The 288,358-nt window shown below is 41.6% G+C and overlaps 1 protein-coding gene across 5 annotated transcripts; it reads left to right on the forward strand.

The window, feature by feature from the left end:
* The first annotated feature begins 23,314 nt into the window (after nucleotides 1-23,314).
* On the forward strand, nucleotides 23,315-231,109 carry PCDH17 (protocadherin 17). 5 transcript variants are annotated; one of them, XM_044285929.1, is made up of 6 exons: nucleotides 23,315-23,622; nucleotides 24,652-27,190; nucleotides 108,749-108,807; nucleotides 108,900-109,072; nucleotides 126,457-126,519; nucleotides 227,614-231,109. In XM_044285929.1, exons 2-6 carry the CDS (start codon nucleotides 24,713-24,715, stop codon nucleotides 228,294-228,296), a joined length of 3,456 nt encoding a protein of 1,151 aa, XP_044141864.1. In that variant the 5' UTR covers nucleotides 23,315-23,622; nucleotides 24,652-24,712; the 3' UTR covers nucleotides 228,297-231,109. The 5 variants fall into 5 exon arrangements, with proteins under 5 accessions (XP_044141864.1, XP_044141867.1, XP_044141865.1 ...); XM_044285932.1 differs by having other exon boundaries at nucleotides 108,903-109,072; XM_044285930.1 differs by having other exon boundaries at nucleotides 23,315-23,560.
* Nucleotides 231,110-288,358: the final 57,249 nt, after the last annotated feature.

Genomic DNA, 288,358 nt, shown 5'->3' on the forward strand with positions numbered 1-288,358 from the left:
ACAGTAGGCCTGAGATTTGGCCTGGTAGAACAGTTCTGAGCTAGATTGCAGTGGGTGGTTATCTGCAGCCTTGAGATAGGCAGAGCCACGGAGTGACAGATGTCCTACTATCGAAGTGAATGTGGAGAGGAGAGAAGTCATCTGATTGCCGCTTAGCGAGACTGCAGACTGAATGTGACTGAGGAATCTGTAGGAGACCTAACGCCTCAGTTTCAGGGTGTGGTCACAAAGAGACAGAACCTTTGAGACACAAGGAACTGTGATGGACAGTACTGAGAAGAACTGTGCCACCCAGTGCACATTTAGGCTGGGTTCACACCTAAGCGTTTTACAGCGCGTTCCTACGCGTTGTAAAACGCTCAACAAGGAGAAACCAATGCTTCCCTATCGGCATGGTTCCCACCTGTAAAACGCCCGACGCCCCAAGAAGTTCAGGAGCTTCTTTGGGGCGTCTTGTCACGCGTTCCCATTTATAGACTTCCGGGAACGTTTGGCAATGGCAATGGGCGTTTGCATACTACCAGAGCCACGTATGTGAGACGCCGGAGAATCGCGCATACACAGCGCTCAGGTCAGTACGCTCAGGTCTGAACGCGGCCTGACACTGCAAAGACTACAGAGCCTTTTAAAATGACAGTAACAAAAATGCAAATTGCGGATCGCCAAAACATGGACACCGGCAATGTGCGTTCCGTCACTCTCATAGAAAATGCTTTTTCTTGTCCGCAATTGAGGACAAGAATAGGACATGTTCTATTTTTTTGCGGAACAGAAGTGCGGATCCGCAAATGCAGATGCGGACACAACATTCTGGCCCCATTTAAAATGAATTGGTACGCACCAGTTCCGCAAAATTGCGGAATTGATGCGGACCCATTTTGGGGACGTGTGAATGGGCCCCTTATTGTGCCAATGTGTTTGCAGCTGAGTAGAGTAAAGATTAGGGATGAGCGAACTCGAACTGTATAGTTCGGGTTCGTACCGAATTTTGGGGTGTCCGTGACACGGACCCGAACCCGGACATTTTCGTAAAAGTCCGGGTTCGGGTTCGGTGTTCGTCGCTTTCTTCGCGCTTTTGTGACGCTTTCTTGGCGCTTTTTGAAAGGCTGCAAAGCAGCCAATCAACAAGCGTCATACTACTTGCCCCAAGAGGCCATCACAGCCATGCCTACTATTGGCATGGCTGTGATTGGCCAGAGCACCATGTGACCCAGCCTCTATTTAAGCTGGAGTCACATAGCGCCGCCCGTCACTCTGCTCTGATTAGCGTAGGGAGAGGTTGCGGCTGCGACAGTAGGGCGAGATTAGGCAGATTAACTCCTCCAAAGGACTTGATTAACTGATCGATCTGCAGCTGTGGATCATTGAGCTGCTGATCCTCAATTGCTCACTGTTTTTAGGCTGCACAGACCGTTTGTCAGTCTCATTTTTCTGGGGTGATCGGCGGCCATTTTGTGTCTTGTGGTGCGCCAGCACAAGCTGCGACCAAGTGCATTTAACCCTCAATGGTGTGGTTGTTTTTTGGCTAAAGCCTACATCAGGGTGAAGCTGTCACACCAAGTGCATTTAACCAGCAATAGTCTGTTCATTTTTTGGCCATATACAAAATCAGGGGCAAGCTGCGCCTGTCACCAAGTGCATTTAACCCTCAATGGTGTGGTTGTTTTTTGGCTAAAGCCTACATCAGGGTGAAGCTGTCACACCAAGTGCATTTAACCAGCAATAGTCTGTTCATTTTTTGGCCATATACAAAATCAGGGGCAAGCTGCGCCTGTCACCAAGTGCATTTAACCCTCAATGGTGTGGTTGTTTTTTGGCTAAAGCCTACATCAGGGTGAAGCTGTCACACCAAGTGCATTTAACCAGCAATAGTCTGTTCATTTTTTGGCCATATACAAAATCAGGGGCAAGCTGCGCCTGTCACCAAGTGCATTTAACCCTCAATGGTGTGGTTGTTTTTTGGCTAAAGCCTACATCAGGGTGAAGCTGTCACACCAAGTGCATTTAACCAGCAATAGTCTGTTCATTTTTTGGCCATATCCCAGTCTAATTCTGTCACTAAATCCATACCGGTCACCCAGCGCCTAAATACTAGGCCTCAAATTTATATCCAGCTAAATCTGTCCCTAGTGCTGTAGCTGGGCGAGTTATTTAGTGTCCGTTCAAGCACATTTCTTGTTCTGGGTTGAAATACAATTCCCAATTTAGCAATTTCATAATTTAGTGGTTCCTGCTATATCAGAGCTATTTGAAATCTATCCCAAAAAGGGTATATAATATTGAAGGTGCACATTGGGTCATTCAGAATAACTTCACACACACCCGCTACTGTGTATTTCCAAGTCTAATTCTGTCACTAAACCCATACCTGTCACCCAGCGCCTAAATACTAGGCCTCAAATTTAAATCCCTCTAAATCTCTCGTTACCCACCGCTGTACTGTTGTTGCTGGGCAAGATATTTAGTGTCCGTCAAAGCACATTTTTTGTTCTGGGTTGAAGTACAATTCCCAATTTAGCAATTTCATAATTTAGTGGTTTCTGCTATATCAGAGCTATTTGAAATCTATCCCTAAAAGGGTATATAATATTGAAGGTGCACATAGGGTCATTCAGAATAACTTCACACACACGCTTCTGTGCATTTCCAAGTCTAATTCTGTCACTAAATCCATACCGGTGACCCAGCGCCTAAATACTAGGCCTCAAATTTAAATCCCTCTAAATCTCTCGTTACCCACCACTGTACTGTTGTTGCTGGGCAAGATATTTAGTGTCCGTCAAAGCACATTTTTTGTTCTGGGTTGAAGTACAATTCCCAATTTAGCAATTTCATAATTTAGTGGTTTCTGCTATATCAGAGCTATTTGAAATCTATCCCTAAAAGGGTATATAATATTGAAGGTGCACATAGGGTCATTCAGAATAACTTCACACACACGCTTCTGTGCATTTCCAAGTCTAATTCTGTCACTAAATCCATACCGGTGACCCAGCGCCTAAATACTAGGCCTCAAATTTAAATCCCTCTAAATCTCTCGTTACCCACCGCTGTACTGTTGTTGCTGGGCAAGATATTTAGTGTCCGTCAAAGCACATTTTTTGTTCTGGGTTGAAGTACAATTCCCAATTTAGCAATTTCATAATTTAGTGGTTTCTGCTATATCAGAGCTATTTGAAATCTATCCCTAAAAGGGTATATAATATTGAAGGTGCACATAGGGTCATTCAGAATAACTTCACACACACGCTTCTGTGCATTTCCAAGTCTAATTCTGTCACTAAATCCATACCGGTGACCCAGCGCCTAAATACTAGGCCTCAAATTTAAATCCCTCTAAATCTCTCGTTACCCACCGCTGTACTGTTGTTGCTGGGCAAGATATTTAGTGTCCGTCAAAGCACATTTTTTGTTCTGGGTTGAAGTACAATTCCCAATTTAGCAATTTCATAATTTAGTGGTTCCTGCTATATCAGAGCTATTTGAAATCTATCCCAAAAAGGGTATATAATATTGAAGGTGCACATTGGGTCATTCAGAATAACTTCACACACACCCGCTACTGTGTATTTCCAAGTCTAATTCTGTCACTAAACCCATACCTGTCACCCAGCGCCTAAATACTAGGCCTCAAATTTAAATCCCTCTAAATCTCTCGTTACCCACCGCTGTACTGTTGTTGCTGGGCAAGATATTTAGTGTCCGTCAAAGCACATTTTTTGTTCTGGGTTGAAGTACAATTCCCAATTTAGCAATTTCATAATTTAGTGGTTTCTGCTATATCAGAGCTATTTGAAATCTATCCCTAAAAGGGTATATAATATTGAAGGTGCACATAGGGTCATTCAGAATAACTTCACACACACGCTTCTGTGCATTTCCAAGTCTAATTCTGTCACTAAATCCATACCGGTGACCCAGCGCCTAAATACTAGGCCTCAAATTTAAATCCCTCTAAATCTCTCGTTACCCACCGCTGTACTGTTGTTGCTGGGCAAGATATTTAGTGTCCGTCAAAGCACATTTTTTGTTCTGGGTTGAAGTACAATTCCCAATTTAGCAATTTCATAATTTAGTGGTTTATGCTATATCAGAGCTATTTGAAATCTATCCCTAAAAGGGTATATAATATTGAAGGTGCACATAGGGTCATTCAGAATAACTTCACACACACGCTTCTGTGCATTTCCAAGTCTAATTCTGTCACTAAATCCATACCGGTGACCCAGCGCCTAAATACTAGGCCTCAAATTTAAATCCCTCTAAATCTCTCGTTACCCACCGCTGTACTGTTGTTGCTGGGCAAGATATTTAGTGTCCGTCAAAGCACATTTTTTGTTCTGGGTTGAAGTACAATTCCCAATTTAGCAATTTCATAATTTAGTGGTTCCTGCTATATCAGAGCTATTTGAAATCTATCCCAAAAAGGGTATATAATATTGAAGGTGCACATTGGGTCATTCAGAATAACTTCACACACACCCGCTACTGTGTATTTCCAAGTCTAATTCTGTCACTAAACCCATACCTGTCACCCAGCGCCTAAATACTAGGCCTCAAATTTAAATCCCTCTAAATCTCTCGTTACCGCTGTACTGTTGTAGCTGGGAAAGTTATTTAGTGCCCGTCAAAGCACATTTTTTGTTCTGGGTTGAAGTACAATTCCCAATTTAGCAATTTCATAATTTAGTGGTTCCTGCTATATCAGAGCTATTTGAAATCTATCCCAAAAAGGGTATATAATATTCAAGGTGCACATTGGGTCATTCAGAATAACTTCACACACACGCTTCTGTGCATTTCCAAGTCTAATTCTGTCACTAAATCCATACCGGTCACCCAGCGCCTAAATACTAGGCCTCAAATTTATATCCCGCTGAATTTGAATACAATACATTGGGCCAAATAATATATTTGTTGTTGTGGTGAACCATAACAATGAGAAAAACATCTAGTAAGGGACGCGGACGTGGACATGGTCGTGGTGGTGTTAGTGGACCCTCTGGTGCTGGGAGAGGACGTGGCCGTTCTGCCACATCCACACGTCCTAGTGTACCAACTACCTCAGGTCCCAGTAGCCGCCAGAATTTACAGCGATATATGGTGGGGCCCAATGCCGTTCTAAGGATGGTAAGGCCTGAGCAGGTACAGGCATTAGTCAATTGGGTGGCCGACAGTGGATCCAGCACGTTCACATTATCTCCCACCCAGTCTTCTGCAGAAAGCGCACAGATGGCGCCTGAAAACCAACCCCATCAGTCTGTCACATCACCCCCATGCATACCAGGGAAACTGTCTCAGCCTCAAGTTATGCAGCAGTCTCTTATGCTGTTTGAAGACTCCGCTGGCAGGGTTTCCCAAGGGCATCCACCTAGCCCTTCCCCAGCGGTGAAAGACATAGAATGCACTGACGCACAACCACTTATGTTTCCTGATGATGAGGACATGGGAATACCACCTCAGCATGTCTCTGATGATGACGAAACACAGGTGCCAACTGCTGCGTCTTTCTGCAGTGTGCAGACTGAACAGGAGGTCAGGGATCAAGACTGGGTGGAAGACGATGCAGGGGACGATGAGGTCCTAGACCCCACATGGAATGAAGGTCGTGCCACTGACTTTCACAGTTCGGAGGAAGAGGCAGTGGTGAGACCGAGCCAACAGCGTAGCAAAAGAGGGAGCAGTGGGCAAAAGCAGAACACCCGCCGCCAAGAGACTCCGCCTGCTACTGACCGCCGCCATCTGGGACCGAGCACCCCAAAGGCAGCTTCAAGGAGTTCCCTGGCATGGCACTTCTTCAAACAATGTGCTGACGACAAGACCCGAGTGGTTTGCACGCTGTGCCATCAGAGCCTGAAGCGAGGCATTAACGTTCTGAACCTGAGCACAACCTGCATGACCATGCACCTGCATGCAAAGCATGAACTGCAGTGGAGTAAACACCTTAAAACCAAGGAAGTCACTCAGGCTCCCCCTGCTACCTCTTCTGCTGCTGCCGCCTCGGCCTATTCTGCTGCTGCCGCCTCGGCCTCTTCCTCCGCCTCTGGAGGAACGTTGGCACCTGCCGCCCAGCAAACAGGGGATGTACCACCAACACCACCACCACCACCTCCGTCACCAAGCGTCTCAACCATGTCACACGCCAGCGTTCAGCTCTCCATCTCACAAACATTTGATAGAAAGCGTAAATTCCCACCTAGCCACCCTCGATCCCTGGCCCTGAATGCCAGCATTTCTAAACTACTGGCCTATGAAATGCTGTCATTTAGGCTGGTGGACACAGACAGCTTCAAACAGCTCATGTCGCTTGCTGTCCCACAGTATGTTGTTCCCAGCCGGCACTACTTCTCCAAGAGAGCCGTGCCTTCCCTGCACAACCAAGTATCCGATAAAATCAAGTGTGCACTGCGCAACGCCATCTGTAGCAAGGTCCACCTAACCACAGATACGTGGACCAGTAAGCACGGCCAGGGACGCTATATCTCCCTAACTGCACACTGGGTAAATGTAGTGGCAGCTGGGCCCCAGGCGGAGAGCTGTTTGGCGCACGTCCTGCCGCCGCCAAGGATCGCAGGGCAACATTCTTTGCCTCCTGTTGCCACCTCCTCCTTCTCGGCTTCCTCCTCCTCTTCTTCCACCTGCTCATCCAGTCAGCCACACACCTTCACCACCAACTTCAGCACAGCCCGGGGTAAACGTCAGCAGGCCATTCTGAAACTCATATGTTTGGGGGACAGGCCCCACACCGCACAGGAGTTGTGGCGGGGTATTGAACAACAGACCGACGAGTGGTTGCTGCCGGTGAGCCTCAAGCCCGGCCTGGTGGTGTGTGATAATGGGCGAAATCTCGTTGCAGCTCTGGGACTAGCCAATTTGACGCACATCCCTTGCTTGGCGCATGTGCTGAATTTGGTGGTGCAGAAGTTCATTCACAACTACCCCGACATGTCAGAGCTGCTGCATAAAGTGCGGGCCGTCTGTTCGCGCTTCCGGCGTTCACATCCTGCCGCTGCTCGCCTGTCTGCGCTACAGCGTAACTTCGGCCTTCCCGCTCACCGCCTCATATGCGACGTGCCCACCAGGTGGAACTCCACCTTGCACATGCTGGACAGACTGTGCGAGCAGCAGCAGGCCATAGTGGAGTTTCAGCTGCAGCACGCACGGGTCAGTCGCACTACAGAACAGCACCACTTCACCACCAATGACTGGGCCTCCATGCGAGACCTGTGTGCCCTGTTGCGCTGTTTCGAGTACTCCACCAACATGGCCAGTGGCGATGACACCGTTATCAGCGTTACAATACCACTTCTATGTCTCCTTGAGAAAACACTTAGGGCGATGATGGAACAGGAGGTGGCCCAGGAGGAGGAGGAGGAGGATGAGGAAGAGGGGTCATTTTTAGCACTTTCAGGCCAGTCTCTTCGAAGTGACTCAGAGGGAGGTTTTTTGCAACAGCAGAGGCCAGGTACAAATGTGGCCAGCCAGGGCCCACTACTGGAGGACGAGGAGGACGAGGATGAGGAGGAGGTGGAGGAGGATGAGGATGAAGCATGGTCACAGCGGGGTGGCACCCAACGCAGCTCGGGTCCATCACTGGTGCGTGGCTGGGGGGAAAGGCAGGACGATGACGATACGCCTCCCACAGAGGACAGCTTGTCCTTACCCCTGGGCAGCCTGGCACACATGAGCGACTACATGCTGCAGTGCCTGCGCAACGACAGCAGAGTTGCCCACATTTTAACCTGTGCGGACTACTGGGTTGCCACCCTGCTGGATCCACGCTACAAAGACAATGTGCCCACCTTACTTCCTGCACTGGAGCGTGATAGGAAGATGCGCGAGTACAAGCGCACGTTGGTAGACGCGCTACTGAGAGCATTCCCAAATGTCACAGGGGAACAAGTGGAAGCCCAAGGCCAAGGCAGAGGAGGAGCAAGAGGTCGCCAAGGCAGCTGTGTCACGGCCAGCTCCTCTGAGGGCAGGGTTAGCATGGCAGAGATGTGGAAAACTTTTGTCAACACGCCACAGCTAACTGCACCACCACCTGATACGCAACGTGTTAGCAGGAGGCAACATTTCACTAACATGGTGGAACAGTACGTGTGCACACCCCTCCACGTACTGACTGATGGTTCGGCCCCATTCAACTTCTGGGTCTCTAAATTGTCCACGTGGCCAGAGCTAGCCTTTTATGCCTTGGAGGTGCTGGCCTGCCCGGCAGCCAGCGTTTTGTCTGAACGTGTATTCAGCACGGCAGGGGGCGTCATTACAGACAAACGCAGCCGCCTGTCTACAGCCAATGTGGACAAGCTGACGTTCATAAAAATGAACCAGGCATGGATCCCACAGGACCTGTCCGTCCCTTGTCCAGATTAGACATTAACTACCTCCCCATAACCATATATTATTGGACTCCAGGGCACTTCCTCATTCAATCCTATTTTTATTTTCATTTTACCATTATATTGCGATGCTACCCAAAGTTGAATGAACCTCTCCTCTGCCTGTGTGCTAGGCCTAAATATATGCCAATGGACTGTTGCAGTGGTGGCTGACATGAAGCCTGATTCTCTGCTATGACATGCAGACTAATTCTCTGCTGACATGAAGCCAGATTGTCTGTTACGGGACCTCTCTCCTCTGCCTGGGTGCTGGGCCTAAATTTATGACAATGGACTGTTGCAGTGGTGGCTGACGTGAAGCCTGATTCTCTGCTATGACATGCAGACTGATTCTCTGCTGACATGAAGCCAGATCGTCTGTTACGGGACCTCTCTGCTCTGCCTGTGTGCTAGGCCTAAATATATGCCAATGGACTGTTGCAGTGGTGGGTGACGTGAAGCCTCATTCTCTGCTATGACATGCAGACTGATTCTCTGCTGACATGAAGCCAGATTGTCTGTTACGGGACCTCTCTGCTCTGCCTGTGTGCTAGGCCTAAATATATGCCAATGGACTGTTGCAGTGGTGGGTGACGTGAAGCCTCATTCTCTGCTATGACATGCAGACTGATTCTCTGCTGTCATGAAGCCAGATTGTCTGTTACGGGACCTCTCTGCTCTGCCTGTGTGCTAGGCCTAAATATATGCCAATGGACTGTTGCAGTGGTGGGTGACGTGAAGCCTCATTCTCTGCTATGACATGCAGACTGATTCTCTGCTGACATGAAGCCAGATTGTCTGTTACGGGACCTCTCTGCTCTGCCTGTGTGCTAGGCCTAAATATATGCCAATGGACTGTTGCAGTGGTGGGTGACGTGAAGCCTCATTCTCTGCTATGACATGCAGACTGATTCTCTGCTGTCATGAAGCCAGATTGTCTGTTACGGGACCTCTCTGCTCTGCCTGTGTGCTAGGCCTAAATATATGCCAATGGACTGTTGCAGTGGTGGGTGACGTGAAGCCTCATTCTCTGCTATGACATGCAGACTGATTCTCTGCTGACATGAAGCCAGATTGTCTGTTACGGGACCTCTCTGCTCTGCCTGTGTGCTAGGCCTAAATATATGCCAATGGACTGTTGCAGTGGTGGGTGACGTGAAGCCTCATTCTCTGCTATGACATGCAGACTGATTCTCTGCTGTCATGAAGCCAGATTGTCTGTTACGGGACCTCTCTGCTCTGCCTGTGTGCTAGGCCTAAATATATGCCAATGGACTGTTGCAGTGGTGGGTGACGTGAAGCCTCATTCTCTGCTATGACATGCAGACTAATTCTCTGCTGACATGAAGACAGATTCTCTGTTACGGGACCTCTCTCCTCTGCCTGTGTGTGTGCTGGGCCTAAATATATGCCAATGGACTGTTGCAGTGGTGGCTGACGTGAAGCCTCATTCTCTGCTATGACATGCAGACTAATTCTCTGCTGACATGAAGACAGATTCTCTGTTACGGGACCTCCCTCCTCTGCCTGGGTGCTGGGCCTAAATATATGCCAATGGACTGTTGCAGTGGTGGCTGACGTGAAGCCTCATTCTCTGCTATGACATGCAGACTGATTCTCTGCTGACATGAAGCCAGATTCTCTGTTACGGGACCTCTCTCCTCTGCCTGTGTGTGTGCTGGGCCTAAATATATGCCAATGGACTGTTGCAGTGGTGGCTGACGTGAAGCCTCATTCTCTGCTATGACATGCAGACTGATTCTCTGCTGACATGAAGCCAGATTCTCTGTTACGGGACCTCTCTCCTCTGCCTGTGTGTGTGCTGGGCCTAAATATATGCCAATGGACTGTTGCAGTGGTGGCTGACGTGAAGCCTCATTCTCTGCTATGACATGCAGACTAATTCTCTGCTGACATGAAGACAGATTCTCTGTTACGGGACCTCCCTCCTCTGCCTGGGTGCTGGGCCTAAATATATGCCAATGGACTGTTGCAGTGGTGGCTGACGTGAAGCCTCATTCTCTGCTATGACATGCAGACTAATTCTCTGCTGACATGAAGACAGATTCTCTGTTACGGGACCTCTCTCCTCTGCCTGTGTGTGTGCTGGGCCTAAATATATGCCAATGGACTGTTGCAGTGGTGGATGACGTGAAGCCTCATTCTCTGCTATGACATGCAGACTGATTCTCTGCTGACATGAAGCCAGATTCTCTGTTACGGGACCTCTCTCCTCTGCCTGTGTGCTAGGCCTAAATATATGCCAATGGACTGTTGCAGTGGTGGCTGACGTGAAGCCTCATTCTCTGCTATGACATGCAGACTAATTCTCTGCTGACATGAAGACAGATTCTCTGTTACGGGACCTCTCTCCTCTGCCTGGGTGCCGGGGCCTAAATATCTGAGAATGGACTGTTCCAGTGGTGGGTGACGGGAAGCCAGATTCTCTGCTATGGAACCTCTCTCCAATTGATTTTGGTTAATTTTTATTTATTTAATTTTTATTTTAATTAATTTCCCTATCCACATTTGTTTGCAGGGGATTTACCTACATGTTGCTGCCTTTTGCAGCCCTCTAGCCCTTTCCTGGGCTGTTTTACAGCCGTTTTAGTGCCGAAAAGTTCGGGTCCCCATTGACTTCAATGGGGTTCGGGTTCGGGACGAAGTTCGGATCGGGTTCGGATCCCGAACCCGAACATTTCCGGGATGTTCGGCCGAACTTCTCGAACCCGAACATCCAGGTGTTCGCTCAACTCTAGTAAAGATGAACTGTTTAAAATGTATTTGGTCTTTAATTGTATACCACATGAGTACGCCCATACTGTATTCCAAGACGCAGGCGTGCATTTTATTACAGTGTCCTGGGGAAATAGTGTGTTTGCCCAATGATGACTAAGAGTAGCCACTGCATTATACTGGGTTGTAATTCACCACCCATTTTCAGTGTGGCATTTTGGCAGAAACGTTTTTTGTATCAGTCATGCACAGTGCAGCTTGAAAGCCATACCTTGTGTCGGGAAATGTGGTGGAGAACTTGCTAAATACGATGTTTAACATGAATGCCTTTCTTTTGAAAGAAAGTATAGCAGGATTACATTGATATCCCATAGTATGCATAAGGCTGTGCGGAGAAAGAGAGAGAAGCCTATGTAATATAACTGGTAGCTGCCTGTAAGATCACACATTTATTTCTTTACATGTCTTTCTTGTGTGCACGTTATTGTGTTATATACTGTGCAATGCTGAATAATCAGATTTTATATTAGTAGACAATATAGCGTACATGCTACGGTTCTCTTTTGCAGCGATTCCTTTATTGTAAGAGCTGGTTGCCTTCTGTTGAATAGTTTTCTATGCCCTCTAGAGGTCTACAGAACATTGCCTTGTTCCAATACAAATCGCTGATGTGTACAGGAGATAAAAATCCACAAATACACAAAACTTTACCATTTATGACTTATGAAGCTATGAAAAGGATTTTTAAATAATTATCGTAGTGCTATATTTTCTATACATTTAGCCTATATGTGTTATACATGATCAGATATTATTTTTCACATGATACAAATGATATCTCAATGTAATATATACTGCATTCTTTACTACAAGTACCAGTGGTATTCACCCGGTATTATTATAGATAGCGCTCTCTCACCCTCCAGAAGTTTGACTCTACGCTGTATTTGCTTTGTTTAGCTGTAATTGTTATTGACATGCTTACAAGGGTTTTCCATTGCAGAAAGTGATAGCATATCATAAGAATATGCCATTGCTTTTTGGGCTCCCACCTATTGAGAATGAAGGGGCTGCAGCAGTGATTTATTGTCTGGAGACTGCAGCACCTCCTCAGGCCTCATTGATATAGCTGTACCCCCAATAGCTAGGGTTCCCCTGGCTTCAATGTGTTATGTATTACAATTCATACAGTAAACGTGTAACTTCTTTTTTCTAATAATACAACACATGAAACAGTGAGAATCAAACTCCTTTGTATTGTCTAGATTAGAGACTGCAAGCCAAGCCCTCTTGTCCAACACCCATGACTGACCAGCACCCTGCTCCACCACTCTCCGCCCTGTGCTCTCCGCAGTAGCAGGCGCAATAACGTCACCTCATCGTGCCTACTACTGGGGAGGGCATGATGTGCTCCATTCATCGGGGGAAAGTGGCTAGGCAAGAATTACTTTTTTATTTTATTACTAGGGTTTTATCACTACAGTTATCACTACAAGTGATTCACTATGGTAAGGAGTGCAATTATTGTAAGGGGAACACTGATAGGGTCAGCTTTATTGCAAGGGAGCACTAAGGGGGCAGAATTATTGTAAGGGATGGTGTAACTACTGTGTTGGAAAACTAAATGGGCATTCTACTGTATGGGGCAAAACTACTGTCTGAGGGCACTAAGGGAACATAACTACTGTGTGTAGCTCTATGGGGGTATTCTACTATGTGGAAGCACAAAAGGGGCATTCTATTGTGTGGGGACACTAAGTGGGCACTATGGGAGCACAACTGGGGGCACTAAAGGAAAATACTACTGTATGGATCACTAGAGGGGCAAAACTACTGTGCGGAGCCACTAAGGGGGAATAACTATTGTGTGTGGGCACTAAGAAGGTATAACTATTGTGTAGGGGGCACTAAGGGAGCATAACTGCTGTGTGGGAACAGAAAGGGGGAATAATTACTATGTGGGTGCACAAAGGAGGCATAACTACTTTGAGGGGGTCACAAAGGGGGCATGACTACTGTGATAGCAAGCTCTGCAACTAATGCCACCAGGTTGTAAGGTAGCTATCCTGTATGTCAATGTTCAGGCATAACTACTGTACAAGGTCACTAAGGGAACAGCCCTACTGTGAAGGGAGAACTTTTGGATCATTCTACTGTAGCGGTAGTAAGTGGGAACAAATACTGTGGGGGTGTAGTAAGTGGAATTAAATACCGTGTGGGGGCACAAAGGGGGAATAACTACTGTGTGGGGTACTAATAAGGGATAATTACTATGTGAAGGCACTTAGGGAGCATTCTATTATGTGGGGACAGTAAGGAGGAATAACTACTGTGTGGAGGCACAAAGGGAACAGGCTATGATAGAAAGACAGAAAGATAGATAGATCGATATAGATAGATAGATAGATAGATATGTACAAGGGATCACTGCACTCCAGGGATATGAAACAAGTAGTAGATTTATTCCTCTATATCCATGAAAACGCAACATTTCAACTCCCAACTGCACCTTTTTTAGATGGATAGATAGATCGATAGATAGATAGACCACAAAATAGCAGCACAATGCCAGTGCAATAGCTCAGGAATGTACAGTGGTGCTTGAAAGTATTAAGTGAAATTTATGCAAGAATATAGAAAATTCTGAAGGGTTCACAAACTTTCAGGCATCACTGTAGGAGGGTGCAGGCCACAGGTACCCTTACTTCAGGTTCCATGTAATGAACAAAGAATTGGAAGCACTCCAATAGTCCAAGTGAAAAACAAATATTCTTTCTTCACGCATGCAGCACTGTTATAGGAAAAGGTTGAAAACGGTTCTAAAAGTTGCATCTCCTTGGGTGAATAATGCTTGACTTGCTGGACCTACAACTGTGAAAGGGGCACTAAGAGGGTCAAACTTTTGTTCACATAGACAGATGGATAAACAGAAAATTCCATGGCACTCCCAGTTGAAGTTCAAAATTAGTGTTCTTTAATCACCAATGTGACATTTCAGTCCTCTTACTGGAACTTTTCTCCCAGTAAGGGGACTGAAATGTCACATTGGTTATTAAAGAACACTACTTTTGAACTTCATCTGGGAGTGCAGAGGAATTTTTTGTTTATTTGGATACTGGATTGCATAACTACAAAATGTGGGACCTTGTTAACGCTTAATTTTTAATCAACACTAGATATAAAATAATAGCCCATAAGTACAATAATAGACAAGAATGTGTATGCCATACGCACCTCTAACCTCTGCTAGTGACACCAGGCAAACCTATGTCTGGTGCCGGCTTCCAAATCCTGCACAATACGACTGATGCTCTTACTACTTAGACTCAGCGTGGATTCATAGTCCCCTGATTCTCTGGCGACGGCCAGTGAAACGCATATGGACGAACAGGTCTGACACTGGGGTCTCCCCCCACCTCTATTGACAAAGCTGGACAGTCACTAGGATGGGGAATTGGTGAGGATACCCAGATAGGTGAGTTTTATTAACCACTGGGGTCACCCTCAACAGGGTGATCGTGGTGCTCCTCTGACAGGTATAAGCCCAGGTCAAGTAGGGTAAGATAAGGGTCAGAGGCCCAGCACTGGAATCATGCAGACCCCAGTGGTGGCACCACTTTGAAAGACTGTGTTAAGACTGTTCCTCTTTTACTGAGCACTGGTAATTTAGGCACATATTCTTGTCTAATATTGTACTTATGGGCTATTATTTTATATCTAGTGTTGATTAAAAGTTAAGCTTTAACAAGGTCACCCACTTTATTGTTATACAGAATATTCTATTGAGAGGGTTGCCCAATATTTATTACTTTTGACCCAGTAAGATAGGGTTGTTTTTCATTATTGGATACTGGATTGCATCTAGAGCCACTGGCACACGCAACATGCAATTTTTTCGTAAAGACGTGCAACTTTTGTAAAGCTGTTTACTGAAGGATAAACTGCTACCGTCAAACCACATTTATCACAGTATTAAAGGACCATTAATAAATCTGACTTAGCCAAAAGTGACTTTGGACATGTGTAAAAGTGGAGTAAGATGTAAGTGTAATGATAAATCTAGCCCATAGTGTCACACTATAATCAGCTAATTAACACAAAACACTTGCAAATGTTTCTTAGGCCTTTAATCGGTCCCTCAGTCTGGGTCAGTAGGCTCCACAATAATGGAGAAGACTGCTGGCTTGACAGTTGTCCAGAAGACATTGACACCCTCCACAAGATGGGTAAGCCACAAAAGGTGAATGCTAAAGAAACTGGCTGTTCACAGAGTGCTATATCCCAGCATATAAATAAATATATAATATAAAGTAAATTTGAGTGGAATAAAAAAAGTGTGGTAGAAAAAGGTGCACAAGCAACAGGGATAGCCGCAGCCTTGAAAGGAATGTAAAAAAAAAGGCCATTCAAGAATTTGGGGGAGATTCACAAGGATTGGACTGTAGCTGGAGTTAGTGCTTCAAGAACCAGTACACACAGTCATATCTGGGACATGGCTACAACTGTCATATTCCTTGTGTAAAACCACTCATGACCCAGAGACAATGTCAGAAACTCTCACCTGGGCTAAGGAGAAATGGGACTGGACTGTTGCTCAGTGGTCCAAAGTTCTGTTTTCACATGAAAGTAAATGTTGCATTTTATTTGGAAATCAAGGTCCTACAGTCCAGGGGAAGAGTAGAGAGGCACACAATCCAAATTGCTTGAGGTCCAATGTGAAGTTTCCACAATCACTGATGTATTGGGAGCCATGTCATCTGCTGGTGTTGGCCAACTGTTATATAACTAACACTAACTATAGCGCTTCATGATTCTCACTTTTTGAATTGAACTATTGAAATAAATTAACTTTTCGATGATATTCAAATTTATTTTATTGTACCTGAAACTAGTTCGGCTTCATGCACTTGAGCTTATTCTAGATCTGTGCGCCTTCCACATTTTTTGAAGGTTGCACACTGACCCATTAATTTCTATGGGGACATGCACACACCTGAATTTTTTGTGGATCTGTGTGGCCAGTCCGCAAGTTACAGAATATGTCCTATTATTGCCCATATTGTGAACAGAGTACCCAGAGTAGCCATTTCTATTGATGGGAAAGAGGAAAATATGGTAAAACATGGATATGGTTGTGTGCATAAAGCCTTAAAGGGGTTATCCGACACTAACAAATGCTTCCCCATATGCCCGGCCCCTCACACTGAATCTACTTACTTAGCTCCCCGCGCCGCTCCTGATCCCCACACCGTCGCAGATGCTTCTCTCCTTGCACGGATGAAAACATTCTGTGCCATGGGGGAGCAGCCAATGTCGGGCGGTGACAGGGACGAGCACCCTAGCATTGCGGGTGACGCTAGGGTGGCTCCCCCTTCACCTCATGCCATTGGCTGCTACCCCCAACACGGATGTTTTTATCCGCGCACAGGGAGAAGCAGCAGGGGCGGTGCAGGAACCAGGAGCCGTGCAGGGAGCGGGGAGCCAGTTAGGTATATTCAGTGTGAGGGGCCCGGCATATGGGGGGGGGGGCATTTATTAGTGTTGGATAACCCCTTTAATATGTTAATGATCATTACACAAATGTATTTAGTCCAGCATCTGATAGTCCAGAAAATATAGAATGTGTCAGAATCACACAAGATGGAAACATAATTAACCACAGACAAATTAGAAACCTTCCTCCTTGACTTTGGCTGAATGCCTCTTAACATGGGCCAACATAGGCCTCTTTCACACGAGCGTGACGGATTAGGTCCAGATGCGTTCAGGGTGCGTTCCGGGAAAATTGCGCAATTTTGCTTGTGAGTGCTGTCAGTTCTGTATGCGATTGCATTGCGTGATTGCAATTTTTCCACGTGGGTGACATGTGGATTGCATGTGTTTTTAACGCTCGTGAAAAAAAAAAGAACCATTCTCTTGATTTACCTTTTACTGCAAAGAGAACCACCAGCACACATTATTTTTAAGGAAATGTCCTTTTTTTTTTTTTTAGGGAAATGGGTTTTGAGGCTGGTTTGTGTGTTGGGTTATTTGTTTTTAATTAGCAGAATTATTTTTTTGTTTTTAACACGGTATGTGAAATATGTTAAAATACCTCATTACTATAACGTTTAAATGTAAGCCCTATTAAATGTATGTCAGTATCACCATAATAATTAATAAAGTAGTAGTTGGCCTCATTATAAATTACTAAAACTATTATGACGTGTGTCATTTCACTAAGCTCCATCTCTATTGTCTGTACTATTGTGTACATATGGACATAAAATTATGTACAATTTTTATTGGAAGATATGTATAATAAAATCCCACATGTACAATAAAGTCTTTCAATTGTTTTATATGGTTTTTAAATAAGGTAATATTTATGTGTGCAAATGATTTATAAAACATTTTTATATACAGTAGTTAAAAACGTTTATTTCGTTTATATTCTCTAATAGGAAACACGTACAATTAATAATGTGTTATATGTGTGTGTGCTACATAAATATAGTTATTTAATGTGTATTAAAAATACATCAAACAATAAAATAGATGAAAATAAAACAGTTTATTTTGCCAGTGAGTTTTTTTTTTTTTTATCACGAAAAGGAACATTTACAAATTTAAGAAGCGGCTTGGGAAAAATGGTGGAGACTGAAACTGGGGCCCCTGGTAGGACGGTTGGAAAGATTGCAGAGAGGGACCAGCTTGTGTGGAGGAGAGGCCAGGCTGGCCATATGGTTGCCCATATTCGCGAGGTTGTGGCCCATGATGTTTTGGCCCAAATTGTTGGGGCACCTGTGAAGCTTAGGAAATTTGGCGGGGCCTGACATGTGGCCATGGGACCGCCAATTTTCAAGGGCAAGAAATATGTCTGTGGGGTCATTAGGAGGAGTGGCTGCCTCCAGAACGATACCAAGAGGCGCTCCTTAAAAATGGTGCCAGACTCCATGCGAACAAATCTAAATAATCCTCCTGCCAGGCTTGAGACAAATATTCCAAAACTTGTCTATTTATTCCAGCCTCATTTGTCTGCAGCGGCTGCATGGTAATGGCAAACTGGGGGGGTGGCACAGCGGAGGCTGGGGGCTGAGAGGCGGACGAAGTGCTGGGCCCTTCAGCATTGTCTTCTGCAGCTTGAGAGGCAGGAGGCTCCTCATTGCAAGTCCTGGACTGCTGCGGACCACTCTGTTCAGCCTAATATATAATATAATAATACTAGTTTAAACATGACCGATCAACACTCCTGACATGTGTACTTTAGTTACTTCATGTATTCCCCATGTAATAACATTTCTGGAGCATCTATTGTTATGGCTCAATGTTGTGCCGTTCCTTTATTATTTCTAAAATGGAAGGTATGAATGAATTGCTATTAGCTTTCTGTTTTAAAGGATACAGAGGGGTAGTTAACAAGTTGGGGGGTGTACCTGCACACCTAAACATGGCTGCACTGATTAGATAGAATGAGTGAGTGCAGGTATAACTTCTAGAAGGAATAATAAAGGAACACCACTACATAGTCATAAGAATAGATGCTCCTGAATTGTTATTACATGGGGACTGCATGAAGCTATTTAAAAAGCCATGTCAGGAGTGGTGACAGGTCATGTTCAAACTAAGCATCATATGTGGTCATGTAGCGACATTATGGAAATTAGAAGAGGCATAGCCGGCCTTTGCAAATAATCCTATTCCACTTGTAATATTTTTCAACTACTTATGCAAATATAAGGAGGAATCGGATTGGTTGCTATGACATTTCTAATTTGCACATTGGTACAAATTACATTACCCACATAGTGAACATACAGTGTGTATTGATAAAGGTGTAGTCGTCATTGCTTATAATGTAGTTACGGACGCCGCTCTATTAACAAGCGCAGGAACACAAGTTGATCCTTTATAAGATATGGCCTTTTCCGGACCCACTGCGGCCTTGAGGCTGGATTTCTTTCCGGGACTGGTCCAGACGGCTCCTCCAGCGACTCTTTACTTCATCAACTTGTAATAAAAATACAACAAACAAACATTTACCAAACAATACAATCTTATAGAGGATAACGTATGCCATGTACCAAGCTAGGGAGGATAACGTATGCCATGTGCTAAGCTAGGGAGGATAACGTATGCCATGTGCTAAGCTAGAGAGGATAACGTATGCCATGTGCTAAGCTAGGGAGGATAACGTATGCCATGTGCTAAGCTAGGGAGGATAACGTATGCCATGTGCTAACCTAGGGAGTATAACGTATGCCATGTGCTAAGCTAGAGAGGATAACGTATGCCATGTGCTAAGCTAGGGAGTATAACGTATGCCATGTCCTAAGCTAGGGAGGATAACGTATGCCATGTGCTAAGCTAGGGAGGATAACGTATGCCATGTGCTAAGCTAGGGAGGATAACGTATGCCATGTGCTAAGCTAGAGAGGATAACGTATGCCATGTGCTAAGCTAGGGAGGATAACGTATGCCATGTGCTAAGCTAGGGAGGATAACGTATGCCATGTGCTAAGCTAGGGAGTATAACGTATGCCATGTGCTAAGCTAGAGAGGATAACGTATGCCATGTGCTAAGCTAGGGAGTATAACGTATGCCATGTCCTAAGCTAGGGAGGATAACGTATGTCATGTGCTAAGCTAGGGAGGATAACGTATGCCATGTGCTAAGCTAGGGAGGATAACGTATGCCATGTGCTAAGCTAGGGAGGATAACGTATGCCATGTGCTAAGCTAGGAAGGATAACGTATGCCATGTGCTAAGCTAGGGAGGATAACGTATGCCATGTCCTAAGCTAGGGAGGATAACGTATGCCATGTGCTAAGCTAGGGAGGATAACGTATGCCATGTGCTAAGCTAGGGAGGATAACGTATGCCATGTGCTAAGCTACGGAGGATAACGTATGCCATGTGCTATGCTAGGGAGGATAACGTATGCCATGTGCTAAGCTAGGGAGTATAACGTATGCCATGTGCTAAGCTAGGAAGGATAACGTATGCCATGTGCTAAGCTACGGAGGATAACGCATGCCATGTGCTAAGCTAGGGAGGATAACGTATGCCATGTGCTAAGCTAGGGAGGATAACGTATGCCATGTGCTAAGCTAGGGAGGATAACGTATGCCATGTGCTAAGCTAGGAAGGATAACGTATGCCATGTGCTAAGCTAGGGAGGATAACGTATGCCATGTCCTAAGCTAGGGAGGATAACGTATGCCATGTGCTAAGCTAGGGAGGATAACGTATGCCATGTGCTAAGCTAGGGAGGATAACGTATGCCATGTGCTAAGCTACGGAGGATAACGTATGCCATGTGCTATGCTAGGGAGGATAGCGTATGCCATGTGCTAAGCTAGGGAGTATAACGTATGCCATGTGCTAAGCTAGGAAGGATAACGTATGCCATGTGCTAAGCTACGGAGGATAACGCATGCCATGTGCTAAGCTAGGGAGGATAACGTATGCCATGTGCTAAGCTAGGAAGGATAACGTATGCCATGTGCTAAGCTAGGGAGTATAACGTATGCCATGTGCTAAGCTAGGAAGGATAACGTATGTCATGTGCTAAGCTAGGGAGGATAAGGTATGCCATGTGCTATGCTAGGGAGGATAACGTATGCCATGTGCTAGGCTAGGGAGGATAACGTATGCCATGTGCTATGCTAGGGAGGATAACGTATGCCAGGTGCTATGCTAGGGAGGATAACGTATGCCATGTGCTATGCTAGGGAGGATAACGTAGGCCATGTGCTATGCTAGGGAGGACAGCTAGGATCACACATATATAGATTGTCCACTTTACTTACCCAACCTCTGCCGACTCTGGCCTTGACTATTCTCCCCTAGCTGCTGTTCCAAAGACATGGCCTCTCCTCGACCAGGATGATCATTTTCTCTACATCCATGGCTTTTGGGGCCTTTAGCTCTGCAAGGGCCAGACATAGTCCTCCTACTCTTCTTTCCCATGCAGTGCCTGCCGCCACACACTGAGAACTTAACTTCCTGGATTGAATCCCTTCACTGTTGCTAAGTTAATTGGCGTTTAAAACGCAAAGCAATGCAGTGCATCCGGATGTAATGCGTTTTTCACACAGTCCCATTCATTTCTATGGGGCCTGTGTTATATATATAGGACATGCTGCGATTTTCAAGCAACGCAGATGTGATGTGTGAAAAACATCGCTCATGTACACAGACCCATTGAAATGAATGGGTCAGGTTCACGTCACACATTGCACCCGCGCGGAATCCTCGCTCGTGTGAAAGGGGCCTAGCAGGAAGTTATCGGGAATGATCATTCATTCCTGATAATTGCCTCCTTGTTAGACCAGGTGAAAGCTGCATTTACATGCAGTAATCCACTATACAGGGACGAGGGACACACTCTGCTGCCCCACAAATAATGATTGAGGTGATGGTTATACCCGATGAATGAACATTTGCTCATTCACCAGATGATTGGTGGCATCTTTAGATCGGACAATAGGAAACGGACGGTCCTATTATTGGTCAATAGGGTCGACGGGCACCATAGGTCTACGGACCATCAGAGGTTGGTTCTTATGATGGAAAGATACATGGACATCACAATGCATATGTGAACGAGTCGTAAGATGAAAAAGCTGTGACTAGGAAGGAAGAAATATATAAGAGAGGGTAAGAACTTAGGTGTACGTGCATAATTCAAAAGAAATGAACTATGAGGCAAAGAAAAGAGATTTCTGCTCATAAGAGCTTACAATCTAAATGGAATTAAAAGGAGTAACATGACAGGTGCGGACGGCGGTATGCTTGATGTCAGAGGACCTTAGGTTGGCAAGAGTGGTCTCTGTGTGCGATGGGAGATGCTATTGGGGTCATTTATCAAACTGGTGTAAAGTAGAACTGGCTTAGTTGCCCATAGCAACCAATCAGATTCCACCTTTCATTTCACAAAAGAGCTGTGAAAAATGAAACATGGAATCTGATTGGTTGAAACCCTTGCAGGTATTTTGTGTTAATTAGCTGATTATAGTGTGACACCATGAGTCTACAATATTGATCTTTTTCACAATATTCTAATTTTCTGAGATACTTTCATAAGCTGTAAGCCGCAACCATCAACATTAATAGAAATAAGCTCTTGTAATAGATCATTCTGTGTGTAATTACTGATATAAATTAACTTTTCAATGATATTCTAATTTATTGAGCTGTGCCTGTATAGTTCTATTGTTAGGGCTCTCACGGGGTCATTTATCAAACTGGTGTAAAGTAGAACTGGCTTAGTTGCCCATAGCAACCAACAGTGGCGTAGCTGGAATTGACTGGGCCTCACGGCAAATTTTTGCTTTCCTGCCGCCCCATTCCTATGGCTAGTAAAGATCGCTCTCTCAGACCGGGCCCGGCAGCTGTTCTGTCCGTTTTCTACACTGTCTATACTGTCACTGTATATCATTTCATTGTGTAATACTGTTTAGGGGGTCCTGACCAAATCCTTTAGTCCTCCTCCTCCTGGATGGGCCCCTTCTGGGTCAGGGCCCCAAAGCAGCCGCTTCCCCTATAGCTACGCCCCTGGCAACCAATCAGATTCCACCTTTCATTTTCCAAAAGAGCTGTGAAAAATGAAAGATGGAATCTGACTGGTTGCTATGGGCAACTAAGGCAGTTGTATTTTACACACGTTTAATTAATAAATGATCCCCCCCCCCATGACCTTATCTGCCACTTTGAAAGTCCATCAAGATTTTTTTTATTTTTTTTGGGGGGGGGGGGGGGGAAGAATTATGAAGCGGATTAAAAGGAAAACCATCTCTGTTGCCCATAGCAACGAATGTCCTACAAATGAAAGCTGCGCTGTGATTGGTTGTTATGGACACTTCTTCCAGTCAGTTTTCCGAAGTCCTGCTCTGCCCATACACCATGGAGGAGCTGCCGCTTCTTCCCTCACTTTACACCGCTGTATAAGAAGTGTGATTGGCCGAACCCCCCGCCAGGCGCGCAGCACTGAACAAGCAGCAGCCTTCTCCCACTGTTACTGTCTCAGCCCTAACTGATCTAATCAATGACACAAAGCATTCCCCGTCCATAACCGTCCCTTGCCCCGCCATTGGTGGAGTGCCGGGGTGGGCGGGTCAAGGCGGCGGGCGCCTATTGGCTGGCAGGAGAACAGTGTCAATGTTTAAGCAGCAGCGTGAGGTGAATAGAGTCAGTCAGTAAAGAGGCGCTCGGAGCTGCGCTCGGATGTGACTCGGTGCAGGACGGGAAGGGTTACAGCCACAACTGTTGAGCTGTGCGGACTGCAATGGATGTAAATGCATTGTATTTCTATAGGACTGACTGGAGGAAGCATCTGTGCCCCCAGCTGCAATGAGCCTGCCTAGAAAAAGCCAAAGACTCCCATCATCTCTGCTGCTGCTGCTGGTCAGAAGAGGAGACATGAGCTGTCCACTTTGGAAGTGACTTGGAACTATCCATGGTGAGGAGATCTATTGCACTTGGCTGTGGAGAGAGGCAGCAGGGTTGCACAGCCCATGAGAGGTAAGTGCACTGGAGCTGGGGGATGAATGCAGCCTATGAGGCTTTTTTCACTCAATCATCACTAATATCTCTCTCTCTTTTTTCTGGATCTGCAGTTATTAAACATCTGCATTCTGGATGTGTCATTCATGTGTGAAGGGCCAGGCGTTGGGTACCTGGGTGCCATAGGTGTCGGCACAGTATAGAACTGATTAATTGATTAAAGGAGGGGGGGGGGGGGGGAGGGAGGAAGTGATCAGAATATCAATGCGCCCACCTATGTAATTGCTGTGCGTGTGACACCAGCATCTCATTTCAAGGGTTGGTCATGGATGATTGATCTGCATCTGTTCTAGATATGTCGGCTTCTCTATGGTGGATCTATTTCTTTCTCATCTGCCTGTTCCTATAAAGTGGCGTTTTCCCCCCGTTTTCCATTTGTGCATCCAGCCATGCTTTGCCTGTTGATTTGATCTACTGTAGGCAATGAGAACTGAACATGAAGTGAATACTATTGTGTCAGCCAATGCAGTGCCATGGTTTTATGCTGGCTAGAGAATGGCTTGGATAGGTGATTATGATATGTGAAGCCTTGATGTCGTGATTGTGGTTTTCTTTCTTCTAGCGATAGTAATTGCTCGACGCCGGATACATGCATTGTGTCCTCGATTGTCTCTGCACACCACAGAGTTTCATTGCAGGGTCCAGTTTGTGGAATCCTAGTCTAAGGGCTAGGATACGACCTCAAACCAATCATGTTTATTGCAAGCAAGATGGGCAATATTGCATTTTAATCTAGATCTGAAATGGGCTGTAATGATAACTGCATGATAACGTTAAGAAGATGGGCATTTATTAGTATGAGGCTGTCCTCCATTGGGCTATATAAATTGTCCTTTCCAATTAATATTTGACGAGACAAATAGCTCAGACGGGATGGTGAAGAATTGTCTTTCCAGCACAAAAACAACCACTGATTTAACCCTGCCAGCCTCCCCTGCCATGGTCCATTTGCTGCTTATCTAACTGCAGGTGTTTTTAAATCAACAGGTTCAAGGAACTGAGAAGAGGAGAGTGAAACCGAGAAGACCCTTCACATACATTTTTGGGGATGTACCTTTCAGTTTTATTGCTATTCTTTTTGTGGGCTCCTGCCCTGACTATAAAAAACTTAAATTTTTCTGTACCGGAGGAGGCAATTGCTGGAACCATTGTGGGCAACCTAAACAATGATATCAAACTGGGTATTTTAGAGAGGGGCAAGAAATCCAACTTCAGAGTCCTGGAGAATTCTGCGTCAGACTTAATAGATGTAGAACAGGACAGCGGACTGGTGTTCACCAAGCAACAGATTGATCGGGAGACTTTGTGCCGAAGAAATTTAAAATGTCAAGTGTCCTTGGAGGTCTTTGCGAATGACAAAGATCTATACATGATCAAAGTGGATATCACAGATATTAATGACAATTCACCCATTTTTCCATCCGAGCAGATTGATATTGATATTTCAGAAAATGCCTTCCCTGGGACAAGATTTCCTCTCACCAGTGCCCATGATCCAGATTCTGGAGACTATGGCTTAAAGACATATGTCATCAACCGTAACGGATTGTTTTCCTTAGATGTGAAATCCAGAGGGGATGGGACAAAGTTTCCTGAGCTGGTTATAGACAAACCGTTGGACAGAGAAGAACAAAGCCATCATAACCTCATTTTGACTGCTTTGGATGGTGGCAACCCTCCAAGATCTGCTACAGTCCAAATAAATGTAAAAGTCATAGATTCTAATGACAACAGTCCGGTTTTTGAGGCACCTTCATATATGGTGGAAATCCCAGAAAACTCACCACTGGGAAGGGTTGTGATAGATCTCAATGCAACAGATGCAGATGAAGGCTCCAATGGTGATGTTGTATACTCTTTCAGTGGCTACGCACCAGACAGAATCCGGGAACTTTTCTCTATTGATCCCAATACAGGTGTTATTCAAGTAAAGGGTAACCTTGACTATGAGGAGAATAATCTCATTGAAATTGATGTGCAAGCACGTGACCAAGGCCCAAACCCAATTCCTGCTCATTGTAAAGTTACAGTAAAAGTTATTGATAAGAATGACAACGCTCCATCGATTGGCTTTATATCAGTCCGTCAGGGAGCAATCAGTGAGGCGGCACCCCCTGGCACTGTTATCGCTTTAGTGAGAGTGACTGATAAGGACTCTGGCAAAAATGGACAGTTGCAGTGTCGGGTTCTGGGCAATGTGCCTTTCAAGCTCGAAGAAAATTCTGACAATTTTTACTCTGTTGTAACAGATAGACCTCTTGACCGTGAGACACAGGATGAATATAATGTTACCATAATTGCCAGAGATAATGGGAATCCTCCTTTAAACTCAACAAAGTCCTTTACTGTTAAGATCTTAGATGAAAATGACAACGCTCCCACTTTTAACAAAGGGCTGCATGTGTTGCAGGTCTCTGAGAATAATATTCCTGGGGAGTACTTAGGTTCTGTGGTAGCACATGATCCAGATCTTGGACATAATGGCACAGTGTCATATTCAATACTGCCATCTTATGTTGGAGATGTACCAGTTTTCACCTTTGTGTCAGTTAATCCCACTAATGGTGCCGTTTATGCCCTTCGATCTTTTAATTATGAGCAAACAAAATACTTTGAATTCAAGCTCCTTGCAAAAGATTCGGGCTCCCCCCATCTGGAGAGCAATGTTACTGTGAGAGTGACTGTACTGGATGTCAATGACAATGCACCAGTCATTTCCCTTCCAATTTTACAAAATGACACTGCAGAAATTCATGTTCCCAGAAATGTAGGTGTGGGGTACGTAGTGAGCACAGTCCGAGCCGTGGACAACGATTTTGGAGAAAGTGGTCGACTGACCTATGAAATTGCCTACGGCAATGAAGAGCACCTTTTTGAGATTGATCCTGTGACTGGAGAGATTAAAACCCTGAATCCATATTGGGAAGAAGTGTCACCAGTTGTAGAGCTTGTAATCAAGGTGACTGATAATGGAAAACCAGCACTTTCAGCTGTTGCAAAACTCATTATTAAATCTTCTTCTGGATCTCTACCAGAGGGGGAACCTAGAGTCAATGGGAAACAACACCAGTGGGATATGTCTTTGCCTCTTATTGTCACATTAAGCACAATTTCTATTATACTGTTGGCTGCCATGATCACTATTGCAGTCAAGTGTAAAAGAGAAAATAAGGAAATCAGAACCTATAATTGCAGGATTGCAGAGTACAGCCACCCCCAACTGGGAAAGAGTAAAAAGAAAAAAATAAACAAGAACGACATTATGTTAGTTCAGAGTGAAGTAGAGGAAAGAAATGCAATGAATGTCATGAACGTTGTCAGCAGCCCTTCGCTTGCCACATCACCAATGTACTTTGATTACCAGACCAGACTCCCTTTAAGTTCTCCTCGTTCAGAAGTGATGTACCTCAAGCCTACATCTAATAATCTGACTGTTCCTCAAGGCCATGTTGGCTGCCACAACAGTTTTACTGGACCAGTGAGCAACACAACTGAGACAACGTCTAATCGGATGTCCTTAATTCAGGTATGGCCACCACCAATGCACACAGCTAAATGTTATCAGTTGTCCTCATACTTACGTTTATGCTTTTAGCTTTGCTCTTGTTTTACAATTATGCCCTACACCTTAGCTAAGAATATTTTAAGCGTACTTATCCATATAAGCTCCTGTAGTTACTTAATTACACCTTAAATTAGTGGTGCTTTATAGTAAACATGCAAATTGCTGAAGTACAGTTCTCACGTATTGTGTGGAGGGAGAAGTAATGGAGATGGATGCATAGGCAGGCTTTGCAGAGCCTTGCAGGTTCCCTGATCACTGATACCTACTCTACTACACATCCCTCTCTTTCTATAATATACAGTTCTCTATACATCTTGAGTATCACTGACCTGTGGACGGGTTTGAAGAAGAACTGATTTCATGTAAATTGCTCTGCTGTAGTCTACCATGGAAGCTGCTATTTGTATTCATAGTTTATCTGTGTACTGCACAGTTGGAAGGTGTATAGAGAACATGCAAAGCTTTCAGCAAAGCGTAACATCATATCAGCCCTCAAATATAAAATGTTCAAAATTATTGCTGTTTTCATCCTATATGTCTATCCTCATGCACATCTATTGCCATATTTGTGTAATGTAGTTGTCCCCTCACGTCTCCAGCTGCATTCTTTGCATGGCTTGAGGAGAAAGGAATAATTACATACTGTGAACACGCTTGTGTAGAAGACCTGAAAAACTATTGGAAAAGCTTTTAGCCCAATAGACAGCTCTAGTTTGTGTTGCTGATGGTGAAGGCACTGGTTATACGTTATGCTCCTACTCTCTTATTAATTTAATTCATGTTATCGGCCTTGTGATTTATTGGTGTTATTGATCCTAATCTGAAGAGCTACGACTGTAATGGTGATTCATGACTTTGATGACGCGGTTCCTCATACTGTAGGTGTAAACAGTGTTGTTCAGGGTATTCATCTACTCTGCTTCACATCCTCTTCACATCCTGCAGGAATAGACACATATGTAATGTCCTGTTTGAACTTTAGACAGCATAAACATATGAAACAGTCAGAAGGTGCAGGAAATCTATCAGAGTTGCACAAGCTATGAGATAGCTTTGGCGCATCTTGGGACCTCTTGCTACAGGTTAGAAATTTTTGTGACAAAAAAAATGTCTCTAAACCTCTTGATCAGACATTTTGCCTCAATTTGATCCAGAATTCTGGTTCATTTGGATTAGTAAACCTGTCCATAAAGTTTCAGAGCTGGCAGGGAATGTATGTAACTGTTACTCCCTAACCCAGCGCCACTAAAGCCCTACAACATGCTCCTCCACAATTTTGGTAAGGAACAAGTCAGTGAGATTATACAGTATACAGGTGAAACTCGAAAAATTAGAATATCATGCAAAGTTCATTTATTTCAGTAATGTAACTTAAAAGGTGCAACTAACATATGAGATAGACTCATTACATGCAAAGCAAGATATTTCAAGCCTTTATTTGTTATAATTTGGATGATTATGGCTTACAGTTTATGAAAACCCCAAAGTCACAATCTCAGGTACCCTTTGCTCAGGGGGTATGGATTAATTAGCTGACTAGAATGTGACACTTTGAGCCTAGAATATTGAACCTTTTTACAATATTCTAATTTTAAGTTGCATCTGAAATAAATTAACTTTTGCACGATATTCTAATTTTTCGAGTTTCACCTGTATGTTGGTTATAGTCTTGCATTTTGTGAAATCTTTGCAGAAGCTATTTTAGCTCAGTTCCCATTATATTTCCTAGAAATCTTTAAAATTGAGCTGCATTTTACATACATGCATATAGACGTAAAACATTGCATATATACAGTATATTAAAAAGGATATTACTATGCAATGAGTAATGCATCTTAAATTTAGTATTGTTGCAGTATACATGCAATAAAACATTTTTATTATTTTATATATACATTACATTTTCCATTCTTGTAGCACCCCTTACTGACCAAAATTCAGGTGCACCTTCTTCCGCATTCAGTGGTGGACTGACATGCTCAGTAGCTTCCGTTCCTACTCACAGTATCAGCATAGTGATCTCATAGTGAAGCAGGTGAAGTGTCCCAGACACCTTTCATTTATGTATCCACGCTTCTAAATGTATAAACATGTATAGATATATTCACGTGGATTGGGATGGCTCACCCTCCCTCTGGCAATAGTCGGGTGCTCACCCTAAAAAGATACACCCCAATCGTCAAAGAAACCATAAATTTAAGTATAAATAGAGGGGCACACCTACATCCGGATTACACAGAACACTAGCCGGTATTGCTACTAAATATTTATTTATTAATACATATGAATCAATAGGCACCTATAAAATACTACTAAAAGTATTTAGTAGTATTTTATAGGTGCCTATTGATTCATATGTATTAATATTTAGTAGCAATACCGGCTAGTGTTCTGTGTAATCTGGATGTAGGTGTGCCCCTCTATTTATACTTAAATGTGCAGATATATATCCCTCTCTGGACAGTGGAGATATGCATCTCTGGGACTATATATAAGCAATGTTTTTCAATGCAGGGGAGGCAGGGTTTAACAAGAGCTAATTGCAATGCATTCTGGGAGCTATAGGTGCTTGATGAGCTGTTACCCACCCACAGAAAGGGATGGAAGTCCTCCAGATATATGAATAAAGAGAAACAGTTTTAAAATTGTAGTCAACTTTGGGGAGGGGTTCTCCTTTTGTAATTTCAATAGGTTAATTAGTAATGTAAAATGTAAGAATTTACATTTCTGGAACAGGAATCGGTGAGGATGACACATCAGCTAATGAGATCCAGATTTGTCTCTGTCATAGAGGAAAAGAAGGATAATATTCAGAGTTCTCTATCACTTGAATGCAAAGCTTCTTAGCTTCCTAGTGCCTGTTATGCGTTATTTAATATATTCCACCATTCTCTATACACTCAAAAGGGTTTTCTAAGATTTTAATACTAGTGACCTATCCACAGGATAGGTCATCAGTTACTGATCGGTGGTGGTCTGACACCCTGGACCCCGCCGATCAGCTGTTTGAGAAGGCACCTGCGCTCTTGTGAGCACGTCCACCTTCTTCCTGCTCACTGAGCACAGAGCTGTACATAGTATAGCGGCTGTGCTTGGTATAGCGCTCATCCCCATTCACTTCTATGTGGCTGAACTGCCCCTAGGTCACGTGACCAATGAATGTGTCGTCACTGGCCTAGGAAAAGATGAGAGAAGGCCGCAGTACTACTGCAAGCGCCGCTACCTTCTAAACAGCTGATCGGCGTGGCTCCAGGGTGTTGGACTCCCTCCGATCAGATAATGATGACCTATCCTGAGGATAGGTCATCAGTATAAAAATATTGAAAAACCCCTTTAAAGGGATTGTTCATCTTTATGATGTTTTTTTACAGACCCCACAGCGAGGCTGGACCCACAGTGGTACTTGCTTGATCCTAGTGCGTTCTGGCTCCATTTCTGCCCTGCTGGCTCTGTAGGTCCCAGGTCTCCCCACATCAACATCCAGTTTGACATGGCACATGTGGCATATCACCGGTATTGCAAGTGTTTGGCTGCAGCAGTCACTTGCCCTGCATGAAACCAAATGTCGATGCGGGAGACCCATGACCTGCAGAGCCAGCGAGTCACGTTGTGGGGTCTGTAAAACCCCCCACATCAAAACGATTAATAACCCTTTTAAATATAAAGTGGCCTCTAGATTTGTATGTACAATGTCATTTAAACAGGGTGTCTTTCCTAAAAAAAAAAAAAAACATATTATGAATTGCCCATTACATGCTAATTCTCTCCTATGGCATAGGAACAGTACAAGAGTTTTAAAAGTAGATGGAATTTAATGCGTGAGCGTACAGTATATATGTATGCAATACTTTCTATAGTGTATAGCAAATGAGGACAGTGAAAGCAGACACCTACCTGATTGAATGAAATCCCAATCCTATCATTGTCAGCTTGTCTCCATCCTTGAATATAATACACACCTAGTGGACTCAGTGATGTACAGGATAATAGCATGCATCTGATAATTGGAAATTTGGGGTGTATGTTATCTTTATATATCGTGAGAAATCTTAGCTGATTGATGATCTATCAGCCCAGTATTTCGGAATAAGTTTAGTGAATAGGAAACAGACCCTCTGTCAGCCCAGTATTTCGGAATAAGTTTAGTGAATAGGAAGCAGACCCTCTGTCAGCCTAGTATTTTGGAATAAGTTTAGTGAATAGGAAGCAGACCCTCTGTCAGCCTAGTATTTTGGAATAAGTTTAGTGAATAGGAAACAGACCCTCTGTCAGACCAGTATTTCAGAATAAGTTTAGTGAATAGGAAACAGACCCTCTGTCAGCCTAGTATTTTGGAATAAGTTTAGTGAATAGGAAGCAGACCCTCTGTCAGCCTAGTATTTCGGAATAAGTTTAGTGAATAGGAAACAGACCCTCTGTCAGACCAGTATTTCAGAATAAGTTTAGTGAATAGGAAACAGACCCTCTGTCAGACCAGTATTTCGGAATAAGTTTACTGAATAGGAAACAGACCCTCTGTCAGCCTAGTATTTCGGAATCAGTTTAGTGAATAGGAAATAGGCCCTCTGTCAGACCAGTATTTCAGAATAAGTTTAGTGAATAGGAAATAGGCCCTCTGTCAGACCAGTATTTCAGAATAAGTTTACTGAATAGGAAACAGACCCTCTGTCAGCCTAGTATTTCGGAATCAGTTTAGTGAATAGGAAATAGGCCCTCTGTCAGACCAGTATTTCAGAATAAGTTTAGTGAATAGGAAACAGACCTTCAGTCAACTCAGTATTTTGGAATGCATCTATTCAGCGAGCCCACTATGGCATCTTTTGGGGCTACATACGATTGACTTATTAATATACTGATTCTTTATATATTGAGCAGTAGAGAACATATGATATCAGACGGCAGGTTGCTGTCCTATAGAGTTACATCTCTCCAATGAAGATTACTATTAACTCCTCTTTATTAATTGCTGGCTTGTACATGTGACCAAGATGCTGTATTCTGCACAGTGCGACACTGAACACAACAAATCCAGCGTTTATCATGTTTTCCACCACTTTCTAACACATTTGGCAGCAACTTCCATTTACTAATGATAGGCTTCAATAGAAGAACCGTGTCTTTCTAACATCATTTATATTCATGCATTGACATTATTATAACAGACACTTGTCAAGAATGTAAAAAATATGAAGGATCAGGTTATTCCCCCCCCCCATGTATTTGCAAGTCGCAAATCTGCCAGAACTAGAATAGAAATTAGCCCAGTCACAGCTGTAATTATCCAGCAGGAATAGCAATGGGGGCTGGTATCTAGAAATCCTGGCATTCCAGGGAGTCGGTAGGATTTCTCCCATCATTAGCAGTTGTGAATGTTAAATATGCAACCTAAGTTGTCATCAGTGTATGTGTGGGCTATGGCGTCTCATCGTCTGGACCTCAATATGTGATGATTGTGATTTGTTTTATTACTAGTGTTGCTATATTATTATTATTATTATTATTAATAATATCATTAATGTTGAAATGTCTAGGCAAAATTGACTATATGACTCTTATTCAGACGGCAGATATTATTAGGAGCTATAAATCAGATATTAGGGGAGGATATTGGGTGTCTCCTGATCATCTCGTCGTCTCAATAGTTTCTGGTCTGATAAGCAGTACCAGCTCTTACTTAACCAGTGTCTAAGCTTGTAGAGTCCTCCATCACTGGCAGCACAGCTAATGAATTGTCATGGATTTCCTTATCCTGAATGCAGTGTGTTTGCCTCGGCATATACCCTTCAGCCTATCTTATTCTTCAGCAACCTGTGGTATAACACAAGGAGGCTGCAGTTTAGAACAATCACTGCATCAATGAGACTGCTTAGAATGAGGGAGATTTGGTCACGGCACATTAAGCTTTAAGAGGGAAATTAATTGCTTGCTCTTATAACCCCTGAATCCTAAACCTTCTAGCATCCGACCAGATTTCACTGCAAACCTATCTGGAGCTTACTGTCAGCCGCAGCTTGTAGGGTATATATCTGCACTGCATCATAGCCCTCGTCGGCTCGCAAAAGGTTAAACAGTTAATGCACCTTGGAATTGAAATTGATCTAACCCTGCTAAGGGCACATATGCAATTGGTTTTCATGAAAGACAGATTAAGATTTAAGAGGTGGCTGAAGCCAAAGGGGGATAGAAAAATGTAACACTTCTCAAATATCTAAGAATACTCTTTCATAATTGAATAATGGTCATGAGTAATTGAATGAAGGCTAATGATAAAATAATTACGGAATGTGATGCAATCTGTTGTGTTCCAGTGTTCTATCTATCTATCTATCTATCTATCTATCTCATATCTATCTATCTATCTCATATCTATCTATCTATCTATCTATCTATCTATCTATCTATCTCATATCTATCTATCTCATATATATATCTAACTATCTATAGTATCTCATATTCATCTATTTATCTATCTCATATCTATCTGTCTCTATCTATCTCATATCTATCTATCTATCTATCTATCTATCTATCTATCTATCTCATATATATATCTAACTATCTATAGTATCTCATATTCATCTATTTATCTATCTCATATCTATCTGTCTCTATCTATCTCATATCTATCTAGCTCATATATATATATATATATATATATATATATATATCTCATATCTATCTATTTATCTCATATATATCTATCTCATATCTATCTATAGTATATCATATGTATCTATCTATCTATCTATCTATCTATCATATGTATTTATCTATCTCTCTATCTAATCTATAGATAGGAATATATTATGCATATTGAAATATTATTTATGCGCCTCTTATAAACACCTATTCAGCTGGATTGTCATGCTGGATATCTTATGGTAATCGTCGTCGGTTTGTCAGGTCCTGGCACAGAACAAACTTCTTCCCGAGCGCTTTTCAGATAGTAAATATAAGAGCTGAAATGTACTAGACACTACACGCTTGTGAAAACCCAATACCTTATGGCAATATAAGCTCCACTACCAAGTATATCACTGTGTAGCTGACTGATGAAATATTAAGCAGTGCAGTGAAAAGCCAGTAGGTGGCAGTAATAAGCTGATCTTTATTCTTAGGCTTTCTTTAAAAAAAATGGGGAAAAAAGGACGAGAGGTAGAGAGAGAAGGAGAGAGACAAGAAATTAAGTCAGTCAAAGAGAAGAACTGAGAGTGAAGGTTGGCGTATGGCAAATGGAGGATCACAGGATTTAAGACACCTCTAAACTGTTCAATTTTACCAAATTGCAGTATGTTGCTTGCTTTTTGGTGTTTTCCGTTCCAACATTTCTAATGTATCGTCGCGGAGAGTCTTCTGAATGCTTTGAATGAGCGACTGAAGTGCCAGCACTAGCTGCTGCAGATTGCAGAAACAACAGCGTTTCGTCTAGGACCTAGGGAACAAAATAGCAGATGGGGAAACAAATCAACATATCTCTGCCTTTGGAATGAATTATCTGTGCTTCTCCTGCTCCGAATCTGATCTGTTTTCTTCCCTCACAAAATCAGTGGCATTTATATGCATAGCAGCCGAAGAGAACAATCATACTCGGGACTGGTTGGATAACTGGGTTTTGTATATTCTCTGCATCTCTCCTACAAGGACACTGGAGTAAGTAGAACCATTTCAACCCTTTTTATCCTCAAAGCTATATATATATATACGTATATACTTGTAAACCTTTACCAAAATGCCTCACGCTGAGATGTGTACAACTTTGAGCTCATTCTCATGAAGGCAAAATCCAGACTATTTAATACAATTCAGTGCGGTTTTTTTTGTGAATGGTGACTCCACTTACCACTATAGCATCTATTGTTTTTTTGTTTTTTTGCTTCTCAATGAAAGGTTAATCGCCAGCTCTTTACCCTTCCTTGTCCAAACCAAGCAGTAGTCACTGTGGTTCTTGCTTTAATGTGGAGTCCATTGAGGATTTGCTGCTATTGATTGCTTAGGTTCATCATTCACAATAATCTTGCAGAAAATTACCCAATTTTTGGACAATAGTTTTCATCGAGATTTTAGCTCAACAAATAATGTTTTGAAGACCAAGGAGAAGACAGAAGTGATCAACAGAAGAATAAAATAGGGAGCCCTAAGGGAAATCTAGCTCTGAATGCTGTAACCGTTGTCTATACAACAGTGATTTTTCATCTTGGTGCCGTTTTATAATCTGAGCATCCAGCCATGGTTTGCCTGTTGATTTGTTCCAGCCTGCAGAATGAACTCTGGAATTTAGCTGAATACAATTGTCAGTTGTAAGCTGATGTAGCTACTGGCCTTGCAGAACAAAAAAAAAAAAAAAAGCCCAAGTGTGAAATTACTGAAAGCAAGCTGTGATTGTAATACTTTGCAATTGATAATCAACTTTGACGGGGCCCTTGCATTTTGGATTTTTTCCAGGTAGTCTACAAATCTGAATGTTATTTAATATTCATGAAATTCTGCTTGCAAATAGAGATAATGTGAAGTAAAATAGAAATTGACAGTTTTTTTTTTTAAAAAAAGGACATCTGGCAAGAAACCGACGTTACACTGAAAGCACAGAAACTGTTCTGAAAAATCATTCCATATTATTGCCTTTTTTTGGATCCTTTGAAACTGCCTTTAAATCTTCTTGCATTCTGAATGCTGTTTGCAAGGTGATTGTGGCCAACGCTTTTGCTATCAGAGGAACAATTTTTCTCCCTTGGTTCTCATGGTGCATCAGAAATGTGTAGATTGTAGTCTGTCTAATCTTCTTTAGTAGAGATAGCTATCATCTGCTCTAAACCTTCCAAGATAGGAAAACTTGATTTTCTTGGAAATTGAAATCAATCACCTAATACTGTCATAACTGCCCTCATGTGTCAACTCGCTGGGGGCTTATCTTCTGGATTAGTTTTTGACTCAGCTCAGACTGTACTGACAAAACAATTAGTAAACTGATAAACAGACACTCATTGGGATGTACCGCTTTGTAATTTTTTACTTTTTCTATTGGGTTTCTGTTGAAGCTTTGAAGACTCTAAATTACTCCATTTCAGAAGAAGGGGGCTCCAGAAATGCCATTGGAAACATTAATGATGCACAACTGGAACTGCATGATAGGGGTAAAAAAAATAATTTCAGAGTGTTGCAGAACTCCGCTCCTAACCTGCTGGATGTTGATCCAAATAGTGGACTACTGTACACTAAGCAGCGCATTGACCGAGAGACTCTGTGCAAAAACAGTCCGAAATGTATTCTTTCCCTAGAAGTCTTTGTCAATGACAGAGATGTGTGTATGATCAAGGTGGAGATCCTTGACATTAATGATAATTCACCTAAGTTTCCATCAGACCAGATCGATATTGATATTTCAGAAAATGCATCCCCAGGAACTAGATTTCCATTGACTACTGCACAAGATCCTGATCTGGGCAATAATGGCTTGAAGACATATAAGATGAGAGGCGATAATGGTTTATTTTCTTTGGATATAAAATCCAGGGGTGATGGTACAAAAGTTCCAGAATTAGTTATTCAGAAAGCACTAGATAGAGAAGAACAGTCACACCATACACTCATTTTAACTGCCTTTGATGGAGGTATCCCTCCGAGATCGGCAAATCTGCAAATTAACATTAAAGTAATTGATGCCAATGACAATAGTCCCGTCTTTGAAGTAAAATCTTACACTGTTGAGATAGCTGAAAACTCGCCTATTGGCAAAGTGATAATTGACCTCAATGCTACAGATGCAGATGAGGGCACCAATGCTGATGTTGTCTATTCATTCAGTGGTTATGCATCTGATCAAGTGTGGGAGCTATTTTCAATTGATTCTAAAACTGGTATCATACAAGTCAAAGGTAACATAGATTATGAGGAAATTGAGATGCTTGAAATTGATGTTCAGGCAGAAGATGAAGGCCCCAATCCAATACCTGTGCATTGCAAAGTGACTGTTCTTGTCACTGATGTCAATGACAATTTCCCATCAATTAGCTTTGTGTCAGTTAGACAGGGAGCAATTAGTGAAGCCTCACCCCCTGGTACAGTTATTGCTTTAGTTCGGGTTACAGACAAAGACTCAGGAAAAAATGGACAATTCCAGTGTTGGGTTTTGGGAAATGTGCCGTTCAAGCTAGAAGATAATTATGACAATTTTTTCACAGTAGTCACAAGTAGACCTCTAGATCGTGAAATTCAAGATGAATACAACATAACTATCATTGCTAGGGATAAAGGCAACCCTTCTCTTGATTCTACCAATTCATTCTCTGTAAAAATCTTGGATGAAAATGACAATCCACCATCTTTTTCTAAAAGTATGTATTCGCTACAAGTATCTGCAAACAATATCCCAGGAGAATACCTTGGTTCCGTTCTAGCACAAGATCCAGATTTGGGGCAAAATGGCACTGTATCCTATTCCATCTTCCCCTCATATATTGACAGTGTTTCCATCTCTACATATGTCTCTATCAACCCTCGAAATGGTGCTATTTATGCGTTGAGAACTTTTTATTATGAATTGACCAAATTTTTTGAGTTCAAAGTAATCGCAAAAGATTTAGGATCGCCACATTTAGAAAGCAATGCCACTGTGAGAGTGTCCGTACTAGATGTTAATAACAATGCGCCAGTCATTGTTTTGCCAAGCCTACAGAATGATACTGCAGAAATCTATGTGCCCCGGAATGTGGGAATAGGATACATTATAAGCACTGTAAGAGCTATGGATATTGATTTTGGAGAAAGTGGAAGAGTAACTTATGAAATCATCCAAGAAAGTAAAGAACACCTCTTTGAAATAGATTCAGTGACTGGAGAGATCAGGCTGCTCAATCCACATTGGGAAGATATTGCTTCAGTTGTAGAATTGATCATTAAGGTCACTGATAATGGAAAACCTTCACTTTCAACTGTAGCAAAACTTATCATTAAGGCAAATTCAGACTGTTTAGGCTGCTATGAAGAGGAGGGTAATGTTATAGGAGAACCACGGGACTGGGACATCTATTTGCCTGTATTGGTTGCTCTAAGTGCAATATCCATTATTCTTTTTGCTGCAATGGTCACAATAGTTGTTAAGTGTAAGAAGGAGAATAAAGAGGTTGGCCCATATAATGGCAGAACTCCATATAACGCTCAACCAAAGCTAGGCAAAATGAAAAAGAAGAAAATCAACAAAAATGATATTATGTTGGTACAAAGTGAAGTGGAAGAGAAAAATGCAATGAATGTGGTCAGCTGCCCATTATTAGTTACATCTCCAATGTACTTTGATAGTCAGTCCAGACTTCCTCTCAGTTCTTCTCATTCAGGAGTGATGTACCTTACTCCTACATCCAGTAATCAGACTGAGTCTGAAGGAACTGTTGAATGTCACAGTCACAACGAGATAGGACAAGTCAGATCATCAACTGAGAAAACATCTACCTGGATACCATTAAAGAAGGTAGGAACAGTCATTCATTTTAATATTTAATAAGTGGATGGATGAATAGACATACATAGATCAAATACTGTCTTTATTTTCTTTTGACTTTAGTGTTGTCATGCAAGTCCCATTTCATATTGGTTCTGTGATCTATGTTGATAGTATTTACGTATCTGTTAGTCCGTTTCTCTACCCTTTGTACACAATCATGACATCCATTGTCTTTTCCTATGATTTCTAAAAGTTTGAGGTCTCTTAGGAAGGTATTTGCTTGTATATATTAATGAAGCAAATGTTCTTGATGGCTTTTGCAAAAGATTAAAGTCCTCATTGATGTATTTTATTTAGACAGAACCCATTTAATGTAGTAGATTGTTTATGTTGTTTTGGGCTATGACTAAGCTGATCTAGAGAAACCTTATTGATGGTAAATAAAAAAGAGCAACTCAACTCTCTTTGTTAAATAATATATATAGGGCTGAAACAATCTAAATGGCAGGAGACAGAATGAAAACCAATGCACATGAAAGAAGGTATAAACTAATACAGTACAATGAAATATAGGAAATAAATTTCAATCTCCAGCATTACATTATCAACAGGGGCAGATGTACCATAGGTGCAACCTGTTGAGCTGCATAAAGGTCCAAAAGGGTAGGGGCCTACCTTCACCTTAAATGCTGCCTTCTGATACCTTTTTGATTTTTATGGCAGGAACTGAACTAATGTATTGAATTCTTAGGTATTTGTGGGTTGTTAGTGAGACATTATGAGGTTCTGTATAATTAGAGGTTTGAGATCAAGAGGCCAATTCACTGGTTCTGTATAGGGGCCTCTCCTCTCTCTCTACTCCTGCCTTATCAGTTAACACAAGAGTAAGGCTATGTTCAAACCTGCATCACTGAATTCCATTTTATTTGCATCATAGGAGCAAAAAACTGAAATTCAGTTGTGATGAATCCGTTACATAATGGACTCCAGTGGTGCCATTGACTCATAAAGTTGCGTCATACTGTCTATCATTTTTCTAGAAAAAATATAGCTGCGTGTGACAGAGCCTCAAACGCAGATTTGAACAAAGTCTTATGAATTCTAACTTATAATTAGTGAGCACAATATGTGGGGTATGTGACAAGGGTCTTCATGGTATGTGTTAAAGGGTATTGCATTTTCAGCAAACAAAGCTCATTCATTGTGCTTGAAAGGTTTCAATATGCATTCTATATCAATATACCATGATTTCCAACATCTCTGTGGCTAGCCACCCAGCTATGCAGAACACTGCAGTATGGCCCCATCCACTTGAATGGATCTGTACTTCAGTTCCCCTGCACATTTGGTGGCCAGGGCAACACTGGGCAAGGAAAGATTGTGAGGGGGTCACAGAGCTGAATTAGCGCTGTGATTGTAACATTCCCAGGATTGGAGAAGGTCCCAGATTACAGACTCACACTGCTCATAAAGTCATTGTGTATCCAAGCAATATGTCATCAAAAAATTTGCCCAAGTTGGGGAGATGTTATAAAATAAAAAACAAAACAAAAAAAAAAACATATACTCCCCAGATATATCCACCTGCCTTTCAATTACTGTTGCTGTAACCCCCACTTCCAGTCTTTGTTTACTTAGTTGCAGCAGTGACATAGCCATATACCGTATGTGACCGCTGCAGCCAGTCATTGTGATTGCCTACAGTGGCCACATGGAGTATACGCCTGCGTTATCACTGCAACCAGCTAAACACAGACCGGTGGGAGGACCAAAGAGGCAACACTGAGTATACAGTACATTCTTTTATTATTTCATAACATATACCTCTTCAACAACTCAGAAAATCCCGTTAATGATTGATTATGGTGTTAGGATGACGGAGGATGTTGAACCATTATGAGCACATGCAGACAAAGCAGCAGTAGTACTCATTTGTAGTAATGTAATACAGTAATTATGCAAATACAGCAATTCTAAAAATTAGGCCTTTTTATGATGAGTTTTACCCATTTTGACTCCTTAAAATATGTCTGATTGTATCCCTTTTAATTGGTTTCTCTTGCATGGTGCCTGCACCACATGAAAGAGATGGGTCCATTGCTAATACATTTTTTTTTGTGTGTCTTATTTTATGTCTGTGCCCTTTTGAATCATTCACAAGCACGTGTAATATATCAATGTATATGAAATTGATTTTGCTTTGCAATATCCCTTCTGAAATTATAAAAAAAAGGAAAAAGGTAGCAACATCTCATGCATGTAAAGCAAACATCACTCATGTTTTTTTTAGAAAACAATTTCAATTTCTATAAGGGTGCATTTACATGACTGTATGTGTTTGGTGGTCAGCAATTGCCTATTCTTCTCTGCAATTGCGCAGAACGGAAGTGGCGTGGAGCAGGTTGGTACGATTTTTTCCATAACTGCGTCAGGTTGCGGGCATCAATGAAACTTTTTTTTAACTCCTAGACAATCCCCTTAAGGCTCAACATCTTCTGTGTTTTAGGGGGGTTAAATTAGCCAGGAACAATCTGGGCATAATTGATACATTGGGGGACATTTATCAATAATGGCGTAATTTGCACTGAAGAATACTAACATTACAAATCACCTCATTATATAAAAAAGGTGCACGTCACTTAAAAAATATGACTTTTTAAAATCTAAACTTGATTATTCGCCTATTTTTGATTGATTTGTAAACAGAAATGTGCCATTTCATCTGCCCCTGCCAGACCATATTTGCGAGTTTTGAAGCATATTTGCAACATTTCCACTGGTAAATTACAACTTTTGTCCACTGACTTTTTTTTTTTTTTTGATGATGACAAAACCCTGTTGTTTAGCTCATTTATATTCGATAAAAAAAAATGTCCTGTTTTAATACTTGCCTATGACTTGTTTCCATGATGAGTAAGTTTTCTTTTCATAAATACAAATTTTTTACAAAAGTCACATCTTTCTGTCATTAAATGTGTTTTTTTTTCTTTTTTACACAAAAGACCACCACTACATTAATTATCCGCAACAATTTGAGCCAGTTCTGCCGATATGAGGATGATATATGAGGCGTAATATGTGCCAACTTGATAGCCCCGCCCACTTTGACATTTCTAACTTATTTCTGGCGTGATGCATTCTTTATAGTGAAAATTCTGGAGAAAGCAGTTGATATATTTGGTGCAAATCAAAACATCAATCTTTTTGGTGCAATTTATGCCATAATTCTGGTGCAACGTGCTAAGTAAATGTCCCCCACTGTGTTATACTTAGTGAAGGGTCAGAGATGTATGAAACGGAGATTTTTTTTTTTTTTTGTGTAATGGACTTCCTCGACAGGCCCATTACTTTATCTGTTTTGTCTTGAGACTTTTAAAAGGTGTAATTTGTAACATAGTAGTAACATAGTACATAAGGCCGAAAAAAGACATTTGTCCATCCAGTTCGGCCTGTTATCCCGCAAGTTGATCCAGAGGAAGGCAAAAAAAAAACCCTGTGAGGTAGAAGCCAATTTTCTCCACTTTAGGGGACTATAAACTTCCTTCCCGACTCCAATCAGGCCATCAGAATAACTCCCTGGATCAACGACCCCTCTCTAGTAGCCATAGCCTGTAATATTATTAAGCTCCAGAAATACATCCAGGGCCCTCTTGAATTCCTTTATTGTACTCACCATCACCACCTCCTCAGGCAGAGAGTTCCGTATTCTCACTGCTCTTACCGTAAAGAATCCTTTTCTATGTTTGTGTACAAACCTTCTTTCCTCCAGACGCAGAGGATGTCCCCTCGTCACAGTCACAGTCCTGGGGATAAATAGCTGATCGGATAGATCTCTGTACTGACCCCTGATATATTTATACATATTAATTAGATCTCCCCTCAGTCGTCTTTTTTCTAAAGTGAATAACCCTAATGTTGATGATCTTTCAGGGTACTGTAGTTGCTTCAGTCCAGTTATTACTTTAGATGCCCTCCTCTGGACCTTCTCCAGCTCTGCTATGTCTGCCTTGTTTACAGGAGCCCAGAACTGTACACAGTACTCCATGTGTGGTCTGACCAGCGATTTGTAAAGTGGTAGGACTATGTTCTTATCACGGGAATCTATGCCCCTTCTGATGCAACCCATTATCTTGTTGGCCTTGGCAGCAGCTGCCTGACACTGGTTTTTGCAGCTTAGTTTGCTGTTTATTAAAATTCCTAGATCCTTTTCCATGTCAGTGTTACCGAGTGTTTTACCATTTAGTATGTACGGGTGACTTGCATTTTTCCTTCCCATGTACATAACTTTACATTTATCAGTGTTAAACCCCATCTGCCACTTATCTGCCCAAGCCTCCAATCTATCCAGATCCCTCTGTAGTAGTATACTGTCCTCATCAGTGTAAATTACTTTACACAGTTTAGTGTCATCTGCGAAAATTGATACTTTACTATGCAAGCCTTCTACAAGATCATCAATAAATATATTGAAGAGAATAGGGCCCAATACTGACCCCTGAGGTACCCCACTAGTGACAGTGACCCAATCTGAGTGTGTACCGTTAATAACCACCCTCTGTTTTCTATCACTGAGCCAGTTACTTACCCACATACAGATGTTTTCTCCCAGTCCGAGCATTCACATTTTATATACTAACCTTTTATGTGGTACAGTGTCAAATGCTTTGGAGAAGTCCAGATATACGACATCCATTGATTCGCCGCTGTCAAGTCTAGAACTTACCTCCTCATAGAAACTGATTAAATTAGTCTGACATGACCGATCCCTCACGAAGCCATGCTGATATGGCGTTATTTGCTTATTTCTGTTGAGATGCTCTAATATAGCATCTCTCAGAAAACCTTCAAACAGTTTACCCACAACAGATGTTAAACTTACCGGCCTATAGTTTCCAGGCTCTGTTTTTGGCCCCTTTTTGAATATTGGCACCACATATGCCATGCGCCAATCCTGTGGGACATTCCCTGTCAGTATAAAGTCTGCAAATATCAGAAATAAGGGTCTGGCTATGACATTACTTAATTCCTTTAGGATACGGGGGTGTATGTCATCCGGTCCTGGCGATTTGTCTATTTTAATCTTTTTAAGTCGCTGATGTACTTCTTCCTGGGTCAGACAGGACACTTTTAATGGGGAATTTATTTTTGCATTCTGCATGTCATCTGACAATTTATTTTCCTCAGTGAATACATTGGAGAAAAAAATATTTAACAGCTTTGCTTTCTCCTCATCGCTCTCTGCGACTTCCCCCTCATTACTCTTTAAAGGGCCGACACCTTCAGATTTATACTTTTTAACATTTATATAATTGAAGAACATTTTAGGGTTAGTTTTACTCTCTTTGGCAATTAATCTCTCGGTCTCTAGTTTGGCCGCTTTTATTTGTTTTTTACATGTTCTATTTTTTTCCTTATAGTTTTTCAGTGCTTCCGTGCTCCCCTCCTGTTTCAGTGAGTGATCAACAAATTGCTGTAAATTTTCAGATACGTATTTTATCATGTGTATTGGTGGATTATGTGTTTGGGATTTTGATGTCTTGTGAATTCCCCTTAAAGAAGAGCCAAAGACTCCTCTTTCAAAGTTGCCTCCCACACCAAGCACACGATCCCATATGGAATGCATCTTCTTTTGGCTGTGCAACAGGTTTCATCCTAACATTAAAAGCATTGCTCCCAATTTGTGCTTTGCTAATGAGCTTCTCCCTCTTATTGGCAACATATCGAGACCCAACAAAGCAAAACCGAAAAATCCTGATGACATGACTGAAATGAATTCCTTGTATCTGGTAACTGTTCTATTCAGTGATAAAATTAAGGACCATAACAAAGTATCCAGAAATCTGTTTCCTAGGTAAAACAGATATCCAGATATGCAAAATGATTCACATTTATTAACAGGCTTACTGAAATTTAAAAATGACAACTGAATACAATTCGACCTGACAAAGTGCACATTTTTACTTGATAAACATTCATTTGAATCTTAGAATCTTTGAAATTAAATTTTAGAATTTGCGATTGCAAATAAAATTAGAGCTGTTAACTGCTATGTGTGAAGCTAAATGCAGATCTCTCTAAGCAGTGACGGATGCTCTTTTCCTTTTTACAGTGAAAGTCAATATCAGGACTCAAATTAAAAAGGTTATCTGGAATTCTTAATTTTTAGTTAAATAGCAATAAGAGAGGTTTTATTTTTATTTTTATTTTAATCTCTCCTTCCTATTATGCTTTCAGTTCTCAGTACATCAAGGTTCCCTGGGCCTTTAGAAACTATGGAACACTGATTTCCATGCTGTGACCATGTCCTTATGTGTCATTGCAGTATGCTTGGCTATACTGTAGATTAACACTGGGGTCTTTTGTGTCATTATGCTTGACTATAGGGCAACACCTTGGTCTTATGTGTCAGTAAGCCTGGCTATAGGGCAACACCTTGATTTGTATATGTCAGTATGCATTCCTATAGGTCAATAACTTGGTCTTATATGTCCAGTATGCCTGATTAAAGGGCAACACCATGATTGTATGTGTCAGTATGATTGACTATTGAGCAACACCTTGGATAGATGTGTCAGTATGTATGACTATAGGGCAACAACTTTGTCTTGTGTGTCAGTATGCCTGACTATAGGACAACACTTTGGTTGTATTTGTCCTTATGCCTGACAGTAGGGCAGTACCTTGGTTGTATGTCTGCCTGGCTATAGGTTCCATATTGATTTATTTTACTCATGTATAGTACCAACATATTCCTCAGCTCTTTCCAATGATTATCATTACTCACCTTCCTCAGAGATTTTCACAATCTAGGTTCCCTATCAGTATGTCTTTTGGAGTGTGGAAGATAACCAGAGTACCTGGAAGACACCCACAGAAAAACAGGGAGAACATACAAATGCCATGCAGATGTTGCCCATGGTCATATTCAAACCTAAGCCCCCAGAAGTGCTAACCACTGAGCCACCATATAAACAAATCACCTTATTTCACCATATGCATGTTCCCACTGTGTTTGGGATCTGTCTGATAAGATGTGTTCATGGGAGGTAATTTCTCAAGCCCTTCATGGCAGCTTTCTGCACAGTTGCATATTTTGCCACATGCAGTTTTTGTGCAAAGATTTGTGACTTTTTTTTTTCTTATTTTCTGCCATTTTTGCAGTCAAAACTGACTTCAATGATTCCCCTTATGATAAATCCCTCCCAGTGTGTTAACACTCTGTGAAAACCTCAATAGCCCACAGCTGGCATATATTTTATGCTACATGTATTGATCTTCAAGTCAACGTCCCAATAGTAAAATATTTTTCTTTTGTATCTCCACATAGTGTCAACCAAAGCTACACATAAAGTTACATGTACAAAACCAACATACTGTAAATGCTATAAAAATATAGCATTATGATTTATTGTGGACTTACTGGCTAGTGTCAGACCCCCAGACTATTGCTCCTTCATACTCTTTAGGATGTATTAGGTGAACGGATTATATTAGGTGATTAGCATTGGCTTGGACAGGCAAAATGAAAATAATGTGACGAAAACAAATTACGCTCTCAGAACTCAACATCCACTTGTAGGGGCTGCCCTACACTTTATCTTCAGCTTGACCATTTCTGAAAACAGTTTTCTATAGATCACTTTTACAAAGAATACAGTCCTGTGCCTTACACCGTACACAACCTGTAAAGCAGTCTACATTTTAATAGCACTTTCCTTATGCCTCATGGCGTCTTGTGGAAAGACTTTTATAGCTCCCATTAGTTAAAATTGTTTTATTGAATTATGGGCAATTCTTCATAAAATTTGAGCCAGAAACCTTATAGTTTTAGGTTAAAAGTACAAATACACTAGATGGAAAACAATTCTAATAGATGTTTTCACTTACATTGTTCCTCTTTATAATTTTTTTATGAAAGCCCCAATTATTTTTTTTTTTTATATAGTTTATTAGGAACTTATATAAATTTAATTTGCCAAGGTACATTGATCCTGTGACTACTGATTCAACTACAATCTATATATACCGCATTTTTCGCCCTATAAGACATATTTTCTTTCCCCAAAAGTGGGGGAAAATGCCCCAGCGTCTTATGGGGCAAATACTAATGAGCGCTTCCACTATGGAAGCGATCATTAGTACCGGAGGACCAGGAAGCGGTGAAAGCTCTGTACTCACCGCCTCCTGGTCCTCAGCTGTCGGCTGTGAAGTGACTGCGCACAGCATGAGGAAGCTCTGTGACCTAACGCTGTGCGAGCCAATTCACAGCATAGCCGGCAGCAGGATGAAAACACGCGGGCGGTGAGGAGCGGCGGGGTCTGGGAGCAGGAGAGGTAAGTGGTTTATTTATTTTATCTGGCATGAGGCTGATCTGAGACAATGGGGGTGATGAGAGGCATGGGGGCTGATATGGGGGTGATGAGAAGCATGGGGCTCTTATCTGAGGTCTGATTGGGGTAATTTACATTTGAGTCTGAGCTGAGGACTGATTGGGGGTCTGATCTGCCATTTTTTTGTCACCTTACATCACAAAAAGTATAATGGCAAGCGATTAAAAAGTCATATGCACCCCGAAATAGTGCCAATCAAACCGTCATCTCATCCTAAAAAAATGGTACCCTACCTAAGACAATCGACAAAAAAAGAAAAAATAAATATGGCTCTCAGACTATGGAGACACTAAAATTATTATTTTTTTTTGTTTAAAAAATGATATTATTGTGTAAAACTGAAATAAGTAAAACATATTAGGTATCACCACGTCCGTTAACCTGCTGTATAAAAAATCTAACATGACCTAAATCCTCAGGTGAACTCCCAAAAAAATAAAAAATTAAGTGTATCAAAAAGGCAATTTTTTGTCACCTTACAGCACAAAAGTGTAATACCAAGCGATCAAAAAGTCATATGCACCACACAATAGGACCAATCAAACCATCATCTCATACCCAAAAAAATGAGCCCCTACATAACACAGTCGCCCCAAAAAATTAAAAAACTACGGCTTTCAGAATGTGGAGACACTAACTGAACTGGTCCTTAACCCCTTAAGGACCGGGCTCATTTTCACCTTAAGGACCGGGCCATTTTTTGCAAATCTGACCAGTGTCACTTTAAGTGCTCATAACTTTCAAACGCTTTGACTTACCCAGGCCGTTCTGAGATTGTTTTTTCGTCACATATTGTACTTCATGACACTGCTAAAATTGGGTCAAAAAAGTTATTTTTTTTGCATAAAAAAATACATTTTTTACCAAAAATTTTGAAAAATTAGCAAATTTCAAAGTTTCAGTTTCTCTACTTCTGTAATACATAGTAATACCCCCAAAAATTGTGATGACTTTACATTCCCCATATGTCTACTTCATGTTTGTAGCATTTTGGGAATGATATTTTATTTTTTGGGGATGTTACAAGGCTTAGAAGTTTAGAAGCAAATTTTGAAATTTTTTAGAAATCTTCAAAATCCCACTTTTTATGGACCAGTTCAGGTTTGAAGTCATATTGTGAGGCTTAGATAATAGAAACCTCCCAAAAATGACCCCATTCTAGAAACTACACCCCTCAAGGTATTCAAAACTGTTTTTTCAAACTTTATTAACCCTTTAGGTGTTCCACAAGAGTTAATGGCAGATGGAGAAACAATTTTGAAATTTCTATTTTTTGGAAAATTTTCCAATATAATAAATTTTTTCCAGGAGTAAAATAAGGGTTAACTGCCAAACAACACTCAAAATGGGTTGCCCTGATTCTGTAGTTTGCAAAAACACCCCATATGTGGTCGTAAACTACTGTTTGGCCGAACGGTAGCACATAGAAGGAGGGGAACACCATATGGGTTTTGGAAGGCAGATTTTGCAGGACTGGTTTTGTTTATACCATGTCCCATTTGAAGCCCCCTGTTGCACCCCTAGAATAGAAATTTCAAAAAAGTGACTCCATCTAAGAAAGTACACCCCTCAAGGTATTCAAAACTGGGTTTACAAACTTTGTTAACCCTTTAGGTGTTCCACAAGAGTTAATGGCAGATGGAGAAACAATTATGAAATTTCAATTTTTTGGAAAATTTTCCAATATAATCAATTTTTTCTAGGAGTAAAACAAGGGTTAACTGCCAAACAACACTCAAAATGGGTTGCCCTGATTCTGTAGTTTGCAAAAACACCCCATATGTGGTCGTAAACTACTGTTTGGCCGAACGGTAGCACATAGAAGGAGGGGAACACCATATGGGTTTTGGAAGGCAGATTTTGCAGGACTGGTTTTGTTTATACCATGTCCCATTTGAAGCCCCCTGTTGCACCCCTAGAATAGAAATTTCAAAAAAGTGACTCCATCTAAGAAAGTACACCCCTCAAGGTATTCAAAACTGGGTTTACAAACTTTGTTAACCCTTTAGGTGTTCCACAAGAGTTAATGGCAGATGGAGAAACAATTATGAAATTTCAATTTTTTGGAAAATTTTCCAATATAATCAATTTTTTCTAGGAGTAAAACAAGGGTTAACTGCCAAACAACACTCAAAATGGGTTGCCCTGATTCTGTAGTTTGCAAAAACACCCCATATGTGGTCGTAAACTACTGTTTGGCCGAACGGTAGCACATAGAAGGAGGGGAACACCATATGGGTTTTGGAAGGCAGATTTTGCAGGACTGGTTTTGTTTATACCATGTCCCATTTGAAGCCCCCTGTTGCACCCCTAGAATAGAAATTTCAAAAAAGTGACTCCATCTAAGAAAGTACACCCCTCAAGGTATTCAAAACTGGGTTTACAAACTTTGTTAACCCTTTAGGTGTTCCACAAGAGTTAATGGCAGATGGAGAAACAATTATGAAATTTCAATTTTTTGGAAAATTTTCCAATATAATCAATTTTTTCTAGGAGTAAAACAAGGGTTAACTGCCAAACAACACTCAAAATGGGTTGCCCTGATTCTGTAGTTTGCAAAAACACCCCATATGTGGTCGTAAACTACTGTTTGGCCGAACGGTAGCACATAGAAGGAGGGGAACACCATATGGGTTTTGGAAGGCAGATTTTGCAGGACTGGTTTTGTTTATACCATGTCCCATTTGAAGCCCCCTGTTGCACCCCTAGAATAGAAATTTCAAAAAAGTGACTCCATCTAAGAAAGTACACCCCTCAAGGTATTCAAAACTGGGTTTACAAACTTTGTTAACCCTTTAGGTGTTCCACAAGAGTTAATGGCAGATGGAGAAACAATTATGAAATTTCAATTTTTTGGAAAATTTTCCAATATAATCAATTTTTTCTAGGAGTAAAACAAGGGTTAACTGCCAAACAACACTCAAAATGGGTTGCCCTGATTCTGTAGTTTGCAGAAACACCCCATATGTGGTGGTAAACTACTATTTGGCTAAACGGCAGGACATAGAAGAAGGGGAACGCCATATGGTTTTTGGAAGGCAGATTTTGCTGGACTGGTTTATTTACACCATGTACCCTTTCAAGCCCCCTGATGCACCCCTAGAGTAGAAACTCCATAAAAGTGACCCCATCTAGGAAACTACGGGATAAGGTGGTTGTTGTTTTGGGACTATTTTTGGGGTAAATTTGATATTTGGTTGCTCTATATTACTCTTTTTTGAGGCAATGTAACAAAAAAATTAAAATCTAAAATTGTTTCTACATTCGCTATTTAGTTTTGTGGAACACCTAAAGGGTTAACATAGTTTGTAAAGTAACTTTTGAATACCTTGAGGGGTGTAGTTTCTTAGATGGGGTCACTTTTTGGAGTTTCTAGTCTGGGCTACATCAGGGGGGGCTTCTAATGGGACATGGTGTCAAAAAAAAAACTGTCCATCAAAATCTGCCTTCCAGAAACCGTATGGCGTTCCCTTCGTTCTATGCCCTGCCGTGCGGCTATATAGCCATTTACGACCACATATGGGGTGTTTCTGCAAACGACAGAATCGGGGCAATAAATATTTAGTTTTGTTTGGCTGTTAACCCTTGCTTTATTACCGGCAAAATGGATTTAAATTGAAATTTTGCCCAAAAATAGGTGTTTTGGCACCGTTTTTATTTTATATTTTTAGCACCGTTCATCCGAGGCGTTTGGTCAAAAGTTATTTTTATAGCGACGACTTTTACGCACGCGACGATGCCCAATATGTATGGCTCTCAGACTTTGGAGACACTAAGCAGGCATCCTAAAACTGCGGCCCTCCAGATGTTGTAAAACTACAATTCCCACCATGCCCTGCTGATGGCTGTAGGTTGTCTGGGCATGCTGGGAGTTATAGTTTTACAACATCTGGAGGGCCGCAGTTTGAGGATGCCTGCACTAAAACTAATATTTTTGGGGGAAAGAAAAATAGTTTTCGTGTCTCCAAAGTCTGAGAGCCATAGTGTTTTATGTTCTCTAGTGAACTGTTGGGGATTATAAAAATTTAGTACTCCATGGAAGTGTGATACTCCCTGAAGCAATCGATAACGCAGAGGCCCGGATGATCGGGGCACGTGTCGCACTGAGTGGTGGTGTCCTTCCGTATCCCCCTCCTGCGACACACTCTGCACTTTTTTTGGGTTCGTCCCTTCTTTCCAGTATGGGGGACCACACCTGGAAAGTGTTGGCCAGGGACGATCCGGGCGCCTCCAGTTCCCGAGGTACTCCGGCCTGCTCTTTCCCGGTCCGAAAAGATCAGGTCCTTGAGGACTGCCTCATAGAATTGGAGGAATGTCCCTGTGCTGCCAGCGCTTCGGGATAGTACAAAAGAGTTGTACATGGCAACCTGCACCAAGTAGACCGCAACTTTTTTGTACCATGCCCGGGTTTTGCGCATGGCGTTATATGGCGTGAGGACTTGATCCGAGAGATCAACTCCTCCCATATACCGATTGTAGTCGACGATACAATCGGGCTTGAGGACCGTTGCCGCGGTACCTCGCACAGGGACTGGGGTGGTGCCGTTACCGTGGATTGTGGACAGCATAAGGACATCCCTCTTGTCCTTATACCTGACCAGCAACAGGTTTCCACTGGTAAGTGCACGGGTCTCACCCCTGGGGATAGGTACCTGGAGGGGGTAGGCAGGGAGGCCGCGCTGATTTTTCCGCACGGTCCCACAAGCGAACGTAGATCTGGCGGCAAGGGACCTGAACAAGGGAATGCTGGTATAAAAGTTATCCACGTACAAGTGGTAACCATTATCCAGCAGTGGGTACATAAGGTCCCACACGAGTTTCCCGCTAACACCCAGAGTGGGGGGACATTCTGGGGGTTGAATACGGGAATCTCGCCCCTCGTACACACGAAATTTGTAAGTGTACCCTGAGGTACTCTCACAAATTTTGTATAGCTTCACGCCATACCTCGCTCGCTTTGTGGGAATATATTGGCGGAAACTGAGTCTCCCCTTGAACGCAATGAGCGACTCATCAACCGCGACCTCCCTTCCAGGTACATAGGCCTGCTGAAATGTGGCCCCAAAGTGATCGATGACAGGCCGTATCTTATACAGCCGGTCATAGGCAGGATCACCTCGGGGTGGACATGCTGCATTATCGGAATAATGCAGACATTTCCGGATGGCCTCAAACCGGGAGCGTGTCATGACCATACTGTACAGTGGGGTCTGGTACAGGACGTCCCCACTCCAGTATTGCCTGACACTGGGTTTTTGGACTAGACCCATATGCAGCACGAGGCCCCAAAATGTCCTCATTTCGGCTGCACTGACCGGCGTCCAGCCACCGGGTCTAGCCAAAACTGAGCCTGGGTTTTGAGCGACGAACTGTTGGGCGTACAGATTCGTCTGCTCCACCATCAAATTCACCAGTGGGTTACTGAAAAAAAAACTAAAATAGTCAATTTCAGTAAACCCCACTGTGGGAATCTGGATTCCAGGATTGCCAGCGAAATCCGGAATCTCAGGCTCAAAGTCCACTGGGGGACACCAGCTAAGTTCATCGGCAGGGGTCTCCGGTGAACTTATTTGGTGGGCCGGGAAACCAGTACGAACCCCAGGGCGGCTCGTACTAGGGTGGGCCACAGGATCCCTAGCATGTGCGGCCCCTGGCTCCGCCTGGCGGCGTCTCCGCCGCCTTGGTGGCTCATCGTCATCCGATGATGATGAGGAGGATGCTGATGATAAGAGGAATGTGGGGTCATCCTCATCCTCACTGGGGCTCTCGGAGTCGGAGGCAATCTGGGCATATGCCTCCTCGGCCGAGAACACCCGGCGGGCCATGGGTGTGTGTGCGTGTAGGTGTGCGTGTGTGGAAACCTTTATTATATGTGCGTGTGTGTGGGGGCAACGGGTGTTCGCGTACTAAAAAAAGGAAAAAAGGGCAAGTGTTAGGAAAAAAAAAAAGTTGCTGATTAGCGGTACAACGCTGATCAGCGGTGGGGCAGGCGATGCGCTAACAGTGGACGGACGCTAAAAAGTGCCGACCAGTCAGCGAACGCAGAAAAAAAAGTGGTGGTGAGGGGGCTAGTGGTGGGGGGGGGGTTGGGGGGAGTGGTGGGGGGATGGGTGGAGGGGGTGGGGGGGCTGGTGGTGGTGGGGGGCTGGTAGGGGGGGGGCTGGTAGGGGGGGGGCAAGTGGCAGGGGGGGTCTGGGGTCTGAGATGGATCAAAAAAAGTTTTGTGTAAAAGTTAAAAGTTTTTTTTTTTTTTTTTTTTTCCTAACTAACTTTTCCCTTCTTTCCCTGCCTAACGATGCCTCTCCCTCACTGACCCTAACCTACCTGGGTGGCGATGGGTGCAGGACGGTGATGGATGGCGATTAGGGGGACACAGGAGCTGGTGCTGGACGATGCTGCCGGGTGCTCGTGCAGAACAGGAAGAGGAGGGGAGAGAGGAGCGCAGGAAGTTTGAATCTCGCGCCTCTCTCCCCTGCACCAATCAGCACCCTGGACAGCAGTGTTCAGCACCAGGGCCAGCACCGCCTCCTCAAATCCTCGGACTGCGATTGGTGGTGTATAATTACGCCACCGATCGCAGTCTTTTTCCGGTTCATCGGGTCACCGGACACCCGAATGGACCGGAAACGCAGAAAACCGCAGGTCTGAATTGACCTGCGGTTTTCTGCGATCGCCGATACGGGGGGGTCAAATGACCCCCCCCTGCGTTGTTACGGGATGCCGGCTGAATGATTTCAGCCGAAATCCCGTTCCGATTAACCCCCGCGGCGCCGGAATGCCGATTTTAAGTCAGGACGTACCGGTACGCCCTTGGTCCTTAAGGACTCGGGAAATAGGGCGTACCGGTACGCCCTGTGTCCTTAAGGGGTTAAAAAGTGAGTTTTGGAAATTTTCTGGAAAATTTCAAGATTTGCTTCTTAACTTCTAACGTCCGCAAAAAATTAAAATGTAATTTGCAAAATGATCCAAACATGAAGTAGACATATGGAGAATGTAAAGTAATAACTATTTTGGATGTATTATAAAAGTGTAGAAATGGAAATTTGGTAATTTTTAAAAATTTCGGGTAAATTTGGTAATTTTTTTTTAGAAATACAAATGAATTTTTTTGACTAAAGTTTAACACTGTAATAAATTACAATATGTGATGAGAAAACAATCTCAGAATGGCCTGGATAAGTAAAAGCATTTAAAAGTTATCATCGCATAAATTGACACATGTCAGATTTGCAAAAAATGGCCTTGTCCTTAAGGTGAAATATGGCAGGGATCCTTAAGATGTTAAAACGCTCACATATAAATTATTTTGTGGTACTGTTATGGCAGCACAATTATAGTAGCAACATGCAGTTGCAAATTCATGGTTATATTATCAGAGCCAACCCCTTTAAGAATGTGGTCCCTGGGGTGATAAGCTGATCAACCTGGATTCTGCTCTTGGTAACCAGCAAACAGCTGATTTTTCCAGGGAAAGCCAAGTCCAGATGTTGTAGGGGAAATATTGCATTACATGATGGCCAATCCAATGAATAGCTATCCTTCTAATACAAAGACAGCTAAACTTGTCCCGAATGCAAGCCACTCATACAGAGCAGCTGGTTATTCTGGATCATAGAGGTGGTAAAGAGAAGAAGAGCCCTGATCTGCCCTAACAGAGCATGGAAATGAAGGTTTTAAGTCAACCCCTTTCACAATTCTACAATTTCCTTTCTTTGCAGTCGTAGTATATGCTCTGGTCAGAAATTTGTTTCTAATTTCATTTTTTGCATATTACAGTTATAGATTCCCCTAATTAGGATTCTGTGAAACTAAAAGTTCACAATCTAAGAAAGAAACACGTAAATAACTGCTGCCAATTTATATTACACACAGATTTGAACTTGGAGTGTCTTCTCCATCTGAAAGTAGAACCAGTAATAAAATTTAATGAGGCATGAAGTATCAAGAGCATGTTGGAGACTTAATTTGCTATTTTTGTAGGTGTGGCTCTCAAGGAAATCTCTTTAACAGGAAACCCAAGTTCAACTATCCTCCTTCTAGTAGATATTTGTACTATAATTACGTTTTGATCTCTGTCAAGATTTATATGTACTGCAAAGTGTACTTTAGTAGAACATACAGTAGAAGACACACATTTAATGATTATATTGAAGGTCATGTGAGTTTATATATGTGTCTGTGATAGATGCCAACACCTTTATTTTTTTTTTGTAAATGTGCATCCTATTTATCATTATTATGCCAACCCGCACTAAATACTTAATAATGACCATGACCGTACAGTGGATGGTTACATGTTTACAACCTCTGATCCTGCAATGATACAGAAGCAGATTGGGTATTCGGCTTTCAGAAGTCATATACATCTAGTATAAGGTGTCATCGTGAATGTGTTCTAATCCTGTGGTATAACTGCATTGTTCAATTTACACCAAATTTATACAGGACTGTGCAGCAGTACAAAAATAATGTGACATCACCCCTATAAAAAGCAATGTGTTGTGCAATGTGTTGAATTCAAGATCCTAACAACATTTTTGCTGCCAAACTTTTGTATAAGATAATTGCACTTGTATGCTTATACAATACAAACTTGCTATTAACGTCCACTTAAAAAACAAAAACAAAAAAAAACATATATTCTGTTTAAATCCCCATAAGTTATTTTGAGCATCAGTTGTAATTAGTTTGTGTCAGTTCCATCAGGTTTTACTTATATTTGACATAAGAAAAAAGTCTTGTCTGTTATTTTCCTTCCTGTCAAAAATAACTTTAAAGGCTATGTAGACCTTTTGGGGGCAACTTATTATTTTTATTATTATTGCATTGTACTTGTTTTTGAGCTTAAGATATATATTTTTTTTCAACTGGTCTAAAAATTTGGATCCATTTTCTCTGTATAGGGCTGAGCTTCTCTAGTAGCAGAATCTGAATTCTCTCTCTCTTCTGTAACCCAGCTAACCTGATGGCTCTTTATATGTGACATTATAAATACTTATTATAGCTCAGTTCTTATTTTACTGATAATGTGGCTTAAACAAGTGTTTATAACCTGTTAGTAATTTAGAGATAAAGCTTATTAGATGACTGGCACAAGGTTAAAGTAACCTTTAACCCTTTGTGACAGAACGGCTGAAAATTTTAAATAAAGACCAATTGAAAAGAAATATTTTTAGCCCAAAATAAAATCATAAAATATTTCCCCTGAAAGAGTACATGCACAACCGATGCCCATAAAAAAATCAGTATTTTTCCATTTTTCTGTTCCTCTAATACACAAATATTCCCATCGCTATACACTGTCAATCTATTTTTTTGTATCCAACATTTGCAGTAATGTTTCAGCAGCACACTACCTTTTCGCAGTGCTTTTAAGGTGCTAAATAGTGTTGGGGCGAGCATACTTGGCCGAACACAAATTTTACGCGCGGTGTTCGGCCGAATACCGTGTGTGCTCGATTGTGATGCTCGAGTCTCCTCCCTGCACGTTTGTTGGCTGCTATGCACTACTGCCATTCACTGTAATGCTGTAGCCGTGTTGGCTACTGGCATTACAGTGATTGGCTTGCCGTAACGCGTCATCGGGTGCTATATAGCATCCGATGACACGTATTCGGCTCAGTCTTAGTCAGGGAGAACTGGAGAGCAGAAGGGAGAAATAGTGACTGGAGTGAAATAGGAATATTTTAGTTTTTATACTTTTGCACTAAATTGCTAATTACTTTTTCCGTAGACAGTGTCCGCTGCAGACAGTTACATTACCTGGACAAGATCTCCTGTATAACGTTTGCGTATCCGAAATATTAGTGACATTCAGTCTAATTTTTTTGCCACTGGTGACAGCGACATTACCTGCACTACATCTCCTGTGTAATGTGTGCGCAGCCTAAAAATATCTGTGACATCCAGTGTACTTTTTATGTAGACGGTGTTCGCTGCGGACAGTTACATTACCTGCGCTACATCCCCTGTATAACGTTTGCATATCTTAAATATCAGTCAATTTTTTTTGCTGCTGGTGGCAACGACATTACCTGCGCTACATCTCCTGTATAATGTTTGCCCATCCTAAATATCAGTGACATTCATTCAGTGTAATTTTTTATTAGGCGGTGGTGACAGCGACATTACTTGCTCTATACCTCCTGTTTAACAAGTGCGCATCCTAAAAATATCTGTGACATTCTGTGTACTTTATTTGTGCATACACTTACAAAACCTGCGCTACTGTACATGTGACATACTTGCAAGCATATGCAGTATATAATTTAATATGCACAAGGCGAGCAGTAAGGGACGGGGAAGTGGCCGTGCTGCTGATGGTGCATGCAGAGGCCGTGGCCCTGAGTGCAGTGAAACTGTGCCTGCTGTCAGAGCACTAGAAACACACTCATCCACGATACCCTGATTCATGTCCCAATTTGCAGGGCGGTGCACCACTCATGAAGTCAGACCAGTGCGACCAGGTGGTCGGTTGGATTGCAGCAGATAATGCTTCCAGTCGGTTAAGCACCACCTGTCGTCCACAAAGTCAAGTCTCAATAGCCAAGAGTCTCTAGAGCAGGCATCCTCAAACTGCGGCCCTTCAGCTGTTGCCAAACCACAACTCCCAGCATGCCCGAACAGCCTACAGGTATCAGCCTACAATAGGTTCATGATGAGGATGAGACACAGTTGTCAATAACTGAGGTTGTTGTCATGTCAACAAGTCAGGAGGGTGGCTAGAGTGAGAAAGAGGAGGTGCTGGATGATGAAGTCACTGACCAAACCTGTAAAGGTGGCAAGCCGAGCGAGGACAACAGTACAGAGGTGTAGGGATCCGCAGCACCGCAACAGGCTGAAAGAGGCAGTGGGGTGGCAAAAGGGAGAAGGCGGGCCCGTAACTGTTCCCCGGAGCACCCACTTGCGGCAATTTCCCTTGCTAAAGGGTAGGTGTTCAGGAGTCTGGCGCTTTTTTGAGGAAAGTGCGGACGATAAAAGAATTGTCATTTGCAACCTGTGCCGTACCAAAATGAGCAGGGGCGTGAACACTAGCAATCTCGCCACCACCAGCATGATCCACCACATGGTATCAAAGCACCCTAATAGGTGGGCCAAACGCCTGGGTCCACAACCAGTGTCTGCGGGTCACACCACTGCCTCCTCTTCCCCTGTGTTACGTGCTGGCCAATCCCCTGTCCAAGATGCAGGCCCGGATGCCTCCTGCCATGCACCTGGACCTTCACAAGCACCATCAGCTAGCACATCCACTTCTGTGTCTCAGCCCAGCGTACAGATGTCTATACCCCAGGCCTTTGAATGAAAGCACAAATACCCAGCCACCCACCCACAGCCCATAGCACTAAATGCGCACCTTTCCAAATTGCTGGCCTTGGAAATGTTGCCATTTAGGCTTGTGGACACTAAGGCTTTCTGCAGCCTGATGGCGGTGGCTGTCCCGCGGTACTCTGTCCCCAGCCGCCAATATTTTTCACGGTGTGCAGTCCCAGCTTTACACCAGCATGTGTCCCGTAACATCACCTATGCCCTGTCCAACGCAGTTATTGTGAAGGTCCTCTTAATGACTGACACATGGACAAGTGCTTTTGGCCAGGGACTTTACATTTCCCTGACGGCACACTGGGTGAATGTTGTGGAGGCTGGGAGAGAGTCATACCCTGGGATTTCACAGGTGCTACTGACGCCGAGGATTGCGAGCCCTCCTTCCATCAGGGTTTATGCCGCCACCTACATCATCTTGCAGAACCAGTCAGCCATCAGTGAGTAGCTGAAAGCAGTGTAGCACTGCAGTGGGGAAGCGTCAACAGGCCTTAAATTGATCTGCTTAGGTGACAAACAGCATACTGCCGCAGAGCTGTGGCAGGGGATAAGGCACCAGACTGAGCTGTGGCTCTCGCCATTCAACCTACAACCAGGCATGGTTGTGTCTGATAATGACCGTAACTTGGTGGCGGCTTTGGAACTCCGCAAGCTCAAACACATACCATGCCTAGAGCACGTGTTCAACCTAGTGGTTCAGCGGTTTCTCAAAACCTACCCAAATTTGCCTGAGCTACTGGTGAAGGTGCGCCGCATGTGTGCCCATTTTCGCAAGTCATTAAAAGCTTCCGCCGATCTGGCAACGCTGCAGCAGCTCTTGCAATTGCCAGCTAACCGACTGTTGTGCGACATGAACACGCGCTGGAACTCGACATTCCACATATTGACCAGGCTTTGTGAGCAGCAGAGGGCAGTATTGGAATACCGGCTGCAACAGGGTCGTCGCCTTTCCAGTCAGCTTCCGCTTTTAACAAGCGACGAGTGGGCATTGATGTCTTACCTCTGTGAGGTTTTACGCAACTTTGAGGAATCAACACAGATGGTGAGCGCGATAACGCTATTACCAGCCTAACCATTCCACTTCTGTGTCTACTCAAATGCTCACTGCTCACAATTAAGGATGATGCTTTGCATGTGGAAGAGGTGGAAATGGGGGAAGACAGTACATGGGGTGATAGCCAGACCACCCTCAGTTCGTCTTCTCAGCGTGAATTGGATGATGAGGAGGAGGACATATGCCTCCGCTACAGAGGGTAGTACCCATTGAAAATTAATTCCATCTGTTTAGCGTGGATGGGTAGAAGAGGAGGAAGAGGATGAGGAGATTGAGAGTCATCCTCCTTATGAGGACAGTGAAGTCTCCCACTATTGCTGTCCCCATTATTGATGTCAGGCTTAGTGGCCTATAGTTGCCCGATTCCTCCCTACTACCTTTCTTGTGAATGGGCACAACATTTGCTAATTTCCAATCTTTTGGGACGACTCCTGTTACAGTGATTTGGTTATATAAATCTGTTAATGGTTTTGCTAGTTCACCGCTAAGCTCTTAATAGCTTTGGGTGTATCCCATCAGGCCCCTGTGACTTATTTGTATTAATTTTAGACAGCTCACTTAGAACTTCTTCCTTTGTAAAGACACATGCATCAAAAGATTCATTTGTCTTCCTTCCTAACTGAGGTCCTTTTCCTTTATTTTCCTTTGTAAAAACTGAACAGAAGTATTCATTGAGGCAGTCAGCTAGTTCTTTATCTTATTCCATTTGCCTTCCTTCTCTTATTTTTAATTTGGTAATTCCTTGTTTTAGTTTCCTTTTTTTCATTTATGTATCTGAAGAATGTCTTATCACCTTTATTCACTGACTGAGCTAATTTCTCTCCTGCCTCTGCTTTAGAAGCTCTTATAACTTGTTTGGCCTCTCTCTGCCTAATTTTATAAATTTGCCTGTCATACTATTTATTTATTTTTTATAATTACTATATTTTTGTTTTTAATGATTTTGGCCACTTCTGCTGAGTACCACAGTGGTCTCTTCCTTTTTTTGCTTATACTATTGCCTAATGCAATTATCTGTTGCCTTTTAAAAGTGCCACTTTTAAGTAGCCCCATTTCTCCTGGACTCCATTGAAACTGTTCCAATCTGATAGGGACCTGTATACCACTAATCTAATTTTAGAAAAGTCCGTTTTTCTAAGATCTAAAACTTTTATTTTTGTGTGGTGTGACTCAGTCATTGTACTAATAGTAAACCACACTGACTGTTGATCACTAGATCCCAAGCTTTCCCCTACAGTAATATCAGATCCCAAATTCCCATTTGTGAATACTAAATCTAAAATGGCCTCTATCTGGGTTCGCTCCTCTACTACTTGCTGTAGAGATAATCCCAGTAAGGAAGAACTAGCTATTTTGGTTTTCCAGTTTACATCAGTAAGATTAAAGTCTCCCATAATGATAACTTCCTCTTTCAATGTCATTTTAGCTAGTTCCTCAACTAGTAGATCATCTAATTCTTTGACTTGGCTAGGTGGTCTATATATACCACCTACACCATTTACCTTATGATTATCAAGCAGCAACATAACCCAAACTGACTCTAAATTGGTCTTGCTAATTTGTATTAAATTAGATTTTATGCTATCTTTCACATACAGGGCCACCCTTCCCCCTTTCTTGCCTTCTCTGTCTTTCCTATATAGAGAGAACCCTGGTATTGTTATATCCCAGTCATTACTCTCATTGAACCATGTCTCAGTAACAGCCACTAAATCTATATTCTCAGATGCCATTATAGACTCAAGTTCATTGATCTTATTCCCTAAACTGCAAGCATTTGTAGACAAGACTCTAAACTTGTCATTTCTTAATCTTTGTGCTACTGGCATTGTTCCGGGGGGCAGTCGGACTACTGGATTATCACTCTTTTTCCCCCCTTTCCTAGTTTAAATGCTCCTTAGCAAATACTTTGAACTGTTCACTGAGGACATTTGTTCCCTTGAGAGAAAGATGCAGACCATCTTTCTTGTAAAGTTCTTTTCCATTCCAACGAGAGCTAACATGAGACACAAAGCCAAACCCTTGTTTCAGACACCATTCACCAAGCCATACATTGAATTCCTTAATGCGCATCTTCCTGTCATGCTGAAGGTTATGCACAGGCAAAACTGCAGAGAATGAAACAGTCGATACAACCTCACGTATATCATTACCAAGTGTGTGAAAAGCTTCCATTACCTTTGAAACCTCATTGCAAGCCAGATCATTTGTCCCAAGATGGACAATAACATCCACCTCCCTTTCCTGCTTTGCTTGCCTATCAATATTAAGGATACATCGTCTGTCCCTGCTAGCAGTAGCACCAGGGAGACCTCTCACAAAACCAAACTTCACACCTCTTATGATAGAATCGCCCACCAACAGCTGCTTACTATCAGTTCTCACCTTATCCGTTTTGTCTTTGGCTGCAGTCTTGCATACTTTAGGCATAAGAGATGATTGTTCCTCACTCACTGTGCCTGAGCCATCCTCTATGTTGCTCTTGCGCTCTGAAAGTGCTGCAAATGAATTATGGAGATCCACAGACTGTGGGACATGTCTTCTATCCACAACTCTAAGTCTACCAGTAACCCATCTTCCATTTCTATGGGGCCTCTGTGCAGTGGCATTGCAACATTTCCAGCCTGAGTTTGTTTAACAGTAAATTTACAAATCTCAGATTTCAAAAATGCAATATCCTGCTGCATCTGGAGAGCTGTCTACAGATCAGACAGCATCCAAACCTCCGAAAAGTGGAACCTGAAATAAAAGCACAACAATTCTGCACAGAACCAGGTCTGCCATTTTAAAGAGGGGAAAGATTTTAAACAAACAAATCTTACTTTTTTAGGTTGTATACACCTCCAGATTACCTCCTGAATATCTCAGATGCACTTAGTAATGCTGCACTTTGAGAATGCTGCAAGTTATAATTAGGCAAGCTAATACTATGTTGCTATATATACACACACTTTCCCACAAAAGCTCCTCCCCAACAACAAATTTAGCACCTTAACCACCCTATGCTCATTTGCAATCAGACAATTGCAAAAAACCTGTCTAACACATTCCTTACCTGTTTTGAAGCACAGTGTCTGAGTAGCCACCAAAAACACAGCTGAAGTTCTGCTACAGTGGAAAAGCTCTAAGTTAGTCTCCTGAATATCTCAGATGCACTTAGTAATGCTGCACTTTGAGAATGCTGAAAGCTATAACTGTTTTTTCCCCCTTCTCGACCCCCGCTACAAAGAGAACTTCTCATTTCTCATTCCTGTGGTGGAGAGGATGAGCAAAATGGTGCAATACCAGAAGGTCCTTATGGAAAAATTGCTCCAAAAATTTCCAGATGACAACGCTGGCTGCAGATTAAGTAGTTCATTGGCCGACCGAGCAGGGGAAACAAGGGGACCACACAGCAGTTCCAACAGAGGCAGGGCAACACTCTCCAAAGCCTGGGACAGTTTTATGACACCCAGCCAGCACCCTCAACCTGATGCTTGGCCTAGTGTCACAAGGAGTGAAACATTTTGGAAGATGGTGAAGGAGTACGTAGCAGACCGTGGCAGCGTCCTCAGTGATCCCTGTGTGCCTTTGAACTATTGGGTGTCCAAGCTGGACATGTGGCACAAACTGGCGCTCTATGCCTTAGAGGTGCTGGCCTGCCCCGCCGCCAGCTTTTTGTCAGAGCGTGTATTTAGTGCTGCTGGGGGCATAATAACTGATAAGCGCATCCACCTGTCAACTGAAAATGCTGAGAGGTTGACTCTTATAAAAATGAACATGGCCTGGATTGCCCCCGACTTCTTTACTCCACCAGAGGAAAGCGGCTGAACATAAAGGCACTCTAAATGTGGCTTTTATGGTGTATTGAATACACTGTATTTTCCATGGGTCAATCTCCCTTTTCTCATTCTCCTCCTCCATCATATAAACATGCTTATTAGGCTGCCCTTGCTCCTAATGTTTTAGAGGGTCAGCTCAGCAGCGGGCCCTCACCCATAATCTATTAGAGGGTCACCAGTAGGCCCTCAACCATAATGTTTTAGAGGGTCAGCTCAGCAGCAGATCCTCACCCTTAAGTTTTTAGATGGTCAGCTCGGCAGCAGGCCCTCGCCCACAAATTTTTTTTAGATGGTCAGCTCGGCAGCAGGCTTTTCCCATAATGTGATGGCCAGCTCGGCAGCAGGCCCTCACCCACAATTTTTTTTTTAGATGGTCATCTCAGCAGCATACCCTCACCCCTAATGTTTTAGAGGGTCACCAGCAGGCCATCAATAATCATTTTTCAAGGGTATGTATGATGCCCTCCTTTATGTGTAATAAAGGGTGTATTTGAGTGCTTCCTTGTAATTTTTGGCAACCCTTTCCCTTAGAGCATAGGCTTTATGGGTGTTGGAGTCCCACTACCTGATCAATTGTACCACAATGTGAATGAGGCCCTTCTTTATGTGATATACAGGTTGTATCGGAGTGCTTCTTCCTTGTATTTTTTGGCAGCACTTGCACTTTATATACGAGTAAATATACAGGGAAGAATGTTTCCTGACAATTTTTCCTCTAAAATCAATTTTATCTTCGGTTTTGTGTATTATTGTCACAGTCTGTAAAAGTGGCTTACTACTCGGACAACATCATCGTTCCCAGCAGCGACCTGGGAGTCCAAGATGTATCTAGACATCCTCCCCATCCTGTTCCTGAACCATTTCAGTGGTCTTTCTATCAATTTCTGACCTTTTCCTATGAACCACACACCCTCCCCTCTTCAGAGCAGGGGGTGCCTGGTTTAATGCTCGGGTTCTCTCATTGACTCCCATCGTGCTCGGTAGAGCACCTGAGCATCCCGAGGTGTTCTACTCGAGCACCCAAGCACTTTGGTGCTCGACCAACACTAGTGCTAAACTTTCTAACATTTTTTTGCAATATAAAAAAAAAAAATACTTCCTGCAATATTCAGTAAGAGGTTATATCAGGATATAAAAGGCCATAAAACCGATTGTCTTGCAGCATTTTAATAAAACTACTCCTCATATGTGCTTTTGTCCCTTGATGACAGTATCTAATAAATCCTATCTCCTACTACATCTCTTATTGTTTCCTTCTTAGATGTGAAGGTTTTGAAAGTGTATTATAAATGGACTCTACAGTCTCTTCATTCTGAGTAAAGCAGATATGAAGTGGTTTCCATTATGCCTGCTTGTTATAGTAGCTGCATACATTGTCACAGTTATGGAAAGTATTATTTAGATAAATTATTGAAATGTAATTCAATTTAGCTCCTGCACCACAGGAGCATATTTTTTTAGATTTTGTATTGTCATATTTATTTTTATTTTTTCATGACAGTCCAAGACACATTTCTATGGAATTTATTGGAGTTTGACAGTGTCCTCATATTTGCTGGCAACTAGAAATGGTTTGCACAAGCTATCTACTGAACCAATGAATGTTTCTAATTGTGTGTGTGTGTGGGGGGGAGTAATACACATGGGCTCTGATTTATCATAGACCGGTCTATGATAACCCCCCATACTGCCGGAGGCTGCGACGGGGCACATGCCTCATCATAAATTAGGTTCTGCCCTGAGCAGTCCGTATGCCAGAACTGAAATTGTTCATTCTTCTACCTCAGAATGCTGGCATAAGAGAAGATAAATATGGTAAGGTTTTTGGCCCTGCTTCCTCCCATCTTTTGCCACACCCTATTTCTGGGAAAGTGGCGAAGGCGATGGAGAAACGGTACTTGTACAAAAAGTCACGGTTTGCAACTTTTTCACTACAGAAAACTGGCGATAAATACCCGGAGTCCAATGGAGCCTGTGTTCCAGTGCAAGGAGGCAGTACGGAACTCCATACCCGGGGCGTGGCGAACATCAAAAATCTGTTTTATTTTATTCACAAGTCTGATTAATATATGCTTATAACTTTTATGGTATAAATAACAGAATAGCAGATTTTCTTTTTTAAATGGCTTGAATAGAATAGCCTGTGATTTCCAGGGATCGTACAGCAGTAGTGAGCTACATAAAGTACAAACTGTTGTAACAGCGTGCACCGTGTTGAGGAGTACAATACCTTACATTCTCTATATTTTGGTGAATGATGAAATGCTGTTTAACCCCTTAAATGGGTTTTCTGGCTTGCATCAACATCCTTTAATAATCATTTATGAAGGTAGCTGAAATTTTGTAATGTATTTCTTTTAACTTTATTGTCCGTTACTGTGATCACATGACTGTGTCCAAGCAGCTGTTTCTTATTTCCTGTGATGTTATGTCCATGGGTGTGACAAAGAGGCAACAGAGGCAATTATAGGGGGGTGTCTATGTAAGAAGCTGGGTGGGCGGAGCAGTAAGCTAGGTGGGCGTTTTTAAGGGCGGTGCTGGAGCTTTGGCAGAGAGAGGAAAAGTGCATCATGGTTTGGTTGGATACCACAACAGGAAGTGCTACATACCGGATGTAACTAAACCAGAGTGATTTGTTTACAGCAGGCATCCTCAAACTGCGGCACTCCATCTGTTGCAAAACTACAACTCCCAGCATGCCCGAACAGCCTACAGGTATCAGCCTACAGCAGGGCATTTGGGAGTTGTAGTTCTACAACAGCTGGAGGGCAGTAGTTTGAGGATGTCTGGTTTACAGGGTGAAAACGGGTCAGGAAAAGTCCAAATTGGGGGGAATAAAATGAGTAAGTTATATATGAGATAAACAACTCCATGAGCATACTGTATCTGCACATGTTAAAATCCACAGTAATCATAGAAAAGCCATTTTAGGACACAGCGAAGTTTAGTACTTTCTTTTTGTTTATCTTTGCATTTCAAAAGCAATAGCTTTTTAATATTTCCATTGACTTAGCTTGTTTTTCATGCCACAAGTTTGAGGTGCATCACACAAATCGTATAACTTCTAAAACATTTTTGTGGCGACTGTGAAATGAGAAGATTTTTAATACTTTTGTGTTTTTTTTTATATCTATAAACTTTTTTTTTTACATTTTCAACCAACGATCACTTGACTGCTGACATACTCCTGCATCACATTGCATAGTCATTCTGACATGTATCATCTTACCTTGTGCCAGAAGCAGTGTGTAACAGCTGGTGTGGCATGGCAGACCTGGGGCACTTCTGAAATCCCTAGGCGGCCATGCAAATTTTATGCACTCTGCAGTTGCGTTCATGGAGTGGCAATTGGAGGGATAGAGAGTGCTCCATCCCTATGTCTAGCCTCTTAGATGCTGCAGTTGCTCTTTTTAAACTTCCTTGATCAGAGTTATTGGAAACCTGGATGCCCACTGTATAATACAGCTCGCAGCCCAAGTGATGGCCTAGACCCAGATCCTAAGCCCATGCCATTGCCATGATGTACTGCTACAGCACATAGCATTAACTACAAGTGCTCTGTGACATAGGCCTCTTTCACACGAGCGAGTTTTCCGTGCGGGTGCAATACGTGACGTGAATGCATAGCTCCCACACTTAATCCTGACCCATTCATTTCAATGGGTCTGTGTACATGAGCGTTTTTTTCACGCATCAGTTTTGCGTTACGTGAAAAACGCAGTATGTTCTATATTCTGCATTTTTCCCGCAGCCCAGTTTTTCATCACTCGCTTAAAAAACGCATCAAAACGCTTTGCACTCGCGTTGAAAAAACTGAACGCAATCGCAGACAAAACTGACTTAGGCTACTTTCACACTAGCGTTCGGGCGGATCCGTTCTGAACGGATCCGCCCATAATAATGCAGACGGAGGCTCCGTTCAGAACGGATCCGTCTGCATTATATTAGCTAAAAAAAGCTAAGTGTGAAAATAGCCTGGGACGGATCCGTCCAGACTTTCAATGTAAAGTCAATGGGGGACGGATCCGCTTGAAGATTGAGCCACATTGTGGCATCTTCAAACGGATCCGTCCCCATTGACTTACATTGTAAGTCTGGACGGATCCGCACGCCTCCGCACGGCCAGGCGGACACCCGAACGCTGCAAGCAGCGTTCAGCTGTCCGCCTGTCCGTGCGGAGGCGAGCGGAGCGGAGGCTGAACGCCGCCAGACTGATGCAGTCTGAGCGGATCCGCATCCATTCAGACTGCATCAGGGCTGGACGGCTGCGTTCGGGTCCGCTCGTGAGCTCCTTCAAACGGAGCTCACGAACGGAAACCCGAACGCTAGTGTGAAAGCAGCCTGAACTTGCTTGCAAAATGGTGCGAGTTTCACTGAACGCACCCTGAATGCATCCAGAGCCAATCCGCCACACATGTGAAAGAGGCCATAGTATGTCATGAAGCTAGAAGTGGTTAAAGCTGATCTGTCATCAGATTATGCAGCCCTAGAACAGAATATTATACATACAGGTCTCGGTTTTCTTATCTGCACTTTTCTGAAGCGCAGGGGAAAGGGCAGCATTTAATAGAACGTTCGACAGAAAGTGGCGGATGTTATAGACGAAGTATATGCCAGCCTGTAGCTGACGTAGACTTCAGTTTCTGGCACACAGCAGGGGCAGAAGCCATTTTCTGATTACAAGCAGATAGTAAATGGTAGTAATTTTAGCCACTATCCAGACTTTCTTTATGAGTCCAATACAATGCAATGTTATTTGTGTTTTTGAAATAAAACAATTGATTTCCTATTAATTCTAAGCTTGTAGATTGTTTCCATATAGATACTATAGAATCTTGTCAACATTTTTGACAGAAATATTTAAAGAGGATTTTCGAGATTTTAATACTGATGGGTTTTCAACACCCGGGACCCCTGTTGATCATCTGTCTGAGTAGGCAACAGCGCTCCGGTGAGCACCGCAGCCTTTCCTAGGCCAGTGACGTCACATTTATCAGTTACATGGCCTAGGAGCAGCTCAGCCCCATAGAAGTGAAAGGGGCTCTGAGAAGGCAGCGGCGCTTACAGGAGCGCTGGTGACTTCTCAAACAGCTGATCAGCGGGGGTCGCGGCTGTCGGACCCCCACCGATCAGATACTGATGACCTATACTGATGATAATTCATCAGTATTAAAGGGGTTGTCCAGCCGTTAATATTGATGACCTATCCTTAGCTTCTCCCCTCATGTATGTTTTATACATTTTTTCTTAAAGTCACCTTTTTGTGAATGCATGGAGTAGTATACAAGAGGAGAGAATTGAGAGGTTCTCTAATTTGGACAATCCTTACCTTTTAGAAGAGTTCCTCTACACAAGATGCCCCCTCCTCCGCTGGGACAGCTAGCTATCATTTGATATCTGTAAGAAAACCTAGCAGAAACTATATTGTTTTCCTCTGGCACCACCATAGAGGAGATTAATTTTTGTGACTGTTCCCACCCCTTCTCCAACCAAGACTTGTTAACTCAAAAGTAGGTTTTATAAACTGTGTTGTACTATATATAAATGCTAAGGGACCATTGAGTCAGGAAGTGTAACACTTGTCCATGTTCTGTCTCCTAAAAACGGACGACTTTCCATCCATGTCAAATCTGTTTTGTCTTGCACTGTGTTCAGTTTTTTTCCCCCTGAATCTGTATGAAATCAGTATATCATCTGTTGTAAAAAAAAACTAAAAAAAACAAGAATACCCACCCAGAATTTTCTAGCAAGTTAATTTAGTACTGAACAGACTTAAGGGTGTGTAAGACACCCTGATGCTGCAATCGATTTTCAGGAATGAAGTGCTCCCTCCTGGCAGTTGCAGATAGCTGGCGGATGAGACCTCTGCTGTTACATGCAGCAATGTCCTCCGCAGCATGTGGAGGAGCGATCGATATGCCATCGCTTGTCCCCATGCAGGATAGCGGTGTGCCGGTGGCAGATCATAATTAGACAGCACAATCTGCCGCCGGCAGACTATTATTTTTAAGCATGCTGAAAGAGTGCTTATCAATAACTGATAAGACAGCTCCATGTACAACTGAACTCAGAAAAAGCTGAGATTTAAATGTATAATTTACAAGTTTTACTGAATATTTTCTCATAAAACTATATCAATCTGCTCAGCTTCTTTTGCACAAGCGTATTTTCCAGCATCCTTGCAATAAATAATGCCTATAAATTACAGTAATTCGAAATGATTCTATTTTTCCAAAATTCGGGTCGCCTAATTTCTCGGGAATATTTTTGTTCAATCCGAATAAATTTGAGGTGAATTACAATTAAAAAAAAGGCTATTTTCTGGCTGCTGAGAGCCTTTATAGTGGTGTAGAACACTGTGCCTTGCAGTAGCACGCATAGGAAGTCTGCTATGGTAGTGAAATTATACTGTGAGTCAGTATGACATGCAGATGACAGGCATCACTCTTAGAATCACTGCGCACTTCACTTATTTGGGCAGTCACGGGGCCAAAACTGACCAAATAACTCAAGTATGAACTCAGCCTTACAGGCCGATGTTAGTGCCAAGAAGTAGCGCACTCCTTTTACACCCTCGTCAGCCCGATACTAAAATATAAACCACTTAAGGCTTTCCAGCATAGCACATGGCAGAGCTGTCTAATGACTATTTGGATCCCCAAATAATCGTCCATTGCACTTGCAAATCGCTTTCCTATCAATGTCCCTAGTGCCTTCTGACGTCTCTCCCTGCACTAAGATGCTGTAAAATGATTTCTCCCTATTATTTCCCATTTTGCACTTATAAATCCTTTTTTCAGTTTTTTTTTTAAACATAGAGATTTTTCCAATAGCTGTCTCTAGCGCCTTCACACGTCTGTCTCTGCACGCTGAATGCTGGAAAATGGCAGAATCTAAAATGGCTGCCGTATTTATAGGGCTGTGACATCACAGGGCTGGCTGGCTGCCGATTGTCTGCATGCAGGCATGTCAATCTGGGTGATCCTGCCTTCCCAGAGTTCCTTGCCCTATGTCCTCAGTCCTCACATGTGTAGCGGCCATTTTAGGAAAATTGTGATTCTTTACCACGAAGCATGAGGAAATTTGCATTCTTTGTGAATCAAAGTTTTCCTGAAATTCGGATCGAATTCCACTTCGTCAGCTTTTATTCGCTCATCTCCAACACTAATGATTGGATACATTATGTTAGGTGTTAGATTTGTACCTATGAAACTGGCTGACCGGTTACATGTGCGCTTTACAGCTGAAGGACTCTGTTTTGGTACCATGTTCATATGTGCCCGCATTGCTGAGAAAAATTATGTTTTAATATATGGAAATTAGCCTCTAGGAGCAACAGGGGTGTTGCCGTTACACCTAAATGCTCTGCCCTTTCCAACTTAAATGCCCTCCGTACTCTCACAGGTCTAGGTGTGATCATGTTTACTCTCCTTGGCCATGTCAATCAAAGTTGAGAGGGTATGGCAGTTGAAGAGAGAGGAGAGCCTATAAGAGTAAGGGTAATATCTTTATTGCTCCTAGAGGCTCATTTCCATATATTACAACATCATTTTCTCAGCAATGAGGGCACATATGAACATGAAACCAACACAGATGTCTTCAGCTGCCAAGCGCACATGTAACAGGTGAGCCAGTGTCATAGGTACAAATCTACTGACAGATGCTCTTTAAATCTGTTTCCAATCAGATTTCTGTAATTTCAATATTAGTACAGTGTAAACCACATTGTAAAGAATTGCACTAGAGCAATTTTTCCTGTTTTCATCCTAGAAAAATATCTTGTGTGCAAGTCACAAACCTTATTACCATGAAACATGCTAACGACAGCCACAAAGTCTTACAATTAACAACTGCTGTGTTCACACAGGAGTTTTTATTGGAATATAGGGTTTGTTCACATCTCTGTTTTGTACTCCATTAGTCTGTTCCGGCAGAGGACTATCAAAGACTATCGGAGTTACCACTATCTGGCATAGCCGGACACTGCTGGGCTGTAGTAGGATCCAGAAGGTTTCTGGGAAAACTGCTGGTTTTCTGCCAGAGAAATACTGCAGCATTTTATGCCAGATCAGACTACCAGAGTACAAAACAGAGATTTGAGCCTAGCATTAGGCACTTTTTACTTTTTCCAGTGGTGGACATTTATCAAAACCTGTGCAAAAGAAAAGTGGAGTAAATGCTCATGATAACCACCATTTAGATTCCATTGTTCATTTTTCAAATCTGTTTATAGCGCTTTTCGCTTTCTTTTCCCCTTTTGATGAGAGAACCTTTTTTTTGTGAAAAATACATGTTTTTAATTTCTTTTTAAATTTTTTTAATGAAAGAAATGTAATATCAAAAAAAACAGTAGAAGGCAAAAAATAATAATAAAATAATGCAAAGCACGCAAAGTACATTAGCATTTGTATTACTACTACAATACTGAGATGTCCTGTGATTCTGTGGAAGTAAACTTAGATTACCATAGAACTTTCTGCTGATCTAAGTTCTGTTCAGTAAAACCAAGAGTCGCAGCTGCTAACATTAAAATGCAACTGCATTGTGATTCCCCCTTTAATCTAGTGCGCCTTTGTGTGAATAGAGCCTAAAGTTGTCATACATAGTACATAGAAGTTGGTTAATGATTGAAAAAACATTTGAATAAATGATCATCTGGCGAACAAATGTTATGCCAGCGCAGACATACAAACCTTAGTCAAACCATACATCTTCATTGACACTGGGTGAAGGACAAATGGTCGTTCAGGGATAAGTGACTCACAAAATACCTTGGGGTGTCTTCTTTCCAAAATGGGGTCACATGTGGGGTATTTATACTGCCCTGGCATTTTAGGGGCCCTATAGCGTGAGAAGAAGTCTTGAATATAAATGTCTAAAAAAAATTACGCATTTGGATTCCGTGAGGGGTACGGTGAGTTCATGTGAGATTTTATTTTTTGTCACAAGTTAGTGGAATATGAGACTTTGGAAGAAAAAAAAAATATATAACTAGATAAATTTCCGCTAACTTGTGGCCAAAAAAGAAAATAAATCTTCTATGAACTCTCCATGCCCCTCAAAAGTGATCTTTATAGTGCCGCAGCGATTTTACGGTGTTTTGCAGTGATCAGAAAAAAAAATATATTCTGTCACTGCGGTGGGGCGGACTGAACAAAAATGTGCGCACAAGATCAGGCCTGATCGGGCGAACACTGTGTTTTTTGTAGAGCCTATAGAACATGTCCTATTCTTGTCCGCAATTGCGGACAAGAAAAGGCATTTTCTATATAGTTCTGGCAATTTGCGGATCCACAAAATGCCAGTGTCCGTGTTATGCGGATCCGCAAAACACATACGGACGTCTGAATAGAGCCTTACAGGGGGGTGATCAGGGAGTCTGTATGGGGTGATCAGGGGTTAATAAGTGACACGGGGGGGTGTAGTGTAGTGTGGTGATTGGTGCTACTTACAGAGCTGCCTGTGTCCTCTGGTGGTCGATCCAAGCAAAAGGGACCACCAGAGGACCAGGTAGCAGGTATATTAGACGCTGTTAACAAAACAGTGTCTAATATACCTTTCTGGGGTTAAAAAAAAAATCGCATCTATAACCTGCCAAGCGAATGATCGCCGCTGGCAGGCTGTAGATCAACTCGTTTACCTTGCGACCCTGTGAGCGCGCGTTCACAGGAAATCTCAGCTCACGCGAGATGACGCCGATCGGCGTTAGTGTGACCTGGGAGAGCCGCCGCAGTCACGCCTTTCGGCGTTAGTGTGACAGCAGGAGGTTAAATATCACCTGACGATCATTTTGGCTAAAGTCATGTTTTGATCAACTTTAGACTAATGTGTATGCTCACTCTAAGGCCATAATAGTTGCAATACCAGGCACAACCTATGGAAAGGAGAAAGGAGGAAATGTTAGAAGAAAGCCAACATTTTTTGTAGTCTCACACAGACCCTTTATTAGTAATTTATTGTCCACATCGGCTTTAAAAGGGTATTCCCATCTTTGACATTGGGGACATATTGCCAGGATCATGAATGTCACAGGTGGGACCCACACCTATACTTAGAGCGGAGCCCTCAAAGTGCCAAAGGGCACACTGAGCATGTGCAACCACACTCTATTCATTTCTGTCGGACTGCCGAAAAAAGCCAAGCAACGCGCTCGGCTATTTTTGGAATTTCCATTGAAATGAACGGGAAAGTGCACTGAGCAAATGCGGCCACTAGCCTTCCGGCACTCTGCAGGCTCCATTCTAAGTATAAGTGCGGATCCCAGAGATAAAGCCCCTAATGTCCAAGATGGGAATACCCCTTTAAATTGGGAAAATGGTTATGAATGAAAACAATGTTTAATAACCAGTCTGAATAAAGCTAAAACAAATAATAGGAGAAACAAAATGAATGGCAATTTTGCATTACAAATATTTATCATTACTATCATGTCTTAATGACTTTTTTTTTAATTAAACGGGAGAAAGCATTGCAGAGAAAATGTAAAAGACAGTCCTGTTTACTGTGTTTATCAGCTAAATGCAGCCTTTATAGTCTTTCACAGCTTTGTGCAATAGAATCAATTTCAAGCCTTCAAACATTTTTTCACATATTGCTTTTTGTACATTATTTTAAATATTTTTCTTTCTATTTTTCTTTTGAAGTTACACATGTTAACGTTTTGCTTGGGCCGTCTCGGAATTGGCCTTTTCTGTATAAAATGTTGTGTATTACATTTGGATAACTTTTTCGCCTTATTTATTTCTGAGTAAACATTTTTATTGAAATTCTGGTCTGATCAATGTCTTACCCTGCAATATTTTCCCCCAGATTTTTGCTGATTGCTTAGCAACCACTTCTGAATAGTCTTGCTCTAAGCATTATTCAATAGCATTGAATTAAATAATTCCAAAGTGTATTACAATGTATCATAAGTGGATTTTTAAAAAATAATGACAAAACAGATTATCTAAGTCGGTAACAACTTTAAGCATTATGATTTCTTATGGGATTTAAATGTGTTAGATGGGCCTTTAATGAACTGCACAGCAACCTGTTGGAAATCCATATCTTTATACATAAGAATAGTTCTAAAGTACTTAATTATCCTAATTTCTTCACCGCTAGTAAATTAATTCTATGAATGATAGGCGTTAATGGGGCATAGCTGAATGTGGATACTGGATACCAGTCTATTCAGATAATCCTAATGCCTGTGAAACAGGGGTCAAGTCCTGGGAAAAAAAGTGTGGGAACTCACCCAAGATCCACTGCAACCCCCCCCCCCCTCCAAAAAAAAAAAAAAGCACAGAAAATCTAGCACGCTGTAATTTGTGTAGCTGCGGACTGAGCCAAATATACACATTGTGATCAAAACACAATATCATAGTGCCATCCTCTCCCCCTGTCCCCTAATGTGCCAGTATCAAGTTCCTCTCTCCTACCCCCTTCATGTGCCAGTATCATGGCGCCAATAGCCCGCCTCCCCCGTGGCAGTAAAGTAACAGTCCGGTATTTAAAAAAAAAAAAAAAAAAACACTTTTAGAAAAGTTTGTCATGGGATTCGAACTCATGACCCCTACACATCAGAGGCAAGGCATATGCCCTCACAGCTATGAAAGCTGTCTAGCTAATAACTTAAAAAAAAATATATAAGACTTCTACTGTAGGTAACTTTGCCCACTGTGTATGGATGTAGCAGAGCTGGGTGTGTTGGGGCAGCTGTCATGTGTATGGTTGTACACTAGGTATCAGTACACTAGGTATCAGTAGGAGTCTTAAAAAAAAAAACACTTTTAGAAAAGTTTGTCCTGGGATTCGAACTCATGACCTCTACACATCAGAGGAAAGGCATTTACCCCCACAGCCATGAAAGCTGTGTAGGTAGTTGCTTAAAAAAAAAAATAAGACTTCTACTTATACCTAGTGTACTGATACCTAGTGTACAACCATACACATGACAGCTGCCCCAACACACCCAGCTCTGCTACATCCATACACAGTGGGCAGCTGTCATGTGTATGGTTGTACACTAGGTATCAGTACACTAGGTATAAGTAGAAGTCTTATATTTTTTTTTTTAAGCAACTACCTAGACAGCATTCATGGCTGTGAGGGTAAATGCCTTTCCTCTGATGTGTAGAGGTCGTGAGTTCGAATCCCAGGGACAAACTTTTCTTAAAGACATTCTAAATGATCTCAGCTGACTGAACATACTCGCAGCGTATTAGGCCGACAGAAGAAGTGAAGGAGATGATGTCAGTAGGGGGCGGGGCGCCATGAGAGGAGTCACAGACAGCAGCAGCACCGCACAGACAGCTGTGAAGCCGCTTAGCCTGCCCTGCACAGTGCGCTTCACCCCCTGATTTCAGCCGCGTTCTCCTGACTTGAGGCTTGAAAGGGAACGGCGTTCCTGCCATGAAAAAAGTGCAGGAACGCCGTTCCCACGCGTTCCCCCTCCACTCGACCCCTGCTGTGAAAGTTATACCAGCTCTACAGTTTTGCATAACTTTGGAGTAATTTGATATGCAGATTTGGAGATCATAAAGACAATTGTGCTTTGATGATCATGGAGAAGATTAAATAGCTTGAATTTTATGGAACCTTATACGGTATATTCTTTGCTGATCTGCCTGTGATAGAAGGAAACAACCGTGTAGGAATAAAAAACTAAATTATAAAAAAAAAAAATATTAAAAAAGTTTTAAAGTAATGTACAAAACAACTTGCATCATACCCAATCTCTGTAATGAATCCTTAAAGGGGTTGTCTCACCTTCTGTGTTCAGCACGGCAGGTCTGGACTTTGGGTGCTCTAGGGATGTGGAATTCCCTCCCCTGACCCTTATGTCCACGCTCCTGAGGCTGTTAAGCATTCAGTAGCAGCCTCAGTCTGCTCAGCAGAAGGATAGCCGGGGTGCGCAGCAATGTGGCAGCTCCATACCACATAGGAGGTTAATGCCAAAAGGCACTTCAGACTCAAGGCAATACAAGGTGGCTGGGAACTTGAGTCAATGTGTGGGAGACTAGCGCTTGTTCCCGCTATGCTGGCCAACAGAAAAGTTGGCTTTGTCTCTTTTCACATTGCAAGCGCGGCCACCGCTAAGGCATTGCAGCAGTGGCTGTATTCCCTAGAGACGAGCAGTTTATAATGACAAGGAAAATTGGGAGAAGTTAGGATAGGAGGCATGATGGTCAGATAGAGTATATTGGTAACTTACTTCTATTAGGGTATTACTCAACATACATATCACTTCATAAGATGAGACAACCCCTTTTAATGCAGATTTATATTTAATTTTGATAAATTTAAGAGTTAGACCATTTATACATAAAACATCCATCTTATCCAAATTAACTAAGTCCCCTATATACCCACTATATAAGGGAGTAGGACAGTGATGGCAAACCTATGGCACGGGTGCCAGAGGCGGCACTCAGAGCCCTCTCTGTGGACACTCACACCCTAGAAAAGTCTACGGCTTACCAGTATGCATTAGACTTCTTCTGCCATTCATCAGCACAGGGCGCACTATGAACAGCACAGGCAGCACATTGAATGCAGGTAGACTATTATAGCTAAATGATAAAGTACATGGAAGATATACTATATTAGTATTCAGGGTAAATTGCAGTGTTGGCACTTTGCGAATAATAAGTGGGTTTTGGGTTGCAGTTTGGGCACTCGGCCTCTAAAGAGTTTGCCACCACTGGAGTAGGGTGTCCCTGTTGTGCTAGGGTAATGAAGGGTTTAATCATTCTATCATTCTACTCTATCTAGTGTAGTGGAGGTTACAATTCTTGTCCTTGATGGCCTGGGGTAGTGAGGAGGATAAAGGTCCAATCCCTGATGGTCTAGCGTGGTAAAAGTGTTCACCAGTCTACATATTATTCCAAGCTCCAGTGATGTCCTGCAACTGAAAACTGGCACTACAGAACTATATGGACCATGGGACAAATTTATTAAGACCGGTGTTTTAGATGCTGGTCTTAAAAAAGACCCATAGCTGGAGGAGGATCCGCTGAAGTTATGAAGAGGCACAAGCCTCTCCATAACTTTGGCGCATCCAGTGCCAGTTCTACATGTAAGACAGCTTCTGAGCTTTCTTACACTTAGACCATTTTCTATGCCTAAAACAGGCATAGAAAATGATGAATGAGACGGGTGTTCTGGTGTGAGCGGGGAGAAGTCGCAGATGGCAGCTCAACTAACCGCCATCTGCAGCTGAAATACACCTAATTTAGGTTTATTTCAGATTCGTAAATGACCCTCCCATATGTTTAGTTCGCCCCCTCTTCCGTTTGACATCTGCTCAGCCTCCAACATCTACCATTTGGAAAGCTCAGACATATGCAGCTGAAAATATAGATATGTGATACTCTGGTGAGAACAACACCTGAATGCACTGTTCATATGTTTGAAAAAAAGACCAGTCATAGTTATAGTTATATATATATATTTCACTTGTGCCTGCTGCCTTGAGAAATCACCTTCTAAACAACCTACCAGTGACTTTACATGTTTTCGGCATTGTAACACACCTGTGCCGTGCGGTCATTTTTCCCTCTAAGTAGTACTGAAACAGATATAGTCACAAAGTAACGGGACCATACCCAAGCTCCCTGAGCATGTTGTTTGTACAGCAGAGGGTCACAGCCATATATGATTATAGGTACTACTGAGACGTGCTGGGCCATGTAGTGAAAGCTTTGGCTTGATCTAATTTGCAAGTAGACCCAGGTTTGTACATAGTGCATGTATATTATTTTATACCACGCATTTATCATGCTTTTTGTGCAAACTAGAACAGAGTTGAATGGTGTAAACTATTATACTAATCATGGGTTTTTACCTGGGAAAAAGGTTTTAATGAAAATCCTTTAATCTTTCAGTCTAAATATAATGTTTTTGCACTTCAACTTCAACCCGCTCAGTGAGGGGAATTCTTCAGTAGAGTTCTCATGATAAAATGGAAATGCTAACCACCCATGGCTAGTTATATTAAAAACAAATAATTATGATTAGAAAGTTCAACAGTTGGAACATTTCTTTATAGAATTTCTTCTTTGAAAAATCCCTCAAATAAAAAGTGCTCTTTTTTTATTTATTATATTCTAGGTAATAGCTGTTATGGACCTTATTATTTCCTACATATAGTACATGCACTGTAGGCTTTCTAATTCTACAATGCTACTTCTATGTATTCACTCCTGAAGTGAAATTTATGAATGCCGATTGCATAACAGCTCCTGTGATTTTTTTTTCCATTTTGTTAATGTTATGTAGTAATCATAAGCTAATACATTTTCAGATATCTCTGGGGTTTCATTTACACAGGGAAATAAATTGTTGTTTGAAGAAACCGGTGTAAATATGTTACAACAGTCATTCTTTTTTTGTACATTCAATAGCTCGGGCCATTGTTTGTTTCCTCCTCTCATATAACTACATTGGCTATGACGAGCTGTGTGGCATGACAACTGACCATTAATGATTTTCATGTCTGCTTTAAAGATGTGAATAACAAACCACTCCCTTGTTTTTTTGCAGATTGGCATTTCAAATAGATATTTAATCTAATTCACTAATAAAGTTACATTTTTAGATGCTTAGTTTATACTAACCATTCTGTCCTTATACGTATGTGTTTCTGCCCTTCCTGTGCAGATGAAAACTACAAGCAGAGACTGAAAAACTAACGGAATATGCTTTATCTTCTCCGCTCAGCAGCTCTTCGTTCCTCCCACTACAGCCCTCCTCCTCCTCCTCCTCCATACCAGCATACAATGCTTAGAATCACTTATCTGAAAGGACCTTTGAACATCCCATGTGTCATGTGACCAGATCAAGTCACATATGTTGCACTTAGCACTTAGATCTATGTTAGCCATTCTGTAAGCCCTTTATATTAGGAAATGAAACATAATAATTTAATCATATAGGTGTTTTGATGAGAATACAGACTGTCAGGAGGAGGATCAGTAGGTGGAAACAAGATTATGGAGGAAACAGCCTCATTTACACTCCCCCTACAGACAGCAATATTCTGGGACTTGTAGGCAAGACTGCAGCAAGATGGGAAGGAATTTTGAAAGAGAAGTATCCATTTTTAATGAATGTAGTATAGATAAAAGGCAGATAAAGATCGCAGATCAGCACAGAGAAAGCAGAAAGGAGACTTGTAGCAGTGATGAGGCAACATTAAGAACTAGTTTGACAATCTTGTAGACATATCGTTAGGTTTAGAGAAAAATAAATAAAAACAATGGGAGTGCTTCTTTGGCAACAAATGGGCAAAGTATCATTCATCGTTGGATTGCTGGGCCTGTTTACAGCGGGCAATGATTGTGAATGATCATTTGTATGATAGATTGTTCAAGCTATTTATTGCCCCATATAACCGTACTATCCTGTTCCCTGTGACTTGTGGCTTCCCTGCCCTTCGTCACTGGTCTTTCGGTCCATGTTTGTCAACTTCTGCATGAATGAGGTCATGTGCGTCACTGCAGCCAGTGACTTACCTCAGGGGTGACATTTTACCAAGCAGCACATCATTGTTGGGGAGCCAATGAGTATGGATTTTTCCACAGGCATTCCAGACTGGGTGCATATTTAAAAACCAAAAATATATGTATCCTGTACAATCACTTTAAGTGAACACCTGTTCTGGATTTCTTTATCCTGATGGCATGGACTAGCCCGCTGGGGTTGTTTCTGTCCCTTCATGCAGGCTGTGACCTGCTTGCTAGTCTTGATCATGAATATTATAATATAATATCGCAAATTTTTATCGCGAATATCGCCACTTTGAGAATTTGCGAAGATCTAGAATATAGTGCTATATCTTCATAATCACGAATATTCTAAAAAAAAAATAATCAGTACCCTCATTGCTTCTTATCATTCCAGTTGACTTAATTGCTCTCTTTTCAGCCTGTAATTTAATAAACCACACATAATCAGGGATTACATGATTCCAGTTGGCTAAATCTTGTGAACATGATCTCTAGTAGTTAGTCCTAAGGTATTGTCAGCAGGGAGGTGGGGGGAGGTAGAGATAAAAGGTGCACTAAGGCATTGCAAATGTCTTTAAGTTTCAGTGTGCTTGATTGCTAAATGAACATATAAATCACAGATCAATTTATTGACTATAGTTGTCATTTATTGTAAGATTGTTAAATTCTAATTTGATAAAGGCTGCTTTCACAAGAGCGAGTTGTACACTCTGCACTCGGCGTGTGACTATAACACAGCACCCTTCCTGAACTTCTAGCACTGCCGGGGTCACATAGCATTATATTGATTTATGATGCTATTTAACCCTTACATTTTCTGGAATGTATTAGATAACAGTGACAGCATTCTGCCAATGTTATCTAATTCATTCCAGATCTGTAAGGGTTACATAGCATCATAGATCAATATAATGCTATGTGACCCCGGCAGTGCTAGAAGTTCAGGACGGGTGCTGTGTTATATTCACGCTCCGAGTGCAGAGTGTACAACTCGCTCGTGTGAAAGCAGCCAAAAAGTTATATAATAACACACCATATTTGTGAAAAAAGTACAGCTTCATAATATATTGACCCCTAAACAGCAGGCTTTTGCTTTTGCATTTTCATTGTGTCTCTCTCTGCCTTTCAAAAGCCATAACTTTTTTAATTGTATTTTTTGGGGAAAAATCGAATTGTTTAAAGGCACCACTTACTTTACCATATCTTGTATAGGAAAGCCATATCTTTGGATTTTTTTTACAGCATTCACTGTGCCATGACATGATCTTCTTTTGTGGGTCAGAAGATCCCATGTACTAGCCCACTAAGGGGGCTAATAGTTAGAAAAAAAATATATATATATATATATATAAACGTTTTACATATAAAAATATCTAAACATTAATATAAAAAAAATGTATTGCCACATCTGAAAATGTCTGAACTATTAAAATATTTTTTTTAATGTTCTGTGCGGTAAAAGCTGTAATGGAAAAAATAATCCAAAACACATGATTCGCTATTTTTTTTGTCATTTTGTCCCCCCAAAAAAAAAAAATTAATAACAGTGATCCAAAAGTCGTACATACCATTAAAACAAGCCCTCATACAGCTCAGTAGACTAAAATATTAAAAAGTTATTGGTGCAGAATTTTTTTTTCAAAGTTTTTTTATTTTTTATTAATTAAATAAAAAAAAAAGGCTTGGTATCACCACAATCAAATTAAACCATAGAATTAGGACATCAGGTCATTGTTAGTGCACATTGAATGCTGTGATGTCAAAACCCCAAAAACTGCAGAATTCAGTTTTGTTTTGTTTTTTTATACATTTTTCCCAACAAAAATATATATTTTTTTCCTGTTTTCCAATACAAGATTAATACAATGAAATGGTGGCATTAAAAAATGTATCTTGTCCCACATAAAATAAGCCCTCATATGGCTATGTGAATGGAAAAATAAAATACTTATGGCTATTGGAATGTGGGGAGGAAAAAATCAAAAAATAGGCCGAGTCTTTAAGGGGTTAATGTCCTTTTATCTGTCAGATTACTTGCACGTAAGAGCACAGACAATAATAAAGTTAATTGTCTTGTTTATTTTTGTAACAAACAAATCATTTGTTGCGTTGTTAATTCCCCCTCATCCTCTGATACAGTTAACATTATTCTTGGCACAACATTCCCTTATTTACACAATAGGATGTGCTACCGACAAACAGTAATTGTTAGGTTCCCATTAAAAATGTAATCAATGACAAATGAGCGTCAAATTGCTTGTCTTTTAGTGCTGTGTATATTTACACTGGGCAGTGGAGGGAAGTAAACATTCATAGGAACGATTGTTCAGGCGATCATCAGCCCGTGTAACAGACACACGGGCTGAAACAAAAATGGTAGGCAACTTCTAATGAAGACTGTATAATTAGGCTTGAGCAAATCGTCCTTCTAGATCCAAAGTCGATTTGTTCAAAAACTTAGATTTTATTGCTGTTTCCGTAGAGCATTAAAATGTATTGGCTCCATGGAGTCAAAGTTCTTCTCGTCTGAAGTCACAGGAGACTTCAGTTATTTCCTACTGTATGCATATCTGCATATTAGGGATCGACCGATTATCGGATTTACCGATATTATCGGCCGATATTCAGGATTTTGAACACTATCGGTATCGGCATCTATTTTGCCGATATTCCGATAGTGTATGGGGAACACAGATCGCGCTGCTGTCAGCGCTCTCCGTGTTCCCCTTAGCAGCACAGGGGAGAAGGAGCAGTGTCTCCTCCCCCTGTGCTGCTGCTGCCGCTGCCGCCAATGAGAGGACAGGGGACAGGAGGAGGGGAGGAGCTATGGTCACTGCTCCACCAATGAAGATGAATCTATCATTCATTCATATACAGGAGGCGGGAGCTGCAGAATCACATAGCCGGCTCCCGGCCTCTATGAGCTGTAGCTGCGATCTGCGGTAATTAACTCCTCAGGTGCCGCGGATCGCAGCTACTTGTCATAGAGGTCGGGAGCCGGCTATGTGATCCTGCAGCCAGCTCCCGCCTCCTGTATATGAAATTAAGCTTCATTGGTGGCGCAGTGCGCCCCCCCCAAGCCCCCCAGTATCAGACATTGGTGGCGCAGTGCACCCCCCCCCCAGTATTAAGCATTGGTGGCGCAGTGCGCCCCCCCTCCCCCCCAGTATTAAGCAGTGGTGGCGCATAGGGCCCCCCACCCCAGTCGCAGTGCGCCCCTCCACAGGATCCCCTCTCCCTTGCTCCTCCGATCGGAGCCCCAGCAGTGTAATGCTGGGGCTCCGATCGGTTACCATGGCAGCCAGGACGCTATTGAAGCCCTGGCTGCCATGATAAGCTCCATGCTGCTGTGTGCACAAAGCACAGAGCAGCAGGGACAGTGTGAGCTCCTATTCACCCTGATAGATCTCTATCAGGGTGAATAGGACAATGGTTCTAGTCCCTAAGGGGGCTAAAGGTTAGTTTAAAAAAAATACAGTTACAAAAAAAATAAAAACACCAAAATATAAATGAAAAAGAAAGATTTAAAAAAAATAATACACATTAACAATAAACATTAATTTTCAGCAGATTTGTGGGAATTTTTATTTTTTTTTCAAAAATGAAAATTCCCAGAATATCGGTATAAATTATCGGCTATCGGCCTGAAAGTTCACAAATTATCGGTATCGGTATCGGCCCTAAAAAATCTATATCGGTCGATCCCTACTGCATATTGAAAAACTATTTAAAATAGTAAAAAAAAAAGAAAACTGAAAAACAAAACAAAAAGAAAAACAATAAAAATAGCAATCTGAACTGCAGTTATGCATACAGTAAGAATTAACCGAAGTCTCGTGCAACCTAGGCTGAGAAGAGCTTTGGGGTTACTTATTAAGCTGAAATACGCCTAAATTAGGCTTATTTCAGGTGCAGATGGCGGCGCAACATGAGTTGCGGCGCTATCTGCAACTTTTTCCCACTCACGCAAGGTCTAAAATTGTGGGTGGGGGAGAAGAGGGACCAGCAGGCCTGTCTGTTTTGCAATTTTCTACCCCTGTTCCGCCAAAAAAACGGAACACATGCGTAAATGCATCCGTATGTTTTCCGTATCCATTCCATTTTTGCGGAACCATCTATTGAAAATGTTATGCCCATCCCAATTTTTTCTTTTAAATACTGTATATGCCATATGCAAAAAAAACTAACGGAACCGCAAAACACTGAAAAAGCCATACGTTCGTGTGAAAGAGGCCATAATGCTAATGAAAGCAAAAGAAAATGACTTGTATGAAGTCGTTAGAGCAGTAGACTACTAGTGTCTTGTAAAGGCAGTTCCCTGAAATATACACTTCACTAATGATCCCCCATGAACTATACGCTTTACAACACCGCTCATATGTTGTTTGTCACAGACGTTCTGGTGGAATACTTTGCACACATCCCTTGCGTTTTGCCACCGTTGGCACATAGGTGAAGTGACATTGTAAATTGGCTTTGTTAAGTGATAAGTGAGTGCGCTTTCACACCGCCATACTGGTGGAAGGCTGATTTCTCTTGTAGAGGACATACGTGAAATAATTGATTCTGACAATAGTTTTTACCATGTTGTCGCAAAATTCCTGAAATATTTATGCACTCAAGCATAAAGAGACTGTGTAATCCGATTCCATTTTTGTTACATTGTGAGGGTAATCAGTAAAGGGAGCACTGTATTGGCAGCATAACTCCATTAACAGGATTTTGATCTACATTATTGACAAGGAATTACTGTTAATATGATCCAATGTATTAACTTGACAAGAAAACTGGAACAGGGTGGCTCTTTGAAATGGCTCGTAATGCATTTTATTGGCAGTATATCAGTGAAATGAGGTCTGATCAAAAGAGAATGATGCAAATATATTCCACTGGCAATTATCTGTGTAATGCTTTATGTCCGTTTTTGCAGAGTCACCTGATGCTTATCTTGAATTGCAACATTAGCTAAAAAAAAATGAAAAAAACTCTAGGTGTCAGCATATAGACTTCTTAATAGCAGGCACAATATATTTCCATTTAATGCACATTTTATTTGTGGAAAATAATTTTAATTCTCTTTTTCCAGAAACAGTGGACTCTGTCTGACATTACAGCTCAGCTTCATTCACCCGACTACTGATTAACTGCAGCACAATAGACAATACATAGTTACTAGAAAAAAAAACTTTTTATGGCTGATTTCACACGTGCACTTTTACTGTCATTACTTTTTGCGGGTTTCATCAGATGTTAGCTACACTGAAAACAGTGCATTTTTGTTTTTTCTTCCCTTTTGGTGCATTTATTTGAGTAACTGATGTTCCTAAAGGCTCCCCTAGGACTTTAAAAATACATTAAAAAAAACTTTAATAACGTGTATGGATCAAAAAATCCCACTAAACAGCGCTTGGATAAAACACAGAAAATTTGTGGTGTTTCTTACACCCACAAGCACATGTTAATCCCTTCTACCCCGGGCCAGTTTTTGCCCTTCTGTCCAGGCCATTTTTTGCAAATCTGACATGTGTCATTTTATGTGATAATAGCTTTGGAACACTTTTATTTATCCAAGCCATTCTGAGATTGTTTCTTTAGACACATTGTACTTAATGATTGTCCTAAATTTTAAATCAATATATTTCACCTTTATGTGTGAAAAAATCCCAAATATTTTGAATAAAAATTGCAATTTTCTCTGCTTTTAAAACAGAAAGTGATACCTCATAAAATATTTATTACTTAACATTCCCCACATGTCTACTTTATTTTGGCATCATTTTGTAAATGTAATTTTTTTTTTTTTTTTAGGATGTTAGAAGGCTTAGAATTTTAGAAGCAATTCTTAAAAATTTTTAAAAAATTTCCAAAACCCACTTTTTAACCCCTTAAGGACACAGCCCTATTTCACCTTAAGGACCAGGCCATTTTTTGCAAATCTGACCACTGTCACTTTAAGTGCTGATAACTTTAAAACGCTTTGACTTACCCAGGCCGTTCTGAGATTGTTTTTTCGTCGCATATTGTACTTCATGACACTGCTAAAATTGGGTCAAAAAAGTTAATTTTTTTGCATAAAAAAATACCATATTTACCAAAAATTTTGAAAAATTTGCAAATTTCAAAGTTTCAGTTTCTCTACTTCTGTAATACATAGTAATACCCCCAAAAAGTGTGATGACTTTACATTCCCCATATGTCTACTTCATGTTTGTAGCATTTTGGGAATGATATTTTATTTTTTGGGGATGTTACAAGGCTTAGAAGTTTAGAAGCAAATTTTGAAATTTTCAGAAATCTTCAAAATCCCACTTTTTATGGACCAGTTCAGGTTTGAAGTCACTTTGTGAGGCTTACATAATAGAAACCACCCAAAAATGACCCCATTCTAGAAACTACACCCCTCAAGGTATTCAAAACTGTTTTTACAAACTTTGTTAACCCTTTAGGTCTTCCACAACACTTCATGGCAAATGGACATACATTTTTAGAATTTAGATTTTTTGGAAAATTTTCCAATATAATACATTTTTTCCAGGAAAAAAACAAGGGTTAACTGCCAAACAAAACTCAAAATGGGTTGCCCTGATTCTGTAGTTTGCAGAAACACCCCATATGTGGTCGTAAACTACTGTTTGGCCAAACGGGAGCACGTAGAAAGAGGGGAACGCCATATGGGTTTTGGAAGGCAGATTTTGCAGGACTGGTTTTGTTTATACCATGTCCCATTTGAAGCCCCCTGTTGCACCCCATGAATAGAAATTTCAAAAAAGTGACTCCATCTAAGAAAGTACACCCCTCAAGGTATTCAAAACTGGGTTTACAAACTTTGTTAACCCTTTAGGTGTTCCACAAGAGTTATTGGCAGATGGAGAAACAATTTAGAAATTTCTATTTTTTGGAAAATTTTCCAATATAATCAATTTTTTCCAGGAGTAAAACAAGGGTTAACTGCCAAACAAAACTCAAAATGGGTTGCCCTGATTCTGTAGTTTGCAAAAACACCCCATATGTGGTCGTAAACTACTGTTTGGCCGAACGGGAGGACATAGAAGGAGGGGAACACCATATGGGTTTTGGAAGGCAGATTTGGCACGACTGGTTTTGTTTATACCATGTCCCATTTGAAGCCCCCTGTTGTACCCCTAGAATAAAAATTTCAAAAAAGTGACTCCATCTAAGAAAGTACACCCCTCAAGGTATTCAAAACTGGGTTTACAAACTTTGTTAACCCTTTAGGTGTTCCACAAGAGTTAATGGCAGATGGAGAAACAATTTAGAAATTTCAATTTTTTGGAAAATTTTCCATTTTAACCCTTACTTTATTACTGAAAAAAATGTGTTAACAGCCAAACAAAACTCAAAATGGGTTGCCCTGATTCTGTAGTTTGCAGAAACACCCCAAATGTGGTCGTAAACTACTATTTGGCTAAACGGCAGGACATAGAAGAAGGGGAACGCCATACGGTTTTTGGAAGGCAGATTTTGCTGGACTGGTTTATTTACACCATGTACCCTTTTCAAGCCCCCTGATGCTCCCCTAGAGTAGAAACTCCATAAAAGTGACCCCATCTAGGAAACTATGGGATAAGGTGGTTGTTGTTTTGGTACTATTTTAGGGGTAAATATGATTTTTGGTTGCTCTATATTACACTTTTTTGAGTCAAGGTAACAAAAAAATAAAATTCTAAAATTTTTCTACATTTGCTATTTAGTTTTGTGGAACACCTAAAGGGTTAACAAAGTTTATAAAGTAACTTTTGAATACCTTGAGGGGTGTAGTTTCTTAGATGGGGTCACTTTTTTGGAGTTTCTAGTCTAGGCTACATCAGGGGGGGCTTCTAATGGGACATGGTGTCAAAAAAAAAAACTGTCCATCAAAATCTGCCTTCCAGAAACCATATGGAGTTCCCTTCGTTCTATGCCCTGCCGCGCGGCTATATAGCCATTTACGACCACATATGGGGTGTTTCTGCAAACTACAGAATCAGGGCCATAAATATTGAGTTTTTTTTGGCTGTTAACCCTTGCTTTATTACTGGAAAAAAAGGATTCAAATGGAAATTTTGCCCAAAAATGGGTGTTTTGGCACCGTTTTTATTTTATATTTTTAACACCGTTCATCCGAGGGGTTTGGTCAAATGTTATTTTTATAGCGACGACTTTTACGCACGCGACGATGCCCAATATGTATGGCTCTCAGACTTTGGAGACACTAAGCAGGCATCCTAAAACTGCGGCCCTCCAGATGTTGTAAAACTACAATTCCCACCATGCCCTGCTGATGGCTGTAGGTTGTCTGGGCATGCTGGGAGTTATAGTTTTACAACATCTGGAGGGCCGCAGTTTGAGGAAGCCTGCACTAAAACTAATATTTTTTTGGGGAAAAAAAATTGTTTCTGTGTCTCCAAAGTCTGAGAGACATAGTGTTTTATGTTCTCTAGGGGACTGTTGGAGATTATAAAAATTTAGTACTCCATGGAAGTGTGATACTCCCTGAAGCAATCGATAACGCAGAGGCCCGGATGATCGGGGCAAGTGTCACACTGAGTAGTGGTGTCCTTCCGTATCCCCCTCTTGTGACACACTCTGCATCTTTTTTGGGTTCGTCCCTTCTTTCCAGTATGGGGGACCACACCTGGAAAGTGTTGGCCAGGGACGATCCGGGCGCCTCCAGTTCCCGAGGTACTCCGGCCTGCTCTTTCCCGGTCCGAAAAGATCAGGTCTTTGAGGACTGCCTCATAGAATTGGAGGAATGTCCCTGTGCTGCCAGCGCTTCGGGATAGTACAAAAGAGTTGTACATGGCAACCTGCGTCCAGCCACCGGGTCTAGCCAAAAATGAGCCCGGGTTTTGAGCGACGAACTGTTGGGCGTACAGATTCGTCTGCTCCACCATCAGATTCACCAGTGGGTTACTGAAAAAAAAACAAAAAAAGTCTATTTCAGTAAACCCCACTGTGGGAATCTGGATTCCAGGATTGCCAGCGAAATCCGGAATCTCAGGCTCAAAGTCCACTGGGGGACACCAGCTAAGTTCATCGGCAGGGGGCTCCGGCGAACTTATTTGGTGGGCCGGGAAACCAGTACGAACCCCAGGGCGGCTCGTACTAGGGTGGGCCACAGGATCCCTAGCATGGGTTGGTGGGTGGGGGGGATGCGGGGGGGGGCAAGTGGCAGGGGGGGTCTGGGGTCTGGTAGCTGAAACAAAAAAGTTTGGAATAAATGTGCTTTTTTTTTTTTTTTTTTTTTTTCAAACTTTTCCCTTCTATCCCTGCCTAAAGGTGCCTCTCCCTCACTGACCCTAACCTACCTGGGTGGCGATGGGTGCAGGAGGGTGATGGATGCCGATTAGGGGGACACAGGAGCTGGTGCTGGACGATGCTGCACGGTCAGGGTGCTGGACAGGAAGAGGAGGGGAGAGAGGAGCGCAGGAAGTTTGAATCTCGCGCCTCTCTCCCCTGCACCAATCAGCACCCTGGACAGCGGCATTCAGCACCAGGGCCAGCTCCGCCTCTGCAAATCCTCGGACTGCGATTGGTGGTGTAAAATTACGCCACCGATCGCAGTCTTTTTCCGGTTCATCGGGTCACAGGACACCCGAATGGACCGGAAACGCAGAAAACCGCAGGTCTGAATTGACCTGCGGTTTTCTGCGATCGTCGATGCGGGGGGGTCAAATGACCCCCCCCTGCATTGTTACAGGATGCCGGCTGAATGATTTCAGCCGGCATCCCGTTCCGATTAACCCCCGCGGCGCCGGCATCGCTATTTAAAGCCATGACGTACCGGTACGTCATGTGTCCTTAAGGACTCGGGAAACATGCCGTACCGGTACGTCATGTGTCCTTAAGGGGTTAAGGACCAGTTCAGGTCTTAAGTCACTTTGTGGGGCTTACATAGTGGAAGGAAGGAAGAATGAAAGGAAAATGGAGATGAAATTTCTAAATTTAACCTTTTGGGCAGATTTTCCATTTTAATCCATGTTTTTCTTTAACAGCCAAACTAAACTTAATATTTATTCCCCCGATTCTGAGGTTCACAGAAACACCTAACATGTGGTCGTAAACTGATGTAAGGGCACACGGCAGGGCGCAGAAAAAAAACAAGTGCCTTATGGTTTTTGGAAGGCAGATTTTGCTGGACTGGTTCTTAGATGCCATGTCCCATTTGAAGCCCCCGTGATGCACCCTTACAGAAGAAACTCCCCAAAAAATTTGGGGATAAGGTGCCAGTTTTATTGGTACTATTTTGGGGTACATATGATTATTAATTGCTCTATATTACTTTTTTTTGTGATGCAAGGTAACCAGGGTAGGGTAGATCATGTGCTATTTTTATAGAGCAGGTTGTTATGGACACAATTATATCAAATATGTTTACTTTCTTTGTTAGTTTATTTCAGTTTTACATAATAGAGCATTTTTGAAAAAAATAATACTTTTGTGTCTCCATTTTCTGAACGCCTTATTATTATTTTTTTCTGCCGAGCAGGGGCTCTGCCGTGCAGGGGCTCGTTTTTTGCAGGAAGAGTTTACTTTTTTTATTGATACCATTTTTGGGTACATATGATTTTTTGATCATTTATTTTTACACTTTATGGGTATCACGATCGGCGTAACTGTCACATACGTGACACGGAGGGAGGAAAAGAGGGAGGCCCTGCCCTAGTGAGAGGGAAGGTGGTGACCCCTGACTCACCTTGCGACTGGCGCCTGGCTGCCCTGTCGTCCCTAGACGGGTTCCTCACCCGTACGCCGATCACGTGCCTAAAACCCTGGCTTTCCCTAGGATGAGCCCTAGATAGTGAACAGGGCGGTGGGAACACTAGTCCGCACCACTAGCTCTAAAGGAAAACACCAAGGGGAGGACAGACAATACAAACTAAACATATAATCCCAGGAGGGCAACAACAGGAGACAACAAAAGCCCAACAGGGATCCGGAGGGTAGCACTCTGGAACAACAACCAGATTCTCAGCTCCAGTGGGTCAGCATAGATGTCCAGGCAGGAAGCTCTATAACTGGCAACAAGAGAAGTGTGAGAGGAGAATATAAGGAGTTTGGGAGTGGCAGACAAGAAACAGCTGAGGAGGAGAAGCTACGGATCCCTGAGTGAGACAAAAAGGATAGCAAGGCAAACACAGAAAACAAACACTAAGAAACACCGTGATCTTTAGACATAGAGCGCGCAGCCACCCGCTGAGACTTCCTGACCCCGGGTATAACGGAGTCAGACGTGGCTCTTGACACCCTCGTGACAGTACCCCCCCTTTCACGAGGGGCCTCCGGACACTCAGGACCAGGTCTCTCCGGATGAGAGACATGAAAAGCCTGAATCAACCTGTTGGCGTTTACCTCTGACGCTGGAACCCACATTCTTTCCTCGGGACCGTAACCCCTCCAATGCACCAGATACTGAAGAGAGCGGCGGACCCGACAAGAATCAACAATTCTGGATATTTGAAACTCCAGATTACCATCCACAACAACAGGAGGAGGTGGCAGCGGTGATGGTTCTAGAGGTGGAACATACTTCTTGAGCAGCGACTTATGGAAGACGTTATGGATCTTAAAAGTCTGAGGTAGCTCCAGGCGAAAAGCCACAGGGTTAATGACGGCTACAATTTTATAAGGACCAATGAACCTAGGACCCAGTTTCCAAGAGGGAACCTTCAACTTAATATTCCTAGTAGACAACCACACATAGTCATTCACTCCTAGGTCCGGACCTGGCGACCGTTTCTTATCGGCCATGCATTTGTATTTACCACTCATATTTTTCAAGTTAGCTTGCACCTTCTGCCATACCAATGAAAGAGATGAAGAAAACCGTTCCTCTTCGGGAACCCCAGAAGACCCCCCCTCTTTGAAAGTACAAAATTGGGGATGAAAACCGTATGCACCAAGAAATGGTGACTTGCCAGTGGATTCCTGACGGCGATTATTTATGGCAAACTCGGCTAACGGTAAATATGATGACCACACCTCTTGGTTTTCAGACGCAAAACACCTTAAATATGTTTCTAGGTTTTGGTTGGTACGCTCAGTCTGTCCATTCGACTGAGGATGGAAAGCTGAGGAAAAGGATAAGTGTACCCCTAAACGGGTACAAAAAGCTTTCCAAAACTTAGAAATAAACTGGGTTCCCCGATCCGAAACCACATCGGAAGGGACCCCGTGAAGCTTCACGATTTCACTGATAAACACCTGAGCAAGAGTCTTAGCATTAGGAAGTGCGGGTAGCGCAATAAAGTGTACCATTTTGCTAAACCTGTCTACTACTACCAAGATAACTGTTTTACCCGCAGACAAAGGTAAGTCAGTGATGAAATCCATTGATAGATGTGTCCATGGTCTATTGGGGATGAAAAGTGGCAATAAAGACCCTGCTGGACGTGTATGAGAGACTTTCGCGCGTGCACAAGTAGAACAAGTAGACACGAAATCTATTACATCCTGACGCAACCTTGGCCACCAAAAACGACGAGACAATAGCTCCAAGGTTGCTTTACTACCCGGGTGCCCAGCAAGTGCCGAATTATGATGTTCCTTCAATAACTCAAGACGCAGGTTTAACGGTACAAACAATTTCTCTGAGGGGCAAGAGGCCGGGGCGTCCCCCTGGGCCTCTAACACCTTTCCCTCTAGAACAGAGTGTACAGCAGAGACAACCACTCCTCTTTGTAAAATAGGTACCGGATCACTAACATTACCCCCTCCAGGGAAACTACGAGACAATGCGTCTGCCTTGGTATTTTTTGCCCCAGGACGATAGGTGATTACAAAGTTAAATCTGGTAAAGAATAGCGACCACCTAGCTTGTCTAGGGGTGAGACGCTTAGCCGATTCTAGGTACAGAAGGTTTTTGTGATCCGTAATTACCGTGACGGGGTGGATTGCTCCCTCTAAGAAGTGACGCCACTCTTCAAACGCCAGTTTAATCGCCAACAGTTCCCTATTTCCAATATCATAATTCTTTTCTGCTGCAGATAATTTTTTGGAAAAGAAAGCGCAAGGACGCCATTTGCCAGGAGACGGACCCTGAGACAATACAGCCCCCACTCCCACCTCCGACGCATCAACTTCAACAATAAAAGGCTGGGAGACATCAGGTTGAATTAGGACAGGTGCCGAGGTAAATCTCTCTTTTAGAGAGGAAAATACAATTTTAGCGGCGTTAGACCATTTAGAAAAATCAGTCCCCTTCCTAGTCATGTCAGTAAGGGGTTTAACGATCACTGAATAATTTTTAATAAACTTTCTGTAGAAATTTGCGAAACCCAAAAACCGTTGTAGAGCTTTAAGGTTCTCAGGAAGATCCCAATCTAAAATTGCCTGGACCTTCCCAGGATCCATACGGAAACCTGAAGCAGATAATAGATATCCCAGGAATTGTATTTCCTGAACGGCGAAGACACATTTTTCAATTTTCGCATATAATTTATTCGTCCGTAGGACCTGCAGTACTTGCCTGACATGTACTTCATGTGTTTTCAGATCAGCCGAATAAATTAAGATATCATCTAGGTATATGACTACAAACCTGCCGATGAGATGACTAAAAATATCATTAACGAAATGTTGGAAGACAGCAGGGGCATTGGTCAGACCGAAAGGCATGACTAAATTTTCGTAATGCCCCTCAGGGGTGTTAAAAGCTGTCTTCCACTCATCCCCTTCCTTGATACGAATCAGATTGTAGGCCCCCCTAAGATCAAGTTTGGAGAACCACCTAGCACCCGCAATCTGATTAAAAAGGTCAGGAATGAGAGGAAGAGGGTATGGGTCTCGGACGGTTATCCGGTTTAGCTCACGGAAATCTAGGCAAGGACGCAGGCCCCCATCTTTCTTTTTAACAAAGAAAAACCCTGCAGCCACGGGTGAAGAAGAGGGTCTGATGTGTCCCTTGGCCAGACTCTCGGAGATATAATCTTTCATGGCTTGTCTCTCGGGACCCGAAAGATTATACAACCTGGACTTGGGTAATTTTGCACCGGGAATCAGGTTAACCGGGCAATCATAAGGACGATGAGGTGGTAGCTTCTGACAACCCTTTTCAGAAAAAACGTCCTCAAAGTCCGAAATAAATGTAGGTAGGGAAGCTATGGAGGCGATTAAGCAATTGTTATTTAAGCAATTCTCTCTGCAATGCTCACTCCACTCCAATATCTCCCTGGCCTGCCAATCCACCACTGGATTGTGCGCTACCAACCAGGGAAGACCCAATACCACAGGAGAGGGAAGGCCCTCCAGAACGTAACATGAAAGACGCTCCTTATGGTGGTCCCCTACCCGAAGATGTAAGTTATGGACAACGTGAGTGAGGTTTCTCTGAGACAGAGGAGCAGAGTCAATAGCGAATATGGGTCTCTGCAGCGTACAGAGAGACAAACCCATAGTGCGGGCAAAATGGGCATCTATCAAATTTACCCCTGCACCACTGTCTAGAAAAAAAGAAATAGACTCCGTCTTAACACCAAAAACAATAACCGCTGGCAACACAAATTGAGATGTTCGTATGGAGGAAACGTATACCCCCCGGCTGACATCCTCCGCACAGCCTGGGGTTAGTAGTTTTCCGACGGTCTTTTGTTTTTGGGAAAAGGAGGGACAGACATTAATGAAATGACCCTTCCCCCCACAGAAAAAACAAGCCCCCCACCTACGGCGAACCTCAGGAGGACGGACCTGACGAGAAGTTCCTCCTAGCTGCATAGGCTCATCCAAGTCAGTACAGACTAACTGCTGCTTGGGAGAGGTTACCGATTGCTCAGGAATTTTCGATCTCTCCCTAAGACGTCTATCTATCCTGATAGAGAGGGACATAACAGCATCAAGGGAAAGGGGGGTCTCATACAGCGCCAGCGCATCCTTAACCCTTTCAGATAACCCAGAGCAGAACTGACTCCTGAGAGCCGGGTCATTCCACTAAGTATCCGTAGCCCACCTGCGGAACTCTGAGCAATATTCCTCTGCTGGCCGATCTCCCTGTAGGAGTCTCCGTAACTTCGACTCAGCCAGGGCGACACGGTCAGGGTCATCATATATGAGACCCAAAGCCCCAAAAAATCCCTCCACTGACTGGAGAGCCTGGGAACCAGGGGGTAACGAGAACGCCCAGGATTGCGGGTCCCCCTGAAGCAGGGAAATAACAATCCCCACCCGCTGTTCTTCATTACCTGAGGAGTAAGGGCGCAGCTTAAAATATAATTTGCAGGCCTCACGGAACAATACAAATTTGTCCCTTCCCCCAGAGAATCTGTCAGGAAGAACAACCTTGGGTTCTGTAACAACCTGGTTACCCATAGCAACCGCTGGGCTTACGGTCTGCTGCATTTGCTGCTGCTGTTGGAGGACAGACGCCTTCAATCCTGCCACCTCCAAAGACAGGCCTTGAAGCTGTTTTGCCAAAGCAGCAATAGGATCCATATTGGATTCTAAGTAGAGAAAAAAAAAAAAATTCTATATTTTTTTTTTTCTCAAAAAAAATAAGGGCCAGTTATAATATCACGATCGGCGTAACTGTCACATACGTGACACGGAGGGAGGAAAAGAGGGAGGCCCTGCCCTAGTGAGAGGGAAGGTGGTGACCCCTGACTCACCTTGCGACTGGCGCCTGGCTGCCCTGTCGTCCCTAGACGGGTTCCTCACCCGTACGCCGATCACGTGCCTAAAACCCTGGCTTTCCCTAGGATGAGCCCTAGATAGTGAACAGGGCGGTGGGAACACTAGTCCGCACCACTAGCTCTAAAGGAAAACACCAAGGGGAGGACAGACAATACAAACTAAACATATAATCCCAGGAGGGCAACAACAGGAGACAACAAAAGCCCAACAGGGATCCGGAGGGTAGCACTCTGGAACAACAACCAGATTCTCAGCTCCAGTGGGTCAGCATAGATGTCCAGGCAGGAAGCTCTATAACTGGCAACAAGAGAAGTGTGAGAGGAGAATATAAGGAGTTTGGGAGTGGCAGACAAGAAACAGCTGAGGAGGAGAAGCTACGGATCCCTGAGTGAGACAAAAAGGATAGCAAGGCAAACACAGAAAACAAACACTAAGAAACACCGTGATCTTTAGACATAGAGCGCGCAGCCACCCGCTGAGACTTCCTGACCCCGGGTATAACGGAGTCAGACGTGGCTCTTGACACCCTCGTGACAATGGGGCACGCTGACTAAAAATTGGTTGTTTTGGCACAGTTTTCATTTTAGTCAGATTTTTTTTTTTTACCGATTGTCTTAGGTAGGGTCTCATTTTTTGCGGGATGAGGTGACGGTTTGATTGGTACTATTTTGGGAAGATATGTGCCTATTTAATCGCTTGGTGTTGCACTTTATGTAATGTTAGGTGACAAAAAATGTCTTTTTTGGCACTGTTTATTTTATTTTTTTACGGTGTTCACCTGAGGAGTTAGGGCATATGATATTTTTATAGAGCAGGTTGCTACGGACGTGGCAATGCCTAATATGTGTACTTTTTTTTATTTCACTTTAACACAATAATAGCATATTTGAAACAAAAAAAGAAAATCTTTTAATGTCTCCATGTTCTGAAAGCTATAGTTTTTTGTTTGTTTTTTAGGGGTTTTCTTATGTTAGGGCTGATTTTTGCCGGGATGAGGTGACTGTTTTAATGGTACTATTTTGTGGAACATATGCCTTTTGGATCGCTTGGTGTTGCACTTTTTGTGATGTAAGGTAACCATTTTTTTAATGGTGTTCACCGGACAGGGTGGATTATGTGATAGATTTATAGAGCCATTTGTTACGGATGTGATGATACCTAATATGTGTGTTTTTTTTTCCTTTTTTTTCCCTATTTTTTTTATTATAAACTCAGGGGAATGGGGCTTTTTTTTTTTTTTTAAACTTTATTGTTTTTGTTAAAAACACTTATTTTTTTTTACTTATTTTTTTATATTTTATTTCTGTCCCACTCTGGGACTTCAACTTTTGAGGGTCTGATCCCCTTTGCAATGCATTACAATCAATCTGTATTGTAATGCATTGCCTGATTGTGTATTACTCAGTTTTATACACTATCAGGTTGCCTAGGAGACCCAGCCTGGAACTGGATCTCCTCGGTACCCGTAGAAGGAACGATGCCGAACAAGGCATTGTGCAGCCTGTGCATGGCATTAGGCTGCCTTGTCACCCATCGGGTCCCCGCCACATCAGCGGGGGCACCTGAGCATGTGCTTTTCATATGCATTTCATGTTGTTGGGAGGTGGTAGTCTGTGTTCTTTTTGCTATGTACAACTCTAGATGCACATTCCTCAACTGTTTTCAGGGATCAAATATATATTTACGATACTATCAACAAGCAATATTTTACCTTCAATAAACTTTCCTTACAAACTTACATAAAATATGTAGATGGTGATAGAAATTGATCTAATCTAAATTTGTAAATAGCTGGAAACTGCACCCTGAGCTTGATTAATGCAAATCAAGTCATATGATTCTGAAAAGCTTATACCTGCAATTCATTTAGATTGCAGCGTGAACGCTAGTTAATCAATTGCCCTCATCAAGTTGACTGAGATTGTGTTTGGTATATGCCCATATAACCTACACAAATATGATGAATGGTCGTTGATGGTCTGCACACAATAAAATGTGATTTATGGGATTTTGGTTTAATAAAAAAAAATTCTATTTATTATTAATTAATAGCTTTATTCTAAGCCACTTAAAGAAAATTGTCTTGACATAATTAAAGGGAATGTGTCACCAGAAAATGACCTGTTGTTTAAATCACGTTTTTATGTTTAACATATTTCTTTTTTTTTTTTTATATATTTTAATTTTCCATATCAATATCTATATTTAAACAAAACCATAAAATCCTGCAGTTTTTGCACTGGCCACTATGTCTAATAATCAGCTCCACCTCTTGGTCTGTACAATCACTTCACTGCAGTTACCTGCTTATCTATATACAGAGGTTATATTATTATAGGCAAGATTAGAATGAAAGCTAAGACAGGATCTTCCATTTACAATATGTGATTGTCAAAGCTTATCTATTCTTTCCTTGTACAATGACTTCTACACGGGAGCATGCCTAGAAAACTCCCCCATAGAAGTCAATGAGGTCCCCTTCAGTCCATTGTGGCTATGGCCCATGGGGCTGCCATAAAGCAATCTTCTTAATACTTTCTAAATGCTGTTAAGAACAGCTCAGGCAAGATGGCAGCCCCTATAATTATGTTCAGGAAATAGATGAACAAAAATCTGCAATCAGAAAAATAAAACAGATTAGAAAAAAAGGATATGTGTTATGATATGGTTTTAACATTTTTGGTGACACATTTCCTATAAGCATAAAGAGGTTGGCCACTTCCTGGCTACTGTTGACCAATGTGTTTGTAAGATCACTATATGACAGTTGCTAATATATACTTTGTTGATACTCTGCTCCATTTTCTGTATTTCACAAGCCATGCCCCTTGTTAAGCTGACCTTCTGTGCTGTCCGCATAGACACCCGGTCCATAAAATGGCCCCTTATGGAAGATCATGTGACCAGCCAGATCACCTCCATGTGCTGACTCCTGCAGTCCAACCACTATACCTGCACTAAACTCCCAACATGTGCAAGCTCAGATGTCTCCGCCATTTAAATATGCTACACCTGACATCACATGGAGGTGATTTGCCTGGTCACATGACCCTCCATCAGCATCCATCTTATGGACATGACCTCTGTGTGGACAGCACACAAGACTTGGTGACCAAGGGGACTTACTGTACCTTATGAAATATAAAAAATGGTGCAGAATTTCAACAAATGCTATATTAGTTAGTGTCATATAATCATTTTATGTACACATTGGTCAACAATAGCCAGAAAGTGGCCAACCCCTTAAACATAGCAATATTATAAGACGGAGGGTGAACATTTTCAACTATTCCATCACTCTAGTTTCTAACATAAGATAATTATACTACATGGTGAACTGTTGAGCTCCTAGGTTCACTGACTGCCTTAAAGTTGTTGTCTGGGTTCAGAGTTGAACTGGATATAACCTCTTCTTTACTCTTTAATTATGCATGAGTGGAGCATCAGAGCATTTCCTTGCTCCAATGCTCTCCCTTGCCTTGTGTTGCATTGCGCAGGGCAAGATCTGTTTGTTGTGTGCCGGTGATGTATTGGGCTTCTTCTCAATGCTAGGTGGAGACTTCCGCCTAGCAGTGAGCCTGGTGAGCTCACGACACAAATAGGCGGTCTGTAGCGCTGCCCTAGGCTGTGTTAGAGGCCTCTAGTCTCCTCTATTCAGTCTTCTACTCACCTACTCTACTTATAAAAACAAATTAGGTTAGTCTGACAACTTCTCTCCTTCACAACCCCATGCTGGCTGTCTCTTATAATGTTATTTACTGTCACATACTCTATATATAATTCCTTAAGAGCTCTTCAAACATTAGGTCTACAATTATCTGAGGAAGACCTTGTATGGGAGCATCTTATTATAGCACATAGGTACAAAGTGGGCATGGATGCCATGTGGATGACTTTACTTACTTCTATAATGCATCTTTTAAAGTATTCTGTCATTTACTTTTTACAGTTTATTCTATGTAATATCTAACAGTCTTATATGTATATGTGGTTCTCATTATTCAAGAGATTGTCCCCTCTGCACATTTATGGCATATACAGATAGGATCTCTGCGACCCGCCCTATCTCAAGAATGGGGCACCACCATGAATTGAGAGCAAGACATTGGCTCGATTATGATTGTAAGTTCTATAGTGGTGAATGGAGGGGTGGCTGTAAACTAACGGCATCCTCCTCTCCATGCTGTGGGACTTGCAAAAATAGCTGAATGTACTTGCTCATGTTTTTAAGAAGTCCCAAAGAAGTAAGTGGAGAGAATGCTATTCTTGTGCGACATGCTCTTCATCCACAATGGGTTCTCGTTCTTAAGATAGGTGTTGGTCCCAGAGGTGTGAGCTGCATCTATCTGACATTTATGGTATATCCTATCAATATGTCATAAATGCCCAAATGTGGCAACCCCTTTAATTAAATAAAAATAAAAATTTAGGAAACAAGAGACATTTTCTTCACTGTTGAGCACAATTTCTTCCCAGAGTATTCAGTTCTCATCCTCCATAAATACCATTTATATATATACTTGGGAATTATGATCCGTTGTAAATTCTTTAAAACAAAAGTTTGTTGCCCGTATTCTATTGTTTAATTTCTAGAAATATCTTAATAATAACGCAGATTGAGTGGAGGAATTGAATTATTTGCCTTTATCTTGTCAGCACCAGTGCAACAAATGATCATATAAAGGGATTATCCAGCAAGCATTGTGGGTTGAAACAGGCTATTATCACGTGCCCAGTGTATGGCACATTATCTCAAAGTTCCCACTATAGAAGTATACTGGGAGCACCCAGTAAGAGTATAAAAATTATTGTAAGACTTGCCACTATGGGTGAGACTAGAGGATATATAACCAATGCCCATTTAATTTTCCACCTAGGGGTGCTGCAGGAGAAATGGACAATGTCTGCCAGATTCTTCTGCAGATTATGGTGGGGGGTCCAGCTGCAAGACGAGCAGTGATCATTTAATGTTCACACATTACCATCAGTGTCAGAGAGCATGCTTGTCCATCACTCTAGTCCTCTTCACTACTGCCAAGCACTGAGAAGGAACAGAGGGCTCATAATCTGCTCTCATGATTGGCGGGCTCTCCAGGGTCAGAAAAAGGGTGATCTTTGTATATTTTGAGGCAATACCCTTAATGTGTATTATTTTCAGCAATCTATCCATATGAAGCATATCCTATACTCTAGCTCAATCAATACAAATACAGTGCTCACAGTTCTGCTAGTTGGTTAGTACTTTTGTTTTGTTCTATTTTTCTTTTCCGTGGGCGGCATGTTAATACAACAGGCTTGGCTTGTCATATAAAAAATTATCATATCTGATTGAACATTGCAAGTACCAGACGGAGAAAGCACCAGATTGGCCTGTAATGTCGATAGGCATTAAACACAACCATTATCAGTTTCCATAATATTTATTTGCACTATATACTTATTAATGATATTTGTTAATATTATGGGAAATATACAATTCAGCATGTTTTGGTGGGTTGTTAGGCCAAGGCTAGTATCCAGATATGGAGGAAAATAAGCTAGAATCCACTACGCTAATGTGGACTCACCCTGCCAGAAAGAGGGGAGTAATTAAAACATTACTTTTAATAGTTATTCTAAAAAACTGCCTTACCATAAGACAATAGGTAATAAAGATAAAAAGATAGCGAGAGATGGATAGATAGATATATATGAGATAGATTGAAGTGAGATAGATAGATACTAGATGGATAGATATATACTAGATAGATGCTAGATAGATAGATACTAGATTGCTGGATAGATACTAGATTGCTGGATATATTGATACTAGATTGATAGATACTAGATAACTAGATAGACTTTAGCAAAATGAGAATGCAGCACACTGTAGCAAATGGGTGCAGGTCAGGCCAGTATGGACTAGCACCTAGGTGCAATGTACTAAAGAAGAAAGAAGGCCAGCAGCACTAACTAGATAGATAGATAGATAGATACTAGATAGATGGATGGATGGATAGATACTAGATAGATGGATAGATAGATACTAGATTGATGGATGGATAGATAGATAGATAGATACTAGATGGATAGATAGATAGATAGATGGATAGATAGATAGATAGATAGATAGATAGATAGATGGATAGATAGATACTAGATAGATGGATGGATAGATACTAGATGGATAGATAGATGACTAGATAGATACTAGATAGATGGATAGATAGATACTAGATAGATGGATGGATAGATAGATAGATAGATACTAGATGGATAGATAGATACTAGATAGATGGATAGATAGATACTAGATAGATAGATAGATAGATAGATACTAGATGGATAGATACTAGGTAGATGGATGGATGGATGGATGGATAGATAGATGGTGCAGCACACAATACTACACCTTATCAGCTGCAATGTCTTATGTACGGTGCTACAGCCTCTAACCTGGACCCCTGGTAAATAAACTAGAAAATAACAGGAAATATATGGGTTTCTTATCTTGTGGGCGATATGGTAGTTGGACATGCAGACAATGCCCAATGAGGTACTTGGCACCGTCCAGTTACACATGTGTTCTGGATGTTCTGGATTCCAGGTCATGTCCGTTATGTTTTAGGCCAAGCCTGCTTGCTGACGTTTAGTAAAGTGACTTCATTTATTTGCCTGGTGCTTTACCTAACATTTTCCATTACTGAACTATCACTGTACAGAGAAGCAGGTACTGGAAATGACAAATAATTGCTGCTTCAACTATGTGTGTTTACATTATCATTTTAATTTAGAATATGAAAAGTCACATTTCCAACAAATACATTTTATTTAGTTTTATTTATTTTTTCACTTAATTTTCCATAATAGGTTATTTTGCTGTTTGACTTAAAAAATTGCTTGAAATGTCAATGTCAATAGGAATACACTAAGTGCTTGAAAACTGTTGTGACTGAGCTGCTTGATGGGATTTTGTCACTTTGTTCAATTTGATACAGTAAAAAGAAAAATTTCTTGAAGAGCAGTTAAACATGTGCCGGTGTTTGTATCTAAGCTGTGCTAGAGCGATAAACCCAAACTTTTATTCCTACTAAGGATGTGACCACATGTGGCGTATTCATTGCATGGCTGGAGTTTCTTCTGCAGCATAGATGCATTTGTTTCTGTAGAACGTGCATGGATTTCGGCAACAAATCTGCTGCTGTGAATCTAGAGGTTTTCTAGAGTATAACAGAGAGTTCTTATTTTCCTTTATTATTTTTTTTCTATAGTTCAAATGGATTTTTCCACCCTTTAGGTATTGATGACCTATTCATCAATATCAGATTATTGGGGCTCTGAGACCAGGCATCCACGTTTGCCAACCAGAATTTTTCCTTTTTCTGGACAACTTATCCCAAAATCATATATTTTTTAAATCCAACATTTGTTATGCGCAAATTGGAAAATCATAACAAATGATAAAGAAGTTCAGGTTTGGGTTCAAGGTTGTGTAGATTGTATTATTTTCCCTTATAACGTGGTTATAAGGGAAATAATAGCATTCTGAATACAGAATGAATAGTACAATAGGGCTGGAGGGGTTAAAAAAATAAAAATAAATTTAACTCGCCTTAATCCACTTGTTTGCGCAGCCGGCATCTCTTCTGTCTTCTTCTTTGCTGTGCACAAGAAAAGGACCTTTGATGATGTCACTGCGCCCATCACATGGTCCATCACATGATCTTTTACCGTGGTGATGGGTCATGTGACGGACCATGTGATGAGCGCAGTGACGTCATCAAAGGTCCTTTTCCTGTGCACAGCAAAGAAGAAGACAGAAGAGAAGCCGGGCTGTGCGTTTAAGTGGATTAAGGTGAGTTATATTATTTAGAAAAATTATTGTACTTTGCATTCTGTATTAAGAATGCTATTATTTTCCCTTATAACCATGTTATAAGGGAAAATAATAATGATTGGGTCTCCATCCCGATCGTCTCCTAGCAACCGTGCGTGAAAATCTCACCGCATCCGCACTTGCTTGCGGATGCTTGTGACTTTCACGCAGCCCCATTCAATTCTATGGGGCCTGCGTTGCATGAAAAACGCAGAATATAGAGCATGCAGCGATTTTTCACGCAACGCACAAGTGATGCGTGGAAATCACCGGTCATGTGCACAGCCCCATATAAATGAATGGGTCCAGATTCAGTGCGGGTGCAATGCGTTCACGTCACGCATTGCACCCGTGCGGAAAACTCGCCCGTGTGAAAGGGGCCTTATGCAATTTAACTGTTTCATTGAATGACAGCAAGAAACAGACAATGTTTTGAAGTAGAACATTTAAGAGATCATTTAGGAAAAGGTGAAAATAACAGCACAAAGCAATCTGACATGAAGGATGTCACTACACCTAACCTTCCTGCGTCTCGTACAGTCTTATAAATGAAATCATTAGATCTTCATTACTGAAAATCTATTTAATGACACAAGGCCACCAGCAAGATTAACGAAAATTAACTCCCACAAAAGAGGGTAATTTTTAAGATTAGCCATTTATGTAAACACTCGCTGTGCAACATTACCCGTTACCTCGGGCTTTCTGCTTCATTAATGAAGCGTTTTCCCAGTGCCTAAGTGTTTCTTGCACGCGCACATTACAATAGGATTGCTGGTGCAGCGCTACGTGATATGATATGTAGAGCAGTCAAGGCTTTATCAGTCTGACAGCTGCAAGGGACGCAGCCTTCTTCATGCTCGCTGTCGACGCCTTTGCCTCGTTCCCATCATCGTATTCTGTTTGTCGCTTTTCCATTGTTTATGCCACTTGAAGCTTCCATGACTTATACAGAGATAATTCAGACTGTAATTGGCAGAAGCCCATATAATTTCAGTCTAGTAAACAACATTAGATCTTTGGTTTGCGAGCTTGCTGTGCTAAAAATACTTAACCGAACCATTAAAGGACATATTTTTTTCTTCTGCATTTGGCAAGTGTGATCATTAATATTATTGTTTGTATGCAGCGGTGTTAATATGGATGAGACTTTAATTATGAAGATGAAATTATCCATACATGCAGAGCTTGCTATTGTTCACATGAAAAGAAATGTTCTCAAGGTTTTCCATCTAACGCATATCTTTTCATTTCCTTTCTATTTGATCCCCCCCCCCCCTTAATTTTCTGACAAGGCTCATAATATGTAGACGTAATGACTGATGTACCTTGGTGTCTGAGGGGGGCAGAGCATCTCTGCCAGACAAGAGGGCATGATTCAGGCATATCCCCTACAAACCGCAGACCAATGACCCAGGCTATCGATGCTTTTCGACTGGGTCATTACCTTCGTAGCTGGACAGTACTTGGAGCCATGATAGAAGCACATGTCCATGGTACGCTCTTGTAACGCCAGTGCAGCAGCTTCAGGTGCCATGGTGCATATTGTGAATCGTGCTTTCAGCTGCAGATGTGAAATGACGAATGGAAATGAATTAAAATAAATGCGATGACCAAAAAGGTTTCAGGGTAGTCAGTGATGGAAACACTACTGTATGTTTAAAGGGGTTGTCCGGGCCTTAGATATAGATGACCTATCCTTTAGAATAGATCATCAATATGAGACAGTAGGGTTCCATCAATCAGCCCCCCCCCCCCCCACACTGATCAGCTGTTCTGAACAGCCACCGAAAACAGAAATGAATGGAACCCAGAAGCAGTCAGCTCCGTGTGTATTGGGTATGCTGGGTTCCTGCAGTTTAGCTCCCATGCACTTAGGCTACTTTCACACTCGCGTTTTGTGCGGATCTGTCATGGACGGATCCGTTCAGATAATACAACCGTCTGCAAGGATCAGTTTGTATTATCTTTAACATAGCCAAGACGGATCCGTCTTGAACACCATTGAAAGTCAATGGGAGATGGATCCATTTTCTATTGTGCCATATTGTGTCAGTGAAAACTGATCCGTCCCCATTGACTTACATTGTGTGTCAGAATGGATCCATTTGGCTCAGTTTCATCAGACGGACACCAAAACGCTGCAAGCAGCGTCAGTCTCCAAAGCGGAATGGAGGCGGAATGGAGCCAAACTGATGCATTTTGAGCAGATCCTTTTACATTCAGAAATAGAATCAGGGCCGGATTAACGTAGGGGCTGATGGAGCTGCAGCTCCAGGCCCCTACCATAAAATAGGCCCATCCGTGCCAGGCTAAAGGCCGTCGGGAGCGGCGCTAAAAGTCCTCTTAGATTTGTACAGGCATCGCATGGTGCAGGAGGGATAACAGCGGTTGCACTGAGTTCATATCCGGCAGGCCGCGTCATTTACAGGAACAGCACCAGCTGCTCTCACGTCCTGCCACTGCCACCGGATATACGTCACAGCCGGATATCCGGAGGCAGGACGTCAGAGCAGCTGGTGCGGTTCCTGTAAATAATGCCGGCCCGCCAGATATGAACTCAGTGTGCCCGCGATTATCCCTCCTGCACCACAGTTTCGACCAGGCCAGCACAGGACGGTGACAGCCCACAGCCACAGCGCTCGGCCACAGGCAGCCCACACCACACGGAGAGTCAGAGACAGCAGGCAGCAGCAGGAGCTTCTGGAGGCAGGCTGCAGCAGGTGTGAGATGCCTTCCCTTCCAACTAGTCAGCTAGATGAGTGTATCAGGGCAATCATAGTGCTGTTATGATTTATGGACACAGCTCTCAGCAGGCTCAGAAACAGCCTGTGGACTGTGACTCTCAAGAAGCACAGCCAGATAGAAGGCTGGCTAAGCATGCTGAGAGCTGTGTCCATAAATCATAACAGCACTATGAAAATTACTGACTGGCTAAGGCTACTTTCACACTAGCGTTCAGAGCGGATCCGTTCTGAACGGATCCGCTCATATAATGCAGACGGTGGCTCCGTTCAGAACGGATCCGTCTGCATTATATTGTCAAAAAAAATGTCTGAAATTAGCCTGAACGGATCCGTCCAGACTTTTACATTGAAAGTCAATGGGGGACGGATCCGTTTGAAGATTGAGCCATATTGTGTCATCTTCAAACGGATCCGTCCCCATTGACTTACATTGTAAGTCTGGACGGATCCATTTGCCTCCGCACGGCCAAGCAGCGTTCAGGGTGTCCGCCTGCTGAGCGGAGCGGAGCCTGAACGCTGCCAGACTGATGCATTCTGAGCGGATCCGCGTCCACTCAGAATGCATTAGGGCTGGACGGAAGCATTCGGGTCCGCTTGTGAGCCCCTTTCAAACGGAGCTCACAAGCGGACAGCCGAACGCTAGTGTGAAAGTAGCCTAAACATGCTGAGACTGAGCTCAGTCTAAATAACATAACACATAAAGAAATTACTGTTTCTAGCTGCTAGTCCACAGCAGCTAGAAACAGTAATTTCTTTAAAGGGATTCTGTCACCAGGTTTCACCCCTCAGCTAAAAATATGCTGATGTTCAGGGCGTCTTCACGATTCCTAATGTGGGCTTATAAATGTAATCTGTGGGCTTATTTAGCTAAAAAAAAACTGCTTTTACTAACCTGTCAGTCAAACAAATAAGGTGCCCAAGGGGATGTTAATGGATGCAAGGTGCCGTCTGCACCCGCCGCCGTTCGTGCCCAGCGCCGCCTTTCTGGACTTCTGCGCCGCCTCCTAATCCTCTGTGCCGCCTCTCGCCCTCCCTCCCTCCCCCTTCTTCTGCTGTAAGATTTTGCACACAGGGCTCTGCCTGATGCGCCATGCGGACTTCTCCATTTGGCTTCTTACAGCGAAGTGCTCATGCGCCGGCACTTCGCTCAACCCCTGTATGCGCGAGATCTTACAGCAGGAGGGGGAGGACAGGAGGCACTTGGGCACTTTATTTGTTTGACTGACAGGTTAGTAAAAGCTGTTTTTTAGCTAAATAAGCCCACAGATGACATTTATAAGCCCACATTAGGAATCGTGAAGACGCCCTGTACATCAGCATATTTTTAGCTAACAGGGGTGAAACCTGGTGACGGTATCCCTTTAATGTGTTATGTTATTTAGACACAGCTCTCAGCCTTCTATCTGACTGGCTAAGCATGCTGAGTGCTGTGTCCATAAATCATAACACAGCTCTATGAAAATTACTGTTTCTAGCTGCTGTTGTCCACAGTCCACAGCAGCTAGAAAACAGTAATCTTCATGTTAAATGATTATGTATATATTTCCATAAAAAGGCCCGGCAAAATCCTCAGCACCAGGCCCATGATGCTCTTAATCCGACCCTGAATAGAATGCAAACTGATCCGTTTTGGACCGTGTGTGAGAGCCCTGAACGGATCTCAGAAACAGAAAGCCAAAACGCGAGTGTGAAAGTAGACTTAAAAGGATGGAGGTGCCTGCTGCTAGGTCTGTTCATTGTCTCATCTCAGGCAGTGTCAGACCCCCGCTGATCTGTGATTATTGACCTATCCTAAGGATAAGTCATCAATATCTAGAGCTACCGTAGGACAACTCATTTAAAGGGAATCTGTTAGCCCTGAAACACCCCCTCCAAACTAGCGTAAGCGATGTATAATGTAAGTAATGCTGAGTCTGATTCATTCTGACGCTGTGCTCCAACAAACCAGCAGTAAAATGCATTGAGAGGACTCCTCTTTGAGTCCTTTCCATTATGTGGGTGAGCACAGGAGTCCTCTCAATGCACTTTACTAAAGTTTTTTTGAGAAAAATGTCTTAATGAGTATGAAGATAAAAGTAACATAACCGGATGCGGCATCACTTACACTGTACGTTTTGGAGATGGCAGGATGATTTAAGAAATGTCATTGACATCTACAGAAACGAGCCTAAAACAGGTAGGCACCAGCAGTGCATTTCTAGGTGCATTGGCTACCTGGCCTCTAGGCTTGGTCCCTTTCATCCTACCACACCATAGTCTTGCTGTTTGCGCTGCTCTATAAATCCGCTATGGCTTCACCATGTTATACTGATGAGGACCAAAAAGCCTGAAACAGCTGTACAAGTTGGAATAAATGACTCTGTAATTTTAGGGTATGTGTCATATATGAGTGTACATGAGTATGAGTTTTTTGGATGTGAGATAGAATCGGTAATATGCAAATGAATAAATAAGCAATGTGGTGCTATAATGAACAGTAATAAATGATTTCCTTTTTTGTGCAGAAATCACTATCTATTTACTCAAGTATTCCATCATCATATCTAGCTAATAAAAAATGCATAATCATAGACAGCGCTACTCTATATATAACTGCGGGAAAGTGTTAATGCTTATTTTAAGAGCTAATGCCCAGGATTGATTAATTTTGTTTTCCACAGTACTCAAAATTTAATTAAAATGTAGACTAATAAAATATTATTTTCTCCTTTTATAAATGCAAATGTTTGTCCGCAATGTGTACATATACTTATATAGTTATGTTCTATTCTCTTCACAGACAGACAATTTTCCGGCAGAGTCCAATTACATGGGAAGCAGACAGCAGTTTGTTCAAAGGTAATAGAATGTGATGCTCAATAACGCACCTTTTGGGGCATATTTCTCATTGGCAGACACTTACATTTACTTATTTCTTTATAATAAATCAGTAGTTCAACCTTCAAAGACCCAGAAAGAGCAAGCCTAAGGGACAGTGGTCATGGAGACAGTGATCAAGCTGACAGTGATCAAGACACTAACAAAGGTTCCTGCTGTGACATGTCTGTAAGAGAAGCCCTTAAGATGAAAACCACTTCGGCTAAATGCCAGCCACTGGAGCAGGGTGAGTAACCGCTCCATTATCATGCCAAGTAAGGGGTTAAATAGCACACTGTGTCATGTTTCATCTGCACCACATACACACTGATTAACCTCGTCACTTTAGCTTTCTGAATTAAGAAGTTGAGAAATATATATATATATATATATATATATATATCTTGTGACATATCTTATTTCAGAGTAGAATCTGCTGAAGTAAGGTCATTAACCAGTCTAATATATATATATATATATATATATATATATATAACAAACACTCCTGGGCAGCACCACCAACCAAACATACAAGGTGGAGTGCCAGCGGCTGAGGCAGTGGTCCTACCGCCTAAACATCCATAAAAAATACCAGTACCGCGGCACTAAAGTGACATCTACTTTATTCACCAATAAGGCGCAACGTTTCGGTTCACTCCATGGAACCTTTTTCAAGCAGTATACATACAGTCACCAGGCCCCGCCATACTGTACATGTACACAGAATAAACACATACAGTAAGACCAGATTTATCATAGACCGGCAGCCTACCGCAGTCTGTGCACCTAGACTGATATCTACTCCAGGCCCTGGCTGGCTTAGATGGCCGTGTTCTTTTACAGCAGAAAACATCTCTATGACATACCAAATGTTTTACCAAAACCCAGGGACCCTTTAGGAACGTCACTTTCTTATGAAACGAATTGAATACAATATCACAATACACTAACCCCTGACGAGCTAAAATAATTCAACCACTGGGTGGCCACAAATAAACGCATATAAGATGGTCATCTTGTGACACTGTATCGCAAAATCGTGTTTTTTTTATTTTGTAAAAAGTTGGTTATGTCACACATATATTAAGCCACGAGGGAAGGAAAGGATGGACGTGTCTTTATTTCTTCATGGGGCTTTCCTGTGAGGCTCCTTCCGAGTCTTCACATAGTAGGCCTCCTGTCTCGTATTTTCCTGCTGTTTGCTTTAGCCATTCATGCTTTATAAATAGTATACATCTCATTTCTTCAGCAGTGAACATTGCTCAATATCTTCAAATATGAAATGTAGTCCCCTAGTGCAGGTCGTGTATTGAAAAACATTCAAATGTAACAAAATCAATACTCATGAAAACGCTTGGGCATGATTATTACTCAAGAGTATTCAGTAACCTAAGGACGGTTTGTAGATATATATAGACCTGAAGTTATTATACTTATACATGTTTCTTATTCTGACACATTCGCGTTTTGCATTTGATAGTAACACAATAAAGCCAGAACACCCTGCAAGCTCAAGTATATTACGTACTCAAGCTTTGTTCTCTGTATGAGCTGCATCCCTTTCTTCTGCAAGAAAATAACAAGCATTGCTATTTCTTCTATACCGGTTAATAATGCACAGTATTTAACTCCTTGAGCCCCAGACGATTTTTCATTTTATTGTTTTCTCCTTGCATTTCTGAAGCCATAACATTTTTGTTTTTCATTTCACATAGTCGTGCTTATTTTTTGTGAGACAAGTTGTAATTTTTAATGGTACAATTTAGTATTCCATACAATGTAGTGGAATGCTGAAAAAAAAATCCAAATAAGGTGGAAAAGAAAAAAATATGCAATTCCACTACAGTTTTTTTCTATGTTCCCTATGCGGTAAAACTGTTATTTAAATTTATGTGACAGAGAATTTTTTGTGTGATGATCTGTAGTTTTTATTTATACCACTTTTTATTTCATTTTAAGTGAAGTGATGAAAAAATGTTGAGCCATTTTTGATATTTTTTTGTTTTGTTACAGAGATAGGAGATGTTCAAGATAGGAAATACATACATTTATATTTTATTAGTTTAGGCATGTTGGGATGCTATGATGCTTATGATGTTGATATTTTTTATTTTTAAATAATACTGGGGAAAAGGGAGGTGATTTTATATTTTATATTTAAAAAAGAATATTTATTTTTGTACTTCCTAGCACACCTAGGAGGCTAGAATATTTAATCCTCAGATCGCTTTTAGCTTACATTGAAGTGCACTTTCTGCTATCCTATGGTGCCCGGCCTCCTGCAAGCCTCCATTGGAACTACAGCTCTGATTCATTTCTTTAGTGTGACCCAGAGTATCAGAGCTAACACACAGCGCCCCTGATTGTTGTCTGGGTTAGCCTTTCCTGGCCCAGAAGTGCAGCACTTCCAGGTTTTCAGGCTTCAGATACTATGATCACAAATTGACCATGGCATCTGAAAGGATAATGCCTGTTATTGCCAGTTGCAGACATTGGTCCCAGACATTTGTTTGATACAGTAGAAATGTTGTGGCCATGGTACCCGTTGTGCTCGTGAGTGGGCGCCATATTTAAATAGACAACTTCCTCCGTACATGTATGGCGGCGGTCATCAAAGGGATAATTGTTATCTATAGAAATAGTAAAGTTTGTATTCTATAAAGAGTGATGTTGCCTAAATGTTCATACCGTAAGTCATCTAAATATCAGATCCAGGTGCTTTATTGTAAGCAATAGTTTGTCAGGTAGTCAGAGGTAACCGAGACTAAACACAAAATGCAATGAAGAAGTTGCATTGTGTGTAATAGTTTATATAGTGACCTTTACACATGTAAACCTCTGGACTGATCTAAAGAAGTTCTCCTTGTACATTTTTTTTTCTTTTTAAATATTAAACTATGGATACTGAGGCAATAAGACAATAAACACCGAAAATGAACCAAAAATTGTCCACGCTTTCTCCTTCCACTTTCTTTCTTCCCTTGGTCTTATTTTGTCTCATATTACAAACAGAACCGGAAAAAATATAAAGAAACCATGTGCCTAAGTAGCTCAGTCATGTCTTTCCTCCCTCTTCTCACTGCCCTGTGTCTGGATGTAGGACAACTAGCTGGAGAAGGAGCCTCCCCTCTCTTGTCTGTAGAAGGATAACAGGATCATTATACCCCACCTCCTTTGCTAAGTCCCACCCTCTTGGCCAGCCGAAGAGGGAAATGATCAGCAAGAGGTTAACTTATGTGATCTCTGAAAAGATTTCTACAAGATGTCAGGATCCTGAAGAAAATTCTGTAAATTGACAGCGAGGGAAACTTTATCTATTGTTCATTTATATCATTTAGTTCTATGTATAGTGTTTATTTATGGCTACACCAGCAGAAGGACCCAGCTTCGCTCCGGTATATTTCATCTATTTCATTTAAAGTTTCTGTGTATCGTTAAAATATATCAACACCATAACAGTGACATCTACAGCACCTGCCCCCTTAACAGTGATCTCCACAGCCCCCACCCCTTAACACTGACCCTCCTACAGTGCCGCATCCCTTAAAATGGGACCTCCACCACAGCCCACCCCCTTAACTTTTACCTTTACAGCAGCCTTTCCCTTTAACAGTGAGTTTCACAGCACACCACCCCCTTGACAGTGACCTCCACAGGGGCCACCTCCTTAACAGTGGCCTTTACAGCAATCTGCCTCCTAACACTGACCTCCATAGAGGACCATCCCCTTAACTGTGACCTCCACAGCAGCCTGCCCCTAGGGTGGTCAGAGGTCCAGTTTTAGGCCGGACAGTCCGGCTTTCCAACTCCCTGTCCTCCGTCTGGTGTTGGGCCTGGATGGACACAGAGATGTCCTTTTGAACAGATAACTGTCAGACAGCAGCAGTGTGCTGTCTGAGTGTGGGCTGCAGGAAGAAAGTAACTGTCCCTCTCACCTCTGCAGCTGACAGAAGCTGAATTTTTATTAAATTTTTTTCAATCCCTCTCGGCTGAGGAGTGGGAGGGGCGTGGCCTAACCGGGTTAGGGGCGTGGCATAGCAGGACCTAGAAGTTGATTTTTAACATAATTTTTTTCAATCCCTTTTGGCTGAGTGGGAGGGGGCATGGCCTAACCTGATCGGGGGCGTGTCCTTTTGAACAGTTCACTCTAAGACAGCAGCACTGTGCTGTCTGAGTGTGTTATGCAGGGAGAAAGCCACTGTCTCTCCCACCTGCAGCTGACAGAAGTTGATTTTTAACTTAATTTTTTCAATCCCTGTTGGCTGCGAAGTGGGAGGGGGCGTGGCCTAACTGGATTGGAGGCATGGTCCTGCAAGCTACTATTGGCTGATAAGGGACATATGACCGTGTGTATGGCAGTTAAGATATGAAGAGAAAGACCTGCAGGCTTCTATTAGCTAATGTAGGTCATGTGATGTGCCATATTTGCATTTTTGGGGAATATCTCAGAAACGGTGCGTCCTAGAGAGCTGTGACCCCCCACAAGATTTCTATCCAAGTAGCAAGGGATGTGTGTACCAAGTTTTGTTGAAATCAATGCTTGTGTTTTTGAGTGATCGCGGAACATACACCCATACATACGTCCTTTATATATATAGATTCAGTTATGCATGGCTTATTTCCAATGCAGAACTCTGCAACTAAATTACAGTATAATACCCCATCTACATGGAGCAGAAACATTCCCCATGGATTTCTGGGCATGCTGCAGATTTTCAAACTATCTTTAGTTAAGAAGACAGAAACCTGAGTCATTTGACATAGACAAGTTTATCTATTGAAATGTTTTTGGATTTTAGGTAACTATGCAAAACCAGGATGCTAATAGCTTCATTTATTAACACTAATGCATGCAAAAGAGATTATGGTGGCACCAATCTTCCCTGGGCTGCCACTCTGCGCCATGGATAGCAGTTTAGAGATATGCTTTGCAGTAGTCACATGGGCCATAGTAAACTGGTGTCTGGAGATGACTCATTGACTTCTAAAGAAGTGTGTTCTAGATATGCTCTGTGATCTGTGCTGAAGTCATTGTGCAGGGAGGGGAGGAGGAAAGCCATGGATAGCAGTTTAGAGATATGCTTTGCAGTAGCTACATGGGCCATAGTAAACTGGTGTCTGGAGATGACTCATTGACTTCTAAAGTAGCGTGTTCTAAATATGCTCTGTGATCTGTTCTGAAGTCATTGTGCAGGGAGGGGAGGAGGAAAGCCATGGATAGCAGTTTAGAGATATGCTTTGCAGTAGCTACATAGGCCATAGCAAACTGGTGTCTAGAGATGACTCATTGACTTCTAAGGAAGTGTGTTCTAGATATGCTCTGTGATCTGTGCTGAAGTCATTGTGCAGGGCGGGGAGGAGGAAAGCCATGGATAGCATTTTAGAGATATGCTTTGCAGTAGCCACATGGGCCATAGTAAACTGGTGTCTGGAGATGACTCATTGACTTCTAAAGTAGTGTGTTCTAAATATGCTCTGTGATCTGTTCTGAAGTCATTGTGCAGGGAGGGGAGGAGGAAAGCCATGGGTATCAGTTTAGAGATATGCTTTGCAGTAGCCACATGGGCTATAGTAAACTGGTGTCTGGAGATGATTCATTGACTTCTAAGGAAGTGTGTTCTAGATATGCTCTGTGATCTGTGCTGAAGTCATTGTGCAGGGAGGGGAGGAGGAAAGCTGTGACCAATCCCAGCTATGAATATTGGATCCAGTGTTTTCTTACCCAAGTTTAAAACCTTATCAAGTAAAAAAAAAAAAAAAAAAAAATATATATATATTAAACATATACTTTTTTATGACGGGACCCAAAAGGTAACGGATGCCACTGTATGACATCTGTGAGATGGATCCATTTAATGAACACATCCCGGCCTATATGTTAAACGTGAGATGTAAATGTGATATGAGCAGAACATACCATAAAAACTTTATAAAATCAGTAGGTCATTTTCTGAACATACTGTATATAACCTTTGAATCACTTGAATTTAATCACTCATACATTTGATGGGAAACTTACATTTCTTATAGGTCTTGTAGCCAATGTAAATGATTAGTGTATTCATGCAACACCTCTGGTAATGTGGACTTATATAGATATCATATTTAGCAGTTTTGTACATATGACCTGGCTTGTTTAAAATCTGCACTTCCTAATGGGCTCCCATTGATAATGATCTGGAGAGTAGTGAGCATCAATCCCCAGAAGTGCTCATTTATAATATATGACCAATGTCATTAAAACAGGAAACTTGGCTTCTTATCCATAACATTCTTTGATTTTACATCCATATCCACATGCATAATAGGGGTGCGTACTATACCGCCTTTAGTCATAAATTAGAACAATTATTAGGTCCCAAGAATTGGAGAAGACATTTAAAGATGAAATACAAAAACTCGAGGGGACACGACTCCAAGTGAGATGTATCATATATGTTGCATCTTGTATTTGTGCACCTGCAATAAATTACACATCACCTCTGCGGAGTGCTGCCTCAACTTTCTATTTTTGGGATTTAAAAATCAGTTTTTCAGGTACAACATTGGTGGCTCTGTCCTTTTTTAATTTTCCATTTGCTTGAAAGCAGTAGAGTTGCTATAGGATATTTTGAGGGTTTGACCTTGCACGCAAGCTAGCTTTGCACGTAATAAATGCCAGAAAGATTATTATTTTCTGACCTTTTACCATAGTAGTTCTCTGTTTATAATTGGACATTGATCTGTATGAATACGTGGTGGCCTTTTTATAGAAGACATTTCCCACTTTAGCTATCCTTTTTTTAAATTAGGTAGCAGCTTATTCTATACTGCGCAAATGAACGCTCCATAGGAGTAAAATATATCCTAATCGGAATGGATCGGAGAACATTATAGCTTTTACCATGCCACTGAAAATAAATAAACCACTTAATCATGATTTTCCTACAGCATAGCGGAAAGAGTGCTGTTTGACCATAATCATGTGTAGTGCCACTCAGTGGGAAATTAAACATTTTAAAAGCATCTGATAGCCTCATTACAGGGAGTTTAGGACCATTTTTAGTACATTTGGCCACTTCAGAATGCATTAAATGCCCCCATCATTCTATACTTGGTTCACAACCCATCGTTTTTACATTACCAGGATTTCAGCCTCTGCAGAGACAGGATCATATCAGTTAAATGGTATGCCAAATAAAACTGAGCCACTGGCTCTTTTCTTGTAAGAAACAGTCATTTTTCTGGCGGACTCTAACTGTCATCCTCCTTGGCTCACCTTTTAGTCTTCGATTCAAGGACAAACATAGAAACAATAGACTATAAGAAAGAGCAATTCAGCCTCATTATTTGAATTGATGTCATGTTTTATGTACAAACAACACAAGTAATATAAATGCTTATAACAAATCCATTCAAGAATAAGGTGAAAAAAACATTTATGCCATGATATATTATATGTGTTTATTACTATATTTAGTCTATCGACAGCATAGAATGATGGAGATTTTATGCTATTATATATATTTTACGCTGTATTTCTTAAGCAAAACAAAAGCACTTTCTTTGCTTCATATGATATTCTTTTGCACTATATTATGTGAAGATTTACTACATTTCACATGACATTTGAGGAGCATATTTTGTTTCATGTAACTTCAGGTATATCATGGTATATTTATGTTGTATGTATAATAGTCTCCATTGAAAATAAATGAGTAAGAAGTAATAAGGCTACATGCACACGACTGTATGTGTTTTGCGGTCCGCAAATTGCGGATCCGCAAAAAAACGGATGATGTTCCGTATGGCATTCGTTTTTTTAGGTTTTTTTTGCGGATCCATTTTTTTTGCAGATCCATTGTAATAATGCCTATCCTTGTCCGCAAACTAGAAAAAAATAGGACATGCACTATTTTTTTTTGCGGAGCAAGGGAACGGACATACTGAGGCGGACAGCACACAGTGTGCTGTCCGCGTTTTTTGTGGACCCATTGAAATGAATGGGTCCTCATCCTATCCGCAAAAGAAACGGATCGGACACGGAAACAAAATACGGTCGTGTGCATGAGGCCTAAGGCTGTTAAAATGTCCTTGGGTTTTACAGTTCTGTGTTAAAATATTTAGAAAATTGAGGAATATGTTACTACTACATGTACAGCGCTGACTACTGTGTTTAAAATACCAGCACAGTAGTACTCCCAATCAGCGCCCTGGGTTAATGCAATAGCTGCGACCGCCCGATCAGCTGCAGGGGTCCGACAGTCACTGATTGCTGGACCCCTGCTGTATGTGCCAGCATTTTTCACCGATGCCGGCGCCTTAACCCTACATGTGCCGTGGTCAGCGCTGACCGCGGCACGCACAATGTCTGTGAAGGGTCTCAGTGTAATACACTTACAGCAAATGCATTACAATGCAGATGTATTGTAATGCATTGTACAGGGGATCAGACCTCCAAAACATGAAGTCAAAGAGTGGGACAAAAAAATTAAGTACAAAAAAAAAGTAAATAAAAAGAAAGTTTTACACAATAAAAACTTAAGTTTGAAGGAAAATAAATGCATCCTTTTCACAAAATTAATTTAAAAACAATTGCAGAAAATAGGGAAAAAAAGAAAAGTAGACATATTAGGTATTACCGTATCCATATTGACCGGCTCTATAAAAATATCACATGATCCACCCCATCAGGTGAATGCCATAAAAAATAAAATAATAAAAAAAAGTGCCAAAACCATTTTCTGGTCACCTTGCCTCACAAAAAGTGTAATACCAAGTGATAAAAAAAAAGGCGTATGTATCCTAAATTAGTACCAATCAAACCGTCATCTCATCCCGCAAAAAAATGGGCCCATAACTAAGACAATCGCCCAAAAAATAAAAAAAATATGGCTCTCAGAATATGGCAACACAAAAAACAAGATTTTATTCTGTTCAATAAGGCTTTCACTGTGTAAAACTTAACAAAAACAGAAACAGAAAAATACACACATTGAGTATTGCCGCGTCTGTAACAACCTGCTCTATTAAAAATATCACAGTGTTTCCAAATTTCGAAAAACGCTTGGGGCTCAAAGTGCTTAGTACCCCCCTTAATATATTCTATTAATAAGGGGTGTAGTTTCCGAAATGGGGTCACTTTTTGATGGTTTCTACTTAAAAGGTATAGTCCCTATAGTAAAAAGCTTATTTTAAGTGGTTCTCCGGGCTTTTACTAAAATTTGATCCACTGGCTGGGTACATAATGATCTGATGCTCTTAGCATTACCTAATGTTAGTAGTATCAGCTACTTATGCATCTGGCGGGCAGCCGCAGGTGCCCTATTGAATTCAAGTCCTCTGGGCTGTAATACTGTTGAATTCTGCATTGGGGACAGCAGTGTTTTTTTGTGCTGCACTGTTGTATTGCTGGCCCCGCCTACTTCTGTTGCCCCACCTTCTTTTAGTTTAGACCTGTCTACAGCATGGGACTATTTTTTTGTTTTTTTCCCAGGGCCACTTTGAAGGGGTTGTCTCACTTCAGCAAGTGGCACTTATCATGTAGATCAGGGATGCTCAACCTGCGGCCCTCCAGCTGTTGCAAAACTACAACTCCCAGCATGCCAGGGCAGTCTACAGCTATCAGTCTACAACAGGGCATGGTGGGAGTTGTAGTTTTACAACAGCTGGAGGGCTGCAGGTTGGGCATCCCTGATGTAGAGAAAGTTACTATAAGCCACTATTGTGATTGTCCATATTGCTTCCTTGGATGACTGGATGAATTTTTCCATCACATTATACACTGCTCATTTCCATGGTTATGACCACCCTGCAATCCATCACTGGTGGTCGTGCATACACACTATAGGAAAAAGCACTGACCTCTCTGGTGGCCGGGGCCGTGGTAGCGCACATAGGCTGGTACTTTTTCCTATAGTGTGCAAGCCCAGCCACCACTGATGGATTGCAGGGTGGTTGTAACCATGGAAACGAGCAGTGTATAATGTGATGGAAAAATGAATCCAGCCAGCAAAGGGGGCAATATAGACAATCACAATACATTAGTAAGTGCCTTGTATTAACTTTCTCTACATAATATATGCTGTTTGCTGAAGTGAGACAACCCCTTTAAGTTCCCAGTCTGCCCCTGGGCATAGTGGACTGTGCAGTACTGCTGAAAGGATCTTTCTTCCTTAAAAGCCTGGCGACCCCCTTAAAATGTAAGTCATTAGAACCCACCTCACCGCTGGTGAGTATGGAGCACTCCATGTCATGTTCTGTATGTCTAGAACAATATACCGAGCACATGTTACATTTTTCCAAGGAAGAGTCTTCTGAGGAACCCTATTTTAATGTATTTGTACATAGGGCATAATATTAATAGCATATAATAGGGGACCTGCTGACTTAATACAACTTTAGAAGAGAAAATGTTTTCATATTTTTGCATTACATAAGAACAGTTTCATAATAGTTGATCATTCTATTCATTATTGTCAGTTTACTTAGCGGGAATTTGAACTTTATGGCAGAATTTTAATGAAGCTTGGATCTTATTAGACCAATTTATCTGAGAACAATGCAAGCGAATGACAGGTACGTAAACAAAGCGCTTTTTGCAAATCCCAGAGGCCTAGTCATCTTGTGTGCCTCACTTCAGATGATATCCTGCATCTTAAGGAAATGACCTTAGCGCCCTCTCTTTCATTACCATTTAAAAGTAGTATCTGACATAGCCAGTGTTTGCTTCGTATAACGTTGCCGACACAAATGCACTTTGACTTATTGAATAGCAGTCTTTCCTCTGCTTTTATTAGCACATTAAAGAACAAAAACCTTCTGATGCTAAACAACTGCACCTTACTGGATTTCTCAGCCTAAACAAAGAACAGTCAATAAAACCTGTGTTAAAAATTAGATTGACTTATACTAAACCTTTTAAATGATACCCCAGTGCTCCCAATTATTGGCTGCCTCTGTTCAGCCAATAAAATGAGTAACACTTACAAAAAAATGATGAACCAAGCTCTATTCTTTCAAACTTATTTCCAGTGGGATTGTGCGAATGCTACATAAACTGTTTTCATGTTCACTCAATAGATAGAATTAAATGAGGTTTCTCACTGGAGTAAAGGTCACGAGAGAAAGGACAGCGCAGAATTCTTATATGGAATTGCCTGCTATTATCAGGCGGGTTATGGTTATGGTTATTATGCCTTCATTTGAAATTTCTACAATGTAGCATTTTTATTTAGAAAATTTTCAAATATTTAAATATGAAAGATTACATTAAAACGGAATGCACTTCCCGGCAGGAATGCTGCTCTAGACAAAAAGACGAAAGAAAAAAAAAATGAAAAAAAATGAAAAAATATATATATATGATTTTCCAATTTACAGCTGCATCTATGTGTAAGGAGTGATAGATTTTATGGGGAAATTGTGTCGTTTTCCTGATGTGACAAGAAATCTCACGATGAGATGCTCAGCGCTGATGAGTCATCAATTATAGTTAAACTTAGTTTTGCTTGATGTATCAGCTCCTCGAACTGCATAGCATGACAAGATAACACCTCATGCAAGATATTGATGACTTGGATTAAGAATTTATGCAGAATCTCTGTGGAAGCGAGTGTCACGCTTATGGTTCACTGTCTTACAGGGAATTAAGCGATTTGCATTTTGTAAAACATTATCCGGCAGAGAAATTTACTGCAACAAATGTTTCAGACGAGCCCCAAATATAAGTTATCAGGTTGTGTAATTAATAATAATTGGCTGCACGTAGCCTTCGAGCTTCCTGTTTGATGAAACATAATAGACTTGAATTGTGCAATCTGGAAATTAACCCCTTTTTATAGAAAACAATACAATTTTTTGTCTTTCGCTTTTTCCTCCTCGCCCTTCAAGAGTCATTACTTTTTTACTTGTCAGTTCACAGGGTCAGACTGGGGTTTCTTGGGGCCATTAGAGGAGGTTATACTTGGGGCTCAAACCCCATATCATCAATAAAGTCTAATATACTTTGATTCAAAATAGCGGTGGGCGAATTTGGTTCAGTCCTGCTGGGAACGAATCCGATTTGTTCATCCACATCACTCATATTCATTATTATCCTTATCTTCGTAGATGAATTAAAATGTATTACCTCCGATGTGACTCTTTCAAAATGGTTCAGTCTTGTCCAGTCGCCGTTACTATGGGTAGTGGCGTAAAGAATCCGAACACGGGTTATGATTCATTCTGAAATACATTTATGCATGCACCACTACTCACAGGGGCGCATGAAGTCTTTTGTTGACGGCGGCCATTTTGAAAGAGCCTTATCTGAGTCAGTACATTAACTGTGTAATCTACATGTTACATTCCTGCACAGGGCAGTATGATTACCGTACTGAACCTTCTCTGTCCGGGTCGGTATGTAGTGGTACAGCCAACACCTGCCACAAATGGAGCAGACTCAGCCTTCTAGTCCACCATTACGATGTACATGCATATGAAGTATCAGGAAGGGGTTAAATGGTTATAATATCTAATGATTATGGGGTCCTCAAAACTCTCTCAATATCAGATGTTAGAGGAGAGCATTCTTATCCTGCAATGCTATGTTATACTGCAATCTCTCTGACGCTTCTTCCTGCCAACCTATAGCCAGTAGAAAAGGAGGCCAGCGGAAGGTGAGGGGACACAGAGGAGGATCAGACCACACACAAGATGTGTCTATAGTCAAGAAGGAACATTAGTCTGTATAGATGCATTATTATATTCACTTTATGCAACTATGCTTCACTTTTTATTTTTGTTTTAATTTTTACCCTTTGAATGGAGTAGAAGGCTTTTAGGAGTGGGGTGGATTCCAGTGATGAAAATTTACAACAGTATAATCTCAATCTCTTGCTTTATCTAATTACTATTAATTGCATAATGAACGTATTAAGACTAGGACTACGCAGCAGCTTTGGGCATGCAGCATTAAAACCATTATGCTATGTACTATTTTGTATTTTATTTTTTTATTTCATTTTTTTTTACTGGAATTTTGATGAATTATGGTAAACTGAAAGGGTTGAGCTTTAGAAAATCAGGGGTGAACAATGAACATAATAATTTTTTGTGGAAATTCAATCTGTTGTGTTAAATAGTGAAGTAAAGAAAAGCATTACCACAATTTATGTTGCAGATAAACTATATACCTGTTATTGATTTGGACAAGATTCACACACAGATGTTAACTATCCCAGGACATCTGGCACTGTTCAGGCATTGAGCTATATTACAGCTGTTTTGTACAGGCCAGTCATAGGGCTTCCAAAGCCCTATGACTGCCCTGTACAAAACCGCTGTATGAGCTCTCTACTTTTATACACAGACCTGCAGAAGTTCTGTTTCTGTAAGAAGTGTTCCATTAGACTTTGTATGTTCTGAGGTATTCTCCTCTAGAACCATTGTGTGTAGGAAGCAATATCTTCTTACAAAAGGAATTCATTGGAGCCAGGCCATCAGTGCATGGAGGCCCATGGCACTGTGCACTTCCCCAAAGGCTGCATGTCGAAAAAAAAAAAGAAATCTGATCTCTTAACTGAAATTTTCCCTTAAGGCCTCCAGCACACAAACATATTTGTTCCGTTTCCATATTGTGGACCGCATATGCGGATCCGCAATAAACTGACACCGTTCTGTGTGCATTCCACATCATGAATGCGGACCCATTCACTTGAATGGGTCTGGAAATGCGGAACTTAAGCACGGAATGGAACCCTACGGAAGCACTACGGAGTGCTTCTGTGGGGTTCCATTCCGTACTTCCTTCCCGCAAAAAGATAGAACTTTGTTTATAAGGCCCAAAAAATACATTTGTCCATCCAGTTCGGCCTGTTATCCTGCAAGTTGATCCAGAGAGAGGCAAAAAAAAAAATTCCTTCCCGACTCCAATCAGGCAATCAGAATAACTCCCTGGATCAACGACCCCTCTCTAGTAGCTATAGCCTGTAATATTATTACGCTCCAGACATACATCCAGGCCCAGCTTGAACTCTTTTAGTGAACTCACCATCAACACCTCCTCATACAGAGAGTTCCATAGTCTCACTGCTCTTACCGTAAAGAATCCTCTTCTATGTTTGTGTACAAACCTTCTTTCCTCCAGACGCAGAGGATGTCCCCTCGTCACAGTCCTGGGGACAAATAGTTGATGGGAGAGAACTCTTGCTCTATCCTTTTGCGGAACGGGCGGACCACTGACCTATTTAAGTTGAATGGGTCTGGATCCATCCTGGGGCTGCACGAACATTCTCCATGCATTGGGGACTGCAAATTGCGGTCCCCAATGCACAGAATGGAACACATATGTTCGTGTGCAGGAGGCCTTAGGCTGTTTAACACCTGCTGATTTTTCGGCAGATGATCCCTAACGAGCGTTCAAATGAATGCTTGTTAGCGATCATCTTGCAGTGCACTACTGCTGCCGATTGCCCGATGATCGTTCACTTTTAGGCATTCTTAAAAATCATTGTTTGCTGGTGGCAGATTGTGCTTATTATCATCTGCCACCGGCAAACCACTAGACAGCATGGGGACAAGCGATGGCATAGCGATCCCTCCTCCCCATGCTGCGGAGGATATTGCTGCTTGTAATAGCAGAGGTCTCCGCCAGCAGCGAGTAGGTGATTGCCGTGAAGGAACGCTTCCCTCCCGACAATCGCTTGCTCAAGTGGCTTAAGTGCTGAGTGGCCATTCAGATTTTTATCTATGCCCTATGCCACTGCTGGAACTGGTCAGGGTCATTTCACAGCTATATGCCACAGCTTTTTTTTTTTTTTTTTTAAGAAATATTCTTGTATATATTTTACGCTACCTTATCATGAAACAATGTGGGCACTTTTTGAGTGTTTTTATACAGATGTAGCAGGGGTAACACACACACTTTAAACTAAAATTCCTTAACTCGTCGCGTTATCTTGAAACAAAAGCCATTGATAAGCAATTGCTTAACGCATTTAGTTTAGATAACATGTCTCATAAAGCATGAGTGCTAACCCTGCTACATCGTACACCTTGGAGAAAACTGGTTGGGGTAATGGGGAATATAACAGTGTGTTCCTTTTGAGCTACAAAAATCATTATTAGTTTCAGCTGAAGCTCAAACAAGTGAAATAATCATCCCTTCTATCCAATCTGTACTTGCTTCATTTGATTGCTATTTTTGGCTAACTTTTATCAAGGTTTTTGTTTTTTTAGGATAAGTCGGCTGTACTGGAGAAAATGCTTTTTATATTGTGTATGTATGCATTTATGAAATAGAATGATTGTGCTTGAATGGGCTTTATTCTTGTGCACCATGCCTAAAATAGCCAGAAAATGGATTGTGAAACATCCTCTTTGCCCAGTCTTTCATTCTTAATAAATAGGAAGAGGTGATTGGGACGGGAATGCAATTTGCAGTAACAGAATAAGGACTCATCTGTAACGGTTATGGAAAAAAGATGAAATTAAGATATCTCATATACTATGCACACTTGATGAGACTGCTAGTCTTAGAAAAATGTTATACTTTTCAGTATAACTTTAAATTTAGCCTTAAATATCTGAAAGTATATTGTTTCATAAAACTGGCATGCCATAGCGACATGTCATATGCTTTGATCAATGGAAGTCTAGGTGCCAAGACCCATCTGATCTCGGAAATAACAGGGCTGAAGTGCATAACCAGGCTGCGCCGAGTAGTGTGCAGGCTGATAGAAAGTCTACGGGGGAGATTTAGCCAGTGTTTTACGCTAGACGATCTGTCTAATTTATGACAACTTTTTTACAATTTGTCACTGACTACTAATCACCACTGCTTGCATTTGCCTACATATACTGTGTGGTTTTAAGAGATCACTTTTATATCCACTATTAACCCTTTGAGCCCCAGGGTTTTTTTCGTTCCGGAGCCGGCACCATCTTCGAAGACCCGACATGTGACGTACTGTTACTACGTCACATGTCAGGAAGGGATTAAAATCTATTGGAAGTGATGTAAAGCTTTGTAGCAGAGGACACACAGAATCCTCTTTTTTTCACTTCTATGGGAGTTACAAGAACAGCCAAGTACGAGTGCATGCTGGGAGCTGTAGTTTCACAGCAGCTGGGGTGCCGAAGGTTGCTGATCTCTGCTATAGAGTTTTAGGTACCACTTTGTGTGATTTGGAACTAATTATTAATGCTAATTAATATTTTCAACTAATAATAGTGATCCTGAAACAAAGTGTCTCGTTAGACATTCCTCCAGACAATATCCACCCTGTTTTTCTACAGGACCTGAAGTCACCTTACCAGCCAATTGTTCCTTGCAAACACTGAGGTCCATGGAGCTTTTTTCATGAAATGAAAGAATCGCTTATAAACTGCATTGCCTCTGTCTGTTTTAATATTTTATATCTATTACTTTATGTATTTATTACTGTAGTGATTATGTATTAAACTCTTTTTCGACAGCATGCCTGTATGAACATATCAACATTGAACTCTTTTGATATTCATTGGTTGTGCATATTATATTTATAACAATGTATTTTCCTGTGCACATTGTAACACGTGACTATACCCATCTCCTACCAGTGATGATAATGATGCTGGGCATTGCTTCTTTTTCTCTTGGCACATAAAATCACAGTTTGTATCCTTGGCATTAACTCTTGTTAACACAATATCTGCTAACGCTTTGTTTCTAGTTGGGCCAACACATCCATACAGCATACCCGCGAGGTGTGGCATTACTGAAGGATTACCATGACTTGCACAACAACCCACAAACGCCACGATTATTAGACTTTTTGGGATGCTATTAAGGTTCACTCACAATTTGTGGTACGAGTAGCAGTAATGCTGCAATATTTGCCGCACTGTTGCCATAAAGAGGAATTCCCTAATAGGTTACTTCTGTTATGTATCCTACTTCTGCCTAGTCTAAAAAGAATACAAATGATCAAAAAGTCATTCACCCTCCAAAATGATTTAAATAAAAACTACAAAATGAGCTTCATAGACATAACACTAAAAAGTTATGGCAGCCAGAATATGGTGATGTAAAGAAAAATAATTCAGTTTGAAGTATTTAAACACAAGAAAAACTATGTCAAGGTGGTATAGCTGCAATCTAACCCATAAAATGAAGGGACCAGATCAGTTTTACCACCAAGGGAACACCGTAAAAAAGAAACCCATAAAACTATGGTGAAATTGTGTTTTTTTTCCCTATTTCACCGCATTAGATTTTTTTTCCCCAGCTTCCCACTACGTAGTACCCAATATTAAATGGAGCCATTAGAAAGTGCGACTTATCCCACAAAAAAACAATCCCTCAGACGGCTATGTAAATGGGAAAATGGAAAAGTTATGCTTGGAAAGCAGGCAGTAAATAAAGCAAAACTGCTATAATGGAAAACCGTCCAGTCCTCAAGGGGTTAAAGAAAATATCCATCAATCCAGAATATGTGATAATGCAACACTTTTCATAACCCGCTAATGTTTGATCAAAGGATGTTTGCCAGACATTTATACAAGTCAAAGTGTTATAACATTTCTATTACTTCAGTTGAATATATATTTATCTAGTCTCCTGTCGGTATATTACAGACACATAATTGTGCTATAATTGTCACTTCATAGCTATGTGTTTTACACTTTCAGATCCCTGCTGTAAAACTCTGGAGCGGTGTAATGCCAAGTTGCTGTGTAAGACCGTCTGCAATGGTAAGAACCAGTTTCTATAGTTTTGCATGTACACAATATCCCCCCTCCTGCTGTAATGCTATGCAGGGTCCTAACATACATTATATAGTACTCATTCTGGAGTTCACAGTACGCTGTGGTTCACCTGAATCAATGCAATGTGATTTAGGTCAAAATAAGTGCACATTAAAGCTATAAGATAAGCCAAAAAAATCAATTCAGTTCTGCTACGTGTTCTATGTATCACTTTAGGGGTTGGACAAGGTGACAAGTCCTCTTTAAGTAGAACTATTCCTTCTATTTAATATGATTACATTCATTCTGATTTCATCCATTTCTAATATAGTACCATAAACCAGCCATGACAGCACGGCTAATTATAAAATTCACAAAATGTGATCCAACTTTATCATAATGGCAAAATCATTTAGTGGATATAGCAATCATGTTTTACTTCTTTCCATAAAATTGAGACAGATTTCTTCTTTACTTCACGAACGTGCAGGTCATATCTGAAATGTTAGCAGCATGACAATTGTACTAGGTCTGTTAAATTAAAATCATTTAGATTTATAAATCTACCAAAGACTTTTTAGAGATCAGTTTTATGTTTTCAGATGTCAGATGGGTGAGGGGTGTAGGCACTGGTACCACACCTTTCCAAGAACATAGGATCGTGGTTCCAAATTCTGGCGGTGAAGTGACCACACCTGTGTGATGACTCTAGGAAAGACAGTGAGGGATATAGGAACTGCTGTGTGAGCTCTACATATCTCAGTGACTTTCCTGGAGGATGCAGCCACCAAGTATGGGGACCAGGCAACATCATTCAAGGGATCATGACAGTTTCAGTAGTCTGACTTTTATGGCATATTTAGTCAGTATACTATTGGAAATGTAAAATGAGAATTTATGAAACAGAAATGTTTTTCTGTGCTTGCTTTACTGATTCATGCCTAATGTGCCAATTTGCCGAGGCAGAAAAATAGCAGAACATTTTACGAGATCAGAAAAGGGAAACAGAAAAAAAGAAACCCCAAAGTTGTGTCCAATGGTCCAAAGTATCTGATAATCCAGGGACTACAGAGTCTGATTAATAGGATTTTGTGTCAGAATGTCTCTAATATGCAGCACAGTACTTCTATTATTGGAATAACTTTCCATTATGAGCAAGAGAAATCCAATAATTGTGTAGAAAAGTGTCCAGAAAACCAAATTCCCTCACCACTATACTAGATATTGACAGGGAACAGTGGCGACTTAAACAATTCTGTGCTTGGTGCAGCAGACAGACAGTGATGGCCAGTTCACATCGTTCGCCCACGAACATATGCGGGCTGCCATCTTTTTTCACAAGTCCGGCGAGGCACAGGTAAGCCCTTACCTGTGCCTGTGCCGCGAGCCGGTCTTAAAACAAATGCAGTCACCGGGAGCAAGCAGTTCCGAGAACAGCCCGATGAAGGCCCCCGGTGGCTGTTCTCTGAACTGCCTGCTCCCGCTGACCGCACTTGTTTTCAGACCGGCTCGCGCACAGGCACAGGTAAGGGCTTACCTGTGCCTCGCCGGACTTGTGAAAAAAGATGGCAGCCCGCATGTGTTCGTGGGCGAACAATGTGAACTGGCCATCACTGCAGACAGAGACCTTTGTAAAGCTAAAAATCCCTGTAGCTCTGTGCCACGTAGCCAGGGGTACCCAGTGTTCCTCATGGTACCTCCATACAGCACTGCATTAGTAAGATGTTCTTAGTATAAATGCTTCTAATGGAAAATGCACGCTTTTATATAGCATCCAGTAGATCCTGTGGTCCCCAAATATTGGCACATATGTCTCCCAACATCAAGCCAAGTGGCTCACCCTGACAATATTGCAGACATATCCTGACTTTCAGACAGTACTGAGTCGGTTGATATAATATGAGTATGTTCTGCAAATCTTTGCAATTTCTTGTTCAATGACTCGCCTCCATTTTGTGATACTGTAAATGTGGCTACTGACCATCGCTCAAAATTTAATGTAGCTCACAGGATACTAAAGGTTGAGCACCTCTGCAATGGAATATGGCACAGCTGTTTTTCTGTCGGATTAGATGTACCAAGAAATTGATAATTATACAGTTCTCTAACTAAACACATTAAACTCATCGAAGTGGAGAAGGACATTGCCAGGCGCTGCGTACATGGCAGCTGAAAATCATAGCAAGAAAATATGATGTCAGAGTTGGAAACTCACATTTTACCTTGTCATATAATTATGGTTTCTTCCGATGCCTTCTGATGGCTGTATCTTAGAACCATCATGGCTGGCCCCTGGTTTATGGAATAGTAAGGTACATACTTATAGAATGTGCTGGCAGATAAGAACCATTTGGCCCATCTAGTCTGCCCAATATACTGAATACTATGGATAGCCCCTGGTTTATGGAATAGTAAGGTACATACTTATAGAATGTGCTGGCAGATAAGAACCATTTGGCCCATCTAGTCTGCCCAATATACTGAATACTATGGATAGCCCCTGGTTTATAGAATAGTAAGCTACATACTTATAGAATGTGTCGGCGGATAAGAACCATTTGGCCCATCTAGTCTGCCCAATATACTAAGTACTATGGATAGCCCCTGGTTAATAGAATAGTAAGGTACATACTTATAGAATGTGTCGGCAGATAAGAACCATTTGGCCCATCTAGTCTGCCCAATATACTGAATACTATGGATAGCCCCTGGTTTATAGAATAGTAAGCTACATACTTATAGAATGTGTTGGCAGATAAGAACCATTTGGCCCATCTAGTCTGCCCAATATACTGAATACTATGGATAGCCCCTGGTTTATAGAATAGTAAGCTACATACTTATAGAATGTGTTGGCAGATAAGAACCATTTGGCCCATCTAGTCTGCCCAATATACTGAATACTATGGATAGCTCCTGGTTTATAGAATAGTAAGGTACATACTTATAGAATGTGTCGGCAGATAAGAACCATTTGGCCCATCTAGTCTGCCCAACATACTGAATACTATGGATAGCCCCTGGTTTATAGAATAGTAGGCTACGTACTCGGTTTCTACATTGAAAGGTTTCTATGATAAGAGAGTCATTTTGCAGAACAGCCATAGAGTTAGCACAGTGCATCTTACCCATGTACAATACTTGCCAAAAATGTCCTTATTAAGAGTATTAAAGAAGAACAAAGCTAAGTGGCTTGTTCATGCAGTTAGCTTTTGACTGATGAGTGCTACATAATGCGTCTGAAAAGATTAAAGGGAAAAGAACAACAATTATGGAATAACAGTGAAAGTAAATAGGCCTGGAGGAAAATGAACGTGTAGTTAATTTTACATTAGGTGCTAGTTGATAAAAGGTTCCACTGACACAAAGTAATATCATTAATATAAACATTAATGAATAGATTTCAGCATGTAGGTGTCTTGTACATAGAGGAAAATAGGCTGCTGCCTATAAACATTGTCTTAAGAGAAAATCTTGTAGTCAGGATCAGATGTGTGTGTATGCTTTGCTGAAGGACTGGGATATTCATTGTACTATGTAGTCTTTGCTTTTGAAGTTCTTTATTTTTTTAAGGCCTGAATCCCTGTTGCAGTGAAGTCAGTTGTACTGTCTGTTATGCTTTTACTATTAGCTGTTACATGAACATTTTTGCTTCCACTTAAAATGACTCTTGAAATGGACAAAAAAGGACTAAAAGGATAACACAAAATAGTTAACATGTTTTAATAACACATTTGGTGTGATGCAGCGGTGTTATTCTTGCAGGAAGCCTCTGGATCCTGGTGTAGTGTTGCAGTCTCTTCCTAAGCCAGTGACATCACTGTACATCAGTCATGTGGCCTAGTGGCAGCTCAGCCCTATTCAAATCAATGTGCAGAGCTGCAATTCCAAGCACTGCCACTATACAATGTGCAGCGCTGTCCTTGGAAGCTGCCGGGAGCCCGCATCGCTCATGAGCCCTGATACAGCTGATCAGCAGGGGTGCCTTTTCCAGGATAAACCCTTTAAGGCCTCTTTCACACGGGCGACTTTTCCGTGCGGGTGCAATGCGTGAGGTGAACGCATCGCACCAGCACTGAATCCGGACCCATTCATTTCTATGGGGCTGTGCACACGAGCGGTGATTTTCACGCATCACTTGTGCGTTGCGTGAAAATCACAGCATGCTCTATAGTGTGCGTTTTTCACGCAACGCAGGCCCCATAGAAGTTAATACAGAATGCTTAGTAAAATAGGGATGGAGGGGTTAAAAATAAAAATTAAACTCGCCTCATCCACTCGTTCGCACAGCCCGGCTTCTCTTCTTTCTTCTTCTTTGATGACCTGGAAGGAAAAGGACCTTTGGTGACGTCACTGTGCTCATCACATGATCCATCACATGGTCCATCACCATGGTGATGGACCATGTGATGGATCATGTGATGAGCGCAGTGACGTCATCAAAGGTCCTTTTGCCAGGTCCTGAAGAAAGAAGAGGAGATCCGCTACGCGACCCCTCAATGGACATTTTACTAAGCATTCTGTATTAAGAATTAAGGGAAAATAATAAAATCTACAGAACACCCAAACTTTTGTGAAGAAGCCCGGGTTCGAGTCTGGGTAACAAACTTGCCAATTTTTCTCTCGTGCATGCAAAACACATTAAAACGCTTTGCACTCGTGGGAAAAAATCAAACATTTTCCCACAATGCACCCGCATCTTTTCCTGCACGTCACCCGCAACACCAGTGTGAACCCAGCCTAACGCTCCCTGGTAATAAGTCAGTAGACTATAGCTAATAGAGGCCATGCAGGCATTGGGAAAGATTTGTTAATCCTGTATAGATGGTGTAGGACAGGCCTATCAAGACATGTATCAGATGTATCCCAGTCCCTCATGCTGGATGATACATTTGGTGCAAGCTACAAACGTTATGCTAACGATTGATTTAGTTTGAGATAGAATTATACAACAGAATTGTGGCCCAATTTTGGCACTAACTGTTGCATACTAGGCCGTACCTCCTTGTCAGAATAGTAGATCATGTATTAATAACTTAGAGTTTGCATAAAAATGTTTTGGAGTGGACCATTAATATGCAGAAGGACACATTTTAGGGAAATTTGTTTGTTTCATAACTAAAATTCGGTATAAAATCTCTATAGCTGTGAGTTTTATAATATTTTCTCATATAATAAAGCCAGTCCTGTTACTTCTGTATTTCCAGTGAGCTTATTTTATAAATACATGCTGTTATAAAATAAAATAAAAATAAAGATGAACCTTGGTAATAAAGAAACATTTGCAATTTTGGTGAAGCTTTTGATGCAGTTTCTTGAGCCAAATACATAAAGCCCATATAAATGTATGTTTTCTACTATACTTTTTGTTCCTTTTGGACTCACTGATCAAACTGTTCTAAATAAATAAACCTGCATGCATGTCTCTAGTCTTAGGCTGGTTTCAGAAACCGCATTTTATGTGTTTTTGTGCTCTGTATTTTTGACATTTCTATTTGTACAGATTCTACTATAATGTCTAAAGTAGGGATCAGCAACCTTCGGCACTCCAGCTGCTGTGAAACTACAACTCCCAGAATGCAAACATGCTTGGCTGCTCTTCTAACTCCCACAAGCGTGAATGAAGCGTTCTGGGAGTTGTAATTTCTGAACAGCTGGAGTGCCGGAGGTTGCTTACATAGAGTGTTGGGCTTTGTAGCTTTTTTGGTTCAGTGGCATTTTTTCCCCAAAGCAACATACTCTATGTGTCACTTTTTGTGGCTCTTTCACCATAGGATTCCATATAGAATTTAAAAAGGCTTAATGTAAAAAAAAGCATGTACAAAATGTAAAGAAGTAAAAAATGCCAACAAAAACACTTTAAATGTTAAAAAAAGCTATTTGTAAATGAATCCAGTTTGTGATTCCGAATACAGTAGCTTCATCACGCACATTTTCTGGCATTTATTCTTAATAAACAATATTGTTATTAAAATAAATTCTTTATGTAGTGTTGACAAAATCCGTATAGAATGCAGTGGCTGAAACCACTTACCCCTGTAACAAAAGAACTTTAGTGCACAGCTCTGGGAATTTTTTTGTTTCCATGGCAACCCTAAAACTGAAAAAGACATAAGTATATGTTTTTTTCTTGTATACAGTTGTTCTGAATATGGGTATGTATTAAAAAGTAATGTCATGAGCAGTTTGAAGCAGCTTTATTGCTACTACTAAGCATAAAAGTGGATTTAAAATACATTTAATTTCTCCAGTAAAGTGTTCTACTGCTGACCAACATGCTCCATAAACTTTTTATATTGTAGATGTTTAATATGTGCAGTAACTTTTGGATATAGCATTAATTGCATTCAGAAAATCTTCAGACCCTTTCACTTTTTTGCACATTTTGATGGGTGCTGCCTTGTTTCCCCCCATCAATCTGTTCTCAATCCTCCGTAATGAGAAAGTGAATACAGAATTTTAGAAATGTTTGCAAATGTATTAAAAAGGAAAAACTACAATTCTGCATGGACATAAGTATTCAGAAATTAAATACTTGAAATTTAGCTCTGTGGGGCTCCCATTTCTTTTCTGCTGTGCTAAAAGAGCACAGTGACCTCTATAATTCTTAAATGGAAAGGGTTTGAAATGACCAGTACTCTTCCTAGAGCTGGCTGCCCCGCCAAACTAAGAATTATTTTATTTATTTTTTGGGGTGGGAGGGGGGGGGGGGTGGTAAGAGATGTGTCTAAGAATGCAGTAGTCACTCTGGCTGAGCTTCAAAAAAAGCAAAGGACTGTCAGACACAATATTCTTTGGTATAATGAAACCAAGATTGAACTGTTTGGCCTCAATTCATGTTTGGAGGAAACCAAGCACTGCCCAATACATCCCTACAGTGAAGCATGGTGGTGGCATCATCATGTTGTGGATGTGTTTTTCAGCAGCTGGGACAGGGCGAGTGGTCAGAGTTGAGGGAAAGCCTAATAAAGCAAATTAGAGAGATATTCTTCATGAAAACCTGATCCAGTTTGCTCTGGACCTCAGAATGGGCCAAACAACCTTCCAACAAGACAACTACCCTAAGCATACAACCAAGACAACACAGGAGTGGCTTAGGGACAACTCTTTGAATATCCTTCAGTTGCCCAACCCAAAGTCTGACTTTAACCCAAACGAATATCTCTGGAGCTACCCAAAAATGTCTGTACACTGCTGGTCCCCATCCAACCTGACAGAGCTTTTAGAGGATTTGCAGAGAAAAATGGCTGAAATCCCCAAATCCAGGTATGTAATACTTGTGGAATACCCAAGAAGACTGGAGGTTGTGATCCCTGCCAAAGGTGTGTCGACTAAGTACTGAATAGAGGTTCTGAATACTTATGTCAATGCAAGATTTTAGTGTTTCATTTTCAATAAATTAGCTTTTCACTTTTTCATTATGAGGTATTGAGTGCAGAATGATGCGGAAAAATTTGATGACATAACAAAATGTGAAAAAAGGGAATGGGTCTGAAGACGTTCCCAAAGGCACTCTACCTAGTTATGGTACACTGGCTTGCATAAGTTTTTCTAGGGCTTAGAAAATGATAGCTTATGAGGCAAAAATGACAGAACCTATAGAAAAGATGAGTAATTTAGCATGTAGACTGATATACAGCTTGAATCTCCTGGGCACTGATGCAAAACGTGAACCAGACCCAACTCTCTAATGCCATTCACTGCAATCCTCTTACACAGGGGCTTTGTGATTCCTTCTGGTGCGAGGGAATGAGTGCAGTTGCAACCTTTGTACCTCAGAACCTCAACATTGCTGGGTTTTTAGCAATTATTGGGTTGTGTCAACTTGTACATTGCGCTGCAACCCCTGTTAAGTTCAACAGTTGCACTGCTACACAGTAATCGTTAGCCTCACGACAAGTATTGGGCCAAGATTGCCATGTAGCCCTTGCTTAAATGGGTTGTCCCATGAAAAATATTCCATAGTTTTCAAACTAGCACCTGCTGGTTTTGTCATTGCATGAGATTACAAATTTAGTATAGCCACTGCTCCTACCTGTCTGCATAGTGCCAACTGCTATTTGCTCTCTTTCTAATTTCTCTATCCACCACCTCACTGAGGTGAACACACATCCTTCAACTGGCTCCAGATGTAGTAGACTGAACACAACCTCTGAGAATGGACACCCCCCTGAGCTGCTAGCTTGAAAAATGAATATAGCAGAAAAAATGGAGCAATGGGGAAATCTATGGATCCATTCGAGGTACAGGGCTGGTTCTAGCTTTGTTTTTGAGGCTTTCATATATAATTTTTATTACGTTAATCATGGAATAACCGATTTAAGATTATAAATGGTAATGTTTACGAACCCCTTTGTGAATTGATCTACTTTATGCCTTTATTCTCTTTTTTTTTTTTTTTTTTTTTTAATTATCATATGAAATGTTCAAGCAAAGTGGGACATCCAGTCCAGTAGCTAATGCCCCTATGATAACTTTTGGAGGACAAAATTTTAACTTAGAGTCTTGTTTCTCCTCACTGTAGGACCCCTTAAACAACATATCTTGTAAGATGGCAGGTCAGATAAGGAACATACAGTAGTAAGGAAAATTACTCTTGAGTACTGAACAAAAAGTAAGCTTTTATGCTTGCATGTTTATGCTTGCAGTGTAGAACGGATCAATGCTTAGGATTCAGCGCGTGATATAAGGGAGGTGTAACTCATTTAATGTATAAATATCAATGGGAAATTAATGAGAACATGGAAATGATGACTGTATGTAGCTAATTAGAATTTTTCCTTTGAATTGTGAAATTGTGCATACTCGTCTCTTATCCAGTGACAAAATAAGTATTTGTGTAGGAAGAGTAAAGATGCAAATGAGATTTTCGCTTTTGCTGTTAAAGCAAATCACTATAAATTTGCAAAAATTAGCAAATAGCACCTTATTACATTACAGTGAAAGGTGTGATGTATCTCAGCACATTATGTTTTGTTCAATATCACAAGCCATATGGGCACTAATATATCTGGAGACCTAGTGACATGATTCATTTTATCAATTCAATGAGAGGGCTTTTAATACATTTATACAACAAGTAGAGATTTAGATGTTATATTCTTTTGCTGTATGTAGAACAGAGAGGTTTGATGACCGCAGTCTGCAGCTTCCTATACAGCGCGATTCTGGAAATGATCCAGTGGTCAAAAATAAATGTTAATTTTTGTCAGTATATGGATTTACTCATCAGTTGATCTCTGGCCATTCTGACCCCTGCATTGATTTCCGGAGCATTGTAAGCAGTTTTTGCTATTGGAAAATGACCACATATTTGCATTATCTCACCTCATGTCGCCAGTCTCCTGGATGGCATTCTGACTACATTACAGGGAACCGATAAACAGGACTTGTGTGTTACCTTGTCACACGCTGCGTCTAGAATGAATTTGATTTTAGGAAATCATATAAATAGCAAATGAAGTTTAAATTTATGAATATGTTCTATGTATCAGTCCCTCTGCGTGGGGAAATGGATCAGGAAATGTATTATAGTCTTCAGCCCTACAGGCAAAATACAGTTCAACCTGCGTCCAACTGATTTGATTCACAGGGCGATGTTAGGGAGTAACCCCAACCTTGTGGACTTATGATCAAAATCTTCCTGTGTATAAAGAGAACTATTGTGTTGGCAATAATATTTGTGTGACCTAGTATATTTGTGTTCAGGGTCTTTGGTGGTAGTTAGATCACAAAAGATGTCATGACATATGGTAAATGTATATGATATATTGTCTTAAAGGGCTTCTGTCACCCCACTAAAGTCTTTATTTTATTTTTTTGGGGTACTAATAATCCCTATACTGCGATATATCAATACATAATGTTATTAATCATTTTGGTTCAGTAGATAATGCAAAAAACTGACTTTTATCATATGCAAATTACCTGTCTACCAGCAAGTAGGGCGGTTACTTGCTGGTAGCAGCCGCATCCTCCTCTCATAAAGACGCCCCCTCCTCATGTTGATTGACAGGGCCAGCGAACGTGCTTGTTCTCTGCTGGCCCTGTCTGCACTCAAAATATGGCGCCTGCGCCGTTCCTGTCTTCAGTCGGCGCAGGCGCACTGAGGAGAGGACGCTCGCTCGGCCGCTCCTTCCTCTGTGCGCCTGCGCCGGGTGTAAATGTGATGTCATCGGCGCAGGCGCATTGAGGCTGGAGCGGCCGAGTGGGCGACCTCCCCTCAGTGCGCCTGCGCCGACTGAAGACAGGTACGGCGCAGGCGCCATATTTTGAATGCAGACAGGGCCAGCAGAGAACGAGCACGTTCGCTGGCCCTTTCAATCAACATGAGGAAGGGGCGTCTTTATGAGAGGAGGATGCGGCTGCTACCAGCAAGTAACCGCCCTACTTGCTGGTAGACAGGTAATTTGCATATGATAAAAGTCAGTTTTTTGCATTATCTACTGAACCAAAATGATTAATAACATTATGTATTGATATATCGCAGTATAGGGATTATTAGTACCCCCCCCCAAAAAAACAAAGACTTTAGTGGGGTGACAGAAGCCCTTTAAGCAGGTTTCACTCTAGTCATGAATTCTTCCAGCAGGCTGTTCTGGCAGAGGAACAGCCTGCCAGAAGACATTGTATCCAGTATAGCTGATCCTGCCGGAGCCCATTGACTATAATGGGACTCGGTGGAGATCCGACCTGTTTCTGGCATTAGTGCCGGGATTCGGCCAGACATAAAAATGCTGCTTGCAGCTGTATTTGTCCGGCTAAATCCCGGCACTAATGCTGGAAACAGACCGGGCCCCCTCCGAGTCCCATTATAGGCAATGGGGCCTGGTGGTGCTCCATCCTTTTCTGGCTATGCCAGATACAGTGTCTATGTCGGAATACTCGTCTCTTATCCAGTGACAAAATAAGTATTTGTGTAGGAAGAGTAAAGATGCAAATGAGATTTTCGCTTTTGCTGTTAAAGCAAATCACTATAAATTTGCAAATAGCACCTTATTACATTACAGTGAAACGTGTGATCTATCTCAGCACATTATGTATTGTTCAATATCACTTCCTCCCGTGAAACAAGCCATATGGGCTCTAATATATCTGGAGACCTAGTGACATGATCCATTTTATCAATTCAATGAGAGGGCTTTTAATACATTTATACAACACACACAATTTTGTGTCTGTAGCCGCAAGAAAAGTGCGAGTAGAGATTTAGATGTTATATTCTTTTGCTGTATGTAGAACAGAGAGGTTTGATGACCGCAGTCTGCAGCTTCCTATACAGCGCGATTCTGGAAATGATCCAGTGGTAAAAAATAAATGTTGATTTTTGTCTGTATATAGATTTATTCATCAGTTGATCTCTGGCCATTCTGACACACAAATGCTGCTTGCAGCAGTATTTGTCCGGCTAAATCCCGGCACTAATGCTGGAAACAGGCCGGGCCCCTGGTGGTGCTCCATCCTTTTCTGGCTATGCTAGATACAGTGTCTATGTGGGAAGAATTTATGTGAACCTGAAGAAAAAAATAAAAAATAAAACTATGGTGAAATAAAGACCCTTTCACCCAATCCAATTATTGGGGATGACTGTTTGTACCAATGCTCATCCCGATAATTGCCCCTTTTAAATCTGATGCTAATCACCTGCTTCTTTTATGCAGCACATACAATTCTTGTTTTTCAGCAGCCGATCTGCTGCCGGCAGACTGTGAATCTATATGAGAATATATGTTTGCAGTTGCTCAGTGCCATACAGAGGGGATGATTGCTGCATGTAAATGCACCTGTCATCTCTGCTGAACCGTCAGGCAATTATCAGGGAAAGCTGTTTGTTCCCAATAATTGCCTCTCAGTCAGCCCATTTAAAAAGACCTTTAGTGACTCTTCAGCTCACACAAGCCAGATCCTATAAGTCGTGGCTGATAGATCAGATCAATGTAAGCGCTAGTCCAACATAACAGTGTCTTTACAGGATGACCTGAGTCTGATAGAGGTTGATGATCATCTTCTCACCGTGTTTCCTAACTCAGTCATGATTTTGCATTTCTGGGGAAGTGGTTATATGTCTGGCGACACATCGATATTGTGTCAACTGATCAATAATGGCTGCAAAATCCCTGTATGTTGTAGGGAGGTTTATATTACTGAACTAAGCTCAATTATATGATGCCGTATAACCAGGACATGAGAATGTATCAAAGCACATCCGAGACTGTGCAAGTCCGATACTTTTAAGCATTTAAACAGAAGCTCCACCTTAGTAGTTACCCATAAACCATCAGAAAGCAAGCGATGCCCCGCTAGAAAATGTTAACACGGCTTAACTTTCATTTTTACTATGACTTATTTAGAGTATCTTCAGAAACTGTGCAGCCTGGCTTTGCGAACCTCTAGTCTAAGATCAGGTCTACAGTGGGTATCAAGGGGGATCATAAATAAATCAGAACCACAGTTCGGTTACGGCAGTACGACCACGTTGCATGCAAACTACTAAACCCAGACACGTACAATAACATAGAGTAACTTTTGTTCGCATCTGCGTTGTGACTTCTGTCAAAACAGCTTCCGACAGACCCCATTGACTTAAAATGGGATCCAAGGTGTCACTCATCTTCAGAAGGGGAAACAGCACTGAGTGTACGGATATTTATTTCCATCAAATATGATGGAATATGTGACAGGTTTCTAGTGGAGCTACTGAAATAGATGTGAACACAACCGTATAAAGGTCTGTAAATAGCTGCTTGTTAATTAACACTATATTTAATGAGAACCTGAGTTAGCACACGTTGTAGATGAAGCCATAAGCAAGTCTTTCTTTTTTGACAATCCTACAGTGCTGTTATAGATATGTTATGTTATATGTTATGCTACAGCCTGTTATAGATATATTACATGTACGTGATATGTGAAAATGGGAACTATGGGAAATGAAAGAATAAGGGAAAAGCTAAGTGATGTTTATTTAAAGGATAGGTGGACATTAATGGATTTCTAAAATTCAAACTGAAGTTCAGTCTTTTCATGATGTGGAGAATGCGCGTTTTCTGATATTCTGCCATATTTTTGGAAAGCCTCCCAGGTTGTTGATTTATGAAAATCAGCTCATCGTATTACCTATCACAGCTTTGCATGATTTACATTGTAGCTGAGTTACGATATCGTAGTCCGTTCACCTGCGGCACTATGGAAAACTACAGCTAGAACAGTATAATAATGCCATCTGTTGTGCCAAATTGCAGACCCAGCTCTGCTACATCTGTGCGCTTTATTGAAAAAGAGGTCATAGTCTAACACAACCCTGCATAGTCAGTCAAAACTAAATTCTATCACTAATAATAATTTCTAGGACACAAAATGATCATGGCATAGGCTAATCTAATAAGTCTTACATTATCCTTTAATGCTTTCAATCTGTGCCTAAAGCTATGTGAGCCATTATCAAATTGTAGGTCTATTTACATCGCACTGAATAATAGTGAACTTAGCAAATGTCACAGTGGAAGCCTAATTCACAAAACTAATAGCGTACGCCCTAATTAAACTGTGATCGGTTAACATTGACTGTTCCTTATAGGATGAATGATGGGGGGCATTAAAGAGCTATGGTTATCCCTTAGAAACAAGATAATATCAGGATTTTAGATTATTGTTAAAATCTATGCACTGTTTTAGAAATGTTATCTCAGAGATTAAGCATGTTCTGTTCTGATATTCCTTTTGTATTGGATAATGGGTATGTTTTCCATATTTGTTATACATACATTGATAAAGGTGGCAACATATAACTAATATATATTATGTAGACTATACAAAGAATATAGGGAAGGAAGATTATAGATTTTTTTTTTTTTTTAATCACTGCCTTAAAGGGGTTGAAGGGGTTGTCTAGGATTTTAATATTGATGGCCTATGATCAGAATATCAGCTCCATCCATCGTGTATTGGACAGAAGTGGTTACTGCAGCACAGCTCCTATCTACATAATGCACCGAGCCGTATAGTGCTGGCACTAGCCTCTAGCACCTGAGATACCAGGGAACAGTTGATCAGTGGGGTGCAGGGTGTCGGACCCCTGCCAGTCTGATATTGATGGGCTAGCCTGAGGGGAGTCTGTCAACTTTGAAATCCTGGACAACCCCTTTAATGTAGTTACAGATGCCATTCTAACTGAAATTCATACATACAATACAGTATATCAAAGAAAAGAATGATGAAAGGAGGAAAATGTATTTTAACTACACACACAACTCATACCTAGTAAAACATAATCTGTGTATTATCCCTGAAAAAAGATTCAAAATGGCCTCATTTTATTTTTATTTTTACGTATCCAAATAGTTCATAAACTTCAATCTTCAGGCATTGTCTACTATGGCTCTTAGCCCCCCAATCTACAAAAATTAAGATACAGAGAAATCTGAGGCCACTGTCATTTAGTATTTCAGCAGGAATGTGAAGGATACTAGTATACCCTATTAATGCTATGTGCAGATGATGGACAGTGAGAGTGACCTTTGGGTTTCTGCTGCGGGTCCACACCCTCTAATGGGGCTAATCTGCATGCAATTAACTTGCCACAGCAGAAACGGCCTAACAAAGTGATGTTACTTCTTCATGCGGATGTCAAATTCACATGAAAAAATCCATAAATATATATTAAAATCAATGGGGTGCAGATTGGATGTGGATTTCTGCTTAGAATATCCATAGTGTGGACTTGAGCTGTAGCTAAAGGTCCCATCTATCATACTGGATGGAACAATAGTATGCATCCCCTATAATAAATGCGTATGGAAGTATTTGCATCATAATATTAAGCCTCTGGGTATTTTAACCTGATGAGTGTTAAGTAACCTGAAACTAACCCCCGTCAATCATTGCTTGTATCATCCATAGCCACAGATTAGTCAGTGTTATATATAAGTTATATTGTGACTCTGGAGCACACTGATAGAAGGGAATCAATACAAGTCTCCATTGATTTCTCTATTCCATTAATCGATTCATTTCTTTTTAACCTATAGTATAAGAAAATGGACAATACGGAATCCCCTTCCCTTGTCAAAACTGCGATAGTTGCACTCGGGACTACATATTGGACTCAAGACTCCAAATTTTATTTTCAAAATTCTAAGATGCATAGATGTCCTTTGATATCACAGAATTTTACCTGCAATTTTTCCATAGGGCTGCAGGTAAACCTACTGTACATCATGATAAAAGAAATGTTACTCTGCTGCCTACATGAAGTATAATATAGACCTGAGGTCTGTCCTGTCTGTTTCTTATAAAAAAGTTACAGGCAATATTACATTTTAATTGTTATTTTAGCAACAAAAAAACATAAGATCATGAGAACTCGGCTCCTGAATAGCAATTACGGGAGTCCATGGTTGGCTAGTTATACTTCTAAAAAGAACTTCTACAAATGGTACCCATTTTAATGGTCTGTGTTTTATCACTGCCAATCAAAACTACTCAATTATGAGATCTTCTAGTCCCCTATCTTCCCGTTAATAAGCATATAGCTTAGTTTCGTGGAACCAAAGAAATGCCCTCAATTTAAAGGAAACCTGTCAAAGAAGAAAAAAAAAAAAACGTCATGAAATTAAAGTTACGGACGTGTGATTCCTTACCTTTCCTCTTGTCTTGACATATTCAATGAAGTGTGTCACAAGATGCTCAACATGGAAGTTGTTTCTGCTGTAATCTATGTGCAGTTGGTCATGCTGGCTGTGATGTCAATTGCAGTCTGTCAAGGGTTTTGCTATAATTTTGCTATATTATAATCAATTTGCGTCCTTAACATAATTTGAGGAAAAATATAAGGACACATGACTTTTATATTACTCATTTGTATTATTTTTTTTGTATATTTGTACCCAATAAAAGCTCCAGGGTTGAAATAAGCAGTGTGCCATATATACAAATGGAAAACCTGTCAATTAGTTGTTTTAAATGACTCATAATGGCATTATGTGTGAGATATGCCCATACAATAGAGGATTCAATTTAAATTGCTCATTCCCACCCAAAAAGTTCTCCACAGTGCCGTTACTCCCAACATCCTTCCTCATGTCTTGTCTACCACACTACTCGTGCTCTCTATTGAGCCAACAAATTGTACCTAACATCGCCCATGGTCCGAACCATTCACACCCATTTCCAAGTCTTCTCCCAAGCTGCGCCAGTTCTCTAGCAGGCCCTACTCCAATGAATTAGGTGAACTCACAACCGCTACAGTTTTAGGCACTTCCTAAAAACAGATCTTTTAGGTACAAACCGGATTCCAAAAAAGTTGGGACACTATACAAATCGTGAATAAAAACTGAATGCAATGATGTGGAGGTGCCAACTTCTAATATTTTATTCAGAATAGAACATAAATCACGGAACAAAAGTTTAAACTGAGAAAATGTACAATTTTAAGGGAAAAATATGTTGAATCAGAATTTCATGGTGTCAACAAATCCCCATAAAGTTGGGACAAGGCCATTTTCACCACTGTGTGGCATCTCCCCTTCTTCTTACAACACTCAACAGACGTCTGGGGACCGAGGAGACCAGTTTCTCAAGTTTAGAAATAGGAATGCTCTCCCATTCTTGTCTAATACAGGCCTCTAACTGTTCAATCGTCTTGGGCCTTCTTTGTTGCACCTTCCTCTTTATGATGCGCCAAATGTTCTCTATAGGTGAAAGATCTGGACTGCAGACTGGCCATTTCAGTACCCGGATCCTTCTCCTACGCAGCCATGATGTTGTGATTGATGCAGAATGTGGTCTGGCATTATCTTGTTGAAAAATGCAGGGTCTTCCCTGAAAGAGATGACGTCTGGATGGGAGCATATGTTGTTCTGAATATATTTTTCTGCATTGATGGTGCCTTTCCAGACATGCAAGCTGCCCATGCCACACACACTCATGCAACCCCATACCATCAGAGATGCAGGCTTCTGAACTGAGCGTTGATAACAACTTGGGTTGTCCTTGTCCTCTTTGGTCCTGATGACATGGCGTCCCAGATTTACAAAAATAACTTTGAATCGTGACTCGTCTGACCACAGAACAGTCTTCCATTTTGCCACACTCCATTTTAAATGATCCCTGGCCCAGTGAAAACGCCTGAGCTTGTGGATCTTGATTAGAAATGACTTCTTCTTTGCACTGTAGAGTTTCAGCTGTCAACGGCGGATGGCACGGTGGATTGTGTTCACTGACAATGGTTTCTGGAAGTATTCCTGAGCCCATTCTGTGATTTCCTTTACAGTAGCATTCCTGTTTGTGGTGCAGTGTCGTTTAAGGGCCCGAAGATCACGGGCATCCAGTATGGTTTTACGGCCTTGACCCTTACGCACAGAGATTGTTCCAGATTCTCTGAATCTTCGGATGATGTTATGCACAGTTGATGATGATAGATGCAAAGTCTTTGCAATTTTTCGCTGGGTAACACCTTTCTGATATTGCTCCACTATCTTTCTGCGCAACATTGTGGGAATTGGTGATCCTCTACCCATCTTGGCTTCTGAGAGACACTGCCCCTCTGAGAAGCTCTTTTTATACCCAATCATGCTGCCAATTGACCTAATTAGTGTTAATTGGTCTTCCAGATCTTCGTTATGCTCAAATTTACTTTCTCCAGCCTCTTATTGCTACTTGTCCCAACTTTTTTGGGATTTGTTGACACCGTGAAAATTTTAATCAACGTATTTTTCCTTTAAAATTATACATTTACTCGGATTAAACGTTTGATCTGTCATCTACGTTCTATTACAAATAAAATATTGACATTTGCCATCTTCACATCATTGCATTCAGTTTTTATTCACAATTTGTTTAGTGTCCCAACTTTTTTGGAATCCGGTTTGTATTTTATTGCATCCTCTGATCTAACTCTTCTCAATTCACACGTTTTGTCCTACTGGCAAGCTTCCTTTAAAAAAAAAAAAATAAGAAAAAAATTAATGTTTGGAGTAGGCACTTGAATTTTGTATGTTGAATTTTCCACATTTTAAAGAGCGTTCCATCACTCATGAGCTCCATAGTCTGACCAACACTAATACTTCAGAAACCAAATGAATTAACCTCATCAATCTAAAGCACACAAACTATCTGATAATTTAAGAAGATTTAAAGATCATCCTTTAGAATCTATAGAACCTGACTGTCACAAGTGAACATGTTATGGAAGGCTGGGTAAAGACTAATTTGTGTGTGCGTTCAACCGTATGGCCACTTTGTCTGGTACAACAAGCGTTTTAATAGCAAGCTGAAACATTAGACAGCTGCTGGTACAGTGTCGCATCAGCTTGTGACTCCCATGTAAACCAAATGAGAATTGTGTATTCGGCAGGGGGCTCACTATTTTAAGCAGCATTTGCCGCAGAATCAAATAACAGCTAGAAGCCTAAAGTCAATATATTGGCAGGACAGAGACGTTTAAGCATAGGGGATAATAGATGTCTCACATCAAGTGAGATGTGGACTCAATCTTCAATACAATTACTGTTTTGTAAATATGGAAAACATTTTGACATTTCTTAACTGTCATTTTTTTTTTTACTATGAAAGCTAAAATATTGAGCTAAAATGCTATTTCCATATGACACTTAGATTTCAAAAATATAACCTATGACCATCTTGTAAATATTGTAAGGGTTCCACTATATTAATGTATGCAGCACGATAATAGTAAGTCCTTGAGGTGTCCTCTGTAGGTTCTTTAAAGTTTAATTCCATAGCTACAGGTTCAGCAGAACTAGTTTTGTGGTGTAGTATATGCCATGATATATTGCCCTTTATTTGGGTCTATTGGGGTTATCATGGTAACAGTTCAGTAACCATTACAACTCTGCCACATCATTCTATATACGTGTTCCTGAAAAAGCAGGCATACAGAATATAGCATAGTAATGTTGAAGACCTAGTTGAAGCTCTTATCATGTAGAGTTATGTCAAACTATGAGGTAGGAGCCAATTGTCCTGATCTAAGTCTAAATTCTGCAGTGAGAATAAATCCCTGAATCAATGACCCGTCTCAAATAATCTGGATCCTAGGTACTCAACGTGTGGTTCATGTGCCCCAGAGGTAGACACCATGAAGGGTGGACTAATTCTCAAGCTATGTTTTTAATGTGCAGTACAATGTATAATTTTAGTGCCTTCACTCCAGAAATCAGCCTTCAATATGTCATAAAAGGGTTTTTTTTGCAAGTTTTTGGACTCACTTGCACAAAACATTTGTCACTTTTACGCTGGGTTCACACCTGAGCGTTTTACAGCGCGTTCCTACGCGCTGTAAAACGCACAACAGGCAAGAACCAATGATTCCCTATGGGAAGGGTTCACACCTGGGCGTTTTACAGCGCGTACGATCGCGCTGTAAAACGCCCGACGCTCAAACAAGTACAGGAGCTTTTTTTGGCGGGTTTGACGCGCGTTTGGGCCATAGACTCTTTGGACAACACTGCTGTCAATCACCCAAACGCGCGTCAAACGCGCGTTCACTATTAAAAAAAACGCGCATAAAACGCGCGACAAAAACGCGCATAGAAACGCGCGTTTGAGAAACGCCTAGGTGTGAACCCAGCGTTAGCGTTTTTACACCACTCACTCCAGTTTTGATATGTGAGTGTGAAAGTGAGCCTGGTTAGCTATATTGAGATATATATGAGTTTCACTACAGGTTTATAACTGAGACTTTGTTTAAAAGCCACAATCTCCGGTAGAAAGGTGGAGTAGGAAAACTGCAGTAGAAGTTCTAGACAAGTGTTAGGTTTAAGGATAATAAACATTTATAAAACAACTTGAGACATTTGATAAATGGGGCATAAAGTACACCAACACAGACCCAAGCAGAACTGACTTCAAATATTTGCTTCATGATAAATATCCCCCTTAGTCTTGGATGTGTTTGATGCTATAGTGCTATACACTGCTATAGATAACATACTGTAACTGGTAATATGATTTACTTCTGTAAAGACATCCAGACCCCTGTAGCCACTATTACAGTTCCCATAGAATTGACACTGAGCCTTCCTGCACTCCAAAATTTGATTTCTCCATAGTTCATTATGTGCAGAAAAGTGTATTAATGTATAAACCGGCAGATGTATTACTTAAAGGGGTTTGTCCAGTGATCAAGAATTACCTTTAAACAATCTCACAATGGTGTACAAATAAATAAATAAAAACATACCCAACATTAGCGCTGACTAGGTTCATTACTGCTTCCTCTCGACTAATGGAAACTGCCCACTTAGCCAGTCACTGACTTGGGCGGTCACTGCTGTTTTTGGCTGACCAGACTTTTCCTGCATGCTCAGACTAAGCATAGTGGGTGATTGCGAGTTGTATGTATTTAAAAAAAAAGTTGTTTACACTCCGGTGGACAGTTAACTTCAATTTTCTCCTTAAGGTTAGGGCTACACGGCTACAAAAAGGTGCAACGATATTGCGAAATGTGTCGCGCAACATTTATTGTAATAATAGTCTATGGTGTTGCATTGCGACAGTCGCACAAAAATTGGATGGACACCATAGACTATTATTACAATTAGTGTTCAGTGAATCGAGATTTGGATCCTAGATCCGAAGTCGATTTGCTCCAAACTTAGTTTTAATGCTGTGCAAGCTAAAACAGCAACGATACCCCTTAGCCAGCTTTTCCAGGAACAAATTTAAATCAAGTGATAAAAGAGAACATTTAGAGATGTATATGAGCTAGTGACTTATTGATACTAGGGGGCATACTGTTTAAGGAGAGCATACTTCAATATTTTTGCCTTCATTACACATTTATGTTCCTATATATTAAAGGGGTTTTTCCCTTGAAAATTAAAAAAATTGTAGTAATGCTCCCGAATTCTGTAAAATAAAAAAAGATTACAGCCAATCACTGTGTCGGTCAGTATGGCGGAGACTATAGTGGCTGCGGTGTTCGAGTGTCATATACCTGCACATCGGTTCTGCAGTATGTGAACAGACAGCTCAGAAGACGGTGCAGGAGCAAGAGGTGAATGTTTTTTGTTTGTTTTTTCTGGAGGGGCATTGCTAGAACTTGTAATTTGCATAGACAATCCTGTTGCAATTTCATACACTGATAATGAACATTTGTCATTGCTTCTCGGTGCAGCCAACTGGTTAAATGTCTTGAAACACCCTTTACCTGACATTTTTGTATTGAATTAAGAGGCATGAAAATATGGTCTAATTTTACGTCCCTCTTCAGATCAACATAATAAATAATTGGTCAAATGTCAGGAGAGATTTAAATTAAAAGCATGTGTAATCCCAGAGGAAAAATCTGTTTAACTTTAAATTATTCCCAGAAGGAAACCTTGAACCTTGAGATGTTTAGATGCTACATAGACAAGGTTATTTAAAGCATAATTCACTAGGGATCCTTCTCAGCACTGCACACAGAATGCTAGCTGTTCAAGGATCCCGCATATACATGTCAGACATAGTCTTCCCATATGTCACAATACCGGATTCATACCAGTTTGTGATGAATAACCAGCTTTTGAATTGAATATACTGTCATTTTGGCTCAGTATCCATGCAGTAATTTACAAGCTGGCGGGATTACTTTCAAGACAACCAATTTCTCCCGACATACATCAAAAGCTGCAGTGCTAACAACACCCAGATCTGTGTCAGTTGTAAAAATCGTCCATCATAACCTTCCTAGGTGGAATCCTAGATTTTATTATCTTATCCTTGCAGAGAGTTATCTTTTTCATCAATAAATATGTTTTGGTGTAAGTAAATATTTATGGCAATAGCATACTGAATATTATTGTGGAGATAAAGCATTGTGGTTGATATACCCCTGACGGTCTAGAAGCAAGCAGTTTCATTCTCGTCTGTTTTTTAAAAGTAACGCTATTCATCATATTAAACATCCTCCGTACGTTTCCTACAGCGGCTGATTGACTTAGCATCTGAACCACTCCCACCCGCTGCCAATAACAACGTTGCATTTGGGAATACAATGTGAGAAGGTTATAAGGACATTATAATAGTTAAGCTGTCTCCAAAGTGAGGAACCAAAGGCCTAGCTAAACAGACAACCCTTAGTTGCATGAGCACTGCTGAAATTGTAGTGATTGATCTTCTGCTCTGGGCATATAGCAGCATATGGGACTTGTTGTATTGACAGCTGATGAATATGCGTTCGATCGTCAAGAGTAGCTCAGTGCTTCAAATTGATTGTTTTGTGGTATATTACGGCAGTTATTTTTCCTACACTTATAACTGTGATAAATCATTCAAAGTAGTAAGTACCATATTTTGTTTTATTTGTAAGATGCACTTTTTTCCTGCAAAGGTGCGTGTGGGGGGGTGGGGGGGGGGAGGTCAGTGTGTCTTATAAAGCGAATACTAGTGAGCTCTTCCATTATGGAAGTGCTCACTTATATGCAGGAGTCACAGGAACAGCGAGTGATGTGCTTCAAGCACAGCATGTACTCACCACTCCCTGATATTTTCTGGGCCCGCGCTGTAGTGTCCTGACTGCGTACCGTGTCAGGACGTAGCGCGCACACTATGAAATGAAGGCTACACGCTGTCAGAGCACGGTGTAGCGTGGGCTCAGAGAAAACCAAGGAGTGTGACTGCTCTGACATCTGATTTGGGGGGGTCTGACCTGAGCACTGATGTGTGTGGTTTAATGTGGAAGTCTGATGGGGGACTCATCTTTAGGTTTGATATGGGGGTCTGATCTGAGGATCTGATATGGGGTCTGATAAAAGGATCTGATATGGGCATCTGATCTAAGCATCTGACATAAGGGTCTGTTAAGAGGATCTGATATGGCCGTCTTATTTGAGATCTGATATTGGGGTCTTATTTTAGGTCTTATATTTGAAGTCTGATATGGAGTCTGATCGAAAAAATATATATTTTGATCAAAATTTTGGTGACCTTGTTCTGAATGGGAGCCTACTCTGTATGATACCTTTCTCTGTGCCAACCAATGGCCCTCATGTTACTTTAGGAAGAGCAAGATCCGCATGCATACTGAATTCAAGGAGAGCAGACTTCAGATATATATTTCACTAACTGAAACACTGCGGAAAAAATGGTTTGTGCACAACCAAAATGGAGGCAGCCACACATCCAAATGCACTAGGACTATACATGTTCTGGCGCTCAGCATATATCTCTACATATATCTGCATAATATATGCAAATGAGCCTCTAGGAGCAACAGGGGCGTTGCCTTTACACCTAAAGGCTCTGCTCTCTCTGCCATGGCTGTAATAGTAATGTTTACACTGCCTGGCCTTGTAAGTGGAGAAGCTGTGACAGTTGCAGAGAGAGCAGAGCCTCTAGGTGTAACAGCAAACCCCCATTGCTCCTAGAGGCTCATTTGTATATATCAAAACTTCATTATTCTTAGCTATGTGGGCACATATAAAAATGGGCCCAACACAGATGCCTTCAGCTGCCAAGAAACCATGCAACAGGTCAGCCAGTTTCGTAGGTTCAAATCTGCTGACAGATGTCCATGAAAGACACTTATTTAAAGGACATTATGGACATTGAAGAGATTATCTCATTTCAAAATCTTATAAAAATACATCCTTTTTCTATATATGTGCTTTAAAATGAGCCGCCTAGATGGACCTATTTCTGTCCTCAGAAGTTCCTAAACATATCAGGTGACACTGAGGGTGACATTGAGGGTACAGCCTTGCGTATCAGGTGTGGAGCGGATTTCCTACAAAGGGAAAGCTGCAGCAGATCTACTGTTATTCAGCAGCTGCAAAGTCCGCACCAAATGATGCATAGTCTTTGCAAAAATCCTTGCAGAAATGCTGTGGTTTGCAGCAGATTTCACCCTCGGCATTGCAAAGAATCTAATCTCTTGCAGAAACCTGCAGCATAAATGAATATGGTGCAGACCTAAAATCTTCACTGCGGGTAGAGTTATGTGTGGATTGTGTTATGGAAAATGGTTGCAGTGTGTGGATGGGATTTGTGAAAAGTACAGTACACAGCATGTATGCCACTCATGGCCCTACCCTTAGGCCTCTTTCACACTACCGTTTTTTTTTCCGTTTTGCGGTCCGTTTTTTGCGTTCCGTATACGGTCCGTATACGGAACCATTCATTTCAATGGTTCCGCAAAAAAACGGAATGTGTTCCGTATGCATTCCGTTTCCGTATTTCCGTTTTTCCGTTCCGTTGAAAAGATAGAACATGTCCTATATTTGGCCGCAAATCACGGTCCGTGGCTCCATTCAAGTCAATGGGTCCGCAAAAAAAACGGAACACATACGGAAACGTATCCGTATGTCTTCCGTATCCGTTCCGTTTTTTGCGGAACCATCTATTGAAAATGTTATGCCCAGCCCAATTTTTTCTATGTTATTACTGTATACTGTATATGCCATACGGAAAAACGGAACGGAACAACGGAACGGAAACGGAACCACAACGGAAGCAAAAAACGGAACAACGGATCCGTGAAAAACGGAACGCAAAACACTGAATTCAACATACTGTAGTGTGAAAGAGGCCTTAGCTTGTATAGCCGTCAGCCTATTCCTCTCATGTCTCCTATGTTCTCAAAAGGGAGCGGGGAATAAACCACTGCCAGACACCTCTGTTTACCTTTAGAACACAAGGATTGTCTACAATATTTGGGAAAAATATGGACTACCCATGAACATTACATTTTGGCTGGTCCCACCTAAATTGGCAGGTATATCCAACATTCATGTAAGGCCTCATGCACACAACCGTATTTTGTTTCCGTGTCCGATCCGTTTTTTTTTTTTGCGGATAGGATGCGGACCCATTCATTCCAATGAGTCCACAAAAAACACGGACAGCACACTGTGTGCTGTCTGCATCAGTATGTCCGTTCCGTCGCTCCGCAAAAAAAATAGTGCATGTCCTATTTTTTTCTAGTTTGCGGACAAGGATAGGCATTATTACAATGGATCTGCAAAAAAAACAGATCCGCAAAAAAAACAGATACAATACGGCACGTCATCCGTTATTTTTGCGGACCGCAAAACACATACGGTTGTCTGCATGTAGCCTAAAGTATATGTCCAGCTTTACCATTGTCCACCATCCTCTAGGCATATAGAAAAAAGAACGTTGCTAAAAGACTGCTTTGTAGAGCCAAAACGTAGATGACATACTGTATCAATGGCTAATGTTACTGTTGTATTAATCATAGTTTATGGGAGGACCTGCATCTCTTTGCAACTTCTCTAAAATGTTTCTTCATCCAAATAACTGCTGCAATTAAGAGCTTAATAGGCCCAGTGCAAAAATATGATTCAAGCGTAAGGCTCCCTTATGTCTTCTTTCCCCAGGACAGCTCAGTGTCTCATTCATGTTGGCAATTATGTCATTTATTATTACTCATATATTGGTTATGTAAGCAGCAGAGCTGCATCATGCTCACTCAAAGAGGCTTTTTATTACTGATGATCAATCCTTTGTATAGATCATCAGCTTCTGATGGGTGGGGATCCTGGATTTTGGCTTGCCCCATTGAAGTGAAGAGGACTGAGCCGCGGGAAACAGCAGGAAGGCTGAAGTGCTAGTGCGAGCAACGCTGGATTTTCAAACTGTTGATCCGTGAGGATCAGGTGCTGATGATCTATCAAAGGATAGATCGTCAGTAAGAAAAATGTGTAGAACCCCTTTAAGATGCATACTTTATACAAGCAGATTTTCTATAGTGAAATACAAATCTGCCTGCCTAATCGATGTAGAATTTTTAAACAGTCCTATTTGATATCAAAAGTGAATTGGGCAGTTGCTTCTGCAGACTAGTATGACTGGACTGGTTTGCAAAGGAGTGAGGAGGTCCAAAGTAGTCACTGTCTGGATACAGTGCTTGTTGCTAGTAAACTTCTCAACAATTCGGCTAAAGGAAAAAAAAAAAAGCCTTCATTATGGATATTCCATGGAATGCGTTAGTAGATCCCATTGATATGCATTGGTCATCACATTGTTTTTTTTGTTTAAGTGTTCTACATGTGTTCTTTCTAATGAGACACACCTCCAAAGGCCTTTAATAAATTGGGACCGCAAAGTCCTTATAGCATAATAATTATTGTAAATAAGGAACACTGCTAGTCCTTGAATTGCCTCTGTCATTTGTTTTGCCAAGCACCAATTTAGTAAGTCTATATGGTTCCTTAGTGTATTAATTTATTTTGCCGGCAGAAAATTTATTTGACAAAAAAAAGAAAAAAGGACATAAATGGAATTTTCATACTTTGCTAGACGACCATATTCCCAGAAGAAGGAGATATAGTCAACATGAAGTTAGAGAGATCTTTATTTATATATCAACATTTTGTAGAGGTGTCTTTATCCATCAAAGAAAAGTACTGCTAAAAAAAAATCCCATAAACCCAATGAGTAATGAAAGAACTACTGTGTGACAACAGTGTGAAGAAATGTTTAGCTGCTAATAATTGTGATAAGGAAGAAATAACAACAGATGTCTCAGTCTGGAAAAAAGAGCACTGGCGGATACTGCCGTTTTCTCAGAGACTTTGCAGTCGTTTGATTCCAACTTCACACGTCTGATGTGTTAATTTTAATTGTCTTACAATTAATGTACTATGCTTAAGGGAATCAATTATTGTAGTTAGCCACGTCTGGACTTGTTAGTTACTGATCTCCCTATGAAATTGATGACATGAACTGGTGGTTTCTTTGCAGGTGGCACTATTATGAAATAGATATGAGATAATATTTTATAGTATGCATAACAAATGAAACAACAACAAACAGCATTTCCGTTGTTTCCAGGAGTCAGTAAATTATAGTTGTCATGACATAAAATACATGCAACCATTGTACCCGTTTTATTACAAAATGGTCAGAATATTCAACATATTTCCTGCTACCATTGTAGTTAAAGGGGTTGTCTCACTAAGTCAAAGTGGATGAGATGACAACCTAAAGACATTATAGACAAGGTCTTGCTAATCCATGTATTACTGCATATAGATGCATAGGCTGCAATTCACAACTGGGTGCCCACACGTAGACTTACATAGGACAGCCATCTTGTGACACTGTATAAAAAAATCATGTTTTGTTTTTAAGTTGCTCATTAGTGATGGATGAACATCGGCCATGTTTGCGAACCACAAGTTCGCGGCGGGCCCCATTCACTTTAATGGCAGGCGAACCTAAAAAATCTTCAGGTCATATTTGCAGCCACAAAATACTTACTAGAAGTGCGCAAATCTCCCCACAACATGGACAGTGACATACTAGAGGTTGATCAATGGCAAAAATTCCCACAAAAAAAAGGTATTTTAATGAGGGGCCATTTTTATGCGTCTTAAATGGAAACTCTCAAAAATGTGCGCTGCTGGAGCCTAGAATTTTTTTTATTTTAGGCCACTAGGCGTTTAACGGACAGAAAACATCAAGTGATTATGTGGCTGGAGGTATATTAGACGGTCAGTGGATAACAATTTTACTGCAGGCCAGTGGAGTACAGGCCCCAAATATTAGGCGTTCACCGGACAGAAAAGATCAAGTGATTATGTGGCTGGAGGTATATTAAGCGGTCATTGGATATCAATTTTACTGCAGGCCAGTGGACTACAGACCCCAAAAATGATGCATTCACTGTACAGAAAAGAACAAGTGATTATGTGGCTGGAGGTACATTATGCGGTCACCGTATAACAATTTTACTGTTGGCCAGTTAGATTACAGGCCCCAAATATTATGCATTAACAGTACTATATAGAAAGTATTTTATAGGTATATCACACTCCTGCCTCAATCATTTTTTTCGTGGGGCAACTGGTATATCACACCAGTTGCAATTAGTTGTTCCAATAGCGTTTGTCCCTTTGTATAGCTGCGGTATCGCTGCACAACCGCACACAACTGCTGCACAATACAAATGGATTATATAGAAAGTACATTATTGGTATATAACACCCCTGCCTCAATCAGTTTTTTTTTTTTCATGGGGAAACTGGTATATCACACACCAGTTGCAATTAGTTATTCCAATAGCGTTTGTCCCTCTGTATAGCTGCAGTATCGCAGCAGAACCGCACAATATAAATGCACTATAATATACTTTATATGTTAGAAAGTATATTATAAGTATATTACACCCCTCAGTATGTCACACCTATCGATAGCACACCTATACCAGTCCTTAAAACTACTTTTGTGGCCCTATTAGCTAGCATTTGGTGTCCCTAACAGTCTGTCCCTCCTCCACACAGCAACCTCTTCCTACACTGGCAAAAGACTGAATGTAAAATGGCGACCAGATCAGGTTTATTTATAAGGTAGGGGGTATGTCCATGTGCTGAAACGTCTCAATTGGCTGTCCTGTACCACCTGATGGATGTGTCATGGGTCAAAGTTCAGCACAATGCAAAAGAATATGGCGCCGGTGGACATTACCATACGTTTGCATGTTTGGCGAATCGCGAACAACCAAAGTTCGCCAAGAAACGACCGCCGGGCGAACCGCAAGGCCATCTCTATTGCTCATCTTGTGCCACACATTTTAGGATTTGTTGAGCAAAGAGGAAAGTTAAGGAAAGACTTCCTAGCTTTCTTCTTGGATCAATATATCCTAAAACTGTGTGGCACAAGATGAGCAACTTAAAAATAAAAATGATTTTGTAATACTGTGTCAGGAGATGCCTGTCCTATGTAAGTCTGTGTGTGGCCGCCCAGTCATTGTGTTGTGAATTGCAGCCTGCTTAGGGTTTTGCTAGCATGCCATCATATTGTATTGAATTTATTTAAAGAAAAATGTAATTCAAGCTGAAGTATTGGTGGACACATCTGTAAATGTATGGCTGTCTTTCAGAACATTGACTAGCTTAATTTTGAAAAAGGGTGTGTTATGACAGGACAAGCCTTTTACAAAACAGCTGCAATGCAATGAGAAGATTTGTGCCTACATCCGATTACTTGACAGTGCTTGATTACATATTACACATGGTCTTAGCAGTGAACATATACAAATATATATATTTTTTTATCTATTCTAGCTAAGCCTATTTTTGCATGTTTAAATATGTATACACCATTTTTTTTTTATATTTCTCAACTTCTATTTGCTAAAGATTATAAGCCAATTAAATGAAATAATTATACAACATTCTGTACTCTCCATCAATATCTCCTATTGGTTGATGTTAATATAGTTTTAGAACCTCTATGCCATACTCGAAGCTCTCCACCATATAAAATGGTGTTCATTTTTAATTTTCCTTGTGGTCCAAAATGATAACCACATGAGACGTTTTGTCAATGAGATATTACACTAATCTGACAATTGAAAGGATGGAAATAAGAAAGTACCACAAAGATTTAATTATCTTTTACTGAGTTTGTCAATTTCAAATTACAGATTACAGATTCTTCGATTGCCGTTTCTAAGATAATTAAACTGTACCTAATCTTATAAATAAACTTTATTAAAACCTTTTGTAAATGTGATAACAATTTTTTTATAATATTTTAATATTATTATTATTATTATTAGTAGTAGTGTGTGTGTGTATATATATATATATATATATATATGTATATATATATTTATTATTTTATTTACTTTTCCTAGCGAAATAGGTGCCTGAAGTTCAGGTGTCTTTTGCGCTTTAGAATTCATACTCTTGTATGGAGCTGTTTATAGGAGTATGGATTCCCATGTGGCCGTACTGAATGTTGTACAGGCCTAAGCATTGCTACTCCTTCCAGCACCAGCTCTGCTCTGCTAAAGCCTGGTATAGATGGGTGATGTCGGTCTTTAGCAGAGCGGGCACAAGCAGGAAAAGCGTTGTGCTATATGAGCTTCTCCCCTAGTAGCGCTGCTACTAGATTGTACCAATGTGGTATTCATGTAGGCTATGATCAGTGCAGAGTGGAGCGAGCGCCAGGCAGGAGCTCGCATAGTACATTGCTTCTCCTGCATGTACCTTCTCTGCTAAAGCCTGACAAAGTCCATCTATGCCAGTCTTTAACAGAACAGCCCTAGTACAGGCAGGAGGAGCAATGCTCGAGCCTGTACAGCCTCATTGTGGGCCCAGGGTAATCCATATGCCCAAACACAATGGTATACCTACTTAACGGTATAAACACAATAGGCAACTTAACCTATTTTGCTAGGAAAAGTAAAAAAAAAAATGTATTCAATAATATTTTACAGTAGATTTTAATTTACAAAGTTATGTGTAAAAAATGTGTATTTACTGTTTGAAGTAGATATATTTTATTTCTGTTTGCCAAGCGCTGGGTTTATTAAAATACAATATTAGGCTGGGGGGGTCACATCACTTTTTTCCCATCCATTTAATGTACACATATACAAAAAACATATATATTAAATGGATACCTTAGACTGATGCCATAGAGTGGCATCTGTTTACTATAGAGTTCCACAGTTTTTTGTTTACGGACTCTACAGGATACAAGAACATAGTGCTGCGTTTTTATATCCTCTTTATTTCTATTTCATGGTTTCTTAGTTTCTCCCACAGAGGGTTTTGCGTAAAAACTAGAGCATTTCTTTTTCGTGTACTGTACATTTGTTGTATAATTGCCTCTATTTACAACTTCTTTAATACATGTAATTGTGTAGGAAGACCTTGTGAACCAAGCTGTCTGTCTTCATATGAGTATCTGTTTCCTATTGTGTTTACGTGGCTTCAAAGTATATGTCTCCTATTATGTTTAAGTTGCCTGAACAATTCTTTTATCCACGACACAATTTGATATAATCTCTGAATACACATATGGTGAAAATGTATTATGGGCAATAATCTTTAAGAAAATATAGGTTAAAATACAAATGATAACCCTACTTATTTGGGACCTAGAATTTCACTATGCATCTGGCTTCAAAGCATCTGATTGACGATGTTCTGAAGCTCATAAAGTGTTCATACTGAAGAAAGCACTTTGGTCTCGATAGAAAGGCTAAGAGCACCAGCAGTGTTCTCTGTAGAAGAATTGTGAATTAGCTTTAATTTTCTTTATTGGTAGAAAAAACACAATAGTGAGGCATAGATTATACCTCAGATGACAATTCATTATATTTTTCTATATTAGCATTATTATTATTATTTTTTTTATATATTAACATATACAGCTAGTGACTGAGAGAAACTCTATTCAATAAATGTTACAATGCTTAAGTTTACCATTCATCATAAATTATCATTTGCTACAGATAAACTAATGGGTAGTCAAATGCATGTTTTTGCATTGATCTCTTCTGATACCATTAGACTTGCTGGTTGTTAATCTCCTATAGAGTCTATAGTTGTCCAGTCTGTTGATTTAAAATGTCTCTATTATTAGGGAGATACCATATAATGACACATATTTCATCCTGAAGAGCACAATTCACATACTTTCAAGTAGAGATGTACAGTATTTCAGATTAATAGGGTTTTAGGGTATGGGCAATTCATAACAGTTGCCTGACAATGAATGAGGTGATATGGGTATCTCCAAGGGGAAGTATCTGGGGTAAGCCCTCACTACAGTAGAACATTGCACAGCATCCAATGAATGGGAATACCGTTTACTAGACCGATTTGCTTGGGCCTTCAGTGGTAAAGCTGGTCTTTGTAGCACACGGGGGACTGGCCTTTTTTCATCTATAGGAGTATATAAAAAAACAACCCTTTTTTTTATGTGGTCCTCAGACTAAGATAAATGTGTTTATTTTAGTAAAAGTCTGTTTTCTTTAGGATTCACTTTTAAATAGTAAGTAAAGCATGAAATCCCTTCCATCCACACTAAATGAAAATCTTTTACGAGTATACTTTAATGCTCTTTTTATGTTCAGAAAGTGAATCATTGAAAGGAACAGATTTTTTTTAAATATCTTCCTTGGTAAGTATAATGCTAGACTATGTTTGGGAACGTCAGGGAAAGCTGTTTTCTTTTCCACCCTCGTTCCTCCAAGTGATCACAAATGTTCTGCTTCTTTCCAGTTGAACAGATATAAATTACACAGATATAGTCTTCTAAACCTGCAGAATTTTAGACTTCTTAGTTTGATTAAAAATACACACAATTGTAAAGAGCAAACAGACAGAAGATGGATTGTCTTGGACCCCTATACTTATTACATTCCCTAGCTTGAAATGTAATGAAATGTAACAGTGTCATTTTATTTTAGGTTTTTATGCAATTCTGTTTTGCAGACACATAAAAATTCTACTGTAAATATCTATATGTAATAATATAGCAAAAATAACCCCTCAACGGCATTGTTAATGTCTATTTAGTTCTGATTTGCAGACATCGAAGAGGTGACGCTACTACATTTACTATTTAAAATAGGTGTCAAGTAATATATACTGTGATGGACCTTTAGCTAGATCTAAAGTAGTTGTTAGGGTGCGATCTCATACACTATCACACATCAGTTGCTTCTGGCCTGGTTTTAGTTAATGAGCTGGACCCAACTGGAGGAAAAGCTTGCCTTTTGTTCCTCTGTCTGGCATCCATAGCCAGACACAAAAAATGGGTGTGCAATGTTTTTCTGTTCACTTGGAAAGACAATCAGCATACAGATTGCAATTATCTATTTATTATCACTTTCATTTCCCCATTAAAGGGAATGTCCCAAGTTGCATACTGTCCTAACTGGCCAGTCCTAACAGCTTCGGTACACGCTCATGAGATCTCATATTCAGTTCCAGGTTCTCCCCACCCCTTTATCGTTGATTCGCAGTGTCTTTCCTGCTGCAGTCACCAGTAGGTAGGTGTAGAGAACCATGGCTTTAAAGAAAATAACCCATTTGTTTGCTAATGGGATGTCACTACTTTATCTTCATATGTTCGGCTCAACTGGGTGGAGCCTGCCGGCGTCTCCTTCTCCCAGGCTGTAGTGCTGGCCAATCGCAGCGCTCAGCTCATAGCCTGAGAGTTTTTTCTTTCTCTCAGGCTATGAGCTGAGCGCTGCAATTGGCCAGCACTCCATCCTGGGAGAAGGAGACGCCGGCAGGCTCCACCCAGTTGAGCCGAACATATGAAGATATTGGAGCCTATACTGGGAGGACAGAGCGGTGCCCAGGGATAATAGTAAGTGCAGGGAGATCCCTGGGCGCCGCTCTCCATGTCTGTATGCTTAGTTGACATTTTTTATTCTAGTGAAAGGTCTTCTGCCCTTAGTTGGCCTATTTTCATTTTCGTTTTTTCCTCCTCACATTCCAATAGCCATATTATTATTTTTTTCCTTTCATATAGCCATATGAGGGCATGTTTTTGCAGGATAAGTTGGATTTTTTAATGGCACCATTTAATTTGCTGTGTCTTGTATTGGAACATGGGGAAAAAATCTTTGTGGGATTGAATAAATAAAATAAAAAACATAATTCTTACAAGATTTGGGGTTTTTAATGCCACAGTATTCACTGTGTGCTAAAAATTACATGACATCCTTATTCCGTGGGTCAATATTATTACAGCAATATAGAATTTGTATAATTTTTATTTATTTTTTTACTACTTTAAAAACAATAAAAACATTTGAAAAAGTCTAACGTTTCTTAGCATCGCCATTTTCTAACATCCATAACTTTTTTATATTTTTATTTATATTTACAAGTGACCATTTTTGTGGTAAGTACAACACTTTGATCACTGTTACTCAATTTTATGGGGGACAAGGTGACCAAAAGATGGGGAATGGCATGTTTATATTTTCCATTATGGCATAAACCACATATGAAAAATATTTTTATTTTAATATTATAGACATTCTCAGATGTAGAGATACCTGTTGTGTTTAATATTTTTTTTTTTATGCACAATTGGGAAAGAGGGTGATTTGAATTTTTTTAATTTTTTGTTTTCTTTTTTATTCTAAATTTTTAACCCCCTTGGGGGCTCGAACTATTATGGTCTGTGGGGTTCTCATGCTCAGTTAGTTTGCTAGTAAGAGTCATATCTTAGTAGCATCCTGTTCACTATAGAGATGGGTCACGTGACTACGCTGCTTCCGATCACGTGACCCTCTCCAGGCTCTGCACGTCCCCCCGGATGCATTTCTAGATCTAACACATGAATATGCACATCCCGTGACCACTTGGCTAGCGGTCACATGACCCCAGGACCCAATATACACATTTTTAATATGAAACACAATATTAAATGCTTGTTTTTACACAAAAATCTATAAGTTATATGTTTTATTGAATACTTTATCTAATATGGAACATTGATTCCTTTTATGAGGACTTGTGTGCCTTTAGAATGACACCTAGTGACAAGCCCCTCCCATTGAGGGTGTTCCATAGGTGCATTTTTTTTCATTTTCAGCTGTAAATATCCACCTTTTGTATACAATATCATTGTTTAACCTGATAAATGGGAACTATTTGTCCCCGAAACGCATTGTTTTTATGTACATGCGCTTTCTTCAAATTCCGTGAATTTGCGCCATTGCAGAATCTTCTCCACAACAGTTAGTTTACCATGACAGGCCTAGGAACGTTCAGCAGTCCCCAGGCTGTCATGGTTCAGCATCCCCTCCCCACTGCAGCAGTGACCTGCCCCACTTGCATCACATGAACAATTTATATGATGCAAAGGGAGCATGACACCAATGACTGGCTTCAGCGGTGTCAAGGTGGATGTTGACCAGTGTTCCCTCCAAGCTTTGCGCTCTCTAAAGTAGAAGATTAAAGAGCAAACCCAGCAGCGGGGACCAGATAAGTATGTTTACAGTTGCAGGTATGGCCAAGAGTGGGGTTTGCCAAAAAACTTCCAAGGTTGACCAACCCCTTTAAGGCCCCCATCATTTATATTTGGCAATCCAGTTCAGTTTCCCTTCAGCGTGGTACAGAAAATGCTGCAGGGAAACTGAAGCTAGAACTGATCCCATAGTTTTCTGTTGGATTGTTCATATTCACCCTACAGTCAGGTCTATAAATATTGGGACATCGACACAATTCTAACATTTTTGCTCTTTACACTACCACAATGAATTTGAAGTTAAACTAACAAGAGTTGCTTTAACTGCAGACTGTCAGCTTTAATTTGAGGGTATTTACATCCAAATCAGGTGAACGGTATAGGAATTACAACAGTTTGCATATGTGCCTCCCACTTGTTAAGGGACCAAAAGGTCAATTGGCTTCTCAGCTGTTCCCTGGCCAGGTGTGTGTTGTTCCCTCATTATCCCAATTACTATGAGCAGATAAAAGCCCAGAGTTAATTTCAAGTGTGCTATTTGCATTTGGAATCTGTTGCGGTCAACTCTCAAGATGAGAGCTAAAGATCTGTCACTATCAGTGAAGCAAGCCATCATTAGGCGGAAAAAAAAAAAAAAAAAAACATCAGAGAGATAGCAAAAACATTAGGCATGGCCAAAACAACTGTTTTGAACATTCTTAAAAAGAAGGAATACATTGGTGAGCTCAGCAACACAAAAAGACCCGGAAGACCATGGAAAACAACTGTGGTGAATGACCAAATAATTATTTCCCTGGAGAAGAAAACACCCTTAACCAGGGCCGGATTAACGTAGGGGCTGATGGAGCTGCAGCTCCAGGCCCCTACCATAAAATAGGCCCATCCGTGCCAGGCTAAAGGCCGTCGGGAGCGGCGCTAAAAGTCCTCTTAGATTTGTACAGGCATCGCATGGTGCAGGAGGGATAACAGCGGGCGCACTGAGTTCATATCCGGCAGGCCGCGTCATTTACAGGAACAGCACCAGCTGCTCTCACGTCCTGCCACTGCCACCGGATATACGTCACAGCCGGATATCCGGAGGCAGGACGTCAGAGCAGCTGGTGCGGTTCCTGTAAATAATGCCGGCCCGCCAGATATGAACTCAGTGTGCCCGCGATTATCCCTCCTGCACCACAGTTTCGACCAGGCCAGCACAGGACGGTGACAGCCCACAGCCACAGCGCTCGGCCACAGGCAGCCCACACCACACGGAGAGTCAGAGACAGCAGGCAGCAGCAGGAGCTTCTGGAGGCAGGCTGCAGCAGGTGTGAGATGCCTTCCCTTCCAACTAGTCAACTAGATGAGTGTATCAGGGCAATCATAGTGCTGTTATGATTTATGGACACAGCTCTCAGCAGGCTCAGAAACAGCCTGTGGACTGTGACTCTCAAGAAGCACAGCCAGATAGAAGGCTGGCTAAGCATGCTGAGAGCTGTGTCCATAAATCATAACAGCACTATGAAAATTACTGACTGGCTAAGGCTACTTTCACACTAGCGTTCAGAGCGGATCCGTTCTGAACGGATCCGCTCATATAATGCAGACGGTGGCTCCGTTCAGAACGGATCCGTCTGCATTATATTGTCAAAAAAAATGTCTGAAATTAGCCTGAACGGATCCGTCCAGACTTTTACATTGAAAGTCAATGGGGGACGGATCCGTTTGAAGATTGAGCCATATTGTGTCATCTTCAAACGGATCCGTCCCCATTGACTTACATTGTAAGTCTGGACGGATCCATTTGCCTCCGCACGGCCAAGCAGCGTTCGGGTGTCCGCCTGCTGAGCGGAGCGGAGCCTGAACGCTGCCAGACTGATGCATTCTGAGCGGATCCGCGTCCACTCAGAATGCATTAGGGCTGGACGGAAGCGTTCGGGTCCGCTTGTGAGCCCCTTCAAACGGAGCTCACAAGCGGACAGCCGAATGCTAGTGTGAAAGTAGCCTAAACATGCTGAGACTGAGCTCAGTCTAAATAACATAACACATAAAGAAATTACTGTTTCTAGCTGCTAGTCCACAGCAGCTAGAAACAGTAATTTCTTTAAAGGGATTCTGTCACCAGGTTTCACCCCTCAGCTAAAAATATGCTGATGTTCAGGGCGTCTTCACGATTCCTAATGTGGGCTTATAAATGTAATCTGTGGGCTTATTTAGCTAAAAAAAAACTGCTTTTACTAACCTGTCAGTCAAACAAATAAGGTGCCCAAGGGGATGTTAATGGATGCAAGGTGCCGTCTGCACCCGCCGCCGTTCGTGCCCAGCGCCGCCTTTCTGGACTTCTGCGCCGCCTCCTAATCCTCTGTGCCGCCTCTCGCCCTCCCTCCCTCCCCCTTCTTCTGCTGTAAGATTTTGCACACAGGGCTCTGCCTGATGCGCCATGCGGACTTCTCCATTTGGCTTCTTACAGCGAAGTGCTCATGCGCCGGCACTTCGCTCAACCCCTGTATGCGCGAGATCTTACAGCAGGAGGGGGAGGACAGGAGGCGGCGCAGAAGTCTGGAAAGGCGGCGCTGGGCACGAACGGCGGCGGGTGCAGACGGCACCTTGCATCCATTAACATCCCCTTGGGCACTTTATTTGTTTGACTGACAGGTTAGTAAAAGCTGTTTTTTAGCTAAATAAGCCCACAGATGACATTTATAAGCCCACATTAGGAATCGTGAAGACGCCCTGAACATCAGCATATTTTTAGCTAACAGGGGTGAAACCTGGTGACGGTATCCCTTTAATGTGTTATGTTATTTAGACACAGCTCTCAGCCTTCTATCTGACTGGCTAAGCATGCTGAGTGCTGTGTCCATAAATCATAACACAGCTCTATGAAAATTACTGTTTCTAGCTGCTGTTGTCCACAGTCCACAGCAGCTAGAAAACAGTAATCTTCATGTTAAATGATTATGTATATATTTCCATAAAAAGGCCCGGCAAAATCCTCAGCACCAGGCCCATGATGCTCTTAATCCGGCCCTGCCCTTAACAACTGTTGTTCAGATCAAGAACACTCTCCAGGAGGTAGGTGTATGTGTGTCAAACTCAACAATCAAGAAAAGACTTCACCAGAGTGAATACAGGGGGTTCACCACAAGATGTAAACCATTGGTGAGCCTCAAAAACAGTATAGCCAGATTACAGTTTGCCGAACGACATCTAAAAAAGCCTTCACAGTTCTGGAACAACATCCTATGGACAGATGAGACCAAGAACAACTTGTACCAGAGTGATGGGAAGAGAAGAGTATGGAGAAGGAAAGGAACGGCTCATGATCCTAAGCAAACATCAGTGAAGCATGGTGGTGGTAGTGTCATGGCGTGGGCATGTATGGCTGCCAATGAAACTGGATTTCTTGTATTTATTGATGATGTGACTGCTGACAAAAGCAGCAGGATGAATTCTGAAGTGTTTCAGGCAATATTATCTGCTCATATTCAGCCAAATGCTTCAGAACTCATTGGACGGCGCTTCACAGTGCAGATGGACAATGACCCAAAGTATACTGCAAAAGCAACCAAAGAGTGTTTAAGGAAAGAAGTGGAATGTTATGCAATGGCCAAGTCAATCACCTGACCTGAATCTGATTGGCCATGCATTTCACTTGCTGAAGACAAAACTGAAGGGAAAAGGCCCCAAGAACAAGCAGGAACTGAAGACAGTTGCAGTAAAGGCCTGGCATAGCATCACCAGGGATAAAACCCAGCGTCTGGTGATGTTTATGCATTCCAGAATTCAGGCTGTAATTGACTGCAAAGAATTGACAACCAAGTATTAAAAAGTGAAAGTTTGATTTATGATTATCATGTCCCATTACTTTTGTACCCTTAACAAGTCGGAGGCACATATGCAAACTGTTGTAATTCCTACACCGTTCACCTGCTTTGGATGTAAATACCCTCAAATTAAAGCTGACAGTCTGCAGTTAGAGCGCATCTTGTTCGTTTCATTTCATATCGATTGTGGTGGTGTATAGAGCCGTGTCGATGTCCCAATATTTATGGACCTGGCTGTACATATGTATTAGTTGTGATGCTGGATCTCATATAGAACTGGACAGAAAAATGCTGCATGCTATGTTTTTCTGTCAGGTGCTGTCAGTCTATAGATACCAGACCTGTTCGCTATAGTGCACTATACATACATCAGTTGTGACTGGCCACAACTGATGGATGTGTGCCTTGTCTATGAAGATAACATATGGTGGCATAGAGGAACACTGGGGAATATTTATCAAACAGGTGTAAAGTAGAAGTGGTTTAGTTGCCTATAGCAACCAATCTGATTCCACCTTTCATTTTTTACAGCTCCTTTGGAAAAAGAAAGGTGGACTCTGGTTGCTATGGGCATCTAGGCCAGTTCTACTTTACACCAGTTTGATAAATCTCCCCCACTGTGTGGCATTGTGAACGGTCCAGGATATAGTAATACTATGTGCATACAACCTAACCAAAAACCACAAAGATACTGTTTGTTTGTGTAGATAGCACAGCGAAAATGAAATACTCGTTTTGAGAGTTATAAATAAAGACTCAGCAATAGAATTGAGTTGGATGATTTTAATGGCATTATTATAGCTATGGCTACATTATGTACAGTAAACAGTATTCATATATTTTTCCTGTCCTATAGCTCCACATAATGATTGAAGCATTCTGGAAAGATAACAGCAGTTTATTATTATTACTCAGAACAGCATGCATGATTTACGGAATAGACGAATATTGAAACAGACCCTCGAAGAAAAAAATAAAGCGTATATGTGATTGCTGTCCACACCTATTGTAGAAATCAAAATGACCACATTTATTACTTATTTATATTACAAATACATTGAAATTGAAATCAGTTATTCGGCTGGGAGCACTGCTGGAAATGACATGGTTGGACTTGAATTTCCTAGTTCTCTGTTTTCTTAGTATTTTTTATAATATTTTTTTCTTGTTCTTATCAAAATGCATTGGACTAGAAACACTATTTCTGTGTTTTCCTGTTTGACATGTGGAGATTGATTTAATGCCTTGCTTGATGTTGCTTCATGGAGAGAAGAGCAGCTTCCGAGCTATTTTATACATGAAAAAAGACATGAAAGATGGAATCTTATGCAAAGAGGCACAAATGATTATTGCATGATCAAACATAAATGATTACCTCCTGCCTTTCTTTCTTTTAAAAGATTGATGTTCTGCAGAAAGGAAAAGTGTACATTCACATTTTGCCAGTTTTCTACCCTTCAAACCAATCAAATATTGTACCTGGGTCAGTTTTGTCTCCATATTTATAATTTAAAATAATTCTAATGTCTAATAATTGTATTCTGTCCATGGCTGATAAATGACACCTTTATTCTTTCAATGTGGTCAGTGTGCTCACATTGAAGACAGGCATTTTGTGGGCAAGATATTTAGATGCTTTTATGTTCTATCTGCTTTAGATCTCATTCAGATGGCCGCATGTTGCTTTCCGCATGTGATCTGTAATTTTGCGCATTAGATGCAGACCTATCACTTCTATGGGGTCCCAAAAGATGTGGACAGCACTATGTGCGCTATCCAGAGCTAATAAAAAATGTATTATACTTGTCAGTGAAAATCGGGACATGGGCCTATTGAAGTCTATGGGTCCTCAAAAATGTGGAAGTTAATCCGTTTTTTGTGGACATGCTGAACTGACCGCAAAAAAATGGATCTGCTTTTTTTTGAAAATTCCATTTCAGGTTCACCTGCGAGCAGCCTTTACTATCAGCTGTAATCTGGCATAATCGTAACTTAGAGTCACTGTACTTTTTGCACAATTTCACTTTATTTAATAGAGAATGGTGTAATTAGTTAATTTCTAAATTACTTCATAAAAAAAAATATTTTCCTACATCTTCCAGAAAAAAGCTGTAAAGTTATGTCCAAAAAAGGTCTCACTACCACCTAATTTGCAGTCCATTGCCTCTTGTCAGGCAAGGTCTGTCCTTAGTAACAGAGTAATTGAAGAGGGCAGAGAGGAGATGAGGATATGCTAGCGTTAGCTGAGATCCTCGGCCTGATAAAAGAACTGCTACTCTGTTTTGAAGATCATAGGAGTGTCCTGCCTTTCTGTAAGTGTGGTATCCCCCACCTTATCTGTTCTGTGAGCTCCGGAGGTGAAAACAAACATAGTGAGGAGTAAGGGAAAGGATGTCACAGCAGTACAGTACTGGCAGATTTCACAGAAAGGAGAAACCCACTGCTTGTGAAAGACCTGCATCTAGCTGTGCAGCTGAAACAGGGAATGATATGGCTGAAAAACACCTTAGGGAAGCCTAAAGAATAACTATTCCATATATTTGTACAAAGAATCACAGCTATTATTTAATTTTTTATTGTATTTTTGTAAACTCAGGTTCTTGATATATTAAGCACTAAAGATGATTCATTGACATTAATGAGATCTACTGTATCCACTATGTTCACCATATTACTGAGCCACTAGATATCAATGAATCTCTCAAAATTCAGTTGAGGTCTGAAATTATAGTGCCTTAATTGAAAGTGCTCTAATTGGCCTGAAAATTTGTGCATGATATTCTGAGGTTGCCTATTTACATTTTTCTATAAATTTTATTTTTTACAAATTTCTCTCTCTCCTCAAAATTCCCCTGAATTGCATCACCAAAAACGTCGATTTGCATGGAATTTAAATTTTTTCATGGTAATGTATGAATTTGATTTGCTTAGAATCACCGATCTCTATGAGGCACCTTATATAATGGCATACAGAGTGCTTATGAGCAGTTCCAGGGGTGCACAAACTACTGTTTGCAACCCTCACTTGTGTGATCAGCTGTGTTTCTGTATGAAACGTGCCTGTACCATCCCCTGACAGGAGCCTGCATTAACAAATGAGCATTTTTCTCCTGTAATAAAGGAAAGTGTACAATGGTTACTGAATGGCACTGTTCACATAGACGTGTCCTGTAGCTTTGTGACTAGCACTTACATTAACAGGAGCAGGAGCAAATTAACCAAATGTACCACAGTTAAGTTCCCCGAGGGTGGGTCGAAGCTAGTCTGTGCACCTCTGCTCCTGCTTCCTCTCCTTGCTTCTACTTCTTCTTGATTGGCAGTGCCAGATGAGATGACTATGCACAACTCTGGTCCAGTCAATCAAGAAGGAAAGGAAAGGTCTGGTAGAGGAAGCAAGAGGAGCAAGGGTGCACACAAAGTATTGGGTCTGCCTTCAGTGCACTTAAATGCTCATATGGATGAAAAGTACTTTTTCCCCAGAATGAAGCAACAGATCACTAAATCAGATCATCTTCTGAGCTAACCTTACAAGGCATTGTGGCAGTGAATTTCATGGTGACAGATTACCTTTCAAACAACATTCTAATGAGGTCATTGAGTCTAAGAACTCATCTGTTAGTCTGTAGGCCATGGATTATTTTTCACACATGTCCAGAGTGAATTGTTTAAAGGGAACAGTGTATATGGGTCTGTATGTGTATTTGTAGTGATTCCATGGAATTTGGACCCTTATATCTGGTGGATTCAGTCAGATGAAAAATTCTACTGATGGCTATAGCATTTGTATTTTAACAGTGAGCACAATTTCATGACATAAATGAAAGGAAAGTTCAATAATTTATGTATAGGGTTGTTTCTTTGGTATTATGAAAAGTGACTAATGCAAAGAAGAAATTCTTAAGATACTTTGTCCATAAAACATAATCTGAAGGATTTTAGAAGTGTTTTTTAAATTTTCTTGTTACTACTAAGTCATAGAATGTAGAACACTCTCATGCTTATAAAATAATTTTAGACTGCACTCATCTGAAAATGAAATAGGAATGTTGCACTATTTTTCATAATTATAAGCAACTTATATCTGGCATAGTATTTTTTTGTTATTACCAATCATTATGACATATGGCTTCAATATACACCTTGTACAGGGAGTAAGTGTGATCTACTGGTTGGAGCTAGAAGACATAATTTATATTCTGGCTTCCTTGTTCCCGTTAATTTTTCAGTGACTTCAAGCCAGCATTTATTCAAGGTGGTTCAGACTGTGAAATAACATTTCATTAACTCCGTATATAAAAAAGCCCAATATTTTTTCTTATTATGTTTTGGGTGGTAGTCAAGATCACGGGAGATAGTTGGAATAATAAGAAGCTGACGATTGCAGTTAATATTTCACTTCCAATGTATACTGTATATTGCAACTTTTACTGGGACTGTTCGTGATATTTTTCTTTTTTTCAACATTTATACGTTGGGGCAAAATTTGGATGTAGAAGCTTAGTACACTATGGTTTTCCATTCTGCAGAGTCTAGAAAAAAACATATATATGTATGTGTATATATATATATATATTTTTTTTTTTACCAAGGAACTCGAACTCTTGTAATAGACACCACTGTATGACATCCGCCTGAGGCATCAGTTTAATGTATATGTCATGTGTATATGTTAAACGTGAGACAAAAACGAGAGATGAACACAGCCTAAGAAAACATTGAAAAGAGGCATTTAAAAAAGAGTAGTAAATAAGCCTCTGCTAAGCTATTAAGATCATACCTCATGGGAAATTCATAGAATACAAAAGTAGTTATGCTACTTTCACACTGACGTTTTGGTTTCCGTTTGTGAGATCCGTTTCAGGGCTTTCACAAGCGGTTAAAAAATGATCATTTTTGCCCTAATGCATTCTAAATTGATAAGGATCCATTCAGAATGCATTAGTTAGTTTGCCTTCGTTCCGCTTCCATTCCGCTCTGGAGGAAGACACCAAAGCACTGCTTGCAGTGTTGTTTTTCTTTCTTTCTTTATAATTTTATTAGGCAATTATTTTATTCCTATATACAGTCATAAAATATGTAACTTTGATTAATGTTAAGTACCCTATCAGTAAAGTCTAAGATAATCATTAATATATATATATATATATATATATATATATATATATATATAAATCTCAATCATTCCCTGTTAGACTGACTTTACATAGTCAGTGTTTGATCATTGATTTCCATCACTGATTGTGAGACAAAACCAGGAGTGGAGGCTACACAGAGATAGGGTATAATGGAAAGAATTGTACCTGTTCTGTGTTTTTGACCCGCAACTGGTTTTGGCTCACAATAACTGATGCAAATCACTGATCAAACACTGACTGTATGAAAGAGGCCACAGAGAAGAACAAATTGCTCAGAATCAAATGTGGATTAAATTCAGGTCTGAATTGATTCAACCAGAATTGAAAGTGCTTCAGTTGGACTGAAAATTTGTTTGTGACACTGTAGGAGTAATATTTTTCTTATTTCTGACTTTTTTTGCATTGTTTATTATCCTCCAGCCCCACCTCCCCTTCCTCCAAAATTTCCCATTTTTGAAATCCTGTGTGGAGAAGCCAACTGGAAGAAAAGTCCAGATAATGCACCATATCCAGAGCATGCTGCTTTTTGAAAAAAGCCAAAACTTTGAAAATGTCACTAGGGATGAGCGAATCGACTTCGGATGAAACATCTAAAGTCAATTTGCATAAAAATTAATTCTAATACTGTACGGAGCAGGAGCTCTGTACAGTATTAGAATGTATTGGCTCAGATGAGCCGAAGTTATTGCTTCATGAAGTCTCGCGAGACTTCACATAATAACTTCATAAATTAATTTCTACTGTAAAAAAACATTTCACAAACTCTGGTTTGGTTCCAAGGTACCACTTTTTTTACAATACAAATTAATTTATGAAGTTATTACGCAAAGTCTCACCAGACTTTGCAAAGCAATAACTTTGGCTCATCGGAGTCAATACATTCTAATACTGTACGGAGCTCCTGCTCCGTACAGTATTAGAACAAAGTTTTAGTCGAATCAACTTTGGATGTTTCAGCCAAATTCGATTTGATCATCCCTAAATGTTACAAAAAGGCAAAAAACAAAAACACTATTTATGTAAACTTCCTAATTTCTATAGACTTTAAGTAGCTTCCGGCCACAGCGTTTTTGAAATAAAAAATAAAACACTGGTAAAACACCAACTAAATTGCCAGAACATCACAGGGTGACATTTAATTTATAAAAGCTTTTATGTCACTGTTACAGCATTAAAAAAAAGTCAAAAAGAAATGGTGTACTCCACATTTCAAACTTTTTAAGCTTCTCAACACTTTTCTAAAGTGGCAAGCAAAAGATAATTCCTGCCCCTCAGCTATGCTCTATCTGTCACGGATGAAGTTAGCAGATAGCTGGAACATATAAATAAACGAGCTACTGGCTTGATCCCAAACTAAGGAGCTTATAGGTGAGCCCTATAAAACCCTAAGAGCTCTCCCTGACTGCTATGCACATGCAAGGGTCTGTATGGTAGACGATTGCATGCCCGCATACCTAATACTGTTGACACCTAAAAATCCTATAATAGTGAGGGGACATGACCACCGGCTCCCTGCACTTAATACGGACGGAGTCAGGGTCACCTAGAATCAAGCCAGCAAGGAAACACAATAAAGTAAATGACTTATCTGAACAAACAGCAGAAGCAGCCTCCAGCAGTGAACACCTCATCCAGGAAGTAGTATAAGCCACAAAGTGAGGCAGTATGGGAGGGATTATAAAGGAAGACGATTAGTCGAAATAAGTGACACCTGGCAGAAGGAAAGGAGATGAGAAAGTGAAACCAAAACAAAGAACATCATACAAGAGGTAGAGAAGAACGTCTGCCAGATCTTCTCACAGAACTGGCGGTGACATTATCACAGCCCACCGGATTGCTGTAACTTATGCGAGAAACTGGTATAAGTTATAGCTCAAGTCTATGCCAGCCCCTGCTTGGCATATGTTTCAGTTTCTAGCACACTGAATACCAGAGATACAACTAATTTATTAGGAGGCATTTCTCTTAACAGGCACATCCTACTCCATTGGAGGGGTACCAAGACTGGTGTATGGGAATGTTAGTCGTGATAAATCTCCCCATGTGAATATATTCACGTGCTTTATTTCTCCTGTGGTGGTGCTGTATGGGAATTCATACTTTCCCACATATTTCAGCGATTGCTAAATGAATTATTCAAAGTGAACAGTCACTTGTTCAAAAACACAAACTGACATTCTGTAAGCCATATTACATGCAATTACTACATAAAAGCTGAGGATATAAATTGCTGTTTTTCTATAGGTTTTCTAACATTAGTTCCAAAGACCTTCCGTTCTAAACGTATAAAATAATATGTATTTATAGCTTTTTATTTGTAGCTGCAGCTTTAGGTACATTTTTCTGGCTGCTTTAGAAATTTTGTTATAAAAGCTTTGAAGTCAGAAGTTTCACTTAAGACTTAGAACTAATTTTGTAAGTGACTACCAACATTGTGAAAATATTCTGAAACTAGAAATATTTCTACTGTCTTAATGTGTGTTTAAATATAGGTCAGTAGATTGTTTTCTTGATGTCTTTATAATGCCCCTAGACATAGAAAAGAAAGGCAATGTGTTTCAGAACGTTGTTACCTTGAGATATAGAGTAACAAATTAAATAGCATTTTATGTTCTATCTCACATGAGCAATCCATTTAGATTGTGATTAAGCCCATTACAAATGTTGCTGCCATGGTAATCAACATGTAATTTAACAGAGCATTGCAAGTACTCTTAGAGGTGCATGCATGTCTGTCAACATAGGGGAAGCAAAATCCAAGCCTAGTCTTTTGCTTCAAAGACCAATAGTATAGTATTCAAGTAGCACATCTTAAATTATATGCCAACTTTTTATTTCTTAGCAGGAAAAAATAAATAAATCTTGAACTGGTCATGAGACTCATGATCAAATTTCTGGAAATCTAATTCAAGTCTTATTCCACTGAATCAGACATCCGATTCGATGCGGACTTGGATCAATTTGACCTGAATCAAAAGTGCTTTAGGGCTCTTTCACACTTGCGTTGTCCAGATCCGTCGTGTACTCCATTTGCCGGAATTATACGCCGGATCCGGAAAAACGCAAGTGAACTGAAAGCATTTGAAGACGGATCAGTCTTCAAAATGCGTTCAGTGTTACTATGGCAGCCAGGACGCTATTAAAGTCCTGGTTGCTATAGTAGTAGTGGGGAGCGGGGGAGCAGTATACTTACCGCCCGTGCGGCTCCCGAGGCGCTCCAGAATGACGTCAGAGCGCCCCATGCGCATGGATGACGTGATCCATGCGATCACATCATCCATGCGCGTGGGGCGCCCTGACGTCACTCTGAAGCACCCCGGGAACCGCACGGACGGTAAGTATACTGCTCCCCCGCTCCCCACTACTACTATGGCAACCAGGACTTTAATAGCGTCCTGGCTGCCATAGTAACACTGAACGCATTTTGAAGACTGATCCGTCTTCAAATGCTTTCAGTTCACTACACTTTACCATGGCAAACAGGACTTTAGCGTCCTGGCAGCCATGGTAACCATTCAGAAAAAGCTAAACGTCGGATCCGGTAATGCGCCGAAACGACGTTTAGCTTAAGGATTAATGCCTTTCAATGGTCATTAATTCCGGATCCGGCCTTGCGGCAAGTGTCCAGGATTTTTGGCCGGAGCAAAAAGCGCAGCATGCTGCGGTATTTTCTCCGGCCAAAAAACGTTCCGGTCCTGAACTGAAGACATCCTGATGCATCCTGAACGGATTTCTCTCCATTCAGAATGCATGGGGATAATCCTGATCAGGATTCTTCCGGCATAGAGCCCCGACGACGGAACTCTATGCCGGAAGAAAAGAACGCAAGTGTGAAAGAGCCCTTAATCTCCCTGAAAGATGTGCATAATAGTATCTTTTTCTCTCTCCCTCTCTTTGCAAAATTCTGGTCAAATTTTGACTATAGAATCACATTAACTGTTTAAGAATTTTAATAATTTGCATCTTCCTCATGAATGATTCAATAGATATGAATTGCTTTATGATGATGACCAGTCCTGCTAGGTACCAGTGGTCATACCATTGACTATCTGATGATGGACTTAGATGGCAACATGTACAAATAAGATACTATAAGGGCTCATGCATATGACCGTTGTTGTTTTGCGGTCCATTTTCCACAGATCCGTTGTTCCGTATCTGAGTTTTTTTTCTCTGTCCGCTTCTGTTCTGTTATTCCACAAAACATATCCGTATAGTTTCCGTATGCGATCCGTTTTTTGCGGATTGGAAACAGAAACGGTAACTTATTAATCACCAAACACACGATCAATATGGGCTGGGCAGAGCATTTCTAAAATATGGATCCGCGAAATACGGATGACATACGGATGTGTTCCTTGTGCGTTCCGTATTTTTTGCGGACTTGAATGGGGCCTTGAACCGTCATTTGCGGACAATAATAGGACATGCACTACTTTTTTGGGTAACGTAAATACGGAAACGGAATGCACACGGAGTACCTTCCATTGTTTTTGCGGAAAGAAAATACATTTGTGTGCAGGAGCCCTAAGTGAAATAATCTTAGCAGTCACATGGCCCATGTGCAGCGCAATTGAATGGGCCTGGGATGCAATACCAAACACAGCTACTATACAATGTATGGTGCTGGGTTTGGTATGCCGCGAGTAGGCTGAAGTGCTCACTGGTGTGTCCAGGGGTGGACTGGCCATAGACACTATTTCCCCGTGGGCTAATTCCTTGGGGGCTGCCCAAGCCCTCCTCCCAATACATAGCAATCTGATGCAGTCATCATTAATTAATTCTAGGTGCATCTGGTACTTATGCAACAGGCCAAAAGCTAAAAGTATTCTTCTGTATTCAACTGTATTGCCTCCTCAGGATGGTGATACAGTTGAATACTGCAGCTAGGGTGGCAGTATTTTATTCTGGACTGTGATAGTTGGTTTTGTTGAGGTAGTATTGTGTGCTACAGTACAATATGGCTGGCCCTGCCTACCACATCTGCCCACTTTAAGTTGCCAGTCTGCCCCTGGGAGCATCACAGCCTCTTCAAACAGCTGATTGGTTAAGGTGCTGGGTGTCCAACCACCACCCATCAGATATTGAGGATAGACCATGTTTTTATTACTCCTGGAAAACCCCTTTAGTATGAAATCACTACTTCTTAGTAATAATAATAATAATAGTCTTTATTTATATAGCACTACCATATTCCACAGCGCTTTGCAAATTCAGAGGGTTCATGTACAAAACAAGACATCACAATGTAACTGGCTAATATACAACTGAAACACTAGGAGTGAGGGCCCATGGGGGTGACACAAAAGGTAGTTTATTGCGATATATAGTCAAGCCATTATTGTACTGAAAGCAGTGGTGTAGGACGATCTGCTTTGGGTGCGGGACTGTTGGAAGATGGAGTTCAGGCCTGAGGAGTTGGGGAAGAGGGGCAGGATTTACTGGGGAACAGTCAGTTTAGGAAGCTTGATAAGCCTGCCTGAAAAGATGTGTTTTAAGGGACCGTTGAAGGTTGAGAAGTTGGGAATTGACCTGATATTCCGGAGCAGAGCATTCCAGAGAGTAGGTGCTGCTCGAGAAAACTGTTGAAGATGGGAGTGAAAGGTATGAATTATTGAGATTTTTAGTCTTGAGTCCCTAACAGAACATAGAGCACGAGTCGGGTGGTAGATGGAAATGAGGGCGGATATTATGGAGATGGAGCACTCTTCTTTACTTATGAACATATCTACTTACTCAAGCAATAGAAACTAATGCTGGATTCACACTGCACAATTGTCAGGCTGGTTATCGGGAACAACACTACGAGTGCTCTGTTCCCAATAACTGGCCCATGTACAAAAAACCCATTCATCAGGTGAAATAATCGTTTATGTGGTGTGTTAAACTGGGCATTAGTTTATGCTGTCTGAACAGGGATCTGTTGCCCAGAAACAATGAATATGTATGAGGATGAGTGATGGCAGTAGCCATCCCTTGGCCTCATACAGTGGAGGTGATCACTGCATGTAAATGCAGCTCTTAACTCCATTGACGAATATAACTATAAAGTTATACACAAAATCCATGATATCTTGTTTTATAATACAGTAGGTCTGCATAAGTCACCTGATAACTTTGCTACAATATATGCAGTATGTTATATAGGGCAGTTAGGGTTCATTCACACAGCCCAGCACACATCTATATGGCAATGCACAAATGCTACATCTCTCTAGAGGAAAACACTGGGATACAGAGTCGTAATATGTGTTCATGGGTCTTAATTAAAGAGTGGCATGGTGAGCTCACCCCTTAAAGGGAACCTGTCACCTGGATTTGATGTATAGAGCTGAGGACATGGGTTGCTAGATGGCCGCTAGCACATCCGCAATACCCAGTCCCCATAGCTCTGTGTGCTTTTATTGTGTAAAAAAAAACTGATTTGATACATATGCAAATTAACCTGAGATGAGTCCTGTACGTGAGAGGAGTCAGGGACAGGACTCATCTCGGGTTAATTTGCATATGTATCAAATCCGTTTTTTTACACAATAAAAGCACACAGAGCTATGGGGACTGGGTATTGCGGATGTGCTAGCGGCCATCTAGCAACCCATGTCCTCAGCTCTATACACAAAATCCCGGTGACAGGTTCACTTTAAAGGCTATGTACACCTTTGGAGGCAATATTTGTTTATGCTTTCATTCTACTCATTTTTCGTTATAAAAAAGGATTGCGCTTGAATGGGGGTTTATAATGTCAGAGATAAAGAGTCTGTATGCTCCCCAGAAGACGGAAAAGACAGAAAATCCACAGGCAGCTAGTAAAGTATCTCAGTTCTGTACACAAAAAAGAATTCCATATTTTTAATAAAGACCAATTGAAGAAATGATTTTTGTAGCTCAAAAGAAGTACAATGCAATCATTAAAAAAATTGCCCCCAAAGGTGTACATAGCCTTTAAACTTTCTTATAGTTCAGGATTTATTGCACTAATACTTTTCTGCACAATATTCAAAAGTTCCCTGTGACTTATCTCCATTTTTTTTATAAAAGTTATTCAGCAGTTTCCACTCTTGTAGCAGAAAAATGGTCTATATTAAACTGACAATGCTTGTTTGCATTCTGTGAGTAGGTGATATAATACTTTCAGCTGATCAGCTACTCTTTCATACAGTTCCTTTGTGGAAAAGAGAAAGCACAGAGACACATAATAAATGAGGAAACAAAAATTACTTGGAAGGTTATCATTACTTAAAAAAAAAAAAAAAAGCAAAAGTGCTTCTTTCTTGGTAGAAAATAATAAATAATACTGTCAAACCTATTGTATTACCAGGCTTTTAAAAGGAAAACTCATTTTTTTTATTTTGTTGTAATTCATGTTTTCACTGAAATGTATATGCAGGTTAGAAATTACTAAAGGTAGACAATATTTATTGGCTTACATACAATATTCATGATTGTCAGTTGACTTAAAGGGCTTGTCTCACTTAGCAAATAGCATTTATCATGTAGACATAGTTAAAACCAGGCACTTGCTAAGATATTGTGATTGTCCATATTGCTTCCTTTGCTGCCTTGATTCACCTTTCCATCTACATTGCTCATTTCCAGGAGTTACGGCCTCTGCTGCAGTGCAGATACAAGGTGGCCTTTTTTCTATAGTGTGCAAACACAGCCACCATTGCTGGATTGCAGTGTGGTCATAACCCTTGGATACAAGTAGTGTAAAATGTGATGGAAAAATGAATCCAGACAGCAAAGGAGGCAATATGGACTATCACAATACATTAGTAAATGCGTTATATTAACTTTCTCTACATGATAAATGCCATTTACTGAAGTGAGACAACCTGTTATGTTGAACATGATGTTAGAGCTGAAGACGTTCTGTTAGAGCTGGAGGAGCTGAGAAGATTGCTATATAGTTTTATGTGAAAAGATTCAGTTAAAGGTTTAATTTATTCATTTTAATTCCTGCTCATTCTGGGCTTTGAAGTCAAGGAGGCGGTCCTATCAGTGACTGAGCAGGAATTTAAATGAATGAAATACAAGTTATATTGAATCCATACATCAATCTGCTCATCTCTAGCTATGTTTAAGTGTATAGTTGTACCCGCTATGAGAAAATAAAATATGGTTGTCCTTATGCCATAAAGTAGCATAAGTCTATCAGTTATATCCTCCAATAGATTACACCAATGACTGCATGGAAAGCAAAAGTCCTCATAAAAAAAAATAAAAAAAAAATTGACATGCGAATATTATTTTTTTGTGAATTAGCAATTACCGTATATTCCGGCGTATAAGACGACCCCCAACTTTTCCAGTTCAAATATTAGGGTTTGGGCTATACTCGCCGTATAAGACTACCCCTCCAACAACATTTACTTTGGCATCAAGATCTGCAGGTAATTGTGCAATTTTAATCTTTTGCCTCAGTACCATACTATGCCTTTCCAAGAACCTAGTACACCAGGATGCAGTGGCCTTAAATCTGTTGCTGTGATCTGGGTTAGATTTGGCCCACTGAAGTGCAAACAAACGTATTTTATTTTGTGTCACTACATAACCGTTTTGGCGATGCTCATTCACCATGTCTGCTACATGTTTTTCGAGTTCTGGCCAATGTGGGGTGCCTCTCCTTAATGCACACTTACCCCTTGGCATACTCTTTCCAGTCGCAAACCATCTTTTCTCTTACTGAATATTGTCTTGCAGCAGCGCAGTTATTATGTTCCATGGCAAAGTTTACAACTTTAAATACAGGTAGAGATACTGGTGTTGTACTGTATTCACCACCACATGTATCTGCTCCCCAGATAGACTCTGTTTTTTCACCACAGATAAGATGCACACCAAACTTCATTAGAGATCCGCCAACATTAGAATTGGCTGAAGTGCAGATGCTCCTGCTCCCCCCTTCCCTTCCCTCAGAATCGCCAATCCAACCCAGTATACAACAACTAGCCAATCACAGCAAGCGATGTACCGGTATTTTCTGTGCACACTGCATACAAAGCCTGCTTGGATTGGGTGGGTCAGCTCTCCCTGCCTGCCCAGCCCTCCCTGTCTTCAAGACGATCTGAGCGGTAGTGCGCAATGTGATATTGCCGGCATGAGAAAACCACTGAGAGCAGGAAGAGGTGGCTGCTTCAGGAGCGGCTGGCCGGGATGCAGCACACAGTGGCTCAGCTAGAGGGCGCCTGTCCCTGAAGCTGGAGAAGGACAGCTTCTCCAGTCTTGCTAGGAAGTAAGTTTCAGCACGCTGTATACCGGCATATGAGACGACACCCAGCGTATAAGACGACCCCCGACTTTTGAGAAGATTTTCATGTGTTAAAAAGTAGTCTTATACGCAGGAATATACAGTACTCTTCTTTACTATGTTGGCTTTAATTTAAATGGTTATAACCTTTCATATCTACAGCTGCTTTTATTCGGCTGCTGGTATTGATTTAATTCCTGTACAGCATCTGGTATGTGATGTATACTGTAGCTTTAAAGGAGATGTCTGGATTGTTATTTTTTTTTTTTTGAGGGGGCATTTTTGGCAAATCTGACATGCGTCACTTTATGTGGTAATAGCTTTGGAACACTTTTACTTATCCAAGCCATTCTGAGATTCTTTTCTCGTGACACATTGTACTTCATAATAGTCATAAATTTGAGTCAATATATTTCACCTTTATTTGTGAAAAAATCCCAAATTTACCCCAAAAATTAAAAAAATTCCTAAATTTTTAAATTTCAATTTCTCTACTTTTATGATAGATAGTGATACCTCATATAATATGTCTGTGAAGGTTCTCATTTATCTAGGTCATGGTATATCTGTAAAGAATAAATCAAGGCAACTGGATGTACTGTAGATTTCTTGAAAACGTTTCACTCGTTCTTCCAACGAGCTTTCTCAATTCTGAGTGACTGTACAAGAATTCTCTGGGAATAAATATGTAACTGAATCAACATCTGGTAATTATAACCCCCTGACCCAATGCTGGGTATAATTACCAGATGTTGATTCAGTTACATATTTATTACCAGAGAATTATTGTACAGTCACTCAGAATTGAGAAAGCTCGTTGGAAGAACGAGTGAAACGTTTTCAAGAAATCTACAGTAAGTTCAGTTGCCTTGATTTATTCTTTACAGATACCTCATATAATAGTTATTACTTTACATTTCCCATATGTCTACTTCATGTTCGGATCATTTTGAAAATGACATTTTATATTTTGGGGACGTTAGAAGGCTTAGAAGTTTGGAAGCAAAACCCACTTTTTAAGGAGCAGTTCAGGTCTGAAGTCACTTTGCGGGGCTTACATAATAGAAACCACCCAAAAATGACCCCATTTTAGAAACGACACCCCTCAAGGTATTCAAAACTGATTTTACAAACTTTGTTAATCCTTTAGGTGTTAAGCAAGAATTTATGGAAAATGGAGATGAAATTTCAAAATTTGGCAGATTTTTTGGCAGATTTTACATTTGAATAAAAAATTTTCCAGTAGCAAAGCAAGGTTTAACAGCAAAACAAAACTCAACATTTATTCTGTGGTTTACAGAAACACCCCACATGTGGTCGTAAACTGCTGTATGGCCACACAGCAGGGCGCAGTAGGAAAGGAACGCCATATGGTTTTTGGAAGGCAGATTTAGCTGAACTGGATTTTAGTCCCCCTGATGCACCCCTACAGTAGAAACTCAAAAAAGTGACCACATTTTGGAGACTACAGGATAAGATGCCAATTTGATTGGTACTATTTTGGGGTACATATGATTTTTAATTGCTCTATATACCGTACATTTTTTTTTGTGAGGCAAGGTAACCAGAAAATTGATGTTTTGGCACCATAATTTTTTTTAACAACATTCCTATGACAGGTTATATCATGCACTATTTTTATAGAGCAGGTTGTTACGGACGCAATTATATCAAATATGTCTACTTGGGGGGTGATTGTCTTAGGTAGGGGCTCATTTTTTCCGGGCAAGGTGACAGTTTTATTGATTAAATTGTTTTGCGACATATGCCTTTTTGATCGCTTGGTGTTGTACTTTTTTTTAAGGTGACAAAAATTGCTTTTTTTTTTTTTACACCGTTCTTCTATTTTTTTTTTTTATGGATGGATCATGTGATATATATTTATAGAGCCGGTCATTACAATACCTAATATGTGTGGTATTTATATATTTGTTTTCTTTTTTTACTTCAAAACGTTATTTGTTACTTTTTTTTCTTTACTTTATTTCTGATGTTTACTTTTGGTGCTCTGATCCCCTCTGCAATGCATTACAATACATCTGTATTGTAATGCATTGCCTGTTAGTGTATGATACTGAGTCATACACTAACAGGTTGCCTAGGAGACTCGGCCTGAGGCTGGATCTCCTTGGCACCCGTAGAAGGCAGGTCCCGATGCTATGCAAGGCATTGGGCAGCCTCTGCACCGCATCGGGTTGCCTTCTGACACATCGAGTCCCCGCTACAGCAGCGCAGTGATTTTGAGCCAAAACCAGGTGCGGTGCTAAATACAGAGCAGGTGCTGATCTTTCCCTTATACCTCATGTCTGTGGAGGCTCCAATCCCGGTTTTGGCTCACAATCACTGATGGAAATTACTGACCAAAACACTGACTTGTGAATGAGGCTTATGTCTACGATAGGAATAACTTTATTATTTCAGACCCTACCACCTGGTAGTGTTAGCCACAGCTTACGGTACAGTGGCCTTGTGACTTCATTAGCTGGCTCCTAATAGTGATATACCTGGAGCTGTTAAATCTATTGGAAGAGGCAGCTACATGAAGATTGCACACTGATACTGTACAGAGTTGTATGCCATACATTGTACAAGAGGGCTGATTTTTTTGGGAACTGATTGATTAAATGTCCATTGATATCTACTTTTGTACAACATCCATCGTGTAAGGTACCATTACTGGTCAAGCTCAGTACAATAATAATGGTTTATGTAATTTTTTATGTCACTCACTTCATTCTATTTAGTCGAATAAATAAATATATATATATATATATTTTATTTTATTTTTATTTTTATTTTTTTTCAATTAAAAATATGTTTACATTTACAATGCATTAAAAACTAGTCTTAAATTCTGTATCTCCAGGATCTTCCATATGGTATCCTCCAGATGCTATAAGGTCAAACACTCTTTCTCATTGTGGGGAGACTAAGTAAAGAATGTTGTGAGAGTCAATTTCATAAATAAGATTAACTCATGAATATTTTACTGTATCTTTTCTGCTGGTTTAATGCTATTGCAAATGGAGATGGGTCACTTTTTTTTTTTTTTTGTGTGTGCTTATGATTCTTTTATTTCCAACAACTATCTAGTCTGTAATGTAGAATGAAATGAAGCAGCTGCCCTTGATTCCATGACTTCTGAGCGTCCTGCATATGCATTTTTCATCCAGTAGTGCTACAGTATATTTACAAGCTACCATCTCTTACCATTCAGTAGACAATCTAGGAATAAACTAAATCTCATTTGTTTAATTCACTTCTGGCACCGTTCTTCAGTTTAGATTTAGATAAGAGTAAAGGAACACATTACACTAAGGGATTTTTGGTTTGCTTCATATTTAATTTTGACGATCTATTTGCTGTTAATACCTACGTGAATATTCATATCCGTTTATACTCCCGGTTTTCTGCTCCCGTAATAGTTTAAATGATTTGAAATATTTTGGACTCATTTCAGTTTATTTCTTTTTTTTTCAATGGTAAATGTAAACAGCTTGAAATACATAATTCAGATATTACTGTAATTTGTTACTTTATACCTGATGAACCATTATTAAAAACAGCTTTTAGCTTGAATAATACTTTACCTACAGACTCTTCATTCATAAATTGTGGCAAAAAACACATGTTCCATGACACTGTTGAATAGTGGAAGGGAAATGTAATGAACAAATTAATTGATGAATGCATTGTTTTACTGCTTTGCTCATTTGTTAGTTCATTTATCTATTTTGTACTTACTTGTGTTTAGGGCATTTTAAAGTCCAGTACCATCCTTTCCTCCAAAAATCCACGAGGGACATGTATTAAGACTGGCATTTTATACGCCACTCTTTATCTGTACCCAATTGGCATCAGATGTGCCACATCTGTTCAGATCCCTTTGCCAGGACTGAAATGTACATCACCAAAGGAGCTGGTGTAGGTTGTGGGTGTAAACTATGACAGTTTCCTGGCCTAGATTATAATAAATATTCTGGGTATGCAATGCCCACAGACACACCCCGCTCTGCCCATTTTGTGGAATACTGGCAGACAGGGAAGAGCACCACCAAAATGTCTCAAAATTGTGCATGAGAGGCCTGCACCTAACTTTGCAACTTTTTCTTCCTGCTGGTGTGTGGTATTCATTGAGTGATACATGTCCCTGCGTGTTTTGCTTTGGTTTCAAATCTTTCTTACCTTGTAATAGAAAGTGAACTGGGATGCCCACATTTTGAGCAACACTCCTGCATTCTGTAGCCCTGCTTAATGCATTAAAGGAACATGCTGTAGTTTAAAGCAGTGTAGTCTAAACTCCAGTCCTCAGGGCCCTTGACACTTATTATATCACCTGCTGAATACTAAGGAAATCTTTTAAAAATATGACCGACAGGTGGGCCCTGAGGACTGGAGTTGAGGAACACTGCTGTAAAGCAAGTATAGGTAGATCATTCGATACAAACATATATTCACCTGGGTAGTGGCGGCAGACACATACGTCAGACACATATGGGGTCATTTATCAAACTGTTGTAAAGTAGAACCAGCTTAATTACCGGTAGCAACCAATCAGAATCTTCCTTTCATTTTCCAAAGGTGAAAAAAAATGAAAGGTGGAATCAGATTGATTGCTATGGGCAACTAAGCCAGTTCTACTTTACACCAGTTTGATAAATGACCCCAATAGAGTATAAATATATAATTAAAAACACTGGATCTCTTATATTTTAGTCTCCAACTCTCCATTGATCTAAAGGCATGATATTAAGTCAGCAGTCTGTGGCTGCTGCTGCCCTGGTACTCACCATGTTGCCCGCCATCCTCTGTAAGCCGCTGTCTCCATTGCTCTAATCTCTGTTCCCTTAGGGCACATGCGTGGCCTCTTAAAGGGCCAGTCTACACATCTGCAAATCCTTCCCCAGTCAATGACTGAGGGCTCAGAGGGCGTCTGAGCTTAGGTTTCCCTGTGACAAGCAAAGGTGATTGGAGTACTTACGTTATCCAGTCTGTATTCCCATTTGGGTTCCTGCCATGTACCGATCTTGCCTGTGTACTCTTGACTTCACAGTCCAGCTTAGGACTCTTGGCTGAAGCCAGATATTGGCTGCAGTGGGGCATGTGATCATGCCCGTGCTGCCGTGGATGTAAAAACCACGCAGGGACCTGAACATGGACAGGGAGCAGGTAAGTATGAATCTTCTGTTGATGGAGGCAGGCTTGCAAATTATTCATGGAAAATCCCTTTAAGGTTTTGTAAAGTTAGGAGCTTTTATGGAGCCATAGTTAAATATTTCACAATGTACTGAATGAACATTGCCCGTGCTTACTTTTTCATGGTTTGTTTTAAAATAAATTAAAGGTTATTCTCCCTGAAAAGACTCCTAATGGTTTAATAATCCACTGTTTTACAGGGCATTTTAATGACTTTTCCAAACATAATTCCATTGTGCCTTTGTTATTCTGCTTCAGTGCATTCTCTTTTTATAGTTTTCTGTCCAATTTCCCTTTGGTTTCTTTTTCACCCACGGGGTATTCTACTGGCTGCCAATACTTTCCTCGCACCATGCTGTTAATATTAGTCTTAGTATTCTATCCAGTGAGTCAGCTGGGTACTGAAACATTCCCTGAAGGTGCGCAGGTGCATTAAATAGCTGGAATCGCTGGAAGAAGATGTAAGCACCCAGCTGCCTCTGAATTTATTTGAATTCAATGTAAACCAGTCTGCGCCGTTGCCTGAATACAGCTGTACGATATACAGTCCAAATGCATTAGATGTCAAAGGAGTTTTGCTGTCAACCATCTGATTAATATGAAGTTGGTTTCAAAAATTAACATTCATAATATTGCTAATGCTGTAATCACAGTTTGCGTACTGCAGTCTGACATAATTATTAGGATTTTGTATCGGACATTCCTTTTTGCTCAAATCAAAATGCTACAGTGCTGCCCATAATTATTCATACCCCAGGCAAATTTTGACTTAAAGTTACTTTTATTCAACCAGCAAGTAATTTTTTTTATGGGAAATGACAATGTCTCCCAAAAGATAAAGAGACAATGTACAAGAGGCATTATTGTGGAAAAAAAATAAAAAATCTCAGCTTTTATTTACATTTGAGTAAAAAGTGTCCAGTCCAAAATTATTCATACTCTTCTCAATAATTAATAGAAAAGCCTTTATTGGCTATTACAGCAATCAAACGCTTCCTATAACTGCAGACCAGCTTTTTGCATGTCTCCACATGTATTTTTGCCCATTCATCTTTAGCAATGAGCTCCAAATCTTTCAGGTTGGAGGGTCTTCTTGCCATCACCCTGATATTTATCTCCCTCCACAGATTCTCAATTGGATTCAAGTCTGGACTCTGGCTGGGCCACTCCAAAACGTTAATGTTGTTGTCTGCTAACCATTTCCTCACTACTTTTGCTGTGTGTTTTGGGTCATTGTCATGCTGAAATGTCCACTGGTGCCCAAGGCCAAGTTTCTCTGTAGACTGCTTGATGTTGTCATTGAGAATCCTCATGTATTGCTCTTTTTTCATCGTGTTGTTTACTGTGATTAGGTTCTCTGGTCCATTAGCTGAAAAACACCCCCAAAGCATCAGCTTCCCACCACCATGTTTGACAGTGGGGATGGTGTTCTTTGGGTTGAAGGCTTCTCCTTTTTTACGCCAAATGAAGGAAACATCATTGTAACCAAACAATTAAATTTTTGTTTCATCTGACCATAACACAGAAGACCAGAAGTCTTCTTCTTTGTCCAGATGAGGTTTTGCAAAGGCCAAGCGAGCTTTTGTGTGCCTTATCTGGAGAAGTGGCGTCCTCCTTGGTCTGCATCCATGGAACCCAGCAGTGTTCAGTGTCCGTTGGATTGTCTGCCTTGAGACATTGCCACCAGCAGAGCCCAGATTCACCAGGATGGCCTTGGTGGTGATCCTTTTTTTTTTTTTTCACCTCTCTAACTATCCTCCTGGCCAGCACAGGAGTCACTTTTGGCTTGCGACCACGTCCTCTGAGATTTTCCACAGTGCTGGAAATTTTTTTGCTCAAATGTAAATAAAAGCTGAGGAATGTTTTTTTTTTTTTTTTCTCCACAATAACGCCTCTTGTGCATCGTCTTATCTTTTGGGGGACACCTATGTCCGTCAAAAAATGACTTGCTGGTTGAATAAAAGTAACTTTAAGTCAAAATTTGCCTGGGGTATGAATAATCATGGACAGCACTGCATATCTTAAGAAAAACTTTAAATAATATGAACTATCATTATCATTTGCTTTTGTTATTTACCATGTTTTTTAAATCATTTATAAAACATAAAAAAACATATAAAAGGCATATAAGAGTCCATTTAGAAAATTATATAATAATACAGTTCTTAATATGCTATATTCATAACATTTTTGTGGTACAGCTAGATTCTACTGGTGGCAATAGTTACGTACCTACACAACTATATACATAAGGGCGTACATCTCAAAGAGGCATACCATGTGCCTACCATAGGATCTAGTGTATGGAGAGGAGGACAAGTCTAAAAGGAGAGAGAGGAATTATTTTATTATCTTCACTGCCAACAAGTAAGGCCTCGTTCACATTTCTGTGTAAGTGTCACTTCCTCGAAAAAAGAGTGTGTATTTCATCCGTGAAGATGTCTGTGAAGGATCTGTGGTTGGTCCATGTGTCTGTTTTTACCATCTGTGTGATGTCATTCACTGATGTTGCTCAGCTGAAAATGAATTTTCAAAGAATCTCCTATTCTTCAGTGAAAAACTGATGCAACACGGATGTGTGTCAGTGATTTTCACATACCCATAGACTTCAATGGGTGTGCTTGGTCCGCATCACAGATCAGAGTAGTGCATGTTCCCGTAATTTTTTAACTGACCCACAGTCAGTAAAAAAATACTGAAATGTGGACATGGTCAACAATCAATGGGTACATGTGCTGTCTGCAGAAAATGCAGACAGCACACGTCAGTGAAAAACGGAGGCCTAAAGCAGCATTCTGGGTGGATATAATAAAGAATTTATAAGCATGGAATGTTCTACGATTGCTGTATATTCCAGATTTGTTATTGCGAACCTGTAGCAGAAGGGCCTAAGGGGGCGTGCACCTATCATTATAGGAGTACTGCTGTGGTCCACCATGTGCTGATTTTGCTTCTACAGAGAAGAGGGGGCCTCAACTCAGGTTAGCAAAGTCCTAGTTCCCATTGGGTGATGAGAAGGAAAGTATGACTCCATCTCACCTTGGTACTCTGCAATGTTACCATAGAATGAGCATCCATGCTTCACACAGGGTGTAAGAGGTAGTATAAACCGGCTCTAAACCGGCTTCCAATCAAGATGTTAGCTATAGGAGCAGTGAGCAATAAGGAGCCACAATGTGTACCACCAAATGTCACCCTAAAAGCACAGAAAAGAGTTATCCATGTTTTTGTTTGGTTAATAGATATCCATAGTGCCCCTAATAACAGTGACATCTACAGTGCCTCCCTTTACAGTTACTTCCACAGCGGCCCCATAACATCAACGTCAACAGAGCCCTCATAACAGTGACATCCACAGCTGCTCCATAACAGTGACAGCCGCAGAGCCCCCATAACAGTGACATCCACAGAGCCCCCATAACAGTGACATCCACAGAGCCCCCATAACAGTGACATCCACAGAGCCCCCATAACAGTGACATCCACAGCTGCTCCATAACAGTGACAGCCGCAGAGCCCCCATAACAGTGACATCCACAGAGCCCCCATAACAGTGACATCCACAGAGCCCCCATAACAGTGACATCCACAGAGCCCCCATAACAGTGACATCCACAGAGCCCCCATAACAGTGACATCCACAGAGCCTCCATAACAGGGACTTCCACAGTGGCCCCATAACAGTGACATCTACAATGGCCCCAAGCTTCCGCTTAACAGTGACATTCACAGTGTCCCTATAAAGCCTTATTAACACGTCCGTGCTCAAATCTGTGAGAAGGTGGTCAGTGATGCATCCGTGAAGCTGTCTGTGAAGGATCAGTGTTGGGTCCGTTTTTTGCTGTCCATGTGCTATCCATGTTTGACTGACACTACACAGCTGAAAAATAATTTTTAAAGCATCTCTTCCTAATGATCGGTGAAACACAGATGCAACACAAATAGCATCCTTGTTGCATCTGTGGTTTTCACGGACCCATAGACTATAATGGGCGTGATGAATCTGTGAACACGGACAAAATAGAGCATGCATCCGTGCTAAAAACACGGACCCACGGACAGTGCTAAAACACTGATGTGTGAATACACACATTAAAATGAATGGGGATGTGTGCTGTCCGTTGAACACTGATGTGGGAATGAGGCTTAACAATGAGGAAAATGAGTTGTTCTGGAAACCTGGTGTAAAACTGTGTATGTCAGTGAGGCGAAAACTGAAGAACCTGCAAGCTTCTTTTGGCCAATAAGGGTCATGTGACTGTGTATGTCAGGAAACGAATGAGGACCTGTGAGCGTCTATTGGTTAATACTGATCATGTGATGGTGTCATATTTGATTTTGTTTTGTGAATATCCCAAGAATGGTATGGTACTTCTCTAAGTAGTAACAGTAAATATATATATATATACATATATATATATATATATATATATATATATATATATATATATATTATAACATCCTGGTTAGAAAAAGCTGGTGCCAATATATCAAATAGACAAAACAAAAAAACAATGCACAGCTGTTGTTTTTATTCTTAAACATTTGATTTCTGATGTTTCTACCCTAATGAAATAATAAATGAACAGATAAATTAGATAAAAATAAATCTACCATGCTGTAATATGTACAGTTGGATATCATTACGTTACTTTGTTTGAGTCAGGGGGGAACTAACTCTCCTTAGGGAGAGAGCACCTTAATCAGTGTGAGGAAACTTATAGGCCATGCATGCTCCTCTGGAATTCTGGGAGGGGAGGGATGCAAATGAGCTCTTAACAAGCTCTGCCTCTAATGCCACCAGATGTAAGGCAGCTATCCAGGTGCAGAGGAGAGAGTACACTGATGAGGGGCAATCACCCAGAAACAGCTGTCTGCAGATGAGGTGCTGGCTTATTTAATATCCAAGTCATGTCTGAAAGCTTATTTTAAGAACTGAACATTGACTTATAGGATAGCTGCCTTACATCTGGTGGCATTAGAGGCAGAGCTTGTTAAGAGCTCATTTGCATCCCTTCCCTCCCGTTACTTTGTTTAACAGCTAAATTATGTTCAAAAGTCCCCAGTATCTTGGCCTCTTTGGGCAGGAGTGTGTTACAGTAATGGTACAGCAGAGTAACAGTTTGATGTTCCTGATAACATGTTAGACACTACACCCCCAGCCACTTATATGTACACATTCAAATCAATTTGAATGCATAATATATTACTGGCAATCTCCACTTTATCTGATTTTCAATGAGAGAATTCATGTGTTTGCTTTGCATAATTTCTTATCATATTGACAAGATGCACTTAGTGCTCACAAAATTTACTGCCTTAGTCACTTTTCCTTTTATCCTCTGTCATGTTTTACCTGATTTTATTTATTCATGTTTCTTAGCAACACAGTCTTTGAAATGCATCTGACATCTAGTCAATCCAACAATACCCTCAAAGGGCTTCTCCGCTTTTTAGATATTGATGACCTGGGTCATCAATATCAGAGCAGCAGAGTCCAACACTGTAGCACACCCACCGTTCAGCTGTTTTCAGCAACTGTCTGCAAAGAAAACATAACTGGGGGGAGACGAAAGCAGGAGGCTATGTCTACTGTGTAGGTGGTGTGCTGCAGCTCAGATCTCATCCCAAGCTGAGATGTTGTGAGCCGGCACAGTGGTTGGAGCCTTCTGCTGATGGCTCCATGCACTTTTATGTTTCCAATGCCAACAGCTGCCAGACATGGCTAATCGGTGATGGTGTTGGGGCCTCCACCAATCTGCTATTGAAGACCTATTCAAAGGCGGAAACTTGGGAAACTTGAACTGTGAGGCCCCGAGAACAGTTGTGATTATTTACTCTGTACAAAACTGCAAAATATGTGTGCGGTATTTAGATAATATATTTTGAAATTACATCTATATACTACAGAGAACAGAGAGGACATTGTTATGGTATGTGTTTCCAGTTGGTTACATTAAGGTGTTTCCTTCTTTACATTCCCTCCTGGCTTCAGATATCCTGATATGAGTGGCACAAGATGAACAGCTTTGAGAAAAAAAATGTGTTACTCTGTTAGGTGTATTTTATGCTGCTGGTGTCTGCTTGATATTTATATCATGAGATATTAGAATCTTTTAAGAAAATTTTGAAAAGGTAAGGGTGGACAATTCTGTATATAGCCATAGAACGGTAGTTTATCCTGGCTTTTAGCCAGAAAACATCATTATATGTTTATCCTATCTTGATGAAATAACAATAATGCATATGGCAGATTTTGGGCACCACACCAAAATTCTGCCTGCGGCCGTGTGTGTTCTACCTCCCATTGTTTCCAATGGGAGACTGTGCAGAAGTTTGCGGCCCTGCCATTAAATCCTGGGACTGCACCAAAAATGGACGCTTCCCTTCTGTCTGTCTAGACAGCCACCACTTAAAGAGAATATGTCAACTTCAGTATGCGGTGTATAATGTAAGTGACGCTGAGTCCAGTTATGGAATTTTTATCTTCTTCATTTTTTTAATTCTGACGCTGTGCTCCAACAAACCAGCAGTAAAATGCATTGAGAGGACTCCTTTCCATTATGTGTGTGAGCTTGGGAGTCCTCTCAATGCTAGTTTGGTAGAGATAAATTTGGAGATAAAATTACATAACCAGACTGTCATAAACGTACCCGTCTGGGCCCCAATGGTGAGATCTCCATCCTCACGAAAGACGGGCTGTGAAGCCACGCACCCCGGTGACGCAAAAGTATCCTTCACAACAGGATGCAATGCTCTGTTACTCCCCACAGCGGGCTTGTGCTGGAGGAAACTAGCTGTGGGCTGATTGCTGAGCTGCTCTATTCCTGTGTTCTAGTGTTCTGACAAATGGAATGCCAAGTCATGACCTCTCAGGTTCTGATCCTGGGACTCGGTGCTCTATTTAAACCCCTTCCTGGCCAGATAACATTGCCAGTGATAGGTTTTCACTCCCTAGCTGTGCTCCCAGTTCTGTACTGTGTACATTTAAATTGCCTATCGGATTGACCTTGGCTTGCCTTTGACCACTCTCTGTCTCGTGATTTGGTACTGTGTTTCCCATCTGGTTCTGGCTTTGCTATTCTGACTACCCTCTGTCATCTGTTTTGATACTGCATTTTCCAGCCGGTTACAACACATTCCTGTACGACTTTGTCTTTGTGTAGTTTCTTCTGGATGTGTGTCAGTCCTGCACCTAGCAGAGTATGTAACGTTGACCAGTTGCGGGCTTGCACTGCAATTAGGCAGGGAAAGCAGGCTGGGTTCCAGTTAGAGCTCCCTGTCCGTGTGTTCCTGCCTACTGTGCTGACACAGACACAGTATCTGAAGTGAACAACAGCAGCAGAAACCGCCACATTTTCTGCTGCAGTATACTCAACAGATTTTGACAGTATAAAAATCCGGTATATGAATGGCCTGTTAGGCCATTATGCACATGCTCTGATTCTGCTACTCAATACTTGCATACTCTGGTATGGTCTCATACTCTACCTCTATGAGTCCCTGGTTTTACACGTAGACATGCATAGAATTATTTTGGCTCTTGGATCCTGGATACCATTGTATGCTGTATTATGAAAGCATTGCTTACTGAATTCTCATTCTAATGTACTCCATTTACCACCGTACGCTTCTGAGCACATGGAATTCTCCTATGCACGAGACGATGTAAGTACAAATTATGGTTCCATTGCGTGTGCATGAACGTAGCGAATATAGTAGGCTTTTATTGCAAACCATGAGCCTTAATTTTTCACTGTTTGTCATACAGTAAATGAAAGTGCATTGGCAGTAGGTAATAATGAAATATAGGCTACACACTTGAGATGGCTAGTGACATGAATAAATAAAGGAACTCTATTGTGTGAGTCTCCTAATAGTATGAAATGTCATGCACTTGGCCTTAATCATCTTGCACAGGAAAAAACATTGAAAACAATAAGGATCAGTGTTATAATTAGAAAGTACCGTTACTTGGAATACATAAAGCATGTTTTGCATCACAGTAGGGTTCATTGATAATGGGCCCCTCATCTGTTGATGGGGAATTATGCATATTTCTTTAGCAGCATGTGTTTTAGTTTTGTAGATTAATACTAATCATTTTCATTTCATTGGGATGATCATCCTAACTGCTCCATGAACAAAATACAGCACCTAATGACTGTAATATGTCATTCCAACCAGCTATTGCCACATAATAATCCACATGTGTATGGGTCCATCATGTGTTAATGTGCAGTGATATTACATCAGGATGTTTACCCTCTTTTTCTCTTTTAATTTCAACTTGTCTAAACTAGGTCGTAAAGCCTGAACATTTCATGTACCGCCGCTCTTTCTGTTCTTTCACATATATCAATGTTCTGTTATGACTAAACACATGAAAATAGAAAATGCCGCCGTTAAGTGCCAAAAGCTTAAAAAAGAAATTGTATCAACATAAATGAACATAAACATGACTGTGTGTTGGCATTTAAAGGTCATAAACTAAGTCATTTTGCGGTATCAGTAGGCTCAGTTATGTTCCACTTTAATACTGCTTTTGTCATAAACATTGTTGTATATCATACGCCATACTTTCCATAAACAAGATGTAAAGTAGACATAAAGTCATAAAGATAATGTATCTCCTCAAACTATGAAGTTACTGCCTGCATTGCTGGAAAAATACTCCACATTTTGCATACATTTTCAGTAATCAATACTTGGTAGTGCTGCTATGTAGCAGTATTGATTTGTATGTGTAGAGCGGTATAACATGGAGTTAATGACAGTGTTACCTGGGATCCCTTGATATTGATTTTCTCCCAAGAGCATGAGGATGAGGCTGCTAGGAGTTAACAGAACATAAAAAAACAATTACATTGTAAATGACTAAACCACCCCTTCTTCAAAGTAATAATCATGCAGGATGTATATAGAAGACAACATACATACACACTTAAAATACACACATGCCCATACGGTACTTCTTTCTGAAAGTGTATCATCTTAAATACTGAACTTACAGCTGCTAATATTCTGCTTATATTTTGACTCTGAGTCCAACTAAGGAGCCTTCAGGCTTCAAAATCTTAACCTTGTTGGAATCACTAAGTATGTGGGATATTTGCTATCGCCAACAATTTTAAGAGGACTGTTAATGAATAAATATATATATATATATATATATATATATATATATATATATAGTCCAAAAAATAGAGCAGCACTCCAGGATAATGTGGAAAATAGTGGTTTATTCACCCATTGATGACGCAACATTTCGTCTCTAACGTGAAGGCTTTCTCAAGCTTGAAAAAAGGCTTCATGTTGGAGCCGAAACGTTGTGTCACCAATGGGTGAATAAACCACTATTTTCCACATTATCCTGGAGTGCTGCTCTATTTTTTGGACTGGATTTTTGGGTAAGCTTGCCCTTTTGAGCTTGCACCCGCAGTATTGTTTATAGCTTGGTGCTGCCTTACTTTTTCTATTGTGTGTGTATATATATATATATATATATATATATATAAATACCACAAATATTGCAGCAGCACAGTCAGAAGTTGCGCACTGGGTGCAAAATTCCTCACAGAGGCAGGCTTTTCCTCCAAGCGATTCAGCGAATGAAGAGGCAGCACTTCCAGCTTTTGGTGATAGGGTAATGACCCCAAACTTTATTCCCAGCAACGTTTCGGCCTTCTCAATGATAGATAGATATATATATATATATATATATATATATATATATTACACATCATATACAATGTTCTGCATAGTATATGGCACATAACACATCTGTTATTGCTAAATGGGGAAACTAGTCAAAGATGCATATGTAGAGATCAGTTGTGCTCATAGCAATATGAGCTAAAAAGCAAACGGTTATTATGAATGATTGATAACTGAGTCTGTCATGTCCCTAACTTATGCTTTATAGTGCAGCTTATGCTAGTTATTCAGATTGGCTACCAGATAGAAAGACAGACTTATCGTAAATTCAGCTGAAAGTCAGTGCATGGAAACTGATTTCCATCTTACAGAAGTGTCTGGGTACTTCATATCTCTCCTCCTTGACCCCTGTAGAATATTGTCTTCTTAGGCCTCTTTCGCACAAATGTGTGTCCCACGTGGCCGTGCTGTGAACGACAAATTGCAGTTCACAATGCACTGGCGCCGACCATGGGCCAGCCGCATGCGGATCGCGACCCCATTCACTTGAATGGGTTCTGCGATCCCTCTGTTCTGCAAAAAGATAGAACAAGTTCTATCTTTTGCGGAACAAAACCCCACAGAAGCACTTTGTAGTGCTTCCATTCTATGGTTCCGTTCCGTTCTGCACCGCATTTCCTGATTTGCGGACCCCAAGTGACTAGGTCCACATCTGTGATGCGGAATGCACACGGCCGGTGCCCTGTGAATTGATGACCCGCCGATATACGGGCCGCGTCCGTGTGAAAGAGGCCTTATAAAGAGTCTTATAGCATCATCTTCCTGGGAACTGCTCAGTGGTCAAAAAGGATCATAGAAACATATAGGGGGTCATTTATTAAACTGATGTAAATGAAAACAGGCTTAATTGCCCATAGCAACTAGATTCCACTTTTTCAGAGCTGTTTTTTTAGAGCTATGGGCAACTAAGCCAGTTTTCCTCTACGCCAGTTTGATAAATCTCCCCCATAATGTTTCACGCCTACTAAATAGTATTTGTGACATGCTTCTAGAGATGACAAAGGCTGGTAGCCTGAGAGGATAGATATGATTTTTTTCTGGTTCAATTCTAATAAATCAGTTTGCAGATTAATCTATAAATTCAACCCAAATCAAAAGGGCTTTAATTGCCCTTTAAATTGCCCTTTATGACGTTGTGTGGTCTCCTAAGACTGTATCGGCCCTTTTCAAGCTCTTCAACTTCAAGGACAGCTTTAGTAATGGCAACGTGACATATATGGCTACGGGTAAATGCATGGCAGCTGCTGGTAACAAACAGCCTGTTTAAAAACACTCGGCACTGTTTTTAGGTTTAAATTAAATCGTCCACAGATTATCCCTTTTTGGTGGCAGATGCCTTCTTCTCAGTCTTCTGACTTTTTTTAAATGGTGAAAGCTATTATGAGAGATTCATCCAAATCAAAATTTGTTACATTCAAGATGACTTTGTGTAGATAGATAGATAGACTCCATACAAAATCACAGCAGCACCAGATTAAATCAAGAAGTGAAGTTTAACCGAAATAGATAGGTACTAGATAGATAAATAGATATAAACTTTATAGATACTAGATAGATACTTTATAGATAGTAGATAGATAGATACTTTATAGATACTAGATAGATACTTTATAGATACTAGATAGATAGATAGATAGATACTTTATAGATACTAGATAGATACTTTATAGATACTAGATAGATACTTTATAGATAGTAGATAGATAGATACTTTATAGATACTAGATAGATACTTTATAGATACTAGATAGATAGATACTTTTCAGATACTAGATAGATACTTTATAGATACTAGATAGATAGATACTTTATAGATAGTAGATAGATAGATACTTTATAGATACTAGATAGATACTTTATAGATACTAGATAGATAGATACTTTTCAGATACTAGATAGATACTTTATAGATACTAGATAGATAGATACTTTATAGATACTAGATAGATAGATACTTTATAGATACTAGATAGATACTTTATAGATACTAGATAGATAGATACTTTTATAGATACTAGATAGATAGATACGTAATAGATAAATAGATATTAGATAGATAAAATTAGTGTGTATGAACTTTAGACATTCACACCTATGTATGGAAGGCCTGAGGAATCAATATTTTCCCCCTTCCCCGCTCATATCACACCAACAGTTTTAGACCTGGTGTTAGCGGGCGCGAAGATACACTGAATTTAGTTGTTTTTCAGTATAATAAATGACCCCCATCGTTTATGTCACTTCTTTGTGCCGATGCTTTGATGGTTTTGAAATGCTGCAACAATAAAAGAAGTTACATAATAAAATTATGTTTATGCATAAATCAAATTTCATAAAATTTTCTGACATTCGTTTTATCATATGTTGTTAATATACAAACCACTGAGAATTGACTCCGCACCAGAACAATTACGGGTGTTTAACAGAGGCAGATATTTATTCAGTAGTAACTCTGGAAACATACCCAAGGCATTAGTTTTACAAATACATCTGGTTCCCTTGGTGTTAGAAAATGTAAAGCTTTGGGGAGTGAATCTTTTTATGTTTCACATTTTCCCTCTGAAACAACAAATTAACTGTCTTGGATCTATCTTCCTGCCGAGCGGCAAAGAAAAGCAAAATCATTCTGCGAATGAAGACTGCTCCTTCTCATCCCTTTGTTCAAATTGGATACAGTACTTTGAATAGAGGGAATCAAGTATCACAGTTAAGAAGTGATTTAGGAAATAATTGCAAAATAAAAGATTACAGCAGCAACCCTCTAAAGACAAGGATCAGCCCTAAAGCAAGATTTCCAGTTATTTCTTCTATGCTGGAGCATCAAAACACTCCCAAATTCTAGCTCAATCTGAACCGAAAACAGCCATGCAGGCTTTCCACAACTAAAGGGAATGTATCAGAAAATGACCTGCTCTTTAAATCACTTTTTTTTATGTTTAACATATTTTTTTTATAATTTTTGATGACATTTTACATTTTCCATGTCATTTTTTATATTTAAACTAAAACCAACAATTCTGCCGTTTTTGCATGGCCACTGTGTCTAACAATTGGCGCCACTTCTTGGTTTGTACAGGTTACATTTCTGCAGTTACCTCATTCTAATCCTGCCTGTAGTAATATAATCTCTGTGTATACATAAGGCAGGATTCACCATTCACAGTAGGTGATGGTCAAAACGTATCTGTTCTTTCCTTGTACAATGACCTCAAAGCTCTCCCATAGAAGTCAGTGGGGTCTCCTCCTGACCATTGTGTCTGTGGCCCATGGGGATGCCGTAAAGCAGTTTTTGTATTGCTTTTAAATGCTGTTAAGAACTTGTCAGGCAAGATGGCCGCCCCCATAATCATGTTCAGGAAATAGAATTAAAAAAAATCTACAATCAGAAAATAAAAACAGATTTGAAAAAAAGAGATGTGTTACTATCTGATAGATAACATTTTTGATGACACATTTCCTTTAAGTGATTTAGACACTTTTTTTCAAAGCATATGCCAAAAGGCGTGGCTTATTGGAAAGGAGGTGTGGCCCACCATAAAGGGGTGTGGTTGAAAATGTGCATAAAAAATGCATAAAAATTTTGGTGCACAATTCTGGTGTATAGTAAGTGAACTAATAGGTGCTCTAAACCTAGACTAGCTTGAATGTGTGCCAGATTTATCATCCAGCATCTCCCATTGTGATACATGTGGCACTTCTCTTGACTACTGTCTACTGTATGCATTAGTAAATCTGCCCCTATATATTTTTTATATAAAATGTGGAACTACTGTATCCTGTTATCTTCGCTGTAGTCTTCCAATGGCATTAATAATTTTGCGTTGCCCCTGTCCTAGGGTCCATATATCTTTCCTTGCATTCAATTCTTGTAGCTACAAACGGAATGGGAAGGGGAGGCAATGGTTGTAATTAATGCAAGATTACCATACAGTGAAGTGTCTGTGTCTACCTGTATACATTTTACATACAACCATCGCGACTTTCTGCTGTCTCTTACGGAGGGAATAACAGCTCTGAGACTTAAACTGCTGCTCGGTAAAGTAAAGTACTGTGCAGATAGAACAAGACATTTGAAATGAATCATTTATTGAAATTCTAGCTCTCGATATATGCAGCAAGTTTTTCAGTTTTTAGATATTCATTATGCCTAAGGTTCTAATGTCAGTCATTGATACCACCCCACCCCACCCCACTTTGTGGGAGTATGGAATATAAACTAACCAAGATAAAGTGATGCTACTGCCCTTTTATACCCTCGAGATTTTATTACATTAAAAAAGATGACATAGCAGTAAAATAAGTAAAAAATCACTTAGTCTAACCTTGAACCGGTACTGCTGCCAGGTCAGTGTAATGAGGAACTTTGTCTGACTATACTCAGTGTAGACTTTTGGAGCAGAAATTGATTTACAGTGATTTTTTTTGTGCAAGAAAAGGTTTTATAGGTGTGTTGTTTATGACAAAGGCAAGTAAAAATGAAGTGCATCCTATATATATAAGGTCTTAACATGCAGAGGTTCGTTTTGTTTTATTGCCAATCAGTATGCTAATGCAAGCAATTTAAAGTGTTGACAAACGGAATTAAAGGCAATAAATAGACAATCCAATACTGTGCGGATTCCAGTCGTCTCCGTGTAATAACTGCACACAAGTGCCGAGAAGTATTTACTGACTCCCGATTATTTATGTCAGATCAATAGTAATTAAATAGGTACCGTACCTGCAATCAGGAGCGCTGCCTTAGTTTACTGTTCCCATCACAATGTCACATAACCCCTAATGTTTACAACCGGGCAGAAAAGCCATTAGTCTCATTTATATTAGAGACGCACTTTCATGTTGGCATCAGAAACCCAGCGCCTTGCTATATACATTTTTACAGTCTCTTTATCATGGAGGGGTATACACATAGCGACTCGGGAAGGTAAGGAACTGATGAGATGTCAGGTGAACTAGCCATTGATGCATATTGATTGGAGTCAAAGGGCAGATGGTGCAGTCCCAATATGCTGATGCTAAGAATCACAAATGACACCTCACTTGTCTTGCGGTAAATGTCAGAGCAGAGGAGCCAATATCATTTCAAGTGTCTCAACAATTTTACTTATTTCTTTTGAGAAGTTATATTGCCGTGGAACATTACGTTCCCCCTTTCCAGGCGCTAGACATCCCAGAACAGACTTTCACTTATAGGTATTGAATAGTTTGACCTACAATTAATGGCAAGTATCATTGCTAATACTTATCAAGGAAACATGTCACCATGAAACTGCAGGCGGCATGTTGTAGAGATGAGAGAGCCGAGCAGATTGACGTAAGGGGACGATAGTTATCATCTCCCCGCGCCTGATTTCTGGTGTAACAACTTTTTAGACGCCATTGCGACAAAATATTTTTGCAAGTGGTGTTTTTACGCCACCCTCGCCACTTTTCCAAAAGGGGGCGAGGTGGTAGGTGTTTGGCTAGCTGCAAATTTATCTTCATGTTTGCCAGTTTTTTGGTGCAAATGACAGAAATCTACAGCAGCTCAGGCGCATGGACTGCCGGAGGATTTGCCTCATCATCCCCGGCAGCGCAGGGGATCCAATTCTATGGGAAAAGAGTCAGTATAAATTGTCATTTATTCATTTAAACCTCAGTCCATTCTAGGCTTAGGAGTCATGTGGATGGTACTACACAGTGATAGACAGCTGTCTTTGTATGCACCGTCATCACCGGAAAGACCACCCACATGACCCCGAAGATCAACATGAGAGTACATTTAGATGAATAAAATGCAAGTCAAATTTAATCTTTTTTTTTTTTTCCTTAAAATTATATGCCAATCTGCTCAGCTTCTCCTGCTCTATAACGTGCAGCCTGCAGATTGCACTGCATTTTCAATGTGACAGGTTCATGTTAATTCAAGTCTTCTACCCCGTTCGCACCCAGTGCTGCATTCACATTTGAGTTCTGCTCGTTTTCTGTACCGTCATGTTTAGTTGTGTTGCATTGTGAGCAAGGTGGTGTTTGACAGAACATGTTTTATGGTGTGTAAAGCTCCAAATCATTTTGTCTCCGGTTAGCCATCTGCTCAATTTTGGATGGTCTGGTCATTCATCCCTTGTTACTAGTATTGGCTGGTTGCCCTTAGAGTGAAAATTATGCCCCAATCTTGGCTGCAATAAGCATTATGGATTTACAACATTATATCACTCCATGGATGAAATATGTCCATTTCATCCGATGGATGTTTCTCATCTGTGCCTTTAGTTGAAGTTGTTGCCTCTGAGGAGAACATTACAGAATTATGTCTTTGCTTGTTTTTCTCTTACACAAAGCTGCCTATACAGTACACCTGAGAAAATTCATCTGAAAAAGCGGATTTTGGCAGTTTTGATTAGCCATTGTTTTAAAGAGGACTTGTCACCTATTCAAAAAAAGGGAGATATTTAAATATTCTAGATGCTTCTCTGAGAATGGCATATTTATACTTATGAATATGCCCCCCCCCCCCATTTTGCAGTAATGTCCCTTGAGATTTTTGACACTATGCATGTAAATCTAAGTTGAGTAGTCACAGAGGTTTAGTTAGTTACTTTTATTGTTTGCTAGCGGAGACATTTTCCATTACACAGCCTTCCGATGCAGCACAATCTCATGACTTCTCGCGAGATCACTCTGTACCATAGCTTCTGCCAGGCTAGCATAGTACTCAGACTATAGTGAGACACCGTCACAGAGAAGAGTCTTCTCTGCAGTGGTTGGGCTCTTCTCTGCTGCCGCATCTCACTCCAGTCTGATTGAGAGGCTGCCCCGTCGAAAGCTATGGTACAGAGCGGTGTCACGACGTGGTGTCACAAGAAATGCCACTTTTTATGAGATCACGCTGCATCAGGAGGCTGTGTGATGGAGGTCGTCACAGTGCGGAGAAACACCCCCTAGCAAAGAGAAGTCATTTAGATGGACAGGAGTGATGCCAAAAATCTTCGTGGACATTACTGCAGAACTGGAAGGGCATATTTCTAAGTAAAAGTGTGCAAACTAGAATATATACATAGCTCACTTTTTTGAATTGGTGACAGGTCCTATTTAAAGTTTTCCACAAACGATTAATTAGATTAGAGACGACAGACTTCAATCTGCTGTATCTAAAAATGATTAATCTGATGAACAAAGAGCCAGAAAACAACACAGCTAGAAGAGAACTGAACTCTGATATGTACTCTGTGTTTACGTAAGGCCACATATTGGGAGTTATACTGAATGTTGCCAAGTCTTGCTAACGTACAGGTTTAGTGAGTGGCTCGTGTTTACATGTGGTTGTAGCTGTATTACATGGTGTTTGCTTTCTCTAGTTTGCACTGTAGTTCCACATATACTGTATAATTATAAATAGTCATTATGTGCTCAAACTATAAATAGTAATTACCTTGTATATTCTGAAAATAGTAATTATATATATATAGTAATTATAAGTGTAACCATACTCTACCATACAGTGTGTGAACTAAAGAGATACCAGCACAATGGCTCAACTAGAGGTCCATAACCCAGCTTAGATTTGTTTTCCATTATCACTTTCATAGTTTATGACAATGAATTATCAATGTATTTAACTGACCCTTTATTTTTTATTTGGAATGGGTTTTATAAATGCCTTCTCTAATTTCAGTCTTACTATCCATGTAATCCCAGTATCATCCTCAAATGCTTAATATGACCAGATCACTGTATAGTGTAAAATCATGCAAACAAAAATAATGCGCCAACAAGGCAGTGCAGTTACACAGGGGCAGAGTATATAAAAGAGAATGTACCTGTAGTACTGCTTTATCAAAAATAATAGAAGTCATTTTGGAGTTCTCTGACTGACAAAAATGCAATTCATCAGATGCTTGAAGTGTAAGGGGGTGCCTGTCTATCAGTCATTGATTAAGATGAAATGTCTTTTTTTTGTTATATAGGAGTATTAATAAATGACGATCTCCAACATCTGCACTTCTGTGCTATGGTATACACCAGGGCTCAGCAACCTTCGGCACTCCAACTGCTTTGAAACTACATCTCCCAGCATGCACACTTGTTCAGCTGCACTTGTAACTCCCATAGAAGTGAAAGGAGGATTCTGGGAGTTGTCGTTACAGAACAGTGCCGAAGGTTGCTGATCCCTGGTATACATAGTTCAATATTTTTGGTGGATCACACATGGACCTATTCATTTCAATGGGTCCGCAAAAAAAAAAAAAAATGGAAAACACACAGATGTCATCCATGTGCTATCCACAACTGTGCAGCCAGGCCGCAAATTATAGAACATAGGACAACATATTTTTTTTTACAGTGGGTCCCACAAAAATTGATGAATACACACGGACTGCATCTGTATTTTGCGGACATGCTATTTGCAGACCGCAAAAAGGATATGGTCATGTACCGGAGGCCTTTCTTCACATGGTTGCTGCTGAAGAGCCTCTATTTTTTAAATAAAAGGAACGCTTTGGCTCAAATTTGCTAATGTATTTGCGCCAAAAATGTGTCTAAAAGGTGGCAAATTGGCACATTTTGGTAATCTAGGGTTCCTACATTTTTTTACGGCATGCTGAATAAGTGGTGGGGTTTAGCAGAAAGGGGTGAGATTTCACTGGAAATGTGTGCATTATGACGTAAAAATCTGTCTCAAAGTAAGCCAACTAGTACTTGGTAGAGAGTCAGAGAAAACGTGTATCCCTGCATCAGATACACCATCCTGCCTGAGCCTCTGTGATACATCTGGTGCAGGTCTAGACAGCCCTTCCAAGCTTGGCCACCTTTAGGATTTGTAAATCTGGGCCTTTATTTCAGTCAGTTGAAACAAGGAAAGAGACATTCTGTGAAGGCTGTCCGCTAAAGATGGTTCCACGGCAAGAGATAAGCAGTGTCTATGTATCATCAATCATTTGTCTAATCATCAAGATTTAATATCAGAATGTTATACAAATATTCTTTAGGGAAATGCCAATGGAAAATTTTGATTTAGAATAATAAAGATTATTGTGTGGCTAATTACGAGCTCACAACAGATATGAAATGTAAAATTAATATGTTCACCAAATAGATTTTTATGCAATTATTTTCAATTATTTAAATGTTTTCACATCATTATTTTTATATCATTATTTGCTGCTTTGTAGTTTATAATTAAATGTTTTTGATTCAATTATTTTCTTACTCATTTAAAGTATAGACAACTTAACATGAAATATAGATTAGCCACATAGTAATCAAAAGAAATACAGAATAAAAACATGATATGCATTAATGACTAGAAGTAGAATCTCAAGGACTATTGTATAATTTTACATTCTTTATAAGTACAATATACAATGTACAATATGTCATATAATAGGTATATACATACACATAACATAATGGCATATTGTTATAAAATGTATATCATTGTAGGTCTTACGTTCTAAAATAATTACACAGAGGTCTTTTGTAATAGACATCTGCTCCACCATAAATGTTTGATTTAAATTTTGTCATGTTCGGTTGATAAATTAGATATTTCCGTCTAATTTTATTTGTAATGCATTTAGCCATAAGTGTGCTCATTATGACAGAAAGCCTTGTCCATTATCCAGCCCCATCTGCCAAATAATTTTTCAGTGTAGTGTTACCGGCTGCTTGAATTCATGCTGCTGTGAAAAAGGTTGTACATAATAACCTTGACTTCAGATGGCTGTCTATCATTTTGGCAAATTTATTTGTTGCAATTCAAAATTATACATTAATGTGAAGGTTAGCATATTGATTTGGCCTCGAAAGAAATAGCTTGCTTTTCCTCTCGCCAGTAGTGACTAACTAACATGTTTTTAATGCTTTGACCTGCATTAGAATGTAAAACAGTTCTGCAAAATTCAAATGCATATTCAAAGTCAAAGGGTGGAAATAATTCCACATGGCATGTACCGTCTCCCTTCATTTAGCCTTAAAAAAGCATTTAATAATCCATATAAACCTGGGAGTGCAGGTCCTCAGGGGCGGGGTATAGCAAAGCGTGTGGCTAGGCAGGGTGGCTGCCATACGTAGGAGATGGAGCAGACCGCAACTCAGTGATATTAAGGCTGGGTTCACATCTGAGCGTTTTACAGCGCGTTCCTACACTCTGTAAAACGCTCAACAGGCAAAAAACAATGTTTCCCTATGGGCATGGTTCTCACATGAGCGTTTTACAGCGTAAAACGCCCTACGCCCCCAAGGAGTACAGCAGCTTCTTTGGGGCGTATTGTCGTGGGTAACACCTCTGTTTTTCATTGTGGTAAATAGCAAGAACGCGCGTACAACGCGCGTTTCCAAAATACAAAAACGCCCAAAAATACGCCTCAAAAACGCCAGATAAAAACACCTGTAAACAGCGCTTATCGAATACGCTCAGGTGTGAACCCAGCCTAATTGTTGAAAATTGACTGGCAGTTGCTTGCTTACTGTTCATGGAAAAAAATGGGTGGCCATTAACCATACGTAAGCTACGGCCAATTTTTAACAATTACTGGCAAACAGCTGCAGCCTGCAAGACGGCATGGATTTAACCTGCATTGCGACCATGTCTGTACTGTACTTTGCCTGCCCTATTTGGCTGTACCCTAATAAAAGTGCCCTCATGCATACCATCCATAACCATGCTTATCAATTTTGCCTAGAATATTCCTTTAAATGATAAGGGGAGTAAAGTTTGTCGAGCAGTATGTGACAGATTTATACAACTGTCTAAAGGAGAAACTGCCTTTGTTTCTCATAGCAACCAATCACAGCGCAACTTTTTATTTTTCAAAAGCACTGTAAGAAATGAAAGCTGTGCCATGATTGGTTGCTATGCTGTGGCTATAATCTGTATAGATCTCCCGGAAAGCATTATTATTATTTTTTTTTGCATTTCTGGAGCAACTTACTGGTTTATAATGATCATATTTTCTCTGCTGTGATTTTCCATTTTCCACCTCCCACCTAGAGTTCAGCTCACCACCCGCCAGGGGGTCAGTGAAACGTTAGGTGGGCCCAGGCTCATGATTGAGTCTAAGGCAGGGGTCAGCAACTTCGGGCACTCCCGGTGTTGTGAAACTACATCTCCCATCATGCACACTTGCTTCGCTGTTCTTTGAACTCCCAAAGAAGTTAAAGGAGCATGTTGGGAGTTGTAGTTTCACAACAGCTGGAGTGCCAAAGGTTGCAGATCCCTGGTCTAAGGATTGAGATGTGCTGAATTCTTACTTGCCAACACAGCATTATGTAATTAGAGTCCTGGGAACACCCCAAACTGGAGCGGCAGAGCTTACTCAAGCCCCACCTATTTCCGGTCCTGGACAGCGTGTTTTTGCACGAACTGTAGCTGAAAATGTGGGAATGTGAATCTTCCATTTGAATGAATAGGGTCCCCTTCAACTCATGAAGCATGTTAGTCTGAAGTTCATTCAGAAGTTGTAAGTCCATAAAACTCATCATCCGAGCAGATTGAGTGCGGCGATAAACATTTAGACTCCACACTCCTGTACCAGAAAAAAATAGAGGCATATTCGTAATTTCTGTGATTATAATGAGTAAAGGGCTGACTTCTAGCTTCATGCAATAAAACTGTATTTTAAGTGCAACAATGACATTATCATTTCCTAACAATAAGCCATATTGCTGCTTTTCTTTTATTTGCTATTTATATTCTGGTTTTATGAGATGTTTAATTTGATAAAATAACTACGTCTTCAATTGTATGTCAGTTTTATTAACACCGAATTAAAGTAGTTTTTCATGTTGCATGAAATGGCACAAAGCAATTAGAAGCTCTGTCTACCAATAGCTAATGGGAAACTGTAAATTACAAACTTCTTTGTCATTATAAATCTACTGTATGCGTTTGTTGGCAATAGATTGTACTTTGCAGATGTCATAAAATCTAATAGTGTGCATCCTGCTATTACCTTATCTCTGCCTGCACCCAGAGTGGAGACATGTCTCCATTGATTCACGTTTCTCATAACCCCTTCTCTTCCTTGTACTGTTAAAAGGCGATTTTATATTTGTTGTTTCTGCTCTTAGCCAAACTGTGCGTCTTCGATTTTTCTGACTGGATAGCTGTACTCCTGAAAACCAGCAGTCGATGGTGATCCAATAATGTATCTATGTACGAATGTGTGCCGCTTCACTGTAGATTCTTTTTGTGCTTTCAGAAAGCCTGTTCTGTCTTTTTTCCTGCACTGACTATTCTTACATGGGTGATTATTCTGACTTTCCATATTTTTATTTTTTTTACCCAGAAATCGCACCACTCTTGTCCGTGGCCTGTATCTGGTATAGCTGCTCAGCCCTAATGAAGTAGATAGGAGAGAAATGTTTTACTGGGCACAATTCATAGACAAGAGTGACAGTATTAAACCCTTTTAATGTAATGCAACCCCCTTAGGGCTCATGCACAAACCGTATTATTGGTCGGTATGTTATTTTTAATTTTTCACGGATCGATCTCTGATCCATTTATTCTAATAGGAGAGATCTGCGTGCCTGTTCCACAGATCTCAGCACAGGTCCTATTTCTGTCCATATTTGTATGAAATAGCCCTTCCTATGGGGGTGAGAAAAAGACGAATGCACACAGAAGCGGTTTTTCAATGTCCCATTTTTTTTGCGAACCAAAAATCAGATACAGCCACGTGCATGAGGTCTTAAAGGGGATGTGACGTTGAACATGGTGCAGGCAGATAGGGGACGGTCCTATCAGTGATTGACAGCTCTCTCTGTATACACAGTCATAGAGGGAAGGCTGTCGGTCACTGATAGGACCGCCTCCTTGACTTCAAAGCCCAGAATGAGCAGGAATTTTAATGAATAAAATACACATTTTACTGAATCTTTTCCCTTAAATCTACATATCGATCTGCTCAGCATTTCCTGCCCTATCACAAGGTGCTGGTAGCTTACATTGCATTTTCACGGTGACAGGATCCCTTTAAGGGTACGTTCAGGTAATGGATTAAAATCTGACACATAATTCTGCAACAGGAATCAGAGGTTGTATCCTCAGGTTTGTGTTGTAGATATGCTGTGGATGTGCTGCAGATTTGTACAAGAATGTAACCCTTTTGTCATTCAGAGGTGTTAATCTGTGTTTTCTTCCTAAAATAAGTGATAAACCAGTTATTTCTGTGGAAGATTTCATCTGGTTGCGGAAAATCCATGGGATGCAGATTCAATTCAGGCGCTTCATATGCGCCCAATTACGTGTGCAAAACAACACACATGAACATAACCTAACTTGGGTCAGCAACCACCAGCATGGCAGCTGTTGTAAAACTACAACTCCCAGCATGCACCCTTGCTCAACTGTCCTAGAAACTCTCATAGAAGTGAATGCAACTGGAGTGCTGAAGGTTGCCGGCCTCTGCCCTAACTAATACTATTACATAGATTCAATATTGTAGTTCTCTATTCTTTGTATTTATTTTTACCTAAAGGAGGAGATTTACAAAGGAAAATGTGTAAAAATTATGCTGTAAATTGCCTTAAAAAATGATTATACAAGTCATGCATCAACTTCATGATGTATTCTGCACACTCTTTACCACTGCTTCAGTAGTCTTCAAATAGCGGTTAGAGAAAGAAATGACTAATGCTCCAGATTTAGTAAAGTAGTGTGATAATTGTTAGCATAAATTCGGGGAGGTTTTTGAAAGGGACTGATTCACCAATATATTTTTTTCTGCCAGATGAAACCAGATAGCAACACATATCCTTCTCCACTGTTTCTGATTGCAGACTTTGTATTTTGCTTCCTAAACCTGACTATGGGGGCTGCCATCTTGCCTGAGCTGCTCTTAACAACATTCACAGATATGCTTTACATCAGACACTATGGGCCACAATAGACTGGAGGGGTCTCATTCTATTGGAGAGTTTTCTAGGCGTGCAGAGGTTATTTCACAACCAATGATTAGATAAGCTGTGACATTGTGTATCTATCTACCTACCTGTCTATCTATAGATATATATCGAAAGATGGATACGCAGATCTATCCGCATTTTTTGCAGAACGGATGCGGACCCATTAATTTCTTCTGCATCTGCATGTCCGTTCCGCAACCCTGCAAAAAAATATAGAACATGTCCTATTCTTCTACATTTTGTGGAAAAGAATAGGCATTGTTCTAATGGGTCAGCAACGGGCGCAACACGGACATCACACAAACATCATCCGTATTTTTTTGTGGATCTGTGTTTTGCGGACCACAAAATACATACGTTCGTGTGACTCCTTATACTGACACATCACAAGAATGCTTTGGCAGCCTCTTCCCCCAGTGTATTGTACATCCGCTTTATCTTGACACTATATTTTCAGACACTTTGCTAATTAGTGGACTCGGGACCACTTATTATTCAAGGCATCTACACAAAAATGGAGCTCATACAATAATAAATCTGGCCCATAATTTTAGTTGTACATTAGCCATCAGCTGCCATAAGGAAAGTAAGGTGAGTAAATAAGTTAAAATTTGCCATCCTGCATGTCTCATTTTGTTACCTTTTTACTCATTTGGATCTTCATGCATCCATGCTTTATTTTCCTCCCATTGATTTTAGGATAGCTGACATAAAGCAGACGATGAGTATTATTTCTGAAAGTCATAAATCCTCCACATCTGCAGTGACAGAGATGCATGCGTTCAAAGTACAAATAAACTTACTTAACTTGTAAGTGGAAGGAGATTCTGTACATGTACAGTACAGTAATTTGTTTAGAAAATTGTGACTTCTCCAGTCTGTGAGCTGCGGAGTAATATAATGGTTCTATCAGTGATACCATCTGGCTAAACCAATTGTTGCTGCAATTTTAGCTTCTGAGAATTGCATCCTACTGTATTGTAAGTGAAACCACTATGTTGCTTACAATCTGTAAGAAGATCTAGGGCAAAATGGAGAAAAAAAAACTGTTTAGCGAGAAAGCTACACATCCTGTCATCAAAACCCAATTAAGCTTCTGTACGATGCTGGAATACATAAAAGATATTATTTTCAAACTTTCTACTTTCACTATAAATACCATCTGTGGCTTTACGTTATGGGCTGTTCATACACTCTACAGTGACGATGGGCGCTTTGTACAATCGCTTATATCTCTGTATTAAGCCGGAGACTCTCATTTCTTGCAGGTTATTTTTATGCTAGGCCGACACTTGTGGAAAGACATTTACACATAGATGGAGAAGACATATGCTCAGATTACAATAGTTTATCATATCCTATAATCGTTTATTTAATATTTTTCCCATGATAAAACCTATAAGGAGGGACTCACACATGTCCAGATTTTAGGTGAAAATTCTGCTCCAATATTAACAACAAATCTGATAATCCACATCCCATGCAGACAAATATGTAATCCAGCTCATAGCAGAAAAATGAATCCATGCTGCTAAAGGCATGCCACTTATTTTAGCCAAGGGTTCGCCCCATTGAATGACAGTGGGGTTAATCTCTGTGCCAGTCTGCTGTGGATCTGCTGCACATCCACTGGGTACACACCGACATTTGAGCGTGCCCTAAGAGGTTAGCAAAACAAAGACGCGGATCTCCGACTGTCAAAAATACCACTCAGCATGCAGAGGGTTGTATCTTCCATCAGCTGAGAGACCATGTACATATATATTCATTCTAATAGGAACTAGATATTACAGCCATGTACTGTATATTGTAAGCTCTTGCAGGTCCTCTCTCCCTCTGTACCAGTTTGTTAATAGTTTCTAGTTTTTTGTATTTTTAAAAAATATATATTTGTGACCCCCTCTTGATGTACAGCACCGTGGAATCGATAGTAATAAAATCCCTGTGTGATGTCCAGCTAACACTCTGCTTGAAACGGCCGACATCGGTGCTGTGGTCCTTAGGGACTGCTGTATGGTGGGCCTGTATGTAAAAAAAACAAATAATAAAAACTGTGCCAGAACAGCCATTTTTTTGTTACCTTGCCTCATTAAAAGAGTAATATATACACACACAAACACACACAATGCACAACTACCTCTAGCAAAAGATTTCTATACTGCAGGAATAACCCTAATAATAACACGCTCCCCGCACCGCTCACACCAGCGAGCCGAACAATCAGGACATGGCGCTCCACATGCCGCTTGCACCGCCCACACCTGCGCGCTGGCAAGCAGGTCCTATAGCCACCATTTCTGTTTGTCAGTCCCTGCCACCATTTCTGTTCGTCAGTCCTAGTGTTGATGCCGAATATTCTAATCGCAAATTTTTATTGCGAATATTGCCACTTCGAGAATTTGCGAATATCTAGAATATAGTGCTGTTTGGTGAATAAATTACACGCTTTTACGCAAGGAAGTGCAATGGATTCTCTTGGATAATTGTTATTTTGAAGTCTTTGATCGCTTGATCAGACGCTGGCACCCGCCCCCCAGAGTATACTGCTGTGCTGTTCACACTTGCTGGAAATAGTGTAGAATATAGTGATATATTTTTATAATTGCAAATATTCTAGATTTTTTTTTCATTAGTACCCATGATCCCTTACTGCTTCTTGCTTGTGGGCCAATGAGAAGGCTGCAATATCTATTTTAGGAGTAGTGTTGATCACAAATTTTCGTATCACAAATTATTTTTTAGCACACATTTTCAGATTTTTGCAGTCAAGAAAATAATGACTGGAGATCACGAATTCTCGAATATATGAGGAATATTCACCCAAATATTCAGGAAATATTGCCACTCATCACTGGTCAGTCACAGCCTCCCCTTTCTGTTCATCAGTCACAGCACTATCAGCCATATAGAGAGGAGCCCCTGTCAGCAGTCTGACCCACCAGTCGCTACCAGCAGTCTCAGCACCAGCAGTCAGTGCCAGTAGTACAGCCAGCAGTGTCAGCCACCAGTCAGTGCCAGCCATATCAACCATCAGTCAGTGCCACCAGCCACAGCCACCAGTGTCAGCCACTAGTCCGTGCTGGCAGTTTCAGCCACAGCCAGCACTCAGTGCCAGCAGTCTCAGCCACAAGCGCAGCCAGCAGTCTCAGCCACAGCCACCAGTCAGTGCCAGCAGTCTTAGCCGCAGCCAGCAGTCTCAGCCACCGCCACCAGTCAGTGCCAGCAGTCTCAGCCACCAGCTGCAGTCTCAGCCACAGCCAGCACTCAGTGCCAGCAGTCTCAGCCACAAGCCACAGCCAGCAATCTCAGACACAGCCAGCAGTCTCGGCCACCAGGCACAGCCACCAGTCAGTGCCAGCAGTCTCAGCCACAGCCACCAGTCAGTGCCAGCAGTCAGTGTGGTCAAGTTCCCTTGCCAGTTAATATAGACTATTCCTACTAATGTTTATGCACTACTGTTCTAGCGCCCGTTATTGTAACGGACTTAATGTCTAGTAAATAATAATAATTAATAATATATTGCTTTGTTTTAGTAATTACGTGTTGCTTCAAACAAATGTTGCATTTATCATTAAATTTACTTATTTTTCAATGTGCTGACACAATTGCCCTGGAAAGGGTCTAATATACTGTTCACCCTTAGATACCTTAAACAGGTTTTCCAGTACTTTTACATTGATGGCCTATCCTAAGTATAAGCCATCAATATCTGATTGACACCCGCTGATCAGCTGTTCTGCTGTAGCTCCAGTCGGTACCAGAACTACACAGATCTGTCCATTGTGCAGTGAAGCGAATTGGTTACTGCAGAGCTTCTCCCATTTACTTCAATGGGAGCAGGATTGCAGAAACTAGCCCTGTCCACTACACAATGTAGGGAACAATGTATCTGCTGTGTCAGATCAGATATTGCTGGCCTGTCCTGAGGATAGGCCATCAATATAAAAGTTCTGGAAAACCCTTTTAAATTCTTACAATGTCAGAATGGCGTATGTTCGAAAACTACTGTTAACACACAAAGTAGTAAAGAAATGGTGGTGCGTGAATGTAATTGTTTAGCAGGGTAGTTTTAGAGTCTCTGAAAAGCTGGGTGACTGTGGTGTCTGCTACTATTGTCAGTTACTCATAAATGGCTAGATAAAATATAAAAAATATACCTGAACAACTCTCCGACTTTATATTTCTAGGTTTTCTGATATCAAAAAGATATTTTAACATGTTTAGGAGGATGGGCTCATGTAGTGATGAGCAAAGTATTGTAAAATTCTATTTGGCTGCTTCGACAAATTACTTTGTCACAAAGTGCATCTCTTTGTAAGTAGTGGGAGCAAAGACAGGGAACGGTGCCCACCGTCATTGAACCTCTCAGATGTTGCATTCATAGCTGATTGTGGCATCTGATTCTGACAGTAATAAAAAAAGAAGAAATCATTCTTATCTAATCCATTTGACTGGCACGAGCCGACCGCCGCCATCTTGATTAAAGATCTAGCGTGAAATTTCACACGGCCTGTGGTGACATCATACATCACTGCGCACAGGATTTTTATGGCGGTGGCCATATTGTCGCGATCAAATGGATAAGGTAAGTATAATTTTGGGGAATTTTTTTTTTTACCGCCATTCAGAGAAAATTGATTTGCTGCCACGAAGCTCAAGGAAATTAAATTTGCAGTGCATCGAATTTTCGCTGAAATAGGCTCATGCATGCGACTGTATAATAGATCTGTATTACCAATGCAAGTACTGTACCTCTTTGTGCTTCCGAAAAAAATGTGGCATGTTGCAATACATGCAATCTCACCTAAAACTGTATGGGACACCTAATAAAGTGGCACATAGAATGGCTACAGATTTGTAATACATATGCCACTATTTGCATGAAATCTAATGAAAACATGTAAAACCTAGTAGGGATGAATTAGAGGACATCTGAATGTTCCACCAGTGTATAAAATATCACAACTGAAACCAAAGATGTAATAAAAGTACATGGAAATATGCATCCAGTGGTGTTGTGTCTAGATTGTTATGTTGCTGTTTTTACTCTATTTTCTGCAGCAGCTTTTCAAACTTAATTTCCATTTGTGTAACATGATTCGGGGACATAAAGCTCTTGTCTGGCTTTTACTGTCGACTATCTTTTATTCAAATGTTTGTTTGCCTGTGTATTTGTCTGACAAAAAACACTATACATAAGTAAATGAGAATGTTAGCCAGTTCTTGAATACGATAGATCATAAATACAGTGCTTGTCATAGAACTGTACCGTCTGATAGCAGGAGGAAATTGCTGGCGTGAATGCGTATTTTAGCAATTCCACATAGCCATACCATAGCCAGACATGTGTATACGTTGATGTGCCCATAGATTTTAAGGGCTAAAGTTATGCAAAAAGGGTATCTATTCATTCTGGGACATTGATGGCATATTGCTAGTATAAATCCTCAGTGTCAGATAGGGACCCGCTCCTACCTCCAGAATGGGACCCCTCCATAGTGAACATAGAGCAGCTGCGTGTGTGCAATGCAATGAGAGTTCCATAGTGGTGAAAAGCAAGGTGGCCATGCTTGCCATAGCCAAGTGCACTGAATGGAGCACAAACCATGCATGTGAGGAGTGCACTTCTTCACTTCCAAGGACCTTTTCGCTAGATAGGAGCAGGTCCCAGAAGTGGAACCTGACCTAAAAAAAAATTATGTTTTAGTGTCTCTATAGTATGAGAGCCATAGTTTTTTTTATGTCTTAGGTAGGGTATATTTTTTGCGGGGTGAGATGGTGGTTTTATTGGTACAATTTTGGGGGACATGACGTTTTGATCGCTTGCTATTACACTTTTTTGATGTAAGGTGACAAAAAAAATGGCTTTTTTTACACCTTTTTCTTTACGGTATTCACCTGAGGGATTAGGTTATGTGGTATTTTTATAGAGCAGGTTGTTACGGATGCAGGCATACCTAATATGTATACTTTTTTATTATTTTTTGCATTTAACACATTAAAAGCATTTTCGAAACAAAAAAAAAATCATGTTTTAGTGTCTCCATAGTCTGAGAGACATAGTTTATTTTTATTTTTGGGGCGATTGTCCTATGTAGGGGCTCATTTATTGCTGGATGAGGTGACGGTTAGATTGGTACTATTTTTGGGGGCGTACGCCTTTTTGATCGCTTGGTGTTGCACTTTTAGTGATGTAAGGTGACAAAATGCCTTTTTTTGACACAGTTTTTTCTTATATTTTTATGGTATCTATCGGACAGGGTGGATTATGTGTGATTTTTCAATTTTTTATTATAAAATCAGGGGAATGGGACTTTTTTTTATTTTTCTAAATTGATTATTATTATTTTTTTTTTTTAAACTTTATTGCTATCCCACTCTGGGAATTCAACTTTTGGGGGTCTGATCCCCTGTGCAATGCATTCCAATACATCTGTATTGTAATGCATTACCTGTTATTGGATTGCACAGATTAATACACTAACAGGTTGCCTAGGAGACGCAGCCTGAGGCTGGATCTCCTGGGCACCCGTAGAAGGCAGGTCCAGATGCCGTGCAAGGCATTGGGCAGCCTCTGCACGGCATCAGGCTGCCTTGTCATACATCGGGTCCCCGCCACAGTTGCGCAGGGACCCGATGAGCTCCTTCACCGCAAACCACTTCTATTTCGCGTTCAGCGCTGACCACGGCATAGATGTAAACAGCGATGTCGGCGGATACAGCAGGGGCCCGGCTACCAGGGACTGCGGGACCCTGCAGTGATCGGGCAGGCTCAGCTCCTTCACCCGCCGATTCACTTGCCGTGCATGTATGGCGGAATGCGTTCTGGCACAGCTTCCCCCATCGTACATGCACGTAATTTTGCATTAAGGGGTTAATTAGCATTATCTTATTTCAATTGACACAAAGTTTTCTTAAATCCATAGTAAAATCAATAGTGGTAAGGGGGAATGATGGAAGGAGAACAAGGAGGAAAGGGCTGCAGTGAGAGAGAGACATACACACAGATGCTGCTGGTTTCAGTAGGTGTTTTACTTCCTCACTCCACTGTGGAATTCACGACAACACTGCTGACATTACTGTTGTATAATGACCACCATGTTGCTATTGTTTCTGTGTCTGTGATGGATATGGGGAGCAGGATCTCCTCTTCTCTCCAAGTTCAATTTATAGGAGACATCATAGCAGCTAGTCTCCACTCACTCTGGAGCTGAGCTCAAGGATAACTGACAAATAGACATAGAGCATGCAGAGGGGAAACTGGTGATAAAGGCTGAATATTCAGTCATATAATGGCCAGCCATGTTGCTTTTCCCCCAATATACACTCATGACAGCGTATTGTGAAAAGTCGTCTAAAATGACAGATATGCTTACATTTTTTATAGACATTTCAGGGTACTTTTTCTGCTTCTTTTACTTATATCAGCGGTTGTGTAAATTAGTGGTTAAAAGGTGACAGCATATGCATGATAAGGTCAGGCGTGAGGCATTCCCCAGTGACTCTGTACGGCTCCATACTAATGAAATGTGCCCTCTATAAATTTAGAGTGTGTTCTGTTATTTGTGATAGAATAACAAAGTAGGGGGAGGCTGTAATATCATTCAGTAATGCTTAACGTGTCATTTTCATTTTCACGTTTTGCTGCCATCTGTGACCTAGTGATAACCTGCATGTTTGTTATGCATAAATCCCATTATACTTTTTCATAGTTTAGTGTTCCCGTGGAGTTACTATACTACAGTGATGTTCCATATCAAGTAACAGACAAATGAGCATTAAAATAGAATACATTTCATGTAACTCATCACTGTAGATGTATTTTTTGCCCCCTTAATCTAAATTAAAAATCTCAACCAAATCCAACAATAAATAAACAGAGAACATTCACATAAATATTCTTATTATGAATTGCAGTCAAATATGTCTATTATTTTATGATATATATATATATATATATATATATATATAGATATACTGTGTGTGTATATATATATATATATATATATATATAAGTAATCCACAGCACCCAGGAAAAAGTAAAAATGAATGTGACTTTAAACGCAACATTTCAGTCCACACGCTGGGACCTTCATCAAGCAGTGACAAACATAGTGGGTATAGCAGCATATATATATATATATAGGGTGAACAATTTACAGCATAATTAATAAAAATAAAAAAAATTAATAGTATAACTTTCAAATATAGCATAGTGTCCATAAGTGTATATCAATGTTAACAAAATTTATAAAAATTAATCTGATATTCAAAATACATAAAATGCATACAAATATAATTAATACACAGGTGGAGATAATTTATAATTAGTGCTCAGGTGAAAAAACACGCAATTATTAAAAACATATTACAACATAAGGCAGTAGTGATTACCTCGGCAGAGATGAGGATCTTGGCGTGGACTATGCACGACTGCGCATGTGCGAGGCGTGTTTCCAACTTCCGCCCATTTGGAACGCATCGTTGGAACACACACGTCACTTCCTCCTCGAGACGTCATCAATAGAAGCGTCCCAGGGAGTTAGGTCGCATACATGGATCTACATGTTCCAAATCACGTGACCAGAACTCGTGTAATACAAATCCTGGTGATCACCTGGTAAATAACCCAGGATCCAAGAACAGAGTCTAGTCACATGATCGGATCTGTCAGAAAATGTAATTGTAAGTCCCTATGTATTCCATTTCCTATCTCATGAAGATGCCCCATCTCATTGGACCATACCAACAATAAAAAGCTAAAGTTTCAACTATGGCAAAAAATGTGGAGAGTGGAATCACAAATTAAAGAATATATTATATGATTAATTTGCATATAGATGGGAATAGAACCAACCTCGCTATACCACATAGTGAGTGTGGAAGAAAATCTGGTAATGACAACAGTGGTAGCCCCTAAGTATATAAAGCATGGGGCCCACCACTATCTGTCAAGATACCATCCCATATATATGTATCTCTCAGGGCAAAGAGATCAGTCTGTCCAAAGAACCACTATGTCAATGGAGTCTTTTGACACCAAGTCACACTTCCAACGTGACCCAGGGGTGGCGCTGGTTATCCAATATCTAAAATGAGACAATCGACCCACCAATTGCCACCACTCTCCATATCTGACCCTATGTGGGTACGTAGGGTACATATGTACCGCCCTTGTATCCTATTCCCAATAAAATCAGGTGTCCAAAGTAGGATTCCACAATGTCCCATATAATTACCAAAGCATCAAGCACAAAAATGCACACTATAATTAAATGCAATAATAATGGGAGAGGAAACCAAATTAGAGACAAAAAATACATATTAGACCTAAAATATGCCTTTTTTTAAAGTTATCAAATCTTGATATACACTCACCTAAAGAATTATTAGGAACACCATACTAATACGGTGTTGGACCCCCTTTTGCATTCAGAACTGCCTTAATTCTACGTGGCATTGATTCAACAAGATGCTGATAGCATTCTTTAGAAATGTTGGCCCATATTGATAGGATAGCATCTTGCAGTTTATGGAGATTTGAGGAATGCACATCCAGGGCATGAAGCTCCCATTCCACCACATCCCAAAGATGCTCTATTGGGTTGAGATCTGGTGACTGTAGGGGCCATTTTAGTACAGTGAACTCGTTGTCATGTTCAAGAAACCATTTTTCCAGTCTTCAACAGTCCAATTTTGGTGAGCTTGTGCAAATTGTAGCTTCTTTTTCCTATTTGTAGTGGAGATGAGTGGTACCCGGTGGGGTCTTCTGCTGTTGTAGCCCATCCGCCTCAAGGTTGTGCGTGTTGTGGCTTCACAAATGCGTTGCTGCATACATCGGTTGTAACGAGTGGTTATTTCAGTCAACATTGATCTTCTATCAGCTTGAATCAGTCGGACCATTCTCCTCTGACCTCTAGCATCAACAAGGCATTTTCGCCCACAGGACTGCCGCATACTGGATGTTTTTCCCTTTTCACACCATTCTTTGTAAACCCTAGAAATGGTTGTGCGTGAAAATCCCAGTAACTGAGCAGATTGTGAAATACTCAGACCGGCCCGTCTGGCACCAACAATCATGCCACGCTCAAAATTGCTTAAATCACCTTTCTTTCCCATTCTGATATTCAGTTTGGAGTTCAGGAGATTGTCTTGACCAGAACCACAACCCTACATGCATTGAAGCAACTGCCATGTGATTGGTTGACTAGACAATCGCATTAATGAGAAATAGAATGGGTGTTCCTAATAATTCTTTAGGTGAGTGTATATCCTCATGTCCGTAAAGGGTCACCACCGGTCTTCATTGCTCTTCAATAATAGCAGCAATGTAACTTCTGCAGAAGAAAAAAAATAAACACAATTACAAAAGTTGTACCCACATACAACCACAAGATGATGATACATGACAGTATTCAAATGCTCCCAATGAGGGATCCATATCTCCAATTTCACATATATCTCAAAATCTATGTACAAATCCATGGTCTGAAATCAACGTTCAGTCCATTTGGTTTCAGTGTATTTAATCTAACAATCCACTCTATTTCCCGTTTTATAAGCGCCAAAATCCTATTTCCTCCTCTACGCGAGGTTGGAATATGGTCGATAATCATACACTTAACATCTTTCTCACAGTGACCTGCTTCTGTAAAATGTTGAGATACTGGTAAATCCATATGCTTCTTGTGGATTGTATATCTATGCTGATTCAAGTGTGTTTTTTTAATCTAATGTAGTTTCCCCTACATATAGTAGATGACATGGACACCATAAAACATAAATAATGTATTTAGTGTCACAAGTTAACAACAAGTTCATTTTGTATACTTTTCTAGTCATCAGATGTGTAAAAATGGTTCCTTTACATACATATTTACAGTTTACACAATTCAGACATGGGTAACAACCCATTTTTAGAGTTCTTAAGAAGGTCTGCCCTGTTTTCTTCTGAGGCCCTATATCTGCACCTACCAATTTGTCTTTCAAGTTTATAGGACGTCTATAGGACATAAGAGCTGAATTTTTAAACCCTTCTACTTTATCCAGCCCTGATTTTAGAATGGCCAAATGTTTGTGTATAATATTCCTCACTTGATTTTTTTTAAAAGTGTTATTTTTGTATGAGTAGATCCTCCCTTTTATATTCCTTTATTCTCTACCTATGTGTAACCAAGATCGATTTAGGATACCTTCTATCCTCAAAAGAATCCTGCATCCCATCTAAGGCTCGTTCAAGTTGTTCAGGGCAGCTAACAATTCGTTTAGCTCTTAAGAACTGACTAAAGGGCAAAGATTTAATCATTGGTTTAGGATGTGCACTAACTATTAAAATGTAATAGTGTATTTCTATCCATTGGCTTGATGTAAATAATGGTCTCCACCTTTTTGTCACTTATTGTCACTTTTGTATCCAAAAATTGGACTTCCTGTTTTGAGCAATATATAGTGAACTTGATGTTTTCATCTATGTTGTTCAGAAAGGAAAAGAACACCTCCAGATCTGTGTCAGTGCCCGTCCATATGAAGAAGATGTAATCTATGTATCTCCACCACCTCAGTACATGACTGAAGTCGTGGGACACATAGACGAACACCTCTTCAAGGAAGGCAACGGTCAAATTGACATATGTTGGTGCCACATTTGACCCCATTGCCATCCCCCTAATTTGCATTAAAAAATTGTCACCAAACAAAAACATTTTTGGGGTGAGAACTGCATTAAGTAGACTGAGTAAAAAGTCCTGACATTCTGGGGTGTATTCAGACCTCTGGAGAAAATATCTAACCAATTTAAGTCCTAATTTGTGTCTAATTGAGGTATACAAACTTTTATCCAAAGACACCAATGCTGCACCCTCAGGTATTTTGGTGTCTCCAATTTTCAACAGAAAGTCAGAGGAATCTTTAATATACGATTTAGTTGCTATAGCAAAATTGCGTAGTACCTTATCTAAGAACACCAAAATATTACTGAATAGAGACTCACTGGCTGAAACAATCAGCCTCCCAGGGGAATCTGTTAGACTTTTATGTATCTTCGGTAGAAGATAAAGCATTGGCATCCTTGGATGTCATTAACTCTGATATATATATATATATATATATATATATATATACAGTACAGACCAAAAGTTTGGACACACCTTCTCATACAAAGAGTTTTATTTATTTTCATGACTATGAAAATTGTAGATTCACACTGAAGGCATCAAAACCATGTGGAATTATATACATAACAAAAAAGTGTGAAACAACTGAAAATATGTCATATTCTAGGTTCTTCAAAGTAGCCACCTTTTGCTTTCATTACTGCTTTGCACACTCTTGGCATTCTCTTGATGAGCTTCAAGAGGTAGTCACCTGAAATGGGTTGGGACCATCAGTTGCGTTGTGGAGAAGTCAGGTGGATACACAGCTGATAGTCCTACTAAATAGACTGTTAGAATTTGTATTATGGCAAGAAAAAAGCAGCTAAGTAAAGAAAAACGAGTGGCCATCATTACTTTAAGAAATGAATGTCAGTCAGTCCGAAAAATTGGGAAAACATTGAAAGTGTCCCCAAGTGCAGTCACAAAAACCATCAAGCGCTACAAAGAAACTGTCTCACATGCGGACCGACCCAGGAAAGGAAGACCAAGAGTCGCCTCTGCTGCGGAGGATAAGTTCATCCGAGTCAACCCCCCCAGAAATCGCAGTTTAACAGCAGCTCAGATTAGAGACCAGGTCAATGCCACACAGAGTTCTAGCAGCAGACACATCTCTAGAACAACTGTTAAGAGGAGACTGTGTGAATCAGGCCTTCATGGTAGTATTTCTGCTAGGAAACCACTGCTAAGGACAGGCAACAAGCAGAAGAGACTTGTTTGGGCTAAAGAACACAAGGAATGGACATTAGACCAGTGGAAATCTGTGCTTTGGTCTGATGAGTCCAAATTTGAGATCTTTGGTTCCAACCACCGTGTCTTTGTGCGACGCAGAAAAGGTGAACGGATGGACTCTACATGCCTGGTTCCCACCGTGAAGCATGGAGGAGGAGGTGTTATGGTGTGGGGGTGCTTTGCTGGAGACACTGTTGGGGATTTATTCAAAATTGAAGGCATACTGAACCAGCATGGCTACCACAGCATCTTGCAGCGGCATGCTATTCCATCCGGTTTGCGTTTAGTTCGACCATCATTTATTTTTCAACAGGGCAATGACCCCAAACACACCTCCAGGCTGTGTAAGGGCTATTTGACCATGAAGGAGTGTGATGGGGTGCTGCGCCAGATGACCTGGCCTCCACAGTCACCGGACCTGAACCCAATCGAGATGGTTTTGGGTGAGCTGGACTGTAGAGTGAAGGCAAAAGGGCCAACAAGTGCTATGCATCTCTGGGAACTCCTTCAAGACTGTTGGAAGACCATTTCAGGTGACTACCTCTTGAAGCTCATCAAGAGAATGCCAAGAGTGTGCAAAGCAGTAATCAAAGCAAAAGGTGGCTACTTTGAAGAACCTAGAATATGACATATTTTCAGTTGTATCACACTTTTTTGTTATGTATATAATTCCACATGTGTTAATTCATAGTTTTGATGCCTTTAGTGTGAATCTACAATTTTCATAGTCATGAAAAAACTGAAAACTCTTCGAATGAGAAGGTGTGTCCAAACTTTTGGTCTGTACTGTAAATATATATATATATATATTTTTTTTTTACACATATAGTGTGTATGTATATATATATATATATATATATATATATATATATATATACTGTGTGTATATGTATATATACACATAATAACAGGTAGGCAGAAAATGCTTGTGGTTTAAGATTCTGAAAACAATAACAATTTAGCAAACATATTGCTCTAATTTATCCCAAACTCTTAAGATAATCTCTTAAGATAATTCAGTATTTAGATAGTTAAAGTGTGGGTTTAATTCTAAATTACTGTAGAATGGCCCACAGGATAGGTGATACATACAGTATATGATGGCTGGTGGTCTGACCAGTGGTAGACCCAATTATGAATGGAGCGGTGGTCGTGCAAACTTAGTGCACCTCTGTTCACACAAGGGACTCTGTGTCATGACTGGTGATGGTCCCAGTAGTCGAATACTCACCAGTCATACATTATTACTTATCCTTTTGTTATGCAACTGTTTTTTAGACTGTAAATCCATTCCAAACATGTGAATCGGTTTGTTTCTGCTCTATGTGCATGGATTTCGGCAACGGGTCTCCAGAAGAAATCTTACTACTAATTTTGAATCCATTCTGTTCTCAGTTTAATGAGCTTCTTTTGCCATCTTGCCCTGTTAAAGATTGCATACAGGAACACCCACTAAAATGCTTCTAATTTTTTTGCTCTGGGATGGGGGGTGGGGTGAAAGGGTAGATGGTACTTTTTACCCTTTATGTAATTTGGAAAGTTTGAACTTTTTTAGCTATACATCAAGGCTCCTTATAGCTGTATAAAATGTGATTATACCACAATGACACGACTATTTAGTCATTAGCAGTGCAAAAGGGTTGGAATGGATACAGCCATTCAGATATACATGCACAAGACCCTTTAAACAACAAAGCATGGGACTACTGTACATGAACTGGAAGCCATAGTTTCCTTTTTACTTACAGTAAGATAGGTATTATAGTACAGCTCAGCCATTCAAACATATTAGCATTAGTAAGTACAAACTCATAGTCACTGAAAATCAATAAAGGAATATTTTGAATGCCCTTTAATAATAAAGGGCAGATCAGACCTACAGTACGATATATTATGTCTAGTGCAGGTTAAACAGGTGGATTACACAGAGATTCTCTCTCGCAGATGGAGGCGCAATTTATCTGCAACTTTTCCATGCTCATGCCAGGTCTAAAATTGTGGGCGTAGCATGGGCGGGGAAGGGAACAGGCCAGGAGGCCCATGTCATTTACCATTTTGTACTCCTGTTTAAGGCGTAGAAAATGTTCTAAATGTAAGACATCTCGGAATCTGTCTTACAATTTGAACTGGCGCTGGAAGCGCCAAAGTTATAGAGAGGCCTGTGCCTCTACATAACTTTGGTGGATCCTCCACCAGCTTAGGGGCTATAAAAATGCATGAGGGTGTGATCTGCATGTTGGTACCACTATTGTATTGATAAGCAGGGGCGGACTGGGAACATAAAGTGGTCTTGGAAAAAATAGTAAAAGTGGCCCTGTTTTGTAGTCTGGTCCAAATTGATGGAAGGCAGGACCAGCATACCATATTGTAGCACATTATACCACCCAAACAGAGCTAAATACCACAGTCCATCACAAAATACTGCTGCCAGCAGCACAAAATATATCCCCAGAAACTTCCACCGGCTGGCCCCGAGGAGGGCCCAGATGACCCCTAGGCATCGGCCCACAGGGAAATTTCCCTGCAAGGTCTGTGGCCAATCTGCCCCTGTTGATAAGTATAAGGTTATCATCATTGCCTGCAAGAGTTGCATCAGCTTTTCATGATATTATGATGCTCTGAAGCTTATTAGCTGGGCTATTTTCCGGCCTCTATGTTAATGCTTAAAAAAAGCCATAAAAGATAGTCTGTGTGAACCTAGCATAAGGCATATATTGGTTTATGCCTTGCTAGAAAATGTAAACTCCACTGGCCAAATTAGATAATAGCTCTGTGTAAGGTAAGAGACTATTGTAATGATTTAGGTGTTCTGCCTTTCAGTACATAGATCTGGACACATGTTTTAAATAAGGATATAATAGGTCTCATGTATCTAAACTGTCTTACAGAAAATGTGGCTGCCCATGGCAAATAATTCTAGTTAACTTCTTTTCCTATTAAGTTTAGAAAATAAAGCTGAAATCCAGTTGGGTACTGTGTCCAACAAGGCGCAAGGACATGAGAACCAATGAGTATTTCTAACACATGACTATTTCTGGTAGATCTTTAAAACACCAGTGAAATACATATTAATTGAGGAGATTTATCAAAATGTAGGCAACATTTGGATATACATAATGGGTCTTAATACTGGACTCCTGTTCTGTGGTAATCTATGGTTACTTGACCCGTGAGGAGTTGGAGTCCTGTGACCTTAAAGGAGTTGTCCTTAGGTAGGTCATCAATATCTGATGATTTTTTATTCCCAGCACCCCCACCGATTAACTGTTTGAAGAGGCCAAAGCATTCCAGTGAGTGCTGCTGCCCCATCCAAGGCCAGTGACATTACATTTATCAGTCACATGGCCAAGGCATCTCAGTTCCTTTCAAATGAATGGGCCTGAGCTGCAGTACCAAGTACAGCCACTATACAATGTACAGTGCTATGCTTGGTAAGCTGTGAGGAGGCTGCAGTGTTGCAGTCTCTTCAAACACTTGATTGGTGGGGTGCCAGAAATTGGGCCTCCACCAATCAATTGTTGATGACCTTTCCTGAGGATAGGCCATCAATATCAAAACCTCAGAAACCCCTTTATTATGAAAACGAATATGCAGCTTCATTATGGTCATCTGAATATGGAATAATACAGGAGGTGAAGCAATTGCTCATAGCCGTGAGATACCAGCTCTCATTTTCCTTAGGACTTATTAGTTACCATAGGAAACCACTTTACTTTCCCCTTTGAATTTTTCACTGGTATCTTTAAAGACTTTTTCAAAACATTTGTGGTTGTCATTTATAATATGACAGTGGGTGGTTTTTTTTTTTTTTTTGGACCCTTTCACTAATCTCACGTGTTATAAAATGAGTGGAAGTGAAAGTGGGGATATATTCACGCTTGGGTTAGAATGATTGCTACTTATATATAATGAAGTGAATTTAAGATGTTCCCTAAGTCCATTAACAAAAGCTAACTGCAGCTGTTTATTTCACTGTGGAACATAAATGGTGATGGCATATTGTGTTCAATGTAATTTCAAATGTAAAAAATGTTAACAAGGAGGACTGTAGTACAGCAAAGCGTATCAATTATTCACTTCTAGCTGAAGAACACAGACCATAGCATACTGTTCATTTATTTTTACTTTAATGCATTAGAGGATAGCATTCAGCACCATTCTTACAGAGAATAAAGCTGAAGCCATGAGCCATTCATCATTCAGTTCTACATAAAAAATATCTTTGTTTATATTAATTCATTATATACAGAACATAAAAAAAAATAAGTCTACCCAAACAGCAGATAATGAAAAACATATCATAGTGACCGCTTTTTATAATGTATGCAGCACATAGAGGAGATCATAATATAGCAGCATTGATTATAAAATCATGACTAGAGATGAGCGAAGTACCGTATTCAAAAATTTGATTTGGCTGTTTCGTCACTTCTTTGTAAGTAATGGGTGCAATGACAGGGAGCGGTGATAGCGCTGCTTCCCATCATTGAACCCCTCAGATGCCGCATTCAAAGCTGATCGCAGCATCTGACAGTAATAGCACAGTGTAAAATAAAAAAATATTAACTCATACTTGCCTTATCCATTTACTCGTGAAGAGTCGGCTGCCGCCATCTTGATTAAAGATCTAGAGCTAAATCTTGAGCGGCCCGTGATGACGTCATGGCATGGTATGTTATACATCACCGCGCACTGGATTTCATGCGAGACTTTCATTCAAGATGGCAGTTGGCCCGTTGCGAGCAAATGGATGAGGTAAGTATGATTCGCTACCACGAATCATGAGGAAATTCAGCTTTGCTGTAAATTGAATTTTCCATGGAATTTGTGGACTTCTATTCACTTAACACTAATGCTCACCTTTGCTCATCAGGTTTTGTCTGGAATCAAAGCTTTTATTCTTCAAACTACAGTATATGTAACACAAATGTAAGGGAATGCCCTGCGGCTCCTCAGCAAAACTAACATGGGGATAGCCTCCTTAAACAGTACATATTATTCTACCTACAGTATGCACCTTCAGCCCACTAACACTATCTTCACCCCTCAGATTGTCATCACTTCTGGTGAAGAGGTGGTATGTGGAAACCTCAGGTTGGTCTCAGGTGACAACTTTTGTATTTGCTGCAGTATGATGCTGAGCTAATTACAACCTCACATACCTAATAGATTTCGCCTTGTCTCATTTGTAGTCATATTAGCAACAATTTACTATATATACAGTATTCTCTTCAAGACTAGAATAGGAAGCAAGAATTGCAAAGGATTTCATGTACTTTTGGTGGCATTTTTGTAAATTCCTTTTGTTCAAAAATACTGGTTCCAGAAGGTATTTTAAAATCTGCAGTAACGTCTGTGTATTACGTTTTTGGCCTTTTGTAGCATTTTGGGGTCTTTATGGTTTGTTGAAAATGCGGCATTCTATTTGATTCATCCATAGGCTTCTTAAGAGTATATCAAGAAAGTCAGGACAAACTCCTGTACAAACTTTGTAACAAAACTTACTAGAGAAATGTCCCCCCTCCCCATCTAAAATGACCACTCACTCAAATAATCGACTAAATCTGTCTTGGTCTCCTAAGACAGACCCTAAGCTCAATGATGGATCAGATTACACACTGCCCATAGAAGTCTATGGAGTAAAAGGGGGGACGAGGGAAATGCTGCAGAGAGACTCTGCTCATAGAACTCTATGTAGAGAGGCTAGAGGGATGATGAAGAGGTACCAAGTGAAAGAGAAGCAGGGAGAAACACCGAGAGAGACTGCTGCAGATAACAGCGCATTTACACAAATTGCGTCTGTGTTGTCCATGTGTAGGCTTACATGGAGATCACACAGACTCAGAGAAGCAATTTATGCTATTCACAGCCCAAGGGTCTCTGCCATGAAACTCAGAACTTGTCCTATAGTGGTCTGTGTCTCACAGAACATGGACCTGGCAACTATTGAAGGCAATTGTCTCAGACGATTTGCAGGTCGGACTTCCACAAAAAATACAGACCTCACTGCTGTGTTAAAAGCATCAGTTTGTGGCAGGCACAATATGGATGATTTTAAATAAAGCCCTGTGAATACGCACTAATGGTGAGCTTTCTCTCTCACATCAATACTCCAGTACTTCTTTATGCTTTCTTATAAGGTGGTGGTGCTGCTTCTGAGTGAGAGTTTTGCGTGAGTAAGATGGAGTTTCCCCCATGTGCGGACTACAGAAAGCATCATAGAAACTAGTTATCTCCCACTAGCCCAGGGACAACTGAGAATTAGAGAGAGACAATTACTAACATATGCAGCATAAAAGTCATATAATGGTCAAAAATTGTTTTATTTGTGGTCATTTAAAAAAATTGTGACGGTTTTATAAAAACTCAGAAAAAGTGTGTGATTAGGAGCGCCTATATTCTAGTATGGTTCAAATAGTCATTGGAAGTGATTAGGAGAAAAAAGATACGCTGTGCACTGTGCCTTATTCTTGCCCCAATGTTTTAATGTTGTTTAGTCTGTTAAAGTCACCTTTTTCTTTTCTCTTTTTCAGAGCAAGAGGAGTGTGTTAATTGTACAGATGAATGCAGAGTACTCGGTCATTCTGACCGGTGTTGGATGCCACAATTTCCCACAGCAAACCAGGTGGAAAATGCAGATTATCGCACAAATCTCTTTGTTCCAACTGTTGAAGCTCACGTTGAGACTGAGACTTATGAAACTGTAAACCCCACTGGGAAAAAGACCTTTTGTACATTTGGAAAAGACAAAAGAGAGCACACCATTCTCATTGCCAATGTAAAACCATATTTAAAAGCCAAGCGTGCCCTGAGTCCTCTTCTGCAAGAGGTTCCTTCTGCATCTAGCAGCCCTACCAAGACATGCATTGAGCCTTGTGCCTCAACTAAGGGACCATTGAATGGCTGTGAAATAAAATCAGGAGTCTTGGCAGAAACAACCAATCAGTACCTGTCTTCTGATAGTCAGTACATATCACCTAATAAACAGACAAAGGACCCTCAGTACATTGCATCAGACCCCATGGCCCACGTGTTTGCCGATGTACACTCCAGAGTGAGCCGAGACTCAAGTGAAATGGACGCTGTCTTAGATCATCTGGAGCATTCAAATCGTGATTTGGGCCGAGAATCTGTAGATGCTGAGGAAGTTGTGAGGGAAATTGATAAGCTTTTGCAAGACTGTCGAGGAAGTGAACCAGTGGCTGTAAGAAAATGAGAAAGACGGAGAGGCTATCATGGTTGCCTTTGTCGAGTAAATACAGTTTTCCCTTGGAACAGCACATTTGCAGGGGAGATGGGAGATGGATGCTGCTCTGTGGCTCTAAGTGAACATTTTAAAAGTGCCCCCAAACTCTTGTACTGTTTTTTAGTTATTAAGATTACACTGGCTTTATTTTGACAAAAAAATTCTATTGGGCGCAATCAAGGAAAATGTGTTGTAGTGAATATTGACAATCTGTTGTATAAGGGAACAGAACTCGGAACTACTTGTGAAGTTGAGCAACTTCCTAATGTAGTTGATGTGACTTTTCATTTGCTGAGGGAAAAAAAACCCATTGATTAACAGGGTTGACTAATTTCTGTGTGGATTTTGACAAGCATCACTAGCTTCTAATTAAAGTCCTAACTAATTTTGCTGTAGTCCTAGCGGCACCAAACATCGACACCCATTTGTGGTAAACATTTCTATATAAATGAGCGACATTCCAAAACATTTCAGTACAAGTCCGTGTCATGTAGTTCATTTCCATGCCACACATAGTAATATATAAACATTATATAGTCGATTTCTTGTGTCCTGCACTAGCATAAGCTAATTCACTTTATGTAGAATGAAAGTGTTGAAAATAAGAATTTTAGTGTCCAACAAAAATCTACAGTATATTCACACCTGAATATTGATAGAGAGAATTATGTTTTAAGATCTCGAATAATGTGGTTCTTACAAAAGACAATTATCTTTACCATTGAAAGGTAAAATGTCCAAAAAGCGACATCCTTAAATTTTTTTTTTTTTTTTTTTAATTAATTTGTGGACACTAAAATTTGCTCAGGAAAGTAAACGTCCTATTCATCAAAGCAAATATCACATCACCATTAAATGTGCAACTGTAAGAAGATTTAAATGTGTTTACATCAAAATAGCATATTTTTATGATTTATTTGCAATTTTAGTGCATATGAGCCAAATCGTTGAGTGTATAAGAGCTATATTGTGTATTTTATTAAATTAATATATAGTTGTGTTGCAAAAAAAAAAAAAAAAAAAGGAAAGAAAAAAATATTTGGGCTTATATTGTAAATGGCAAGTGTTGCCTCGGTAGCTGTCGAACTCTATGAGTTTTTGTTTTCCTGTTTCCTCTTCCCCCCGTGGAGTATGGGAAGCAGCGCCTCAGAGCTAAGTCTCTTGTTACATGTATGGTCTTAAAACTGCAGTAGTACATAATCTGTTCAAAATGTGTTCAAGTGGACGGTCAGAGCAAGGTGAGCAAGAAGCAAACATGTTCTTCAACCATGCCATTGCAAAAGTTTACATTTCCCATATGAGGAAACCAAAAAACAAACAAAAAAAAAAACACAAAACATATAAAGCCTTAGAAACTTTTTTTCTTCCCATACTGGCACCGATTTTGGATCGTATCAATAGCACCATTTTTGAATTTTAAAAGCAACAGATAAATATAGATCTTCATTAAAATACGTTCACACACAACTGAAAACATCTAATGACTTGTTTACTAAATGAGTTGTATTAGATTAGTAAAAAAGGTTTTTTGTTTTGTTTTTTAAAGAAACCGCATCACCTTTGTCCATAGGCTTGCAGCTCAGCTCCATTGATAAAAGCTGGACTGCAATATTAGACGCAACCAATTCACAGAAGCGGTGCTGTTTCTAGGGGAGGAAAAAACAGATCCTTTGCTTATGATCTAGAGCAACAGTGCCACCTTTGTCCACAGGCTGCAACAGGTATTGCATCTCAGCCCAACTGAAGTGAATGCTGCAATGCAATACTAGACACAACCAAGGGATACGAGTGGTCCTGCTGCTGGGGGGAAAAAAAACAAAACCATAGAATCTTTGTTTCTAATCTGGAACAACCCATTTGGGGTGTCTTTGATGGAGACTTGACACATCACTATTTAAAAGGGCAAACATTAAATTACTATAAAAATGATTGCATTGCTGTTTCATTCAAGATCTCCACCAACGCCCCAGTTAAATAAGCCCCGATGTCATGTTTACTAAGCAGCGCAGCTTCCATGAGGCGACTCAGAAATGCATATGCTGTTAGGCTCCATTGCGCATTATGAGCAGTCCTATGGAAAAGCCACACTTAGCAAATGTGTGCCATAAAGACGTAGTAGACTAATAGGATTTATTTATGAAAATATATGTGAAATCATATTCTTGTGTCCAGAGACATTTCTAAAAGATATAATTTTAATAAGTGCACGTTTCTTTGTCTTTTTAATACATCTTTATAAAATAAAAATACAAGATTTTTATACATATGATATGCACAGACACATGCTGAGCGGATCAAACATTACTATCCCCTGTGTAGATTATGTACCATGTATAAGAGATCTCCCGCCAAAGCTGGGAAATATGAATGCGAATTTGGAGTTAAATTGAACAAGCTGGTGTTATAATGACCATATAAACCCGCCGACAGGTTTAATACTGGCATTATCATAATTCTATGTCAAACCATTTCTTTGTACTAATTAAAAGTCAGAACATGTACTTGTGGGTCTGTGGTTGAGAATCTCATGTCTTTTCATTCGTCCAGGAAATGTCTTGTGACAGCGGTTCATTGTCAGTTGTCTACTGGCTGCATTGCATTGTTAATTGTATCTCATTTTCATGGTACGAAGGGTACTGCAAACAACCTACTGTGCACAAATGCTGCATTGCTCTACAAATTTTGGACAATTTATGTACCTAAATGTGTTGTCTATGTGTTCCGCAGTGTTCCTTTTCGGCAGGAGGGTGAAGCTTTGCTTAATACCGTAGCTGAAATTCCACAGTAAAATCAAATTCACTTCTTGCCTCTACATACTTATTTCAGTAGGCAATGATAGTTAATGGAATAAGTCACAGTATGTTTTAATGCTTAATATGCTAATTTGACAAAATATACAAGTCAATGGATTTCCTATACAAAAGCGTGTTTCCTTCTGGGTTGTAAAAAGCATAAGTTGCCCAACATTTCAACCAAATCACACTAAGACGTTAGACATCCGCTAGAACGGCCGTGTCATTTTTACGGCTCACCCCTTAATTTTTTTAACACTTTATGTTTCTATTTTATCTCACTGGATACTTAAATTTACTGGTATTTTGGAAATTGTGGTTTGCTTCAGATGGGTATACCTTATAAATAACCATAGTAAAATGGAGCCAATCATTCTAATAACAGAGGCTTACATAAAACATCTATTAAAAGCAAAGTTTAAAAGAAAGGATAGTCAGTTTTTGTTAAAAATCCATGGGTTTTATTATAGTCCTGTAGGTCAAGTGTATAATCTCATATTGGATAGATATAAGAGGAACATTTAATCTCACACATTTTGCCACCAGTGTAAGATAGCTACGGGTCTCACCTCTGGGACCCGCACCTGTATCTAGAACGGATCCCCCAAAAGAGAAGGAGAGTGCACCATGCTGATTGAGTGCACTCTGGAACTCCCATAGAAGTGGAGAACACACTGCGCAAACACATTCACCTCTCCGTTCACCTCTATGGGAGTTCTGGAAATAGCCAAATCGGCTCTCGGCTGTTTTCAGCACTCCCATAGAAGTGCATGGAGGGTAGCTGTGCTCACGCGATTTGTCCTCGTTCACTTTGGGGACCCCATTCTAAAGATAGGTGCAGGTCTCAGAGGTATCTGACATTGGTGGAATATGCTAATTTCCTTTACCTATGCATAAATAGGTCCCTTTATACGGGATGATAATCAGGAATGAACGTTTGTAGGAATGCTTATTTCCGATAATTGGCCCATGTAAAGGTGCCGCCAGTCTTGCCTCTACAGTCTTACCTTAAGATCGAGCAAATGCTTGTTCATTGGGTGAAATTATCACTAATGCAGACACCTTCTAAATCATTGTTTTTGGGCAGCAGATTGTTTTCTATAAACAGGAATTTGCTGCCCTGAAACAATGAATTTAATGGGAACGAGTGATCGCAGTAACAATTGCTCTCAATTATTGAGAACAACTGGTTTGTACTCGGTAATTGCCTGTTTAGTTGGTTCTTGTAAATAGGCCTTCAGGAACCTGCACTGGGAAATGGTCTGTGCATGATCATGTATCCGATAGCTTTTCCATAGATAATGTTCTCAAACATAAAATAGTCAGTCAACCAATTCACACTAGTCAGACCTGGCGCACATCTCAAGGCTAATATGAATTGTAATATGTAACATCTTGTTTCTTCATTTACTAACTGATAGGGAAGTAACATAATTTTGCTTGGCTAGTATGCTCACATACCTACAGTTGCAAGAAAAAGTATTTTAACCCTTTGGAATGATATGGATTTCTGCACAAATTGTCACAACAATAGACAGTCACAGTCTGCTTAAACTAATAACACACAAAGAATTAAATGTTACCATGTTTTTATTGAACACACCATGGAAACATACACAGTGCAGGTAGAAAAAGTATGTGAACCCTTGAATTTAATAACTGGTTGAACCTCCTTTGGCAGCAATAACTTCAACCAAATGTTTCCTGTAGTTGCAGATCAAACGTGCACAGCGGTCAGGAGTAATTATTGACCATTCCTCTTTACAGAACTGTTTCAGTTCAGCAATATTCTTGGGATGTCTGGTGTGAATCGCTTTCTTGAGGTCATGCCACAGCATCTCAATCCGGTTGAGGTCAAGGACTCTGACTGGGCCACTCCAGAAGGAGTATTTTCTTCTGTTTAAGCCATTCTGTTGATTTACTTCTATACTTTGGATCGTTGTCCTGTTGCAACACCCATCTTCTGTTGAGCTTCAGCTGGTGGACAGATGGCCTTAAGTCCTCCAGCAAAATGTCTTGATAAACTTGGGAATTTATTTTTCCTTAGATGATAGCAATCCGTCCAGGCCCTGACGCAGCAAAGCAGCCCCAAACCATGATGCCCCCACCACCATACTTCACAGTTGGGATGAGGTTTTGATCTTGGGGTGCTGTGCCTTTTTTTCTCCACAGTGTTGTGTGTTTCTTCCAAACAACTCAACTTTGGTTTCATCTGTCCACAGAATATTTTGCCAGTACTACTGTGGAACATCCAGGTGCTCTTGTCTAAACTGTAAACGTGCAGCAGTGGGTTTTTTTGGACAGCAGTGGCTTCCTCTGTGCTTTCCTCCCATGAAATCCATTCTTGTTTAGTGTTTTACGTATCGTAGATTTGCTAACAGGGATGTTAGCATATGCCAGAGACTTTTGTAGGTCTTTAGCTGACACTCTAGGATTCTTCTTCACCTGATTGAGCAGTCTGCGCTGTGCTCTTGCATTCATCTTTACAGGACGGACAATCCTAGGGAGAGTAGCAGCAGTGCTGAGCTTTCTCCATTTATAGACAATTTGTCTTACCGTGGACTGATGAACAGCAAGGCTTTTGGAGATACTTTTATAACCCTTTCCAGCTTTATGCAAGTCAACAATTCTTAATCGTAGGTCTTCTGAGAGCTCTTTTGTGCGAGGCATCATTCACATCAGGCAATGCTTCTTGTGAAAAAACTGGTGTGTGTTTTTTATAGGGAAGGGCAGCTGTAATCAACACCTCCAATCTCATCTCATTGATTGGACTCCAGTTGGCTGACACCTCACTGCAATTAGCTCTTGGAGATGTCATTAGTCTAGAGGTTCACATACTTTTTCCACATGCACTGTGAATGTGTTTTCAATAGAAACATGGTAACATTTAATTATTTGTGTGTTATTAGTTTAAGCAGACTGTGATTGTCTATTGTTGTGACTTAGATGAAGATCAAATCACATTTTATGACCAATTTGTGCAGAAATCCATATCATTCCAAAGGGTTCACATACTTTTTGTTGAAACTGTACAATCATTTATTGAAGATTTCATTAATACTTTTAAATCTTATTACTGCACTTTATTGCAATACTCTACACCCTATACCTCCATAATTTATAGAATAGAACAATGTTTTATGCCATATTTTTTATATTTTTAAAATAATTTAATACATTTAAATTGCCTCCTTTCCCCAATTTTATATAGACAATAAAACACCACTGGCATAGCAAACTGATAGCACTGACTAGAGCGAATTGAAGTTGACGAAGTGGAATTTGATCTGAATTTAAGGAAAAATGTGAGTTGCACCAAACCCGAATTTCCTGACACTTTGTGGTGACAAATCACATGTTTTCCTAAAATGGCTGCTTCACATGTTAGGACATGGAGCAAAGAACTCTGAGAACGATAGATCACCCACAATGCTATGCATCCAGCCAGCCCTGTGATCAGGGGTATAGCTAGAAGTGACTCGGCCCCACAGCAAATTTTTGTATGCCCCCCCCTCTCTTCGCAACTTTCTCCTCCTGTGTAAACCCCAATCCTTTGGCTAGTCACAATATAGACCAGACCAGGCTGCCACGCAATCCTTTTCCTATAATATATATATATATATATAAATATATATATATATATATATATATATAGTGGGGTTTCGCTCTGGTAGGCAGGATTAGCGGACACAGTATAGAGGCAACAACAAGTTCTTTGGATCAAACAGTTCAGTGGTTTATTCACACTTTAGGCAAGTGACAAAACAAGCAGTCATAAACAAGCAAAAAGTCACCTTGCAGTGTTGATGGTAATTCACACCATGCAGCAATTCTGCCTCAAAGAGTCCTTGAGCATAGCAGCAATCCTTCATCCAGACACAAGGCTCCCAGATCCCAACACAAAGACCTTGCTTCTGAGCTTAGCTGCCTATTTAAGGACAGCCAGGTGCTGCCAAAACTCGGACCGGCACTTAAAATCCGGTCCGGTATTTGATCTCACCTGGCTGTAGTTCAGCCCAGCAGCACATGCTGGGAGGAAAATACCTGTTTTCCCAGACCAAACCTCTCACTGTATATTGTAGAAAAGACCGGCACTCAATGAGTGAGTGAGTGCCGATCTTTTCTACAATATATGTTGACATTGCTATCTCGGACACATGCACCACGCTCTTTGAACGGAGTGCCGGCTGATTACAGCCAAACCTCTCACTGTGTCACAATATACACACACATTCTGAGACCTTTTTACTACAAATCACAGTGAGATAAAGTTGTCACTGTGATTTTGTAGTAAAAATGTCAGAGAGGCGCAGAACATTATCAATCATGTTATTGCTCTGTGTCTCTGCTGTCCGGAACGGGGCTTGACACTCTTTCACACAGCAGATTCCACACACAGAATCCGCTCGTGTGAAAGACCCCTTACATGCTCAGATTATCAGTAACAAGCATCCTCACTAGGGTTGAGCGTACTGATCTTCGAAGCCAAGATCCAAACTCAATTTGCTTCAAACTTTGTTATTGTTGAAGTCTTGGGAGACTTTGGTCAATAACTTTGGTATTTGATTATTTAACTTAAACAGATTTTAAACAGTTATCTGAAGTCAGCTTCAGAACCAAGGTACCAGTTAGTACCGAAGCTGACTTCTGATACCCATTTTAAAACCGGTTTTAAAAAAATGCAAAACACTGATTCTACCCTAGGGCATGCCGTTCTTTTTTTTTTGGGGCTTCTGCAGAAATTTTCTATCCTTGCCCGTTGAACCGCAATCCGAACATACAGGCATGTAATGCACTTTGTGTCATTTCCATTTTTTGCCAGGCCATACAATGTGAATGGTTATACATACAGACCTAAAAAAAAAATTATGGACATGGGGGAAAAATTATATTGTGTGCATGAGCTCTAATGTTGATGTCCTATGCCTATCGGTTATCAGTTTCACAAAAGCAGATCATTTCCTTAAAGGGGTTTTCAGCTTTTTTTCTATTGATGACCCATTCTCAAGATAGGTCATCAATATCAGATCAGCGTGGGTCCAACACCAGCCCCTCCGCCGATCAGCTGTTTGAAGAGAAAGCAGCGGTCATACAAGCACTGCCTTCTCCTCATTGTTTGCCTGCTTGTCCTCGCAACTGCATTCACTTCAATGGAACAGCTTCTTTCTGTCTAAGTGAGTAGTAAGGTAATGTCCCATAGAAGTTAATGGGGATGCCATAGTTGCAATTACACTGCTCTTCACTGCAGTCGTTAAGTAGGTTAACAATAAGTAGAAGGCAACACTTGTATTAGTCGCCCCCTTGCCCCACTGATCTGGATAGGTCATGAATAGACAAAAAAAAACAGACAAAGCCTTTAAGGAAATACTCTTAGTAGTCTGCTGCTGCTCTCCTCCAACACCCTGCACATTCCGAGTCCCGCTCGGTGTAGCTTGGCGGCCAGTGCCGGATGCCACAGAAGTCCATCCTTCTCCTGTTCTAATTTTACAAGAATGTAGAGGCTGAGAAGGAGACACTCAGGTCCACAGCACTGAAGCCAGCCGTACTCACCCTCGTTGGGATCTTTCTCATTGCACTGCAGTCTTCACTGACGTGCTCTTCTCTTCAAGTTCTGCCGACGCACTGCTCCAAGCAATGAAATCTAGAAGGTAAAAAAAATCTTTTGTAATATACTATTAGCTCAAGAGGTAGAAAATGTAAGATGAGGGTAAGAAAGTCATCGAATCCTACAGGTGGGACCAGCACCTAACTGATATTTGTGGCATTTTGTAGCAACATGCCACCAATGTCTAAGATTACACAACCCCTTTAAAACTTAATTTTTATTTTTTTTATTTCCTCCTTTGCCTCCAAGATCAGGAACTTTTTAACCTACATAGTCATTTTTTTCAATACAACCTTGTGTACGGCAGACCCTGTCATAGCGAATGACAGGAAGCTGCTGCACAGTGTTTCCTACGGAGCCCCTGTCTTTAGCCGGGCTCGATAGGAAACTAGTAAAATCATTATAGACTCCAGTGCTAAGTTAACTACAAAATGCTTATAGTATATAAAAATTTAATTTTTTTATTTTTTTCCAGTATCAAAACGCAAGAAAAACGATACATACAGTATGTGGTATCAACTATACATATGTGGAGAATCAAGATCACAAATAAAAAATTTAAAAAACTATAAGGGTCCATTCACACGTCCGCAAAATGGGTCCGCATCGTTTCCGCAATTTTGTGGAACAGGTGCGGACCCATTCATTTTAAATGGGGCCGAAATGTGCTGTCCGCATCCGCATTTGCCAATCCGCACTTCCCTTCCACAAAAAAATAAAACCTATCCTATACTTGTCCGCAAGAAAAGGCATTTTCTATGAGAGTGCCAGCGATGTGCGGTCCGAAAAATGCAGAACGCACATTGCTAGTGTCCGTGTTTTGCGGATCCGTAATTTACTGATCCGCTAAACACATACGGATGTGTGAATGGACCTTAAGACTGTGGCAAAGGTTTTTTTTGTTTTGTTTTTTCAATTCCACCACCTTTAAAAAATGTTACTTCCCACTACATTTTATGCAATATTAAATGGTTGCTTTGGAAAGTACAACTTGTCCTACTAAAAACAAGCCCTCATACAGCTATGTAAACGGAAAAGTAAAAAAAAAAGTTAAGGCTCTGGGAAAAAAAGCCTCTGGGGTAGAAGGGGTTAAAATAAAAAGTTTTTTCTTTGCATCACCATTTTCTGACAGCCATAACTTTTTCATTTTTTTTATGAGGGCTTTATTGTGGATGAACTGTAGTTTTTATTGGTACCATTTTTGTGGTGCGTGCAATTTTTTGATCATTGTTAGGGCCCATGCACACAACCGTATGCCCTCCGAGACATAGAGTCCGTGAGCGAGCCATATGTCCCGGAGTGGAATTGATCGTGTGCACAGGAGCGCACAGCATAGCATAGCATTATTCAGCGTACAGAAAAGAACAAGTAAGTATGTGGCTGGAGGTAGATTACACGGTCATTAGATATCAATTTTACAACAGGCCAGTGGACTACAGGCCCCAAAAATTATGCATTCAGCGTACAGTAAAGAACAAGTAAGTATGTGGGTGGAGGTAGATTATATGGTCATTGGATATCAATTTTACAGCAGGCCAGTGGACTAAAGGCCCCAGAAATGATGCATTCAGCGTACAGAAAAGAACAAGTATGTGGCTGGAGGTAGATTACTCGGTCCTTGGATATCAATTTTACAGCAGGCCAGTGGACTACAGGCCCCAAAAATTATGCATTCAGCCTACAGAAAAGAACAAGTATGTGGCTGGAAGGAGATTACACGGTCATTGGATATCAATTTTACAGCAGGCCAGTGGACTACAGGCCCCAAAATGTATGCATTCAGCATACAGAAAAGAACAAGTAAGTATGTGGCTGGAGGTAGATTACACGATCATTGGATATAAATTTTACATCAGGCCAGGGTACTACAGGCCCCAAAAATTGAGCATTCAGCGTACAGAAAATAACTAGTAGGTACAGTACAGACCAAAAGCTTGGATACACCTTCTCATTCAAAGAGTTTTCTTTATTTTCATGACTATGAAAATTGTAGATTCCCACTGAAGGCATCAAAACTATGAATTAACACATGTGGAATTATATACATAACAAAAAAGTGTGAAACAACTGAAAATATGTAATATTCTAAGTTCTTCAAAGTAGCCACCTTTTGCTTTGATTACTGCTTTGCACACTCTTGGCATTCTCTTGTTGAGCTTCATAAGGTAGTCATCTGAAATGGTTTTCACTTCACAGTTGTGCCCTGTCAGGTTTAATAAATGGAATTTCTTGCCTTATAAATGGGGTTGGGACCATCAGTTGCGTTGTGGAGAAGTCAGGTGGATACACAGCTGATAGTCCTACTAAATAGACTGTTAGAATTTGTATTATGGCAAGAAAAAAAGCAGCTAAGTAAAGAAAAACGAGTGGCCATCATTACTTTAAGAAATGAAGGTCAGTCAGTCCGAAAAACTGGGAAAACTTTGAAAGTGTCCCCAAGTGCAGTCACAAAAACCATCAAGTGCTACAAAGAAACTGGCTCACATGCAGACCGCCCCAGGAAAGGAAGACCAAGAGTCACCTCTGCTGCGGAGGATAAGTTCATCCGAGTCACCAGCCTCAGAAATCGCAGGTTAACAGCAGCTCAGATTAGAGACCAGGTCAATGCCACACAGAGTTCTAGCAGCAGACACATCTCTAGAACATCTGTTAAGAGGAGACTTCATGGTAGAATATCTGCTAGGAAACCACTGCTAAGGACAGGCAACAAGCAGAAGAGACTTGTTTGGGCTAAAGAACACAAGGAATGGACATTAGACCAGTGGAAATCTGTGCTTTGGTCTGATGAGTCCAAATTTGAGATCTTTGGTTCCAACCACCGTGTCTTTGTGCGACGCAGAAAAGGTGAACGGATGGACTCTACATGCCTGGTTCCCACTGTGAAGCATGGAGGAGGAGGTGTGATGGTGTGGGGGTGCTTTGCTGGTGACACCGTTGGGGATTTATTCAAAATTGAAGGCATACTGAACCAGCATGGCTACCACAGCATCTTGCAGCGGCATGCTATTCCATCCAGTTTGCGTTTAGTTAGACCATCATTTATTTTTCAACAGGACAATGACCCCAAACACACCTCCAGGCTGTGTAAGGGCTATTTGACCATGAAGCAGAGTGATAGGGTGCTGCGCCAGATGACCTGGCCTCCACAGTCACCGGACCTGAACCCAATCGAGATGGTTTGGGGTGAGCTGGACCGCAGAGTAAAGGCAAAAGGGCCAACAAATGCTAAGCATCTCTGGGAAATCCTTCAAGACTGTTGGAAGACCATTTCAGGTGACTACCTCTTGAAGCTCATCAAGAGAATGTCAAGAGTGTGCAAAGCAGTAATCAAAGCAAAAGGTGGCTATAATTCCACATGTGTTAATTAATAGTTTTGATGCCTTCAGTGTGAATCTACAATTTTCATAGTCATGAAAATAAAGAAAACTTTTTGAATGAGAAGGTGTGTCCAAACTTTTGGTCTGTACTGTATGTGGCTGTAGGTAGCTTATTACGGTCATTGGATATAAATTTTACGGCAGGCCAGAGTATTACAGGCCCCAAAAATGATGCATTCAGCATACAGAAAAGAACAAGTGATTATGTGGCTGGAGGTCTATGAGACGGTCAATGGATATCAATTTTACTGAAGGCTAGTACAAATAGAGGTCAAAAACATACAGTCCTGATCAAAAGTTTAAAACCACTTGAAAAATGGCAAAAAATCATATTTAGCATGGCTGGATCTTAACAAGGTTCCAAGTAGAGCTTCAACATGCAACAAGAAGAAATGGGAGTGAGACAAAAAAAATTTTGAGCATTCAATTTAAGGAAAACAATGAATAAACTGAAACAGGTTGTTTTTCAGCTGATCAAAAGTTTAGGACCACACCTCCAAAAAAAAACTAAACCCCCCCCCAAAACAGAAATCCAACTTCCAAACATGAACTCAGTAATGAGTAGCTCAGCCGTTATTGTTTATCACTTCCAAAATTTGTTTCGGCATGCTTGATGCAAGCGTTTCCATGAGGTGAGTGGGAACATTTCTCCAAGTGGTGAAGACGGCCGCACAAAGGCCATCTACTGTCTGGAACTGTTGTCCATTTTTGTAAACTTCCCTTGCCATCCATCCCCAAAGGTTTTCAATTGGATTTAGATCAGGGGAACACGCAGGATGGGCCAAAAGAGTGATGTTATTCTCCTGGAAGAAGTCCCTTGCCCTGCGGGCATTGTGTACTGTAGCGTTGTCCTGTTGAAAAACCCAGTCATTACCACACAGACGAGGGCCCTCAGTCATGAGGAATGCTCTCTGCAACATCTGGACAAAGCCAGCGGCCGTTTGACGCCCCTACACTTCCTGAAGCTCCATTGTTCCACTGAAGGAAAAAGCACCCCAGACTATTATAGCTCCCCCTCCACTGCGGCGCGTAGAAAACATCTCAGGTGGTATCTGCTTGACATGCCAGTAACGTTGGAAACCATCAGGACCATCAAGGTTACATTTTTTCTCATCAGAGAATAAAACTTTCTTCCACCTTTGAATGTCCCATTTTTATTGCTCTCTTGCAAAGTCCAAACAAGCAGTTCTGTGGCGTTCAAGGAGACAAGGTCTTTGAAGAAGTTTTTTGTTTTTGAAGCCCTTTAGTCTCAGATGCAGTCTGATGGTTATGGGGCTGCAGTCAGCACCAGTAAGGGCCTTAATTTTGGTCGAGGATCATCCAGTAAGTTGACGGACAGCCAATTGGATCTTCCGGCTTAATGCTGATGAAATTTTTTGGGGTCTTCCACTTTACTTTTTTGTTCCATAACCCTCAGGATCATTTAAGAAATTCCAAATAACTGTCTTACTGCGTCCCACCTCAGCAGCAATGGCGCGCTGTGAGAGACCCTGCTTATGCAGTTCAACAAGCCGACCACGTTTAAAAAGGTAGAGTTTTTTTGCCTTTGCCATCACAACTAGTGATGAGCGGCAGGGGTCATATTCGAATTCTCGATATTTCGTGAATATTTTGAAAAATATTCGGCGAATATTCGTGAATTTGAATATTCGTTATATTCTATGATTTTTGTACTCGAAAAATGTACATGGTAGTAATGATCTCGTAATATGCAAATTTTTGTAATGCCAAGCAAAAACATCATTCCTCCCTGCTTCTTGCTGGTAGGCGAATGAGTCATAGCACTATATTGAATATATTTGTTTTTTTAAATATTCGTAATATGATAAAACAAGAATATATAGAAATACAGCAAATATTTGAAAAAAACAAATGTAGAGAAATTTTGCTAATATGGTGCTATAATCTTTTTTTTTCAATAGTTTAAATTTTTTTCCAATCTGAACTTAAAATGAGAAAGAAATTGCAACTATTAGACAAAGAGGATTATAGCACTATATTAGCTAAATTGCTCTATATATTTTTTTTTTCAAATATTCTCTATATTGCTTTATATTTTTGTTTTAGAATATTACGAATATTCGAACAAATGAACATATTCAATATAGTGCTATATATTCGTTTTTTAGAATATGCATCATTTTTCCCATTTAAAGTCATGATTCCTCCCTGCTTCTTGCTTGTGTCATTGGCCCACAAGCAAGAAGCAGGGAGGACTCATGTTTAAACTCAGCAATTGAAAAATATGCATTACGAAAATTCGCAAAAAATCTCAAATATTCGAAATTACGAATATATATCACTATATTCTAAAGATTTGCGAATTTTTGAAGTACCTATATTCACAATAAAAATTCACAATTTGAATATTCGTGATCAACACTAATCACAACGTGTGACTCCCTGACAGAAAATGACAATGAATCCACATCTTTGCACAGATTTAGCCTTTTAAAGGCATGTGGTCCTAAACTTTTGATCAGCTGAAAAACAGCCTGTTTCAGTTTATTCGTTGTTTTCATTAAATTGAATGCTCAAAAAATGTTTTGTCTCCCTCATATTTCTTCTTGTTGCATGTTAAAGCTCTACTTGGAACCTTTTGAAGATCCAGCCATGCTAAATATGATTTTTTCCCATTTTTCAAGTAGTCTTAAATAGAGTTGAGCGAACACCTGGATGTTCGGGTTCGAGAAGTTCGGCCGAACATCCCGGAAATGTTCGGGTTCGGGATCCGAACCCGATCCGAACTTCGTCCCGAACCCGAACCCCATTGAAGTCAATGGGGACCCGAACTTTTCGGCACTAAAACGGCTGTAAAACAGCCCAGGAAAGGGCTAGAGGGCTGCAAAAGGCAGCAACATGTAGGTAAATCCCCTGCAAACAAATGTGGATAGGGAAATTAATTAAAATAAAAATTAAATAAATAAAAATTAACCAAAATCAATTGGAGAGAGGTTCCATAGCAGAGAATCTGGCTTCCCGTCACCCACCACTGGAACAGTCCATTCTCAGATATTTAGGCCCCGGCACCCAGGCAGAGGAGAGAGGTCCCGTAACAGACAATCTGGCTTCATGTCAGCAGAGAATCAGTCTTCATGTCATAGCAGAGAATCAGGCTTCACGTCACCCACCACTGTAATAGTCCATTTTCATAAATTTAGGCCCAGCACCCAGGCAGAGGAGAGAGGTCCCGTAACAGACAATCTGGCTTCATGTCAGCAGAGAATCAGTCTTCATATCATAGCAGAGAATCTGGCTTCCCGTTACCCACCACTGGAACAGTCCATTCTCAGATATTTAGGCCCCGGCACCCAGGCAGAGGAGAGAGGTCCCGTAACAGACAATCTGGCTTCATGTCAGCAGAGAATCAGTCTTCATGTCATAGCAGAGAATCAGGCTTCACGTCACCCACCACTGTAATAGTCCATTTTCATAAATTTAGGCCCAGCACCCAGGCAGAGGAGAGAGGTCCCGTAACAGACAATCTGGCTTCATGTCAGCAGAGAATCAGTCTTCATATCATAGCAGAGAATCAGGCTTCACGTCAGCCACCACTGCAACAGTCCATTGTCATAAATTCAGGCCCAGCACCCAGGCAGAGGAGAGAGGTCCCGTAACAGACAATCTGGCTTCATGTCAGCAGAGAATCAGTCTGCATGTCATAGCAGAGAATGAGGCTTCACGTCACCCACCACTGCAACAGTCCATTTTCATAAATTTAGGCCCAGCACCCAGGCAGAGGAGAGAGGTCCCGTAACAGAGGATCTGGCTTCATGTCACCAGAGAATCAGTCTGCATGTCATAGCAGAGAATCAGGCTTCACGTCACCCACCACTGCAACAGTCCATTTTCATAAATTTAGGCCCAGCACCCAGGCAGAGGAGAGAGGTCCCGTAACAGAGGATCTGGCTTCATGTCACCAGAGAATCAGTCTGCATGTCATAGCAGAGAATCAGGCTTCACGTCAGCCACCACTGCAACAATCCATTGGCATATATTTAGGCCTAGCACACAGGCAGAGGAGAGGTTCATTCAACTTTGGGTAGCCTTGCAATATAATGGTAAAATGAAAATAAAAATAGGATTGAATGAGGAAGTGCCCTGGAGTCCAATAATATATGGTTATGGGGAGGTAGTTAATGTCTAATCTGGACAAGGGACGGACAGGTCCTGTGGGATCCATGCCTGGTTCATTTTTATGAACGTCAGCTTGTCCACATTGGCTGTAGACAGGCGGCTGCGTTTGTCTGTAATGACGCCCCCTGCCGTGCTGAATACACGTTCAGACAAAACGCTGGCTGCCGGGCAGGCCAGCACCTCCAAGGCATAAAAGGCTAGCTCTGGCCACGTGGACAATTTAGAGACCCAGAAGTTGAATGGGGCCGAACCATCAGTCAGTACGTGGAGGGGTGTGCACACGTACTGTTCCACCATGTTAGTGAAATGTTGCCTCCTGCTAACACGTTGCGTATCAGGTGGTGGTGCAGTTAGCTGTGGCGTGTTGACAAAAGTTTTCCACATCTCTGCCATGCTAACCCTGCCCTCAGAGGAGCTGGCCGTGACACAGCTGCCTTGGCGACCTCTTGCTCCTCCTCTGCCTTGGCCTTGGGCTTCCACTTGTTCCCCTGTGACATTTGGGAATGCTCTCAGTAGCGCGTCTACCAACGTGCGCTTGTACTCGCGCATCTTCCTATCACGCTCCAGTGCAGGAAGTAAGGTGGGCACATTGTCTTTGTAGCGTGGATCCAGCAGGGTGGCAACCCAGTAGTCCGCACAGGTTAAAATGTGGGCAACTCTGCTGTCGTTGCGCAGGCACTGCAGCATGTAGTCGCTCATGTGTGCCAGGCTGCCCAGGGGTAAGGACAAGCTGTCCTCTGTGGGAGGCGTATCGTCATCGTCCTGCCTTTCCCCCCAGCCACGCACCAGTGATGGACCCGAGCTGCGTTGGGTGCCACCCCGCTGTGACCATGCTTCATCCTCATCCTCCTCCACCTCCTCCTCATCCTCGTCCTCCTCGTCCTCCAGTAGTGGGCCCTGGCTGGCCACATTTGTACCTGGCCTCTGCTGTTGCCAAAAACCTCCCTCTGAGTCACTTCGAAGAGACTGGCCTGAAAGTGCTAAAAATGACCCCTCTTCCTCCTCCTCCTCCTGGGCCACCTCCTCTTCCATCATCGCCCTAAGTGTTTTCTCAAGGAGACATAGAAGTGGTATTGTAACGCTGATAACGGTGTCATCGCCACTGGCCATGTTGGTGGAGTACTCGAAACAGCGCAACAGGGCACACAGGTCTCGCATGGAGGCCCAGTCATTGGTGGTGAAGTGGTGCTGTTCTGTAGTGCGACTGACCCGTGCGTGCTGCAGCTGAAACTCCACTATGGCCTGCTGCTGCTCGCACAGTCTGTCCAGCATGTGCAAGGTGGAGTTCCACCTGGTGGGCACGTCGCATATGAGGCGGTGAGCGGGAAGGCCGAAGTTACGCTGTAGCGCAGACAGGCGAGCAGCGGCAGGATGTGAACGCCGGAAGCGCGAACAGACGGCCCGCACTTTATGCAGCAGCTCTGACATGTCGGGGTAGTTGTGAATGAACTTCTGCACCACCAAATTCAGCACATGCGCCAAGCAAGGGATGTGCGTCAAATTGGCTAGTCCCAGAGCTGCAACGAGATTTCGCCCATTATCACACACCACCAGGCCGGGCTTGAGGCTCACCGGCAGCAACCACTCGTCGGTCTGTTGTTCAATACCCCGCCACAACTCCTGTGCGGTGTGGGGCCTGTCCCCCAAACATATGAGTTTCAGAATGGCCTGCTGACGTTTACCCCGGGCTGTGCTGAAGTTGGTGGTGAAGGTGTGTGGCTGACTGGATGAGCAGGTGGAAGAAGAGGAGGAGGAAGCCGAGAAGGAGGAGGTGGCAACAGGAGGCAAAGAATGTTGCCCTGCGATCCTTGGCGGCGGCAGGACGTGCGCCAAACAGCTCTCCGCCTGGGGCCCAGCTGCCACTACATTTACCCAGTGTGCAGTTAGGGAGATATAGCGTCCCTGGCCGTGCTTACTGGTCCACGTATCTGTGGTTAGGTGGACCTTGCTACAGATGGCGTTGCGCAGTGCACACTTGATTTTATCGGATACTTGGTTGTGCAGGGAAGGCACGGCTCTCTTGGAGAAGTAGTGCCGGCTGGGAACAACATACTGTGGGACAGCAAGCGACATGAGCTGTTTGAAGCTGTCTGTGTCCACCAGCCTAAATGACAGCATTTCATAGGCCAGTAGTTTAGAAATGCTGGCATTCAGGGCCAGGGATCGAGGGTGGCTAGGTGGGAATTTACGCTTTCTATCAAATGTTTGTGAGATGGAGAGCTGAACGCTGGCGTGTGACATGGTTGAGACGCTTGGTGACGGAGGTGGTGGTGGTGGTGTTGGTGGTACATCCCCTGTTTGCTGGGCGGCAGGTGCCAACGTTCCTCCAGAGGCGGAGGAAGAGGCCGAGGCGGCAGCAGCAGAATAGGCCGAGGCGGCAGCAGCAGAAGAGGTAGCAGGGGGAGCCTGAGTGACTTCCTTGGTTTTAAGGTGTTTACTCCACTGCAGTTCATGCTTTGCATGCAGGTGCCTGGTCATGCAGGTTGTGCTCAGGTTCAGAACGTTAATGCCTCGCTTCAGGCTCTGATGGCACAGCGTGCAAACCACTCGGGTCTTGTCGTCAGCACATTGTTTGAAGAAGTGCCATGCCAGGGAACTCCTTGAAGCTGCCTTTGGGGTGCTCGGTCCCAGATGGCGGCGGTCAGTAGCAGGCGGAGTCTCTTGGCGGCGGGTGTTCTGCTTTTGCCCACTGCTCCCTCTTTTGCTACGCTGTTGGCTCGGTCTCACCACTGCCTCTTCCTCCGAACTGTGAAAGTCAGTGGCACGACCTTCATTCCATGTGGGGTCTAGGACCTCATCGTCCCCTGCATCGTCTTCCACCCAGTCTTGATCCCTGACCTCCTGTTCAGTCTGCACACTGCAGAAAGACGCAGCAGTTGGCACCTGTGTTTCGTCATCATCAGAGACATGCTGAGGTGGTATTCCCATGTCCTCATCATCAGGAAACATAAGTGGTTGTGCGTCAGTGCATTCTATGTCTTTCACCGCTGGGGAAGGGCTAGGTGGATGCCCTTGGGAAACCCTGCCAGCGGAGTCTTCAAACAGCATAAGAGACTGCTGCATAACTTGAGGCTGAGACAGTTTCCCTGGTATGCATGGGGGTGATGTGACAGACTGATGGGGTTGGTTTTCAGGCGCCATCTGTGCGCTTTCTGCAGAAGACTGGGTGGGAGATAATGTGAACGTGCTGGATCCACTGTCGGCCACCCAATTGACTAATGCCTGTACCTGCTCAGGCCTTACCATCCTTAGAACGGCATTGGGCCCCACCATATATCGCTGTAAATTCTGGCGGCTACTGGGACCTGAGGTAGTTGGTACACTAGGACGTGTGGATGTGGCAGAACGGCCACGTCCTCTCCCAGCACCAGAGGGTCCACTAACACCACCACGACCATGTCCACGTCCGCGTCCCTTACTAGATGTTTTTCTCATTGTTATGGTTCACCACAACAACAAATATATTATTTGGCCCAATGTATTGTATTCAAATTCAGCGGGATATAAATTTGAGGCCTAGTATTTAGGCGCTGGGTGACCGGTATGGATTTAGTGACAGAATTAGACTTGGAAATGCACAGAAGCGTGTGTGTGAAGTTATTCTGAATGACCCAATGTGCACCTTGAATATTATATACCCTTTTTGGGATAGATTTCAAATAGCTCTGATATAGCAGGAACCACTAAATTATGAAATTGCTAAATTGGGAATTGTACTTCAACCCAGAACAAAAAATGTGCTTTGACGGGCACTAAATAACTTTCCCAGCTACAACAGGACAGCGGTAACGAGAGATTTAGAGGGATTTAAATTTGAGGCCTAGTATTTAGGCGCTGGGTCACCGGTATGGATTTAGTGACAGAATTAGACTTGGAAATGCACAGAAGCGTGTGTGTGAAGTTATTCTGAATGACCCTATGTGCACCTTCAATATTATATACCCTTTTAGGGATAGATTTCAAATAGCTCTGATATAGCAGAAACCACTAAATTATGAAATTGCTAAATTGGGAATTGTACTTCAACCCAGAACAAAAAATGTGCTTTGACGGACACTAAATATCTTGCCCAGCAACAACAGTACAGCGGTAACGAGAGATTTAAAGGGATTTAAATTTGAGGCCTAGTATTTAGGCGCTGGGTGACAGGTATGGGTTTAGTGACAGAATTAGACTTGGAAATGCACAGAAGCGTGTGTGTGAAGTTATTCTGAATGACCCAATGTGCACCTTCAATATTATATACCCTTTTAGGGATAGATTTCAAATAGCTCTGATATAGCAGAAACCACTAAATTATGAAATTGCTAAATTGGGAATTGTACTTCAACCCAGAACAAAAAATGTGCTTTGACGGACACTAAATATCTTGCCCAGCAACAACAGTACAGCGGTAACGAGAGATTTAGAGGGATTTAAATTTGAGGCCTAGTATTTAGGCGCTGGGTGACAGGTATGGGTTTAGTGACAGAATTAGACTTGGAAATACACAGTAGCGGGTGTGTGTGAAGTTATTCTGAATGACCCAATGTGCACCTTCAATATTATATACCCTTTTTGGGATAGATTTCAAATAGCTCTGATATAGCAGGAACCACTAAATTATGAAATTGCTAAATTGGGAATTGTACTTCAACCCAGAACAAAAAATGTGCTTTGACGGACACTAAATATCTTGCCCAGCAACAACAGTACAGCGGTAACGAGAGATTTAGCGGGATATAAATTTGAGGCCTAGTATTTAGGCGCTGGGTCACCGGTATGGATTTAGTGACAGAATTAGACTTGGAAATGCACAGAAGCGTGTGTGTGAAGTTATTCTGAATGACCCTATGTGCACCTTCAATATTATATACCCTTTTAGGGATAGATTTCAAATAGCTCTGATATAGCAGAAACCACTAAATTATGAAATTGCTAAATTGGGAATTGTACTTCAACCCAGAACAAAAAATGTGCTTTGACGGACACTAAATATCTTGCCCAGCAACAACAGTACAGCGGTGGGTAACGAGAGATTTAGAGGGATTTAAATTTGAGGCCTAGTATTTAGGCGCTGGGTCACCGGTATGGATTTAGTGACAGAATTAGACTTGGAAATGCACAGAAGCGTGTGTGTGAAGTTATTCTGAATGACCCTATGTGCACCTTCAATATTATATACCCTTTTAGGGATAGATTTCAAATAGCTCTGATATAGCAGAAACCACTAAATTATGAAATTGCTAAATTGGGAATTGTACTTCAACCCAGAACAAAAAATGTGCTTTGACGGACACTAAATATCTTGCCCAGCAACAACAGTACAGCGGTGGGTAACGAGAGATTTAGAGGGATTTAAATTTGAGGCCTAGTATTTAGGCGCTGGGTCACCGGTATGGATTTAGTGACAGAATTAGACTTGGAAATGCACAGAAGCGTGTGTGTGAAGTTATTCTGAATGACCCAATGTGCACCTTCAATATTATATACCCTTTTAGGGATAGATTTCAAATAGCTCTGATATAGCAGAAACCACTAAATTATGAAATTGCTAAATTGGGAATTGTACTTCAACCCAGAACAAAAAATGTGCTTTGACGGACACTAAATATCTTGCCCAGCAACAACAGTACAGCGGTAACGAGAGATTTAGAGGGATTTAAATTTGAGGCCTAGTATTTAGGCGCTGGGTGACAGGTATGGGTTTAGTGACAGAATTAGACTTGGAAATACACAGTAGCGGGTGTGTGTGAAGTTATTCTGAATGACCCAATGTGCACCTTCAATATTATATACCCTTTTAGGGATAGATTCCAAATAGCTCTGATATAGCAGGAACCACTAAATTATGAAATTGCTAAATTGGGAATTGTATTTCAACCCAGAACAAGAAATGTGCTTGAACGGACACTAAATAACTCGCCCAGCTACAGCACTAGGGACAGATTTAGCTGGATATAAATTTGAGGCCTAGTATTTAGGCGCTGGGTGACCGGTATGGATTTAGTGACAGAATTAGACTGGGATATGGCCAAAAAATAAACAGACTATTGCTGGTTAAATGCACTTGGTGTGACAGCTTCACCCTGATGTAGGCTTTAGCCAAAAAACAACCACACCATTGAGGGTTAAATGCACTTGGTGACAGGCGCAGCTTGCCCCTGATTTTGTATATGGCCAAAAAATGAACAGACTATTGCTGGTTAAATGCACTTGGTGTGACAGCTTCACCCTGATGTAGGCTTTAGCCAAAAAACAACCACACCATTGAGGGTTAAATGCACTTGGTGACAGGCGCAGCTTGCCCCTGATTTTGTATATGGCCAAAAAATGAACAGACTATTGCTGGTTAAATGCACTTGGTGTCACAGCTTCACCCTGATGTAGGCTTTAGCCAAAAAACAACCACACCATTGAGGGTTAAATGCACTTGGTGACAGGCGCAGCTTGCCCCTGATTTTGTATATGGCCAAAAAATGAACAGACTATTGCTGGTTAAATGCACTTGGTGTGACAGCTTCACCCTGATGTAGGCTTTAGCCAAAAAACAACCACACCATTGAGGGTTAAATGCACTTGGTCGCAGCTTGTGCTGGCGCACCACAAGACACAAAATGGCCGCCGATCACCCCAGAAAAATGAGACTGACAAACGGTCTGTGCAGCCTAAAAACAGTGAGCAATTGAGGATCAGCAGCTCAATGATCCACAGCTGCAGATCGATCAGTTAATCAAGTCCTTTGGAGGAGTTAATCTGCCTAATCTCGCCCTACTGTCGCAGCCGCAACCTCTCCCTACGCTAATCAGAGCAGAGTGACGGGCGGCGCTATGTGACTCCAGCTTAAATAGAGGCTGGGTCACATGGTGCTCTGGCCAATCACAGCCATGCCAATAGTAGGCATGGCTGTGATGGCCTCTTGGGGCAAGTAGTATGACGCTTGTTGATTGGCTGCTTTGCAGCCTTTCAAAAAGCGCCAAGAAAGCGTCACAAAAGCGCCAAGAAAGCGACGAACACCGAACCCGAACCCGGACTTTTACGAAAATGTCCGGGTTCGGGTCCGTGTCACGGACACCCCAAAATTCGGTACGAACCCGAACTATACAGTTCGAGTTCGCTCATCCCTAGTCTTAAACTTTTGATCAGGACTGTATGTTTAAAGGAACTAAAAATATAAAATTGGATTAAAAACATGGCTGACAAAATCCCCCCTCTTAAAAAAAAAAACCCTAATGATAATAGTTGAAACACATGGTCATCACAGGTGTTAAATTCCTCTGAGGCCCAAAATATTCATTCAACAGACAGAAAAGGCCATTTATTCCTGTGTACTTACCTAAGACAGGGACCATTATTCGTTCTGGGTGGTGGTGGATATTTTCGGGCTGTCATGAGGAAATTCAATTAAACGTGGTCGACTCGTAACATGTGTTCAATTCCTCCGAGATCCATGCCTCATTCATTTTTAGAAATATGAGTTAGTCCAACATTGTCGTGAGCTAGTTGAGAGCGTTTATCGGTCATGATCCCCCCTACTGCGCTGAACATCCTTTCGGACAGCACACTGGACGAGGGGCAAGCCAAGAGTTCCATGGCAAATTGTGCCAGCTCTGGCCACAGGTCAAGCCTGCGCCACCCAGTAGTCCAGGGGTTCCTCGCTTCTCAGTGCGTTCACATAGGCCATTAACCCGTTGTAGTCGGACTCCTGTCGGTCTAGGCATTCTCTGAGGCTGGATTCAGAGGGTGGCTGTCGATGGGTTGGCTGCAAGAATATCTCATATCTGAAGTGACCAACACATCATCAAACCGCCCGCCTCTTGCATGCGCTGTTGGATTGGTACCCGCAACTGTTTCTCTTTGAGTGGAAATTCCTCTGCAAACACCCGCATCAGTATGCAGCATTTCTCGAAGCAAGGCCTGGAAGTGCTGCATTCTGACAGCCCTCTGTGATGCTGGTAACATGTCTGCCATTTTGTGTTTGTACAGGGGTCTAAGTAAGTTGCCACCCAGTACTGGTCCTTCAAACACTGGAGCATGAAGGCCCCCATTTGCACTAAACTGGAAGCGGTGAAGTGGCCTGGCTCCTGCTCATCGTCCAGGATAATGTCGTCCTTGGTCTCCTCCCCCCAGCCACGGACAACACCAGGGATCCTAGAAACATTTATAGCGCATGCTCTTCTTGCTCCTTCTCCGCCCCAGCACCATCCTCCTCTGACTCCTCTTCAGACTCCTGTTGACTTGTCTCAGATGGAGTAGCCCCCCATCCAGCATTGCGACTTCCTCATCTTCCTGCTCCTCGACGGCTTGATCAATGACACGATGCAATGCACGCTCAAGAAATAAGGCGTAAGGTTTGATGTCATTGATGGCTCCCTGGCTGTGACTGGCCAGTTTGGTGATCAAATGGCCGCAGAAGTCTGCATGCGTCACAGATGAGCAGCCACTGGCGCAGTGAAAAAAATAAAAATACCTCTGCCGAACCTGTCCTGCCACAGAGTTCATACAGGTAGTCGTTAACGGCACATCCAGGACGTGTTCCCTGCATGGCACGTGTGTCGTTTTGCCCTGTTTCAGCGTGCTCAGCAGATTGGCACCCTTGTCGCACACCACTTGACCAACTGTTCTAGTAAACTTGGGGGGTGCAGCGGAAGAGGCGGTAGCATTGGAAAAGGAGGAGTCAGCCAAGAAGGAGGATGGAGTAGGAGGAGGATAAGAAGAGGCAGGCCTGCATGCAATCCGTGGCGGTAACACCTAATCCACAAGGGTTGCATGCTTAACGGCAGTCAGAAGGTTCACCCATTGGGCAGTAAAAGTTATGTACCTCCCCTGCCCTTGTTTTCTTGTTTTAGGTAACGCAGCAAAACCGCAAACCAATGCTGCACTACCCAAATGCACTATATAGAAAGTATATAATTGGTATATAACACTTCTGCTTCAATCAGTTTGTTTGGGGGGCAACTGGTATATCACACCAGTAGAAATTATTTGTTTGAATGTTGTTTGTCACTATCTGTAGCAGAGCTAATGCAGCTAAACCGCAAACAAATGCCGCACTACTAAACTGCACTATATAGAGAGTATATAATTGGTATATAACACCCCTGCTTCATTTACTTTTTGTGGGGGGCAACTGGTATATCATACCAGTAGAAGTTATTTGTTCCAATGTTGTTTATCACTATCTGTAGCTGAGGTAACAAATCAAATCCGCAAACAAATGCTGCACTACCCAAATGTTCTATGTAGAAAGCATATAATTGGTATATAACACCCCTGCTTCAATGTATTTGTTTAGGGGGCTACTGGTATATCACACCAGTAGAAATTATTTGTTCCAATAGCGTTTGTCACTCTGTGAGCTGAGGTAACGCAGCAAAACCGCAAACAAATGCTGCACTACCTAAATGCACTATATAGAAAGTATATTATTGGTATATAACACCCCTGCTTCAATCAGTTTTTTGAGAGGGCAACTGGTATATCACACCAGTAGAAATTATTTGCACTATAATATACTTTTAGAAAGTACAGTATATTATAAGTATATTGCACCCCTCAGTATGTCACACCCATCGATAGCACACCTATACCAGTCCTTAAAAGGACTTTTGTGGCCCTATTAGCTAGCATTTGGTGCCCCTAACAGTCCCTGCTTCACACAACAACCTCTCCCTACACTGGCAAAAGACAATGTAAAATAGCGGCCAGATCAGGTTTTTTTTATACGGTAGTGGGTTTGTCCATGTTCTGAAATGTCTTAATTGGCTGTCCTGTACCACCTGATAGATAGTTTCATGGGTCAAAGTTCTTCACAATGTAAAAGAATATGGCCATCGCCATATGTTTGCCCGTTCGGCGAACCGCGAACAAGAAAAGTTTGCTGCAAAACGACCTCCGGGCAAACCGCAAGGCCATCTCTAGTCCTGGACTCGGGGTATTTGGCAATGAATCGCTGCACAACTAAGTTCAGGACGTGTCATTTTGCCCTGTTTCGGCGAGCTCAGCAGATTGGCACCCTTATCGCACACCACTTTACCAACAGTCAAATTGAGCGGGGTTAGCCACTGATCGGCCTGTGACCGCAAAGCTGAAAGGAGTGCAGGACCAGTGTGGCTCTTGGCTTCCAGGCACAACAGCCGCAGAACAGCATGGCAACATTTCACCTGGCACGTCTAATAGGTTCTGGGGGGCGCAGCGGAAAAGTAGGAGTCGGCTGAGGAGGAGACGGAGGAAGGAGGAGGAAAAGAAGAGGCAGGTCTGAATGCAATCCATGGCGGTAACACCAAATCCACATGGGTGCCATGGGTTGCATGCTTGACGGCCATCAGATGGTTCACCCAGTGGGCAGTAAAAGTTATGTACCTTCCCTGCCCGTGTTTGATAGACTACGTGTCTGTGGTCAGATGTATCTTGGCACCGACACTGTGTGCCAGAGATACATTTACTTGCCACTGAACAAGGCCATATAGCTTTGGGATGCCCTTCTGGGAGAAATATTTCCTTCCGGGGACCTTCCATTGCGGTGTGCCAATGGCCACAAATTTTCTAAAGGCCTCCACATCCACCAATTTATATGGCAGTATTTAGCAGGCTATCAGTTCCAGCAAGCCAGCGGTCAGCCGTTGGGCAAGAGAGTTATCTGGCGTCATCATCTTTTTTCGCTCGAACATTTGGGCGACAGAAGCCTGCCTTTTTCCAGATGAACGCGGCGACAGCACGGTGAAAGGTGGAGTGGAGAACAAATAGGAGGAGAAGGAGAAGAGGCAGGACGTGGAGCACCAGGAGTGTGTCTTTGTGGGTTCTGACGGTGTTGCTCCCACTGGGCTTGGTGATGGGAGGCCAGGTGCCTTCTTAACTTGGTCGTCCCTAGGTGTGTGTTATGCTTACGGCGACTTATGTGTTGACAGCACAGGCTGCAGATGGCAACACTATTGTCAGCAGCGGACACGTTAAAAAAGGCCCACACTGCGGAGCCAGTCCTGGGAGCGAAAGATGTGACCATGCATGGTGGATGGCTCGTTCCAGATACATTAGCAGTCTGTTTTTGTCTCCTGTGCATTGTAAGTTCTGCATGCTTCTCCTCCCTATCTGCTGCTCCCTCTGATCTCCCCTCCTCTTCCTCTCTTGTAGGCACCCACATGATGTCCATAGACACGTCATAATCGTCCCCTTCACCAATACTGACATTAGAGAACTCGGAGTAGGCAGCAACAGCAGGGACCACCCACCTTGGGCTGATCTGGGTACTGTCAGACTGCTGAGTGGCGACCGTTGATACCTCCTCTTCCTGATCCCATGCCAAGAATGGCTGTGCATCGGTAATGTCTTGTAATGGATGGGAAAATAATTCCTCTGACTCGAGCGGAGGGGATATGGTGTTGGTGTCTTTGGGGGTGCACACAGCAAAGAGTGAAGAGGGTGCAGATAGTGAGGATGAGAAGGGTGCAGAAGCGGAATGCTGAGTGAGTCACTGAACCAAGTCTGGTGCATCCTTTGACGTAATCACACACACCTTCTGCAACTTCACACTTAGGCTCCGGCCTGGTGCACCTGCCCGACCTCTACCATCCCTACAGATTTACCTGCCTCTTCCTCTGCCTGTCATTTTCAAAATGACCATGTGACAAATGTCCCAATAGAAGAGCAGTATTTGTGGAAGAAGGTATATCACACCCCTCAGTTTTTTGGGGGGGCAACTGGTATATAACACCAGTAGAAATTATTTGTTCCAATAGAGTTTGGCACTCTGTGTAGATGCATTATTGCAGCAGAACTGCACACAATTCTTGCACAATACAAATGCACTATAATATACTTTCTATGTTAGAAAGTATATTATAAGTATATTACGCTCCTCATTCAGTCACTCCTATCGATAGCACACCTATACCAGTCCTTAAAAGGACTTTTGTGGCCCTATTAGCTAGTGTTTGGTGTTTCTAACAGTCTGTCCCTGCTCCACACAGCAACCTCTCCCTACACTGGCAAAAGACTGCATGTAAAATGGCTGCCAGATCGGGTTTATTTATAAGGTAGTGGGTATGTCCATGTGCTGAAACTTCTCAATTGGCTGTCCTGTACCACCTGATGGATGTGTCATGGGTCAAAGTTCTTCACAATGTAAAAGAATATGGCACCATCAGACATTGCCATATGTTTGTCCGTTCGGCAAACCGCGAACGAGCAAAGTTTGCCGCGCAATGACCGCAAGGGCAAACCGCAAGGCCATCTCCAACCACCAATGAGGCCACGTTAGGTGATCGCCTAAGGCAGCACCAGGTAGAGGCAAGAGGGGGGAGCAGAATGGCCACGGGCAATGACCGCTTTCATTGTGCCAAAGGTGTTAGGTAAAAAAATTGGCATTGGGGAGCACCATTTCAGTTTTCACCTCCATGTCACCTCCACAGAGCTCTGGTGGCTGTGACATGTAGGCATCATGTCTTCTGTCCCCTCGCCAGTTAGATTTATCAGCATCCCCTTCAGGACATGAAGGAGTGGAAGGACATCATTCATCCCATAGTCTTGGCGACTGACAAATAAAGTGGCCTCCTTAAGCAGCTTGAGCAAACAACAGGTGTCACGCATGAGCTGTCACTGTCTAATGTCAAAGTTACACCGGGGAGTAGTCCTGTACATTCAGATCATCAAGAAATCAGTCACGGGTTTCCTCTGCTCATGCAGTCGGTCCAACATGTGGAGCATGGAGTTCCAACATGAGGAAACATCACATATGAGGCCATATAGGGGAACACCATTCTGCATTTACAGCTCAAGGAGGGCATGTTTTGCACGGTAAGAGTGGTTGAAAGTCATGCACAGTTTCCTTGACATTTTCAAGATGTCTTGTAGTTGGGTGGACGACTTCAGGAACAGGGTGACAACCATATTGAAGATGTGCGTCATGCAGGGCACATGGGTCAGTCCTTCCTGACGCAGCACAGACAGAATATGTTTCCCGTTATCGGAGACCATGGTTCCTATGTCCAAGGATGCAGAACAGTTCCTCCCCAGTGTGACTTCATTCGCCCAGGCTGACCAGGTGCAGAACTGCTTGACAATGCTGTGCTTTGCATAGGTGGTATGCTGGAGGACCACTCTGAATTCTGCCTACAATGGAAGTTGAGGACAAAGTGGAAGATGAGGAGGGCTGTAAAGAACATATATTGTCCTTGACCTTAGTTATAGCTCCAGAAGTCAGCGTTAGCATGGAGTGTACCAGTCACCGACAGGCTCAAGGACTGCCCACCTTCTGCTCAATATAGGTGTGCAGGGCTTGTACAGTTTTTTTTTTAGGGAAGTAATGATGGCTTAGGACTTTCCACCTTGGGTGGGAACAAGCAATCAGTTCTCTGAAATGTGAATATGGAAAGGTCTGTAGTACCAGCAACTTGTCCAGGTGCATGTTCAGCTTCTACGCCATTGGATGAGTGCACGCATACTGTTGTCTCTTTGCCATCGCCTTGGTGTTCAATTGCTGGTGAAATACATGATGAGGAGCAATGCATCAGGAGTAATAAACGAAAGGAAGGAATGACAGCTTCCTTCGGCTGAGGTTGAGGATCCCTGACTGCTGGAGAAGGTGTGCGGGCAGCTGGGAGATGCAGCGGCTACTGCATCAGGCTGTACCACTACATTAGTGCCATGTTTTTTGTAGGACACTTTATGTTGACGCTCCATGTGTTGACGCAGGTCCAAGGTGCCAACATTAGCACCTTGGCCGTGCTTCCTCTTGTGCCCACATATCCTGCATACCACCACACTAATGTCATCCATTGACTAGATAAAAAATTCCCACACTGCTGAATATGGCATTTTACCCCCACCACAGTGTGTTGACTTACTGCTACGGGCGTAGCTATAGGTGAAAGCAGGGAAAGTGTCTGCTTTGGGGCCCATACTCAGAACAGGCCCACCGAGGATGAGGACTAAAAAGATTTTCAGGACTCCCTCAACAGTATTAGAAAATTACTTTATATACAGTGACACTGTAGGAAATGGAGTAGCTACCTGGCCTGGTCTAAGAGAGCAATCTTAACTTTTTGCAGGAATGGGGGATGCATATGATGATGGGGTTGAGAAGAATTTGCTTGGGGAGCTTCAAAAATGTGCTGTGGGACGAAGTCATTTCCAGTTACGCCACTGCTGCCTGCTATTGCCCCCCCGGGTGCATTTGACTCAAGGTCACCCACTTCTTCCACCCTGCTGGCTCATAGGGACACTGCCACCCTGCTGCTGTCTCACGGGCCTGCTGCCAACCTCACCCCCTGATGATGATGATGTCCCCTTTTCACCTGGCTCCCACGTGCGATCGGCTGCATCATCATCCACTACCGTTTGTTTGTCACTTATGTCACCCTCACCAGTCTCATGGCCACGTCCCTGACCACTCACAACACATGCTCCCACCCAACTGTCATCAATGCTATTTGCATTTCTAAGGTAGGTTCTAAGGAAGGACACAGCAGACGCCCCCTCCTAGTCTATGCTGGCCTGTACCTGCTTACTATCCTCACTAAGTTCACCTTCGCTAAAAAGCGGAGCAGAGTCGGCAGCATGCATTACTTCCCAATTAGAAGGAGCATCAAAACTAAAAGGCAGTTGCAGGAGAGGTGAGGGCGCAGAGGTTATTCCTGGTCCATGCCAACTACAGGTGAAACTCCAAAAATTTGAATATTGTGCAAAAGTTTATTTATTTCAGTAATGCAACTGTAAAGGAGTTGCATTAATGCATATATATATATATATATATATATATATGTATATTAGACCACTTGTTGACAATTAGTCTGAATCACAGTAAGTCTATGTATAACAGAAGAGAATAATGGGGTCAGTAGAACTGGCTTAGTTGCCCATAGTAACCAATCAGATTCCATCTTTAATTTTGGAAGGAGCTGTTAAAAATGAAAGATGGAATCTGATTGGTGGCTATGGGCAACTAAGCCAGTTCTACTTTACACCAGTCTGATATATGACCCCATAAGTATTAATGGCGCAGCAGATTAAGTAGGTAAATTTACCTGCACATTATACTGCCTATTGACAATGAGTCTGATGCACAATAAGTCTATGTATAACAGAACAGATAAATAATTAATGGCACAGCAAATGAACCAGGAAAACAGGCCTATATATTACACTAAGTATATGTAAAACTGAACAGATTAAAGGGAACCTGTCACCTCCAGCAAACATCCCAAGCCGGCAGCAGTACCTGAGAGTAGCCAGCAGTATGTTTGTAACAATCATTTTCTTCCTGCAGTCAGAGAAGCAGAAGCTGTAAAAACGTTCTTTAATCCCCTTCTATAGTCAGGCTTGAAGTCACGGAGGCAGCAGCCTCCTTGCTTCAAGTCACGGTAACCACGCCCCCTTCCCTGCCCCTTTGCTGTTTCTGACAGCGCTTATGTACGGCAGTTCGGCTGGCTTTGCCGAGCTGCCGGCTGTCAGTCACAGCGAAGGGGCAGGGAAGGGGGCGTGGCTACCGTGACTTGAAGCAAGGAGGCCGCTGCCTCCGTGACTTCAAGCCTGACTATAGAAGTGCGGCCGGAAGGGGATTAAAGAACGTTTTTACAGCTTCTGCTTCTCTGACTGCAGGAAGAAAATGATTGTTACAAACATACTGCTGGCTACTCTCAGGTACTGCTGCCGGCTTGGGATGTTTGCTGGAGGTGACAGGTTCCCTTTAAGTATTAAAGACGCAGCAGATGAACTAGGCAAACGCACCTATATATTAGACCGCCTGTTGAGACAAAGTCAGATAAAAGAGCAGATTAAGAATGAATGGTGCAGCAGATGAACAAGACGCACAGGGCAATTACACTGGGTCTGCACTGTCCCTGCAGTCTTCCTATGCTCTCCTTTTGTTCTCCCTACAGTGTGTAAAAACTCTCCCTACAATCTCTCTGTGCTGTCCCTATCCAATATTCTACAATTAAAAGCCTTTTTGACCACTGTACCTGGCGCTTAGCACATCTGTCCCTATTCCCTTCTTACAGTAACATGGCTGCTTCGCAGAATTTTACTTTGTGACGAATTACTTCGTCACAAAGTAAAATTCAGCAAAGCAGCCATGTTACTGTAAGCTGAGAATAGGGACAGATGTGCTAAGCGCCAGGTGCAGTGGTCAAAAAGGCTTTTAATTGTAGAATATTGGATAGGGACAGCGCAGAGAGATTGTAGGGAGAGTCACAAACCCGAGTTCGGGAAAAAAAAAATTTACAGTACAAATTAATTTAGGAAGTGTCAAGGAACCATGAACCAGACGTACACCAAGAGATAAGTGGAAATAAGAAGGCTTTATTGAAAATAAAGCTGTAAGGCAAAAGTCCAAACGGATGGCTAAACCGAAGCAGGGTCTTGCGAAGCCAGAGGTCAGGAACCAGAAGGGTAGTCAGACGAAGCCTGGATCAGGAACCAGCAGGGTAGTCAGACGAAGCCTGGATCAGGAACCAGCAGGGTAGTCAGACGAAGCCAGGATCAGGAACCAGCAGGGTAGTCAGACGAAGCCAGGATCAGGAACCAGAAGCAGCAGCAGTCTTAGAAGCATGTGAACACAGGAGGACCAAGCAAGGAACTGAAGCCACAGACCTCCTATATATATGAGCTAGGCATCCAGCTCCTCCCAGTGGGAAGGAGAAGCCGCAGGGTGGGAGGCTACAAGAAACCCAGAAACCAAGATGGCCGCCAGCACATGTCAAACGAAGGAGAACAGCAAGAAGGTAAGACCATGACAGTACCTCCCCCTCAAGGGCCCCTCCTCCGCGGAGTAAAGAACGGTTTCTGAGGGAAGCGTGCGTGGAAGGCTCGGAGCAAGGCAGGAGCATGGACATCTGCGGAGGGAACCCAGGAACGCTCCTCTGGACCATAACCACGCCAATGGACCAAAAACTGCACCCGACCGCGGACCAGGCGTGAGTCCAGGATATTGCTCACCTCATACTCCTCACGATTGCCCACTTGGACCGGACGAGGCCGAGGAACCGAGGAAGTGAAACGATTACACACCAGTGGCTTCAACAGGGAGACATGAAACACGTTGGAGATCCGCATGCCAGGAGGAAGCGCAAGGGCATAGGCTACCGGGTTTACCCTGCGAAGCACTCGGAAGGGACCAACAAAGCGAGGCGCCAGCTTGGGAGTGGGCACTCGAAGGTTGAGGTTGCGGGTGGACAACCATACGCGGTCTCCGACCTGGTAGGAAGGAGCGGGCGCTCGTATGCGATCAGCCTGGAGTCTCTGGCGCTGCGCAGAGACCTCAAGGGACCTCTGGATCTGTACCCAAGAAGCACGTAGGACGGAAAGGTGATCCTCCACAGCCGGAATATCCTGGGGAGAGAATACCTCCGGTAACACGGCAGGTTGGAACCCATAATTGGCCATGAAGGGAGACGTCCCAGAGGAAGAGTTCACCGCCGTGTTCCTGGCAAACTCAGCCCAAGGCAGGAGGTCAACCCAATTGTCTTGGTGATCGGAGACATAGCAACGAAGGAATTGCTCCAAGGCCTGATTGAATCGTTCTGCGGCCCCATTGGACTGAGGGTGGTAGGCCGAGGAGAAAGAGAGATGAATCCCCAACTGGGAGCAAAAGGAGCGCCAGAACCTGGACACAAACTGACTCCCCCGATCCGACACAATCTCCTTGGGCAAACCGTGCAACCGGAAGACCTCCCTGGCAAAAATCGTGGCCAACTCTTGTGCAGAGGGTAACTTCTTGAGAGGAACACAGTGGCACATTTTGGAAAACCGATCCACAATCATGAGAATGACCGTATTGCCTCGGGATGCAGGGAGGTCCACAATGAAATCCATCCCCAGGTGTGACCATGGACGCTCCCCGGTGGCTATAGGTTGCAAAAGGCCCAACGGACGGTGCCGAGGGGACTTACTCTGGGCACAAACGGAGCATGCCGCTACATATGCGGCGATGTCGGAACGTAGAGAAGGCCACCAGAACAGACGTGAAACAGCCCAGGACAGCTGATTCTTTCCAGGATGCCCCGCGGCCTTGGAGTTATGGTAGGTTCGCAACAACCGAGTGCGCAACTCCTCAGGCACAAAACATCTGCCGTTGGGTCTCCCAGAGGGAGCACCAGATTGAGCCGCCAAAATCTGCTCACCCAGGGGAGAGGTCAGGCTGGTGCGAATGGCGGCCAGGATCTGATTCGGAGGTATGACCGAAGTCGGAATCGACTCCTCCCCGGACAGCTCGGAGTACTGCCGTGATAAGGCATCCGCTCTGATGTTCTTGGAACCGGGTAGGTAGGAGACCACGTAATTAAAACGTGACAAGAACAGAGCCCATCTGGCCTGACGTGGTGTCAATCTCTTGGCCTCAGAGAGGTAGGTCAGATTCTTGTGGTCCGTCAGGATGAGAACTGGAACCACCGAGCCCTCGAGCAAGTGCCTCCATTCTTTAAGGGCCTGCACAATGGCCAATAACTCCCTGTCACCAATCTGATAGTTGCACTCCGCGGAAGACAGTTTCCGGGAGTAAAACCCACAAGGAAGCAGAGGACCCTCTGGTGTTCTACGCTGAGACAGAAGGGCGCCTACTCCCGTCTCAGACGCGTCCACCTCGAGGACAAAAGGCAACCCAGGGTTGGGATGCGACAGAATCGGAGCCGACACAAAGGCGGACTTTAGAGCCTCAAAAGCTTGGATGGCCTCGAGCGGCCAGACCTGGGGATTACTGCCCTTCCTGGTCAGATCCGTGAGAGGCTTGGCTAGCATGGAAAAGTCCCTGATGAACTTCCGATAATAATTGGCGAAGCCCAAAAAGCGCTGCAGGGCACGAAGACCACTGGGCTGGGGCCACTGTAAGACAGCCGAAACCTTCTCAGGATCCATGGAGAACCCCTCAGCGGAAATGATGTAACCTAAGAAGGTTACCTGGGATCGGTGAAATTCGCATTTCTCAAGCTTACCGAACAGCTTGTTCTCTCGTAACCGTTGCAACACTCGTCTGACATCCAGAATGTGGGCCTCCATGGATTCAGAATATACCAAGATGTCATCCAAATAGACCACCACACACTGCTGTAACAGGTCACGGAAAACATCGTTGATGAATTCCTGGAAGACTGCGGGCGCATTGCACAACCCAAAGGGCATAACCAAGGATTCATAATGACCGGTCCTGGTGTTAAACGCGGTCTTCCACTCATCGCCCGCCTTGATCCTTACCAGGTTATATGCCGCCCTCAGGTCGAGTTTGGTAAAGACCGTGGCCCCTTTGAGGCGATAGAACAGCTCGGAAATCAAGGGTATCGGGTAAGCGTTCTTGATCGTGATGCGATTGAGACCCCTGTAATCGATGCAAGGCCTCAACTCACCGCCCTTCTTTTTCACAAAGAAAAATCCAGCCCCTGCCGGGGACGAGGATTTGCGAATGTGTCCGCGTGAAAGCGCCTCCCTCACGTACTCCTCCATGGCCTCATTCTCCGCTACCGACAGTGGATAGACTTTGCCACGAGGAGGAACGGCACCAGATTGTAACTCTATGGCACAATCGTATGGGCGGTGCGGAGGTAGGGCAACCGCACGCACCTTATCGAATACATCCCGGTACTCCTCGTATTCAGGAGGCAACAGAGAGTCCGAGGAAGTACACAGCAACTTGACAGACCCATGGATGCAACTAGCCCCACACTGCGGTGACCACGAGAGGATCTCGGCCGATCTCCAATCGAAAGTCGGATTATGCTTCTGGAGCCAGGGGTACCCCAAGACCACCGAGTAGTGTGGAGACGAAATAATCTGGAAACAGACCGACTCTCTGTGAACGGCACCAATGGCCATCCCCACTGGAAGGGTCTCATGAGTCACGTGTGGCGGCAGAAGGGGTCTGCCGTCTATCGCCTCAAGAGCCAGTGGGGAACCTCGAGGCTGCAGAGGAATGGAATTGGCGGCAGCGAACACACTATCAATGAACAAACCACCAGCACCAGAGTCCACCAACGCCTGGGTCGTCACCGAGCCCCCGACCCAGGAGAGGACAACAGTAATCAGTGGTTTGTCAACACGGGAAACCGGGGACGAGGAGACTCCACCCAAGATCTGCCCCCGACAGGATCTCAGGTGCGAGCGTTTCCCGGACGGTTCGGGCATGCCAACCGAAAATGCCCACCGAGACCACAGTACATGCATCGGCCCTCGCGTCTCCGGAGTGCCCTCTCCCCCTCGGACAGGCGAGCAAACCCCAGCTGCATGGGTTCACCCCCAGACAAGTCATCCCCAGGAGGCGTGGGAGGAGAGGGAGGCACGGGTGGGACAGCAAACGTAGGCGCCAATCTGTTAGAAGGCCTCCGCAGGCTCTCCTTAAAGGAAGGTCTCTCCCTGAGTCTGGTGTCAATCAAAATCAGGAAAGAAATAAGAGACTCGAGCTCCACTGGTAGGTCCTTAGCTGCAACCTCATCCTTCAAGGCATCCGAGAGACCATGAGAGAAAGCAGCGACCAGAGCCTCATTATTCCAGCCCACCTCTGCTGCCAGGGTACGAAACTCAATGGCGTATTCAGCTACGGATCGTGAACCCTGTCTGATGGACATAAGGAGCTTCGTAGCAGAGGCAGCACGAGCCGGCACATCGAATACCTTCCGAAGAGAAGCAACAAAACCAGAAAACTCGGCAACCACCGGATTGTTGTTCTCCCATAAAGGGCTGGCCCAGGCCAAGGCCTTGTCCGAGAGCAGCGAGATCAAGAAGCCCACCTTTGATCTCTCAGTAGGAAAGGCATGTGGCAGCAACTCGAAATAAATGCCCACCTGGTTAAGGAAACCTCGGCACTGAGTTGGCTCTCCCCCAAAGCGCTGTGGAAGGGGGGCAGAACCGGTCATACCCCGAAACACCGCAGGCGCAGCAACAGGTGTCGGGGTAGACTCTGGCGTAACAACCGGAGCGGCAGTAGGAGCGGGCCCAGGAGCGACAACCGACCCATCGGCAACGGAAGCTAAATGAGCCGTGCGTTCAAGCAGGGTTTGCAACGCCACAGCGAACCGACCCAACAGGTGATCCTGCTGATCAAGTCTGGCAACCAGCGTAGGTAGCGAGGATGGCCCTGTACCGTCAGAATTCATGGCTTGGTCCTAATGTCAAGGAACCATGAACCAGACGTACACCAAGAGATAAGTGGAAATAAGAAGGCTTTATTGAAAATAAAGCTGTAAGGCAAAAGTCCAAACGGATGGCTAAACCGAAGCAGGGTCTTGCGAAGCCAGAGGTCAGGAACCAGAAGGGTAGTCAGACGAAGCCTGGATCAGGAACCAGCAGGGTAGTCAGACGAAGCCTGGATCAGGAACCAGCAGGGTAGTCAGACGAAGCCAGGATCAGGAACCAGCAGAGTAGTCAGACGAAGCCAGGATCAGGAACCAGAAGCAGCAGCAGTCTTAGAAGCATGTGAACACAGGAGGACCAAGCAAGGAACTGAAGCCACAGACCTCCTATATATATGAGCTAGGCATCCAGCTCCTCCCAGTGGGAAGGAGAAGCCGCAGGGTGGGAGGCTACAAGAAACCCAGAAACCAAGATGGCCGCCAGCACATGTCAAACGAAGGAGAACAGCAAGAAGGTAAGACCATGACAGGAAGTTATTACCCGAAGTCTTTGCAAAGTAATAACTTTGGCTCATCGGAGCCAATACATTCTAATACTGTACGGAGCTCCTGCTCTGTACAGTATTGCAACCAAGTTTTATGCAAATCAACCTTTGGATGTTTCATCCGAAGTCGATTCGCTCATCCCTACTTGACAGCCATAGCACTGGGAAAATTCATTCTAAGGAGACATTCTACCCTAGAGATATGCCAGACCCTGTACACCCTCTGGCCAAACTGCAGTATATGCATGCAGATTACTGATATTTTCCATGCTGCACTTGTATTTGCAACTTGAAACTACAGCTGGTGTAGGTTCAGCACAGCAGTTAGTGGTAGTTCGAGTGTGGTTACCAAGGCTCAGATGCAATGTGTGCAGGTGCCCTCATCAAATTAGAATTCAAAGTGACATCAGGGAGAATGATTTACAGCCGATTCAGACCTGAGCGTTTTACAGCGCGTTCCTATGCGCTGTAAAATGCTCAACAGGCAAGAACCAATGATTCCCTATGGGAATGGTTCTCACCTGAGCGTTTTACACCGCGTACGATCGCGCTGTAAAACGCCCGACGCCCCAAGAAGTACAGGAGCTTCTTTGGGGCATCTTGTCGCGCGTTCCCGTACATAGACTTCAGCGGGAACGCGCGACAATGGGCGTTCGCTTGTCTCTGTATGCGCGATTGCAAACGCCCGTACAATCGCGCATACAGAGCGTACGTTCAGTACGCTCAGGTCTGAACCCAGCCTGAAAGTCTTGGCATAGTACTGACAATTAGTTTGATTTGCTGTTTGAACTGTGTGGTAAGACCAAGCCCAGATTCAATAAGCTGTTTTCAGGAAGTCCTCCAATATCCTTTTATTTTTTTTATAGATTTCTGAAATTAATCAAATAATTTTTCATCGATCATTCAACCTTTCAGAAGATCACCTGAAAGTGGGGAAGATTTCAGTAAACTTTTTTTTTTTTTATGTATCCTGGTTAGGTAGTTGAGGCTTTCTCTACCATTAAGGTTACATGAGTTTACTATTACTAAGAGACTGCACATATTATGTTGACATGAAAGGTGTGCCAAAAAGAAACTGTCCAGTTTACTGTCTGGAAATAACATGAAATCAAAAGTTTGCTCATGAACATCAAGTTGTCAACATAATATAGTCTATAGAAAGGACTTCTGGTTTAATAAAAACTCAGGCAACCTCTGCACATGTGAAAAAATAAATAAAATAAATATAATAATATAAATAAAATAAAAATAATAAATAAATAAAAAATTATATATATTTGCCCTTTTTAAGCAAGTCTGATCCATCTCTTAACTCCTCAAGTGTGACTGAAAAAGTCTGTTAGGGCTTGTTCACATCTGCTTAGGAGGCTCCATTAAGGGCTTGCGTCACAGATTCCTTCAAAAACACCATTAAAAAACATTTTAGTAGACTCCGTTGTAGTCAATGGAGACAGTTCAGCTCCATTCCTCTCAGTTGTGTGCCAGATCAATGGCACACAAATTAAAATGAAAAATGGTGGTATGAAAGAGCTCTTACTGAAAATCTATCTAATCTAGTAAGTTTAAGTCAAACCATTCTTGATGGTAGGTTTAGGATAAACCATTCTTCATGTGACCTAGGAAAAGTAAATAAATAGGAATATATAGCCTTGAAAAAGTATTCATACCCCTTGAACTTTTCCAAATTTTTTCACATTACACAAACAAACTTAAATGTATTTTATTAGGATTTTAAAATAGACACAAATTAGCAAGTATATGTGAAATAAAAAGAAAATGATACATGGTTTTCAAAATTTTGAATATGCCAAAATCTGAAAAGTGTGGCGTGCGTCTGTATTCAGCCCCCCATACTCTGATACCCCTAAATAAAATCCAGTGTGACCAATTTCCTTCAGAACTTACCTAATTAGTAAATAAAGTCCAATTGCCTTCAGAAAATACCTAATTAGTAAATAGAGTCCAGCTTTTCTGTTTAATCACTAATGTTTGTTAGTGAACATCAGTGATGAAACAGCATCATGAAAATCAACAAACACACCAGATAGGTCAGGGATAAAGTTGTGGAGAAGTGTCAAGCAGGGTTAGGGTATAAATAAAATATATCAAGCTCTGAACATCTCCCAAAGCACTGTTGTATTCATCATCTGAAAATGGAAAGAGTATGGCATAACTGCAAACCTACCAAAACATGGCTGTCCACCTAAACTGACAGCCCAGGCAAGGAGAGCACAAATTAGAGAAGCAGCCAAGAGGTCCATGAGCCAGAGCTACAATGGAATGGTTTAGAGCAAAGCATATTCATGTTTTATAGAGATCCAGTCAAAGTCCAGACCTAAATCCCATTCAGGATTTGTAGCAAGACTTGAAAATTGCTGTTCACAGATGTTCTCCATCCAATATCCAATACCTAAAGTCCTATATAGCCCTATAGGACCCTGGTACTAATTGCAGGGACAATACTACCTGTTCCTCCTAAAGGAAGGACGAACAGGAGTCTCCTTCAGGCCTAACATATGGCGATGTCCGCCGACGCCATATTCTATTACATTGTGAAGAACTTTGACCCATGACACATCCATCAGGTGGTACAGGACAGCCAATTGAGACTTTTCAGCACATGGACATACCTACTACCTTATAAATAAACCCGATCTGGCCGCCATTTTACATTCAGTCTTTTGCCAGTGTAGGGAGAGGTTTCTATGCAGGTGCACCAGGCCGGAGCCTAAGTGGGGAGTTGCAGAAGGTGCGTGCAATTATGTCAAAGGACGCACCAGAGTTGGTTGAGTGGCTCACTCAGCCTTCTGCTTCTGCACCCTCCTCATCCTCTCTATCTGCAAACTCTTCACTCTCTGCTGTGTGCACCCCCAAAGACACCACCACCACCACCATATTCCCTCCGCTCGAGTGAGTGGAATTATTTTCCCATCCATTAAAAGACCTTACCGATGTGCAGCCATTCTTGGCATCGGATCAGGAAGAGGAGGTATCAACGGTCGTCACCCAGCAGTCTGACGACAGTACCCAGATCAGCCCAAGGAGGTTGTTCCCCGCTGTTGCTGCCTACTCCGAGATCTCTAATGTCGGTGTTGGTAAAGGTGACGATGATGACGTGTCGATGGACGTCACGTGGGTGCCCACAAGAGAGGAAGATGAGGGGAGTTCAGAGGGAGAGACGGAGCAGCAGATAGGGAGGAGTAGGAGGAAAGGCTGGCAGAACTTACAGTACACAGGAGACAAAAAGTAGACTGCTAATGTATCTGGAACGAACCATCTACCATGCACAGTCACATCTTGTGCTCCCAGGACGCCGGTACATGGCTCCGCAGTGTGTTTTTTTTTTAACGTGTCCGCTGCTGACAATAGTGTTGCCATCGGCAGCCTGTGCTGTCAACGCATAAGTCGCAGTAGGCCCAATACTCACCTAGGGACGATCGCCTTAAGAAGGCACCTGGCCTCCCATTACCGAGACCAGTGGGAGCAACACAAAGACACACTCCCAACACTCCATGTCCTGCCTCTTCTCCTTCTCCTCTCTCCTCCCATTTGTCCTCCATTCCACCTTCCACTGTGCCGTTGTTGCGTTCATCTGGCAAAAGGCAGGTTTTTGTCACCCAAATGTTCGAGCGAAAAAAGATGATGACTCCGGATAACCCTCTTGCCCAACGGCTGACTGCTGGCTTGTACTGCTAGCCTGCCAACTACTGCCTTATAAACTAGTGGACGCGGAGGACTTTTAAAAATTTGTGGCCATTGGCACACCGCAACGGAAGGTCCCCGGAAGGAAATATTTCTCCCAGAAGGGAATCCCGGAGCTACTGTATATGGCCTTGTTCAGCATCAAGTGATGCACTCTGGCACACAGTGTTGGTGCCAAGACACATCTGACACCAGACACATGGTCTAGCAAACACGGGCAGGGAGGGTACATAACTTTTACTGCCCACTGGGTGAACCTTCTGATGGCCGTCAAGCAAGCAACCGGTAGCACCCGTGTGGCTTTTGTGTTACTGCTATGGATTGCATGCAGGCCTGCCTCTTTTTCTCCTCCTTCTACTCCATCCTCCGTCACCTCCTCGGCTGATTCCCCCTTTTCCACTGCTACCGCATCTTCCACTGTGCCCCCCCCCATGCTCCCCAGAACCTATTCGACGTGCCAGGTAAGACGTTGCCATGCTGTGCTGCCTCTGTTGTGCCTGGAAGCCAAGAGCCACACCGGTCCGGCACTCCTTTCAGCTTTGTGGTCACAGGTCGATCAGTGGCTAACCCCGCTCAATTTAACAGTTGGTAAAGTGGTGTGTGACAATGGTGCCAATCTGCTGAGCGTGCTGAAACAGGGCAAAATTACATACGTGCTGTGCATGGCACACGTCCTGAACTTAGTCGTGCAACGATTCATTGCCAAATACCCCAGGGTCCAGGATGTCTTGTGGCAAACCAGGAAAATCTCTGGCCATTTTAGAAGATCTTAACGGCCATGGCTCACCTTGATGACGTTCAGTGGCGACACCACCTGCCAGTCAGACGTCTGATTTGTGACTGCCCAATTTGACGGAACTCCACCTTGTATATGCTTGATAGGCTGCTCCAGCAGAAATGTGCAGTTAACGACTACCTGTACGAACTCTGCGGCAGGACAGGTTCTGGGGAGCTTGTTTTTTTTTCACCATGACAGTGGCAGCTCATGCGCAATGCATACAGACTTCTGCGGCCATTTGATAAAATCACCAAACTGGTCAGTCGCAGCCAGGGCGCCATCAGTGACATCGTACCTTACGCCTTCTTTCTAAAGCGTGCATTGCATCGTGTCATTGATCAAGCTGTTGAGGAGCAGGAAGATGAGGAAGTTGCAATGCTGGATGAATTCACAGGGGGGGGGGCTACTCCATCTGAGACAATGCAACAGGAGTCTGAAGAGGACGATATTATCCTGGACGATGAGCAGGAGCCATGCCACTCCACCGCTTCCAGTTTAGTGCAAATGGGGGCCTTCATGATCCAGTGTTTGAAGAGGGACCCTCGTATAAAAAGCATAAAGGGCAAGGACCAGTACTGGGTGGCAAACGTACTTAGACCCCCGGTACAAACACAAAATGAAGGACACTCGCTGCATTCTGGTTTTGCGAGTGCTGGCAGAGGAATTTCCACTAACAGAGAAACAGTTGCGGGTACCAATCCAACAGCACATGCAAGAAGAGGGCAGTTTGAAGATGTTTTGGTCACTTCGGATATGAAATCATTTTTGCAGCCAACCCATTAACAGCCGCCTTTCGGATCTGCCGAGTACATCAGGTTAACGGCCGATGTGGATGCTCTGAGAAGCAAGGGAACCCTGGACTACTGGGTGTGCAGGCTTGACCCGTGGCCAGAGCTGGCTCAATTTGCTGTGGAACTGTTGGTTTGCCCCTCGTCCAGTGTCCTGTCTGAATGGACGTTCAGCACAGCATGGGGCATCGTGACCGATAAGCGCACTCGCCTATCTCACGACAGTGTGGGCTACCTAACATTTATAAAAATGATTGAGGCATGAATCCCGGAGGAAATTTAACACCTTTGACGACTACGTTTAATTGAATTTCCTCATGCCAGCCCACACATATCCTGCAACACCAAGAACAAAGAATGGTCCCTGCCTTATATACATAATGAGGCATAAAAGGCCTTTTCTGTCTGTTGAATGCCTAATAATTTGGGTCTCGGAGAAATTCAACACCTGTGACGACCACATGTTTCAACTATTATCATTAAGGTTTTTTTTCAAGAGGGGGGATTTCGTCAGCCATGTTTTTAATAAAATTTTATATTTTTAGTTCTTTTAAACATATGTATTTGACCTCTATTTGTACTGGCCTTCAGTAAAATTGATATCCATTGACCGTCTAATAGACCTCCAACCACATAATCACTTGATCTTTTCTCTATAGTGAATGCATAATTTTTGGAGCCTTTAAATACACTGGACTGCAGTAAAATTGATATATAATGACTGTGTAATCTACCTCCAACCACATACTTACTTGTTCTTTTCTGTTCGCTGAATGCATATTTTTTGGGGCCTGTAGTCAACTGGCCTGCTGTAAAATTGATATCCAATGACCGTGTAATCTACCTCCAGCCACATACTTACTTGTTCTTTTCTGTACACTGAATGCATAATTTTTGGGGCCTGTAGTCCACTAGCCTGCTGTAAAATTGATATCTAATCACCGTGTAATCTACCTCCAGCCACATACTTACTTGTTCTTTTCTATACGCTGAATGAATAATTGTTGCGGCCTCGGATGAATTAAACACTAGTGACGACCACGTGTTATGGAATTTCAACTATTATTATTAATTTTTTTTTTTAAGAGGAGGAATTTCGTTATCCATGTTTTTAATCCAATTTTATATTTTTAGTTCTTTCAAACATATGTATTTGACCTGTATTTGTACTGGCCTGCAGTAAAATTGATATCCATTGACCATGTAATATACCACTGGCCACATAATCACTTGATCTTTTCTGTCCGGTGAATGCCTAATGCTTGGGGCCTGTAGTCCAATGGCCTACAGTAACATTTTTATCCATTGACCGTATAATGTACCTCGAGCCACAATCAGAATTTCTTTTATCAGTTGAATGCCTAATTTTAAGGCCCATAATCCTGTGGCCTAATAGAATTTTTTTCTATTTTCCAACAGGGCACATTTTTGAGAATTTCCCTTTAAGACACATAAAAATGTCTCCTGATTAAGATAAACATTTGCTGTTGGAATTTTTGTCATTCATCCCCCTCTAGTATGTCACTGTCCATGTTGTGCACTTCTACTAAGTATTTGGTGGCTGCAAATATGAGCTGAAAGTTTTTCAGGTTCGCCTGCCATTAAAGTGAATGGGGCCCGCAGCAAACTTGCGGTTTGCGAACATTTTATTGTGTTTGCACATTCTCAAACCGTCCCGGCCAATGTTCATCCATCACTGTTTATGACCTATCCTGAGAATGGTTCATCAATATAGAAAGGTGGACAACCCTTTAACTGCCCCCTGTCATCTGCTGTTGCTGTCATCACTGTGACTAATCTGCATAGAGTTAAATATGAAGAGGTATGGACTATGAAAACTATGGACTTGTGTTGAGGTTGTTAATAGCTGTATACTGAAGTGGAGAGTCTTATTAGAATGAAGATCATTTTAAAGTTGAATTAAAACCACTTATACATGGAGAAAATGAAAGATGAGGCAGCTCAGAGACAGAGTTGTGAAACAAATTCACAGCAGGAGGCTAAGAAATTTGTATCATCATAAAAATGTGTTATTTATAAAGATTAGCGTTCTCATTAAGAATAACTTGCATATCATTATATTTCATTACTATAGTTGTGTAACTCATATAGACAAAGCCAATTTTTCCCTTAACCCCTAAAATACAGAGCCATTTTTCACCTTAAAGGAAATGTGTCACCAAAAATTTTATCTGCCAGATAAAACCAGATAGTATCACATCTTTTTTTCTAAACTGTTGATCTTTTGATTGTAGATTTTTTTAAATTAAAATCTGACTTGTGTCCTTTTATGTGATAATAACTTTGGAACACTTTTACTTATCCAAGCCATTCTGAGATTGTTTTCTTATGACACGTGTGACACAAATTTAGTGAAGCTTCACAAAATAGTTACTGTATTACTTTACATTTCCCATATGTCTATTTTATGTTGGCATCATTTTGTAAATGTAATTTTATTTTGTAAGACATATGAAGGTTTAGAATTTAAGACAATTTTCAAAACTCACTTTTTTAAGGACCAGTTCAGTTCTGAAGTCACTTTATGGGGCTTACATAGTAGAAACCACCCATAAATGACATGGTGACAGTTTGCTGCAATGACAAACCTGTATGTAATGATGGCTTAAGGGGTTAAAGGGATATTCCCATCTCAGATAATGGGGGCATATTGTTAGGATATGCCCACATTGTCTGATAGATGTGGGTCCCAACTCTGGGACCCATACCTATGCTGAGAACGGAGCGGGAAGAGCGGTGGCTGAAGGACTCCTCCTAAGATGGCCACTAGAGATGTAGTGGAATTCAATCTTAATTTCAGGAAAAATTTGATTCACATTTTCCTAAAATTGCTGCTGCACCTGTTAGGACATGGAGCAAAGAACGAGGGATCACCCACGATGCCATGCATGCGGCCAATCAGCAGCCAGCCCCTGCGATGTCACAGCCCTATGAATAGCTTCAGCCATCTTGGATTCTGCCAATTTCCAGTGTACTTAGTGCAGGGAGAGCTGTGACAGGCGCTAGGGACAGTGCTAGGAAAGACTTTATTATCAGTTTGGGGAAAGATTATTCATAGTGTAGGGAAAGGATAGGGAGGCATTATCTACACTATAAAAGGAGAACAGGGTCCAATAGCGGTGTGTACAGCCTGGGTAATAGGAGCAATTTTATTACACCTTGCTGCACTAACTGGGGATCCAAATTACACTAAATAATAGCTCAGTGATTCCAGAAAACCTTGCTTGTTATTGGGGTGCAAGTGCTATGTCATACAGTCATTTATGGGGTGTATTAATAGGAAATATATGTATGTCTTATTAGCCATTCTGCTGTGAATTTTGATTGTTATATATTTTTTTGGGGGTGTATTAATAGGGAAAAGAATACGTCTTAATTGCCGTTCTGCGGTGAAGTTACATTGTACTACAGCCATTTAAGAGGTGTATTAATAAGAAAAATGTGTATGTCCTATTAGCTGTTCTGCAGTGAATTTTGATTGGTATTTTTTTGGGGGGGTGTATTAATAGGAAAAAGAATATGTCTTAATTGACTTTCTGCGGTGAAGTTACATTGTACTACAGCCATTTATGGGATGTATAAATAGCAAAGATATGTACGTCCCATTAGCCGTTCTGCAGTGAATTCCTTCCCGACTCCAATTAGGCAATCAGAATAACTCCCTGGATCAACGACCCCTCTCTAGTAGCTACAGCCTGTAATATTATTATGCTCCATAAATACATCCAGGCCCCTCTTGAATTCCTTTATTGTACTCACCATCACCACCTCCTTAGGCAGAGAGTTTCATAGTCTTACTGCTCTTACCGTAAAGAATCCTCTTCTATGTTTGTGTACAAACCTTCTTTCCTCCAGTCGCAGAGGATGTCCCCTTGTAACAGTCACAGTCCTGGGGATAAATAGATGATGGGAGAGATCTCTGCATTGACCCCTGATATATTTATGCATAGTTATTAGATCTCCACTCAGTCATCTTTTTTCTAACGTGAATAACCCTAATTTTGATAATCTATCAGGGTACTGTAGTTATTACTTTAGTTGTCCTCCTCTGAACCCTCTCCAGCTCTGCTATGTCTGCCTTGTTCACAGGAGCCCAGAACTGTACACAGTACTCCATGTGTGGTCTGACTAGTGATTTGTAAAATGGCAGGGCTACGTTCTCATCACAGGCAGCTATGCCCCTTTTGATGCAACCCATTATCTTATTGGCCTTGGCAGCAGCTGCCTGACACTGGTTTCTACAGCTTAATTTGCTGTCCACTAAAATTCCTAAGTCCTTTTCCATGTCAGTGTTACCCAGTGTTTTACCATTTAGTATGTACTGGTGACTTGCATTATTCATTCGCATGTGCATAACTTTACATTTATCAGTGTTAAAGCTCATCTTCCACTTCTCTGCCCAAGCTTCCAATCTGTCCAGATCCCTCTGTAACAGTATACTGTCCTCTTCCATGTCAATTACTTTACACAGTTTAGTGTCATCTGCAAAAATGTATATTTTACTGTGCAAGCCTTCTACAAGATCATTAATAAATATATTGAAGAGAATGGGGCCCAATACTAACCCCTGATGTACCCCGCTAGTGACAGTGACCCAATCTGAGTGGGTACTGTTAATAACCACCCTCTGTTTTCTATTACTGAGCCAGTTACTTACCCACATACAGAGATTTTCTCCAAGTCCAAGCATTCTCATTTTATATACTAACCTTTTATGTGGGACAGTGTCAAATGTTTTGGAGAAGTCCAGATAGAAACATAGAATGTGTCGGCAGATAAGAACCATTTGGCCCATCTAGTCTGCCCAATATACTGAATACTATGAATAGCCCTTGGCCCTATCTTATATGAAGGATAGCCTTATGCCTATCCCATGCATGCTTAAACTCCTTCACTGTATTTGCAGCTACCACTTCTCCATGCATCCAATTGTACAATAAACCTAGTCCCATACCCTTCCTTTTTTTTATCAACAAACATCCCTATAAACTCCCCCCCCCCTTCCCTCCCAAACCCTCCAAGAGCAGGACATCATTTCAATAGGAGCATTACTACCTCATAATTTTTTTTCTCCCCTTCATATCGGCACCGTTCCAATGATTTTAATACTTATTAAAAGCAATGAATTCAAATTAACCATACTTCTATACAGTTATGGTACTCAGCCCACGGTCTCATATCACCAGCTGTCACCAGCAAACATATACCATATATTCCACGAGCCAAAAACTGTCTCTCCCCGCGATCACATTCAAGAACACACTGCTGAATTACACACAGTTATTCTCACTGATCAGCTTTACCGGGTACCCAGTATACTCCTCATTAATGCTAACCAAGGACTACAGCATCCCGAACTATCTATCCAACTGCCCCAAATAGCCTCAAATTTGGTCAGGCATTTCCTTTTCTGATACACACCCTCTCAAGGCGAACTACCATATTCAATCTAGCAACATACTCCGAGACCTCTGGGGGTATCTCCTGTATCCATTTTGCTGCAATAGTCTTCCTCGCCTGATACAACATCCTCTCTATTCCAGTAAGTACTGTAGACTGCAAATTATCCTCTGGTAGTATTCCTAGAACACAAATTTTCGGATCCATCTTAAATGTAGTATTATACACCTTATTAACAAGATGTAGTATTGCTTTCCAGTAGGAGGTCAATGAAGGGCATGACCACAACATATGTAGGAGATCAGCTTCAGCGCTACCACATTTCGGGCAATCGGGACTGTCCCTGCACCCTACTTTATGCAGGAATACCGGAGTCCTATATACTCTGTGCACTAGGTACAGCTGAGAGAGACGTGCAGCCTCGCTAAGAGATAAAGTGGGAGTAAGCGCTACTACCTCTGACCATTGTTCATCTGTAAGCTCACCCAAATCTCTTTCCCATTGCTGCCTGCTTTTTAGCAGATGTCCTTTGAGAAAATCTTCCAGTAAGGCCTGATACATCACGGAGATTGCCCCTTTCACCGACCCAGCAGCCACCACTGTGTTCAGTGCATGATTAGATGCAAACACTATTGGAGCCACTTTAGCTTGAGCATCCAATGCATGTCTGAACTGTAAGTATCTATAGAACTGCGAGGAAGGAAGCCCAAACGCTGAGCATAGCTGTTGATATTGTTTTAATACCCCACCCGAAAAGATATGGCTCAAATTCCATATTCCCTTATCATTCCATCTAGAAAATCCAGCCAGACCTTCCAACTCTTGTAGTGCTGGGTTCCTCCAAATAGGCGAGATATTAACATATCCCTCTAATCCTAAGATATGCCTGGTTTTACTCCAAACCTTCCTCATGAGCACTAATATTGGGATACGCCCTACATCTTCCTTCACCCTACCTTCAATGGCCGTCAACGGGGGAGACCTATTTGACGCCCATTCCATCAATTGCCCACTCTTCACGCCTGGGCTACCCAACACTCCCCAACCTTTGAAATGCTGCAATTGGGCCGATAAGAAATAAAGCAGAGGATTGGGCAGAGCAAGTCCCCCTGCATATTTGTTCCTCTGTAGTGTTTCATATTTTATCCTCCCCCTATTACTTTTCCACAGAAAAAAAAAGAAATAATCGTAAGATTTTGTAAAAATAGTGCACGGGAATCCAGATAGGAGAATTGTGCAGGACATAGAGCAATTGCGGCATAAGGATCATTTTTAACAAATTTCCCCTTCCTATCACTGACAAAGGCAATTTATGCCATATTGTGATCTTACTTTTAAATTTCTCCAACAAGGGTAAGAGGTTATTAGTAATATATTCTGCAGGATTCATTGACACTGTTACCCCAAGATACTTAAAAGATTGCACCACCTTAAGTTCGGAGAAAGCAGCAGTGCGTGACGGTATCTGAGAGGATACTGGGAGAATCACCGACTTATCCCAGTTTATAAGTAATCCAGACTGGTCGCCAAACTGAGATACCACAGATATTATAGAATCCATATACTTCTCCAGATCATTCACATATATCAACGTATCATCCGCATATAACGATACTCGCTCCTCAGTAGAGCCCCTCAATAACCCTCCCACCGAGGAAGTAGAACGCAAGAGACAAGCCAAGGGTTCGATGGCTATCGCAAATAATAACGGGGACAGCGGACAACCTTGTCTTGTCCCCCTCTCTAAAGCAATAGTTGACGATAAATGTCCATTGACTCTTATTCTAGCTCTGGGTTCACAGTATAAAAGTTTAACCCACTTCATAAAGCCGATTCCAAAGCCCATCTTAGTCATGACCGCCCACAAGTAGTCCCATTCAACGCTATCAAAAGCCTTGGCAGCATCAAGAGAGACCACCGCAGCCCTGTTCTCCAATGTATCCCTACCCTCTAACAGGTGATTCAAGAATAGCCTCCTAAGATTTAGAGCTGTAGATTTACCAGGCATGAAGCCGGATTGGTTGTCATGAATAATGGTGTGAATAACTCTGTTTAGCCGATTAGCTAGAATTTTTGCCAAGAGTTTTACATCAACTGTCAGGAGGGAAATGGGCCTATATGAATCTACCAATGCTGGGTCTTTACCTGGTTTGGGTATTACTACAACTATAGCTTCTCTCATGGAGGAAGGCAGAATACCACTACTAAAAGCATTCTTAAATACTTCAAGCAGGTGCGGAAGTAGCAGTTTCCCATGTTTTTTATAGAATTCCGCAGGGAGACCGTCTCCACCTGCTGCCTTCTCATTAGGCAAAGACTTCAGCGCCTCTTCCAATTCCTCCAATGTTATGTCCTCCTCCAGGAGCAACCTATTTTCCTCAGACAGGACAGGTATATCAATCCCTTCCAAATATCTAGATCTACAGGAATCAGTGGCGACCAGTCTGGATCCGGATCTATAAACCTCTTTAAAGTGTACATAGAATTCTTCCAGAATGTTCTCATCTCCCACCACCATTTGTCCACTCCCTCTCCTAAGTGAAGTTATAGAGGAAGGACCCTGCTGAGCTCTAGTTATCGTAGCTAACAAATGACCTGCACTTTCTCCTTCAGCAAAATATCTCTGGGTCGTAAATAATCTTTTATCCTCTGCTCTAGCCTGTATATGTTCCTTCAGAAGTTTTTGGGCTTCCTTCCATTGCAGCTCACTAGCCATTGTGGGTTGTTCTACATATTTGGCCTCTAAATGCGTAACCCGGTCTGAAAGTTCCTTGTCCAGAGCACGACTTTTAGATTTCTTAATGCTGATTTGTTTAATATATAGCCCTCTCACATATGCCTTCATAGCATCCCATACCACATCCAGTGACATCGAGCCTATATTAATAGTCAAAAAATCAGCCATAGCCCCGGAAATCACAGTACCAGTATCCACTATTGACAACCAGAATGGGTTCAGGCGCCAAATAGGTCTTGCAGCACGCGTCTGGGGACCTACTTCCAAAGTTATCAATAACGGAGAATGGTCAGATATGCTACGAGGTAGATACAAAATTCTCTTTGTCAAAGTCACTAAAGATAAGGATCCAATAGCCAAGTCTATTCTGGACAAGGAACCGTGCGTTGTTGAATGACAGGAATATTGACATTGTGTAGGATTTAAAGTTCTCCATATATCATATAGATCCACCTCTGATAACAGTCGTGCCAGAGAAGTAGGAGCAGCGGAGTATGTTCCCAGCCCATTATGGAATTTATCCAAGGAACCATTAAGATACATATTGAAATCCCCTATTACCAGCAGTGGAATTGATGGGAACTTAGACGTGAAGGAGATAATCAGCTTCATAACTTCAGCTGAATATGGGGGGGGGGGGGACATACACCGCCGCTAGAACAATCCTGAATTGGAAAATATGACAACTCAGACACACAAACCTCCCACCATCATCAATATATGATTCATGCACATTAAATGGTATAGATCTATGAACCAGGATGCTGACCCCCCTAGCATGTGTGGAGTGCATAGAGTGATATTCATAACCTACCCATGCTCTATGCGCCAAGTGTGTCCTGTCAACAGTCAAATGGGTTTCAGACAAACAAACAATAGCTGGTTGTATATCTTTCAGGGCATGAAATATTGCTGCGCGTTTGGTTGCTTGTGACATGCCCCGTACATTCCAGGCCACTATGTTAACAGAAGACATCATGAGCATATAAAATCATAAACAAAAGCCAGTTCCGATAGATCCATAGAAACCTCCCCTCAGAGATAATTGTAAAGATAGAGCCTGCTCCCAGAATCGCACCCTCCCCCCCAACATTCTTAAACATTTTGTAAGTTATAAACTTGATGCATAGGGGTATACCATACATACACAAAGTGAACCTAACCGCCATGGTTAGTGGTATAAACACAGGAAAACAAAAGGGTAGTTTCCTATATCATAGTGGCGCATCAACCTCGATAAATATAAGAACAAATTACTCATCCTCCCACCCTGCCCTATAATTACCCAGACAGAGTAGAAAACAACCGACTTTAAGTCAGGATATATAGCCGCCCTTCTCATATGGAAACAACAAGGTACCATACATTCATAACTGGCAGTATAAAATATCAGTAAGTAAGCATTATAATAGAAAAAGTTCTATCAGTAATATCACCAAGTCCTCAGGTACTGTTGCCACGTTGATCCTTCTCATGGGTGTCCAGCCACTGGCATGCTTCAACCGGATCCTCAAACATATGTGTGGACCCATTTGCCACAACCCGAAGTTTAGCCGGGTATAACATGTAATAAGGCCACTGCAATAGCCTCAGACGCATCTTTACGTCCAGAAATTTCGCCCTCCTTTTCTGAATTTCTGCAAAAAAATCCGGGAACATCAGGACTCTGCTACCATCAATCTGAATGTCAGGGATATCTCTGGCAGCTTTAAGAATGGCATCTCGGTCCCTGTAGTGTAGAACTTTAATCAGGAGGGGTCTTGGAGGCGCTCCTGGAGGTGAAGGCCGAAACGGCATCCTATGTGCCCGTTCTATTGCAAAAAGTGGGGATAACTTTTCTTTGCCAATAGTATCCACCAGCCATTTTTCTATATATGAGACTGGATCCGAACCCTCAGTGCATTCCGGTATCCCAATAAAGCGCACATTATTGCGCCTCAGACGATTTTCTAGATCATCAGACTTAGCTATTAGTAACGACACGTTATGAATAACTCGCTGTAAGTCTCTCTTAACAGATGGCAATTGATCTTGCATATCGCTGACGCGACCCTCCAATTCCCCCACTCTCTCCTTAAATTGCCGCATATCTTGGCGGATTAACAAAACTTCCTCCTTGAGGCCTCCCATATTAGCATTCAGGGACGTGAGAGCTGCGCTGCACTGCGCTACCATCTTGTATACGTCCGCGATAGTAGGTTCAGGGACGGGCTCCATTTCTCGCGGCAATACTGGACCCCCCTTTTGCTTTACAATCGAGGCATAAGTGGCTGTTTCCTGGGGCTCCGCTCCCCTCACCTCATCAGACACCTCAGCTTCAGGCTCCGGATCATTAGCAGCAGCGCCCGGGGTGCGGGCGAATCTTCCCAGCTTTACCGCCACATCAGATAGCTTAGCAGCTTGTGCGGCGCCATCTTGTTTAGACGGAGTGTCCGTGCCGCCGTCTCTGCACTCCTTCTCCCTCTGCTTTTGCCGGGTCATGATGATATCGGGACTCACCACGGCGTCCAGGGAGGCTTTTGTATGCTGTCGGCTGTCTCCGAAGTTAGGCAGGAGGTGTGTAAACCATTAATAACAGGATTCTTTCCAGGAGCTCTGCGCCATGCGTCTTACTACATCGGCAGTCAGGCCACGCCCCCCCTGCTCCTCTAATTTAAAACTATGTCCTCTTGTAGCAGTTTTTCTTCTTTTAAATATTCTCTCCTCCTTTACCTTGTTGATTCCCTTTATGTATTTAAAAGTTTCTATCATATCCCCTCTGTCTCGTTTTATTTCCAAGCTATACATGTTAAGGTCCTTTAATCTTTCCTGGTACGTTTTATCCTGCAATCCATGTACTAGTTTAGTAGCTCTTTTCTGAACTCTCTCCAAAGTATCAATATCCTTCTGGAGATATGGTCTCCAGTACTGAGCACAATACTCCAAATGAGGTCTCACTAGTGCTCTGTAGAGCGGCATGAGCACCTCCCTCTTTCTACTGGTAATTCCTCTCCCTATGCACCCAAGCATTCTGCTAGCATTTCCTGCTGCTCTATTACATTGTCTGTCTACCTTTAAGTCTTATGAAATAATGACCCCTAAATTCCTTTCTGCAGATACTGAGGTTAGGACTGTATCACTGATTTTATATTCTGCTCTTGGGTTTTTACGCCCCAGGTGCATTATCTTGCACTTATCAACATTAAATTTTAGTTGCCAGATTTTTTTTAACATTCCTCTAGTTTTCCTAAATCCTTTTCCATTTGGTGTATCCCTCCAGGAACATCAACCCTGTTACAAATCTTTGTGTCATCAGCAAAAAGACACACCTTACCATCGAGGCCTTCTGCAATTTCGCTGATAAAAATATTAAACAATATGGGTCCCAGAACAGATCTCTGAGGTACCCCACTGGTAACAAGACCATGGTCTGAATATGCTCCATTGACTACAACCCTCTGTTGTCTGTCCCTCATCCACTGCCTAATCCATTCAACAATATGGGAGTCCAAGCACAAAGACTGCAATTTATTGATAAGCCTTCTATGTGGGACAGTATCAAAAGCCTTACTAAAGTCTAGATAAGCGATGTCTACTGCACCTCCGCCATCTATTATTTTAGATATACGACATCCGTCGATTCTCTGCGGTCAAGTCTAGAACGTTCCTCCTCATAGAAACTGATTAAATTAGTTTGACATGACCGATCCCTCAAAAGCCATGCTGATATGGCGTTATTTGCTTATTTTCATTTAGGTACTCCAAGATTGCATTTCTTAGAAAAACCATCAAACAGTTTTCCCACGATAGATGTTAAACTTACTGGCCTATAGTTTCCAGGCTCTGTTTTTGGACCCTTTTTAAATATTGGCAGCACATTTTCTATGCACCAATCCTGTGGAACACTCCTTGTCAGCATAAAGTCCGTAAATATCAAAAATAAGGCTACCTTCACACTAGCGTTCGGCTGTCCGCTTGTGAGCTCCGTTTGAAGGGGCTCACAAGCGGACCCGAACGCTTCCGTCCAGCCCTAATGCATTCTGAGTGGACGCGGATCCGCTCAGAATGCATCAGTCTGGCGGCGTTCAGCCTCCGCTCAGCAGGCGGACACCTGAACGCTGCTTGCAGCGTTCGGGTGTCCGCCTGGCCGTGCGGAGGCGTGCGGATCCGTCCAGACTTACAATGTAAGTCAATGGGGACGGATCCGTTTGAAGATGACACACTATGGCTTAATCTTCAAACGGATCCGTCCACTATTGACTTTCAATGTAAAAGTCTGGACGGATCCGCTCAGGCTACTTTCACACTTAGAAAATGTTATACAATATAATGCAGACGGATCCGTTCTGAACGGAGCCACCGTCTGCATTATATGAGCGGATCCGTTCAGAACGCTAGTGTGAAAGTAGCCTAAGTGTCTGGCTATGACATTACTTAATTCTCTTAGGTTACGGGGGTGTATGTCATCTGGTCCTGGCGATTTGTCTATTTTAATCTTTTTAAGACACCGCTATACTTCTTCCTGGGTCAGACAAGGCACTTTTAATGAGAAATTAACTTTTACATTCTGCATTTCATCTGACAGTTTATTTTCTACTGTGAATACAGTGGATAAAAATATTTAATAGCTTTGCTTTCTCCTCGTTGCTCTCTGTAACTCCCCCCTCATTACTCTGTAGAGGGCCGACACCTTCAGATTTATACTTTTTACCATTTATATAATTAAAGAACATTTTAGAGTTAGTATTACTCTCTTTGGCAATTAATCTCTCAGTCTCTGTTTAGCTGCTTTTATTTTTATTTTTTTACATATTCTATTTTTTTTCTTATAGATTTTCAGTGCTTCCTCGCTACCCTCCTGTTTTAGTGATTTAAATGCTTTCTTTCCATCATTTATTGCTTTATTTACAGTTCTATTTATCTATATTGTTTTTTTTTTTGTTCCTTAACCTTTTAATCTCATAAGGTATGCATTAAGGGGTGTATTAATAGGAAAAAGAATACGTCTTAATTGCCGATCTGTGGTGAAGTTACATTGTACTACAGTCTTTTTTGGGATGTATTATTTTAATTTAGTTATTTTATCATACAGTATGTCAGACAGACAAGTGACAGGCCCTTTGAAGGGAATTGGCAGTGGCCAAAATGTTTCTGTCACAGGCAGAAGTAGCAGCAGAAGAATGAGGGGTGGCAGCAGGAGTCGCAGCAAGAGGTCTGAGCTCCCAGTGTCATCTAGCAGTTGTGTCTTGACCAGCAACCCAGCGGTGCTTTAATGGTACACCCTGTCTTCAAATTTGTTGCAAGTGACATCAGACACCCCCAGCCAAGAGTCAGTGGTTTCTTCTGACACCACGCTTACTTTGCATGGCCCAGGAGCAGGCTCTGTGCCCCCAACTGTCCTCCATCTGCCTCTGTCTTTTCTGTTCCCTCAGCACGAGAAGTATTATGTCGTATACTCGGCTCCCCTTTTTTACCAAGGATAAGTTACTAGAAGACAGTCAGCAACTACTGCCCAGCCAAGATCTAGAGGAGACATCCGCTGCTTCCTCCAGTAGATGGGCAAGTAGTGATGAGAGTTGCGTAGGAGCTGGTGTTTTGCGAGCGATCAGGCTCCTGGTCATGAGACCGTTGAGGGGGACATCAGTCACGTGCAGACAGTAGCCAATGATAATGATGTAGCCGATCGCACTTGGGAGCCGGGTGAAGAAGCTTCTTCATCAGGAGAAAACGGTGGCAGCTTGCGTGTGAGGCAATGGCTCAGCCAGCAAGTTGGTGGCGAGGCCTTGAGAGAACAGGGTGGCAGCAGTGGGAGGTCGGGAGCCAAATGTGCCCGGGTTAGATCACCTGCTTCACAGGAGCCTACCTGCCCAGAAAGTAGTGATGCAGGGTTCACGGAGGCAGTGGTAGCAGGCAGTCAGGGCAGAGTATTGGGGAAAATTCCACACTTGGTGGTGTACAATTTTTTGGTTAGTCCGCCGGAGGAGGTGAACATGGCCATTTGCTGAATTTGTGGGAAGAAGGTGAAACGTGGCCAGGGTGCAAATGTTTGCACCACAGCCCTGCGTCAATACATCCAGTGTCACCATAAAGTGAACTGGGAAAACCACGGCTCCGATGTAGTGGTCCAGCCTGCCGCAGGAACCGCTTCATCTCCTAGTGGCACGCACGCAATTTCAGCCGTCAGGGCTCCACCACCTCAGCAGAAGGGAGCCGTCTATCCTTCCCATCATCTACTGGCCCTGATGCTCTTGCTCCTCATCCTCCTCGTCAGTCACTCCGATAGCAATTGATCAACAAAGTAATTGCCAAATGACAACAATATGCGTGCACTCATTCAACGGCGCAGAAGGTGAATGTGCTGCTGGCCAATATGCTGGTGCTGCAGTCCTTCCCTTTCCAAGTGGTGGACTCTGCACCTTTCATTTAACTGATGGCTTGTGCTGAGCTCAGGTGGAGAGTCCCAAGCCGTCATTTCTTTGCGAAATAGGCAGTATCAGCCCTGCACAAATATGTATAACAGAAGGTGGGCCAGTCCTTGAGCCGGTTGGTGTCTGCCAAAATGCACGGCAGCGCCGACGTGTGGAGCTATGACTATGGTCAAGGACAATATACAGTATGTCCATTACTGCCCACTAGGTAAATGTGGTCCCTGCCCAGCCACAACAGCAACTTGGCCAGGTGACACCGCTTCTGCCTCCATGTTCCCACAACTTTTGCCCGGCGACAATGTCGGCCTCTGCTTCCTCATCCTCGACTGTGTCCTTAGCCTTCACTGCAGGAACTATTCACAGTGCTCCTCCAGCATACCACATGTGCAGGGCACGGCGATGTCACGCTGTACTGCACCTAGTTTGTGTGGGCTAACATAGTCACACAGGGGAGGAACTGCTCTGTGTCCTTCATCAAGATATTGAATTCTGGCTTTCTCCTCGACAACTCAAAATCAGAACCACGGTGAACGACAACGGGAAGAACGCGGTGTCGGTGCTGCATCACAGAGGGCTGAGCCATGGTACGTGTTTAATCTGGTTGTCAAGCGGTTCCTGAATTCTTCCACCCATCTGCAAGGCATCCGAAAAATGGGCAGAAAACTTTGCATGCACTTCAGCCACTCGTACACCGCAACGCACACCCTCCTTGAGCTGCAGCGGTAGAACAGCATCTCCCAACATAGGCTGATATGTGACGTTTCCACTTGTTGGAATTCCACCCTCCATATGTTGGACTGACTATACGAGAAAGGCATAAATGATTTACCTTATCCATTTAAGCTCAAAGAGGATGCCGCGGCCATCTTGCTTGAAGATCCAATGCGAAATCTCACGTGGTGCGTGATGACATCATCACGCTGGCCAGAGTGGTGGCATCATACATCAACGCACACAATATTTCACACGGGATCTTCAAGCAAGATGGTCGCAGTGGCCTCTTCACACTCAAATGGATGAGGTGAATGTGATTTTTTAAATTTTTTACCTCCATTTCAGGGAAAATTGATTTGTTACCACAAAGCACAAGGAAATTAGGCTTCTCAGTGAATTACATTTTTGCCAAAATTCGGTTCGAAGTCCACTTCGAATACTTCAATTTACTCAACACTAATTACACTAGTTATTGTTAATTAATAACTGTGGGCTTACGCTGCCTCTTAAATAAAACAAGTAAGCATCATTTAAACTTGTGCCCTTTGTGCCCTCCCATCTCCCCATGTTGGCTAAGGCTATTTTCACATTAGCGGTAACCTTCTCCGGCAGGCTGTTCCGGCGGGTGAACAGCCTACTGGATCCTTGCTGCCGCTAGTGCATATGTTGTAGTTTTATTCCGGCCGCCTCTTGGCATGTTTCCCATGCTACCGCTGGACCTCCATCATGCCCCGATTATAGTCAATGGGGCCGGAGTGGACCTCCGGTGATGTGCGTGCACTAGCAGCAGCACAGATCCGGCAGGCTGTTCATCCACCAGAACAGCCTGCCGGAGAAGGCTGCCGCTAATGTTAAAGTAGCCTCAATAAAGTAGGTGGACCATGGGAAATAGGCCACCCATAATAACCATGGTCTTGCAAATATAGAGGCTGGGACAAGCCTGCCTGCCTCTGTGGATGCTAACTGGTGCTGGAGACCAAATTGGCGGGCCAAGGCTCAATGTTTGAGTTGGTTCACTGTATAGACCAACTCTAAGGGATCCATAGGGACCCCATATTATTCATTACAGAAGTTACCACATTAGCAAAAATTACTTGCTTTTCCTGAGTAAAATTATTTTTAAGATGTGTCTTTCGCTCATCCCTTTTTTTGGTCAGATACTCAAGCACCTGAACATCAATCAGTGCTCGAGTATCTTCACCGGAAACAGGCGACTGACTAGCCCCCCTTCTCCAGCGTGGCAGCTGTCTTGTTTGTTTGAGGCTTGAAGGCACATTATAGGATGCCTCAGCCTGAGAGGACTCCTCCATGCACTGTTCAGGTGGTGAGTTGTCTTGATGTATCCCTGGAGCCTCGGATAGTAGTTTGGGTGGCGAGTTGTGTTGTGCAGAGCAAAGATCATCGAGGTTAGTGCTACTGTCCTGTACAGCCTCTTCCTCAAGGTTGTCTACTGTGCTACAAGGTGAAATAAGAAGATGCAAGTAAAATAAAGACTGGCATTCTAATATAAGGAAACAGCAGGAATTTTATTGAGGTTCAAATTAGGGCTAAAAGTGGTTTTCACCATGTAGGTAACAATAAAATAACAAAAAGACTTGCAAATAGCAGAAATTCGTAGTTAAAAATTAGTAGTTAAAAATTGCTGAGCCGCTGGAAAAAGGTGGTTCTGAGAGTCAGCCTTCCAGGACTGATGGACTGATTGGATTGAGTCGTTCAAGACAGTGGCTCTTAAATAGTGTCAGATATATGCGGTAAGTTGCGGTACCGCATATATCTGACACTATTTAAGACCCACTGTCTTGAACTACTATTTTTACATTAAAAGAACTGAAAAAAATATGTATCCTGTATTTTCAGCACCCATAAGGCCTCTATCACATCAGTCAGTATTTGGTCGGCATTTGATCAGTATTTGTAAGGAAAAACAAAAGTGAGTCCACAACAGAGATAAAATGTAATGGAAATATTTGCATCTGTTCTGTGTTTCAGGCCCACTTCTG

The sequence above is a fragment of the Bufo gargarizans genome, chromosome 3 (genome assembly GCF_014858855.1).
Source record: "Bufo gargarizans isolate SCDJY-AF-19 chromosome 3, ASM1485885v1, whole genome shotgun sequence".
NCBI classification, from domain to species: Eukaryota; Metazoa; Chordata; class Amphibia; order Anura; family Bufonidae; genus Bufo; species Bufo gargarizans.

What these genes read in the sequence shown, in the direction of transcription:
- PCDH17 (XM_044285929.1), top strand. Translation starts at nt 24,713, where the DNA reads ATGTACCTTTCAGTTTTATTGCTATTCTTTTTGTGGGCTCCTGCCCTG. An exon ending in ATGCCAGCCACTGGAGCAGG is followed by an intron (nt 109,073 to 126,456) that starts GTGAGTAACCGC and finishes TTACACTTTCAG; the next exon opens with ATCCCTGCTGTAAAACTCTG. An exon ending in GTGTAAGACCGTCTGCAATG is followed by an intron (nt 126,520 to 227,613) that starts GTAAGAACCAGT and finishes TCTCTTTTTCAG; the next exon opens with AGCAAGAGGAGTGTGTTAAT.